The sequence below is a fragment of the Micropterus salmoides genome, unplaced genomic scaffold, assembly GCF_014851395.1.
Source record: "Micropterus salmoides isolate LMB-PRFRI ecotype aquatic unplaced genomic scaffold, ASM1485139v1 Ms_hic_scaffold_9, whole genome shotgun sequence".
Classification (NCBI taxonomy): Eukaryota; Metazoa; Chordata; class Actinopteri; order Centrarchiformes; family Centrarchidae; genus Micropterus; species Micropterus salmoides.
The window spans coordinates 29,806,246-30,094,603 of record NW_024044681.1 but is presented as its reverse complement, the minus strand read 5'-3'; the positions used below and the strand labels follow the sequence as shown (position 1 = coordinate 30,094,603).

The 288,358-nt window shown below is 39.8% G+C and overlaps 13 protein-coding genes and 1 long non-coding RNA gene across 16 annotated transcripts in view; 11 read left to right on the top strand and 3 right to left on the bottom strand.

The window, feature by feature from the left end:
* LOC119895889 (transmembrane protein 211) overlaps nucleotides 1-39,964 on the top strand; it is a 104,497-nt gene extending 64,533 nt beyond the window's left edge. Inside the window, exon 3 of one of the 2 annotated variants that reach the window (XM_038709282.1) lies at nucleotides 37,386-39,964. In XM_038709282.1, the coding sequence (XP_038565210.1) occupies nucleotides 37,386-37,612 (227 nt within the window). In that variant the 3' untranslated portion in view covers nucleotides 37,613-39,964. Of the gene's footprint in view, nucleotides 1-20,352; nucleotides 20,516-37,385 lie in introns of those variants that run through there. The other variant, XM_038709283.1, reaches the window with a different exon arrangement.
* Nucleotides 39,965-39,988: 24 nt separating this feature from the next.
* LOC119895887 (spermatogenesis-associated protein 22) lies at nucleotides 39,989-44,043 on the bottom strand. Its single transcript, XM_038709281.1, is given in 9 exon segments — nucleotides 39,989-40,490; nucleotides 41,444-41,541; nucleotides 41,633-41,750; nucleotides 41,858-42,060; nucleotides 42,063-42,226; nucleotides 42,573-42,765; nucleotides 43,068-43,205; nucleotides 43,520-43,612; nucleotides 43,947-44,043. Coding segments are annotated over 8 exon segments (1,146 nt in total). The 5' UTR covers nucleotides 43,560-43,612; nucleotides 43,947-44,043; the 3' UTR covers nucleotides 39,989-40,298.
* A 2,716-nt stretch (nucleotides 44,044-46,759) lies between these two features.
* Nucleotides 46,760-57,573, top strand: stip1 (stress-induced phosphoprotein 1). Its single transcript, XM_038707429.1, is given in 15 exon segments — nucleotides 46,760-46,905; nucleotides 50,792-51,001; nucleotides 51,091-51,232; nucleotides 51,592-51,705; nucleotides 51,708-51,732; nucleotides 52,049-52,214; nucleotides 52,303-52,429; nucleotides 52,822-52,924; nucleotides 53,190-53,310; nucleotides 53,463-53,559; nucleotides 53,671-53,795; nucleotides 53,897-53,933; nucleotides 54,064-54,167; nucleotides 55,599-55,771; nucleotides 55,860-57,573. Coding segments are annotated over 15 exon segments (1,626 nt in total). The 5' UTR covers nucleotides 46,760-46,896; the 3' UTR covers nucleotides 55,933-57,573.
* Nucleotides 57,574-58,002: 429 nt separating this feature from the next.
* rps6ka4 (ribosomal protein S6 kinase, polypeptide 4) lies at nucleotides 58,003-73,350 on the top strand. Its single transcript, XM_038707428.1, is given in 19 exon segments — nucleotides 58,003-58,977; nucleotides 60,830-60,901; nucleotides 61,373-61,440; nucleotides 61,855-62,005; nucleotides 62,212-62,327; nucleotides 63,256-63,363; nucleotides 63,495-63,575; nucleotides 63,994-64,097; nucleotides 66,060-66,210; nucleotides 66,307-66,468; nucleotides 66,715-66,840; nucleotides 67,490-67,623; nucleotides 67,770-67,863; nucleotides 68,020-68,190; nucleotides 69,240-69,324; nucleotides 69,327-69,430; nucleotides 69,511-69,670; nucleotides 70,783-70,946; nucleotides 71,043-73,350. Coding segments are annotated over 19 exon segments (2,355 nt in total). The 5' UTR covers nucleotides 58,003-58,889; the 3' UTR covers nucleotides 71,259-73,350.
* Nucleotides 73,351-93,422: 20,072 nt separating this feature from the next.
* Nucleotides 93,423-131,775, top strand: flrt1a (fibronectin leucine rich transmembrane protein 1a). The gene is made up of 3 exons (XM_038707453.1): nucleotides 93,423-93,921; nucleotides 115,970-116,210; nucleotides 127,500-131,775. The coding sequence occupies exon 3, from the start codon at nucleotides 127,577-127,579 to the stop codon at nucleotides 129,626-129,628; it is 2,052 nt and encodes a 683-aa protein (XP_038563381.1). The 5' UTR covers nucleotides 93,423-93,921; nucleotides 115,970-116,210; nucleotides 127,500-127,576; the 3' UTR covers nucleotides 129,629-131,775.
* A 13,777-nt stretch (nucleotides 131,776-145,552) lies between these two features.
* On the top strand, nucleotides 145,553-149,243 carry zfpl1 (zinc finger protein-like 1). The gene is made up of 8 exons (XM_038709060.1): nucleotides 145,553-145,719; nucleotides 146,657-146,769; nucleotides 146,862-146,973; nucleotides 147,177-147,370; nucleotides 147,489-147,567; nucleotides 147,678-147,860; nucleotides 148,028-148,151; nucleotides 148,291-149,243. Exons 2-8 carry the CDS (start codon nucleotides 146,668-146,670, stop codon nucleotides 148,475-148,477), a joined length of 981 nt encoding a protein of 326 aa, XP_038564988.1. The 5' UTR covers nucleotides 145,553-145,719; nucleotides 146,657-146,667; the 3' UTR covers nucleotides 148,478-149,243.
* A 13,711-nt stretch (nucleotides 149,244-162,954) lies between these two features.
* Nucleotides 162,955-166,560, top strand: rom1a (retinal outer segment membrane protein 1a). The gene is made up of 4 exons (XM_038709654.1): nucleotides 162,955-163,104; nucleotides 164,878-165,308; nucleotides 165,533-165,779; nucleotides 166,348-166,560. The coding sequence occupies exons 1-4, from the start codon at nucleotides 162,955-162,957 to the stop codon at nucleotides 166,558-166,560; spliced, it is 1,041 nt and encodes a 346-aa protein (XP_038565582.1).
* Nucleotides 166,561-170,619: 4,059 nt separating this feature from the next.
* Nucleotides 170,620-173,928, bottom strand: LOC119895218. Its single transcript, XR_005443045.1, has 2 exons — nucleotides 172,977-173,928; nucleotides 170,620-171,005 (listed from the first exon to the last, which is right to left on the bottom strand). It is a non-coding gene; the product is annotated as an uncharacterized LOC119895218 (long non-coding RNA).
* On the top strand, nucleotides 172,561-185,069 carry frmd8 (FERM domain containing 8). 2 transcript variants are annotated; one of them, XM_038708174.1, is made up of 11 exons: nucleotides 172,561-172,715; nucleotides 173,937-174,034; nucleotides 174,210-174,377; nucleotides 174,892-174,993; nucleotides 176,696-176,754; nucleotides 176,931-177,097; nucleotides 180,007-180,222; nucleotides 180,356-180,479; nucleotides 180,632-180,781; nucleotides 181,456-181,684; nucleotides 181,817-185,069. In XM_038708174.1, exons 2-11 carry the CDS (start codon nucleotides 173,944-173,946, stop codon nucleotides 181,927-181,929), a joined length of 1,419 nt encoding a protein of 472 aa, XP_038564102.1. In that variant the 5' UTR covers nucleotides 172,561-172,715; nucleotides 173,937-173,943; the 3' UTR covers nucleotides 181,930-185,069. The 2 variants fall into 2 exon arrangements, with proteins under 2 accessions (XP_038564102.1, XP_038564101.1); XM_038708173.1 differs by having other exon boundaries at nucleotides 172,574-172,715; nucleotides 173,942-174,034.
* A 455-nt stretch (nucleotides 185,070-185,524) lies between these two features.
* vps51 (VPS51 subunit of GARP complex) lies at nucleotides 185,525-192,968 on the top strand. The gene is given in 13 exon segments (XM_038708930.1): nucleotides 185,525-186,002; nucleotides 186,695-186,824; nucleotides 186,930-187,076; nucleotides 187,176-187,205; nucleotides 187,208-187,394; nucleotides 187,617-188,089; nucleotides 188,092-188,531; nucleotides 188,752-188,967; nucleotides 189,224-189,307; nucleotides 189,408-189,542; nucleotides 189,646-189,767; nucleotides 191,630-191,717; nucleotides 191,796-192,968. Coding segments are annotated over 13 exon segments (2,505 nt in total). The 5' UTR covers nucleotides 185,525-185,810; the 3' UTR covers nucleotides 192,057-192,968.
* A 312-nt stretch (nucleotides 192,969-193,280) lies between these two features.
* tm7sf2 (transmembrane 7 superfamily member 2) lies at nucleotides 193,281-205,328 on the top strand. Its single transcript, XM_038708501.1, has 11 exons — nucleotides 193,281-193,357; nucleotides 194,187-194,269; nucleotides 195,193-195,389; nucleotides 197,549-197,603; nucleotides 197,967-198,161; nucleotides 199,357-199,460; nucleotides 201,041-201,160; nucleotides 201,343-201,511; nucleotides 201,605-201,685; nucleotides 201,971-202,093; nucleotides 204,591-205,328. Exons 2-11 carry the CDS (start codon nucleotides 194,197-194,199, stop codon nucleotides 204,749-204,751), a joined length of 1,278 nt encoding a protein of 425 aa, XP_038564429.1. The 5' UTR covers nucleotides 193,281-193,357; nucleotides 194,187-194,196; the 3' UTR covers nucleotides 204,752-205,328.
* Nucleotides 205,329-208,924: 3,596 nt separating this feature from the next.
* Nucleotides 208,925-221,379, bottom strand: cnih2 (cornichon family AMPA receptor auxiliary protein 2). Its single transcript, XM_038707479.1, has 6 exons — nucleotides 219,882-221,379; nucleotides 217,842-217,910; nucleotides 214,651-214,698; nucleotides 212,672-212,784; nucleotides 212,451-212,594; nucleotides 208,925-212,297 (listed from the first exon to the last, which is right to left on the bottom strand). The coding sequence occupies exons 1-6, from the start codon at nucleotides 219,960-219,962 to the stop codon at nucleotides 212,270-212,272; spliced, it is 483 nt and encodes a 160-aa protein (XP_038563407.1). The 5' UTR covers nucleotides 219,963-221,379; the 3' UTR covers nucleotides 208,925-212,269.
* A 10,477-nt stretch (nucleotides 221,380-231,856) lies between these two features.
* slc8a4a (solute carrier family 8 member 4a) lies at nucleotides 231,857-252,180 on the top strand. The gene is given in 10 exon segments (XM_038707430.1): nucleotides 231,857-232,705; nucleotides 233,036-233,110; nucleotides 235,393-236,803; nucleotides 236,931-237,042; nucleotides 237,045-237,447; nucleotides 244,923-245,029; nucleotides 246,042-246,160; nucleotides 247,289-247,388; nucleotides 248,421-248,693; nucleotides 250,372-252,180. Coding segments are annotated over 8 exon segments (2,838 nt in total). The 5' UTR covers nucleotides 231,857-232,705; nucleotides 233,036-233,110; nucleotides 235,393-235,459; the 3' UTR covers nucleotides 250,752-252,180.
* Nucleotides 252,181-270,585: 18,405 nt separating this feature from the next.
* si:dkey-175m17.7 lies at nucleotides 270,586-285,591 on the top strand. The gene is given in 4 exon segments (XM_038709366.1): nucleotides 270,586-276,715; nucleotides 276,717-278,371; nucleotides 278,959-279,261; nucleotides 280,104-285,591. Coding segments are annotated over 4 exon segments (2,640 nt in total). The 5' UTR covers nucleotides 270,586-276,299; the 3' UTR covers nucleotides 280,370-285,591.
* Nucleotides 285,592-288,358: the final 2,767 nt, after the last annotated feature.

The following is a 288,358-nucleotide window of genomic DNA, read 5'->3' as shown; positions in this document are numbered from 1 at the left end:
TGGCTCAACCCATCACTCCCAGCCGACCCGGCCTAATCTATGATTATGTGTCAAGCAGGAGGCCATTTATTCCAGATTAATTTATTCATCTTCCTAGTGTGGCTTCTGCTGTGGGGGATTGATGGCACAATATATCTGAGGAAAAGAGAGCAGGAGGGGGGAGAGAGATCATCCATTTCTATCCTCTCCTCTAGCTCTGTGCAAAGGGTGGATATCAGCTTGTTTTACAGCGAATGTCTCTCCCCTCCCCTTCGCGGTAACCCTTCGTCAGGCCATGTGTGACAGACAATTAATCAGCCAATTAAAGAAAAAACTCTTAAGAATATAAGTAAGGTTCAATGGCCTACATCTTCATCTCAGTTTTAATTGTGCCTTGCAGATGGGTCATATCTTGATAGCTGGTGTTAATATTTCTCTCTAATAGGAAATAGGGAAGTGTCAAGGTCTTAATCTGAGTGAATCCTCAACTCTTCCTCTGCACTCTCCTCTATATTAAAGACATACCCTGAGGTTTTGAAAAGTCAGCCCTTTGATCAAAGCAATGTTGTGCAGCGAGAACATTGGTAGTCTATTCACATCTTAGTGTTAAATTTTCTAGTGCTATGCTTCTCTCGAGATTATGTAAAACTAGCAGGTTGCTTCAGTTGCACCAAAATATTGCCACGCACTTCAGACAAAGGCTGTAAAAATCATCCTTAAACCAGACAGCCCTGGTTCAAGCCCTTGTTTTCGTATGAAAACCTACAGACCATGTGTATGTGTAAAGATGCTACCGTCTGTGTTTCTTATCCACTATGTTCAGTCTCAGAGTGAAAATATAATGAGTGCAGCGGGTGCTGAGGTGACTGCTGAGCATTTGTGAGTATCCAATAAAGATGCTTATTCATTCATCATGGTGCTGATGAACGGCACCTAGCCATATGTTCTGTTTTGAAGGGTATCTAGAGAGAGGCAGCACCTTGTGTTTTATAGTTTTTCTCACGTCACCACAATCCACAACTCTCCTGGTCTCGATCTCTGCCTCTCTCTCTCTCTCTCTCTCTCTCTCTCTCTCTCTCTCTCTCTCTCTCTCTCTCTCTCATATCACTGATATTCAAAGCTGCTTGGTTTAAAGGTGAAGTGGATCTCCAAGACGCTGATGGCTCATTACGGAGCTCTTCCTCTTCCGGTAGACGTGTCTTAGCTGCCTGATAGGCATGTTGGTGGGTTCTAGACACACACACACACACACACACACACACACACACACACACACACACACACACACACACACACACACAGACATCCAAGCAGCTCACTCATTCTGGGCTGTTGAAGCATGTCTGTGTGTTTGCAAGTGTGCGTTCAAATTCCAGTAAACTCTTGCAGAGACGTCTGCTAAGCAGGTGCCGACTGCTTGCTCTTGCTTTTGAGGGCCCTCAATGAAGGTGTTAAGACCCAGAGACAGACAGACAAACGGCGGAGAGGAGATGTGAGCAGAGATGTGGGAGGCAGAGGAGACTTTTAAGGTTGCCCTCTGGCTGCCTGTTTGATGGAGCTCCCAGGATAGCACTTGAAAGGGGGGATAGAGGAAGGCCTTGCCTTGAAGCTGTGCTTTTGTAGAGGGAGGAGAAATTGGTTATGAATCTGTTACACCTATTTAATCCCATCTAAACCTTCACTACTTTATTTGTGGTCCCAGCAGCGGAAACCCAGTGGTTATTTTCAAGAAGAACAACTTGACTGAAAAATTTGAAAAAATTACCCTTTCCTCTCAGTCTAATTGCTCTTTGAAAATATTCACATGTATTACTTTTTATTCTGAGCTCTTGCTCTCTTTCTTTCGGCTTTGCACCCTGCTGCAAGATCGCTCCATGGTCATAGACATATTGTCAAGGCATTTGCATTTCTTGTGGTGTGATTAAGTGTCTACCATATCATACTGATGCACTTCATTGTAGGTTGCAATGGGCAAATGCATTAGCAAGAAGTGGGCTGTGTAAATGTGAGGTCTGGGAGGCATGTCTGTGCCCAGGTTATAATGGGAGCCCGTCTAAATGAACGTGAGGCAAAGTTAACTTTTCTGAGAGGAATAAAAGTCAAAGATGAACAGGTTTTTACAGGTGAGACAAGGACAAGAGAGTCTTAAAAATCTATTGCTTCAGCCAGATGCTAGAATACAAGAGAGACATCAAGTGATGATGGGAAAGGCAAACATTCCTCCTCCATCCCTTCCTCCTCGTCTCTCTTTTATCTCTCTCTGTCTACATCTATCTCTTCCCCATCACTCCCTCTCAGAGCTGCTTTCTCCTCTCTGCTCCGTCCTCCCAGATGTGCCACATTAATTCCACAGCTGCTGTCCCCATTAATGTTCACCGTCACAGCTTGCACACCCTCATTTTCAGCTTTTTCAGCCTCCTCACCACTGCGTGTGTGTGTTTGTGTGAGTGAGTGAGTGTGTGAGTATTTTAAGGGAGAAGTGCAGCAGCTGTTGGCCCTTCACTTCCTAGTAAAACTATAGTAGCAGTGGTGTGAGGAGGGGAAAGCAACAGATTTACTCATTCATGGAGATGTCATCAACAGTAGCGCTCATGCTTGTCTGTGACTTGTGCACACAGACACACAGACACACACACACACACACACACACACACACACACACACACACACACACACACACAAACATAGCATTAGCACCACCACTCTCTTTCCCATTTAAAACAGCCCTGCCTGAGAAGATTTCAATAATCCCTGCTCCACACTGGGCTGTTTTTCTAACACATTGCCCAGGCCAGTCGGCCCAATGGACGATATCTGTACTTTAACCCCAAGGCTCCCCCTAAGCCCACAATGCTCCCCCCCCCCTAAAAAAACACAAAGTGAGGATCTTTTGTGTGTATGTAGTTAGTGACTGCAAGGCTACCCACTGCACTGTGCAACGCTAAAAATCTAAAAAGAAAAGTTTAAAATACCAGTGGTGATGCATTTTTAAATTCTTACTGCATACACATTAATTATTAATATGTTTACTTAACAGCTCTGCCTCTCTCCTAATTATGACTTGCTGCTTAATATATAAGTCTTTTTATCCTGGGCTCATTAAAGCCTGCGGTAAGTATTAAGGCATTAAACTGACTTGTGTGTGATTTTGTGTTTTTTGCATAGTTGTATCTCATTCCCTATTTGTTTCGTGCGCCCCCCTCTCTCTCTCCCTTACCCTTTATCTTTCCTGCTAAAGACGATTAATTTGAATGTGGAAGGGGGGGTAATTGAAGGTCACACCTTTGTGTTGGCTGCCTGGTTTAATGAAGGCTGAAACAGTCTTCAGGAGGAGTGCAATTCAGAAGAGATGAAAACACACATTTTCAGCCGCTACACCAGGGAATGCTGTTAGAGACAGTCATTGAGTGTCATGTAGACAATGCAGACAGCGGTGATATGTGTTTTACTGAACTTGCATCTGTTCTCCGTTATTGATTTCATTCATTTTCATAGCCCCATAAGGACAAAAGGCACTGTGGTGCCAATTTTCCACATCACAATCAATGTATGCCTCATAGAGAGTAATGTAAGTACTGTAAAAACAGTTGTGTTATATCTTCTGTCGCTTTGTCAAATCTGAGAAATTGTCCCTAGTGATGTCATCATGGGTTATTTCTACTTGGGAGGACTAAATGGTCCCCTTATTGATAATGGATGACAGTTCTGCCACATGGCGTCCTTGCTGTTGACATTTCCCTGAAGGATTAGTGTGCAGGCCAGGGCAATCCTCATATACACACACAAATATAAGTCGGTGTGACTTAGGTTGAGTGTTGGACATGGGGAATATAGGACTAAGGGGATCCATTGTATCTGAAGCTGTGGCCCAGCCCTGCCTGCCTTAGATAACAGAATTACTGCAAATTGAACTTTAGGGTTTTCTCTATCCCTCTGCTTTTTCCTCTCACAGAATCACTCTATCTTACCCCTGCCTATGTCACCTGCTTTCTCTGGGATTTACGTCTTCTCGGCAAATCATCCTCTCCTTTTCTGTTGGAACCTGCTCCCCCTGAAAGACAGAGAGGACAGAGAGGAAGCGTGAATGATAGAGAAGAGGCGTAGACAGAGACAAAAAAAGATGGGTGGCTGTTGGGCGGAGTGATAAAGAACAGAAAACAGACAAATACAGAATGAAAGGAGAGAGGACAGTGAGACTGATGTGTACGGAATGAAACTGCGAGGCAGAGGATGGAGGTAAAATGATGGGAAAGACCTGATGGAATTGTCAGCACTCCCCCACACCTTCTTTAATTAGGAAATATAATATTGAGAGAGGATTGAGGTGGATCAAATGTTGGAGATAGTGGTTGTATCTATGGCCAACTCAGTATTATGGATGCAACTGTCAAAGACCTTTCCAGGTTCCAGGCTACCTGGAGTGAGAAAGTGTGCGGAAAATAAAAGCCTCAGGCTATGATGGAATTGTTTGGAATACTCTTGCATTATTAAAGCCCCCATTAAAGACAGAGAAGGAAGGTCTATTAACACAAAAGTGGATTTAGTCCCTGAAGGGACAGTCAAACACAAGAGATTATAGATAGAAATTCATCAAACAAAATGCTAATTTCAGACATTTATTGTTGAATTTATGTACGATTAAATGAAATGATCTGTTTGCATGGATTAGTGAGTGTGAGTGAAATTTAACAGAGCTACAACTGTGGGATCTTATTAATATTATTGATAATTCTATAGTTCTTTGATTCATTAATTAATCAGACAGTCTAATGACTGATCTCTAACCCTGCGATCTAGCATTGCACTTCCAAAAAAGCCTAATTTCCATTGCATGGTATGTCTCAGCTCGACTTGCTTTTGGTACCAGGTACTTTTCTTGATTCCCCCCCCCCCCCCCCCCCCCCCACTGTAGATAGAAGCCCCTCGATGTGGGTGGGATTCTTAGTTAGAAAGGCGCATGAAGCTGCCATGACACACTTGCTGGATTCTTTCACCTCCAACCAAACAGAGAAATGTCACTCTTTAAAAAAAATCTGGGTTCAGTGAAAAATAATGTCCCATGTTGCGGAAGTGACGATTCTAGTGACAATTTTCTGTGACCAATCAGTGGTGTGTTTTAACTTCACTTTTTAATATCAGGTCAGCTCCCTTGGAACATAAACCGAGGTGAGACCAAAAAAGTAAGCAGTATTTTCCACAACTTTGCCAATGGAAAACCAAAAAAAAAACTGTTCTGTTCCAATTCAAGATGACCCAAATGACATAATCAAGGTAATGACTTTTTGAGAACTCCCTTCAGAGCCACAGAAGAAATGACACTGTAAACTCTTTTCAAAGGACGAGTGCCCTTTTAAATTTCACAAAAAAAGAAAAATGACAATTAAAGAATTTTAATTACCAAGTTGACATCTTCAAATTTCTTCTTTTGTCCATCCAACAGTTCAAAACCCAAAGTTTTTCAATTCACAATGGCATGTAAAAGAGAACAGCAGCAAATCATTACATTTCTGGCAATTTTGCTTGATACATTGTAAGTAAAATTCAACGACCATAAAGGAATTTCAATAAATGATCTAAACGATTACTTCATTATTTAAACTGTTGATTCAAGTTGTGGCAATCGGCTTAATGATTTACTTCGTCGGTCACACCTACATGACCCTCAGCCTCTTTGGGGTTATAGGTCATGATTATTGGCCAGTCAAAGCAATGTATGCTACTGGTGAAAGGACAGAGGACAGTCTAAGGTTTGATCCTGGTGCCGTCCAGTGAAATTTCTTTTACGACGCTTTAAGTGTGTCACATGGAGCCTCCACGGTCTGTTGCAAAGTATCCTTTTCTCTGATTGAATCCTAAATGTATTTCTCACCCATAAATCCTCAACATTCACAAGAATGTTGTTCCTTGCAAGACACTGTTAAATACAGCAGTTAGTATGATGATAGCCTCCTTGGAAAGGACTATTTGAATTTGTCTTTTAGACTTGAAGGAGGAGAAGAGTGGGATGTGAAATTGCACACAAAATTGTGATTTTTTTTTAAGGAGCATAACACAGAAAAACACTCTGTTTTTCCCAGAATTCAGTGAGGGGAGTTGACCAGAGTGGCATATCGCCCAGATGGGTGCACACCACCGTGGGTTCATTTTAAGGCTTTAGCTGCTATTTTTATTCTCCTCCACTCTCACAACTCTTTTGCTGTTAGTCTGCTCCATTTCCATCAGTTTCTGTCCTCTGCCAAGTGGGAAGCTGTTGTCATCGTAACCACAAGCGTCTCTGGCTTTTTCTCTCTGGGACCCTGTTTTCCTGTTTTGCTCTGCCTGCCTCTCTGTCCGCCTATTTCTCTTTCCTGTGATGTAATAAATATTTATTTCCATGCCACTCTAGGAGAGGGTGGGAGGTATGGTAAGGAGGGCTTGAGTGGTTTTTAAGGAGCTAACGGAATTGCAATTGGCGACTGGTACCCTGGTACAAAGACAGAGCATGCACGCGCACACACACACACACACACACACACACACCCACACACACACGGAAGCACACACTCATGCATGGCTGAATGGAAGGGAATTGATTGTGGCGGCAGTATCATGCTTTTTTACAAACCTGTCTCATTCACTGAGGGAGGGCACTGGCTGCTCTCCCTCCCAGGGGGGTCTTCAATATCTGTTATAGGAGGGTGTGAAGGCCTGCACCATGTGCCAGTCAATTTTAATCATATAAAGCTGTCTCGGCCCCTCACTGAAGGCATGCCGGCTTTATATTCTACACTCCTCCTCGCTCTGCTGTCTGAGCTTTAAATAGTGTTTTGAAACATGTATGGAAGTTTTATGAGATCAAAGGTCAGTCAGAAATACTTCTTTAATGTGGGAACTGCTTGAAGATTCAAACCTAAAACTCCATAACATAAATTTAGGAGGATGATGCAGACTGAAGAGTTTCTCTCTCAGCTTTTATTGCAAAACATTTCAACATACTTTCATTCTGGAGTAATGGACTATGTGTATTTACATTCTTGAGAGACATTTTCATGCAAACAAAATCTGGCAGCTCTTTCTTAAGCTGTACCATGAATTCTTGTTTTTCTTTGGCTTTCTATTTTAAACTGAATGCCACAAACTCCTCAGCCCTCCCATACCGCTCTCTCCAACCTGATCTTTCCCACTGTTTTCTCAGTACACCACAATTACAAATCTTGCTCCCACCATATGCGCCAAATCCTATAATAGCTCCAAAGACATGTTTTTGCTGAAAGTCTTCGTTCCTCATTCGCACAAAAATTACACGCATTAGTAGCTGTGGGACAAAGCAATGCTAAAGAGAGGGACCTCTCTTAGGCTGCGATGTGAGATGGTGCAGGGCTGGAGAAGAAGCTGCTGTTTTGCATGGCAATAGGCTGATGGTGTGTATGGGTGAAGTCATGGGGCTGGCTGGCCATCAAACAGAGGCTGAATGTGAAGGAGGCTGGGCCCGGACGCTCCATGGCTAATTGTGTTACCCAGAGAAAGCCCAGGCCGGCCTGTTCTCAGCCATTGAGCAGTGGAGGCGCGGGTTTAAAGCCTTTCAGGATAAGGTAGAATGGTCCTCACTCTCTGAATGGACCCTTGCAGAAACTGAGAATGGACTGAAAGACAAAACGAAAGGAGGAATGTGATTATTGGATTTCCCAGAGAGTAAACTGTGTTGGCAAACATACAGTTGAAAGAGTTCACTGGTGCTTTTCAGAAACTGATACTGTCTCGACTGAATGTGTGGTGGTGCAACATTCACAATAAACAACTGGCAATAGAATGAAACTGTTCAACACTTCTTGGCTGTGGTCATGATTCACTTTTGATTACCTTGTATTGATCCCTGAATTTGTGTTTACTGTTGTGCTTTCATAGCTCATTTGGCCATGTGGAGCCAGACCTACCATAGGGGGCCTGGGTTAATGACCTTGTCATCTATTCTGCACGATCGAATTTCCTCCTTTCTTTTATACAACTGCTGAGGATACAAAGCACAGCACCTGGACTCTACGGTATTTTTCTGCTCAGAGCTATCTCTCATCCTCTCGGCTTTGTTGTCCTTTTCCTTTCTTTCTCTTTGTGGTCATAATTTTCAACAACCATGAAAATACTAGATTTTCTCTGTCTAAGATTTACATCCATCGTATAAAAGTCTCCTGGACAGGTTGGCGGTGTTGCAGGAGGAAGCACCAGTAACCTGCCCCACTCTCTGTATCGTCTCCACCTTAACTTTGCTGACCTTGGGTGTTGAGATATTTAACCACAGATATTCTTGAGTCTTGCTATTTTTATGTATTTCCTAACCTTTTAAAATATGTTCTACTCGGCCAGTACCTCAGTGTATAATCTCCATCCATCTCTGTCGGCTGGCGAATGCACCCCTGAAAGACATAATCGGATTTGGGTGGCATTAAACAGCGAATAGCTGCTGTCATTGGACAACCTGCTAGTAACCAGGTTTAGAGGGGAACACCGTATTTGTCAAGTGTCACGGCTGAGCCACAAACACCAGATATGGACATGAACTGTACACCTCCTCTGTAGTCTCACAGGAATTCACACAAGCTGTTAAGATGAGGGGGGAGCTGTCTCATTTCATTTACTGTCAAGCTGGACGTACAGGTTAATAGGCTTCCTTAATCCGAAATGAAGATTTTATATGTACGGGGTTCAGGAAGGTCACCTCTCAGAGGGTGTAAGTGTTGCTCACGGTCATGAGCTTTTACTGAATCAAAATCAAAATTGACTGTTTGTATGGGTCAATAGTGTATAGTACAGAGGCAATACTGGGTTAACCAGTACCCAGTACCCATGGGTAGAAAACCATTAGGTTACCAGTCAAAACCAAGACAATGGACCAGTTGACAAGTCTCCAGCTAACATTTAGCCTATTTTCATTATCTGCAGATTATTTTCTCTATCAATCGATTGGTTTATAAAACAGTGAAAAATCCCTTTTGCAATTTTCTAAAGCCCGAGGTGACAGTTCAAAATCCAAAGACATTTACTTTATCATAATGTAAGACAAGGAAAAGCAGCACATTCTCACACTTGAGAAACTGGAACCAAAGAAAGTTTTACACTTTTGCTTGATAAATGACTTAAACAGTTCAGATCATTGAAATAGTTACTGAATAATGTGTCTTCTGTCAATGAATCAGCTAATTGTAGCAGCCCGGTGTTATATACAACAGGGGTTTACCTTAAAGCTGTAACAAATGTTGTGTTAGTTGTAAAAATTACGTGCTTGTGAAATTCAAAGAGGCACAGGATAAACATACGGGCATATAGTGACATGTACTGTACGTTTAACTTGAGTTTGTGTCCTCACAATATTTTAGATTAGGTAACCCAACAGTAACATAAAAAAACACAAAAACTGTGTGAAAACAACCCATTCTCTTGGGTTTTATTAATGCCCAATGGTTTTCTACCGATAGGTACTCGGGCGAAGTTAACCCAGTAATGCATCAGTGCTTTTGACCTAGAGACCTTTAGTGTTAAGGAATTAGAGCAGGGGTTTCCTTATGTACAAATTGTCTATTTCCTCCTGCCTGTCAAGTGAGTTGTGTTGCCTGTGTTCCTTCAGCCGGCGATATTCATTTCAGATGTCTGTATTGTTTGTTCTGGAAATGAGAAATATGTATCCGGCGCCGGGCGATGTCTCATTCATCACTGGCTCCCACTGTCCGAGTATCTCTCCACTGAAGACTGATAGATATGGCAGAGTATTGTCTGTGGCTGACACTGTTGTCAGAAACGGTCATTGTGGATGTGAATGCATCTCATTCCCGGGACAGATAAAGCAGAGCCCTCTCTCTTTCCTCTGTAATTGTATTCTGCCTCCGTGCACTGGAGATGTAAGTATCAGATGATATGAGTAATGAAAGTCCTGAAATGAGATGCTTTCCTTTTTCAAGTGTCACGCAAAAAGCTTGTTTGTAGCCGGTTGAGAGGGTTGATGGATTTTTTGCGTGTATGTGTGTGTGTTTCTACAGAGGGGGAAACAGTGATCGGTAATCATTTGGAAGGGAGAATTGAGGCGCCTCATCAATCACGCGGTGTTCGTTAAAGGTTACGTCGCCACATCTGAGAGAACGTATATGGCCTTAGCGAAGGGAATAAAAAAGTAATTATCCTTTATCATCAGCCAGAGGAGACTTGACATAATTAGGTTTTTTTTTTTGTTTGAAGCTGATTTGGACTTCCTGTCCTTGGGGATTACATATATCAGCCTGAGTGTTTACCCGCCATCATGCTGTACAATCATCTCCTAATAGATACTGAGACAGAAAGTTGTCCACAGCTTGTCTATTGATCAGCCATGACGATTTGTGTTGCACCTCCGCTCCTGCAGTTTGTTTTGTCTTCAGGACATACAATGCTGCCATGCCTACAGTAATATGATGTGGGGGTTTTGGGGTGGCAGGGAAAAAGAATTTCCCCTCAGGCATCATAAAGTATCACACTGAACACTAATAAAGCTATGTTATTATTGGCAAGGCCACATTACTGACCTCATTTTCACAATAGCTCATCTTTGTAATTGAGTATTACATATCCATTTCAAAATGGATATGTAATATGTCCCGATATCTGCTGCTTTTAAACCCTGAACCCTAAATCCTGACAATATTACATCCTAAAACTTATTTTACAGTGGAAATGCTGCTGTTTCTAAAAAGGCTTCAAGATAGCTTGCAGCTTCAATACCTACTCAATTCCAAGTTTCATTTTTCAGATGGTAGAGATCTCATTTTATACAGTTTCTATTGCTCCCTATGGATATGAAAATACCAATAAAGTATTATAATGCATGAAATGCAGTCATTCAATAAAAACAACTACAATTGAATCAATTTGTATTATTTTGTGTTTGTACTATTAATATGTTGATCCAGAATATTAATGTTATTATGCTATTGCTATTAATGTTTGTGTTTTTTAAAACCTGCAATAACTTTTTTTGTTACTTTGTTAAGCTGTGAATATAACAGTGACATATTATCACCTTTTAAGATGATCTAGTGACCCCTTTCAAGTAGTCATCCGAACCACTGTAAATATAAATATATTGGTTATAGCTACTTTAATCATTTTACAGCTATTTAAAGGGCTACTCCAGCAATTTAGTATAAAAATTTACTAAAAAGAAATAAACTGAAATAAGAATGGTTCAAATGGAAGCAGCACAAGCTGAGATCCTTGCCCTTAGTCCCTAGTATGAGTCAAGATCCAAAAATGCTGCATTTCCCATAATTCAACCCAATATTCCCAATTCTTAGATGCCCTGCCTCCTAAATACTCTCTTCTTTGAAACTCCACACTCCCAGTTTGTAGACTCTCTCAAGTTTCAAGCCTGGGCAGAGATAACGCTGATGACACACACCACCATGAAGAGTAAACTCAAATTCATGTTAGAGGGGACTATTTTTGTTCGTTTTACCCTTGCAAAGAATATTAACATAGAATTTTCATGCAAGCTTTCATCTATGGAGGTTTTACATATTGCTGGGGCCCCAGCAAACAGTGGATGTTAAATGCTTAAATGATCAAATGATCAGCCCTATAGGTATAAAAAGTCTTATATTAGATTCTTTATTGAGTGTAAAATCTGCCACTATTGCCACCTTGATGAATCCCCAAGGTGAATACAGTTAAGGCTGATAGATGCATATGTCACGCCATCTGTCCACATTACTTTTCATATCATTTCAAACTTTAGTGCTGGAGTACAGGTAAATATATTGCGGACTGCCTGAAGTACAAATAGCCGTCCTCAGACATCCTGGCCACAGAGCGAGCTCTAATGGTTTTGAATTAGAGGAGGACAAGGACAAGGTGGCTTCTCTTCCCACCATCATGAAGCTTCTAATTACCTGCCATCTTCCTTTGTCTCTTGGACTTCATGCTGGGTTGTAAAGGCAGAGAGAAAGACAGGGGGCAGAGGAAGAATTATGGCAAAGGGGGCAGAATGAAGGAAGGGGGTTGAGAGACTGTAAGAGAAAGAGAGAGTGAAAGCCAAGTGAAAATCCATATACATGATTTATACCAGTGCGACAGTGCGCGGTAGGCAGGAGTTATCTTTTATTTATGAGGGCATCAGCAGCAATGCGCCCAGATGTTAAGCTGTGTGGGGATCTCATCTAGCCAGAGTCGTTCTCTGGCAATAAAGCTAGGAGGCAGGCTGATCGGAGCTGGGGAGGGCAGCGTAAGGATATGTGTGGAAGAGAGATGAGGTTTTGTCTTCTTTGACAGAAAGCTTTTGGTTAGATAGCTGTACGCGGCAGCCTTAAAACTTTGGTTAGATTTGGTACAATTTGTTAAACTAGAAACCCAAGACAAGGAAAAGAAACTCAAGTGCTGATGGAGTCATTTACTGGACTGGCTCATTTTCCTCTCTTCCATTATTTATCTGTGGAAGGCAGGCACTTGTTGTTTTCTCTTCTGTCAACAGCTCATCAAAGAGGCGATGAGGATTCATTATGGAAATGAAGCCCTCATTGTCAACCTCTGCAAATCAGATGCAAGATCACCACGCTGTGCATCATCATCATCATCATCATCAATCTAACCTCACATTAACACGGCCTGGATATGAAAAACATGCCTCGCATTCCTAATAGCACTAATAAAGATGGTTGCTAATGTTATGCTGCAGCCACCCGAGGGTAGAGGTTGCTGACAGGGCAGTGGCTCACTCTTACATGTTTGCTTCAAAGTGAGCTTTTTCATAACACATCAGCGTTGGTGACAAATGCCTAACAGCCCCGGGGTCGAGTGCAGAGAGATTTGTGAATTCTAACAGAAAGGGAAAGGTTACGCTATGACGGGGTTACCAAAACCCTCCAGCAACCCAACAGGTCCAGCAGTTGTGTTAGTTTAACTGTGGCTTCTTTACAGCTCCAACAGCTTTGGTTGGCAGAATAACCACATTTCAAGCATCATAAACCAGAGTGTGTTGGTTTCTAAGGACATACAACTACTCTAAACACCTAATGCTGCGTTTAGGGCTTCTGTGCATGTGTCAAGCATAAAAACTGTGTAAATGACCTTGAGTCGCTACTGAGACTAAATAAAAGCCAGCATTACTGAAAATGTTTAATCTCATCTTAGGAAAACAAGTTTGGTGTCTTTGCAGGGAGACTGTGGGTTGTGATGGTGGTCAACTTTCCCCTCCACCATTATCCTCCTCCTCCATTATCTCAATTGAAGCAGTTATAGTAAATGGACAACATTAATGAGACACTTCTTGGCTCCTGAAGCAGGTGCTTACGTTATAAAACGCATTCAATTTCAGTGCTGAGCTGCAGCTTCTTAATAGCTCATTCCCTATTAGCAATTGCTAAAAATGAAAAAGGTTTTGCCAGAGTACTCTATACTGCCAGTTTGGGATTTTAAAGTATCTTAATCTACCTTAAAGAGGCCAAAAGGTGAATGAAGGGATCCCAAAACATTTCCATTTTTCCACTTGAGTAACCAGGGGCATCCCAACCGTTACATGTTTGATAACAGAAATCCATATGGCTTTCACATCAGCTTTGCGCTGCTGCTGATGAAAGGTGTAATATCAGCCGCTGACAAAAAGGGAGTCTACTGTCTGTGAGAGGAGCGTTTAGTGTGTGCATGTGTGTATGTGTGCATGAGTAACACAGCAAGCTGAATGCAGGCAGACAAAGAGCCACTCCCTACTGGTTGAAGGCTGTTGTGTAGATGCACGTCATGTTGAAACACTGAGGAAGGGCTGTCTCTCCAAAAATAACATAATATTCCACAGCACAGGGGTATAGAGTAATATATGATATTTTATTGTTTATATTGGGGCTTTTTTAATATCAGGAACTGTGATACACAATTTTCTAGTTTAAATTAAAAATCACAAATCTCTCCCAGAACGACTGATAATGAAGGTTTCTGTTTGACTTCTCATTACCGTACCGCACAATTTGAAAAAAAACATCAACTAGTGATTTTATTACATACATAAATATCCAAAGGTCTGCCAACTAATTTTTCCATGTCACAGTCAAACCAACAGCCTGTATTTGTTTTATTAGTACATTTGAAGGCTCAGAACCACATCTCCAGTTAATATTTACATTTAAGTGTCTCTGATCATGTATAAGATGATTAGACCATGTATTTGCACTAATATTGTTATACCGCAGATTTAAAATATCATGAACAAGACATCATTTAAACAATTAATATAGCAGCGTTAAATTAAATTGTACTTATCAAATGCCTGTTCAACAAAGCATTCTTAACTTTGTTTTCAATTTGAGTGCTCTGACACTGGGAAAGACATCTTTAAAGTTGAATCCACAAATATTGCTTGTTTGCCATTCTTAAAGACATAGTTAATCATCTTAGGAAACATCTATTCGCTTTCTTGAGAGTTAGATGCGATGATCAATACGACTCTGTCCGTTCAATATGAAGCTGGAGCTAGGAGGTGGTTAGCTTGGCTTAGCATAAAGAATGGGAACAGGAGGAAACAGCTAGCCTGACTCCTACGGTAACAAAACCTGCCTACTAGCGCCTCTAAAGCTCACTAATAAACAGATTGTTTAATCTATTAAAAGACCTTAGTGTAAAAACGACAATTTGTAGTTTACGGAGGGTAGTGTGTAGTTTCTTGGCCCGGAGCAGTGACTTGCTGGAGTCTCCACTGGTTGCCTGGCAACTTCACAGCAAATAAGGGAGAAACGTGATTTATAAATATTAAATCGTATGATAGTGGCATGGATTTCAATTGTCAAAACAAATTTTATTTAATTATTCAACATTTAATTTTACCTAAATCAACAGTTGTGCATGACAAACTCTAATATATGTTCTCCAAATACGGTCTGATATTAATCTCTTTTCTCCGCCCTCAAATGCAGATGCTTACCTTCCCTCTGTTGCTTCACTTCCTCACTTCCAATAACAAATCTGTGGGAAAGACAAACCATGAGAAGCAAATATGCAGCAGAGGACATTAAATCTGATAAGAATGGAAGAAATGTTTAGATCAAGATGAAGTGAGCCAAACCTTTAGCCAGGCTGCTGTTTTGTGTCACCAGACAGCAAATAAGCCTGTATGGGATCTACTCCCAATAGTACCACCATTATCATAATGTCCCTGGGCTTAGCACCTCGTCCCAGAGGCCAGTGTTGTCTCCATTTCACCACTCTAATAATGGAAAGTGCCTCAGAGCCTTGCCAGACCTCCAGGTTTAGCCTGCTTAGCATTGGGCCATTAGGAATATTGTTAGGAAGTGTGATACATGTGCATATGTGTTTTTTAGTGTGAGTGTATGTGTGTGTGTGTGTGTGTTTGTGTACATAAAGGCCAGATGTAATATGGGAGTAATTCATTGCCAGTTAATGGGATTTCAGTAGGTGCTTGTGTTGTTGACAGTTTACTGTAGCCGCCTACCTCATTGTGAATTATTAAACGGCTGTGAATTCCTATTAGTGGTTATGACAATAGAGCCGGCCAGACAAAGAGCTGGATACACAGACAGGACCCACACACAAGACAGACAACAGAGAAACAGCTACATAATCACACACAACTGGCCACACAAACACACAAACCACAACACATTTTTGGAAATGTTTTTGGTTCATTATTCAGAAGTGAAACAAGATTTTTAAATCTACACATAGACACACACACACACACACACACACACACACACACACACACACACACACACACACACAAAAAACGCTTGCACACATATAACCAACACTAATAGCACTTCCCAAGTCACAGGGAGCCTTAATTTAATTTCCCAGTGTTTGCTTTGAGATGAGACAAGGTCATTTGCATTTCCTCTCCAAGTATTTTTTTAAGCTGCTACTCAGCCCACCAGTAGAGCAGAGACACACAAAGGACAAGGGGAAAAGCACAAGAAAGCTTAGGCTTAAATAAAAAAAACATTGTTTTGGTCTGCAACAACTGCTCGAGGTTGTCTGTGTCTACATGTTTGTCTGTCTCATTATGCAGATACACAAGGTTTCAGTGGCTGCCTGCCGGGTGTCAGTATGTGTTTGTTGCAGTGTTTTACTGTCTGTTCTCAGCTTTCCCCATGAACATGGGCATCCTGGACAGCACTATTAAAAGCCAAGGTGTGCTCTCAACCGAGCTGTCTGTCAGTATGATTGGTTGGCTGTTTGTAATCGATGGAGCCTGGCCCACAGGCCAGCCACCTAAATCCATACAGACGGCTGGGAAAGATGAGATGGCAGCGGGAACATAGGCTGCAAGAAAACTGTCACACACACACACACACGCAAACACACACAAACCTCCACTCCTTGTTTAAATGGCTCCCCACTGTTTAAGACTCCATCGATCAGTTAGTGAGCGTGTGGCATTTTGACTTAAACCGTGCATGGATAATGGTCTTGGCAGGCACCATACAGATAGTGGGACAGCAGCCCAAAGAACAGGCCGGCGGGGGGGGGGGCTCATTAATCCAGGAGCATGCCGTGACATTGCCAACAGGCTGCAGCTGGATTGAGGAGCATCTGGAGCACCCCCATCACCGACCTACCCATCTTTGGAGCAGTGGTCTGGCCAGGTCTGGTGCAGCTGACTGCCAAGGCAGATGGTACATTGGGTGGGTACAGGCTGGGCATGAGATGTGCATGGGCAGTGATGTGCGTGATGGAAGCACACAGACATGCTTTGGCTTGCACTGGGCACGCTGGTCATATTTACTTAGTGAGGGAGTGTAATGTAGAATTCATGGTTGTGCATTTGGGTGCACTTATAGGGTTGGACATAGAGAGGCTCTGGGAATTGGTAGCATGTAGAGACTGCATAAACCTGGGATTAGACTACACAATACCAGCCTGATCCAACAGATGAAAATTTGCATTAGCCATAACAATTTCTCTTTTAGTCCTCTGTAGTGTGTCATAGACAAGTGACTCTATGTGTAGGATACCTCATGAGGACCACAGACTAGCAAGTCATGCATTTTTTTTGCCTTCTCTCACTTGGTATGACAATCTACAATGTGCTGTGTGCTGCTTCAGACTCCGTGGTCGAAAATCCTGATAAACTCACGGCAAGAACTTGATCACCTCATTTGGCATGACGACTGTCCTGAAAGACATAAAAGTCTGATCGTGTCATAAGATACGTGCACCTTCAGAGCGTGCACCTGGACTGATCTGTCCACAACTTTTAAACAAGACTAACTTTAGAAGCAACAAAGTCTACAGATGGTTTTATGGTGATATTTGATTCGCACCTTGCTGTCCAGATCTCTGAGTGCAGTTCTGCATATTCAGTTTGTCTTTGCTGTTCAATCAATAATAGCGCTTATGGAGTCTTTCATCTCTGATGCATCAGTCCGCACCTCTGTCTGGTTCTGTTCCCGCAACACCATCATTACAGACTAAACACACACTCAGTGGTTTCCCAACTCAGACATCAATAAACTAATCACACACCCAGTACAAGCCAAACGCCACGTCAATGCGCCACAATTGCAAATGTCAGCCCTAATAAATGTAAATTTATTCAGTGTAAACCTACACACACCAGTTGAACCGTTGGAGGGCAGAGAGGTGCAACAGTGAGCTGAAAGATGTACTGTCCCTCAACCAGATGGCTCGGATTCAGTTCGACAGTCATCCTCACTGCTGAAGTGTCCTTGGTGCTCCATGGTGTTTTCCTTCAGCTAAGCCTGACCTTTGACCTCCCTGTGGATGTGGCAAGGAGAAAAAAAAGAGAACTTCGCTTTTGGGATAACAGTATTATTTTGACTCAACTGTGTTGTCTTTTCTTATTATACATATTCTTCTCAGCATATACACAGTCTCAGCACATCACCTCTCATTAGCCAAGATAGGCACCAAATTGAGCTGCTTAATTAGCTCAAAACACAGAGAGAGAAGAAAATTACAAATGACAGGGAACACACTCCACAAACAGAGCATAAACACACACGTTTGTGTGTGATTTTGTGTACATATATCTCTCTGTGTTTAGCTGAAGCCCATTCTTCTGAATACAAAGTGTGGATGAGCATAATCTGGACTACATATGGCTGCATTCTCGTAAACAGCAGACAGCTTCATTCTAATTAACCCACAAAATTAGAGGAACAGACAGGCTGCAGTTTGTGCGGGGTGTGCTGGACCAGCGCTATGAAAGAGAAACCTTATCTTGGTCTCATTGCTGGGACCTGAACTGTGGAGGGAGACATCTGATAGGCTGACTATTCTCCCCGCAGTGAGGTTCCTCTGAGCCTGTGCTGTATTGTATCAGCTCAGTGGGGGATTGTGGAGGAGAGACAGTGATGGTCTCATAGCTGCTTTTTAGTGCATGCTAATGGCTAATTAGGCATTTCATGACTAAAGCTGCATGGTTATTCTCATTACATGCTACTCAGTACTCCCAGAGTGCCATAGCATTGTGCTGAGGACAGGGAGAAGGCCTGCCTCGGTTTCAGTGTCTCACTGTGAATCCTTTGTATTTTGTGTATTTTTTGTAACTTAACTGTTTTAGCTGGTTATTCATAGCTGTTGGATTTAATGGTATGATAATAGCAACACCCCCATCTCACTCTCCATAGATGTTCATTGGACAGTTCAAAGTCTTCCTCTCTGACATGATAGAGGCCCTATAGATGCTTCTGTCAGCTTAAGTCCTCACCCAGGCTCTTGGTCATTAAAATGCTGTCTGTCAAACACCCTCCAAATTAGACATGGCGCCATTAAATTTAAAGGCACAGTTTGTGTGTATGTGTGTGTGTGTGTATGTGTCTCCCTTGGTGTGTGTGTGTAAGAGAGAGAGATTGGGTGGGTGGGGTTTTTCTGCTGTTGCTTAGTGATAAAGCTGTTAATAGAGTAGCCACTAAAGATGTTAACCAGTCTTTGTGGAGCATAATGGACGCCCCAGTTATCAAGATAATTTGACACAAGGGATCCAAACACAGTGTTTATGGGAGCTGGGGATCATTGTGTCTGTGTGTGTGGTTAGAGGGTCATGGGGTCCTGTAATAATAGAAATCTGCATTTTCTTGTTTTGCCGTGTCAATATGCTCAAATGGAGGGGTTTTCCAGACATGCATTTGTTGGTTTTGGGATGAAGGAATGTTTGTACGCAGAGAAGAGAAAAGTGCTGATTTAAGGCTTTAATAACAAGGACTACGCCTTGTTATTAAAGCATGACCAGTCGGTTTAGCAACTGGCTTTGTCTCCTGCCTATTCATTCTCCCCCAGACTGCGTGACAACCAAGCCCAGATCCTCCCTTTGGTTGTGTGTAGCTGCAGCTCCAAAATAAAGCAGAATGTTTTAAAGCCTTCTGAGATGTTTTGATTGTTCCTTATTTTTCAGCTATTGTGCTACAAGAGCGGAGAAGCTCGAGACGCAGTTTGAGTGGAGATTTACACATCTTTTGAAACCCAAGATACATGCATTTAAAAGATCAATTATATCATAACTTGAACATATCATTCACTTGTGCCTTGTCTAGTCTGTGTACATTAGTGCACACACAGTGCACCAACCTCTGGGGGAGATAACAGCTCTCTTAACACTGGTCTGCTTGACTCACCATTCTGTGGTGATAATTAATAGCTACTCACTAACATGCAAGAACGTCACAGTGTCAGTCAAGTCACCAGCTCCTTGTGGACATCTGCACTCAAAAATAAAAACCAATTGTAGTGCAGTTTTGGCTGATTGAAACCAAACCCGGCCTTGGAAGATAAGTAGGAATCAGGTTTGACATTTTGTGTTGGAGGGCTAAACATTATGTGCATATATTATAATAATCCTTATTTGTAGAGCACTTTTCAAAAACAAGTTACAAAGTGCTTTAACAAGTGTAAAGAATAATACAAAAAAAATAAATAAATTAAAAATATATATATATATATATATATATATATATATATATCTATCTCTATCTATAAGCCCCAACCCACCTGGTTCCCCTCTCAGACCTCACATCCCAGGGCAGTGATGATGAGTTCCTCTCCTGCTCCTGACAAATTGCTCAGTGGGCCGACCTGAATAAAGGGAGGTGTGAACTGCAGAAATTGCAACCCTCTCCACACCAGATATACTTGCGAGTGCATTGCAGCTTTGGTTTCACAGTGGTAATGATGGAGGTGTATACTGTTTCATCCAGATTTTTATTCTTGACCAGAGGAAACTGAAATACAGACAAACCAAATTGTATATGGTGGGTTAGGAATTTAACTCTGTACCTCCTAGTATGCCATTTCGCTGAAAACACCTTGAACCTAGTGGTCACAAACACAGCCATCCTCTCACAGTAAGTCCTCCACCTATCCCTGTGTTGTGATTAATGTGATTGAAGAATAACCAACATGTGTGTGTTTTAGGGGAGGTGGTGTTCAAACCGAAGAGGTGCAACCGGTCATACCGCTGTGGTGTTTGCAGTTATACTGGATGTAAACCCACTTGTGTGTGTTGACATACTATTCTATAAATGATTCATGATGCCATTAAGTTCTGTGAAACCCTTGACAAGAATAAACACTGTATCAGCAAAATGACAGTAAAAGGTGTTTCAATTTTAACAGAGCATCAAACTTCAACTATGTGGTCTATAAATAATAATTGTAATATACAATCATTTATTCTCTCTTGTCTTTATGTGCCAGGACAGGAATCATGAGGCCAAACACACAATAAATTTTATGGGTTTTTATTCCCCGACTGAACTCAAATGAGAACAGCATTAATAATGTAAAGTCAAGGGTTTAAGGCAGTTGGTGGTTATACAAAACACAGGAATAGCTTTCTTACTTGTCCTTTGTTTATTGCATCTGATCTCAACTATGTGATTTAACAGTACACTATAGTACCCCTGAACCATACCACAATATGAAAATGCTGTCATAAACTAGTTTACACTCACTCTTGTAGACTTCAGTTACTTCTAAGCAGGAACTCTAGACCTAAATTCTCGATAACAAAATCTATAAAACAGTCAAGATTAGACAACACCACTCTAGACTAGACAACAGTAGTGGGATTTTCTAAATAGAGAAAATAAAAAACAAATATACATACATACATAAATAAAATACACTCACTTAGCAACACAATGTACTGAGTTCATAAACTCAAGGTAGTGTTGTTTAACTCGAGACCGGTCTTGACCACTTTTTGAGGGTCTTGGTCTTGGAAATTGAGAACCCGGGATTTTATTTCAAGACCATAACTTTGGGAATATAAATAAATAGCTTTTGCATTGTCTGATTTATTTGTTAATATCCTAACTTTGATTGCATGAAAAACTTATTGTTTCAATTGCAACCAATAACCCTAATTAAACATGTTTTGTTCCCGTTAACGACTGACACCCTTCCCTGCGATGGTAAGCATGGAAAAGGAGTGCTGAATAAAGATGCTTACATTGATTTCAGCTCTTAGTGTTTGTATGTGGGTGTTTTAATGGGAATGTGGATCTTTCAGATCAGTTTAAGAAGTACCTATGATCTCGTTCCACATTTTAGTGTGTGTCATGTAATGTGGGGAACTGGTCTAATGTGCAGTGTGCGCCCTGAGGACACGCCCACTCACACACACCAGGAACTCCGCGCGTGTGTTTCCCCTCTAAGTCAGCGGAAAAGTACGAAATAAACATTATTTATTTACAGCATCAGTATACAAGAATATAATATGATTTTGTTTGTTAATACATTTTGTTGTCACTCACGCTGTCGCCGCTGGTCAGAGTCTCTTCCCCTCGTGGCGAAGATACACAAACACACACACTTCTTCATGCATCTACCATGGTCCAGTAGCTAGTTCACTCTTCCGTCTGCCGATATTAAGGTTTATTAATATACTTTACCATGGTTTATGGAGATATCCTCCATATCGATAACCCAAAAGTACACCGTGTGTCATGGTTTGGTGTGGGTGAGGCAGGTTGGAGGACCCAAACGCAGGACGCAAGGCAGGAAGAGGTACAGTACAAAGGGGTTTTAATGAACGAACCAAAAGCAAGCACACTTACAGGTGAGTGGCTGAATACAAAGTCCAAAAACAAAGGTTGTCTAAACAGAGATCCAAAGGGAGCAGCGTAACACAACCGGGAGACACGACAAACAGGCAGACAACAGGAGACCTCACAGCAACTCCAGGAGACAGCATACAATGACCCGACAAAGACAAGACAGAAACACCAGGCATATATACACACACACACACACACACAGGGACTAACGAGCAGGGCGGGAGCAACACATGTGAAGGACATGAGATTAACAAGCAGGCAGAGAGAGACAGTGAGCAGAGGGAAATAGAGAGACTGACATGCAGGCAGCGACTAAGAAACAATATAACAAGTAGTAGTACCAAACCAAAGCAATATCAAATCAACACAGGACTACGAGCTAGAATACCAGACAAGACATAAACACTAAGGACAAGGAAACAAGAAGAACAGGTAAACAGAAGGACACCAGAAACATATGGCAAAAACTACAACTCATGACACCGTGGGGCCTGACACTTCCGTTTTCCCCCGTGTCCCGTCGGAAACTCTACCCTCTCGTGCGATCCGTCCCGTGCAGTACTCTTAAAGTGAAAGTGCCATTAAATAGAGAGGAACGTTTATGCCGACATAACAATATAACCCACATAACACTATTGAACTCTTTCCCTCATGTCTTTCAGGCTGTCAGTTTTGCCATGACGGATGCTCAGAGGGTGAGACAATAAGTACGTGTGATTAAACCCCAGAGTCACGCCTGAACGAACAGAGGTCACCCTCTGACCCTGACCGCTGACACCCTACATGTGTGTGTGTGTGTTTGTGTGACAGAGAGAGAGGACGAAGCATTAAATAAAGGAGAGTGAGCCACATTGTTGTTACCAAGACTCTGTTCCTGAGAAGGGTCACAAGAAGTCACAAAGCCACACACAGGACAGTGTGTGTGTGTGTGTGTGTGTGTGTGTGTGTGTGAGGGGCTCAATCACCACTGCTCTGACTGCTTTCATGAAGGCTGCTGTAACCAAGGAAATGCTTTCACCACATTAGCGCTCCTCTCCCTTGTGTCTCGTGGTCTTCTTGATTACCTCTCTGGCCATCCTTGTTACCTAAACCTTCATTTACAGATCTGAAAGCATATGATCGATTGAGGGAGAGACGGAAGCCATTTATCAGCATAGATAGGCAAAAGTTAGATTTCTTATTGTCTCCTTAGATTAAAGACAATATGTGGGTGATTAAAGAGCAGGATCAATCCCCTTGCTTTGAGCTAGAAACTTCAGAAGTCCAATGAGATGACGTAGGGTAAGGTTGAGGGAAACTACTGAAGTCCCTTATTACCATTAGCTTGGACAGCACTTTAAGGGATGTCATTAAGAGGTGGATATGTATTTGTTTTTGTATGTGCATCTGTGTGTCACAGTCATGGTTGGCAGAGGGAGGATGGGAGACGCTCATTAAAGATGGAAGAGCAAAAAGTTTTAATGGTGAATTGTAACTGGCCGGATCATTATTGCCAACATTTGACCCCCCAAAATATCTGCCGGCTTGTTTGCTCATTTGATTTCAATTCAGTTTTATTAAATGAGCGTACTTTTGTAAACGCAACTGCTGCAGCTTCATCTGCCACCATTTTCACAAGTTTGAAATAGGTTGGTAGCAACCTATAGACGCTGCTGTTTCCCTGATGTACGAGTTAAGCACACAGAAGCTCTGATATTGGGTTAGTATAACTTGTGAAAATCATGTTTACAGAAACACACAGTAACAGTGTGTTAGCTTAAAACAGGTGTTTCTTACTCACCAGTTTCTATGCAAAAACATCTGCCACTTTAACAAAATCCAGGAGTCTGACCAGGTCGCTAGATGCTAATAGCTAACAGGGAGGTTTGCTTCGGGGGACTGAATATTTTAAACCCATTACTTTTGGGATTTGTGCAGTTTATGGTTGATTTCCCCCCACGCTTTTAGTCAATCCCTTTTCTACCCTGTGTGTGCACCATAACATCGCTCACAAACTTGTCTATAATGCTAAGTGGTTTAGGGAAGACTTAAGAATTACACAAAATATATTCCTGGTTTAAGTAAATGTGGTGAACTGTGTGCAACTGTGATAGTCCAAAATAACGTTACTAACAATTTAGATATTGCTAATCACCTGTAGTCCATCTCCAATTTCTTCATTCAACATTTAAACCAAAAACAGAAGAGGAGAGGAGAAAAGGAAGGCTAATGAAAAGATAAAGAAAGGAAAAGCACAGCCAAAAGGATAGAAGCCCATCTTATCTCAAGGGTTCATCTGTGGCAGGCTGCTGTGGTGCTCCATCTCTTGTAATGAACTTGATCCCAGATATCTGCTGATCAAATGATCTCCAGCCAGTGGCACTCCAATTTGAGAGACCAGCAGAGGGGCACGAAGCCACTACAACTGACACGTCCCCTCTAGAAAGGCAGCCCACGAAATATCATTTGGAGAGAATTAAGACAAAGGCCTCCCTTTTGTTCTTCTTCCCCCGGGGTTGCCGTGGATTTCTACACTTCTGAACAATGGCTTGTACATGCAACTGAGAAATGTGATCAAACAGACTGTAGTGGAAATCAAGTACACAGACACTCAGACATTGGCTGTCTGAAAAGCATGGTCTGTTTACTCTGTTGGAAATCCACAACAAACAATGACATTCTACTACTAATAAGATGCATTCAGCCAAGGATGAGATTAGTGGGGGAGTACTGAGACACACACACACACATATGCGCACAAAGCTGTTAAAATCCCTGGGCACTTTTAGAGACTTCTGCTGGAATGTGTCTGTGAGGGAACGTCCAATCTCCTTTAAAACCCATCTTCTATGTCTGCTGTGTGTTTGAAATAAAGTATGTTTAGGCTAAAGTTGTTTAAATAGTTGTTAAGATACATTCTTTTCTTGGGTGTATTTGGCAGCTTTACATGACACACACACACACACACACACACACACACACACACACGTACTTGCACTAGACTATAGCCTTGTGACGGACATATTCTTCATATACAGTAGGAGTCCTGTCTGGTCTGAATCCCCTGCTGTGCCTCGTCTGCACCTCAACATCATTCCTGCCACAGATGCACACACCTATGTCTGCTCCAGGTCCCCCACTTGGTAGGCTGTTGAGGTGAAGGCTGAAGGTAATGCTTTCCATTTTTCCTTAATGCCATTGGGTCAGGGAGCGATGGCAGGGCAGGGCTTCATTACAGCAGCCCAGCAGGGCCCCATGTCTCCTGGTGGGATTCATTATGTTACTAAGCCCCCCCCCCCCCAAACACACACACATACACACACACACACACACACACACACACACACACACACACACAACCCGGCTACATGCTGAACTCTTCATAAAGGCTTCTATATATATCTCAAGGTTTGTACCATAGCAGGACTCGCCGGTGCTGCGAGGCTGCAAAATCAACCCTTCTTGCTTTTTGAAGAAAACACTGCCTCAGCAGCATATTTGCCCACTGTTGTTTTTATGAGGACAACTCAAAATTTTCATCTGAAAAAACACGACAAAGCACATGATCTTTTTGAGGATTTGCAAACTACCATGCCCATTTCAGCAAGTCACTGCGCACTGCTGAGTCCAGAGGCAATTGGATTGTGTTTTTCTCTGTAAAAACAGCCACATTTCATTTCTATAGCAGGTATGCCACCTGCTAAACTCTCACAAAGCAAAACCCACTGTTCTTAGATGGCCCGATGTACTAAGATTCCAGTGCTCTAAAAGCCCCTTAATATTGTATAAAATGACCAAAATCAGTAGTATTGAAAACACATTTTTATAAACAATGATTAACAAATCAAATGATTCTTTGACTCAGTACAGTACATAAACCATCTATCCTCTCTTCCCCCCAACCATCAGCATAGAAATACACATGCACAGTAATAAATACACTGCCCCCCCCCCCCCCACACACACACAGATATCAAGATTCATAAACAGGGACATTCATTTATTATTTTCAGATGTTCTGTGCAGACTACACAAGCAACACAAAGAGGCACATTTGCAACACGCACACACACAAACTGATTAATGGAAGCTCATATATAGTTTCTGTGCCCAGGTGCAGAGCTCCTGATCGTCTTTTGTCTACAGCAGCCTTGTGCACAGCACATTCATACTGATCCACTGTCTCTCTTCCACTGCTTCATAAACAACACACTGCCAGAGCGACACTTTTTAAAACTGTCTATGGAAATTTATTTAAACGCCAAAGGTGGATTCCTGTAGCACGGCTTTTTCACATTTTCTCACTTGAGTTACAGGGTCATTTTTATTCTGGGTGAGCTCTATAACATCAGGACGTAGAAAACCCATTCAAAATGAATTTTGCAATTTGAAAAACATGTGGCAGTCAACTGAAAAATAAGTATCCTGTTCTTACACCTCATGAATTCATGCATTTTGTACTTTTCATTATACCTGTCTGCAGGAGGTCATGAGTTCCACACTATATTCTAGCTTGAGTATTTACTGTGTTTATATATACATACAGATTCACCACATCTTCTGTGCTGTTTTCATGCATGTGTTAAGAAGGGGTGGGCAGACTGGGGCCCAGTTTTAAAGAAAATCTGTAAAAATGAGACTCAAATTTAAAACCCAGGTTTGCTGCAAAAATAAACTGTTCATTATTAATAGCTACATTATTTGTTTAATGTAATAAATGAATGCCAAAAAACAACTTCAAATATTCGACTATGAAATAATATCAACAAAGAACTGCTATTTGCCACTCCAAATAGCCTGCAGCCGACAAAAGCTGATGCACGTCATTTATGGTCATTTTGTGTCTCTCTGTAGTTTTTTTTTGAATAATTGTAGTCATTTCATGTCTCTTTGCAGTCATTTTGTTTCCCTTGTGGAGTTTTGCGCTGGAGTTGTTTGATTGTTTGATTGACCATCCAACTAGGAATGTACCCCTGTACCCCACCACCACCACCACCACATTTTTAGAAACATGTGTTTTAATGAAGATAACCTTGTAGGGACAAATAAAATTGCACCAGTTGCTCATTTTGTAGCTTTCAACTGCTTTGCATGAGACATGCAAGACAAGAAATCAAGGGTTGTCTCACATTCATCGTGGCACGTTCTGCTCTACCTTTCTCCCGACACACACGTGAACTGTGATGCCACGGCACAGCTGTGTATAAATTGCACCTACCAGTGTGACCGGGTTATTCTGACTTTCACGGCTGACATTCCCTGTTGGACCTGAGGCAGCCACTGAACTCAGGAGACGTCTAGCTTAAGGGTTTAGCCTCAGGGCCAAAGGCTGTCAACACAATCTCAGGGTTAATGTCAGACACACACACACACACACACACACACACACAGACATCACCTTTGGCAGCCGTCCACATGCAGCACAGTGAGAGACCTTCAGGTTCAGGTCATCAGATAAACCGTTGTTTCCTCATTGACTGTTTCACTATCGTCACGGTGAGAGAAATTTTTCACAGTTGATTGATGTCTTCAATCTAATCGCCACTTTCTTTCTTGTATTATTGTTATTTATTTTCCCATTCATGCATGTGAGGTAGTTTGTCTCCCGCGCTAATCCAATCTGCGAGGTGGAATGGATGGATTGAGTGACGGATTAGGCTTGGTTAGGTTGCACACTGACACAACCCTACATGCGCTGTGGGCTGCCTCATAAGGAAACCAAGGACAAGCAATTTGTCTGAGGTGTAAATTAATTTGCAACATTAAAAAAATAGATGGCGATATGGAAATGGAAGTCATTAAGATGATAGATTGGATGCAGCGTGCGAGATTCATGTGTCATCGCTACAGTGCTCCCAGGATGGAGATTCACAGTCAGAAGCATGAGTTCAGATGGCTCAGCATGCACTGGGAGCTGAGAGACAGACACTTGAAGGGGTCTTTGTTTGGACGCTGTGAAAATGATGTTCAGCTGCATTTCAGCAGCAATATCTCTTTGTTCCTTTTACCCGGGATATATGTTCTAGGGGTACATTAGAAAATTTGATTATTTGTGACCGGGACAAATCAACTGTTCAGAAACCGTTCTATATTTTGGGAAATACACTTATTTGCTGTCATGAGTGTCAGATGTAAAGATAAACACATTTTGCAAAATGTTGAATTATTCCTTTTAATTCATCTGTAATCTCTTTACAACACCATCTTTATGTCTTTATCTGTTGAGAGTATTCACAATATGTTCTCAGACTGTAACTGCTTGTTGTCTTATCTGCAATACTCTGTATCTGTTTTCTTCTTATCTGTATCATTGTCTTTGCTGCCGCAGCACTCCACAGGGAATCATTAAAGCTTTACTTAATCATCTGATATAATCTGCAAGATGCAAAAAGCTTGTACAAGTCAAAATCATTGACACTATGAGACTATACAAAACATTTACATGCCCAAATGCACTCTGGACTGGGGGTTTAACCACCTACGCAGTCCTCTGTATCAGCTTAGAGCAGTCAGAATGACTCAGTGATAAACAAACCTATTACTAAGTTCTGATTGACCAATCCACAGGCAGGCCTGCTCACTCTAAAGATAGCAGAAGCTATTTTATTGCCCTGCTAATCTCTCCCAACTCCCTGTATTTTATTTCCTCATTGGCTTTCTCTTTCTCTCCCTTTCTTTGCTCTCTCACTCTTTAACTCTTTTTGTACATCACTCAAGGTCATCGGGTTTTTGCCTCCATTGACAGTAGTGGACCATTTCCACTGAAAAGAGTTTGATGTTCTCTTTAACAGGTCGCTTTCACATGGAGTAATTCCCCTGTGGTTTCAAACCAGCTTCCTAGGCATTCTGAGCACGCACTGTTGTTTTATCTTTATGGAAAAAGCAAGAATACAAAGAGTAGTAGAATACTTTACTCAAGTGTATATATACAGTTCCTCCACAATCTCTTCTGGCTTTAACTAATTTGCTTGATGATTCTCAAAGCACAGCATAACCAGTCCACTCAGCCTCCCTGTCCCACTGTGTGACATTTAGAGCTGAATGAGTGCTTTGCAGTTATAATGTAACTGGAATAATTTTCAAAGACAGCAGAAAGACCTCACAAACCTTGCTGAAGCTAAAGCTAGAGTGTGTGCAGTTGGAAATGTCCTTTCCAATTGGACCAGCACCCTTTTGTTTCCTCACTCTTATCTGTTTTCTTGATTCTTCTGTTGCACAAAGATTGTTGAAGAACATAAAATATGGAAGATATTAGCAATTGTGGTCTACCTACCAAATTACGTCATTTAATCTTTATGAACGTATCTATTCCTCTCTCAATTCTCTCTCCCCATTTCCCCCTTTTTCCTTGATGTTTTTCAGAAACATTTATTAGGGAGTCGTGTTTAACTTGCCGTTGTGTACGCGATCACCTTAAGCCAAACGTTTCGAGAAATGTAGGCAGTCAGAGGAGCATCATTAGCGTAATTTCCCAGAGGCACACTGAGCTTAATTATCAACATGGTTGTGTGCAGACTAGAGCACAGCTCATCACATTAGGATGGAGTCCCTGCTGTTTATGCCCATGCTCCGCCAGGTCCCAGTAGACTACCTGGAGATTCATTGCTGGCACAGTTCAACTCCCAACAACTCAGAAAATTTCATCTTCCTCGCTACGGTTCCTCACCTTGAGCACACAGAGGGGTCAAAATTGTAGTCAACTTGATGCACGTTTAGACACGTAACACTGGAGACTCTTATTGTAACTTAATTTTCATTTATGGATAATTATTTTTTTCATATAGAGCAATCCGTTGTGTGTGGGATGCTCAAACATTCCTCCTGCTATTCCTTTCTCTTTGTGATATCTGCTTAATGCACTGTTACATACGCATTGTGGACTTCCATCTGCTTCCTTCTCCATGTTGTCAGACTGGAGGTCAAAGAAAAAGTGTGCGAGAAAGAGAAATTATCCATCCCCATCTCCATTCGCCTGTAGACTGAGCAGGAAATGGAAATACTCCTTGTATGCGGCCAGTGAAATGGCAGTTTCCTAGAGACACATCACTGTTATGCACTGCCCATTATTGGACACACACACACACACACACAGTCAGATTTCCAGCAAATACATGCAGTTTAGTTAATCTTTTGGATTTATTTGTTTCAGACATTATGTAGTATTTTTATCTTAATATAACAGCTTCAGAATCATTTTGATGGTACACTGACTTGTAATAGGGTGAGTGACGTCACTATCGGACAAGAGGTAAAAAAGAAAGGCTTTTACTCGTTGGCATGTGCTAAAAGAGCTGAAAGGATGCAGGACAGATGCCGAGCTGGCATTGTTGCTGTTGGACTAATAACTAAGTAACTAGCTGGCTTGCTATGTCTTCTGTTGTTGCACTTGCTTGATGTATGGCTGTGTAGCAGAGTTGCAGACTCAAGCTAAATCAGCTGTAGGTTTCACAGACAGAGGTTTAGTTGCTGGCTTTACATTTCAAATTGATGTTAGCAAACTTACTATGCTATGTAGCTTTGTTGGCTAGCTTGCCATCCAAGTTTCAAGCAACAATATGCTGCTGCAGGTGGAGAGTGGCGCCGTTGCTGACCCGTGGCTCAGCAGCCTGCATGGATTTAAGATTAGCTAATGGCAGAGGCGAAGAGACCAAAGAGGACATTGACAGTGGAAGCTATAGCAAGAGACCAGACAAGAGTAAATATCGGACTGGCTTTTACTCATTGGCGGGAGCTAAAAGAGCTGAAAGGAAGCAGGACAGATGCAGAGCAGGCCTTTATGTTGAACTAATAAGCTGGCGAGTCAAAGAGTCCGAAGAGCATGTTGACACAGGAAGCTAAGAAGAAAGAAAGAGAGTGATCAAGCAAGAGGCTGCCGGACGTTGGTGGGAGCTTAATGAAAGAAAAGGCTGCAGGACAAACGCCGAGCTGGCCTTCTTTCTGTGTTCACGGTTGGACTAATAAGTAATATTGCTATGTCTTGTGTTGTCAGACTTGCTTGATGTTTGGCTTTGTTAGCAAAGTTTGTGACTTGCTAGTTTTTGATGGACTGTATTGATAACAAAGGCACAAATCGCACAAAAAAACATAATGAAAAAAAAACATGATCTATTTATATACTGCAAAAAAGCTCTCAAAAACAAGGGGAAAAAAGCATTAAAATGGGGGAAATATTACTTAAAATCAGCAAAATTATCTGCCAACAGAACAAGAATATTTCACTTGCTACTTAGGGCCAAATATATTTTGCCTTCAATTAAGATAACTAATCTTACTAAGATTTTAGTTTTTGCAGTGTATATATATATATGTGTGTGTGTGTGTATGTGTGCAAATGGCTATGCCTAATAGTATGTGCCCATATACTATAACTATATATGAATGTAATGAATGTATGTGGGTCACACTCGGTGTTTACTGCCCCAGGCTGTTTTTATAAATCAGCAGTATCAGCTTGCCTGATCACATCTGGGTTATTATTACCTAGTCCATGGGACTATACAGAGATCAGCTCACCTTTTCCACGATGATGAAAAAATTTGTCCTTACAGAAAAAGAAAAGGGGCAATGATAAAGAATATGAAGGATGAAGACACCGTAACAGCAATTCTGATGTACAGCTTTGGGCCTGTATCTGTAATTAAGCAACTGTTTCCCCCCACTGTTTCACCAATGACAAACATGCCCGGCAACACAAACAAATGAGCTTTGTGTTGGTATATTTTGAGATTTATTAGCATTTTCTTGTTGTTTTGCATTCGCCTACAACCTTACCTGAAGAACGCAGACGTTGTCCTTGGCAGAGAAGAAAGATATGAGGGGGGTTTATTGTGTTGATGTCTTTGCTATGCAAGGTAACGTGACATCAAACAGGTCTGTGGCAATGTAAGGCCACAGTCTAATATGTGTGCTCTTTCATGTGTCTTTGAAGTGAATAGTAGCAGCAGATAATGTCCCTGTGTGGACAGCAACCAGATAAGAAGTTTCTATCAGGAGTGAGAGTAAGCAGAGGGTGCTGCTGGATATAAGAGGATGTAACACCCAAAGGTCCACAGCGGTTCTGTGCTTCTTCTTTTAATGTTTTTTTATTTTCACGTCTGACTGCTCTTGTCCCAGTGGAGCTGGTGGTCTCCACCTGACTGTTTGTCAGGCTTGTAGGTCAGAGGAGATAAGCAAGGCATTAGTCTATTCTAATATATTCGAGTTCCCTCTTGCTGGCTGCATGGCTTGAATGTATATTGTATAAGCTGTCCTGTCTTATTTTTCAGTGTCAGTGTATTTCTCTTGCTGACTTCTCATTATAAAACACTTTAAAGGGCCTGTCCTCTATAGAAGAGCACACAAAGACAGTATGTTAGTGAGCTAAGCTATTGTTCAACTGTAAATCCTCTCCCTGATCCTTGCAAAGGTTTAACAATATCATATTGTTTGACAGTGAATCACTCTGCTTCAGTACAAGGCCACTGCACACCAGGTTTTACGGCGTGATGCTCGTCTCAACAGGCGTCTTTCTGTCTGGGCCAGGGTGACAATAATCAGTGCATTTAATATATTTTACGTAACTGTTTGCCAGAGAGTGCAAACAGACAGATGACACCATTGCAAAACAGGAATGAAAGAGCACTGCATCTACAATAGGGAGCCACCCATTTCCTGTCGAGTTTAATTCAACCCCTCCCATTGCTAACAGAGTTATGACAGTCAGCACAGGGTGGCAATAGAGTTTGATCCAAAGCAGAGGTCTTGGCGTCGTAATGAAAGAGCCTCACAGAATTGAATTTTTTATTAGTAATATCTTGGGAAGAATAAAATTGAGGACTTCTACATTAGATACAAGGTTATAAATGTCTGGGACTACAGTATATTGGATTTCTGAAATTTCTGACGAGAGTAGATTCCAGACGTACCAGATTTCTGCAACTGAACTCAGGCAGTCACACTGAAATGTGGCACATGAGTAATCCTATGATTTGTGTGTTTCTAGGCTTGTGTAATAAACTAAGCCAGTGATTTCTGTGTCAGAGGTCTGTGATGAAATTGATTCAGTGTCACGCTTGGACGCCAGGTTATCACACACCTTCCCGCCCCACAAACCCATTCAATCTCTTTCTCACTGCTGTGCACTGTTTCACCGAGAGCAGCTTTCCATTTCTCGCTGCACCACTGAGAAAGAGATTCAAGGTTAATTTAGTTCATTTAGTTGTTAAAAGCGGTCTTTGTGTGGTAGTACCATGCTTTCTCCTCTGTTTTATTTAATTTGGCTTTTCTCATCTACAACCCTTGGATGCGCACACAAAAAACATTTATACAAAAAGAAAGAAGCAAGCACATAAAGGTATTTGCTATTCATTAGCGTACACAAAGGCTTCCGCAGCCTTGTGAAAACCTGTGAAAACAGCCGAAGCAACAATGAAATCTAGTGCTCTTGGACACTTCTGACTGTTTAGTATTTCCAAATCGATATTTTACTCCTTCAGTCTGTATACTCTTGAAAGCTGCAGAAGTGTGCATTCAAACAAGCTGTCAGTAAAGAGAAATACCGAAAGTAATCCAAGGACATTTTTCAAGATTAACAGACCGTAAGTACGTAAATGACAAATATTGAAGTCATTTAAGAAACTAATGTAGAACCACTGGTCTATTGGTCAGAACTGCCACTAAGCACAAGCTCAGAACCGTCTTCTTTAGGTTAAAATATGACAACAGACAAATGAATAAATGTGAAACAATAATGGCCAGTGAATTTACAGTAAACATCTGAGAGGCGTGTTTAGTTCTGCTATCTTTCCTATGAATAAACACACACTGCGACCCTCTTCTTTGGCACTGTGTGTAAAGTTTGCAATGAAACTGGGACACATTAGTGCCCAGTGAACTCGTGACCTCTCCATCATTCTCTCACTCCTGTCTGTCCTGCCTGTCTGTCATCTGAGCCACTATGATAGCCTCACGTGTGACAGCCTAATGTATTCAGCGGTACTCATCTGATTGGGTCTGACACACTCTCTCCACGCCTTTCCACTTTTATTCCTGTCTGTGGATAAAGTACGTGGCCAAGTTAGACGTTCCTCCCTGTCCTGAGGACCATTGATTGAAGGTTAGAAGGTTAGTAAACTGTCTGCTACTTGGGTCTATTAGGAGGTAAATGATGGGAGCACTCGTAGCTTTTTACTGCCTGGTGGCTATTGTGGACAGCTCTTTAAAAACCCCTGTAAGGGACTGTATGGAAATTAAGGGGATGGGGAGGGGGGTTGAAACATTTTGTTTGACCATCTCCATATAGCAAAAATAAAAAAAATACATAGTCTCCCCCTATCTCTGACCCCTCCACCCCCAATCATTTTCATACAGCCCCAACTGCATTTAAATTAGAAATTTGAGTCTATCTGAGTTTACCCGTAACTTTCTAATGCATCTCTGTTCCAAGCTCACTGTTGGATGTTTTTCCAGTGGTTTTTGTTATTAATAACAATAATACTTAGTATTATTGTGCTTTCATGTGATCAAGCCAGCTCTCTCAAATCATCACCTGCTGACTAACTCTTGGACGCCAATAATGTCAACAACACATAGACATTCAGTTTGCCCTGTCAAGTGGGAGTGCACCAGCACACTGCTCTCCTGGTAGCACATGTAATGAGCACCTTCAGTCTCCCTGCATGGCATCTTGGTGTCATGTCAGGCTCTTTCATCACACTGCCCATTCCTCATAGGATTATACTACCGGACCATATAAGACCTTGTTGAAATTAAGCTTGTCTACCCTGCAGTGGAAATTAGAATGATGTTTTCCCCATCTTAATTTGAAGGTTTGTCACACAACATTTACCTCATTGTTCTGCTTTATCCTGTACAGTATTCAGCTTTAGGCAATTAAACGAGTACCCCACCAGTTTAGCAATAACTATAACATTGTGAGTCATTGTCTTTTTATTCCACTTATTGTTCCTTGTCAAAAAACAGTGCCTACATTACCCACAATACAACGTGACTTCCAGTAGCTCAGTTGGAGATTTGGGTGTCTTATGTTAGTAGCAGCTAATGTAGCCTCGAGCCTAGCCTCGAGTCGACAGCCTAGAGAGGTCTAGTAAGCTCATTTCTTTCTAACTCCACACCTCCAGATTTTTTCTTTTCAGACTTGTAGTCTTCGATCTTGTCTTGAGTCAGCAGATTGATAAAATCCAGCTCTCACCCAGGAGGCCATTTATTGGTTGTCATTTATTAGTTAGCGACATTTATCAGACTACACCCATCTCTCTCTGGAGCCACAAAAGGTTTTATACTTTTTTTTTTTTTTTTTTAACAAATGCAGTAGTACTCTTGTAGACAGCCTTTGATGTGTAAAATCGGTGGAGTTCCCTTTCAAGACGTGCAAATGCACTTTGGTTTGGTTTTATCCCTCTCTGATTTGAAGGATTCCCTCTGATATGAGGCTGATTTTACAGTTTTTTGACAGACCTCCTCTCATTAATGGCTTGCAGAGATCCAGTCAGCCTGAGCTGCAGCTTATCTGATCCAGACACCCTACCTGCATTCCCTCCTGGTGTGATTGATAAAATCGTATTGATTATTTGGGGGTTATACAGTGTTGTTAATTATTTATCCATTCAGGTTTTGAGCCCAAGCTTCCTTTAAATGCCATCATTTCAGTGTAGGAGGGATTAGGGCAGTGGGTTTGGGTTGCGAATGCACGCCTGTGTCTTTGTATTTCTTTCACACAAGCCAATGATAGTTTGATAAAGAAGGTCATTAAAGTGTCATTAGGCAGTGAGTTTGAGCCACTGGGCCCCTGCAGTTAAAACATGGGGCCACTTTGACAGGTGGGAGGGCTGGGTATAGGGTTGGGATACGCAAGGCTGAGAGGCAGACCCTCAATGAACTCCAATCTAGACAAACCACACTCAAGAAATACCTCTCCTTCGCCCATTCAGACCCCTTTCTTTCTGTTTATTCCCTGTCATTCTGCTTTTCTCATGCTAACAGTAAATCCTAAAGCCCCTAGTGTGCAAGTGTGAAAGCTTCCTACCTCACCCATCCCTGTTCTACTAACACAATCCTTCACTGCCCACACAAACCATGGATTTCACACAGCTAATGCATTGTAGCTCTCATATGAGCACTGTTTCTCACTGACCACGACGGCGCTGCCCTGGAAAGTAGGAAAACGGAAATCTCCTGAAATCAATACAGCGTAATAAAAGACGGTTGTTGTGTTTTCTCAAGAGCTAGTCACTATCACAACTTTGAGCTTTACCAGTAACCCCAGCTCTCCAAAGCTAAAACAACCATGACCACCTGGCATCGTAATTGAAACCCAGCCGGCACTCAGAATGACTAAGAGCAGCAATGATAGCCTGTAGCGCAGTCGATAACTGCTTGGCAGCATGGGCTGTGAGACTTGACTCAATTTGTAAAAGTGAGCTGCTCTTGGGCTGCATGGGGGACAGTGTCTGAGAAAGCTGATCGCAGCACAAGCGCGGGGATGTGGGGTGGTGGTGGGATGTCTTCTTTTTATGAAGCCCCAGAGTTTTAAAATGAGGAGTGCAAATGGATTTGAGAAGACATGAATCATTTTGCATTAGAAGTTTCTGTCAATTACAAGTAATCAGAGCCTTTGTTGTTTAATAAGTTAAAAGCTCTGTTCTGTCACCGTTGGACTTAAAAACTATCTAGGTCATGATTTATTTTTATATATGTAACACAAAGCAACAATCAGTCAGGTCTCACTGCAAATGAAGGTACTTCAGGACTGATGAAGTATCTAAATTACACACTCAACTCTCAGTCAGACTGTTGTGATTTCGGCTAAACCTCTACTGCCACCAAGGGGCTCTTAGTTGGCATACCTATTACAGTATACAGATCTAGCCATCAGGATATCAAAGGGTTGGTTTACTCAAATTACAAAAATAATCAATCACATTTTCTCACTTCTATTTAGTGATGACTAGCCATGTGGATGGTTTTGGGACATTAGTGTCTGTCGGCTTTTTTAAAGTTTTAAATGGGACTATTTCATAAAAAGTACTTCCTGTTAAAACTGTTCAAAGTGGAGTGTGTAGATTATCCAGAGTAGCAGAGCACTTTTTCTTTTCAGTGTTGTGACAACCACAATCATTCACATTAATTCATACATTCATTATACTGAGGTGTAGGCGAAAATATACAGACATATCTCAAACCCTGCATGGCCAAATATAACCTAAACAATCTCCATGGCCACACTAAACAAATGTGAGAGTATATTTTGTGTCTATCAAAGAATAAACTTCCCAATGAACATGTAATTTCAGAATCAACAGCATTTTTTCCATCTTGTTTTTGTACTAAACCTTTCCTTCAGCAGCTTATATAAATATACTGTCTGCTGTCAAACTCACTCAGTTTTCTCTGACTCTGTTTTCTCTGCAGTGTTCATCATGGCTGCTGGACTGCTGGTCTATCCCTTCGGCCTGAACTCCTCACTGGTCAGGTCCTTCTGCGGGGACTCTGACATCTATTACGCCGGCGAGTGCCAGATCGGTTGGGGCTACATGCTGGCTATCGTCGGAGTCATGCTCACCGTCTTCTTGCCCTTTTTTGCCAAATATGCACCAAAGGAGCAGCTGTCCCCCACCCCTTTACCCACGCTGTTATAGTGCATTGATACGTAGTCTTGTTTATTTCCCTCCTGACCACTCTCGCTAATCTGCGCTTGATGTCATGGAGAGACACCTGCATCCCGATTTTAAAGGCGATGCTGTTTGGGAAGCCCCACTCCACCAGTGATAACTGAAGCTGATACTCAACAACAAACACTGTCTTCCTCCATCTGTTATGTAATTAATTCAAATTCAGTTCCTTTAAATGGAACATTTTATGTTACAATAATCCTCTGTAGTTATTTTTACCCTCAAATCTATCATGCGTTTTCTGCAGTTTGACGTATCTGTTTTCTTCATGTCAGTTCTGGAGATGCAGTCAGAAAATGAAAGGACTGAAGCTAATTTCACATGATTTAAGAAAATGACCACAAATGTAACAAGTACTAGTAAAAATGTGATTTTTTCTTTTTTTTTTGTGGTTAACAACAACATGTATAACATTCCAAAAACAGACTGGAAGTTGGAAAAGAGTGGAAGCATGAGATTGTGTGGCAGTATGACTCGTCCAGTCAAATAATGTTTCAATCAGAGGTTTTGAAGAACATTTGACTCAACGAGGGAGCCCCTTTCAATGGTTGCATCTCACCTCTTAAGGAGTTGCATCTACTGACAATGTTTTGTGCTGAAGCGTTTGGACTGTACATGGTCTGGATTTAACAGAGCTGATGTTTGGGGTTTCAAAACACCACACTGAAAAGAGACTCTGATGCTTTGAAGGATTTTGGCACTCCGGACCTTTTCTGCCTTCCAGTCTTGTGACCAGGCAGTGAACCAGAGGGAGTCAAGAAGATGTTTCAGCTTTCAAAGACAGTGCATTTAGTAACTGTCACAAAGAAAAGGACAATAGATACAGCATAAGACCTGCCGAGAGGACAAATGGAAATCTCTTCTCATAACAAGGAAGAGAATCATAATAATAAGTAGTGGTTTCAGTGCAGTTGTGTGCTGGCATATTGCATCCTTTTGTTTTCCCCAGAATTGTTTGTGTGATGTAACTTGCTTGTTAAACATGCAATTTTTTTTTCTCTGTCTAAAACACACTATACTAAACGCTCTTTATCAGGAAAAAAGTATTGCAAAAGGCAGGGAGATGTAGGAATTTTGTCTCAAAAAAAATGCATGATAATATGGGCTTTGTTAATGGTAGAACAATTGATCTAGATTTTAAATGTGATCTGACCAACTTGTGCCTTTTAACATAACAAAGACAAGTGTTTAATACAATTATCAGGTTATCATCTTTTTTGCTGAAAAACTGTGGATCCTGTTGTGTGATGTGTTTTTTTTTCTACTATATTTTTTCCTCTCAGAGGGAAAACATTTCTCCTGTACTTGATGCAGTATGATCTCATTAACTTTAGAAAATGTTCTGGAGGATAAAAAAAGAGACAATGTCTTCTAATCCTTGGGGGTAATGGCAGAGAGAAGGGAAAAAAAAGAATAGCAGCGTACTTGTGTTCAATTATGGCCTGAGACATTTTTGCCAATTATCTAGAAGAGGTAACTTGAATTACTATATTAAAAGGTTGTGACATGCAGCTAACAGATTAATTCCTGGCATCCTTGTCTACTGTGATTTTAAAATTGAGTGGTAGAGGAGGGAGCTGTACAAATTGAACTTCGCTGTTGGTTATCTGTGCTGAGCTGACACATTATTCGCATTATGTGTAAAACGTGGCTTATAATTAGCTCCTCGAATAAGCTAATGTGTTGCTGTGTTTTCGTCAACCCACTTCTTCTTTTAAGCGCTGGCACCATTCCTGTCATGTTCCAAGGACAAAATGTCTACTTCTCCACTTACTGTCCCTGTACACTGCCAATTTCATTAAAGCTAGACTCCCTTTCCTAGTGGGTGCTTATGTGTGTATTAGTGTTAAATACTGGGCTGGATTTTGCTAATGGGTTAATATTGAAATATTTCCCAAATTTGGGTTCCCATAATGACATGTCCTGACATTAAGAAAATTACTGTGATTATGTTGCCATATTTGGAAGACGGTCAGGAGAGAAATGTTGGTATTGTATTGGACCTCATACTGTGCTTGACTGTGGGAATGACTAGCGTGACTGCACTGGACTTGTTTCCAAATTTGCTGAACCATTGTGTGTAAAGTCTCAGCACTGGTGAAACTGTTTAGGTAGAGTAGAATTATTGTTTTTTCCATTGTGATGTTTGACTGTAAATAAACTAACTGTACTTGATATACGCGTTATTCTTAACTACCCCGTTTTTCAAAGATATATTTTGAGATATTACCTCATAGTGTTTGCTTTACCGGATTTAACCTCTAAACAATGTTTGCTGTTCTGTGAATTTTCTTTGTAATAAAAATATTTCAGAACTTACAAAAAGAGAGGCTTTACTTCCCGTTAACGTTTTGGTCAAATGAAACAGCTATTTATATATTTGTTTCACACATAAATACAAAAACATCTACGGCAGAACATACAAGTGAATTCAACTGTTCAGTGCTAGTGTATTTTGTTTGCATGCAACAAATGAACAGCACCCCCTACTGGTCAAAAACCTAAGACCTTAAACATGCTTTTTAAAACTACAGGGACTGCTGCTAATAATAACAACAGCTATATATTACTATATAGCATGGCTCGCATGTAACCTCATAAAATACTAGTATACTTTCTTCCTATCAGTACTGCTGAAGATTTCTACCCATGCTCAGACTTCACTGAGTGATTTGACCAGTGCCCTCATTTCTGCATCGCAGGCTTTGACAGCCTCCTGAGCGTTCCTCAGCTCTGAGGGCAGGCCGGGTCTGACGGACACACACATCAGGACATCTCTGCTGCAGTCATAGTTTCCCACACAGCGATGAACTTGACCACGGATGAGTCGGGGCAGTTCCTGCTCCTGTTGGATAAGAAGCAGAATTGAAGATTAAGTCCAGTCTGATTCCAGTGCTATTTTATTTTAGTTTGCCAAGCCGAATATTTCCAAAACGCCATTTAAAGAGAATGTTCACGGGTCAATATGCAGTAGTAATTGTAAAAAAGGTGGCAAAAATACTAATGAAACAGAGGCAAAAATTTAACCACAGGAAATTCAATGAAAAGAACGGAAGCAAAAAGAAGAACAACCAAAACAAACAAACACTGAAAACTACAACCTCACAGCAAGCTGCCACCTCCTCCCTCCCTCTACTCAGGTGAAAGGTATTGCACTTTCTCAGCCTCACCTAACTAGAACCTACAGTACCACCTGCTCAGGTAAGTATAAGATAACCTGAACAGCATCAAATCATACAAATAATAAACACATTAAGTAAGATTTCTCAGTAACCGCTGAGTCACCTATGGGCAAAGAGGACATAATGATGTAAACCTGATTTCACTATCCCTGTTTGAGCAGCTCATCTACCCAGCCTTCAAAGATAGAACAATAACAGAAAAGATCACACAATAAATTCAAACCAAGGATAATGATGATAGTATCATATTCATACGTACTTGCATACTGACAGGTTTACTTGAACAGTAAATATACAGAATAACCAAAGTGCATCATAATCATCATACTACTATACAAGTCAATTTTTAGGCTTTACAATTCATAGTTTATAGAGTATATATAACACCCTCTGTCCTTAGACCTGGGATTCGGGAAAGGAAAAGCTCCCAAAAAACCCTTCAACAGCAAATAAAAACATGGACAACACTAAGTCATTTTTAATAAACACCCTATATTTGTCTGACTGAAGCTAAGGAGACTTAGAGCAATTTCATGTGTGCAAATTTACATTGTCTCTCAGATAAACTCATGACACATCATTCATTTTACTTCTTAAGCTTTTTATCCCAACTCACATTTTCATAGAAGACACACTGGATAACCTCCTTGCCATCTCTCATGAGGAAGTTCTTGGCTCCGTGGCGACCCAGTGTGACCGCAGAGTCTAGAGTAGCTAATGGAAGAGCATAGCCTGTCAGTTTAATGGTGTTTAAAGATATTAAACATTACACATAAAAAACAACAGCAACCCCTAATCAACTGACCAAATATCTCAAATAAGTATGGGACTTTGTCTTTAAACTGGCTCCAGTGTCTCATGCCATCAATTACTGCAGTCAGGATTCTCAGTGAGTTTTCAATGGTTGGCTTCATTGTTTCCTGCTGAGCACAATTACAAATGATATGAAAATGAACAAGTTCATGAAACGTTAACGGCAAGTTTTTGAAGTCTTTGTATAATGTTATTTATTTTCCAAATATGTTTCTACCTGAATTCGAGTTTGCTGTCCAGTCTGAGGTTGTCTTGTGCCCCTGTTTCCCTCAAAGGTGGATTTCTGCTGCCCAAAGATGTTAGTAAACTTCCAGGAGTTATTTTGTGGCTGCGCTGCACAAGCAGAGGGCCTGCTGGGTGGTGGGACAGGAGGAGGCAGAGGTCTGGACTGCTGGAAAGACTGATGTGTGGGATTTTTGGTCTGTAAGATGACGGCTGGCCCATCTGAGAGAACACAGTGTGGGGGGGTTGCTTGCTTTGTACATTCTCACTGATGCGGGGGACTTGATATTCGCTTTGTCTGGATTTAGCACTGGGGCTGGCATCCACTTGTCTCACTGGGTTGCTGGGCTGTCCCATCTTAGAGCTGAAAATGAAAATACATAACCCTTTTTTCACATATTGGGACCATGACTAAAACTTACTGTAAAATCATGGTTCGAACAAGAACCTTGTTTGCTGCCTGTTACAGCTAGGAACAAGGGTATCCATATTTCTGTAAACATTTCCACCTGTTTTAAGGTGGAAATGTGGTTACTTAAACTAACTTTTGTATTATTTCAGAATGTATAAATATGTAAAACTGTCATATTTAAACAGCTTGTGGGTGAATTGGGAATTTCTGATTTTTCAGCATTTTTCATAGTTAATAAACTATGACAAACGGGTCAAACCACTGACCATCATACTAATGGTTAGAAGGTCCACCATACCTTGTTCCTCCACCTTTGTATGGATGTGGTATGGGTGCATGTGTTCTCATTGAAAGGGCAGGTCCAGGAGCAGGTCTGTTGCTGCAGTACTGCTGCGGCGGAGTAGATTGGGAGTAGATGCCCTGTCTCTTCCACTGGTGGCTTTGTGGAGCACCAGAGGGCAGACCTGAGGCATGGTAAGATCCACAGGTACCTAAAGAAAGGTACATTCTCAGCAGTTTATAGCACCTTAAAGAGCAGGATCCACTATCTGCTGTTGTGAATGTGTATCTTAATTCATGTGGAGTGTCCTTGGTTTTATGTAAAATGGTGATTTTGAGCAGTTAGACATTAAACAACATTCAACAGCAACATTTCAAAGTATATTCACACAGTTGAGGGTAGAAAAATTAAGCTCACTTGCTATTTAAAGTGCACTTATATTGTCCTTTGTTGTACTGCCACCTAGTGACAGAAATACTGTGGGAGCTTAAAGGGTCTAACTGAAAGCTTCACCTGATGTGCTGTGAGATGTAGATGAGCTGGTGTTTGCTATGTATTCACTATGGGAGAAAAATTCATTCTCAGAGGGAGCAGATGTCAAAGGAACTCTGTTTCTCTTCTTCTGGTTAAAGAGTGGCACAGGCAGGCAGCCTGATGGAGACAGCAGAGGAAACACATCTGAACACATTAGACTCAGTACATTGGACCAGACAAAAATATGCCTTGACGATTCTATAAATTTAACAACCACATAATACCGTGTACTATATACTTGTTTTGGATATGGTACACCACAAAAAAGCAAATTCACTATTTTAGGATATTTTAAATATTATCAAACAAATCACCTCAATAACTTGAACTCTCGAACAAGCACAAAAAACATTTCTTACACCACAAGACACAGGCAGAAATCAAAGCAACCTATTAATATGAGGAAAAGAATAAATCTGGAATGAACAAACCGGCTGTTGGCCTGGGCATCTGGTTTTCCTGTCTCCTCATTGTGGTTGATTAGAAAGCACAGCTCATCCAATTAAGTTAGCAGATGGTGTTAGCTAGATAGAGATAAGAAAATCGAAAAGACCTTAATTATAAGTGAAGTCCTGGTTTGCTTTGGTCACTCACTTGGTTTTAAAAGGTGTAGGTTAACTCAGTTGGACATACTTGACAATATTGCTTTGTTTTTTGTTAGTTTAGCAACAAGTGTACTGTTATCTAGAAGGTAGCTAGATTAACTTAGTTAGCTAAAAAGCTAGCGTTATTAACGTTACATGTAGACAGCTCATCTAGCTAGGTATCATTACAGCTGTAATGTACAGCTATCACTTGTAACGGTTCTTGCTTTGCTATTTTCTATGAACATTGTACATTAAATAATTACAAACTCACTTTTATTGGCGACAACATACGACAAAATCTCTTTTCCAATTCAGCACTTTGGAAAGCAACACGCGCCAAAAGCTACTGGTGACTGATGTTGCCTTTGCGTTCCTCTATCAAACTCGGAGGTCCTAAATGCAACCCAGAGAGGATTCAGATAATTTAGGTCGAAAATACTGTCAACAGTATTTTTATTTTTTACTCAGAGCCCTGGTGCATTTTTAAAATAAGGGGGAAATTGTATTTGACAAACGTCACTGGCGTCACTTACTGCCTCATGTAGTATGCATCAACTCCATAATTTGTTGACATATAACATTGAGGTTCGTTAATCCCCACATTTGTATAGGTAGCCTAATGTAAGCAGGTAATTTCTGACAGTCATCTTTACATAAAACTAGGATATTTGATCTATCTATAGGACCTGAAACCTGTTTTCAATACAGTGAAAAACTGGCTTAAACTTTACTAGCAGTTGACCCAGATTAAAATACTGTGACTTTCACTGGTATGTATAACCACCTGCACTGTCAATGATACGGTTACATTACACTGCATGACTTTGAAGAGATAAGGGCAGATGTTAGGAGAACGTCATCACACACATATACACACATTCTAGCCTATGTATTTTCTTTCTTGGTCTCTCTTGTTATCTGTCTCTGAATCCACCTGTGAATAAGTGCTAATCATGTGTGATCATTAGGCCTAGCAAATTCCCTGACTTGCTTTATAACCCCAACATTGCATTAAGATGGCAAATGTGAGTCCTGTCTTGCACACCAAGTTCATTCATATCCCTTTTTTATTTTCAAATGTGGATGGTAATGACTCAGCTAGTGTGATCTTGACAATATTTTTTTCTATGTGCAAAGTGAAACTTAGCACAGAATCCTAGGACAAATCACCAGATGTCACCATGTTTTAATTTTATTTTCAGGGGAGAATGAGAAAGCAAGGTAGAGAACAGACCATTAGAGTATGAGACATTTCCATCTTTGATAAAAAATTTTAGTCCCTCTCACCCATCCCTGATAAGACCATGCTAATTACAGGAAAACACAGAACACCCATTGCACATAAATGCTTATTAAAGAACTGGAGTGTACTAAAAATCTGTAAAGGAGACAGTCATGTCATAAGTTTCATCTCATTTGTTACAGACCATACAGCTGCTGCTCATAGTATGTTGTCTTGACCTCAATTTGACTCCTTGTGGAGTTTCAGGGGATGAACTTAGGTAAATAGAGATGGGGCATCTTGTTGGAGAGTCTATAAGGGGAGACAAGGGCAAAGGCTACAGACCTACCAGCTGTGCTCTTTGTTTTGCATAGAGCCTGGGGCTAATTTCAGCCTCAGCGAGTGTGTGGCCACTCTTTGATCTTGACACTCGGGCTTCTCTATCTTGTGTTTCCTCTGTCTGTGAATCCATGGCAACAGCAGCATGAATGGTCTATTCAGGATGGCCTCCACTACATCCTCTGCCTCTGACAAACTATGTGGCCTATCAAACAATTCAGTTCACTTATGCTGTTATATAAAAAATATGATATTTTTTATACAGTGTCTGCTAAAAGGTTATGCTACTCCAAAGACAATGTTCAGAAAGCATCCTGCAGTTATAATGGGTTGAGGTAAGATAGAGATGGTGCCACACATCAAAAACATGGTCGTGGAAAATCAAAATCAGAATCACTTTTATTGGCCAGGTAGGCTATGTGTAAAATTCAAGTATGACCCCAGTTGTACATAGAATAAGCATGAATAAACAGGACAACAAGCTCAAAAAAATATACATAAACAACTATGAACCGATATACATCTATAAGCATAAACAAAAACAATAACATGTGCAGATAGTACAAGACAATAGTGCAATGGAGTGCAGAGAATGCTGGGATAAAAATATTTATTTATTTTATGTATGGGTAGATGTGTACATGGATATGAGTTCTAACAGTAGTATATCCAATATGAACAGCATGCATAGATTTGTTTTGATTGATTATATTTATGTTTTAAAAAAGAAACTAAATTTCAGCAATGAAAAATAAAAAGTAAATCGGGACAACAGAAGCCTACATCTGGTCCCATATATTGTAAATGCTTGGATCTTATGTAAATCAAATGCATTCATCAACTTCCCAAGTCTACTGTATTTGTTCACCCACAGTCTGGTGTGACTTTGGCTTAATTACAAGGAGATTGCCAATGAGAGAGCAAGATTTAAAAACACCACAGACAACCGGCATTTATTCTAAAAACAAAGGGAAACCTGGCTTTAATCCTCACTGGCCACAGGCACTCACTTATGTAAAAGTGGCCGTCTGTAAATCGTTTGATGATAATGTAATAACACATGGTGTAATATAATGATGGCATATAAATAATGAACATAGATGATGACACCATATGGCGGCACCATACACAATCTACTAGTTTTACCCCTCAATGTATTAAGAGATTATTTGTGTTTATGCCCTACCAGGCAATGATTAACTTTAATGATTAGAACTATCAAATTAAGCATGAGAGACGTAATGGCTGACCTAAGCATGATATATTTGCTGCTTTGAGATTTGTCCTCTCACTTCCAGCCATGGTCCCTAACTAACGTTACCTCACCGGTCCCCAAATGCATTATCAGTCAGTTACAAGTCTTCAACTCAACTCAACTCAACTCAAGTAAAGTGCGAGTACCTCAGATTTATACTTAAGTACAGTACTTGAATAAATGTACTTAGTTACTGTCTATGAAACACATCCGTAGAATCTTCCTTAACCTTCTGGAAGTTTCCGTTCCTGGGCTATATATTGTCCCTCACGACACCCTCACTGGTGCAATGTAAATCTCAACGTTGATTACGGATTTTTTACATCCCAAACTGGCAACTTGTACGTTGTTCAGGGGGAGGCGCTAGTACGCAGTAGTTTCTGGAAGGAACCTCATGCTTGCACCATGGAGAAAGTGAGTGTCCTGCAACTATCTTTATAATTATTATAAAACCTACATATTTAAGAAATATCGATTCATTTCTCCGAATTACTTTAATCTGAAGTCTCTTTAACAATAAGAATTTGGAGGTTAGTGTAGTTAACCCCCTCTTTACACCAGGACTGTTTGCTAATATCAGACAGCTAACTTAGCTAGCTTGTTATTTTAGCTTCAGTCTGGTAGTAATGTGTTGCAGCTGTGTGGTCAGTGTTGTCTGAATGGCTTGATAATGTCACCCAAAACGTATTTTTCGCAACGCTAGTCTTCAGTGTAAATTAACATAGCTAAACTCAATTCCCGAAAAGTGCTAACGTAGCTAGGTTAACTGTTTTTTCTTGAGTACAAGTTACGGATGTGGCTAATTTATGACTGCTCACGACAAGATTAGCGTTAACGTTAATTGTTAAGCTAACATGCCCTCCAAGTTGTCACAGCTGTTTTATTATTATCACGGTATGGTTTGCCAGCTACTACAGCCCATGTGCATGCCTCGATATAACAAAGCAGTTCACTAAACCCTTAGCAAATCACCGAACAGCTAACGTTAGCTCACAGCGTGGACGCTGACATTAATGAGGTGACGTGCAAATGAAAGCCGTGATTTAGCCGTAAATCCCTTGTGTTAAAATCGTGTATCACAAGACCTACAATTTAAACTGCGGCAATCCGTCTGTAGCACATGGTGCAGGAGTATTTTTGGATCGGCCACAGCATTGTCTTCAGTAGCCTGCACTCAGACCGGAGGAGCGTTAGGTGCACACGGCACCGCTGTCATAGCTACAGCCGCATTTTGTCGACAACTGCTGCGTTCTCTCTCGAACGTTCTGCCGTTGGACAGTTCAAGTGATCCGTTTGATTCGTTCACTTTGAGACTGTACTTTTTTAAACGCATTACAACACCTGAGCTGGCCAGTCATCATAACTTATCTGGCAAAGCCACCAAACACTACAGGCCAGAAGTTCTGTGAAGAATTCTGTTATTTTACATGGTGATTTGCTAAATCATTCAATGTGAACAAACATTGACGGTCATGCAGCTTGTTTCTTAATTGTTATTTACCTTACTGTTCCACTGTGTGGTTACCTTAGTGTTATAACGTTAAAATAATTACTGGTCACCTAAAGAATTTTGTGTGGATTCCTAATGACTAAAAGAAGTGTGCTAGGATTTCCTCATGCTCCAATGACCATATCCAGTAGAAAGCCACACCACCTCACTGAAATTAACCTTCTTGTGCATTTCTTGCTTAAGTTGTTGTCAACTAAGTGTTATCTTAAGTTTCTTCTAATAATACAGTGCAGTCTTGGTTTTCCAAGTAGGCAGATGCTCACATGGCTTTGGATCATACTTATTGTGACTAATTTCACTGAATTATAATTTATCAGTACAGCTGGTTGGATGATCACGTCAACAATTGTGAAATATACAGGAATAGTAGTAGAAACATTAAAGTAACACATAGATTATCATCAAAATTAGCAAGTCAACAACTTTGCTAACAGCCAAATACAAGACATAGCATTATTACTTAGTAGTCCAAATGTTTGAAAGAAGGCCAGCTTTTGCGTCTGTCTTGTGGCCTTTAATTTCACAAAGCTATCGCTGATGTCAGGGAGCCTCTTGCTTGTCATTTTGTCTTTCTCATCTTGGCTTCCTCCATCAACATCCTCTCCTGTCTCATCACCTCTGCCATTACCTAATGTTATGTCCATAGATAGAGCCCGGTCGCCCAACACCGGGGCCACTCTCCACCAGCAGCAGCATATTGTTGCAAGAAACTTGGATGGCAGCTAGCCAACAAGATGGCAACCGATGCAAGAGCACTTACAATAAACGTTGCAGATGTCCAAGTGTATTATCTATTAAGTTTGCTAACATCATCTCAGGATTTATAGCTAGCGGCTAAACCTTTGTATGTGGCTGATTTTGCTCGAGTTGACAACTCTGCTAACACAGGCAAACATCAAGCAAGCGCAACACCACAAGATACAACAAGCTAAAAAATTAGCAATTCCCAGTCCAACAGACAGAAGGCCAGCTCTGCATCTGTCTTGCTTTCTTTAATGTCAACGAGTAAAAGCCAGTCCGATATTTACTACTGTCTTGTCGCTTGCTCATCACTTTTTTCTTTTCCTCTTCTTAAAATGGTTCACCAAATATACTTTGCCAGCTGTTAATATATCTGGGCAGCAGGGGTGGAAATTAACTTTTTGGCTCACCTGCCAAAGTGGCTGGTAGATGAGAAAATCCACAGGCCAAACATATTTTTACTGACCAAAATAATAAATTGCCTTTTTGTGTCACACATACATTTGTTTCCTTACTTTTAATTGAGATAGTTAACCTCATGGTTCTGACAGTCCTTTTTCCTCAGCATCACAGCTTTTGTGGATCAACATTTTTTTATACAGTCTATGGATCATACTCCTTGATCTCTGGGGAGGACAGCTGGGCCATTAGAAGATCTGACAGTGTGTCAGACACTAACCTGGACAGCCAACTAATTTATGTTCTGCTTTAGCCTCCTCTTCGTCTGCTTTGTTTTGTTGGTTTGGTGCTGCACCTCCTAAGCATTATAATGGCAGGAAAAACCCTGTTAATATAACCCAAGAATTATTATAGAGAGGATTTTTTCTTTTTTTGCGTCTTAATGTACTTTCAATAGCATTTACGAACCAGCATATATTTTTTTCACTCCCTTCTATACAGTGAAGTTTGCATCCCTAAATTGCTGGTTTCCCCTGCATTATAAGTGTGTTTTCACAGCATTTCAGCCAAACCCACAGACAAAAATGATGCTTCTATGTTTTGGTGTCATTAACGGGCATGCTGCTTCTGTCCTCTGCTCTCTGTGTTGGTGTTTCACCAAGATGGGGTCTCAGCGCCTCCTCCACATACATACACAGTCATATGGAGTCAGCACGCTAGCAAGAGCTCGTCATGTCAACCGACTCTCAAAAGTGCAACCACACTAGCAGAAGCTAGTTCATTTAAGACTTTGTCGATGTGTGGGTGGAGTCAGATATTCTGTTGGAAAAAATGTAAATGCTGCATCCGGTCAAACTTTGTAAACAAGGAGGAGGGTCGCCCACGATAGTAGCCTCCGTCAGATCCTCTTCTCACCGTGTTTTCGGCAGCATATGGAGGCTGTCCTGCAGAATATCAGTGGGAAGAAAGTATCAGTAATCAACTACAATAACTTGTTTAATTGGGTTAGGGTTTAGACCCACTGTTTAGGCCACATATTTACTGCTACAATTACTACCTCCCGATGGAGCTTGCTACAGTTATGCTACATTCAGATATTGGGCGATGAGATCATGGATAAGGCCTTATGAAATCAATTTTAATTTGCTGATTTTGTAAATCCCCCCCCCCCCCCAAATTCTGTTGTCTGTTTAGTCATCAGAAAGAGTCTGTAATCATGTGGTGGCTGGATAAAATTTTAAAAAATCAATAATAAATATTACATAATGAATCAATATCAATGAAGTTGAATATTCAAATGTATGTGCAATTATTTATTTAATTCACAATATGTATTACAACAGTAATTTATAGGGCCATTAACTTCATCTTATTTTCAGGTTAATAGAGTAGATTGTACCTGTAGGACTGTGGATGTGCACTAACAAAATAAACACAAATGATCTCTCTGCATCACTGCTGCACCTGTCTGACATGAACAGCTGAGTGGTTGTCAGTTTTGTTCTTCAATTCTGCCAGTAGCAGCTGCAGAATATGTCCTCTCTCTATTGGGGATTGTGTACATGTGCATTTGTGTAAGAGTGGGCAGTAAAACTGTATTGTGAATTTGTCTCTTAATGCTTAATTTGATTGTGTCTTCCTGTCTCATAGGTTTCAGCATTGAAAGACCAGGGCAACAAGGCGCTGAGTGCAGGGAATATTGATGAGGCTGTACGCTGCTACACTGAAGCTGTGGCCCTTGACCCTTCAAACCATGTCCTGTTCAGTAACCGCTCAGCTGCCTACGCCAAGAAAGGCAACTATGAGAATGCTCTCCAGGATGCCTGTCAGACCATCAAGATCAAGCCTGACTGGGGCAAAGTGAGATGTCATTTGCTTTGCCATTATGTCAACTAGTAGGAATAACAATTGATAAGGCAATTTACAGTTTTTCAATTTTGATCAACCAGGGCTACTCCCGCAAAGCCGCAGCATTGGAATTTCTTGGCAGATTGGAGGATGCTAAAGCAACTTACCAAGAGGGACTCCGGCAAGAGCCAAATAATCAGCAGCTAAAGGAGGGTTTACAGAACATTGAGGCCCGGCTTGCAGGTAGGAACTGTTGAATTTGTGGTGCCTTTAATTCTTCATAAAAAGTGCCAATAGAAAGTGAAAATACAGTGTGACTCACTTTTCCCGCCTACGTGGGTAGAGGATTTAGAGATGACTGCAGACAGAACAGACACTAAAGTAAAATAACATTGTGAGTGCTCATGTTTCAGAAGGAGAGTAGGCAGTCCACTTGGGTTTTGAGTGTTGTGATTCATTCAAACAATGCACAAGCAGTAGGGGTTACAGAGGAGAGAAGGCTCTGAATTTAATCCTGGACCAGTGCAAGATGGCGTGCATTCCGAGTAGTTCTTTACGACCATGTAAGATACACTAATAAACATGAATTTTTGCTTTACCAGAGAAATCAATGATGAACCCCTTCGCCATGCCCAACTTGTATCAGAAGCTGGAGAGTGATGCTCGTACTCGTGAGCTCTTGTCTGATTCCAGCTACAGAGAACTGCTAGAGCAGCTCAGAACAAACCATCGGAGCTTGGAACGTATGTGCATTTTAAAATATTTGTCAGTCTTAAATCAGAGATTGTTGTTAAAACTGAGAAACAAAAAGATTGTTAACTTTGGGTTGGCCTACAAATTAAACACATTATCACACATAAACATAAAGTCAGGAAAAGTTGTTAGATAATGTGAAACATCATCTTCTGTGTTGTCGCTTAATCATCAATAACATGCCTAATACAGAAAAGGGGAAATTAGAAGACATTTGAATCAAAAATCAAGTTAATTTGGAAAATGTGCAGTAGCCCTGAATACTGTGGAATTAGAAAGACATTTGGTTGCCTGACTGTTTTGCAGAAAGCTGCAGGATCCCAGAGTGATGACTACACTCTCTGTGCTGCTGGGACTGAACCTCTCTGAGATGGAAGAAGAAGAGGAGCCCACTCCTCCTCCTCCACCCAAACCCAAAGACACTAAGCCACCTCCTCCCAAAGAGGAAGACCTTCCTGAAAACAAGAGAAATGTAAATCAGTTCATTATACTTTCCACTGTTAATGAGATTTCAATCATTTTTTTTTTTTTTAAGATTTACAAATTTTCATTTTTAACAGGCATTGAAGGAAAAAGAACTTGGGAATGCTGCCTATAAGAATAAGGACTTTGAAAAGGCGCTGAAACATTATGAAGAAGCAGTCAAACATGACCCCACCAACATGACTTACATATCTAACCAAGCAGGTACTTATTCTCACAAGTTGGTAAACAAATACCAGCCTCATACATTTGAGCCAATTGACTAATATTATGTATACATATAATTCAGAATTTCTCATATATAGAAATAATGTTGTTGTCCAACAAGGAAAAATTCTTGGATGGAAAAAATCTCTTCTCTAACCAGACTCCTCAGGGTTTCACATCCTTTAAATACAAACGTTGTTACATTATTGATGTGGGCTTGGTAGGCCACTGACTGAATCGCTCCGGAATATGAAATGTACCAAAATATTGACCCAACAAATTCCTTTTATTGACACCAGTTCAGCTCATTTCAACTGGAATTAAAAATGTACATGATTATAACTTTTAATTGAAATGTTAAGTATACTCGTTTTGTATTATACCTCCAGCTGTGTACTTTGAGAAGGGAGAATTTGAGAAGTGCCGAGAGCTGTGTGAGAAGGCCATTGATGTTGGCAGAGAGAACCGGGAAGATTACAGACAAATTGCAAAGTGAGTTCTATAAGAAGTTTGTCTTTTTTGTTTTCTTTTCTCAGAATGTATTTAATCTGGATGAGAAACAACATGCAGCTCACCAACACTTGATAAGAGAAATTGTATTATAAAAGAACCATTGGGTGGCAGTCTTGCTCTATGATGCCACTACAAACCGGCCAAAGATGATGTAGTGATGAAGTTGGATTGATGTCAAATCATTACATTCTGATGTAATAACGTGTTTTTCTTCATGTGCCACGTCCTTCTCTTTTTATTATAGGGCCTTGGCTAGGATTGGCAACTCGTACTTCAAGCAGGAGAAATACAAAGAAGCAGTTCAGTATTTCAATAAGAGTTTGACGGAGCATCGCACTCCTGACGTCTTGAAGAAGTGTCAACAGGTGCAGTGAATGCTGATTTCCTAGTTTCCTTCTGAATGGAACTAGGCAGACTTATAAAGTTTTAAGTAGATTTCAAGTAGTCAGACCTGTATGTGGACAGGGAATGTAAACATAAGTGGGCACTTAACTTACACCCTTATACTGTCCTGCAGGCAGAGAAGATATTGAAGGAGCAGGAGAAAATGGCCTACATCAACCCCGAATTAGCCCTGGAAGAGAAGAACAAGGGCAACGACGCCTTCCAGAAAGGTGTGTGTGTGTGTGTGTGAAATAGTTGTAGCGCGTGTTGGTTGATCATGGTCACTTGACTCTTCTTTTTAAGAACTTATGTGAGACGAACACCTCTTTTCCTTCCCACAGGAGACTACCCCTTAGCCATGAAACATTACAGTGAGGCCATCAAGAGAAACCCCAGTGACGCTAAACTCTTCAGTAACAGAGCTGCCTGCTACACAAAGCTGTTGGAGTTTCAACTTGCCCTGAAGGTACGTCGCATCCTTAGCATGCGTCTTTGTGAGTCAGTTAATGAGATTCTAACCTCTTTATTTTATTGCAAAATTAACTCATGATCTTTTTTATTTGTCAGGATTGTGAGGAGTGCATCAAACTTGAGCCCACCTTCAGTGAGTTGGCAGCTTTGTATTTATTACAATTTAACATTTCAATTGAAGAACTTTAAGTAGTGTTTTATACTCCTTAACTATTAAAGTTTACATTCTGTTTAACACCTAATTTAAACGCATCTGTCCACAGTAAAAGGCTACACGCGTAAAGGAGCTGCCTTGGAGGCCATGAAAGATTATTCAAAAGCCATGGATGTGTACCAGAAGGCTCTGGAGCTTGACTCATCCTCAAAGGTATACTACACATTTTTCTGTCTCCACTCAAGCATGTCACATTATGAGCATGAGGACAGGTAGTTCGTTAAAATGTATTTTATTTTAAGTATTTCTTCATTGCGTTCATGTTAAAAGTAATTTCTGCCCCTCTGCTGTCATGGTAACGTAACGTTACACTGTATGTCATCTAACGTTCGGCTGTTTCATATTTTCTATTTAACGGCCACATATGGGCGAGAAAACAGCTGAATCTAACACTACAATCTGTGACTGCACAGTCTGTGAATCGTTTCAGTTGTTTTCTTTGCCCCACAATGATGCAGAAATACATTTGACTATCATACTGCATTACTCAATATTGAAATAAATCCATGTCAGTCCAATAATTAGTTTTAAGTAAAGTAGCCTAATTAATGTCTGTTGTTGTTATCACAACACATCAGTGACGTGGAAATTGGATTTATTTTAAGATATGCTACTAATGTCACTGATTTATTGATTAGACATGTTTTTGATATTCATTTTGGATAAATTGGTATGTTAATCAAGTAATGGGCAACATTTCTTTCTTTAAAATACACAAAATTAGTCGTTAGATTAATCAACTAATCGAAAAAATAATTGTTAGATTAATCGATTTGTAAAATGATCATTATGTACAGCCCTACGTGTATCATCCCAGGATACACAGAAAAGCCTCTTGGAGCCATACCATAAACCCAACAGAAAGTCGACCATTTTGAATTTAATAGTAAAAGCTGTGCTATCTATGAGTTTCTGTCAAAATGTGTCTTTGGTGTGGCGTCAAATCAGTGATTTACCACAAAACAGGAAGTTGTTCTTACTTCGCTGTACATGCTCATATCTGTACCAAATTACACAAGAGTCACATCCTGAACACATTGACATGCCAATATTGACGCAGTGTCATAGTGCCATATTTGCAACAGGAAGTAACCTCTGTTACAATCATCACGTTCAACTCTTTCATGAGGCGTCCAAAACGTGTGATAATTCAGAGTTTTGTTGACGACCTCCAGCAACTGCACAACAGCCGCAACAAGCTCCAATGTGCGTCTCGGTGCTAGGGCCAGTCCAACCCTGCATGCAGCTTTAATTTACTTTACTTTTACTTGATACCCAAGTAATGTAAAAAGTAGTTCTTGTTCTTTCTTGTAGTAATAGGTTCAATAATCTGTCACCTTTCTGAAAACAGGTAACATGGTAGTTAAATCCAAGTAGCTGTGTATATCTGTAGGGGTAAGATGACCATCAAAGTACAATCTGAGTCAATACCGAACACCAAAATCTATAAACAAATCAAGAAGTTTGACATTGCATGACATTTGAAATATTCTGTGTTGATGGCGTATAAAGTCTCATCTCTCTTTTCCAGGTAATAATGAAATTAAGCGGCTGTTTTTCATCATTTGTCTTTTCCACATTCAGGAAGCCACAGAAGGCCTGCAGCGCTGCATGGTCAGTCACGCCACAAGGAATGACAGTCCTGAAGACGTGAAGAAAAGGGCAATGGCTGATCCCGAGGTGCAGCAGATTATGAGTGACCCAGCCATGCGCATGATCCTCGAGCAAATGCAAAAGGACCCCCAGGCACTTAGCGAGTAAGTTTGCCAACTTTTTTGTCACTTTCTGTTTGCATGCAGAATTTAATGATTGTTAATGACAATTTGTTTTCTGTTTGATCCTCAGCCACTTAAAGAATCCAGTAATTGCTCAGAAGATTCAGAAGCTCATTGATGTTGGACTGATAGCCATTCGTTGATAAGAACCAATATCCAGATGTGTGAAGAAACTCCCAAGACAACAATGGAACAATGTGGAAATCCCTCCAAAATATCACGTCTCTTTTCTTGCCTTCAAATTCAAAATTATATTGTCTTTAGTCTCACTGAGACTTAGTGTGTACGTTATGTTTTTTTAAAAAAAAAGTTACAGAACTTTACAGTGTATTTAAGAAAGCAACTTGTATATCATTTGAAAAACTTAAGGACACCAGAAAACGTCATTTGGAAACTGCAGTCGTGTACAGAAGCTTAAATTCATCTTAAAGTCAACAGCACAATTTAGTGCACCAGCACGCTCAGAGTTTAGGGAGGGGAAAGGGGAAATCCACCTTGAGGCTGTTCACATATCCCTATTGATTCATGGTTTAAGGAAATGAAACAAAAAAAAAACAATTTCTGTACTCAAAAATCAAGATTGGAATGTAAATCACAAATTGTCAACATTGGACGTTGTTCTGAACTCTTTACAACTTAACTAAACATGGTGCTTTAAAATTGAGGCGTGAAGTTTGTTGTCCCTCCATGTTTCCTTTCTTTTGGTCTTCTCACATGTCAGGTGGAAAGCTGAATCTTCTCGCCACTTATAAGCATGTCAGGTATTTTTGTTTTTTGTTTTTCAGCCCTGCTGTCTTTTTCTTACAGGTTGATATTTGTGTACAGCTAACATCAGGAAAGCGTTGAGCGTTTCCTTGATTGTGTTTGAGAGGATGGATGTAGACAAATTATAACTGGGACTTGATGGATATTACTCATTGCCTTTAAGATAGGGATATTTTGCCCCAATAAAAGATTTAAGATGGATCCTTAACGGTTTATTAAACAAGTTCATACAGCAATTAAGGCTCCCATGTTATTGCTTTTCTGTGTTAGCAAAAAACAAAAAAACTTGGAGGTAAAGCTCTTGTGCCAGTTCCAACAAGAATTCCGTGGACAATACACTGCTCTGTGAGCAGGAATTGAACTGGCACAACAGTCCTCGCACAGTGTCATGATTGTCTGGTTTAAACTTTGTTCAGGAAACTGGAGCTGTGTCAATAATTGAAGTTACTTCAACTTTTCAAGATTTCAAGATAATGGGAATAATGTGACAGATTTGGGTGGATTTACCTTTCTAAGCAAGCAACTAATTGTTGAGGGTTCGCAATTCTCTCACTTCATGATGCGTCTTAAATGTTTGTCAGCTTGTCTTAGAGTACTGAAGCCTCAGTGCTACCTGTCGCTACTTCCTAATGTGTGTTTTGCGAAATTGTGCCAACCTCCCACAGCGGCAGACTGCTTAGCTTCTGTTTTCAGAAGGGATACATGAGTGTTAATATTGCTGACCATTATGCATCATGCAGCCTCAGACACCTCAAAGTCACCACATTGTCATAGTATCTCTGCTGTGGTTTCTAAGAGCGACTCAAATATATTAGATATTAACTGTGACACATTTTTGTTTTTACATTTCCACAGCAGAAATTGGGGATGTGGGCATTTTTACCATCAAAGTCCTGTTGTAACCATAAACTACATGCAACAAGCGTGGTACTCTCACATGATGTAAAGGAAACTGTCCAAGAAGTGTAATGTAATAATGGAAATCGGTTTTACTCTGAAATATACAGTATCTGAATGTATTTTAAAGATCCATGGTGGCTTTTTTTTGTCCAAGAAGACCACCAGTGGTGACATTGACTCAGTGTAACAGTTAGTAGCAAACTTACATTTTATAGTAGGGTCTTAGTCACTTTGCAGTACACACACCATTAAAAAGTACAATGGAGAGCTTCCTCATACATGTAAATATTATAGGCCAAATGTTAATAGATGTTAGTATATAAATTGGAAATAATCTCCCTCTATAGGGTAAACATGAGGTATGTCAGAGTTGAATGTATGTTTAGCATCACAAAGGCCTATAACAAAATCAAAGCAATGCAAGTGTAAGACAAAATGTACACCTATTTATCTCTCCCAAAAAATACAGCAACTGCCATTATTGAATCAGTATATAATCTTCCCGGTTCTCATTGAGGTCTCGAGCTCCGTCGCTCCGCCCACATCGAGAGTTCACGTGACTGACCGTCGCCCAGGTTGTGTCGAAAGCATCCTGGTGTTAGCAGTTAGCTAGCAGCTGACAAAAAATATAAATATAAAGTCAAGAGAGAATTTTTTAGAATGGGCGAATTATTAATATAGCGAAAAAGAAGATAAAGAACTTCCCAAATTGGCCTTTCCAGCATGGTCTGATAGCCGATATCTGAAAAGACCAGATAACATAACGTTAACGTTAGCTAACTAAACACTTCGCTAACGTACAAACTTTGACGGGCAACAGCAGCAATTCTACCATCCCAGCTAGCTAGGTAACATGGCTTGTTATTGTAGCAATTATGCTAGCTAACGGTGTAGGCGATTAACGTAACGCATTCACTTATAACGCGTTATTTTCATCAGTCGTTTATGTGAAACTAGCGTTAATGTTATTACTTAGTAACGTTAGCTATTAATAATGACTACTGTTAAGCAGCTAATGCTAACGTTAGCCACTTAAACTTCATTGCAACTAGCAAAACTCGAAATCAGTAACGTTACTGGGGATCTTTCTCATAGCTAGTAGTAAATAAAACCAATAGCACATAGTAACCTGTAATCTGAATAGCTACATTTCTGTGTTTTATGATTAATTTCGGCCAATCACAGGAGATAAGTAATGCGAAACACCAGGATGTCAAACGCACGGGGATTAACGTTAGTGCAGCACTATTGTCTACAAAACACAGCTGTCCGGTCATTTCGATAATCCTTGTGTTCTTCATAATGCAGCTAACGTTACAATAGATTTTCGTAATTGCTGAACGTGAAGTGTAACATCTTGTAAATATTAAAACAGTTGACTATCCAGTTCATCTTAAACAGTCTGTATAGGGTTTAGTTTACCTTTCTTGAAATTATGCCTGGGAACGCATCTGATAGTAGTGATGACTCCGATGCCATAACGAATGAAAAGGCCTGTACCGTAAAGCATCAAATCACCAATGGTAAGTCAAGTACACCGTCTGAAATAAAGCAAGTTATGTAAACTGCATTAAATGATAAATAGACTCTCCTTCACACTTTAATTAATTCCATCATTTAATTAATACAACATTTGTGAAACGTACATTTTTAATTGTTGGAGCTTTGACAGACAGGTGTTGGTTTCAATTCTGCAGAGTTAAAAATGACCAAAAGTGATAAGGCTACAGTTTATGGTAATATTATATTGAATTGCATTATGTTGTAAGGTGTTTCTAACAGTTCCCTGCTACGCTTGCTTCTCCATATGTAAATAGAAAATGTTAGCAACACTTCTCTTTGTGATGATGCGGTGCAATGAAACACAACACCAAAATGAACCATTTTATTCAGTCAAAATTCAGCTAGTTTGTGTGCCAAGCTTTGTCAAACCTGAGGAGCATGTTAACAGTAAATAGGTGCACTGCCTTCAGAAAGGACTCTTGACTCTGTTTGTGTCAGTTTGTTGCTGTGTTTACGCTTAATTAATTTGGATCACTTTGGACTCAGGACCAAGGTGAAGAAGACCTATTGTTACCTTATAGTATGTTTATGGACACTGTATCCTATAATATAATGTACACTGCTTTGAAATTAAAGGGAACACTTAATCATCACAGTATAACATAAAATCAATTAAACTTAAGTGGTATCAATCTCTCCAGTTATGAAGCATAAGCAATTGGGAATCAGTGTCTCTTGCTTTGGTGCAAAGAAAAGTGACAACAGGTGCACTGGAGAGGCAAAAGCAAGAAAATGGTTTTCCAGGTGGTGGCCACAAACAGTTGCTCTCTCCTTAGCTTTCCTGACTGACTGTTGGCTAGTTTTGTGTTTTGCTAGTGTCCATTCACTACTGGTAGCCTCAAGCGGTACCTGCTGCCCATGCATGTAGGTAGGTAGGTAGGTTTATTGTCACAATATAACAAGTTCTAGAGTGAAATTGTGTTTTGTAAGGATGGCACCTTGGACACCATCCATCGTCTATTCAGGAGCATGCCCAGACATAGCTGGGAGTGCATACAGGCATGTGGGGGACATACACACTACTGAGTGGCATTATGAGTTGCTGTGATGAAAGTCATGCAAGTTAGGTTTGCCTGTGATTTCACTTGTTTTACATAATTTTTGGTGTGATTTTGAATCCAGCCCTTAGTCGGTTGATAATTTTGGTTTCCCCTGACCGTTGTCACATCATTTTGTTCTCAACGAATAATACAATATACAGTAAAGATTTTAAACTTTCTTTCATCGAGCTCTGATGTGTGATTAAAGTGTTCCCTTCATTTTTTGAGTAGTGTCTGTACATCTACATAGAAAATCCACACAGAACCACATAAAGCAGTTGCGATATCCTTCTTCAGTAAGTTGCACATTTCAGGTTAGTTGCTCATCTGGTCATGCCATACTCTGTGTTGTCTGTGCATGTTTTTCATCAGCAGAAGTTACAGGAAAAATTGGTGTTACTTTGTCATTGATTAGGGTATATTGATTGAAGTTCAACAACCTTTTAATCTATTGAGAGCAGTTCAGTAGGCAGCATTCTCTGAAGTTGTAATAAACTATCAGCTAAATATTGAATATTGATAGATAACTGAATATATAATAGTATAAATGAATGCTTTTCACTGCTGAAAGTCTAACTTACAGTTCATCATCGTCTGATAAAAGTTCGATAGCTCTTTCAGCATATTTAAGAGATACTAATATTAGTAACTAGTATTTTTAAAATGTGGCCACCTAGTCTTTTAAAAAAACAAATGTTTGTGTTTGCAGGGCACAGAAATTGAACATATTCTACTGTATGTTCTAATTGTGGCATTTTCTTTCTGCCGCTAGCTAACCTCACAGGTCACACCGAGAGGGTCGGCATGGAGAACTTTGAGCTGCTCAAAGTCTTGGGCACTGGAGGTAAGTGTCTTTTGTGAAGCACGAAGTATATGAAATACAGATACAGTTGTTAAACCTGAAGAAAAACCTGTTGACACATATATTTTCCTGTCATGGTTAAATATCTTAAGGGCAAAATGTATATAATTAATTTTCATAGCTTGTAAGAGAAAGGGTCTCTGAGGACCTAAATGCAGTGGTAAATAATTTTTTTACATTTATATCCTGATTTGGAAGTTGCAAACCATCAAAACGGCATGAGTAGTGTCTGAATGTTAAGAGTAAGACCATATGCTGTTAGATGTCTCTGTTATTAGATCTTATGAATAATGAATACTTTTGAGAGATCTGAGAGGCTGGCTCTGTCAACAAAACAACACCGGATTAATTTTGGTGTGCAGTAATGTTTTTGCGTATATTGCAGTTCAGTTTCACTTGCGTACTAGAAATAATTTGATCAAATGGATGAACAATTTGTTTGTCTTTGTCTAGCTTATGGGAAAGTGTTTTTGGTCAGGAAGAACACTGGTCACGATGCAGGCCAGCTTTATGCTATGAAGGTGAGACTCTTACTCTAACAATATTGTTACTAAATGTGATCACAAAACAGTTTCATAGATAAAACAATAAATCACTTATGTTATGCTATGTTTTAAATTCAAGATGGGAAACCTTCTTAAGTGTTTTTTGAATAATTCACTGATTTTTCTTTTATTCCACATAAATTTATAATGCTTGCACAGCACATGACGAGATGCCACAAAGTGAAAGTTGAGTTGCTATATACTGAAAGTGAAGTGAATTTTCTCAGGCAGATAATATTTGGTACTTTTTTAGCTGTTTTACTTTGTCTGGCCTTTAAAATGAATTCTATACAGGATGTCTAGATTTTCCAGGTGTTGACTTAACACCCAAATTTTGACTAAAATCATTAGTCAAAATTTAAGTTCAGTTTATTGTGATTACTACCCTAGGTGTTAAAGAAAGCAGCTATTGTTCAAAAGGCAAAGACAACAGAACATACTCGCACTGAGAGGCAGGTGCTGGAGCACATCCGCCAGTCCCCCTTCCTGGTCACACTCCACTATGCCTTTCAGACGCAGAGCAAACTGCACCTCATCCTCGGTGAGTAACTGGACACTATAACCAAACACGTGACTCTGCGTAACTCCTCTCTCTTCTTTTTTGAAGGGCTGAATAGATGTTCTCTTTACGTTTTCTGTCTATTACTGTACAGTTTGTTGGCATTTTGTGCATAATATGTGTTAGTGTAATTTCCGTATCATGTGTATTCATGCTGCCTGTGTATTTGTCTGTGTGTGTGAGTACAGATTATGTGAGTGGCGGGGAGATGTTCACTCATTTGTACCAGCGGGATCACTTTCCTGAGGAGGCAGTGCGGATTTATATTGGGGAAATAATCCTGGCTCTGGAGCACCTGCACAAGGTGGGCGTCCCTCCTTCCAGCTATATACCTTAAAAGCTACATTTATTGATTTTCAGATACTGAGAGGCAGAAGAAAGACAGAGCAGTCTTATAGAGACACTGCACCAACTGATCACCTTGTATATTGTTATGACTGATGTGTTCGTAAGCAGTTGCCTAATTACACTAATATAGCAGACACAGAGCAATATTATCCCCCAAATCACCAGCAACTTTTTGGTTGAATAAATGATTGACTTTTTTCACCAGATAGTCACTAACTAGTCATTAGGTTGGGCAGGAAGTCCCCTCTGGACTCTTACTTTACTGCCTGAAACACTCTAATACCAGAGAAGCAACTGTGGCATTAAAATATATATGTGTCTTTTAAAAGGATGTGCACAAACCACTGTATGGAAAGAGTGCATTTTCAAGGTTGTTTTATGAGTACATTCTGGATGTTTTTATTAATTAGCAGTAGTTTGTGGCCTTTGGCAGGTTAAACTAGATTCACAGTGTAGCATTTAAATTTTTTTTTTTTTTGAGACGGTAGATTCTTGAAAATCACCAATTGCACTAAGAATCCAAATTGGCTGAAAACCATAATGTTGATTTCTATGAGTTGTTCCTTTGGATAGCATCAAATAAAGCCATCTTGGTGACTTATATTGTCATTTGTATTGAGGTATTGTTGCAATTAATGGTTGTGCTTCAGTTTGGGCAGACAGATTTAAGGATCAGAACTTTAGAAGAATAGAACTACTGAATGGGGTTTTGAAAATGCTGCGATTACTGAAAATTACCAGTAGATAATAGGTAATGTTTGTCTTCTTTGCTCATAAAAGTCTTTATTACGATCTTCTGTGTGTAATGCATGCCATCTCTGCTCACAAATGAACTGCGTTTTCTGTGAATGTAACTTGTAAGTTTTCACTGCGTTTTTGTCCAGCTTGGGATTGTGTACCGAGACATCAAATTGGAAAACATTCTTCTTGACAGTGAAGGCCATGTGGTATTGACTGATTTTGGGCTCAGCAAGGAGTTTCTGGAAGAAGAGGTATGTAAACACGATACCAAAATCTAAACATAGGAGTGTGTGTGTGCATGTCGACAGTGATATGTGCAATGTGTGTTATCTGTTATCTCAATTAACGGTTATACTTTATTTTCCCCTTCTCCTCATTACAGAAGGAAAGAACTTACTCTTTCTGTGGCACCATTGAGTACATGGCCCCTGAAATCATCAGGGGGAAAGCCGGGCATGGCAAGGTAAATATATGACAGTAACACAGGAAGTACAGATGTTTAGTATTCATTTCATTTTGGTAAAGATTTTAAGTGCTCACACATGTATAGTAATTGTTCATATTATCCATTTTTTACATTCAGATGTTTCTGAGATCCACTGTGACTTGAACATTTAGCTGTTGATAATTAAATTGCAGTTAAAGACTAAATGGATGTCTCATGACTTTGGGTAACTGGGGCCTTTGCAGAGCATGTGTCTATAAATAAAATCCACTTTGAACACTGTATGGGATGATGTGCTATACGCCAGATCAAAGATAAGATTGACATTTTTGGTCAGTATCAAGACAGACAACCCACAGTCCACTAACTTAATACACAATGGGGGCCTTATCTTGTCATATTTTGTTCACCTTCTTTGAAGTGTCTTCTCCTTCAGTCTGTAGATTGGTGGAGCCTTGGGATCCTCATGTTTGAGCTTCTAACGGGAGCATCTCCTTTTACCTTGGAGGGAGAGAGGAACTCCCAGAGTGAGGTGTCAAAGTGAGTGAAGCTGACTTTATCTCCATTAAACATGTGTTCAGACCTTAAACCAACCTTCCATATTCTCAAGTCATAAAAGTTATCTCAGCAATTGTGTTGGAGGTCTGGTTTATTGATTTTATGTGAACTAAATGAACCGGCATTTGTCATTATGAGACTTTCTGCCCAATAAAAAAAGAGAGAAAAAGCAGCTCTCAGCGATGTCAACCCGTAATAAAAGTCATCACAGGAGACAGTGACTCAAAAACACAGTAGCAAAGTACAGCATTAAATACAGACACATTACAATGACAGTGGTGCGGAGTCAAGCGGTGTCTTCACTCAAAGTTGCTAACTAGCTATAAAATTGCTGGAAAGTTAATAAACATTGACCGCATCATTTCTCCTTATTACTTTAATTCTAAAATAACTCTGTCCCTTAAAACCATCATGTCACTCATGCTTATCACATTTCTTTGCTTTGTTAGCGAGGGAGCTAGCCAGCTATAGCTTGTCAATCCGGTCAGTATCGTAGCAGATTGAAGCCCTGTTTGCCCTGTTAAAATAACTGCATTACGTTGTTAAAGCAAACTCGACACTTTTGTATCCATTTCAAATTGAAAGCCTTCAATGTACAGAAACATTTTATTTCTTAACAAGACTTTTATTGTTAAAACATTTGCAGGAATGTGTTGTAGAAAATTCATCATTCATGGGCTCTCATTATGTTAATCAGGAGTCACGCGCAACACCTAGTGGTAAAATTTGGTGTGTCTGCTCCTGTATTTGGCATCATTTCAAACCGGTTTGATAACTTTTACATTGACCCAACCCTAGTGGAAATCTTAAAGCTGCTCTAGGATTTTGTCATACAGTATCTCAGGGCTATTCAATTACAAATTCTATTGGGTTGGATTTTAAATCCAGGACACTGAGATGGGCCGGACATTTTCTCATGAGTTGGGATGGGTATCATTAAGATTTTTTGTCACTTGTATTGGTAATCCTTATTGGTTCAGTTTATCTTGATGCTCTTATCAGTCCTGTTTATTACTAAATAACCGCATATATTATTTGAAAAAATAATCTAATTTTTTTTTTAAACTAAATGTTGTTTCTAGAGCAGCAACAGGATTTACAACAGCAAAGTCACTAATATCTCACTGGAAACAAATCTAACATGTCAGTAAAATAAATCATATTCCTGACAACAACATACTGAGTGAAGTTTAGAAAGAATCAACTCGGTCCCTTCTGTCCTCCTCTGCTGCTGCTGGTTGAGAGACGGGCTGGTTGGTCTCAGCCACGAGCTGAGTTTGTAATGTGCTATATTTTAATGTACTGGCAAACTAAGCTGAACAGTTACAAAAGACAGACAGCTTTCACTTTAGCTTATTTTTAACAATAAGCTTAGCCAAACTAGCGCTGTGCCTGTGTAAAACAAAAACACACCTATAGTGAATGAGAGACTGAGCAGATTAAAACATTGCGTTTTGTGGATTTATGCTAAACAGGTGTGTTGGTAAAGTATTGGCTTTTTACTCGCAAAGTTTTTATTACCCACGTAGCCTACTTAACAAGCGTAGTTGCAGTCAACGTCTGTAATGTCCACTAATCAGCTGGCTGACTTTGGTGTGTGTGTGTGTGTGTGTGTGTGTGGAGGCGCTCTACAGACACACAGAGGAGCGGAGAGGCTGCAGGTCGGTTAGTTGAGCCTTGATTGGTGGTGATCGGTACAGCACATGTGAAACTCAAGAAAGATGAGAAGGAAACGATATAGCTCACTCTTTAGCTACTTCCATTCACTATACACGTAGTTTAATTTTGTTGTCATATATATTAGATTATGTGCGGGGCCACATGGAGGTTGCTTCGGGGCTGGATGTGGCGTGTGGGCCACCAATTGAATAGGGCTGCAGTATCGGATGAGGTTACTATGTTAACGAAATGGGCTTTTTTTTTTTTTCACCCCTCCTCTGTCAGACGTATTTTGCGCTGTGATCCTCCGTTCCCCTCTATGATTGGACCCACTGCTCAGGACCTGCTGAGGAAGTTGTTGGTGAAAGATCCGCACAAGAGGCTGGGTTCTGGACCTCGAGGGGCTGAAGACATCAAAGCACATTCCTTCTTCAAGGTCCTACTTAACTCAAATACCAGTCACTCACAAATGTCTTTTCCCCATCACCTCTTCAGCCATAACTCTTCCCATCTGCTTTTTGTTTCCTTACAGGGACTGAATTGGGCTGACCTAGCACAGAAGAAAGTGGCAAGTCCATTCAAGCCAGAGCTGAAGAATGAACTTGACGTAGGGAACTTTGCTGAGGAGTTCACTGGGATGGATCCCGTCTACTCTCCAGCGAGCACACCTCCAAGCACTGACCGCCTGTTTCAGGTTAGTCTTGCTGCCTCAACCCTGCCCCTTTTAAAAAAAAAAAAAAAAAAAAAAAAAAAAAAAAAAAAGCTGGACTTCCAAAATAAAATACCTATAACCACCATCTGAAAATAATAACATTCTGACAAATTTAATATTTAGCCTAATATTAAATAAGATTATGGTACAAGATTAATTTTCTATTAATACAGTTATGCGTTTCTCTCTCGTACCACACCACCTAACATTACTTCTCTCTTGTTTTAGGGTTACTCCTTTATTGCTCCCTCCATCCTGTTTAATAAAAATGCAGTCATGGGAGACTTTGTGGAATCCCAGGTCCGTGCTGATCGACCAGGTTCAGCCTCTGTCCAGCGCAGTGCAATGTTAGAGGTACGGATCTTGAACCAGCCGACCTTGGTTTACAAAGTAATTTCTGGTTAAGGTTTAAAGTGATCTGGGCATTAGTTGTTGTTCTCGTTGTTCTTTACTTTATGGTAGAGAGGCAGTTTTGCAAAACCAACATGTCTTCATTGGAAGCCACTCTGTAATCTAGACAGATGTACAAAGCATCTAAAAAAGGCTCTGCAGCGTTAGTTAATTAGGACAGAGGAAGGAAGACAAACTAGTTCATTTAGCCTAGTTTATTAACCAAAGTTAGCTCACCTTACCTCACTGCATGTTCTGTCATATTTTATCAAGGGCTTGGCAATATTGAAGAAATATCACAATTATCAGGAAACTTTGTTCTGATAGCATTATACAGTATTATAGTATCTGTTTAGGAATAGGAAATAGGTCAGCTTGTCCAGTTGATGTTTTTCCACATTAGACTGCATGCTGTAAAGCTGCATTGTTTTTAGCTGGTATTCCCAAAAAATGCAGAAATCAGAGAAATCTGTCCTAGTCATGTCTTTGTATTAGTTATTTAACAGCATGTGTATCACAACTCGTTATATATGTATGTATACACTGATAGATGATAAAGAATATCCCTTAACAGCTCAATGTGACTCATATGTCCCTTTTTTTTTTTCTTCAGGAATCCCAGTTTTTTCAGCACTATGAGCTGTGTCTTCTTGGGCCGCCCCTAGGTGAGGGTAGTTTCTCTGTGTGCAGGAAATGCAGACACAAGCAAACTGACCACGAATACGCTGTCAAGATCGTCAGCCGCAGGTGAGTAGAGATGTGATGCTACAACAACGTCTAAGTAAAAGCTTTGAGTTTGTGTGCCTAACTATGCTTTACAGTTTCACAGTACCATCTGATGATAGGAGTCTCAGAATGTCCTTGTTGATCACTGAATGATTATTTTGTGTTAGAATGGAGGCAAACACCCAGAGGGAGATTGCTGCTTTGAGGCAATGTGAGGCTCACCCAAACATTGTCAAACTGCATGAAGTCTATACTGATCAGGTACAGTGGAGGAAACATGTACAATTAGTGGCGTAACATTAACACAACAAATAGTGAATATACTGTATGTACTTTAAGGGATGTACATATTGAGCAGTGTGGAACAACCAAATCATGGCATAAACTCTTCTCTTTGCACACCGTCCTCTCTGTCAGTACCACACATATTTAGTGATGGAGCTACTGCGAGGTGGGGAGCTGCTGGAAAGGATCAAGAGGAAGAAACTCTTTGGCGAGGCAGAGGCCAGTCAGCTGTTACAGAGCCTGGTCTCAGCTGTCAGCTTCATGCACGAGGCCGGAGTCGTGCACAGAGACCTCAAACCAGAGGTGGGCTTAGCTTTGATGACTTGATTCACTCCTGGTCTCTCTTAAAAAAAACAAACATACAAGACGACTAGTAATATGTGATCCTGTTCATATGAAAACACCTGTTCAACGTTATTACAGCCATAATTCTACTGTATCAAATCATATTAAAGTTTAAAATATATTTCAGTAATTAGAAATTGCCAGAGAAGTTAGAAAGGAAGCCTTGGCATGTGTAATTATTGGCCCAAACAACAGTGAAATTTGAATTATCAGTATTTTATCACTGTGAACTGCATGTGTTCTGTGCGCATCTTGGATGTCTCATATTAACTGGCTGAATACAGCGTTATAACTGACCAGTTTCATATGTGGAGATGTTAGTGTGGTTATTTTACAGCATTATCCTACATGACATTATCAAGACAAACACAGTGGACAACAGTGCATAATGCTTCTGTGCTGCAGTGCAACTCTTTTCAAAATGAAGGCTGCAGATTTTTTCACACATATCCGACTGTCTTCAGATGACTGTTGGATTTAATTAACTGAAGGAGAAGGCTTTCATATAGTGTATGGCAGCTGTGAATGACAGATAGTGGTAAGACTTACCCATTCACTTTTAGTTCTGCATAATGTTTTACTGAGATGCCTGTTGTAATGCATAAACTTTTATTTTTGATTGCCAATCTAAATGCATTTACTTGTTGGAGAGTATTTATCTACATTATTCCACAATTTCTGCACCTTATTCTTAAGTACTGAGATTGTGCTTTTTGACAGAATCCCCCAATTATGTATCATGGTCAGATGAGTGATATGGAAATACCTCTTTTTATGGTGCTTCATTTGAATGAAACTCCCATCTGTTTGCCCTCTACTCCCCCCTTTGCACCACATGTTCTTCAAAGGTCACAAAATGCCACACGCACAGCAAGGTTAGGAACATGCCAACTTGTATTATTTAGTAGTAGTAGTACTAGTAGTATTTAGTAGTCTTTGCTCTGTCAGGAAAATGGAGCTATGAAATAAGAGAGGATGATCATGGGTTTTATTTGTTTACCTTACAGAACGTGCTGTTTTCAGATGAAGGCGAGGACTCGGTGCTGAAAGTAATAGATTTTGGATTTGCCCGCCTGTGCCCTGCAGGCAGCGCCCCCTGCAGACTCCCTGCTTCACGCTGCAGTATGCTGCACCTGAACTTTTTGAGAGTGCGGGATACGACAAAGCCTGTGACCTCTGGAGTCTTGGAGTCATTCTGGTAATTTTACCTAAAACCATTCTGTCTCATCAGTAAGGCTAACTGAAGTACTTATGACTCTCTATGTGCATTTTCATCAGTACACCATGCTGTCAGGCCAGGTGCCATTTCAGAGTGAGCAGCGTGGGATGACCTCATTACATGCCGCTGACATCATGCAAAAGATAAAAGAGGGCGATTTCTCATTGGAAGGGGAGGCCTGGAAGGGCGTATCAGAGGATGCCAAAGAGCTTGTTAAAGGTATGTGATATAGTGAGTTTTTACTGACCTGTTGGGGAATGTGATGGGAGATGGTTTAGGGAGTGCCCAGTGTTTTTAGGAGTTGTCATTTAGCAGTCAGAGAATTGTTGAATATTTTGAATAAAGTTTGCTTGTGTGTCTTGATTGTGGCAAAAAAGGAAGACTGGTGCATTTGCCAGGTTAGTGCAGTTAGTTTGTGCAGATGTAAAAGCTGTCAATCAAACTCTGGTGTGGACAAAACCACCGCAGCGAGACTGCCGACTCTAGTGCAAGTCGCTTGTGATGTGAAAACAAATGAACCAACCACAGGTTTATTTATTATTGCAGATTTGTGAAATCTATTCATGAAGCGATCTCATAATTGATCTGTATAAGCTATGTATATATGTATGCAAATCATTTGGTAACCATGTATGCATGTCAGCGTGTATGCATGTATTTTTCCTGATTAATAGGTCAAAAGCTGTTAAAAATGCTGTGCTTGTACTACGTGTACTTTTTAATAGACTTAATGAACTGACAAAGTGTGTGACAGCGATCCCACAGTAATAAGCCCTGAATCATTACTGGTCAAGACACCTCCTCTTCGTCCTGTCTCTGCGCTATTATTCATGACATGCGGTATTAATGCATGTAATCAGTTATTTCTTCGTGAGGTCTTTGTGACACCGAAGAACATAAATATACACATCAGAAGCATTAAAGTGCTGCATAAACTTCAGTCACTGGCATTTGATTTCCCCATGGGGGTCCTGATGATGTGCTGATGATGCAGGATGCCAAAACTGTCCAATCAACGAGTTACCTGTCAGTCTGTGTAACTTTACTTTACTCCTCTTGGTTGAAATGCAACTATGTATAATGTTTTCCCCCTGGTCTGCACCAAATTGACCCAATCGCAGGTGTGAAAGCAGCTCACAGCTTGTTTGCTGTATTTCTTCTCCTCATTTTTTCGTAACAGGAGTGTGAAAGAAGTGCCCACCATATAAGGGCCACTAGAGGTACTAACTCCTTCTGCAGTGAGCCATCAGCTCAGCGCCTGATCCCTTATATCTTGTTCTCTCATCTCTGTGTGTTTTTGTCTGTTTTAACCCCTCTCGCTATGACTTAAGGCCTACTGACAGTGGATCCAGAGAGTCGTCTGAAACTCTCCGATCTGAAAGAGAACAGCTGGCTGCAGGGCGGAGCATCAATGTCCACCACTCCTTTGTGCACTCCAGATGTGCTAGAGTCTAGTGGGCCTACTGTCCGTACCTATGTCAATGCCACTTACAAGGTAATAGCATTGCATACTTACTGTCTCAAGGCTCTTATGATAGATGTTAGGTGCATGCATCTTACTTTTTCTCTGGTCATTTTCCTCTCTCATCAGGCTTTCAACCGTGGTAAGAGAGAGGGCTTCTTTCTGAAAAGTGTCGACAACGCTCCCCTTGCAAAACGGCGAAAGCTGAAGATGACAAGTACAGGTGTAGAGACCCGATGGAGTTCATCCTCTTCCTCCTCCTCCTCTTCTACTTCCTCCTCCTCTGCCTCTGCAGCAGCATCCAAAGCACAGCCAAAGCAAACTGTGACCCCAAAGCAGAGCTAGCCTGAATGGCAGGGGAGAAGACAGCAGGAAAATGAAGTAATATGTGCTCATACTGGCGACACCATGTCGTCTTCTGGTGATAGGGTCACCCAATTCCAAAAAAACATACAAACCAAAAGACTGGTTTAAGTTAGTTTTAAGAATTCCACTTTTAACCCGAAAGCAGCTTCATTCATCATGCCGTATTCTCCTCAAACCAAACACTTATTTTCCTTGAGTGGATGGAAAAGAGGATGGTAGAGGTCTAGATTGGCATCTTTAAGATGTACAGAAATCTGTGGCCTTGAGAAGAAATTATACTTAATCAGTATTTGCGCACCATAATGTGGTGATATGACACACTTAAAGATGAAAATGAGACATTTACCTACTTTCGCTGTGGGTAAGAATCAGTGCCTGGCTATATAGGGATAAAGGGAAAAAGGAGCCATAAATGAGCAGAAGCCATATATATACAGCAAAGCAGTGGATATATCGATTGAGCCGTTGAGAATACACACATATTTGCACATAATGGGTGATTAGTCCTTCCAGGAATTAGCAGGATTAATCCTTTCATTGTACGGAGTTATTTTTAACTTTGCCACACTTACAATGATGAAAAAACAGCAAAGGTTTGGCCGTAAGTGCTGTGCCAAATGTAGGGACTCTGCTCTTTAAAGATGACATGAAATGTTTTGCATTTAGGTTGACAGAAATCTATCTGTTTGCACTATTTGGAGAGAATGTAAAATCAAATGGGCAAGAAGAGCTAATTGCTGGAAGTACTGAGTGCAGAAATGCTTTGAGATTGCAGCTGATGAACAATGCTGTAGTAGATATCTTCTCCATTGGATGTGTGCTGTTTTATGTGTCAGTCCTAAGGGCACTGATTACTCTACACACTACCAAGTCTACAGATCCCATTGAACACAACACAGAGTGCGCGTCTTGATCGAAGATGTTTCTTACCATTGCTGTAAATTACTTGCATTATTGTGGCGCTCTGAAAATCTCTAGCATGCTAATCTGTTGTGATGGTGAACTGTAAGAAGCTTTTCTATGTTTTGGTATCTTGGACTCACTAAGGAAACGTCACCCAGAATGTTTTTATGCTACCACGTGCAGCTTGAGTGTTTGCACGTAGACTGGAGCAAAATCTATTTTGGTGATTTTTTTTGTGTACCACTTTGGGCTTGCGAATTTTAAAAGGGTATTAGTTTTCTATTGCCCTTTAAGATCCAAGCCATATGTGGCTATTACAAACACAATCTGATTTCATACGTTGAAATATTGTTCCTATTATCTCAGCTGGTTGTCACCTGGGCTGAGGTTCAGGCCCAGACATGTCTTTTTACAGATGTAGTTTTAAACAATTTATGGCTTTGGAATGAAAATTATTTTACAGAATGCAACACTTAATAATGACTTTAATATGGTTATGGATTGACCATCCTGTGAGATCTGTTGTGTATATACTCATCCATGATTTAAAACAAACAAACAAAAAAAAACCAATGTATGTAATGATTTAAATTTCCACAACTGTTTTTATGGTAAATTAGTCTCCTGATGGAATTATACATTTTTTTTTTTATGTTGTTTTTTTTTTACTTGTTGCACAGTCAGTTGATCAATTAAACACATTTCAGCTTTAAAGGTGCTTTTACTGATATTTATTACATATAATTGATTTTAATGCTGTGGTAATGGGATTGATTATTAAATTGGCTCCTGTTGTGTACCAGAACTGCGTGTGTGGGTGCATGCGTGGCTGTGTGAGGGCATGAGTGTACTGGGAGGTTGGTTGTACTGGTATTTCTCCACCAGATGAAGCATTATTAAGTTACTGTATTATTTTCTTGTTGTTGTTGCCGCCCTTGTCAGTTTAAAGATAACTGGTTGTTTGTGTTGGAACATTGGAGTTTTTACTTAAACTGTGCTTTTATTGGTGTTGATAAATCTTTTCTTCTAGCAAATGATGTTTTTCTTTCTTTTTTTGAGCATTACTATTTTACTGAGATGCACTGTCACTGATGTCGTAAATGGGAAGGTATCTTTTGCACCAAGATTTTTTTTGGTTGGTGCAAAATAAACATTACTTTTAAACAAATGCTTGTTTGTTTTGTTTTTGTGTTACAATTACTAACTCAGTAGTTCGAGCATTGTCAGACTTGGCACCAACTACACTGAGATCCATTAATACTGAGGCTGAGACTCTGAATTATTGTTACTGAACGCAAACAAATTATACAGGAGGTATGACAACTATTCCTTTTGACAAAAGCCATTCCAAAGTATACCTATACCTATAAAGCGTCCCTATGCTTTAAAACCTGTTGGTAACTGCCACCTTTTTCCAGGAAAAACACCTAAAATAACATACCTAATATTAATCAGGAATAACTCCTAGATGCATAATTCTGGTCTCCTTTGAAAGGTCAGACTCTAAGGAATATAAATCTATTGAAATTAACATTTATTTTACCATTACAGACTAAATGCAATGAAGAAAAGTATATTTTTATCCTTGCCTGGTAAAAAGCATTTTTTTCTTTTAATACAATAAACCATCAAACCATCATCGACTAGATTATAATGCAACTGAACCGGATTGAGCAGACCTTTCATTTGATACCCTGGATGTCTATATAGCTACTAGGGGTCGGCTTCCGGACCGCAAAAAAGTGTGTGTGTTCCAAAGCGGCACTTCTCTGTCTCTGCAAAAAAAGGCGAGAGAAGTCAAGGACAGCTCCCAGGTATTCCGCAATAATCAAGATGGAGTCTGCGAGTCAGCGGTTGTAATTGTATATGTATACTGGTGCATTTGTTGTTACATTTATCCAGCTACTTAGTCTGTAATGTCTGTGATTTGAGCGATGTGAGCTATACAGCTGATCTCAGGGGGAGATTAGCTTTGGTTTGAGAGGTTGGACATGAGGATGAGGATATGTAGTGATTAGAGATAACTGGATGGCAATTACTGTAGTCATGTTCACAAAGCGATTTATGTTGTGAGATAGGCTCATTTAGATGCTTGGTGTTTGATGTGTGTTTGGTGTAGATAAAAATAGTTGATTTGAGCTTCTAGCTGAGCCACCTAGCTTCACAGAGGTGTGTAGCCTGCATAGGGTGATGAAATACTAGTTTCAGACATGAATTTCTCATTTACATTTTGCGTGAAAATTGGTTTTCATATCAATTTAGATTTGTTATGAAGTCATTGCCATCTTTAAACTTAACATAAATAGTGTATTTTAAACCCTTATTCAATCTGTTGGTTTTAGCCTCTGTTTACAATAGATGGTCAGTAATGTTCATAGAGGCTTTAAGGTTTATCTACCTCTCTATCTGGAATAGAGAAGTAAAATCAACAAAAAGGACAAAACAAAATTGGAGATTGAGTGGATTTCTGAGAATTTTTGCTGATCCTCATCCAGGTTTTAGAAAAATATAGAAGAAAAGATATGGCCATCTTTCATCGTTAAACACTGCTGCTTGTGGGCTGCAACTTAACACCAGAATGCGCAATGCATTTCTTTAGCTTCAGCTAATCAAGCATTCACAAAGGTCTGTTTTTTGGTGACAGCTTAATTGTACTTGGGTGCTTCATATCCTTCACACGCTGATTGCTTGATGATGATGCTGCCATGCTGAGGTCTGGTTCCAATAATCCTGTTATAAAAACACTGAGATAATCACAAATGTAGTGTGCATGACTGAATTCTTTAAAATGTATTTTCAACCTCCATAATGTGAATGTGAGTTTCTTTTCAGTCACACAATCCCTCTGTCCAGCTGTTATTTCTGTCCCTGCACAGCTTACAGTACATCTGAGCTGCTTAACAGTGGGAGAGGATCACTGCATTAATGGTACTTCTGAATGTCCTATACTGTAGTGTACTGCTGTTGTTGCTGCATACTTTGTAGGTTTTTTTCACATGGTATTAAACCAAAGAAGATTTTCTAGCTGTCCTTGCATAATAAACCTCCCCTCCACTCTGTGTATCTTGTGTATAACAGCCACATTCATGCTGAGATACACACACATGTGGCCTGATAACTCTATTTCTTAGTTAGCTTCTCTGTTGCTAGCATGCTGCAACATCCTGTTCTGTGTAATGAGTTAATAGTACCATTAGGTGGCTGCTGTGTGCTGTCCTTTGTGTCCTGTTTTATCTGTCCCTTCATCTTCTCCTATATCTGGTGTTCACTCCCTCATTTGGTTACCTCTGTGAAATATATGAATAACCCTACCCTAACCCTCTCTGTGCTCAGTAAAAATCAATTGTACGATACTTGGAAAATGTTGGATTATATTGGATTACATGGTTTTTCTATCGATCATCTAAATGATGTGAAGCATGACGGTCAATGGCACTGGATTTATACGGTTACCAGCTGCATTGCCCCATTAGACCACACGGATATTTGAAACATTGCTCAGGACAAGACAGCAATTAACAGCACAGGACAAAAGGAACAGGACATAGCCAACACAAGGCAGGACAGAAAAGGACACAGTGGCCAGCTAATGATACAAGACCTTCATTACCACAGGACAAGACACTAAATTACACCCTCTGCCTAAATGATGACTCTTTCTCAGGTAACACCAAGCCAGGAGCCTGTTAAAGACATTATACATGAAGGTTTTGTAGACCTAAAGAGAAGCACTCATCAAAACATCTGCCGATCACCTCTAGTGACTTAACAAAAAACAGAGTAAGCTGAGGCTGCTGGGAGTGTCATTTGTTTTCCAGGTATTTGGTCATAAACACAATCTGGATGAAAAGTCAGGGGATCATCATTAAGGTTTGGCACCATGTACCAGATTTCATGGCAATCCATCCAATAGTTGTTGATACATTTCAGTTTGGAGCAAAGTGGTGGGCCAGAGATCAACATTGCTATGGCACAAAAGGAGGCACAGAAGGTGATATTCTATTGGTGGTGATGATGCATGTGATAACACAAAAGCAAGGAGAAACCAATAAAACTGATTGGCATGCTTTGCAGGCTGCTCATTGATTGTTGGCAGCAGACGAATTCTCTGCTGAGCCTCTGGGCTAATCAAACTCTTCGCTTCACATATTCTACAGACTGTATGCTGCAGCAAAGGCCGCTGTTATTGGCACCGCAACGCTTACAAACAGCTGCACTCTCTGAAGGGCAAGACTTTTGTCTCTGCATGAAGAAGCAAATGTTTACTTATAAAAGGCACGCTCTCACGCAGAAAAGGAATTAAAGCCAACAAACTGTTGGCGAAAAACAGCTCTACTGGCATGGCAAATTGAAACTATGTTTAGATTTTGTGAGGAATTAAATATTAATTAGAGGGCTGATTTAAAATGTAATCTTAAGGATATTAACAGTTCCGCAGACACCTTTGAAAGTGCCATAAAAACTGTTATAACAATCTGCAGTGTACCAAAAAATCCTTCGAGATCCGTTTACAGTTGTGGACAACAATATTTTGTAATGTGCTACATTTCTTTGTTGTGTGAGACCTTGCAGCTTTATTGGAAAAATTTAATGTAATGTTTCACTAAAAACAAGCTCTGCAGTTTGAGAAGCTCTACATCTACAGCTGTCCAGCGTGGTCTTTATGTTCAAAACTGTACACTAAGTGGTTTAACTGATCAGAGTGCTTAATTAAATATTTAATGGGCTATTAAAATATGTGGTTTATGATCATATATATGTCACAAAATGTTGCCCATCAAGCACCCACAATTATCTAGTAGTTCACTGATACGTTTCATGAACTCTGGCGCTGTCCATGGTCCTGAGCCCTGCACCATAAATTCCACACCACCGGGGGTCAGTAGGAAGCTTGGCAATGACAGCACAAGAGCCACAGTGAGCGGTTGAGAAGCAATGGATAACATGAATATAATGTGTCGTTGGGTCATTAATCAAATCAATCCCCGGGTGGAAGATTTGCACGAAATAAATGTAATATATTGAGCATGACAAAGACGGATTTGGACGTAACACTTGCTCAAAATCATCAATTACAGTCGCTTGGAAGTGACCCAAGAACGGAGGGCGCTTCCTTCAGCAGCGTACAAACACTCAATAGAGGGAAACGTTTCCCAGCAGCACCATCATGCTGTAGGAATTCACTTATTGATGAGTTTCCAGAGCAGATCACACACAGATGCGGACTGAAATTCCTCTATTAAACTGTGTGTTGAGTTGTATATAGGCTTCTCAGGAAAGCAAAGGATATCAAGACACTCTATTGACTTGTGCCATATGATGCAAACTGTACAGTATTATTAGACTGGAGAAAAAAAGAAGATTAGAACATAGGGTTTATGTGACAATTAAACTGACAAGTAAATCTAAAGGAGCACTGCACCTTACCTTTAGTAATACTCAGTGGGAGTATTACTCAGCCTGTTAAAACAGTTAAACAGTTGCATGTCTTTTGTGACTCGGGGGGAGCTTTCTAAAGCCTCAAGAAAATAACCCTGATGATGTCATAGTGATGTCACCAGGGTTATCTTGATTTGGGCTTCAGACTTCAAATATTATATTATAAATGGAGGACCCTGAGTTTGAAAAATTAACGCTTTTAACAGGCAAGGAAGGCTCAATGAAAAACACTATAGAGTTGCATTCTGGGAATTGAAGGACCAGCTCTTTTGAAGCTTGACCTATACGTGTGACTAGAAGGTCTGATGTTCCGCTTCCCCATTTTTGACCATTTTAATTTTCACTCTCCAAACAAATTTGCAATGTTAAATTGCCAGAATACCCCTTTAAACACAAAGTCATCTTTTTTTCTTGCTTACACATTTTCCAATGTGTTGTTGCTTTAGCCGGGTAAATTAATACCCAAACAAGAAAGCAGTAAGTCACATTAAATGTGTTGACACATTGTTTACTTTTACTGTTGTCAGTTGATCTCAAAAATGTCAGAGACTGTGTTTTAAACTGGATGGCATTTTTGTTTGAGTTTATTTCATTGTGTCGAAGAGGTTTCATTAACCCAAGCGTCAACACATTTTCATACCTCACAACTTCCTTTAATGTGAAATTAAAAATAACCAGTTAAGGGGTGTAACCTGGCAATTAATGGCGGTGTGTAAATGAACACTTCTCAGCTAATGAGTGAATCCCCTCTGTGTATGTACGGCAGGTGAGAGTGGTACTATGAGAAGTGTGTACTTGTGCTTTATGAAATTGTTCCAATAGTTGCTGAGTGCATCATTAGCCGACAACCTTGTCTTGGAGGATGAGTAAGAATGATACTTTGTCGTATACGTCTACTTCCGTCTTCTTACCTTTGTCCTCCTCTGACTCAGTGGCATTTACACAAGCAACTTTAATTTTCGCGGAAGCTAACATCTGTGAATAGATCTTGGAAAACTGACTCATGCGATGTGCACAGAGCTGCTTTCATTTAATCATGCAGGTCAGTCCAAGAGATATTGGAGGGATAAAGACATATTTCACCAGCAGCAAGTTGCTTTGCTATATTGACTGGGAGAATGGCAATGGAGCTGACATATTTAGATTTTGAGAAAAAACAAAATAGAGCGAACTTGAGATGCATCATGAATCTGTCGAGGTAATGGGACTGTGTGTGTTAGAGTGCAAATAGAAAGGTCTTTACTTTGTGTTTCTCTTTGCCCTACCTCTGTAGAAAAGGACCCTTCCCTAACCGACATATACTCAGAACAGAGAAACTATGTATTGATTCAGCAGCTAAAAAGACATTTTCAATTCACATACCATTTAAACAGCCTTTCCCGCACTTTTTACTCCACTAATTCCATCGACCTCACCCTCCCCTCTGGTACCCATCACCCCCTCTCATTGTCTGTTAACCCCCGTCTGCTGTATTCTTGTCCCATCATTTCTGGTTCAGCTGAGATCTGATCATTACCTTTCCGCCCACGTTCATCTTTAGCCATGATTGTGTAGTGATAGAAATACCAGTGTAATCTTGAGTGTGTTGTAAAAATGTAAATTCCCCAGTGGTAATATCCACAGGACAGTTTCTCTGCCAGTGATCCACTTTAACAAGCCTATTCTGACTGTTATAGATTCAGTTGGCAGTGGTGATGCCATGTACAAACAAAATAATCCAAGTCTGTTAAAAAAAAGGTAAACATTATTGTATTTGTATTGCAGCATATAAAAAGTCACACCAGAGCTTCAGCCGAGCAGACCTGAAAAGATGACGAGGGAGCTTTTAAACATGTTGAATATGTCAAACTAAGAGTGTGTGGCATTAAAAAGAGCTTTTACAAACAGGAGGAAGGCCCAGAACAAAATAAAAGGGGTAAAATCATGGAGGGTGCACTGGTATGATTTCCTAAGCTTTTGTGTAATATAAATTATGAGGCATATCTATCTCTCCGGCATTGTTAAGTGCACCTCCTCGGTATCTGATCTGCAAGGCTGTGAGCAGTTTATTAAAAATGGAAGTCATTCTAAATGAGCCTGTAATGCTCAACCCTTTCAGGAAATCTTAATGGATCCCAGCCTATCTCTGACAAGGTTAAATGCTTGAGCAGGCAGCAAGAAACGTTAACAGACTAGATCATGGAGAGATGAATACTAACCGGCACACAGATTCAGATGGAACGTTAGACACTATCATGGATAAATTCAATCAGTATGTTTACATGCACTGTGTATTCCAGATATGAACAGCTAAGAATATGTTGACAGTGTACTGTAGCCTTATGTTATTGAGTCTTCATGATGTCTTATGTCACTGACAATTGTCAGACATGAAACCATATTAAAAACTTACAGAAAAGCCATTCTACAGTGGCTTTGAAAGTGAATGAACAAAACATCTTCAACAATTTGACAACACATAAACATAGCACAGCATTTAGAAAAGAAACGCTGCAACAGAAAGCAAACACAACCAAATACACACTACAAGTCGCTCAGAATAAGCTAAAGGCACTACACTAACGCTGGTGAACAACACTACAGTAGATTAACAGCAAATATATTCAGATAATATCTGAATCGTGCAATCAGAGTGTTAAAAAACCCTGTTTGCTCATTTTCGAACACCAGTGATGGATGGTTGACTTCATGAGCCACAAATCATGGAAACAAACTCTGAAAACTTCTGTTGTTTTCTCTTGTGGTCTGTGTGACTTGCAGCATTTCTGTATTTAGTTGTGATTCCTGTAAAAAACTAACAAACAAACAAAAAAAACCCCGCTGCAAAGTGAGAAAACAACCAAAAACAGAAACAAGCTGCAAATACAGAAATGATTCACGTATGCTGTATTTGATTGTGTTTTTTTTCTATGATTATATATTGTGTTGTCATATTGGTGAAGATGTTTTATTCATTGAGTTTTGTCTATTTGCATGTGTTTTCTTAAGTTGCAGTGCGTGGAGCTGTCAGGGCCACCGTTCTGCTCAGCTTCAGCATTTCATGGCGCTGCACTGAACTGATTTCACTTTTCTCTGCTCAGCATGCTCACTGTCCCTCCAGAGAAGCAGAGGAGGAGTCCAGCCTCCATTATTAGCTGCCCTGCAGGCCTGATGTCCCTGCTGGTGTCCCACCTCCACAAACCCTCTACATTAATAACTGCGCACATGAAAATAAGTAAAATCCTGTTGACTTAAGGTCATCCGAGCAGCTATATTGTTGGATGAATGTTTTAAACTGTTGAGTATGTGTCCTTCAGATGACACCACTCACAGGATCAATTCAGCCTCATTAACTCTGAATAACTGAAAGCAGAGGAATTTATGGCACAGTTTCACAACAACAGATTATTTGAATAATACATTATCTTTGTCTGTAAGGTAAGGAGCGCCTTTAAAGTCTTTGTGATACGCTGTTCGTATGCATCTTTAATGTTATGCTCACACGTCCCCATTTATAATGAATAACTATAATGTGAATATGCTCACAGATGCCATGGAAACTGGCATCTTAAGTTGACATCCTGGTATCCTCTGAGTATTTTTAGAGCTTCTTGTAACTGGAATAAGATCTTGGCTGGGCTTTTAGTCAATGTTAATGTTCACATGTCCAAAGTCAGATATGTCTCAGACCTTTTGAACTCTGCCTTGTTTGAACCTACTTTACTTTAAATTGCGTTTCTAAGTTTAAAAGTTTCCGTTCCAAAGTTTAAAAGTTTCCGTTACAAAGTTTAAAAGTTTCCGTTCCAAAGTTTATATTCAGAATTGGCAGACACATAAAATACTTGTACGGGGCAGCTTTAAAAATGTTCTGTCTTTGGTTTAAATATTTCACTCCTATAGTGTGGATTTGTGTTATAGTTTTAAATAAACATATGGTGAAATTTACTGTGAAACTGAGATTTGTAGCACACCGTTCCTTTATTCGTCTGGGTATCTGACATGGAGGCTGTGAATGGCCAGTCTGCCTTTTAGTACAGAAGGCTTTCAAAAGGACAACCTGTCATGCATTATCATGTCTATCTGTGATCTGGGTCATGCCCTTGTAATGCATGAGTGCATTTACGAGCACACACAAGACCGACATGCAGCACACAAGACCACCATTTCAGAGGGAACACAATCAACTCAGTTGTTGAGTCTGCTCTTCTCTTATTAACTCTAAATCGCTCTTAGATGATGTGTGTGTGTGTGTGTGTGTGTGTACAGCAGCTATCAGAGCACCTACACAACCTTTGCTCAAGCGTCACTGCACATTCGCGGGTCACATACATGAAGCTGGCCCGAGCTGCTGAAGGACGCATGAAATGCAATCCTGTCCTTGTGCACAAATAGCGAAGCATAATAATTACCACTGAGACACTTGATGCGCTGGATGCAGGAGAAGATGTGGTGGCAGTGTGAATGTGTGTATGTGTTTGTGTGTGTGTGTGTGTGTTTGTGGTGACAGAGCGAGGTGGAGGCTGACGGGGCTGATAATGCAAGATAAAGAAAGAAATCTGTGTTGTGGTAGCTTCATTACTAATTTACTTCCTCCTCATGCGTTGCCTCCCAATTATTCTCCTGTACTGTTCCTGGGCTTAGTGCAAACAGATACACACTCCTCGGGTGTGGCTAACCTTCCCAAATTGAGGATAAAGATATATGTTTTGTATTCAGTATATTCTGTAGCCTCTTTGCTTGACGAGCTTGGCGAAAAACACTCTACCTACACACTCCAGCACTTTTAAACTATGATCAGAGTGGTTTGTTTATAACAGGAAAACAAAAACAAGGTCTGGTGATATCCTATTTTGTTTTTTTTTATTGTCAGCTACTTCCATGAAAAGATTGATACATATTATTCTTAGCACTCCATTGCTGTCCACAAACTATTAAAAAACACATCAATAAGCCAGACTGTTGCACAGAGTGACTTGTTTGTTCATTAAGATTAACATGGGCACTGTGGTTTAGTTTTTCAGTAAATCCCACATACACTGTCCTGCAGCTAGAAATGCTACAATACTTTAAAGGCAACAAATATGCATTCTATACTTTGGGAATGATAGCCAACTTCTCAGACTTAAGTCGTGCTTGATTTAATTTTAAAAGTCCAATTAGCAAAGCCAATGGTGAGCTCCATTTCAGCAAAAGGTCATTTACTGTAAACATTCAGGTAGAAAAAGGAGAACATCTGTCCCCAATGACCTTTTTGATCCTGTTGAGGTTCTAGCAGATGTTTCACTAGGCTGGACACATGAGAAAGGTGCGAGAGAAAATCAACAACAGCAATATCCAGAGCTGTTCTCACAGTTTGGCACGAAGCCATTTACTGCACCAGGGAGCTGCTCTGACCTCCTCGCAAACTCGCAAAAGCTTTTCTGCCTCCTGCCATAAAACCATTTCATGTAGGTTAGTGGGAAATAAAGAACTGTATTGCACTTGTGTCTCCCTGCCCACATGCAGAGCAGATCACTGGATCGATAGCTGTCCTCAGTTTCTCTCCCCAGTCTCTCCTGCTGGTAGAGCGAGTGCCGTCAGTGGCACTGAAACTGTTCCCTCATTTTAAAACCCATTGCCATACAGTACCCTCTCCTTTCTTTCAGGTTAACTCATTAAATGCATATTTATCGCCTGCTGTTCACTTATTGCCAATGACTTTGCTTAAGGCTTGGACAATTGTTTATGAATTTATATACAAATAGCTTGGATTATCTGGCTTATTATTCAAGTACAAAGAGCAAAGAGTAGGTGTAAAGCACTTTAAAACGGGCTTACAGGAGATACAAAATACAATTATTTTTCACTTTATTGTTTTGTCAGTTGTTCTGTTACTTCAATTTATGGTTTCAGCTATACCACCAGAATTTATTTCTGTTGGCCATAATAAAGGCAGAAACATGTAGAGCAATGGTTCCCAACCCTTTTTAAGATAATGACATCCATTCAAAGGAACCTTTTGAGCCACCCAACCCCTAATGTAACATTCTTATCATTTATAATAATTACAGATAAATATTACACTTGTTTATTTATTGCACTAAATAAACAATCAATACAATTAAATACACTAATATGTTACAGATATTTCTTTTCTTTCCCTCCGCATTAAAACATAAAACTAAACAAAAAAGGTTGCAGACATTTTAATGGGATTGTTTTTGATTCAGTCCTGCCAGACTGTGTTGAGGGCTGAGATGTGTCTGAAGGTTTTTGAGCTCTGTACACCGCATGAAATTTCTGACATCACTATTTTTCGAACTGTTGTGTTACTATGACAACTGGCGACCGCGATGTTACTTGCTGCATATTAAACTAAAGTTTTTTAATAGGAAATTTGATATTTAGTGTTTTTTTCCTGTTTTAGAAGTGTTTGAGAGCATAAAACATAGTTAGTCTAAATGTCAGTATTCTTTTAATGTGGCGAAACGTTATTAATTACGCACAATAAATAACCAATGACATGATAAATCTTGCAGCACACTTGGCCCGCCCTTAAGGGACCCACTTTATTAACCACTGATTTAGAGACTTTCTGTAAAGGAAACTAGAAACACTGGTTTTAGCCCTGAACTGGAAGGCGCTCTAACAGCAATTGTGAGACCAACAAGCTTGTAGGGGAGCAAACAACCAAATAAACAGCCATGTCCTTTTAAAAACTAATAAGTTTTTGTCTGTTTTTTAAAAGCCATTTGTGAAGAGAATTTTGTGTGATGGTATGACTTCACTCTCCTCTCTTTGCTGGGACACATTGTGATATGTACTGTGAAGAAGTGAGGAAGGTACAGCAGGCCTACTGGTGATGTATGAGAAGAGAGCATTTCCTCTTAACACCCACTCTTCCCACTCCCTCCCCACAATATGCAGCTATGCTGACTTTGTCTCCCTTCCCTGCCTCCAATATTTCTGTCCAGTATGTTGTGGGACAGAGTAAGCCAGCCCAGTGGTGTGAAAAATTAGATCATTAATTGGGAGTCATCAACAAGGAGTCTTTGATAAGTAATTTAAAGAGTCTTCAGCGGTTGTGGGGGATGAGCTTTCTGCTGAGAATATATCACCCTTTACAGTCTAATAAAGGATGCAGCTGCCAATATTCTATGTTATGTTATTATTGTTATCAAGAAATCCCATGATTAGAGCAGAACCAACAATGTCTTAGTCTGTCTCTCAGTACTTTCCCATTTCCCTGCCCTGTCTGTGGCTCTCAGCCTCATTCATACTGTAGACATAATGTTTTCAAAAGCTAAATAATTTCCTAAATCAGCTGGGCAGTTTTTAGAAAATGTCACTCAAACAAAAGTAAATAGTGCATTTGTTGAGAACTATTTCCAGACGTGGTACTAGTTAGTAGTTTGTGGAGCTCTATGGCGCAATATACTGTTTCAGGCTACACAAACACTACTTGTTAGTATTATCATTGTTGGTTTTGGCCTTTTCAAGGGATTTGTTGAAAAGACAAAACATACAAAATATCTGTCCACTGTTGACCCTCCGAGACGTGGCGATGCTGCGCCCAAACACCTCCTTAACCCCGAGTTTGTCTCACTTTTCATTTCACTTCCTCTCTCCCCCGCTCGTCCTGCTATGCCAGACTGCTCTGCGCCAAGAATGATTCACATCTACCTCTGCAGTGTACAGATGTGGATTTAAGAACGTGTGCCTCTATACATATTTGGTTGTGCTTTGGTTAGTCCTGGGGGGATGCCACCCTGTATGGCAAAATAACAAGAAGACTATAGTATACAGAGTGTTTAGCATTTTTTAGATAGCGGGTCATGTTATTTAAGTTGAATGTGACAGCTGCTTCGGGTTTAGTTGAGCGGTCTGACTCAGTTCATCTAGTCAAAATGACTGTAGTGCTGTAATGGATCGCCACCGTTTTCAGTGCGGCAAGATGGTTTGTTGATTGCATGAATAGGAAAGAGGGATGTTAAAGTCTAAGATGAACCTCCTGTTTAAGTGCTGATTGACATGGTTTACCCTCCTATTTCTTATTTTATGTATCTCTACTGAAGAAAACACACGGTCGGATGCATGGTTTAAAGGGAGAATGAACATTGATGTCTATGTGAATGACAAAGAGAGAGAACGTGATTGGATAGAAAGCACATTGTTATGGTTCTCACAAAACCCATTTACTTTCACATTAAAGTAAAATTTCCCCCGTTCACAAGCAGTCCTTTGAACGTTACGTGCTCTTCTCAGTTTTATCTCACTGTTTAAAATTGGATGATGCGACAGGTAGGAAAATTTGAACTTCAGTTCTTTAATCGTTACACTATATGTAAATGTAAGAAGGCTTTGAGCCATTTATAGTGAAACTGGCTGTGAAACTGCCTATTGTTGCAAGCTTCACAGACAGTATGCTAAATATCTCATCTCATCTCATCTCTCACATTTGTCATTAGATTTTATTTCTAAATGATTTCACAAATAGTAGCCATATCTTAAATGGTCTCATACAGTAATTCATTCAAACAGGTGGAAATAATATGGTGACATATATTTATTTTCCCTGGAGGTTTTACAAGACGACACAGTTTGAAGGCCCTGAAAACCTATTATCTCAATCAGCTTCTTGCTTTGAACAATGGGATTTTATATGAACACACTACTTTCTGCCAAACTACTTTGGTTATTTCACTGGAGAGATTTATGCCAGTGTTGTTTTTTCTGTGGTCTTCTCACTGGTTTGTAGTACATATTTTCATGCATCAATCATATTTGAGCAATATTCAAAATCAGAATCTGATGACAGTTGTAGGTTGTTTGCTTTTGTTGCCAGCACTGTGATTCTGATCGGGTCAGACCACACTCACACAGTCCTGATGAAGCAGTTTAGTTTTGGTGTTAAACTCTTGATAAATATTTTTTTCAAAACTTTAACTGTTGCTTATTTAATGATGAACATTTAAATGTGATAGAACAATAATTCATATGTAAAACCAGGTCTTCAGGGGCTTTAAGGGACTGTATGTCAATTTTTAATGGGGGAAAGACCGCAAGTAGTTTTAATGTTTGGGGAGAGCATATTTTTATTTCTGTGCCTGCATGTGCCCAATTTTCAATTTCACTTCTAATGCGCACACTGGTGACTACTCGTCCCTTAATGTGGAACAGGTCTTAGGGAGTACTACTGTATGTGTGAAAAAGATTTATAAAGCCTTCTGTGGCTCCAGAGGGAGCAGTGCGAAATCAGATTATGTCCTCAAGTGATGTCAAAAAAATCTGGAGGTGTGGAGTTAGAAATAAATGAGCTTACCAGACCTTTGTAGCTCGCTCCTCATCTCTGCTTGGGTGTAACGACTCAAGGCTACATTAGCTGCTAATAGCACAACACACTTGAATTTGTACAGTCGAGTGAAGTTGAGTTGCACTGTGGGTAATGCAGGCAACAAGGAAGAACAATGTGTGAATTTAAAACAGGGCAATATCTCCAGTTCTGCTGAATTGATTTTGATTCTGTCCATCACTGATATGGGAGTGCAATGCTAAATCGGTGGAGTACTCTCCTAAGATAGTGAGCGTTCAAAGTGGAGTGTAACAATTTTTTTCGGCTTTGGTAGCCGGTGAGAAGACTGCAGTCAACCACTAATCAACGAAGATTGTTTGTAAATTCTTCTTGACTCAATAATAAACTTTTCATGGCAGAGTTAGATCTGTTTGTTTGTGTTTATTTGCATATTAATATAACATGTGCAACCGACTGCGCTGCAGGTCAGCAACACTGGACATTGTGTTGTTCAAGTCAGCTGCTAGCCAAAAAGCTAAAGAAAGAATGGAGAACGAGGGAGAGATGCATTCTTTTCACAGCTGTAAGTATTGCCACTCGGCCTACCGTGTCAAACTCAGAGATGCAAACAACATTGTCTTCCGTTGTAAACTTTGTGCGACCAGCAAATAGCTTTCAACCGCAAACAATTTTGTATTGAAACATCTGCTAAAGCAGCACAGCTATGTGAAACTTAGCCTGTAGAAAGAAAGTCCAGCTGCTACTGCCAGTGATGCAGTCACTCAGCAGGAGAGAGTGGCGTTAAGCAACGTTTTGTGTTTTGTAAAAGCACTGAATACAAATCTTATAAATGTTTGCTTTGTTTTTTCTATTTCAGCCAGTGGCGTTAAGAAATGTTATGTAGGCTATTGTGAAAATCATACTCCTTGATGCTGTTATGAATACGCAATCAGTTGCTGGGAGGGATCAGCTTTGTTTTTTATTCTTTTCAAATAGCCTATATCCATAGCCTATAAGATACAGCATCCTCTGGTCTGAGAGGATGCAGTGTTTTCAGTTTGGCTGGTTGTTGACTCCTCAGGTTAATTATTGTTCCAGTAAAGGGGATTCATTTCAAAAATGCGCTGCTGAACAGGTTCGCTGTCACTTTTAAGGATGGGATGGGGTGGTAATAAAGTAATAGTAATGTAACAAGTAACGTGACTATTTACTTTTAATACCCAGTAATAAGTAAAATATTATTTATTTTTAAATGAGTAATAAGTAAAAAGAAACTCATTAAACTAAATTTCTGAGTAATTTGCCCAACATTGCTGCTAGATATGCCGAATAGACTGATATGCCACGAAGACAGTGTCTTTCTGCCCCATAGTTGCGCAGCCATCTCCATGATGACGTTGCACAGAAACCCGTCTATTAATAAATGGTTAAATAAGTACACTCTTATATTATTTTGAGATATTGGAGAGAGGGTGTTGACAGTGTTTGCATTTGTTTTTACGAAACATGGTTCAGCCCCAGTTGACCAGCCCGATCATTTTCGTACAGTTCCTAAGTTTTGTTTTGAATAGATTTAAAATATTTGTATCTATTCAAATTGCCTGTTCTTACAACCATCCAATTTGTCCTCTCTTTAAAAAAGAAGATGACAAAAAAGGTTCCAGCCAGACTCAAACCAACTCACAGTTACTTGGTGAGTGTTGACTACTGGCTCATGAGGACTACCCAGTGATATCATTTAGTCTGCCATAATTACTGAAGAGTCTTGCCAGATGAGCCAGCTCCGTGCCAATTTTGTGTGGTTTTTACCGCCGACATGTGTGACCAGTGACAGATGCAGCTTATTTGCTGAAGTGCACATGATCATTTTGATGCTCTTTGGTTAGTTCTCTTTTCCCTGTGGTCATAGAACTGTGACTCCACCCAAAGTCACATCAACTACGCGTTCGTAGTTCATCCCTGCTGGAGTAAACTTCATGTTCCCACTCAACACAGCAGTAAGGGTCGCTGTTTTCACCAAAAATCTAATATCTTCATACCCTCTTCTCAACTACAGTCCTGTCCTTAAGGTTTCTCAGTGTTTGTTTTTTTGCATGACAATGGCAAATACAGTCGGAGAATGGGGGAGAGGATACCGTCCAGGAAGATGACACTGCATTTAGTGTCACTATCAATGTATATCTCTTTCAGCAGACTTAATTGCTTTCTTGAATATATCTTTAATATTTCAGTGACAGCCTCCAATGCAACGATTTGGTCCATCACCCCCCCCCCCACCCCCCCCCAACAACAGTTCTGACTTCAATTCATCATTTCTGCATCAATACTGCACTTTCATGCTGGGGATGGAGATGCCTGTTTCCGCCCCAGCTGCTGCAGGTTGTTTTTCTTGGGTATCTTGACATAAGTCTTTTGTGCGGTCATTAAGGTTTTGTACCTTGCCTCACATAGTTTCCAAAAAGTCAATAAGAACCATTGTAGCTGTTGTGAGGCGGCAGTATGAATGTAATCAATGCCCATTTTCTCACCAGTGTTCACAGCTTTAGAGGGGCTTACAAGTTAAGAAAACACAGGAGTAAATGCACTTTTGGCCTGAAAAGACTCCCTGTTGGCAGTAAATCACACCCAAAACAGCCTGAAAACCTGCTTACAAGAAGAGGGAATTATACCCAATCACAGTGTTGATTAAATGACAGTTAATACAAACTAAACTATCCTTTAGTCCTCTGCTTCACATGGTTTACAGACTGACCTGACATGAATATCACTGTCGGCCAGGAACAGGATGACAATGATTACTGAACGGCAATTTTGCAAACAGTTTTCAGCTACAAATAACACAGCCATGAAAATCTTTTCTTTTTGTTTGCATTCCTTCCATTATACAGAAAACTAAAAACCACCATTGTTTGGAATAAAAACAACACTTAAAATGTGCAGTAAAAGCAATGGTGATGGCTTTTATGTGTGCGTAAGCCTTGTAGAAGTTGTTGTCAACTCTATTCTGTAATATAACGTCCATATGCTCCTTCTCTCTCCCCCTCGTTCTCACTATCTGCTTCTCTCGTTTTCCCACTGGGTGGAGGAGCTATAAATTAAAGTGGGAATTACTGCTAACTGTTGGAATAAATTAAGGCGCTTTTGCGTCTGTAAACACCGTCTGACTGCGTAATTACACTCCCACTCCCACTGAGACGCCATGGAGAGGGAGGATAAGGAAAGAAATGCAGCATAGATGGAGAGCAGTGGTAGTGGGAGAGGGAAAAGATGAAAAAAATGTCAGATATTAGTTCACTCCTTCACTGAGTCCTGAATGCTGGCTGAGCACTCCTACGAATTATGGGGGAAAGGTGACTTTGAACATCATGATCTCAATCAACGTATTGGTCATTACATCTTAATGACAAAAAGCAAAATACTGCAAACTGCCTCAAAATATTACTCTAAACTAGTGCAAACTGCAACGGTTTCCTCAGCAGTTACCTGCATTCTCGCTCTCAGACCTGTTTAGGAATTCTTTGTTGAAGATTTACATATTTGAGCCATTGGTTTTTGTCATTATTTTCTTCTGCAGAAAATGTGTTGAACATCACGTAGCACTCCAGCTCTCACTCAATTTGTAGTCTAATTACAATATGGCATGTTAATGGCAAATCACATTTAGCAGTACAATAGTTCATTGGATGGACTGGAAGTCACTATCACAAAAGGATCTTAACAACTGGCTATAAACAAGAGTCAGATACGCACAGCCTTCGAGCACAACAGCGTTGCCAGTTTGAGCATAGCACTTCAGTTCATTTAGGAGAACTTGGTATATTTACAGTTTTTCTCAGTTCTTAACATTTGGAGGACAGCAAGCGCATTTCTTGAAACAGATAGTACAAACAGCAATACAGGATTCACAGTTACGCTTTCACTGTTTGAACTTTAATTTGTTGACAGAGCATTTCATTGTGATACAGAAAGGAAAACCGTTTTACAGCCCTGCAGAGCATATCGGGAAAATTAGAAATGCAAACATGGGAAACAGCCCTTAGGCTGACGTTCCTGTCTGTCGGGCCACAGATTCTCATCCACATCACAACGGATATCTTCATCAATTCAGGACACATTTACAAAAAAAATGTCTAATAGACATGTATAGAAATTATCCTTGGACAGATTATGACAACATGTTCAACCATTTTGCAATGACATCTGCAATGAACTTATCGCTACATTGTTTGGGGTTGAAAGACTATTCAACAGAAAATCAGTATAATATATTGTGATCAGTATGACATAATCAATTGATAATGCAGGAAACAGCAGGTAAGTGTACATAATCATTTGCATAAGTGCGTCACTGCATTTGCAATTTGTTCAAAAGAATGAGAAATTGCTTTTGTGATATGCACAAGTGACCAGATGATGTGGAGGTTGAACAAGTACTTTTGAGAATTTCAATTCTGATCTGAGAAATATACCAAAGCCACTGAGAAAACCTGTAATTCTCACATTTAAAAATGTGCATGCTTCCACACCCATATCAACTGCTGACAGCGAGTCAGAATCACATACAAGGTTGTTGACATTATCCAGTACAACACAACTTGCATATTAGTCCACTCCTACCACTCTAGTTCAACATGCAGCACAGGCAGCCAAATGAATGGAGCTCAGAGTCCATAAAGCTCAACTCACCTTGCTACTTGATTGTATAGCAGCTGTAAAGAAAATCAAAAGCCAGCCTGCAGAGCCACTGAACTGTCTGGACCTGCCAGCATGACTCCAGTAGTGATTGGATGTATTGTTGACTTGCATGCACATAATGACAGATAGCTCTTGTGATTGTGTAGCATACTGCTAGTAGCAAGTGTCTAAGCAGCCTGCATGTGCCTATCAACACTGGTGTCACACAGTTTGCCAGGGGCATGCACCTTTGATAAACTCTGACAGCTACAAACAAGCCTACATAAAAATCATCTGTCACAACATTTTTATGAAATCGTGGCAGTTTAATGAAAAGGTTGGAGTTTCATGACTCCACGGTGCATATCATTCAGATTAGGATTATTAGGCTCCACATTCCCATGCATACAGGATAGGCGTCAAGTGAAGAGACAAAGTTGAGAAACAATACTTCACAAACAGGTTAAGTTTAGGTGACAGGCCTCCTTGCCTTTCTGTCGACTTTCATCTCTCACTTGTAGGTTACTCGCTACAGACACCCAGTCCTATCTGCTCTCTGTTCGAAGATCTAAGGTTATCAACATGCTATAACACTCTCAGATGTTACATTAATTGTTTCCTAGAGAAACACTGACGTAGATTTGATGCACATAAAATTACATTAAATGGATGGCGAGCACAGGAGTGCATGGTGGCATAGAAAGCTATGAGTAGCTGCATTTTTCATTTTTCAAGGTCCTACTGAATCATTAATGTTATATGCTGATGCTCTGCATTGTAATTATAGGAGCCGCTGATCTTTGCTTACAGTTTTGCCTTTTACGTGAAAAATTCTGCCCTTCTACACAAATCACAAGCCTGGATTTTAATGGGACATGATGGAGCGGCATAAAACAATATAAAATCCGTAGAGACAGCACATTTTGTACAATGACATGCACATTTAGGTAGGGAAAGAGAGACTAAAGCTGTGCCACACCTAATCACAGCTGATTCATGGAAAATGCTCAAGCTGACAAGTGTTGGTTTTTGATGCACAACTGAAATGTAAGCAGCAGGTCTGAGCTCAGCCCCGCCGGTGGGATTCACAACACTCAGCCCTCACACGGCTTGGTTCCTCCCACAGCGAGCGGTGGTCCACATCACTCTGGGGACTGTGGCAGATGTCTGACCATTTTGAGGACCACTTAGAAAACGCTTGCTGTCAAAGCTGGGACTAACAGTGCCATGATTGGACAAACTCATAACCTGCCCAAGATGCTGCACAGATCAGAGGAGCTCTAATTAAAAAAAAAAAATCCCCAAAACATCCATCCATCAGTCTGACAAAGAGGGAGTATGACTGAGACCAGCCAGAGTAAAATCTGTGGGGAACTGTTGTTTTTCAAAATGCAACTACACAGAGACTCCTGGTAATGATATTATTCATTCACAAGGATTGATTTCTAGACAGAAACACTGCAGATATAATGGATAAGACAGACACACACACACAGACAGACAGACAGACAGATAGATAGATAGATAGATAGATAGATCTTGAGCTGAATTTACAATTTACAACATAGGTCAATATATCGCTTGCTTTGCACAAGTACTATACACACACCATAGTTAAAAACAGTGAACAGCTGAGTGACAGAGAGACAGAGAAAGAGAGAGACACAGAGAGAGAGATTTGTGAAATATGCACCGTGTCTCACTGTTATTCAAATGACATATATAGAGGAAAGGCTTTCTCAAATGCGCCTTAGCCTCATCCTCCCTCTCCTTTAATCCTCTCCATTCTTTACGCCTCACTCCTTTCTCTCCTCTGCTCTTCTTCTCCATCCTCAACCGGCTGATTGGAGAGATTTTCTTTTTCTCTTTCAGAAAAATAAAACGCGTTTCAGCGTCTCGGGGGCAATTTATGCAGTGCAAATAGCGGACGCAGCTGAGAGGCAGTATATTTTGCAAAGGTGCACGGATGAGCGGGCACGGACCGGTCCGGTGACTAATTGCCATAATAGGGCGCACAAGTTCGCCAGCGAGTCAGGCACGTTTTATTTCTCCGTATTACCATGTAGCCAGTGCCGCAGCGGGGAGATAATCGGGCGGAGGGAGCAGTTACACAGAGGAGACAGAGAGAGAGAGAGAGAGAGAGAGAGAGAGAGAGGAGGAGCTGGCAGCGCAGGATCACACAGGCTATCCAGTCACTGATCAACTGGAGCATTCATAATTGCGCTGGCGACAACATATGGGAATACAACAAAGCGATTGTGGTCACACCTGCTTCTGGAGGACACCGGAGGACCCGTGCGGGAAAAGGGCGGCCGAATCTGAGGGACTTTGCATCAAACACAGCCGAGAGAAAGCGTGGCATCGAAGCGCCATCCGGTAGGTGAGCCTTGATTGATGTGCGCGGACTGCCAATATGCTGTTCATCATCGGGGAGAAAAAAAAAATCACCTTACCAGTGTTTTATTGCTCGTGATAGACCAACAAGTCTTTGAGAGATATTTGTCAGATGTTTGTGGCAGGGTTCAGTAAATAATAAGGCAGATCTGTGAAACAATAGCCTACAATCGCCTCTTTGCAAATGCCCAACCACTTGATTGAGAATACGTGTTTCAGATAATAGCAGTCAGATATATAAGCAGTGGGTTGAGGTTCGAAGGCCCAGTCTGGATTTAAATTCAAACAATGCAGAAGACAGAGAGAGGACATAACAGCTACAGGGATCAGGCAGTTATCGTGCAGGTCTTCATGCAAGAAAACCCCCCAGCATATTCAAGCAACGACATGCAAGTTTCCAAATGTAATATTTTAACACATTTGCACTTGTAATGTTTATTTAACGCATGTATTTTAAATGCCTGCATTTTAGTTACAATTAGAGGAAGAACAATCTATTTTCAAAACAATGCTTTCAAGAATCAGTCTGAATGTAGGCTACTCAAATCCTACACTTTAGCCCACTGTTCTGGCTTGGGGCTGAATGAAGTTAAAGTTGGTGAGGTGAGTTCTGGATAACCTAAAACCCACCTACCCCACCACCACGGCCAGGTTTCCATGGACTTATCTGACTTGAGGACAGGATTACTGCATATATTATTCCTACAGCAGTGTGTTCCTGCTGTGTGTGCCCATTAAATTGACATTAAGTTGGTTAAACAGTTGGATGTAATAGCACCACACACTGAAATCAGCACAACATGCAGTAAATCTAAACATGTAAAATAGAAATATTGTGGTTCAGAGGATCAGTCAGAGAAGTGCTCATGTGTCCATACCTTGCTTCATGCATTGGCTGAGCTGATTGTGCAAATTGTCCAGTTGTAATACTTTTGCAACATGTTGTGTGCCATCAGTACAAAAATCAATCCTCTTTCATGTAAATGTTCTGTCAGTGCCAGCCTCATGATAACAGTAGCTCTTTTATTAGCAGCTCTGAGGAAACAAAAAAGAATCAGTCACAAGCATTAGTGTCTGATTATGAAAGGTCTTTTGGAGATAATGTTGGCTAACCCAAGTACATACAGTACAGTGTATTCCAACCACATTTCCAATGCAATTAATTCAATAATCCTGTGTGCTGACATTCATGATGGAGGTAGATTTGGCACGAGGAACCTCTGGTAAAAGCCCACAGAAGGGCACTTCACAGAGGCGAAAACCAAACAGGATGATGAGGACTTGTATGAATAAGGAACTGCAGAGGCTTGAGACATGTCTCCTGTAACAACTTCATCTAACCTGTGCACGTGGCACACAGGCGATAGACAAACAGATGGCATCTCCAAAGGAAATCATCTTGTGAAAGTTGGAAGAGATATTCTTGGATGGGCTACCCTCTGACTTGCTGGCACCGAGGCCTGCGTCTGGCAGTAATGATGGCAGTCATGGTGAATGGCCTCGCTGATTACATCGCTCAGTCTTACGACTTACCCATACCTTTCAAAAATAAAACCCTAGCTGCACTGTAACTGTGATGCTGATGCTGCAGAGTGTTGTTGAATTGATTTGCATAGCTTAATCATACATCAATAAATATGCAAGCAATTGAGATTTGCAATTGGATGACTGGCTCAGGCACAGTGCAGTCTCTTCCCGTGCTATTAGATGCTGGGTCATTAACATGGTTATTGAATATTGTGGCTTTGTAATTCATTCGTTTGTAGATAAAGCTGGCACATTATAGTGCAAGGTATTTGTAGGACAGGGGTTTTGTTGTTGGTTTTCTGGTTGTGTGTCTATTTTTTATTTATTTGTTGATTTGAAGTTATCTGTAGTTACTGCAAAACCCAGATTAGAGCATGGCGATACTGATTTATTTGTATTGCCTGACAGAGACTATACAGCAGTCCTGTCCTGGATTTGTTTATGTTGCTGTCCAGGTCTTTCACAATGTAGCCATGGATGCTAGTTACACACGTTTCTATGGCTGCAGTACTGAGCTGCCTTGTTAATCACTTCATTGCATTAAAGAAAAAAAACATTTAAAATCAGTATGTTGTGTCAGATGATTAATGTCTTTGGTAAGCAGCTATGTAATAAGCAGGATAATGTATAGGGAGCCATTCGTTATTGCATTTTGCCTTGGGGCTTACTTTCAATAATGACCAGCTCGCTTTAAGTGTGCCTTACTTGGCAACCTGTAGCAAATCAAAGACTTGTGTTGTTTGCTGCAGGTGATAAGCCAGCACCAAATCATTACCACTCGTTTCAATTGGCTGTGTGTGCAAGATAACCTTACTTACTGACATTTGACTTATTGATGTTTGAAATAAAGAAGCAACAAACAAACTTACAGACCAATCGGCCTTTGTCTCATTTCAATTTCAATTAAATTTTACTTATTTACCGCCTAATCGTAAGAGAAGTTCATGACTCTTTTTACTGTAACACCATAGACTGCTCAGTGTTGCCACAAAACAAGCTTACATATAGAAATGGTGCAATTTCAGTCCAGCCAAGCTAGCTGCCCTCAGCTACAGAACATCTTGCTCACACTGGGAATATGTGAACTTCCTGTCTATAAAACATAACAGCACAGCCATTATATTCATGACAGCACAGTCATTACAGGAATGACAGCCGTCCCGCTACCCATTGTTGCCATTACAGCTGAAAAATTGATGGTTTGCGGTTTCTGTGGTGGGCAGTGGGTGGAAACTTTTCAGAACAGACTGGAGGTGGACTGAGAAACAGGATTAAAACAACTCATAAAAATAAGTTCCAGTTTATATTGACGGAAAGCACCTCTACTGCTTATTTACTCATATTGTTAATTGCAAGGTTAGGCATTCCAACAGTCCCACTGTGTTATTTTCAGTGTTATTTTAGTGGTAAAACAACGTTGATCAAGGAAGCACATGTGTACCAACTGGTACTACTTTGTAACAAGATGGGAAATTTATGAGCATGTATTTCTATCATGAAATAGATCACAACCACATTTATCTGGTGGAATGCATTTTATGTGTTCTTACAATTACATAATAGGGCAAATTGGCAAAATTTAAAATTGTGTTTGAAAAAGAAAATTCAGCCTCTGTAATTTCTGCTATGTGTCTGTGGGCGTGCCTGTAAGGAATTTGTCATATTTTAAATGCATTGTACACCCAATTGTTTTTTCTGTTTTAATGAAAGCCGTTCTCAGCTACTTGCCTTTTGCAGCAGCAGGAACGGAAACACAGTCCCTCTCTTCTCCACTGAAAGCATTAGAAGGGAGGAAGGAAAGGAAAAGGAAGGAAAGGGGAGGGAGGGCTTTCTGGAACCAGTGGGGCCTTTGGTGTTGGTACCCTTGCCACAGGCCTGTGCTGAGCTGGACAGCCTCTATCTTTGGCCATGACCACAAATTAATTAGTTGTACATTTGATTGGTAAACAGCACGTTGAACTACTGCTGACAAAACTGAGGTTCACTGGATCAGTGTTAGTCAGCTGGCTGGGAGACTAGAGAGGGGCAGCTCGTGACAGGATGTGTCACTGCATCTCCATAGCTCAGTCTGAGCTCACTCTCCACTCATAACATCCGTCTTTCTTTTTTCATGTTGTCAATTCATTCTGATGATAAACACCTATTGACTTAATTTAGACATAAATTAATGTATTGCGTCATCTTCTCTGTGTGACTTATTGACCAGCCATTAGTGTATTTCATTGGAGAAGAGTTGGCAACACTGTCTTTTGTGGATTTATCCAGACATTTATTGTAAACTTCCTGCCATCCCGTGCCGCAGACGCCTGAGTTTTATGAGTGCAATTTATTTGGCAGAGTGGGAATGGCGATATCAGCACATGCACTCCAAACCGAAAAGGCAAATAAAATATAAATGGACATGAAACATTTCCAATTGTCCCCTAATTGCTGTTGATTGTTGTAATACTGATTACAAATTAGCACGAAATATGATATACTAATAAAATCAATATTAACCACCTGAAAGCTATGAATACTTTCAGTAGTATGTGAGCTTCACTGTAACTCATTTTTGGGCGAGGTCATTTATGTGATAGCAGGTTTGGTGAAACTCACCTTTTACTTTTTCCAAGAATCAAAATGTAATGAAGTCAAGCACTGAAAGCATGCAAATAGACCATAATAATCACAAGCTATTACACCTATTACACAATGCATGGTGTTCATTGGTGCTGATGCTCCTTTAGGTCTGTCTGCTGTGTAAAGAAAAAAAAGAGTCATTGAAAAGATTGTGGAGTAGCTCAGTTTAAGAAAAACAGACATTACCATTTGATTCAACAATTCTGTATATACAAATACAGTATTGTTAAACACCTGGAAGTATTTAGCAACAGAGAAGAACATAAGCTTAACGGATAAACGATTGACACTTTTTAAAATTTACATCCTGTTAAAGCTATTTAAACTCATTTGGAACGAGTCAGGTGGTGAAGGGGTACCTGAGTTCATCTGGAACCGCAGGATGATAACCATCAGCGTTCTACCTGTTGTCACTTCAACAGCCAGTCCTACGGTACATAGACACTCCTACTTATCAGATCACAGGCTTCAAGAAATATGCAAAAGAAGTTGTGTGGTTTAAGATCACATTCTCAAATTGAATCTAAGCCAGTGCAGGTGCAAAGATGAGACATTGACAATTTCATGATAGGTCTAAAAACACCAGATAGGAACTGCTCTCCCTCCCCTGCTATGCTTTAGTCTTGCTGTGTGTGCAGTGCCTATCTCTCCCTGATTACATCATCTGTGATGCTGATATAACCATTTACTGTGATTTGAGGCTAAAGAAACATAGCTTCCTGCATTCATTTTGTCTTTTGACTGTTTTGAATGTCTGCCATTTTTACAGAAGAAAAAGCTCTTAATGTGTCAGCCTTTTTAAAACAGAAAGCTGGTTTAAAAACCGAGCTGCTTTACTTCGGTTGTGCATGCAAAGTGACCAGTTCATTTACAGACGTAGGCTCTGTGCAGCTGAGTGAGATGTGGGGGTCACCATTGCATTGATGTTGTCCGACATGCGCCTTTAATTTTACTTTACTTTTAAGTGGTATCCTGGAGTCCCTGAATTGAATGTCGAACAACAATTGTTGTGGGAACATCAATAGCTTGAACCTGCTTGTAAGAGTGTACTGAGCTGGAGAAAAATCACAATTCTTATGGCTCAAAAGAGCCTGTGTTGCTCTACCACAGGCAATATCATTTCCTCCTTCATACATTACACTGCCATGTTGAGAGACTGAAAAAGCAAACTGCGTCCTCACTCAATTTTCATTTGTCCTTCATTTTAGGAGCAGGCTCTGGGTACATAGATGCAGGAGATAGAACGCTGATCATATTCAATGCGGTAATAAATAAAAACCTCAAACCTTCTGTCTGCTTGTTGGAGCACAGTTTTCCCAATGGAAATATGTTGTTCTGGCATGTAAACTTAATTTGCTCTATCCTAGGCATTCCTGGGGCCTTTCGCCCTAAAAAACACTAGACATCTTTTTAAATAAAATGTATCTTATAACCACTTCAATACAACATGAAGCACAACTACTGTATGTAACAACACTGTTAATCAGAGTATATAACAACATAATTTTAACAATGCAGCCTCATGCAGCCTTAAAAAACACCTTTCATTTAAACTTGTACATGTACATTGTACATGATTTGGGGAAATACTGTTCATGCCATGTTACTCTAATAAATCTTACTGTGTAACACTGCTGGAGTGTGAGAGAGTGTGAGTAAGGTGAACATGCTGCAACTGATTATTTGCATGGATGATTTGGAAAATCACAATAGTCATTTTAATTTAAAAACAGCGATATTTTGGAATTGGAGACATTTGAAATCTAAAATGCTAAACAACAGCAGTTAATGGTGGTTTTCCTTGTTTAATGCTGAGGCTGTAAATGGAACATAGAGGAAGCTTTCCGAGGCCCAATAATATTGACATTTGTTGACACTAAAGCGTTTAAATCCAGCAGAAGTCACAGAATGTGTCTTCTAATGATTTAGTGATCTGTTAAACCCCCTTGTACTCTGTAAATCACAGAAATCAGTGGTTTACAAAAAGCCTAAGCATTCATGCGTTTTATATGTTAGCAATTGAGTTGGATCTAACATTTGTTCGCAAAATATACGCACATATTCAAAGGTTGTCAGAATCACCCTAGCTGCAGAGTGCTGCTCAGTTGTAAACTGTATGAGCCAAAGGTATTAAATATTAATGTTTCCCATGAGGTGGAATGTGAGCAAGTTGTATCTGCATGTGTCATGCCCAGTCGTGTAACATAAAAGGCTTCAAGAAATGTATTAATCTGTAAATCTTCTGCAGCAGCGCAAAGAATATCAAGTAACTTCATGTCAAACCCAGTGTACAGTATATGCTGATATACAGTATTTTCAACCCAAACCCCACACAGCACACATGCTGCTGACACTTTCAGAGTAACTAAGCTGAAATTCTCTCTGTGCAGCGCTCTGACTGTAGGTTGATTGATGGTCCCAAAGTCAGAGAGAGAAGTCATGACATCAGATTTTCTACAGTGTGTTGTTAGTGCAGCAGACTCCATTAGGGTTCACAGCAGTCTTCATTCATCATACGAAAGTAGGAAACAAGCTTTTCTTAAAAATGGATACTTTTCTGCCATTCACTAGTAATTGTAGTTCACCTGTGGTTGGAATGTATTGGGACAGTGCGCCTCTGAAAATCGGAATGACTTGCTCGATAATAAGTTTGCTCACAAAACGACGTGAAGCTTGTGTACCTCGCTGGTGTACAAATATGGCATCAAGAGAAGTCCTTTCACACCACATTTTTCACTCATATTGATGAATTTGTATTTTCATGCACAGTATGCACAAAAGCATGCATAAAACACTGTACATAGTTAATGTCATGGTAAACCCTAGGGTGCACCCATTTGGCATAATGCAATAAGAATCACTCTGTTGTGGCCTGTATACTTAGTAATTTGCCATAAACATGAAAAGTGGTTTGCTATTCCTTTTCATATCACACTCACTCTATCTTTTCCTTCAGCATTGTTTTCTCATTTCCCCCCACCCCTCTGATGTCGACCTCTCTTCTTTCGAGCTGCCATGTTTTTTGTTATCATCCGAGAGACAAATGAGAAACAAGAGGGAAAGAAAGCCCCGGGGCTCGTGTCCTCACATCATCGCCACTCCCTTTATTCCCCCTCCTCCTTCTCGTTCTCTATCCTCCATCTTTCTGTCTTCCTGAGTGACAGCTGGCAGCCAGTAGGGTACAGTGGGCATGCCAACCCAAGTGCAGATATTTGCCAACTGACTTGAGAAAATACACATTTGAACGTGACCGACTCATGCGTGCTGTAGCTCTGTATCTGTGTATCTCCTATTGCTGCTCTTTTTTTTGTTGCTCAGACACATTACACATTACACTCCCTCATGCCAACGGAGCTTTGTGGCTATTAAAACATGCAACAGTACCTTCAAATAAGGCCTGTAAATGGATCCAGCGGGACGGACTCGAGGGAGAGGCCACACAGGCAGCTGCCATAAAGTCAAGCATCGATAGCAGCTTGGAGAACTGATTTGATAAAACAATTATATGTGGACTGATTTTAAATTTAGATTGATTTTATAAACATATAGAAGAGGATAGATTGAGACCCATTCCCTATATGTTAACATAACATGATGAGGATGTCTGGGTTCATTGCTGCTGGAAGGCTGCTGCGATTTCTTTTTTGTTTTGACTGGAGCAATAATTAAGCTCCGCTTTGTTGCTCATGTGGATTTTTTTCCTTCCTTTTTCTTTCCCCTAAAAAAAGAAGCTGGTGCTTCGCCTTTAAATTTAGGAGCTTTATAGCACACAGAGAAAGGAAGACATCTCCTGTAATGACTCTGCAATATGCAAACAGCACCTTTTATTATACAAACAGCGAGGCCTGTCCCGCTCCCCCCCTGTGCGGAAACACTCGCACATATATATGAATGTTCAGCTTCACACTACATACAGCACAGCTGATACTGAGCCGAGTCCTGAACATGTGACAGCCTGACTGAGAAGTGGTGGTGAAAACAGGAGGAGCAGGCATGAAGAAGGAGCAGCAGTTACCATGATTATTCTTTCAGAATTTCCACAATTTGTTCATTTTCAACAATTCCCCAATGGCAGACTGTCTTTTCTTTTCATTCCTCCACTCTAAATGGGAAGTGACATTTAGGTCAGTTCCTCTGGTTGATGTAGACTGAACAGCAGCTCTGGAAATACAAGACCTGATTAGTGGTTTGTGGGGGCTGGATTTCCGAATTTTACAACAATTTATGGAGGTGCAGAGGTCAGTGATTGCAAAGAGGAAATTACAAGACACACAATTACATGAATGGCACATAGAAAGTCAAAGAAGGCATACACACATACGCACCCCCTACATCTGTGTGTAATCTGGGATTATTCTAGTACAGAAGAAGGGCATGTCCAGCACTTCATGCAACGCAGAAATACACAATAGAAAAAAGAAATAGACAAAACACAAGGCTCAGATTTGAACCTTAAGGGATAAAGCAAGGCAGGTGGTAATGAAAAATCAGGGATAGAGGGATTTGTTGTTTTGCTTTGATGTGGGAGACTGACAGTGAGAGACAATCAGAGTCTAAGACAGAAACACCAGCAACAATAATCTCCTGGAGACACTAAACAGACGCTTCTATATAAATCTGATATCTGTGTGAATGCTGCTCTTGCTATTAGCACCAGTTAGGTGTTAACATCCAGCATACTAACACTAACACTGAAACAGGGCAGCCACCAAAGCCTTTACACTACCAATGACATTATGACATTATGTGTCTTTGCATTTCACCACAGATCTGATGAATTGCTTCCATGGCATATAAAGAGAGACTGGTGGTGACTGGTGGCACAGGACAGGAGGAGGGGAGTGTCTTTCTTGCAATGGCACAAAAATGACCTCTTGGATCTTTATTAGAGCTGCTATGATTAGGCGCTTAATTGATTAGTCCATTGCCAGGAAATGAATTGGCATTAATTAGTTCAAGTCATTTTTCAAGCAAAAATAGCTAAATGAACAGGTTCCAGCCTCTCACATGTGAATAATTGAATAATTATTTTCTTCGTCGTTTTCTTCTATGACAGTGGACTGAATATCTTTGGGTTTTGGGATGACAAAGCATTAATCATTTAAACAAGGACATAATCTGTAAATACATTAATTAAGATCATTTGTAGTTGCAGCCCTAATCTGTACATCTTCAGTAAAGTGTAGGTTACCGTTTTTAAAAAATTATTCCCATGTTTTTTTGTTTTATGTTTTTTACAGAGAGAGAGTAGCAAGAATGAGGGATGTTGTGAACCAAATTCAGAGTGATGCATTTTCAGCCTGCAGTGGTTGAGCATGTTAGCCTGCTGTGGCTGCTCCGCCCTTGAGTCATTTAAGTCACACTTAGGTTTCAGTGGTCATTGGAATTCCATTTTACGAGCCCAATGATCAATCAATCCCGTAATTCAATCCTCCGGTCAACCATGTTTAAATGAATAATTCACAAACCATCACAGAAAGCTCAGTGAAATGGCTCACAAGCAGGACACTGCCCTTATACTGCAAGGGGACCTGAATGGAATCTGTCCAAAATAAAACTGGATCAAAATGTATGAGACAAAAGACACATGTGCAGACATGATCAGAATGTTACTAGAAATCTGCCAGCGTGAATACCTAGAAAGAACTGCTCAACAGCCAAATTGGTCTGAACATTGCTGTGATCAATCCACGATCAATATGTGGAAAATGGAGAAATGCATGAGAAGCTGTGTACAGTTTACAGGCAAAGAAAAGGTTCAAATATTATTGTCATATGCACAGAGCACAGGTTGCTCTCTGACAGCCATCCATAGAAACATTAAAGGCCATGAAAACCTGCACTATTTTCTCAATCAGGTTTTTATTGATTTAGTGATTCAGTGAAACGTTAGTGCAGGACATTGGTTATTTCATATTTGGTCTGTTTTTTGTTTTGCTCTTCTCTCTGGTTTGAAGTGGGTGCGACACAAAGGTGATGTCACATACTTCCATGCACCAGTCAGGATTTAACAAGAATTGAATCAGAATCTGGTGAGTTGTTTGGTTTCTGTCAATTAAATTTGACACCCACAATTGCATCCATACAGTCCTGATGAGGCAGATTTGAGTTTTTGAGTGTTGAACATGTATTGACATGAAAAAAATTATTACTTTGATTGTTGCTCATTTAGTTATGAATATTTAATGTTACAGAGAAATTGTTAAGATGAAGCCACATTTTTTCAGGGGATTTAACTTTGCAAAACTGTATAGTTTAGTTAATTGTGCTGCATTAGTGCAGATTTGTAAAGTAACTCGGGTGTGCAACAGTAATGTGAGTTTGGTACATTTAGATGTGTAATACAGTACATTGGGTGGATACATTAGCAACAAGCAGTGGAACAAATTGGATCAATCGGGTCACTGTAGTAAAGTCTAAAAGCCAAACTTTTATAATTGCCATGCTGCTTGACCAATTAACATGGTACATAATTGGCATGTACTATATACATTGCCACATAGTAAAAAAACTTTGCTTGTAGAACTCATAAGCATTACATATAATAATTTCCTGTTCAGTATTGTATCAAAGTGAACATTTCTGCTCGCAGCGTTTTATTGTGACATTTTCATTTCATTATTTTACATTAATGCTTCCCATTTGGTGCTTGCGTGCAGTCAGCTATGGTAATTGCTATGGTAAAGCAGCAAAAACATTTATAATTTGCCTGTTCTAAACTTTGTAGCTGCACGAGACCGGAATATAGAAGCAATCCGAGCAATCTGTTGCACTGCCCACACTAGGTCAGATTACAGCGACACATCAGCCGCTTGCAGTGCGGACGCCCTGTCAGGGTGCAATAACCACCAGCCCACACAGACGGGGCCCAGATGGACAGGTTTACTGTTTCTGATTTCCTTCCCTCCTCCTGCCACTGAGCAGTCCTCTCTCTGTGCTTCAGGCTTTGTGCTTTGTGAAATGAAGTGCGATGATCAATTGCGCTGAAAATTTCTCAGAAGGTTTAAAATGGAGTTGTGTGGCCCCGGTCTGCCTCCTGAATTTTTTAACTTTCCTCTGTGCTGAAAGACAAATGGCTGCCCTTTATGGAACAGCCTTAAGCAGTTTGATTGTTAATACTGTAGGTGTTTAATATTACAGCAGAGCATTGTTAAATATATAAACACATTATAGTACACTGTATGATTTATGAGCTTTTTAGAAAATTACATCATACACCTTTTTATACAAGTTTCCGGTTTCTCTATTTTCTAACTAATAAACGGGAGCTTTTGACCTCCCCGGGAGTCCTTCATGTGTTTTTTTACAGTGTCACAGTTTTCAGTGTCAGAGTCACAATCAGTCATATGGCCATGGATCTCTTCCAGCACTGCACACTCTGAGAATAAAGGAATAAATTGCTTATTAAAAATGCCAGGAAAACATAAAATTTCTTGACTTTGAAGTTATTGGCTTTGTGACTGTAGAGAGGGTTTATGGCAGGGAGCTTTTCAGAGGCTAAAAGGAGACAAAGGAAGCTAATCTCACTAAGAACGGTAAAATCTGCTATATAGCTAATGAAGTATTATACTGTGGTCAATGAGGTAGAGGCACTGCAGAGAGCCTATGCAGTGTGTGTGTATGTGTGTGTGTGTATGTACAGTATATGTGTGTGTCAGTGTGCTTTGCAGTATGAGTGGGGGTTTGTTTGGTGGTGATAACACTGCCATCAAGAAGTGAAGTCTTTCAAGGGAGAATGAGCATGTACCCTATGAAGGGAGGGACAGAGAAATGAAATTTCAGTTTGTGTGGTAGCATGCTAACATTTGCTAATTAGCTCAAAAAAAACCCCATACACAGCTAAGGCCAAAACCAAACCAAATTATTGTACAAATAAAATACTGACCTGATTAATGGCACTAATATAGGGGATTACCAAATTAAAGGAATGCAGACTTAAAGTTGCTATAATCATTTTTTAATATCAACCACTGCTTGTATGTAAAAAACCCCAAGAGATTTAAACCAGGCTCTTCAGTTCCCCTCAACTTTTTGGACCTTTTAGCATCTTTTAGCTAATTTAGCCTGCAACTTTGCCTTACCGCTCTCACAGCATTTTTTTTAGGCCACAGCAGGCAGCTGTTTTCAATGAAAACACTCTGCTCAGCAACAACCAGAGTACAGACACAGTTAAAGACTAGCCGGTGAACAAAGCAACAGGAGCATTTATTAGTTGGCATAGACCAAACGCAGAGCTAAAAGGACCTACATTCATCAGGTGGTCAGAAACATGACTCCAAATGAAAGATAATGTTGCTCTGTAACTGCTGGATGTGGAAATAAGCAACTGTTTGCCAGAAAAGCATAATAATCATCATAATAAACTTTATTTGTATAGCATCTTTAATAACATAGAAAGCAGCTCAAAGTGCTTCACAAGGGAAACAAATCAATAACACAGGGATTAAAAACAAGAGACAGCATTACCTTAAAGGTAATAAAATGTGCCAGTGTTGTGTTCACAGCTTGTTTCTGCTGCCCCCAGGTGTCTAAAGAATCAGTTATTGCAGATTTAGTGTTCACTTTCATAGATTACACAACTCAAGCGTCAAGTTTCATCAGTCATGCAATTTGTTGGAAAAAATACTGTTCTTAAAAAATCTCAAACACATAGTCTAGTCTAGTATAGTATAGTGTAGTATACAGTAGTATAGTGTTTTGCAATATGGTCAACAATTGTACATTTGAGATGAAGTGACTGAAGTTACTGGTTAAAACATGCACCATTGATGGCAGTAAAAACAAAAACAAAGACAGCACAATCAGTTTGATTTTGTTTTGTTTTCATAAACCCTCAAGAATGAGTGTAAAACATTTAGTATGACTTAGCTGGTTGGTTTTGTATGAATTATTCCTAACTTTAAAAACAAGAACATGGGCGTTCTTTGCAGAAACGATTAATGTTGTCAATGATTGTTGTTTATTTAGTTCTGTAAAATGCTGTCAAAGTAATATCCGGACACAAGTCAAGGTTGAGTTGCTCTGTAAGCTGAGACAAGGGCAAGCAGTTTTGAAAGATGACAACTATATTTTCCTCAGCAGGAAGGCAAATGTCATCAGTCCTGAAAATATGGCCGAGGAGCAGTGCTGTGGTCAAAGATCATGAGAGACAATGTTCACACATATCGCGCTCCAACGCCACCCCACCCCCATCCCTAGAATGATGAGATAAAAACCTGGTTGACCCGCCAAGAGCCCTGGGGCAAAAATATAGAATCCTTGTGATTTAGTCACTGCCACTGTAGCTGCAGATAATTGGCAGTATCCACTCTGTAGAAAGGTGAACCCTTCAATAACTCACTATGTACTGTGCAAATATCCAATCCTAATATATCCATATATCCAAATTGAAAATACAATAATACAAACTGCTAAAATAAACACATTTTCAAAATGGAAATGTTGCACATGTTTGGTTTGAATTTAATTCATATTTTGCCTGCATCGGCACATCAAACTGCTTTTTGAGGCGTTTGATGATCTGGGTCCCCGTGGCTGCCTGGGGATACTCTAGAGAATGGAGGAAGCCTCAAGAAAGCAAAGGAAATCGAACCTCCTGTTCTTTCCCCCGTGTTCCTGGTTTGTGCCGCTCTCCATTTGTCAAGTCCTGCTGTATCATTTTTATGCTTGACTCTCTTTTCCTATTACCTCATGTACAGATAGTATGGCAGCCCATGGGATATGTCAACACACATTACTAGATCTTGTTTATTATGAACTCGGATGTAGCATATCCAACTGGATGCAACCTTTTAATATTCATGCAGCGTGGCTGTTCCCAACTGATGCAAACAGGACCAAGTGGGATCAGATTAATGCAGACAATCAAGTACACATTTTGACATATAGATTTTTAACAGCTTGTGTTGTTACATTTCAGCATATAGATGTGCACAATGTACTTGTACAGTGGAACATGTGAATGCACACACCGAGGATCTTTAATTAAAAAATAAAGTCTGTTGTTCTGTGCTGGTCTGTGCTGGTCAGGTGAAGATTGGATCAGCCTGGGCTATTTCTGTCTTTTTTTTCAGTGCGAGCTCGCTGCAGGCACAAGGGGTTGGAACACTGTCCGCTCGGCTGAGTGGTCGAGTGAGGGCGACCCATCACGCAAACAGGGAAGACTTTCTAGAGGAAGTATTTTAGTAGGTGGAAGCGCTCACTGAACTGCACCTCATGTGAACAGCAGGCCTCTGAATGACATGAATGAACAAGTGTAGTGGTCAAAGCAGCAAAAACTGATAATGGTTAAAAATGTAGTTTGGTTGGTGATAACACGGTCTGTTGCTCTCTCATGGGGCTGTAAATTTGTCATTAAACAGGCCATCCAGACATGAGTCATCTGTGAGATTAGTCTTTGTTTTCTGCATGCCCTCTGTCCCTCTCTATTCTTATCCTGCCTAATTTCCTCTCCGTCTCACACGTTTTTTTTTCCTCCAGCATGTTGACCTTGTCCCTTATTCCACCTTGTTCGATTGTGAGATAGTTCACAATTTATGCGTGACTGTCTGTGTCTGTGTGTGTGTGTGTGTGTGTGGAGGGGACAGAGGAAACATGGATAGAGAGAGAGCAGTGGAGAGAGAAAGAAAGAGAGCAGTGAGGTGTCCAGCACTTAAATTGCCTGTTTATTTCCAGTCATTGCATCAATTACACTGATACAGCCTACAAACAAGCACACTAAGTGTGTTTGTGTGTAAGAACGATAGATATGGAAATTTTAGTGCTGTAGTATGCAGTTTCTGCAAGTCACAACAAACGCAAAGGCAAAATAAAGGTTTTTTTGTTTCGTTACCAGGGAGAGAAGCAGAATAAACTCAAACCGTATTTTGATTGCAATCCGTTTGACAATCAGAGAATTCTTGCATAAAAATGCACGTCTGAGTGTGTGGAGGGGGCTACATGGGTGTGTCCATAAGTGTGTGTTTTGTGGGGTCGGTCAGCGGCTGCCCTAAGATCAGGAGCGTGATTGTCGGCTCTCTGGGGAAGAGGGGTGTGCCTGTGACAGGCTGCAGTGATTAGTGGAGCTCAGCGGGCAGAATTTATCAGACTCAGCCGAGGCCATGAACCATTCCGGCTTGCAACTCTGCAATTTGTCTCCCACTTCGCGTCATATAACAGCCTCAATGCGGCTTGCTTGTGCACATTTGCGACATGCACATTTGTCTCGCCTTATGCATTTTTGAGTGTGTCTCCTATGGCGAGGTACATTTGAATTCATGAATGGTGAGAAGTTAGCATGTCCCATGTTTGCAAAACAAAGGTCTTTTACGGGAGAAAGATAGACACAACTGGTGTAATTACAATTAGATTTATGCTTACTTGAGTTAAAGACATTGATTGTTGCCAAGACATTCTGAAGATGAGCTAAAAAAATGGTTGATTAATTGATTAGCCAATTGCAGGGCTGCAAATAAGGATTATTTTTATTATTGATTAATCTGTCAATTTTTTCTTGGTTAGTGGATTAATCACCTTGTCTATAAAATGTCAGAAAGTAGTCTTCAAATGTCTTTGTTCAACCAATAGTCTTTTCCATTTTTGCTAAAAAAACTAAAACGATAATTAAATTTTCAAAATATTTCAATTACTGTAATAGAAAAATTGTTGCAGCTCTAGTAAAGTGGCAAAGAACTAATCGGCAACAATTTTGATCGCAAATTAATCAGTGAAAGTAATTAACCAAGAAAATAGCCTGTGAATGCCAGTCTCATGGGCTCCAGCTCTTATACGGACCAAACAAGCAATGTAAAATTTTAACTGACATTATCTGGAGAAAAAAAAGATGTTTTGTTTGCTCCAGGGTTCATATCTGCTCTCTACGTCATTTATCCTGTTCTCCTTTGAGAAAATAAATCTGAAACCCAAAGAAAGAAATGTATATTTATTTAATATTTTTTCATTTCATGATCATGTCCCCTGACACACTTATAAATCATTGACGTCAGCGTTCAGTCTGCTACACATGAGCCACAGTCTTTGCACAACAACCCACATTGACATGAACACACGCCTTGTCATGAACTGAGACTGATAATTCTCTGGATGTCCCCCTATTTAAAGATGAAACAATTCATTTATTTATCAAAACAAGAACTGAGAGATGAATGATGAATGAATTGCTAATGAAAATAATGATTACTTTCACCCCTGTTATGAAGCCATTAGGTTTCCAGCATGAGAAATGTCAAAGTAAATCCATGTATTAGAAGAAACTACTTTTAATCAGCAGCTGAACAGCCAATCATACTGGCCTGGCTCATTACTGTCAAAAGCACAGAGCATGAAAAACATTGATGACAGATTTAGTGGCCTGGCTTCATCCCTTGGGGATGCATACACAGTTTTTATGGTAAGGGAAACAATTCATCACAGGCTACTTCATCAGTGGCTAACTTTTAATTAATGTTCAAACGTGCGGACCTTTAAAAGAGCAACCTCAGCTCGCTCCCTCTCTCAAGTGTCCGCTGTGTTTGTTGCCTTCTCCCAATGTCCGCACCTCTTCTGTCCTTAAAGTGTGGTCCATCTATTTACTCGTCCGCTTTCACTTCAACACTATCCCAGTCTATTCTCACAGCTCCTCTCCTCCTCTCCACTCTATATTCCCTCCATGTTTACATTACTTGCACTGGCAAGTCCTCGCGGCTCAGTCCCTGCCAATATTTGTGTTGTGGTGAATGCTGCCCCTCATTTGCAGGATTTTATCATCTTAATATCTCTCCCAACCAGCTCATTTATTTTCCTATATGAGGTTTTTCCCCCATCGTCTCCCCTCTCCTCTGCCCTGAATTAGCAACATCAAGGCTGAGAATGAAAAGAAATGGCCGATCAGAGAGCGCAGTGGAAGAGCAAACTATTGGAAAGGCTCAAAATGGAGCCAGCACAGGCAAATTGGACAGTCATAAGCACGCTGTGTAGATGTAGAGAAGTCCACATAATAGGGGGAAAAAGAGAGTCCGACAGATTGATTCTGAGTGAAATTAACGACGATGAGGGGGAGAGGGAGATGAGTAAATTGAGCATTACATACTGCATTACAGTGTCTCTTAATTAACCGTGTAAAAGCTTTCTTATTAGGACTGATGCACTCCTCAGTTAACGAGGGAAGAGAGAATGCTCTTTCAGTTGTCATTGAGATGGGCCTCAAAGGAAAAAGTGAAACAGCAAAGCACTGAATGGGAAAGCGCGAGAGCGACTTGGGACAATGATGAAGAAATGTCCATGCTAACTGTTCATCACATCATCTCACTTAGTGCGTCTTGTCTCAGTTATCTGTCATCTTTGTCATCCCAGTCCACGCTGCTCTCCACCACCTTCCTGTCAGTGAATAGACATTATGCGCAGCTGCGTTGAAAGTCTGATCACATCGCAGGGTATCTGTGTGTGAGAGTAGTGTGTGTGTGTGTGTGAAATCATTTCAGGTTCAGGTTCCCGCACCTCTGCTGTCTATCACTATTAAATCGCAGTGAGTATAAACGGTTTAAAACACAATCACAATCATGGAATCAAATAATCTCTTATATTTGTTTAACTTAAGAATGCACTATTGAAACGGAGACATGTAGCAAAGCGTGAGCCTCAACATGGACACCTGATATTTTGTGGGCAAAATTTATCACTTTAGAATTAGTCATCAGATGTTTCCAAAGCATGACAGATTATGACAATAATGAATAATTAATGTTTTGGGAAATCTGCTTTTTCTGTGTAAGCTGAGAATGTCATGTGTGTTAAAGAGCAACCTGAATTTCTTACTTAATATTTTATAGAATTGATCATTAGAAAAGTGATGCATGATTTCATGTTTTTTTTAAGATACAAGGGCCGAAATTCAGATGAAATAGTCTGCACCTCTGAGCATCAGATGACATCACATAAAGGAGTCTGTGTCCCTGAGCTGAGTTTTCAGCCATGGTGACTTATTGTGTTTGTGCAAGATGCACAGTTTCGAGCCTGTCTGTACAAAGAACTGGGACACGCTGAGAAAAACAGCTCCAAAGCCTACTCTTTAAAATCATTTCACAATTCTGTTTGGGTTACACAAACAAGACACATTATCTAAAAAAGAAAGTTTTAGAGGTGTTCATAAATGTATATTTAACTGAAAGTTAAATGAGAAGATAGATACCACTCCCATTTCATTCATTACATCCAGAAGACAGTTAGCTTAGCTTAGCACAAAGACTGGAAAAAGTGTGCAACATTTGTCTCTGTTTTAAGTAAAAAATGTGTTTGTCACCACCTGTTAAACTTTTCATAATTCTTAACATCTTATTTACATGATTATGGATAAAGCAAACATGATACAATGTGTTAACTAGTGAGCTTTAGAAGTGCTGGTAGGCTGGTTTTGTTACCTTAGGTCACAAGCAGGCTAGCTGTTTCCGTCTGCTTCCAGCTTTTATGAGAAGCTAAGCTAACCGGCTGCCTGCTGTTGCGTCATATTTACCACACAGACATGAGAGTGGTATCAATCTTCGCATCTAAATCTCAGAAAGTAAGCAAACATGTGGAACTTTTACATTATGTATTTTTTCCCCTGTTAAGCAGTTATTTTGAGTTAAAGAACAAAATGGAGGGCAAACTAGTAGGGAAATACTATTAAAACCTTTTCATTGCATTTTATAAATTTACTGTTTATTCCTTTTGATTCCGTATTTGAGAAATATTAATCCAAATCTCCCTTGCAAGTTTTAGATGGCTAATGTAGTGTAAATGTTTACGTATGGACTGGTCATTAACAATATCTTCAGTAATCTCTTCAATGACTTTAAAGCAACATTATGTAGTAGTTTTATCTTAAAATAACAGCTTCAAAATAATTTTGATGTAACACTAATAATAGGGTTACTGGCTTCTCTATCAATGCCACTCTGGGCGGGGGAAGCTTGCTATGGCACTATGTAAGATTAGACTCCCAGGCAGGATTTCTATCGCGAGAACAGCCTAACGCTTTCGGGCACCACAACACATCAGCAAAACTCTTCAGCAAGCAAGTTATAAGAAGAGGCACAAAGTATAGAATGTACAATGTCAATTCTTTGGAAGAAACTAGTTCGGTATTGTAAGTATGGATGTCAGAGAGAAAAAAGAGAGAGCTGCAAAGTTACTAAACTTGCTAGTTTTTGATCGTAATGCAATCATAACAAATGCACGTGTACGGCTCTTCTTATTTTCCCACCGGTGAATTACACTGAAACGGCAGGGGCGCAAAATCGCACAAATAAACGCATCTTACATAATGTAAAAGGAAACAAGCCCAAGTACATTTTGAAGTTAAGCTTGACAACTGTGCTGTTGCAGTTATTTTCAGGTTGCTCAGCCAGATCGGAGCTGCAGCAGTCCAGATGGGAGTCAAAGACAAAGAGTGTTTGCACAAGCAACTGCGTCTGAGTCAGCAGATTTTACACACAGCAACTCTGCAATAGCAGCTGTAGCAGTTGGTTGTCTGAGATCAAACTAAATGTTGGTCTAGGGAAGAGCGGGTGTCATTGTGATTGAAAGCTCTTGTTAAGGGAAGGGTTTCTGAGAGGGGAACAACGGCTCAGTCTTGTCAAGGTCAATCTGGAGGTGTCTGGCAGGAATCCAATTGGAGATTTTAGCTAGAAAACAGGAGATATGCAACCCAAACCTGTGTGTCAGAGCTGGGAATCAAAAGGTCAGTTAAGTGTCATAGCAATAATAGGAGGAATTATGGGATATGGTGACAGAGCCAAGGGTTTAAGTGTCACTAAAGAAGATGGTTTGGCACTGTGGACCCCCTTGGAGAGGAAAATGCGGACTCTTTTCCTGATATGGTACCTGTAACACAGTGTTTTCTTAAAGCACCAACCATTGGCTGGATAGGCGGTGGCTGATTTCACAGGCAGTGAAATAATACTTCTAGCTTTCAATCCTTTCTCTTGAATCGATAGATGTATTCACGTTAGAAGCCTTGAAGTCAACACTCAGACAGACCAAACAATAACTTCTAATTTCTACAAAAACATGCACTTTATGAAAGTGCAATAAAAGAAGCTGAACTGTGTTAAATGTCTCACTTCACAGTTTCTGCTTCTTATGTCTCTTCCTACAATATGCCACTGTGATTAACATGACTTAGAGCTGCTCCTCATACAGTTTGGCCATGATAATAAAACTGTTGCTGTGTTTGCTTTTTAGCTGTCACATAAGTAAAGTTGTTCCTTTATCTAAAATCTGACTTTAAGTGCCATGCTAGCGAGGCGCTTGTATTGCGTGTCATTTGGATTTGACTCAGTATGCTGCACGGACATCTGGCAGGAAATATTGCTTAATCATAACATATAACTGATGGTATACTGGAATGAAATCATGGGCAAGGTGCACTGCTTGCCCGACACGTAGATATTTAGCAGCTGTTGAATCTGGTTCTGTTCCAGTTTAGTGCCAAGATTATATTTCTAACTCCAAGTGCAGGTTTATGTCCACATCCGTGTCAAGTATATCTGCATCAGAGGTTTGTGACTCTACAGTTCTGATATAAGTGATGCAATAGCAGCATCTATGCTAACCTCTGTAGCTGCCCGTAGTTCTTCATAGGACGCTGATTGGTCCGAACCACTGCGGTTTGGCCACAAATGCAAAACTTGAAGCCTGGCAAAATGGATTCTGTTGTAATCTAATGGGATCCTGCCAATCCAGCTGACTCACAAGTTAACGCTGATTTTGCCCCATCATGTAGACTGTAACTAAAGATTAACAACAAGTCTCTACTTCCTCCTAATGTACAAAAATGAAGCCAAAATACCTCAGAAACGGGCACTGCCCTCTTGCTCTGGTGTTGTCATTTTGTTTGTAAAACTGTTGTCAGGACACTGAACTGCAAACAAGTTAAATTATGACTCTTTCTATTATAAATTAATAATTTAAAATGAAAACGAATATTAGCATAATAAGAACTACCTAAATGAGAGAAACCTTCAAACATGTTTTTATTGTGTACTTTAATGTTTAATTCTTTTTATTTTACATGGATGGGGAGGGGTTTATTACCTGTACTCGATCGAGATGTTTTGGCACGCTGCATACAGGAACTCATTTGGTATACTTTTAAAGGCGTCAAATTGGGCAGGGCAGTTGTGGGGGGCCCATAGTCTCAGACAAAACGCCTAATCTACATGAATACCTTTTGCAGATACTTTGTTGAAATGATTCAACAATTAAGACATGGATTTTGAGCTTTGGTTTCAGAAACTGTAGCATAAAAACACAACACACACTTGTTAGTTTTTTTGAGAAGAGAGTAGAGCGTTGGGCAGTAGTTTGGTGAGGTTAGAGGTGGAAATCTGTCACATCAACATGTTTCAGACGAGATTGATACCATTCTTTGAACAGATTTTTTATATATATAGTTTGATTTTACAACCTTATAACTTGCGGGAAAGAGAACAGCATTACATTTGATGGAAAATCACGGGGAAAGTAATGGGTATTTCAAGTCTGCTGACTTAATACTTTTATAATTGCTGTTAAAACCATTTAAACAGCATTTGCAGTCATTTGTTTTTCTTTTTAGGGTGTTTTTGATTAAACTGAGTCATGGTCATTGCAAATATACATCTGATTTATTTGGAATAAATGTAATGAAAGTTTGGTAAATGAAATATAAATCACTTAATCCTCTAACCAACCAGAAAAAGTAATAAAAACAGAAACTGGAATACTGTATACAAAATGACAAATAACTCTCGACAGGCGGAGTCATGCAGAAAGATCTGTAAGGCCATTACAGATTCATCAGAAAATGTGACATCTTGACATGTGATTGGCATTTATCATCAGCTGTGATCCCTTATGATTTTTCTGTCACTCTCTTTCTCCACAGAGAACAGACCTGAAGCCAGTGGTGACAACTAATCGACGCCAAAGCTGAACATAAAAACACAGAAGAAAGAGAGAACTCACCCCTACGCACCACCTCCTGCATCAGCTTCCCAGAGTTTATGGACGACATACTGATAAACAGCAGAGAAGACACAGTTTGCAGTGCTTAAAGGAATCGTGTTGGGAAGAGTAGTGCAAATGGTGCTGCAGCACCTCCTTCCCTGGCAGCCCCACTTCAAAAAGTAAGCATATATTCAGTTATTCTTGATTTAGTTATTGCATTTGAAATGTTTGAGCAGTTTATACTGTTTGCTCTGTGTTACTGTGTGTGTATGTGATCAAACCAAAGTATAACCAAAGTATTTTTTTTGCATTTGAATTTGTCACTGACTGATGCTCACCTGTGCTGGATGTCTCCTTATCCTATTTTAACCATATAGTCCTATGTATTACCATTACATTTGAGACACGTACAGTGCTAAGCATTAATTTTTCAGAAAAATAAAGACCTGGAAATCTTTGACTAACCCAAAAAGTTGAATAAGTAGATATTTCCAGAGTCTTCAAATACACTTTAGTCCAACTGGATGAAAAAATATTTTCGACCTCTGCACGATAAAAGAAAAATATTTTTGACCCATATCCTAAGTAGTGTCTCTTTTCAGTCCAAATAAGTACGGTAGTTGGAAATGACTTATCTCCTTTGTACAACATGGACATAATTTAAAATGTAACTTATTTTGTTGTTTTAGTTTAATTTTAGTTACAAAACAGGTATATTGGTATATAATTGTATTTTGCTCGTGTATTACAAAGGGACCACATGTGGATAGAATCTTTTGGGGATTCTGGAGATTCCTTTGCTCAATGCTCAAAAGTGTTGTCTTAAAACCTTCGGGGTTTTCAAAGACCACATAGTAGTTATTTTTCAAAGAAAAGGAAGCTTAGTGGTTTGAAATGATTTTGGTTTTTTTTTTACATTACATTACATTTATTTGGATTGCGCTTTTATCCAAAGCGGTAAGTGCACTCAACCATGTGGATGAAACCCAAAGAATCATGGAAGTACCTCAACCTCCTCAAATCTGCTGAACTGCTTCTAGTGCTACACTTAGAAACAAAAGAGATAGAGAAATGGCTTTTGTTTTATTTATTTAAAGAGCTAAGAGGAGGGGACCCAGAAGTGAACCATGAGGGACCCCAGTAGTGGCAATAAGAAAATGTGATGGGAATAAAAGAGATGCAGAACACTTGCTAATTTAACCCCATCTAATGTGAATCTCATTGAGCCTTTGTATTAGGATCAAAATATCAAAAGCGTCAGCCTATAACAGACTCACTTCTGTGAAATGCACAAAATGTAATATAATTACAGCTTGGAAGTAAGACAGCTGTCCCAAAAAAACACTCTGGTTCAAAAATGTAAAGTTAAGACCATAAAGCTTTAGCAAATAGAAACCAAGCCAAAGGAGCACCTTGATTGTACATCTCTCTCAAATGGTGGCAGTAATTAAATAAGAGATAAATGAAGCCATTAAACAAACTAACACTTATCAACCGTTAAACAGCGAGCAATAAAGCTCGATTATCCCCCTCATTTTCTGCTTTTGGGCAGGAGGCCAAACAAAGCAATCAGTAAAGGTTGCTCTAAAAGCCAGCACCCATTAATGAAATACACTAACTCGCTGCTATCGGTCAATGCTTTGAGGTTGACTTTATCTCGTGACACCATGACTGCCTCAATTTGTTTCTCACTTCCAAAGCCAGCACGTATCGGTTCACAGGGGCAGGATTTTAGTTTTTATTCCTCCTGCTTGGCTGGTTTCTAAACATGAGCCATGGTTCTGTTTGAAAGGTGTGATTACATTTATCAGTAAATCAGCAAAAATACAATATGTTCTGTTTTTGAACCCATTCTGACCAGATTTCAGGGACAAAAGTGAGATCATGTGGAGTCATAAGAAAGTGAAGAGCTTTGAACGACTGTGTGAGCAACTTTTGCTTAAGATCTGAGCACTCCTACAGCTGATATTTCATGCAGAAGGCACCCACACACATAGATAAGTCAAAGTCAAGTGTACACTGCACAGGATCTTTTTTGAGCCCCGGAGGCGGTCTGTATCTATTTATCCACTCTGAGTTCTCATATGGTGAAAGACAAACGTATACAGCTCCAAGAGCGACAACACAAGATCATATTTACTTCATTATTAACGAAAGCCTGCATGCATACACTAGTGCCTTCTAAACCACAGCTTCACTTCCATCTGACAAGGAAACTTCTCCTCACATTTACTTAAATTAGATTCATGTAAGGCTCAGTAATTAATTTTCTAAGTTGCATTGCTGTCGTAATTTTCCTTTGGACCACATTTTATTAGACAAAACTGGATTTTAAGGGGATGGTCTTGCCAACATTTGTTATTTCAATCAGTCAAATGAAAAGCAAGTATTTGTTTGCCTTTAGTTTCCTAAGAATAAAATATGCAGAAAAAAAAGAACAAATCTGTAGATGGAAAGGTGAAAACATTATGAAATTCAGTCAGTGCAGGCAACAAGGGCAAGACATTTTTTTAAATTAACACAAAAGGCGACAGGCCAGACAAAAAGAGAAAGAAAAATTGTTAAAGCAGGAGTGATGATGAAGCCAGATAGCTGCCTCATTGTTTCCACAAGCCACATACATAAGTAGAGGAACTGTGACAGGAAGAGCGAGGAGAAACTCAGACTAACTCAGATGTCCAGGCTGAAGACGTGAACTAACATGTTTTGATTTTGCAAAGTACAGTGTAGGATTTGATGTGTAAAATGTGGTGCGGAGGGTGTAAGTGAGAATATGAAGACCCAATTATCTGACAGGGAAGTGAGTAAAACACTAGACTGGGAGCAACAGGCTGAGATCATGGCACCAACACGTGATGGCAACTGGTCTATGATCAGGAGTTTTCATTAGATGTTCTGCTTGAGCTTAGGGTAGGATGTGAATTAAGCTTTGAAATGTTGTTGTGGCCAAGGACAAACAGAACTGTATCCAAGAATATTCACAGTGTGAAAAACTATATTAGGTTGGAAGAATATGAGCTACTGTACAGCAAAGTTAATCCAAATTTATACTTGATACAAGCGATTAATTGGAGTACCACTGTAGATACCTAATACGTTGGTGTTGTTTTAGTTTTTAGGCCATATTGTGGTCTAATTATATTCCCTACAGAAACTATTGCACTTCCCTTTGTAATATAGAATGACTGTGGGCTACGCACATACTTCTATAACTGGAGTTATGACAGGCAACTTCTCTTTCGCCTTTTCTTATTACCGAAAGGAGACTACTTATGTGCAAGTGGCATGTTTATATATGAATTTATTTATAGAAAGCGATGATCGTGGCCTGTAGAAGATGCAGTGGAAATGGCTTTGCTACGTGCGTGTTACTGAAAAGCAGCAGATTACTGAGTCTTCTTCAACTTACTTAATGTGGGCTAATTCTCCACCGGCATCAGACACTTGTAGGAGAAAACAAGCAGCTACAGTTCTTGTGGTCTCCATATGGAGATCTCTGTAGCCGCCATCACCCCGATGTGTAGTTACCTTTTTAAAGTGGTGCACATCAGCTGCCCCTTAAACCACTATAGCCACGATTTTTGAGGCTAAACAATACTACAGAGGCTGTACTATAATACTGGTTTTAGATTTTTAAAAAACAATATACCTGCTGATTGTAATTTATATTATTTATTTAAACATGAACACACATAAACAACAATCTTGAAACAGATCCCTCAGATGTGTTGAGAATTAGTTTGTTAAGAATTACGATCAAACTACATACTGATCTTGGCCTCATACTACACGTACATAAGCTAGCAATAAGCTAATATTGGTTGATATATCAGTCTAACTTTATAACACACAAACATCAAGCATCAAATTTGAATGAAAGGTCTTATAATAATTTCCACTTTCCCAGAAAAAATAACCATTATATATTGAAACAAAAAAACACTTCATTGTTCATTGTGATCACAGAGCCAACACTGTGATAGCTACCTGCCAGAAACCGAAGTCAGAACATAAATGCAAACCAATAACCCTGTCTGGTTGCAAAGAAAAGTGCAAAGAATGTTTACTTTATTTTAATGTGAACACGTCCATCAGTTTCATCCAGATGCAGAAAACACAAATACAGCCCTGACATGAACTAAAAAGTACAATTTGCGTTCCTCACTGGGAAAATTAATGCTACTGCAACATCTGATTACACATCTTTGAAAAGAATAGCCACAAATAATTTAAGCATATAAAATACATTCAAAGTCATAAAACAAAGATAAGGAAAGTGGCAGTGTAACCACGCCTCAACTAGCAGCTGCTGTTGATGTTGATGTGTCTTTTCAACATGACAGGGATGGTTAGTAGCAGTAAAGTGATCAGTTTACACTCAAAGCACATATATTTTTCACATCATTTTTGCAGTGGTGAGATGGGAGGTGTACTCAATTTTTCATAGCTGTTGGACCTCCAGTATGGCTGCCAGACATAACCTGACAGCCCTGTAAAGGTGTCAGGGATACAGAGAAGGTTTTCATTGATGTTATCTTCTTTTTTTTTTATTCTTCTGTTGTTTTTCTGATGTGGAGGTTAATTTTCACCCTGAAAGAGCAGTGATGTCATGTGACTCAACCACCTGGCCCTCCCACAGCCCTGTATTTATTTTGCAGCTTGTCAGGGTTGAATTCAAATTTAACCAATTAAACTAACCAAGCTCCCTCTCTCCTTTTCTCACAAATAAAAAAAAATCCAATCAGAGTCCTTGCTGAAGCGTGACAACCACAGCCAGACTCCTTGACTTAAAGGCAGAAGATAAATTTGCCTTTATAAGTCTCGTTTAAAATGATCAAGTATGTTTTCTCAAAATGGAGAGGCGAGACTATTTTTTTGAGAATAAACTGTTTCCTCGATTTAATGTAGCACCAACATTACTGGGAAAACCAGCAACATTAAAAGAAGCGTAAATGATTTCGGAAACCAGAGAGGCATTGATCAAAGACTGTATTATGACCACTGACACAGACTGACACATCTGAAGTTTATTTGCCAGCTAGTCGGCCACACTCAGGCTATCTCACTGTATCATCCACCAATACGGCAGAACAGCAAATATCCTACTAAATCTAAAGAACTTCATTTTAAATTGCAATAGATAAAACCCAGAGGCATGTAGGTCAGGTTTTTTTTGATAATTAGTATACAAAGGCGGGAATGCTTGCTTGAGAATCTTACATACATTTGATATGAGAAAGGCATTTTTATCCATTCCAGTAGAAAATAGATTGTAAAATAAGCATTAGCATGGCTAAAAATTAATTGTTTGGTGGATTACCGTCATTGTTTTTGAAATGGGACGATTAGTCAACATATTTTTGCTAAACTTAATGATAAAAACTGTACAGTTCAGTAAAGATAAGATAAGATAAGACAATGCCTGTAATACCACTGAGAAAACAGCTGGATCACACTATTGATCAGAACATAACCCCTCCACCCCCAAAACCCTTGCAGCGTAAGATTTGTTTGTACCTTTTACACAGTGCAAAAGCATATTTCTGAAAGGAGCTGCGGCCCTTTTGTTAATGCTGAAAGGATTTACCTGTAATCTGGTTGTCCGGAGGAAGAAAGATTGAGCCAAAAAGAATTCAGGGGCAGCAGCAGCTGCAGTTTAGAGGACGGGGAATGGGACTGGTGGCTCGACACAACATATTATAGTGCTATAAAGATAAAGCATGTTATAGTGTTGTAGAGCTATATATCAAGTCACTTCAGAACCTTGTGAGCGGCATACCGACCAGCAAACTAAACCCCCCAAGTTGAAGGTACATTCCCATCTGTGAATGTGAAACACTCCATCCCTGCTGCACTATCTCTATCGCTTTGCTGCAGCATATTTTCAAAGCAATATTTAGTAAACTACACAAAATAAACTGTTCATTTGTAGTTCTAATTTCCTACATCCCTTTTCTTTTTGATCTATATGGCAATTGGATGCAAACACACAGAATCTCTGAAGGTGCTATAGGTGAACCATGGGTGGTCATAAACATACAGTTAAATATATGTATTGAAAGTATTATGCCATTTTTAGTTAAATGTCTTGAATCCAGATCCAACATTACACATGAAATGTGTGCTTTATTAGAGAAGGAATTTAATAATTGGTTTGTACATGTAATTGAAGAATTTAAGCTCTTTTTCCTTCTTTTAAAAAAAACAAAACATCGGTCTTAGCACAACAGAAAATACAGGTCTTTTCACTCGAGTGTTAATATTGACTATGTGACAAAAATAAGAAAATGATTTTCATCTGGAAACACAAATCTTTATATATGTCACATACCCTGGGTCTTTGTGTCAGCAGCTCAGATGAGAAACTGCTGAGTGCAAATCCAATCACTCCTTCATGCCAGGAAATTGTATAAACCAAAAAAAAAAAGAGTTAGTATGGGGAGGAAGAATCCATTACTTATTAAGCCTTTAACATGTTATTGAATCTGCTTCCATAGCATATTCACATGGCTTCTCAAAGAAGAGAAGGTGACAAGAGAGTTAAAAGGATTGTAATGAATTGGTTCTGTACATCAAATAATTCATTATTATAATTTATTATGAGCCACAAATGCGGGGACTCATTTAGTTTGAAAATACATGAGGCGATGAATATAGATGGCTTTATTCAAAACGCTTGAACATCATTTATGATGATGAGTAGGGATGTCTGTTTCTTTGACATAAAAGTGACACTGAAGATCATGATGTTGCATAATGTGGAAGAAGCAAACTGTGGAGAGTATAATACATCTGTCTTTTTTGTATGCTGCGGTGCGTGTTTGTGCCTTGTTTGGTTTTCGGGGGATTATAGTCCATTTTTTTTATCTCCATGTTTTAATAGCTTGAAGATTATAGTACATTATTGCAAAAACATGGTCTCTTAGCTAGAGTATTACAAGAAATATTATATACACACACAAATAAAACCCAACAATCTCTACGATTAAGCAAAATGAATAGGCAATGCCTTTCTGGCCTCTCCTATTTTGTTCTACCTCAGATACCACGATTTAATTCTGTCATCACCATAACCGTCATGTTTTGCGTCATACTTTCCCCTTTCCACATGTCCAATCTGTAAATCTAAAATTCGATCCATGGACATGGCATGTAAGATAAGCTGTGGGCCACTATTATCTTTTCTCAGCCATCAGTAAAGTGGATTTCCTGATACATCAGCAGCCTCTTCGGTCATCCAAAATCCGTTTTTCCAGATTTCCCAGTCCTATCCCTCTGTGGGGGTCTTAATGGGGGAGATGGGGTTCAAAGGTCTTATTCAAAGCTGCTTTCTGTCACTCTCTCTCGCTCTCAGTTTTTTTTAAATGTAAATCGATCCAGTTTTGGGTTCCAGTATTAGATTGAGGGTTGTTGTGTGTACTGGACTCTGCCTGAGGCGGCTGGCTGTCTGGCTAACACATTACCCCACATCCCTGCTTTACTCCCCTCTACAGAAAACTGAAATGTAGACTACAACCAGATAGACTGTGCCCATATGGGTTAATGTTTGCAATTTGATCGTGCATGGATAGACAAACACACAGTACCTCCGAAGCAGAAACATTCACACAAACACAAAGAGCAGTCAGGTGCTCTTTGTGTTTTTACGTCATTCTCTAATATAGGAAGAGAAATGAGCAACCATAAGGCAAAAACCCCTGAACTGACTGTCTGCCATTCTTTGTAACACCTGCTTAATCCAGAGAATCCCAGCTCAATATGCTCTATTAATCCTCTCTAGCTCCCTGCATCACTTCAATCTCACACCACATCTATCGTGTTTTTAAAGGGCTGACCCAAATACTCCAGTGTTCAAGAGACTCACTACTGAAGCTCGTGGGATTCAAAAGTCATCCATTCTTTAGCACTACTCACATGCACATGTGCACACACCAGCAGAATACAGTGTATAGCTGTCTTAGTCACAAAATGAGTCATTATCAAAATAGCCGCGCAAAGTGTATATACAATATCAGCTTTTATTGAATTTCAGAAATTATTTGATTTTTCGCACTCCACTTAGAGTGCGCTAACACTACTTCACTGTGTCAAGAGGAGTGAAGTACAAGTAGGCATAAAAATGGAGTTCCATGATCAGTGAGCACTGAGTTGGGAGATATTTTAGCTCACGGTGACAGACATTATCCAACAACAGTAACTTTTTACTTACAAAAGTGTTTGTCATAAAATAGATTTCTTTCTTTCTTAAAACTTCACACTTTCCAGCTATATATGATGTTTTCCTCTGTGGTGTTGTCCAGAACTAAGTATGTTTACAATAATAATGAGGTAAAACAATAATAATGCTGCCAAAATATAAATTACAGCCTTGATCTCAGACATCCATTTTCCCATGTGTAGTGCCATCTTGCCTTACAAATGTTGTTTTCTGAATTTGTCACTTTCTTCTATACGTCTGTTTCACTATGATTAGAATATTTAGATTTTTAGAGGCTTTATTTAGAGATTGGTCCAGTGTACACACATCATTTATAGAGGAAGTACTTGATGGTTATGACCTGTGTTGATGGATTACACATTACTAGTTACTTTTTTTTAAAGTAATGTATTTCATTACTAGATTACTTATTGCTGAAAGTAACATGTTACACTACTAGTTACATTACTTTTGGATTACTGCGTAGCATCACTTGAGATGCACAATAACTTCCAAATAACAATATAAAGTTCCTCCTTATACATGCCCAGACCAACACAAATCCTTATTATAATGAGGACATGCACAGGATCTCTCTTTTATGCTCTTTAATATTACAAAGCTGACAACAAAGTTCTGAACGTCAGCCCAACATTTCTCAAAAGAAGAACAAGGCTACAGGAAAGTATTATAATGCTTAAAACTGTAATTGGACATTTGTTTGGAAACATTTATTGTTTCAACAATGAATTTTGTTACAATACAACATAACTTAAATTAGGTTGTCAAAATATCAGATGATGGTGAGACTTCGAAGGAAAAACATATGAAATGTAATTTGAACTGTGCATTTAACAGACCAAACCCACATAACAAACTTACTGTAGCTCACTAGCCAAACTATGGCTTTAAAGTAGAATTTTCCCTCTTACTCGACATGCTTATCAAAGAAGTGGTTACACCTCATGAGCAGGAGTCTCTCAAATTCTTTGTCAGCCAACCTCGGAGCCAACCTCTCTCAAATTCTCTCAAAATCTTTGTCAGCCAAACTCCGAGGAGGAGTCAACACGAGACTGCCCAGGCTAAAGAGCCTCTCCACCAGTAAGCTAGAGGGTATCGCCGAGTTAAATGTCATGGATATAGCCTTTATGTGGGGAAACAGTTCAGGATCTCCATCTCTGACCCTGACTTCAAAGATGTCAAGTCAAAAGTGAGGTCGGACAAGTGTCACGCAAACACGCACGGAAAGGGACGTTTGATTTATTTTTCTCTCCTCCCATTATGCAGATAGTGGAAGATCCATTACGCAGTAACCAGATAATTTTGTTATTAGTAACTGTAATGTGTGTTATTAGTTATCAACAGTTATGCGTTAAATTGCTGCATTACAGACGAAAGTAATTTGATTACAGTAAGGCGTTAACCCGTTGCCCCCAAACGCTGGTCATGACCAATGTTTTGTCTCGAAGGAAGCCAAAAGTGTTTATTGTTGTTTTGACTGTCACCTTGAAGGTGGGTTGAAAAGTCATACACATGGGAATAACGACACTCTCTCGTGGAAGGCGCTCATTGCATTAGACGTTCACACATCTTGCCAATCACTCCGCAAAGTGAGTGAAAATGTTTGGTGATTGATGGTTTGGAAAGTAATAGAAATTGTTGGACACAGCCCTCACCCCCCCACCCCCTCCAATTACAATAACCAGAAGCATACTGGCAGCTTTAAATTTCCGGATAGGTTTGATAATAGACCCTGAAGTCCAAATCAAACCTAATGCAATGGTAAGTAAGATGGTCATAAAACCGTGCTCAAGTTAACTCTCATTGGAGAATAAGTGCAGAAGAATTTACAGTTGTAACCATGTTTGAGATGAAGCCATGGCTGAACAACCGTTTGAGTATTTGGTGTTGTTTATTGTGATTCATTACACTTGAATATTTGTGAAATGTCAACAAAGTTTGTCATCATTTTCAATATTCTGGTAATGAATAAGCATATACAGAATAATGTTTGCAAATATATGTTGAGCAACGTCAACTCCCAGCAGAGTTGTCATTTATTTGGTTAATTATTGTACTGTCTAACTTACACTCCTGGGAATTCTGTAATCTCCATGAGAGCCGACTGGCTCTGGCAGATCACCTTGGATTTGTGAGAAAATCAATACTACAGCCTGACTATGTTTGCTGCTGTGTGGGCCTTAACAGTTTGACTAATGGCCTTGGTTATTGAAGACTGCGATTGGCTTAAGTTGTCACTGTGCGCAATTTACATGTTTTCAAATATCTGTAGTCAATACTATACTTACTGTTATGACATCTCTCATTTAATCAGTAACAACAACAAATCATGATGCCAATCAAGTTCTGAAACCAGCTCATGAAGACTCCCACAACACAATTGTGGTGACTACAAATAGTTAACTAGTTGTCACATCATCTGCATTCTGCTGCAGATTTGATCTTTCCATAACTATTTTATTGTACTTAATACATTTGATACAACCAAATTAAGGAGATGTGATTTGTGTGGAAGTTTTTATGAAGTTTTATACTGCCCAGTGCCATCTTGACTGCCGGATGAGAATTTAGCTCTTGAAGACGATAGCTCTGAGCTACAACATGTTCCTATGTTCCTACTTGATAATGAAAAGTATCTTCAGCTCTGTCTGGCTAATGCAGCCATCTGCTGGCAACTCCTAATGGAGTTATGGAACCTCTCAAGATCTCTTTAATAATTTAGAAGTACAGAATATTCTCAAGCCTTCATATTTATGCACAAGGCTTAAGTCTAAATGTAGGATTGGATGAATCAATTTGAGAGTTGCTTTTCATAAGACTATATTCAGTCTGCTTTGACCATTTAAATGTCTGTATTCTTGGATTACTGTTGCTAATTCAACAAATAATTGTTTGCTGTGCAGTCTTTGTGTCTCTTTGGCTTTGAATCGATGGCAGAATGTGTGAGGCTGTGATGGGAATCCTCACAGATCCATCCATGTGTGCATATCTCCCTGATAATATGATTATTAATTCTAAAAAAAACAATCTTGTTATTGAATGCAAGATGTCTCTCTAGCTTTTGTTTAGATATGATAATTGTAGCATGTTCACAGATTATAATATTGTTAAGACATGAGATAATGAAAGTGTTGTGTGAAGCTGAGCTCATGAAGTTGAACTAAAAGTCTTTTAGTTGTCTTGTCACCTGTGGCCATTAACTAAATAATTTGTGCAACAGTGCTGACTGTAATTTTTCTTTCTTTCTCAGGGTGGAGGTCAGAGGATTCCAGCTCTGCGCAACTATTTGAAGATTAACAACAGACCTGGGAAAGAGAGACAGTGCTTATGTTCACCATAATGGCGCCTGTAGGTGTGGCTAAACTGCGGGCTGGGCTCTTTCTGCTGTTTCTTTGCTTGACACTACATGCTGGCATGCTTCAGTTTGCTACAGCCACGATACAAGGGTACATTGGAGATAGAGACATGATATGCCCATCTGTATGCAGGTGCGATGAGGACTTTATCTACTGTAATGATCGTGGCCTGAGCTCCATCCCGTCACTGCCTCCTTCGGCATCCGTCCTGTACCTTCAGAACAACCACATTAACAACCCAGGCTTGCCCACCTCCTTGGAGCACCATCTTGCCGTCCGTGTGGTCTACCTCTATGATAATGAACTGGATGAATTCCCCATGCACCTGCCACCATCCGTCCGTGAACTCCATTTGCAGGACAACAACATACGCACTATTCCTCGTAGTGCACTGGCTCGGATGCCTTTGCTAGAGAAGCTCCACTTGGATGATAACTCTATTTCCACTGTCAGCATTGAGGACCAGGCATTTGCTGACAACCCACGGTTGCGCCTACTTTTCCTTTCACGCAACCACCTCTCTAGTATCCCTTCAGGGCTTCCTGCCTCTCTGGAGGAACTCCGTCTGGATGACAACCGAATCTCCACTATCCCAACCCATGCCTTCCGAGGCCTCACCTCACTAAGATGTCTTGTCCTGGATGGGAACCTTTTGGCAAACCAGCGCATTGCAGATGACACATTCTCCCGCCTTTCCAATTTGACAGAGTTGTCCCTAGTCCGTAACTCCCTCCAGACCCCACCTGTCAACCTGCCCAGTGCCCATCTGCAGCGCCTGTCTCTGCAGGACAATGCCCTGACTCATATGCCACGTGGTTCCTTGGATGGTATGCGCAGGCTGCAGAGGCTGGACCTGTCAGGGAACAACCTGACCACCCTGCCGAGGGGACTGTTCAAAGATCTGGACAGCCTGGGTCAGCTGCTGGTGCGAGGTAATCCTTGGCACTGTGGCTGCAACCTGCGCTGGCTGTATGACTGGCTAAATGCCCGTGGTAACTCCATCACTGTCAGAGGTCTCACTTGCCATGGGCCTGACAGGGTGCGAGATATGGCCTTGATAGACCTGACCAGCGAGATGGAAGAATGTGAGGTGGTGAGGACAGCAGGGACCAGAGACAGAGGTGGGGTTGATAGCTCTACCACTCACACCCCTCCACAGGGCTCGCTCTTCACCCTCCGCTCAAAGCGACCGGGCCTAGGGCTTCCTGACTCTGGCTTAGACTACACTCTTAGCAGCAGCGGTGTGGGGAAGAGCTTGGCTCTCAATGTGAAGCCTCTCTCACACAACAGCATTCGTGTGACCTGGAGCGTGGCCCAGCCCAGCTCCTCCTTCAGGCTGAGCTGGCTCCGACTGGGTACTGGGAACGCCATGGGATCAATTACAGAGACTCTGGTCCGTGGTGACCGTCGGGAGTATCTGCTTACTTCCCTGCAACCACGCTCCAGCTACATCATCTGCATGGTGCCCCTTTCTGCCAGTTCAGAAAGCAAAGGGGCGATTTCTGGAGATGCTGACTCTGATGAAGCTCTGGTGTGTGCAAAAGCAGAAACGTCAGACGTCAGCCCATTGGAGGAGGAGGAGAAGGAGGAAGACTCACAGCAGATGACAGCACTGCCCCTGGCAGTGATTATTGGTGGGGCTGCCACTATTGTATCTTTGGCTCTTATTTTTGGCGTCTTCTGTTGGTATGGACATAGGACTGGACATTTGTGTCCCCGTGACCACTATACTCGCAGCAGCTCTCGAAAAAACAAGACCTACGATGATTACATTGAGTCAGGCACCAAGAAGGACAATACCATCTTGGAGATCCGTGGTCCAGGGTTCCAGATGACGCCTATGGCAGCTTGCCAGCCAATGCAGCCTAAACCCCTACGAGAGGATTACATCATTCATACCATATATCCCTCCAATGGCACTGGCCTGTACAAAGGTGCCAACCATGTTTCTAATGCAGGACATGGCACCAACCGCGGCTATAGAGAAGGAGGAATCCCAGATATAGACTACTGTTACACATGATGTACTGTACCAGATCCTGTTCACAGTGTTATTGGTAAACTGTATAGATGCACAATTTCCCTTCGCATGGACACTTCTGAAGCACCCCTCTGTGCCTTCTTCTTCTGGTTTCCCATTCCAAATGACCTGCTGTTCACTGCACTGAAAGTACAGTATGTGATTAACTGGAACTACCAAAACCATATGGGAACAGTTCACTGCAGGAAGCAGTAGCCAGTGCCCAGGTGTAAATGCACAGCTGACTGTTTCTTCACCATCTTAGTAATGGCCTGTGTATGTTTTTTTTCTGCTCTTTCCCTGTGACATGTAAGCAAAGAATGTATACATTGTGGAAAGGTCAAAATGAGCATAGGTCCAGGTAGAGTTTCTCTTTCACGCACAGGAGCCACAGCAGTCAATTGAAAATGGATTAAGACATGATGAGAAACTGACATTTTTGGTACTCTTTTCCTGCTCACCGGTCATACACAGTATGTAGTCTTATCAACTCATTGTTCCAAATGCCTCAACTATATTGATGTGCCCTACCAGCTATCCAAGGAAAGGGCTTTGTAAAGCTGTGAATTGTTCAATTTCAAACGACCCAATAACCACGTGTCTTAAAGTAGGCTTGTTATTACCTTATTCAGTAGTTGGCTGGGTGAAGATCTTATCAGGGCTGGTCAGCCTTGGTTATACCTCTCGAGGTCATTCACCTAAGATCAGTATTGTAGTGTTGCATAGGATGAGATGCAACACGAGCGTGTAGATAATTTACTTAGATACCGACTGGGCTGTGTTTGAAAAATGCTTTGCTATTTTTATCAGTGGTTTGTTTTGTAATCAAATCCTGCACAGCTCTCTTTATTTATTTTGTTCCTCATGTGATGGTTTTTGTCTCTGCTAAAATAGCTTTTTTTCATTACTGATGAAACTCAGCTTTGATGAAGACAGTGGATTTGTTTCATCTAAAAAACAAAAAAAGAGAAGTGAAGAAAATATCCTGATGGCTGATTCCAGGTTCATGTGTTCTGAAACGCAGCAGAGTGGATTCTGGAGTGAGACTAGTTATTATATGTAAAAGGAAAATTAGACCCCACCCAAAGACTAGCATGTCAGTCCACTGAGACGATAGAGATCAACCTCAATCCCTCTTCTCCCATATATTGCCTGTGTGCTTAACCTGTGACTTCAGCTGGTAGGTTTTGGTTATAAAATGTTTCCTCCACATTCTTTAAGCAGTGACGGTGTTCACAGGGAATCCAGAACAGACAAAATACTAATGTGGAGCCTCCTGTGTGAGGCGGACTCTTGTGAGGGAACACAAGAAATGAGGGCAAGGACTATGAGTGAAACTGAGGAGACTCAAACCGCAACACTGTTGACCTGCACTGTGGAGTAGCGGCCAAGCTGTAGGTGGGTGGATGGACTGGTGGGGGAGTTTGGAGGTGGGGGGACTCCTCAGTGACGTGAGTTCACTGATGTTTGTTTTAGCAATGGTGAAAGGCCTCCACTCATTCCACCTCTTTTATTACTGAGCAGCACTAAAAATGTAAATGTATTAGCACTTAGCAGAGAACAGGGATAAATGTTATGACAGACATGGGGAGACGGAGGGTAAAGAAACATCTCCAGGCACCGAGAAAAATGCGGAATTGATGGCTCTGGCACGGTGGAGTTCACTCATGCATAAATCTGTTTGTCATACTCAGCTTCTCCCCTTGGGTTTAATATTGTCCATCAGTTGTTTACCACTGTGTTGCTTCCAAAGGGGAAACCAATTGTGCTTCCTTGACTGTTCTGTCCGCTAGAGTTTTACAACAGTGTCAGACAATATGTCAGTGGAATGTATATTTTATCTTGCACCCTATATCACTGACTTAAACAAATTACATCTTACTGGCCTGGCTAAGTCTGTTTTGGGGGATGTTGATATAGTGTACTTGCTATTTTACAGTGGGTCTATTCAAGACACGTACTTCCTCATCATTTGTATAAATAAAACCATGGACAGCCACATGAATATTTTTTCTGGTGAAATTATAGAAAGTAATGGTGCCATAACTTTGCGTAAAAAAAATATGTGAGATATATCTGAGATATGTGTGGAATTTGCTTTATAAATTCATCTTCAGGGGGGATCAATAAAACGTTTTATAATCTTGTTATTACTGCAACCTGTCATTTCATATCATGCCTAAGGAGACAATATTTTTATAACTCATACAATAGAGGTATTAGTAGGGGACAAGAAGTAGGCTTTAATGCCAAAAAATGACCTACATATTGTTTTCATTTGATGAAGGATCTGAGTGCACAGCACTGGGATAAAACAGTGCCAACTACAGCCCGAGGCCAGCCACTTGGAACCAGCTGAGATTATAAGATGGAGCTTGGAAGAGTCAACAGGCTGCTCCCATCAGTGACTTAATAGTGATATGCAGCCTGGACCTCCACGAAGCTGAATAACCCCAACTCCAAATGAACAACTTCATCAAAACACTTCAGATGGAATCAGCCTTACTCCGTTAAAATTTCACTTTGTTTAAAGGACTGTGCCTGTGCATCAGCTGGATAGCCTTCTGTTTTCTGAATTTCCTCCACCTATAACAAAGCCACTTTCTAATTTAGTAAAGTTGTTGCATTTGCAACACATGTGAGTACAAGTCAGTTAAAGAGGTGGTATTATGCTCATTTTCAGGTTCAATATCTTATTTAGGGGTTGTACCAGAACAGGTTTTAGCTATGGAGTGATACATCTTGTCTCTAAATAATCTTTGTTGGGAGTTGCACATGCACAGTTCCTAGTTAAGGACTACTAGCCAATCGGAGCAGAGAAGGGCAGGTCAGCAAAAGGCCCGTAATGGCCAATCAGAAGCAGAGAAAGGCGGGTCAGCGAAAAGACGGTAAACAGCTGCGATTCAGCTGTAGGCTACATGTTGCCGACCAGCTTGGCAACATGGACTGGAGCAAGAGTTTCAGAGTGGTGAGTTATTAATCTGTAGCAAAAGTGTCTTTCATCCATAAAGTTTTAACTGAGCTCTGTCTCTACATCCCAGTAACAACTTCATGTCCACTGACTGCCTGGAGGGTAGCTAGTGTTTAGAAGGGAGAGGAGAGGTGTGTGTAACCACGCACAACAACTCAACCCAGCTGGAGCAATTTAATAAGTTCAACCACTGGTCAGAAAAAAGGACTTTCATGCTACTCTTTCAGCAAACCAATATACAAAACCTCACATTTGTCTTTGCAAATTTCAATCACTCATTTTAAATTGGTTTGGCGCTGTCACAGTTGTGCTGGAAAAAAATGATATCAGTTACATAACTGCAAGCTGTAGACACAGAAACTCACATTTAACTACTTTCGGTGGAAACAGTGAATGTTGATTGAGTAGAAATTTAGAAAATATTGAAACTCAAATTTCTCAAATGCAACTTGAATTTCTTGGCATCACACATTTTGATTGCAATAGAACCGCAATGTGCTTTCATTTGTTTACTGTCTATGCCCATGGGAGTGTGGTAGGGCTGTGAGAGATTTAATGAGTATCAGCACAGATCAACAATGTAACTGCTGTTGCAAAGCATTGTGCAGTTTGTAATGGCAGTTGAATTCCCCATGCAGAGCAACAGAAGTTGATTGGATTATCCCCACTTCAACATGCCGGAGCTATAAGTCAACCCAACACAAGTTAATTAATTTCAAAGGGGATAACAATAAATAAAGGTCATATACCTCGCAGACTCTGAATGAAACATCTGAAAGCACCTCATCACATCTTTAATTTACTTCTCCAGCATTTCTATTGGCTTGCGCCAGGTATGGTTGAAGTAAATGAAAAAGCACATGAATGCATTTACAATCTGCAGGTCTCATCCAGTTTGGTCTGGTTTTAAATGTGAACTCCATCCAAGTCTGTTTACAGGTCTTAAGGATTACTACTGCATATGTGAAAAAAGTATAAAGCCTTTTGTGGAGCTGCATCAAGCCTGATAAATGTCCTCAAGTGATGTCACTTGAGTCAGCATCGGTTGGGGCTGAAGACTACAAGTTTGAAAGTGAAAAAAAATGTGGAGTTAGAAAAAAGTTTTTACCAGACCTCTCCAGCCCACTCCTCATCTCTACCCCCGGTGTTCAGCTTAGAAGGATACATTATTGTACTTTTATTGTCATATACACGTAGCAAAATTCATTCTCTGCATTTAACCCATCCCTTCAGGGAGTAGTGGGAAGCCACTGTGCAGCGCCCGGGACCAACTCCAGAAAGGCCGGGACATCTGGGGTTTGAACCTTGGGATCTTCTTGGGATCATTGCACTGCCTGTGGGTAATGTTATGTAGTTGTCTCACTAAAACAGAATTTATTGTTAAAAGTTTAAAAAATTGAGAAGAGGCTTATGTAGAGCAACGCCACCTTGGGCATGAAGTTGCTACTATCACAAATCAATGGTATTACAGCGAACAGTCAGTAGGGAGAGAATGTAAACTGGGATTGCATCAAGAAAGATGGTTAAGAAACATCCTTCTTTGCTTATTGCAGCCTTTGTCTAAAGAAAATCCCTCTCTGACATCATGGTCAACAAGGAGGACTTCACTGCCAGCAGTACATATGTCGCAGGTCTTGAGACACCCCTCTCGAGCACCTATTGTGCTCACAGAGATAAAAGAGTATCCTAATGTCATGGTCAGCTGGATCAACTTAAATAACTGTGACCTGAAGGTGGGGCAGTAACCTATTTCTTGCCTCGCTCCTGCACGATTTAAGACTGTCCCCTGTAAATCTCATTGTGCAGCGAGATAAAAGGTGAGGGGGATGAAATATGAGAAATACGATATTGGAAATGAGGCCAAAGAGTTGATATTGCAAAGAAAGGGATTGTGGAGATGTTGGCGAAGGGAGCCGTTGAGTCTCATAGCAGATGGGCTTGCTTGGTTTCTAACAAAGATGGTTTAATAATGTTTTTCCAAGATTTCCACAGTTAAGGGTTGATAAGCTTGCAGTCTGATCATCTTGGATAAGCGTAATATACTACATGGATTTTGTAAGGAACGCTTTGTCTGAGCCCTTAAGCAGGAGACTGCAGTGGCTACACTCACAACATAATTGCTCAAAGTGGAGAGACAAACTGTACTGGTAGTTCTCTGCAGGGTAAGCAACATAGTCATCCCAGTATAGTAGAGCACAGTAGAACAATCCTGGACCTCAAAGAAGTAGCTGCAACTCATTACCACAGATCAGGTAAAGACCTTTTATTTCCCTTTTTGCTTCATCTGTAAACACAAAATATAATCTAAGAACTCAGAGTTCTGCAGTATAAATAAAGAAAACAGTCCAAGGTCTTAAAAATACCCTCTGTGCCACAATGTTGTATGCAGGGAGGTGATCGCACAGATACATGAGAGATATAAATACAAAGGTGAAGAACATTCGGTACTCTCTGCATCAGGAGGAACCTGATTATAATGGACCAGGATGTGTTGTGTTGCTGTACAGAGGGAAAGACCAGTCATAACAATAGCACTAGAAATACTTAAATGTTCCTCTATTGGACATAATCCCGTCCCTGAGAGACGTAGAAGAGCTTGTTAGCTGGAGCTCACTGGTTTGACTGTGGCATGGAGTGGACCTCAGTGCTATATATTGGGATTAGAGTATATGTTCTTAAACCTGTCTTGAGCTTTAAGTATTAGAGTGATATGTTGGTAAAATAGTAAAACCATATAGTTGCCCAGATGGAAGTGATCTTAAAAACTGTTTTAGTTTTTAGTTTAGTATGTACATTACTTATTTATTTGAGCCTTTGACTTTGCCATCTTAAAGTGATACCTCAACATTTATCTGCCAGGATTTCTTGCCTTCAGAAATTTTATTTCTGCACAATGATCCTAGAGTAATAAAAGCCCACTGTTATTATTATTGTCTCATCCAAGATTTTTGGAAATATGTTCAGCTTTAACCTGCAGACATACTGTGTTGTTTTCTTGATTTACTACTATAATGCTTGCATTCTTTATTTAATTAGTTAATGTAGGAGAAGAATAATGGAGACAGACTTTTTGCGTAGGTGTGAGACATTTTCTCCAAGAGTTGATTGAAGCAGAGTAACACCAAAGACAAATTTGTTGCAGCACAAATCCACTGTAGGTAGCCTGACATCTGTATGAAGTGTGCTATTTATTCTGAAGTGGTAGTAATCACCATGATGTGACTCAAATTACTGGGGTGGTGCTCCAGACTGGAATAAAATTACATTTTGCAAACCAATTTAGCCTAGCTGTTTTTACAATTAGATCAGCGGGATATACTACGCAGTTGTTCTGGTTGGGCTCAGACAGTGTACATTCTATAGGAGTAACTTAATAAAACAAATACCCTTAAGAAAAAGCTTATGTGCATGCTGGCAGAATATGTACAACTTGGCCACTTGAAGTTCTAAGTATTTCTGTACAAAGCACCTGATGTTACAATCACAGGTACTGGATCAGCAGTTAGCAGGTGTGGGCATATGGGTGGTGGTCTGTGATTTTGTGTGTGTGTGTGTGTGTGTGTGTGTGTATCCATGCTCAAATTTGCCTGCTGGAAACATGCAGCTGAAATCTGTTAAAATTCTGTCAAGATTTCTAAGAAAACTGTGCTCACCAGTGGTATCATCACATCTTCCCACTGCCAAACTGGCATGGGAGTATAATTTCAGTTTTCAGTCAGAAAGCTTTTCAAGCAGGAGTATCTGTTTTTCTTCACACTTGGGGAAAAAAGGCAAGTTTTTGTAAATGACTGCCTCTGAAAGATCACAGTCTTATTTTGTTGGACTGAGAGGGAAAATAAACATTTAGTAGAAATTATGTCTCTTTGCTATATGATTAAATGTGAGCTCTAGGACAGAAGGAACAGTTGAAGATGGACTTTTTTAATTACTGTAAGCACGGTCAAAGTTTAATATACAGTCGCACTGTATATTCCGGAGCTCTGCCGATGCAGCTCTGAATTGTCACAGGCTTCGAACACAGAGGACTTAAACATCACTTCCTATGTCACCTATGTTGCGCTACATAGCACCCGGTATCTAAATGTTAGGTCTCACCACATATGTAAAGTTTTGTGCAGATGTGAGCATGTACACTGAAGTTACAACATCTTCCTGTTTCATGTTGAATCAGTGATTTTGAACGCCACACCACGGGCACGCCGTTCCATGAAAACTCACCGTTTGTACAACCGGCACATTGAGTGTCAATGAACATTAACACACGTGAAGGTCAAAGCCTGGAACTTCGCCGCCACACCATCGCCACACTGTTAACTGCAAACTCACAAATTTTGCAACTTGGCTTCATCAATGTGTTAAGGGTTTTCTGGGACAGTTTTGAAGTTGATATGGCCAACCTGCAAGGAGTAGTACATTACAGCATAAAACGAGTCATTTCCTGTTGCCAGCAGGTGGCGCTATGACTTTGAGTGAATATTGGCATATGGATGTGTTCAGGGCTGAACTATAATTATACTTATCAAATTTGGTACAGATATGAGCATGTTTATTGTAACAACTTCCTGTTTCTTGGTGAATTGTCGATTTTGGACGCCATGGGAACGCTCGTGGATGAAAACTCACCGTTTGTACAACTTTTAATCGGCAATGGGTTTAGACCGCACAGTGAAAATTTGAAGTTGATCGGATTTCTCTAGGAGGAGTGTGTAAATCGCCAAAAGTGACCATTAAATCGAAAATGACTGACTTCCTGTTGGGTGTAGGGCATCGCTCCATGAGGCTTTTTTGTGCATCTGGACATGATACATGTACCGCAGAATTTTCGTACACATAGGTGAAACTTTGGCCTCAAGCTGCTCTGTGGGGGTCGCTACCGAGCCATTTTGCCACAGCCATGTGCGAGACTCGTGGAAAACAACATTTTTTGCCCCACCTGAATTATGTGCAAGACAGAGAAGTACTGCAACAGAAAATCAGCTGGCCCAGAGCAAAGGTATGCATAATGATTTACACAGTCTAGGTTTTTACGTTTTGGGGAACAGAGATCCTCTCCCGGCCTTGAAGGCACATTCAAGGAGAGGGGAGGAACAGCAAGAAAGGAAAACACTAAACAATCTCAAAGCTCTGACCTAAACTCTACATCTGTTGACAGACTAATATAAAGAGTACAATAATAAGAAAAGGTTAATGATAAAATCAACATATATAAGGCATGAACAGTATATAATAGTAATAATGGAACATGCATAAAAGATTAGATTAGAGAAAGAATTTTTGGATATTACAACTTTTAGTCAGTATTTAAATGTGTCCAATACTTTGGTTTATGACTAAATACTTGCAAAACTATTATATTATAACTACTAACTACTCCATCAGCCTACGCTGTTGGCTGGTTTGTGTTCCGGGCTAATTAGCTATTGTTAGCATGCTAACAAGTGAAACTATGATGGTGAACATGGTAAACGTTATACTTACCAATGCTAAACATCAGCATGTTAGCATTGTCATTGTGAGCATGTTAGCACGCTGATGTTAGCATTTAGCTCAAAGCACTGCTGTTCCTAAGTACTGCCTCATAGAGCCACTATAATGGCTGTAGACTTGTTTAGACTTTAATGATTTGATTCAGTTTATTATTATACAGTAATATGCTAAATATAGCAATCTGTTGTTTTATAAGTAGCTTTATGATCAACGTTTTCATCAGCATGTTTCTTGTTTATTTTGTCTTTGCATAGATGAATTCCTGAAAAGAAAATACTGGAAGCACCCTGGATGCATCTATGAGAATAATTGATTTCCCTAGCTATATTCTCCCACTAGTCTCCCCAGCTGCTGAGATCATTCCAACTCCCCTACCTCCACCACCAAACTCAAATATAAGTAGGCTAACCCTTCTCATATGCCTGTCTTGCTACATTAATTACGCCGTACACATTTTCATATACTAAAATCAGATTGTCTCTATTCAGGCCAATTCAAATTCAACAATGGAAGAAGTGGCTACTGAAAAATGCTGGTCGCATGTGTTTGTAAGACAGCAAAAAGAGTAATAAGCTCCTAAGATGAAGAGCATCTGTGAAGCTGTGTTGTAAGCATATCACATCTGGTCCTAGAGGTAACAACATCTATCATGACTGACACAGACCCTAAAAGTAATTCATTTGAACAACTCTTTAGCCACTGGCCCACTTTGTGCAATCCAAATCTGGTCTGTCACACTGACTCTTGCGTAGGTCTGTCTGTCAACAGTTTTATTTTTCAGAAATCTCAGTGGATAATCTAACGACAGGCCAGAGTCAGAGAAACAGTTATGACAAATTCACAGTGACTACTCATCTTTATATCAGTTATTTTCTCTCTGCGTCAGATCCAGTGGAGTGTTCACTTTTAATCATTTGAGACTTGAGCGCTGCTCTAATATTGTCGACTAAACCATTGTGATCAAACACTTCAAAGGTAGGTAGTACTGACACATCACTTTAATGCTCCATCTCCCTCCGCTCTGACTGTAACATATCCATTACACTGATCAAATACTTGTCATCTGCTGCGCTAAAAACAGGTGTAGCCAACTGGATACCTTGGTTTTGTCTCCCATCCTTTTCTCTATCCACTTCCCATGAAGGAGAAGGATGCGTATTGGACATACAGTAAACAAAAAAAGAGGTTTAGCATGACATCTTTGGTGTTAACTATACTTTGACATTGAACGGTCAAGTGCAATTTAAGCTTGGTTAAACAGGGCTTAGCAGAGCCACTGGGTGAGGCGAGTCACAGATGGCTCACTAACTCTCAGGCGGCTGCTGGACACTTCATCAAACCAGCGAGTTCCCAAATCACAGCCTGCAAAGTCCTGCATTCTCCTCCTGTCCCCTGTAGGAAGATGCACAAAGCTATCAGTGTACTAACCATGGATCAGTTGGATCTACCACTGTTCTTCATCTTCACTTATAAGCAGCACTTGTGGTGAGGGATCTGCTAAACTGGGGTCAAGCTGTTAGTCAGCAGTGTTTCAGAGGTAGCCGCAGCCAGCAGTGGGCCAAGGATGCTGATAGCTCAGGATCTGATTTTATCAAGCACGCAGGTTTCCAGAGGGTCAGTACACACATTGAACAACAGCATAATAACACATGGATAACCTATTCTGTCTGTTGACTGTCTCAGTGAAACGTAAGGATGGCTAAACAAAACATTTGGAAACAAGCAACTGTGTATTAATTGTGTGTTTTTTTGTGAATAAAAACGTCTTCTTTGATAGCAGTGATTGGCTTCTATGCATGTGCTTGCAAGCCATGAAGATTTCATGTTACGTGCTCAGCAGCTAGATACAGAGATACAAAATGTGATTCATCTGGTCTAATTAACTCGCACACAACAACAAATGCAAACTTGGCGATCTTTTTGGTGAGTTTCAGCAAGTCCTGTGTGCATGTTAGCATGCTGAAGTTAGCATCACGGTGTCTACAGCAACAGCTGCTACTGTGGTTTGTTATAATTACCTCAGTGAACAATGGTTAGAGAGTCACTGATAATGCCCTGCACCAGTGTTTCAACCAACTGTTTTTTTATTGTGTTTTTATTTATGTTCTGTTCTGTTAGCAATTAATCACATTTGCAGTGGATCCCACTCTGTGACACCCTACACAAGGTTTCTAACATTTCTTTGTCATTCATGAGATCCACACGGGAGCTTCATCTTGTACTGACTGTACTGAGGATCTCACATTGGGGAGTGTCAGTGTAATTTACTGTCTCGTAAAGTGGCACCCTTTGAGACTTAAACAGTGATTGCAGGCCATCCTGAGAACCAATAATAGCTGCGTGCTGGGATGGGGCGGGTACCTTCATCCTCTTTACACATTCACTCCCAGAGTACTTGATCCTTGCCTGCATGCCTTTACGGGTCCACTGTAAACACCAGGCACTGTTTCGTCTGCTATTCTGTTGTCCCCGGTCACAGAAGGGACAGGAGGAATTATTTTCTTTTTTTACCTGCAGAACTGCATCTTCACCTTTTCATTTCAAGAAGTTTGGATAATTAAACGTTGGGGTCGATCTGGTCGTTACACAATTTGGATTTGAATAAAGCCACGCTGGGGCTTCTCCCTAATTGGCTGAAGATGTTTATGTCTTAAACGGCAGGAGGAACTAATAATAAGGCTGATGGGGGGTGAATCCTGGGTGGAATACAACACATTCTAGCTGATTAATAGAAACTTTGCAGAATTTTCTGCTGGGAAAATGCTCAGGGCAACAGTTTACAGCAGGCATCTGTCAAAGAAAATATTCCATAGAAAATGCGGATGTCTTTTCTCTGTCAGCCAATCTGTGTCTGTGTGAGTGACTGCGAAGAGTCTGGCAGCCAGACAAAAAGCGCCTAACCAACAACCATTCATCGTGATTCTTTGTTATTGATATTTTTGTGTGCAAATGAAGCTCTGTCTATTTGTTAGACCAAATTAAACACCAGCATTTGCACAAATACACTTCATAATGCATGTTATATGCACAACCTGAGGATGTATATGTCATTTGTGCAGCATGATGTTTTATGCTTTTGCCCACTTTCCTCACCGAGCTCAATGACGAGGACAGTCTAAGTGCTCCAGACCTCGCAGTCTTTTATAGAATTACAGGGTCCAAAATTAAATAGAGGCATGTGCAAAGGTTGGAAGGCCAGGGATAAGTCAGACAGGGCCGAGGTAATGTCACTGTGTTTCTGATCTTTATTGGGAGCGACACAGACAAAACCTCCCTCACTCCCTCCCTCCAAACAAGCACACACACACACACACACACACACACACATGCATTTCCCTGTATTGATTAGTTGAGAAAAAAGAGTTGAGGTCAGCAGGCATATGTCTGAATTTCTTTCTCTTTGTCTCTCACACTCCATTTGTCTCTGTCTGATTCAATACTCTCCTTCCCCCATCAGGGGGCCATGCTTCGTCCATATATCTGCAACTCCCTCCCTGATCCACTCTCACACTCTGTGGTTTCTTTTTGTCCGTCTCTTTGCCCTTGACTTGACATACATAAATCAATCAGTCAATCCAATTTCATTCAGAGCAAAGCCTGTGAGCCACCTTCCTGATAAAGTAACAGCATCCACAGTGTAATTACATTCTAAATGAAATGATGTGGTTATGACCATGGATTTGATTTTGCTTCATTTTCAGTTATCACACAAATATACAAGAGCAACGACATAACGCATACAAACAAATACAATCAGAAGGAAAAACACTTCATCGCTGAAGCTCACTGCGAAATGAGGTAAACACAGTAGTTTTCATTCTGGAGAGTGGGACCCCCAGAGGGGCACAAGATTGTTTCAGGCACTGGAGACATTTATGGAATAAGAATAAAACACATTTAGAACACATAAAAATATTGAAAATTCAAATACAAAGGTACTGAAAGCTATTCATGTCTAGCTATAAAAGGGGACTTTTGGAATGATTTTATTAATTTTTATTTGCTACATGCAGCATGTCCAAGATTTGTTCTTGTTCCATATTCTCTGATATTCTTCACACTGAAGATGTGCCACTATGTTTTGTAAAGAAAAGTTTGTTGAAGGACAAAAGACATGATCTGTGCAATGCTATCAACAATAGATCACCATTTGTCATTAGCATAGGATAAACATGAACAGTAACAAAATGTTTGTGTTTTACATGAAATGAACTGGTGCGCAAAGCTGATGTAGACAGTAGCCAGAACAGTTTTGGAAACAAGAACTGGTTCTTGTGAAATTAAACAAATGTAACTGGAACCTCAGTCTAAAATAAGAAATTAAACAAATACATTTTTTTACAGCACAAGTTACATTGGACAGATGTGTAGAAAATAAGTGCAATATGATAGTCATCAGCAGATGTGCAAGACATGTAAATAAGGTTAGATTTGTAAACGTGACATGATATGTAGAAAATTATCTTTATTATATCTTTAGAAAATGATCCTTGTCACAGTTCGAGAAACTGTCACAAGGATACCAGCCTGTGATTGTAAACAGTACTGTCTTCTTTTTCAGTATTGTAAATGCAACATGTTTTAAAGGTATTACACACCAACATGTCATAACTCCAGTAAGCAGCTACAAACAGCCACCAGAGACTATCTGGATTTTCACCACCCCTCTGATTTAGGGCCAATCCCTTCACACTAACATAAGGGAACCTATTCATTATACAAGCCGTGCCTGAATCTTAACATTTTCCCTCACAGATAGAGCTGATAGCTGATCAATAGTTGCCAGACTCAATCAATCATTGCCCCCCGCCCCCCCCAGACAACTTCTTCGGTCGCTTCAGACCCAGCTGCCTCAGCTCCAGGGCTGATTTGTCCTCCATTGCTGCTGTCATTTGTCTTTAGATTTCCCTTCCATCTGATAGCCCCAGTGCTTTTCAAATGCCCTTTCCACATGTCAGTGATTTATATATGAGCCTGGTCATCACTGAGGACGCTACAGGACTGTGCTCATTTGCACAAAGTCATTTTAGTCTGATATTTGTTTTTTTCTTCAAATAAGTCAGACAGTTTGGCACTGGGGTGAGATGATCACACATGCATGCAGAGTTGTTTAGGCATGCTGTTTAAAGAATTGCCTATACACAGAAATGTCTTGTAACAAGGTGGATGAGACTAATTTGCCCCTGCACTGATATAAGCTACATAATTTAACTTTATTAAAATAATTAGAGCAAGTTAATTAATTTGTAAATCTACATGTTTTTCACTGCTAAGCAAAATTTCAAGAAGGATTTTTACACTCAGTGCTGCATTAAGCCACTTTTATTTAATGCAGCATAATTACATTCAGTGCTTTAGACCTTGTAAGATGTACAGAACATCTCTGACTCCTTCCTTTGAAGCTGTTTTTTCTGTGGCTTTTTCATTTTCGCATTTTACTCTCATTGCCTCCCTCCACAGGCAATTCACATGTGCAGTGAACTGTGAAGCACAAGATTTGTACCCTCATTCTCAAATACATGCACGGTCATTTACACACACAAGCATACATGCATACTATAGAGACAAAAAGACATTATTATGCATGAACAGACAGCAGCACGCACACATCGATGTCATTACCTTGCATTTAAAAAATCGCTTGTCATAGCAGGATTGAGAGCTATCATGGCTGACATGTGCAAGGTGTTCTGAATTTTTGTAACCCTGATGATGTCTATCAGGGATGGCGAAGTTTTTTATGTTTTTTCCTACATTTACAGTCCCTTACAACTTTTACTTACTTACTTTACATCCATTTACATTTACCTTCATGACATTTGGTAGACATTCTACAGTAGAATGACTCAAAATGTTGCTCATTGAGACAACAGTTCTTTTTCTTCTTTTAATTAAGTCATTGCAATAATTCACAAGCTTATGATCTCAGGCCTTTGCAATCATTGATCATCTATTTAAAAGATCCACTCATACACATAAAGATCAATAATCTATGTCTGCGAAACCAGGGGTCTGTTCTGCTGATGAAAGATTGATATCTTTATCTGCCCAGCCACTGCTGACTGGTGAATGATTTATTCCAGTATTCTGTGTACTCCGATAATAGCCAATACTTCACTGGCTATCAGTTTGTACACCATCTGCTGACTAAACACACTAACTGCAATCTGATGCCTACCTGCCAAGTACAAAAAGACAAAAGCCCAGCAAAACAGGGAGCCTTTTTTGCTTTTACACTAAATTAATTAAAGTTTAGTTTTATCACTTTGATACTTAGGTATTATTTACTTCTATGGAAATACAAACATGTGTATATATATATATATATACGTTTGTATTATATATATATATATAATACAGATAGATAGATATATAAATTCCTCTTGTTATATATTGTATATAGTAGATGCTCATAAATTTAAACATATTCTAGTTTCAAAGGTTACTATGCTATATGGATTTGTTCTTCCTTCCTACTGTATACAATCAATCAGTTAAGTTAATTTAATTTATCTAAGTTAATTTAATCAAATGTATTCAAAATAAAGAGTTTAGGATTACGTTATAAAATCCATCTTTTCCCAAACTTCACAGCAAAAAGGATGCAGGAAAACCACACACACACACACACACACACACACACACACACAAAGTAGTGATATGGAGTCAAATTTAAGGAAGAGTCAACTGTCTAACTGTGTTGGATTACAATTTAATTATATAAGTATCCCTACAGTTGTCGAATTGTCAAATGTGCTAATAGTCTAAATGTAAAGTAGCCTTTTTTTTATGTAAAGTAATGACAATTTAAATGTGTGTAAATCATAAGGTAGCATACACTAGAATCATGAAGTGAGAATCTCAAACGAGAGATGTGGTGTGATAATGTCCAGTGATAAATATTCCATGCAAATAAACCATATTTTATTAATAAATCTCTTTGGATAGCTATACAATGTAAAATAGATTGAAGATAGATTGGTTGTGATTCTAAGAGAAACTGGAAGACATATATATGAGGTCACATTTTATGGTAATTCATATAATTCACACGTCAGTGTATGTCTTGCACAAACAGTTTGGATGATATCAGACACCTGTGCGTGTTAAATAAAAAAAGAGCATCCTCCAGTACAGTAATGAGGGGCATGCTTTTTCAAACTCATTTAGCATACAGGAGAAGAAGGAAAAAATAAAATGGCGGTGTGGAGATGATAAACAAACAGCTACCTTCCTACAAACTGTACATATAGCTAAACCGTGCGCCATATGTCTAAGTTATTTTGTAGCGGTGCCCTTTTCTATGTATATACCGCGAATTAGCTAATTGAAAACAAATCGTCTATTTAAAAAAGGATTTAAAGTAGCATGCACTCCGGCTCAGCAGATGGCAGAACCATAGACTGTATGGGCAGAACGCACATGTTGGTTTGCAACAAAAAGACACGAAGAAGACGCAGAAGCGGAAGAGACGTGGCACATAAACAGAGAGAGGAAGGAACAAGCTAGCAGCAGTCAAGTTTACTGATGACAGCCCCGGAGCCGCCTTACATGTGAATTTGACAAGGAAGCTTTAATGACAGTCGTACCACATTACCTGAAGCGAACGGGACTTGATTAAAAGTCTGTGTGAGAGGTAACATGTAACTATTTGTATTTGCGTTGTGACTTCCTCAACTTCACCAGCTAACGTTAGCTAGGTTAGCTCACCTGATAACTTCAAGCTAAGGTAGCAGCTAATGTTAGCTATATCGCTGACAAGACGTTTTAGTTTATGTTGAAACATTAAGTTGAAAAGAAAAACTGACACATGTCATCGCGAAATTTGTACGATCAAAACACTCGACGTGCAACCACTTTACCTTTATAACGTTACAGTTAACGTTAAAGAAGTAAAAATCCGTCTAAAAACAATATGAGTAACGTTTGCATCTGTTGGTGCTGGGGTCAGTGATAACCAGCTAATAAGTAAATTACACGGCCTATTAATCCAATTGCATGGCGATATCGTCACAGATAATGTAATAGAAAGGTTATAGATTATGATACCACTGTCAAAATCGCGGCTCTTAAAATCTTGGGATGTTTGGGACTGCCGACCCACCCACTACTTGTGATCTGACAATAAGGTCATTAGTAAAGTAGATATGATGAACACGCAGCAAGCTACAACAAAAACCTCAGAAAATGTTAGAAAAGTGTAACAAGTCTGTAAGCTCAGGAAAAGACAACATATAGGCTAATATTGTGATGACAAAAATCCCTGGAGATACTAACAGAGGAGCGGGCAAATAGGGCTAAAGTCCTCTATCACAGTGACTTTGTATCGCAGTAATGCAGTTTATCAAGATGAGGTCCATTCGTAGCTAAAATCAGTAGAGAAACTGTTAGTTTGATAATAGCTAGACAGGAGACAGACATTTTTATACACATTCTTCTTGCTTCTAGGTTCTAGTCGTACTAAATAGACACTTTATAACATACAGAATGACGAGAACTAGGATCCTTAGTGAGGAATGTTTGCTGGATAGATCCTTAACAAACCTGCATTTGTCTGTGTGTTCTCAACACAGCGCGGGTGGCTATGGGTCTCTGCAAGTGTCCGAAGAGAAAAGTGACCAATTTATTCTGCTTTGAGCATCGGGTAAATGTGTGCGAGCATTGCCTTGTCTCCAACCACAACAAGGTCAGTGGGTGAACCAAGTGTCACGCGATGTATGCTTGTGCAAACTTGTAACATCACATTAAAATTCTGTATTTCCACTTGCTGCCCTTCAGTGTATCGTTCAGTCATATTTGCAATGGCTCCAGGACAGTGATTACAACCCCAACTGTACTCTGTGTAATAATATACTGACTGCTCAAGACACTGTCCGACTGGTCTGCTATGGTAAGATTATCAAGTTTCTGTTTACGGAGAATGCATGTTTGTAACCAAATTTCCAAAAACATATTTTTCCACTTACCTCTAGTAATATCTAGAAATGCAAAACAATAGAGATGAATGGAGTTCTGTTTGTTGTACTCGCAGTATTGGAAAAATGACATTCCACCCCTGTTGCTGTCACATGAAACTGTTTTCTCCTTCCACAGACGTATTTCATTGGTCCTGTCTTAATAACTTGGCATCTCGGCTGCCCCTCCATACGGCTCCAGCGGGATACCAGTGTCCCACCTGTCAGGGTCCAGTGTTTCCCCCTTCCAACCTTGCCAGCCCAATTGCTGATGTGCTGAAAGAACAGCTGTCATCTGTTAACTGGGCTAGAGCTGGTTTAGGGCTGCCGCTGGTAAGAGCCTATTGTTGCTAAATCCCTCGTTTGATCTCGGTGTATTTTCTGATTGTACTTGTAAATTTTATAGATTTGATGTTAAAGATATTAATAAAATGTCATCTTTGACTGAAAGATTGAAGAGCCCAGTGAGGTCCATGAGGCGACCACAGCTAATGATGTCAGTGATTATACTGACTGGTCAACATTTGACGGTGAGCCTTGATGTTACTTTTAAGTACATAACAATATATGTATATTTATCATAGACTGTTTTGTAGGTGTCTACACAGTCTCAAACTCTGTCCTTTTTTTCTTTCAATAGTACAAGAACAAAAAAACATTTACCCCAACCACTCCTACAACAGCCCACTACCAAATCCTGTCTCACATCCAGCACAGGAAGACCTTGGAGGTCCCCGTAAAAATGGAGATCCAAATACGCAGGAGCACGCTGTGATAAACTTAACTACTGCCACTACACATGATACAATTACATTACACACAGGTAAAGCAATAAAAAGCCCTGTGTATTTACTCTCTCTGACTGCTTTACAGCTGTGTCTTTCTTTATGCTTTTTTTTTTTTTTTCAGCTTTGTGCGCAAACACGTTTAACATGTGGTGTTGCTTTCTGTGTTAAAAGATTAACAGACTGACTTGTTCTTATCCTCCAGCATCGTCACCAAGAAAGATCTACGACACACGAGACATTGGTCACAGCTCTGTCACACAGATTGACTTTGACGATGACAAGTATCGGCGACGACCAGCGTTAAGTTGGTTTGCTCAAATTCTCAAGTTAGTATCTTGTTGCTTTGTCTTTAGGAATAACTCACTATACAAATGTCGTTGTGATGTCTGATTTGAAAAAAAATATGTATGTATAAAAAATAATTTTAAAAAAAATAATTTTTTTTTACACATTTTATGTTTTCAGAAATCGCACAGGTGGAAAGCGGACATCTCTGTCCTGGAAACAGCGTGTCTTCATGCTGCTTCTGGTCGGAGTTCTGGGATTCTTTACATTGATAATCATCATGGCTAAAGTTGGACGTGCCTCTGCTGGCTCAGACCCCAATTTAGATCCTCTTCTTAATCCCAACATCCGCGTGGGGAAAAACTGATAACGCATTGATTTCTTCTCTTCCTTCTGTGTTACACAATATAAGTCTGTGTATAACGAGCAGAAATGGGACTTTCCAATACATGGTTAGCCCAACAGAGGGGGCCGTTTACCTTGAATGGAAAAGAGAAAGAGACACTGCACCTCCTTTAGAAATGCAGGCAATCTCTGGCCACATTCATTTACATCAGGCCACGGCCCTTTACAGACCATAAAAAAATCTCTCAACATTCAGGAGATTTCTATGTTCCAAGCAAAGCAACCCACAAACTCCAAAGCTGACCAATGCCGGTGCATATTGAGGAACGATCCAATAATTGTTCTTTGAAAAGCTAATGATGAGGACGGGGTAATATTTATATTTATAATTCCAGCTAACATTTGTCAGTGATCTTTGTAAGTTGATTTCTTTTAAAGTTCAGTAGAAACTAAATAAACACTGTTGATATTGAAAGAACATCTTTTGCTGGCAGAAAATTCATAATGTATATAATCAGCAACGCAACCTTCAATAACGTCTACACGTTTATAAACTGACTCCACTTACTGATTTGATTTGAGTGGACATTTGCATTTCTCTTTTAGAGAAGATGTGGCCCTCAGAACTGGAATCAAATATTGCCCACACGTAATTAATACATAACTATTCATGGGTGTCTGCATTCCTTCTGAAATTAAGTGCATTGGTTTTAGATTTGCCATACATAACTGTATGTACATTTTCCTGATGTTTTTTTGACTGTATATTAAATGGGGATACTACAGAATTTCAGTATTATAATGTTTTTGTTTTTAAAGTCCATGAATCGTGTCCATTATCTACAGCTCTGCATTGGCAAAATCAAGAGTGAAGAATTTATAAAATGTTAGTTCATGAGAATGAATAATGTCTTTAAACATTATAAGAAATATATTTTTATTGTACATGTGAGTGCAGAAGTTCAGATAAAAATGTTGTTAGTCCATCGCCCAGTTCTCATGAAGCAGCTGCAGGCTGTAATCAGCATATTGATTCTATCACAGACTATTCATGATATGTAAATAACATCCCACACAATAGATTGCAGTGTTAGGCTCCCTTGTGTACTACACTGTAAGTTGTTGCTCTTCTTTTTGAAGCAATATTTGCACTAAATTGACAACACTAAGAATAATACAAAAAACAAAAGAACTGAAGGCGTGACAGCCAGTAATACTTGCTGTCCTTCAATTTATCGCTGTGGCAAGACACTGTGTATGTCATTAAAAAAAAAAAAAAACATTCGTACATAATGTGGTTTGTACCTTATTTCAGTAGGTTGCAGGTAAAAGGGAAGGTTTAAGCTCAGACCACCTTTGAAGAACCACAATGCCGTGCTGTAAATATGAGCTGATATACAGTGTAGTTTTGTGTGTATACAGTACGTGACTGGCATTAATTTCTGGGATGATATGTTTTGAATAACCTTGGGGAAGTTCTGTTTTGAGGAAAGACAGCATTTGAAACGCTGAAATGTATTTTTTAGAAGATATTTTTAGATGTTCAGATTGTCAACATTGACATAAGACGCAGTGGTGAAATTCAGAAAGCAAAGACGGAAATAAGATTTAAAAAAAGCCTATCTTTTGTGCAGACAACGAACTTCATTGAAAGTGTATTATCTCAGATTTAAACAATTCTCACACAAAGGGCTCATGTCCAGTTATTGTTTGGGGGAGAAACCTAACCCATACCCCAACCTTGTGCTGAACATCATGTACTTTTTTTTACATCCACTCTGAGAAGGTGCAGGCACACCTGCCCCCTGAGAAATGGACTCACTGTGGTCCTCAACCATGACACTACTACTCTACAAATAATTTGCACACTACTCCCCCCTGGTGGTGCATCCAACTCAGGCCCTCCACAATAACGTCCCTTGGCAGCGAGCAAAGTGACAGGACACACCGGGGTCCAGTCTGTAAACAGGCTCTTTTCAGAACCACCTCTGCGGCTTCACTGTAAGGGCTGCGGCTCCCAGTGCAATTCAGTTCTCTGCACTATAAACTACTGCATAAAAACTAAATATCATTGTTTGTCAATTCAAACTTAAAATGGCTATATATCATACATCATTTGTTATATAAGATAATTAGTTCAGGAGTTGGGTGTTCAAATTAGGAACCAAAATTATATTTTACTAATTCACTAATTCTTAATTTTATATTGTCACATTCATTCTATTAGAAATAGAATCTTGTTGCTACTACTCAACATGCAATCTTTCTTGTGAATGACTTTTAGAATTTATGTTTGTGTCTTTAATTTATTTTATTTTATTTTAACTTTACCCCATGGGGGTATACATGTACAAGTACATGTAGTTCATGGTGGAGAGTACTGCATTCCTTATTAGGCCTATGATGACAACATGTATGATATAACTTTGTCACATGCTGTCCTTGGGAATCCTCGTAATAACCCCTGTCAAGTGTAGATATCAGTGTTACAAATATTCACCATGTGTTTGCATGTGAACATTAGTTGCCTCATCTAACTTTCCATTGCATTTGCCAAACAGTCACAGCAGTGTAGCTTTGCCATTGATTGTCAGTGGATCTGAGCCATATTACATTGAGTGAGGGAAAACTGCCAGCGGCAATGAAGATATGTGCTGCAAAATTACTACAAGGATGACAGATCTGGCACTTGTACACACCACAAAGCTGTGTGTAGTATTGTCTGATATATTTCTTGACATATGAAAATGGTATAAGCCATGAGTGGTTTAATATAACATCATGATAGCTTGTGATGTGTAATTGCCTGTCACTCTATTGGAGTTCAATGTATTTCCTAGTAAGTGAGTTATTAGATTGCCCATTGCACTGACACAATAGGGACATCCTGATCAATAACATGACACTTTGTAGTTAACATGCATACTGTAAGCAGCACGTTTTTTCTGTGCTTCTGCCCTGCTCTCATGATGACAGTCCTCACTGAGAAAATGATCTTTGTAATGAGCTGTTGACCTCTGGAGTGATATTGTTTGTGCCTTTCAACTTCAGAGTTTTATGGTTCATCACTCTGCCTTTTCACGGGAATGTTTTCACATTAACAAAGCAAGCACTGACATATTCTGACTACTGAGAGAGTATTTTAGTGTTTATGAATGTTTTAAAAACTAAATTATGGGTGACATCTGACACCCACCCACTTACATGCCTCAGGTTATCCAGCAGGGTTTACCTTTGACTCTTTTTTCTCTGTTGTTACTACTCTTGATGTGTCACACTTACAGGATCCCTGTACTGTTGAGGAATGAATGCTGGAAGCCGTGTTGTTTGGCTTGTACAGTGACTCAGATCCTAAGACATCCATATATCACTATGTGCTCAGGGTATCTCCAAATAAAAACTGCAGAAAATGTGTTATTACATTAATGTTTGACCGTTTGAGTAGCTTATTAAACAAAATCTGAAAATCCATGAAAAGAAATCAACATATTTTGCTTTTTTAAAATAGAATTATGTGCAACAATGACAATAGAGGAAACTTTATATATATAATTTATACACGTGCAGTATGCACTGATTGTCTGTCTGTTGTGTTTGAAGTTATGCTGTATATGTACAGTATAGCATGTTACTCATTCATGCTGGTATCTTTAAAATACAGGCACAGTATACAATAGAGTTTAATAAAATAGCTGCATGCAATAACTGGCCCTTCTGTCATTGGATGGCACAGGAGTATATATTGATGTGTGAGTGTGTGTGGGTTTTCAATGTGCTTCCCAATTCAATTAGATGGTGCATCGCTGAGAGAGAATCATTGTGTTTCAATGAACACCACTGCCTGTGTCATTCCTGAGCCTCTTTGAGAACGTAAGTACAGATTTTGGCTGTATGGTAGATCACAATAAAATATTTGAATTACCTTCGCTGTAGCTGTTCTCTGAATTACAATTACCTTCATGAGATAACATTAAATGTTTTATAGTGTTGCTTGAAACTTTACAAAGCTGAATTTTTCATGTCTTGCTTTTTGTGTTGCCTTTTCACTGCATGCAGCACTGCATTAATTCTGATTCACAAGAAAATAGTTTAGTGAGTATCATAGTGACATTTTCATTATTATCATGTTTAACTCATTTACTGAAATAATACTATGAACCAAAATTTACCATGTTTTGGGGGGATTTTCTGAATTGATTGTAAAATAATTGTCACCGCAGGCTGAATTATGTAACAAAGATGTAAAGAAGATAAAGAATTCCCCAGGGATCAACATCTTGCCAGTGTTTGAGGACGACTCTCAGCTGCAGCACGAGTTGATGGAAAAATATTTCAGACCTTTACACCCTCATCAGGACACCAGAGGCGTCAAAGATCATAAATCCAAAATGTGTGATCCTCCTGAAAAAGACCACAAGCACAGGAACACTGCTAACTCAAAATCTCGGCAAATGAAGCACCATCACCAAAATCAAGGCCATCATCATCACCACGACCAGCAAAGGTTACATGAGTTGGACGATAATGATAGCCATGGGTAAGTTTGGACATCACTTCTCTTCCACAGATGTATGTATAGAGTCTCTGCTTAATTTTTAAATAGACTCAGATATTTCAACTCTGTGTGTTTACTTTGTTTTATTTTTTACATAAGAAACATTAAAGTAGCAGCACTGTATGTCCATCTCAGTTCATTTGTTATAGAATTTTGATTCATAAATGTGCTCTGTTATTACAAAAATGATTGGCATTATCATTGGTATCCAGTGCATCTTTAACACAGATGTTTTCTTTTTAAAATAGCACCAATTCAACCGCAGAGGACAGTATTTTCAGTGATCATCACCCTGACCATCAACATCATTCTCACTCTCACCAGTACCATCACAAGCAAAACCAACGGCATGTTTCTCATTCAGAAACTCTTTTGAGTTCCTCATCTGGTTCCTCTTCATCCTCCTCTTCTTCTTCTTCTTCCTCTTCATCAACATCCTCCTCCTCTACCTCTTCTTCCTCCTCCTCTTCCTTTTCTTCTACCTCTTCAAAGTCTTCCTCTTCCTCCAGCCTGTCCTCTGAGAGCAGCAGTGAGTGTTCAGATAGTGTTCCACTTAAGAAGGCCCAGCATTCACAGTCCTGTACGGACATTTCCAGAAAACAAAGGTACTTTGAAGAAGGTGACGACACCGCCCCTTTGATAGATAAAAAACGTTATCTAAACAGGCTCCCTGCCAAACAGGATCAAGAGAAAGGCAAATGCTCCCACAGTGGCCCCAGCCAGGGCACCCTAAAGAACACAAAGAGGATCACAAGAGGCTTGGGAAACGAAGGAAGTTTCCGCAAAGCCAAATCAATGGAGGCTCTCACTAGACCCAAAGAAAGAGAATGGTGTGGAAATAAAGATGAAAATGAACCAGAGAGGCGGAAAGGTGAAGGCAGGAAGAATTTAACGAAAGAAAAAATGAAGTTCTCTGCCTTCCTTAATGAGATCACTCGGCAGGTGCTCAGCCCAATGAGACTCACCACTCTTGGGGTTACAGATGCTCAAAGACCTTGCAGCTCGGGGCAGTCCTCTGTTAGATCCAGTAAGTTAGACAGCAGCACTGAAAAGGTCAGACAGCAGAGGAGTCGGCCTGCCAGTGTAGACTCAGTTAGCTCTAGCAAGTACTCCCATACCAGCAAGCACTCTTCTCGAATGTCTCACTCTAGATCTTTCCACCACCCTCACAGTCACCGTTCTGCAGACTCACCCAATCACAGGTGTCACAGGCCCAGAAGTTGCACGGATATTAGCTGTCTGAAAAGACGTCAGTCACGGTCTCCTCCTGAGCATCACTCCTATTCACCTTCTCATAAACACCATCACCACCATCACCAAGGAGACCATCACACTTCTACTCATCATCATCACCATGGTGACCGCAAGAGCCCAAGGTATCACCATTGCCATGGACACCACAATACAAGTCCCACTTATTACCATGGTGACCAACACGAGCCTTCTCATTACCAAGACAACACACCCCATCAAGATCACTATGGAGACCATCACTATAGGGATCGTCACAGCCCTGCTCGTCACCATCGTCATGGAGACCACCACGGCCATGCTCGTCACCATGGGGATCATCCTAGACGAGGTCATCATCATCACCACGGAGACCACCACAACACAACTCATCATTGTGAGGGTCACCACCGGCATAGCAACCACCCAAACACTGAGCACCTTACTACACCACGTCACCGTGGACACCACAGCCTAACCGGCATTTGTGATCGTCATCACCATGGAGACCACCACAACCCAGACCATCATAGTCACCATGGAGACCACCACAGTTCAGACCATCACCATGGAGACCACCATAACCCAGACCATCATCATGGAGACCACCACAGTCCAACAGTTCACCATCACCATGGAGACCATAACCCAGAACATCACCATCAAGACCACCATAGTCCAGACCATCGTCATCACCATGGAGACCACCACAACCCAGACCATCAACATCACCATGGAGACCACCACAGTCCAGACCATCATCATCAGCATGGAGACCACCATAGTCCAGACCATCACCATGGAGACCACCACAGTCCAGACCATCACCATCACCATGAAGACCACCACAGTCCAGACCATCATCATCATGGAGACCACCACAGTCCAGACCATCACCATCACCATGGAGGCCACCACAGTCAAGACCATCACCATGGAGACCACCACAGCCCAACAGTTCACCATCACCATGGAGACCACCCTAATCCAGACCATCACCATGGAGACCACCACAGTCCAGACCATCACCACAGAGACCACCACAGTCCAGACCATCACCATCACCATGGAGACCACCACAGTCCAGACCATCATCATCACCACCACCACAGAGACCACCACAGTCAAGACCATCACCATGGAGACCACCCCAGTCCAACAGTTCACCATCACCATGGAGACCACCCTAACCCAGACCATCACCATGGAGACCACCACAGTCCAGACCATCCCCATGGAGACCACCCTAGTCCAGACCATCACCATGGAGACCACTACAGTCCAGACCATCACCATGGAGACCACCACAGTCAAGAACATCACCATGGAGACCACCATAGTCCAGAGCATCACCATCACCATGGAGGCCACCACAACCCAGACGATCACCATCACCACAGAGACCACCATAGTTCAGACCATCACCATGGAGACCACCATAGTCCAGACCATCACCATGGAGACCACCATAGTCCAGAGCATCACCATCACCATGGAGGCCACCACAACCCATCACCATCACCACAGAGACCACCATCAGACCATCACCATGGAGACCACCATAGTCCAGACCATCACCATGGAGACCACCATAGTCCAGAGCATCACCATCACCATGGAGGCCACCACAACCCAGACGATCACCATCACCACAGAGACCACCATAGTTCAGACCATCACCATGGAGACCACCACAGTCAAGACCATCACCATATAGACCACCACAGTCCAACAGTTCACCATCACCATGGAGGCCACCATAGTCCAGACCATCACCATCACCATGGAGACCACCACAGTCAAGACCATCACCATGGAGACCACCACAGTCCAACAGTTCACCATCACCATGGAGACCACCATAGTCCCGACCATCACCATCACCATCACCATGGAGACCACCGTAGTCCAGACCATCACCATCACCATGGAGACCACCACAACCCAGACCATCATCATAAACATGGAGACCATCATAGTCCAGACCATCACCATCACCATGGAGATTCCTATAGTACATCTCATCCAAAAGGGCCTCACCCTGAATCGTATCTCAACCAGGCTCAGTCCAAAAACAATGATGGTGACGATGACCACAACACTAATTTAAAGGGGCGTTCTGCTGGTAGTCCGCCGTCACACAGGAAGCTGGAGTTTGGGAATATTAGCCCCTTCAGTCAGGAAGAGGAACAGACCAGCTTCACCGGCTCATCATTACATAAAGTACGACATTTCTCTTGGGGTTAAGTCTACATTTATTCATGAAATCATTTATGACAGTATGTCCATAAACTAATTATTGTTATGTCAGTAGTTACCCCTGTTATACATGCTTGATTAACTGCTTATGTAATAATGTTCCACTCGGTTTTTTTTGCCTTTTGCTTTGGGCACTAGTGTGCATGTCAATGTAGACACTAGTAGTAGTTATCACAGAACAATATATTGGTTATCATGCCCAATTAATGGTAATCAGATTTATATTCACAATTGATGTTTTTTGTTGCTTTAATTTTTCAGCTAACTTTTTCACTTTATTCTTTGTGCATCATTAATATTTCTGAATGTAATTTGTCTTTCTTTTATACAGGAAAAGCCACATGAGATGGGTAGAATCATGTAAGTGTGATATAATTCTTTTGGGTTTGTTAGTTGATAAGTTATAGTCCAAGTAACAACCATGACCGTAATATTGTACATAGATTAACTTGTTTCACATTCTGAATAACACTGACCTGTGGACTTTTACACCCAATGTGTAAAATGAGAGTAATGACAGAATGTGTTAAATAAATGCTCAGGTACTTTGTCTCACTCAATGTTCTGTCCTGATAGGATAGTACAGGAGCAGAATGATGGTCTGCCTCAAAGTCTGCTGAATACAGCAGTGAGGATGGAGTGTTTAGGAGAGGAGTTCATGAGCAGCCAAAAGCTTTTAGAGGCAGAACTCCAGAGGACACGTATCGAACTTAGTAACCTCACCGAGAGGTTTAAGAGGTAAAAAATGCACAGAAAACACCTCCTCCAGTCACTATACATAATACACAGATCATTTAAGTCACGTCGATATAAAAACATTGTGTGTGTTTGTCTTTGGAGCATGTGTTTAGATTACCTTTGCAATCTGAATGTATTTATCTATGCAATGGAAATAGACCTGAAAGTGTAATTCAGTCTAATCAATGCGAACAAGGCTCAATCTGCCGACCCTGATCTGTTGCCCTTGAAAAGATAAGCTTTGAAATTAAATTTGATCTCTGTTTTTACTATCTGTCTCAGCTTTTAGACCTATGATGATAGTTGCTAAGGATAGGCTCCATTACTTAATCTCAGAATGTGGGATAATGCATGTGTACTGCAATACATTGTAATATTGTTGAGTAACTTCTCTCTTTCTCTCTCTGGGTCTTATTTTAGACTACACGACAACTGCTCTTCCACACAACAGAGTAACTGTCTTCTAGAGCAAAAGCTTCATTCAGTGGTGAGAGTGGAAGCATTTCTGTGTTTCTCATGTTGAAGCCTAAATTATTAGAAACATGGAAATTGTGATAGAAACAAGTCTTGATGTAAGAAACTTTTTCTTTGTCCAAAGTCTTGAGAGGGGACACTGGGACATATGTTTGACACTTACTGAAGGTATATTTGTAATTATTTCATGCTTCCTGTGCTTTTTGTGCCAGGCTCAGAGTATGGATGAAGAACGTGAGATGCTGAACCGGCGTATTTCAGTACTGATGGAGAAGCTTGCAGATGCAAAATTTGCCAACAGTGTGGAAACATTCAATGTAAGATCTTTATCTCCCTCTTAAATTCTAGGCAGACAGTGGCATCAAAAACACACCCAGAGATAGGGGAGGAAAAGGGCAACACCACAATGACAGAAAAATATTCTGTTTCTGTTTCTTGCCTTGTTCTACAGGCAAGAGAAGGCCGACCAAGAAATATAAATGAAATATTGATATACCTCTATCAAATAGTTTAGTACACATACAGCATTCAGTATGCTGTTTTGCATTATTTGACAATGCATCATTAAATCAGTAGACTGATCAATTTGTAACCCTATACTTACTACTGTAGGTAACATCAGTGCTACACAGAACCGACCTCCATTTTCAGTCAGATGATGCCATTAATCAGGTGGTTCTCCCCATCACTCCCCCACCGGCTCAGTTCATGGACAGCCAAACCTATGGAAAAGCCAAAGCCGGCGGGCATGAGCAGCCTCTAGGGTCAGTTCCAGAGGAGGAGGAATCTGACTGGTCAGAGATGGGAGAGGAGACCCCACGATTTATACTGACAGGATCAAACAGAGGTCAAGCATGGAGACACCGGGAAGGTGACGTGGACAAAGACAGTGAGTCAGGGAGTGAGGAAATGCCCAGACGCCACTCTCCATGCCCAATGCACATACCGCATCTCCAATTCACTATTCACAATGAGAGTCTGTCTGATGGCATGACAGGTGAGGGCACTTACAGGATCACCACAAGTTCAACCCTTGGCTCGGCCATCCTGGTCCGGTCAGCTAGCCTGGAGGAAATCCCTCTGGCACACCATCACATGCAGAAGGAGCTAAGAGGCACGGAGGCCATGATGGACCTCCACAGAGGGGAGGAAACTATCGATGATTTAGATAATGAGATCATCCATCACTGGAGAGCAAGCAACGACAGGGACGCAGCTAAAGGGAGGCCATTAGAAAGCAGGATGTCAGAGGCAGATAGCAGCCTGGCCAGCCTGCAGGCAGCCGAGCGGATGCTCAACCACTTCATGTGTGAACCGCAGCCAGGTGAAGGAACAAGTCAGGGCAGGGCTGAGGTGCATGGCTGGACAGGAGGGATTCCAGACAAGGTGCTGAGAGGGGAGCGAACACAACTGTGACAGAAACATAAATGCACTTGTCACTGTGTCTGAAATCATAATTTACTTTGATCTTTATTTACTATGAAAAGTTTAATGAGGCTCTTTTTTTTTTTCAGTGGCTCAGCGGTTAAGTCCCACTAATTAACATGTAGTTTGAGGAAATTTATCCTTTGAATTCAAACTGTGAGACTTACTGGATTTACTTTGATAACCTGACACTTTTCAGACAGCACATTGGGCTCCCTCATGAATTTCTCAATATGAATCTACTCAAATAAATATTGCTGCTACATACATTTACCACTTGTTCACAGTTTTAACCAAACCTATGAAAAAATAGATCAACACACCAGATGGACACAGGCAGATGAGTGATATAAGTATTAAACATAAACTATATTTTTCTTCACCTTGAAATATTCTCTGCAGCATAGATTTGGTAATTCGATGGTAAAATGTAAATGTGTATTTTTGTTGTATAAATGCAGATACAGGCATTTCCTTTCCTCTTTCATCTCTGTGGAATACAAAAGGTAGTTATTCTGTTTATCTGTCTGCGTTATTGCATGAAACATTATGTATCCATAGAAGGTGTACTTCTTGTGTAGGTAGCCATAATTATACATTGTTGAATGCATGGTTTAATGTCATATACTGCAGTCTAATAACATCCTAAAAGATTGGTTTTTTTCCAGTGTTTTTCCTTTAATCAATTTCCCTGTTAAAAGGTAGTCTTGGTAGGCATGTCCTATATAACATAATGAATATTTACAGTCACAATACAGTTATGAAACAGCTTCAAATATGTGTATATGCAAAATTATTGTCTTGTCTTTGTGTAAAACATTTAATTCCTCTGGTTACAATAATTATCCAGCCATAAAAAATGCTTACTATTGAAGAAACTTCCCAAGCTTGTGTAAATAGCATCTCTGTAACTCTTAATGTAACAATTAATAAAGCAAATGAAGAAACAATGAGACTTATTTCTGACTAACTTTCCTTCAGAAGGGATAGATACAGATAAATACAGATCCGGGGGGAGTCGCTCTAAGTTTAGCTACATACGAGAAGTTCTGGAAAGTTAAAGCGAATGAAAGACAGAGTAACCAAGGACACTGTTAGAAAGATGAGGAGATATTTTGTTGAACATGCCGGGTGTTCTTTTAAACATTTTTTGTTGATGACAGGCTGTATAAATATAGTTGACATGACTAGACACACCACTTGTCCAGCAGGCAGAACTGAAAGAGTCTGGAAAATCTGAGCCCATATCTTTAAAGGAGGTCATTGAGATTGTAGCTGGGTAGGATGTCAGGATTTGTCCAGCCTCAGGACGTGATATTATCCAGGTTTCAGGGCAGTGGTCCAGCACTTTGCTGTTTCACAGATAATCAAGGGGTCACAAGAGTTGGCTACTCTGTTATGCATGTGTTTTACAGGAAAATAGGAATGCAATAATTATTGTTATTATTGTTATTAAAATATAGCAATTATTAATGTGCTGCTCAGTCATTAGTCAAACCACAAACTGTGCCCTTGTGACAATTTGTATGTTTTTCGACACTGAAAGCTCTATGGCAGAGTCTGTCAGTTTGGACCACCACTGGATGATGAAATACCATGACATGTTGTACATTCATGGTGCCCAGAGGATGAATCCTTATGAAGTGGATGATCCCCTGGCTTTTCCTCTAGTAGTGTCATAAGGTGTGGTTAAGATTGAAATATCACAACAACTATTAACTGGATTGCTGTAAAATTTGGTACAAACTGGCTAATGAAAGCCAAGGTAAGAGTCATAGGTGTCGTTTACACTGGGGACGCTGGGGACATGTGCCCACCACTTTTTGAAATGGCTGATTTTTTAAAGCATAATTTGTTAAAACATGTTCTGAAATATAGCTTGCAAGTTAAATAACAAATGAAAATGCCTTTAGAAATGTTTATTTGCACATTAAGAAAACATGCAATGCAATTAAAATACAGAAGAAACAAATGCGCATTGCCAAAAAAGTAACTTAAGCAAAAAAAAAAACAAGCTACTGATTATAAAATGACACAAAAACATGCATTCACCAATCAGTAACTTTAACAAATTCTTGACACAGTTTCTTTTTGGCCAAGTCTTCTGTTCTCTCCCTGTCAATGTGACAAAAGAGGAAGGAAGACTAAATCATGCCTACATATGTGTTGCCTCAAGCATGGATGATATTACATGACAAAAGTTGATCTCCAGGAGAAACACGTCTGAAAGCAACACAGAATGCCTGAGTGCTGCACTGCAGTATATTCTATTATATTTATTTTATATTTCCTTTTAAAGAAATAAGAACATTTCCACCATAAATTGGTGCAGAAACTTTTACCAGAATGCAGGAAATTAAGTGTTTAATGATCAAAATTTCCTTGGGGAGATCCCCCCAGACCCCCCCATCATATTTCTTGGCATTGAGGATATCTTTAAAACACTGTTTAAGAATCTTTTCGTCACGTTCTGGTGAACCTAATATCATGTATCGTGATATCTAGCAAATTAAGTGTCTCCTCAGACCCCTAATCTGAACCCCTATGTCCCCATCACGTTTCAACACAAAGTGACGCCCTTGAACACAGTCTTCAGAAAAGGCAAAGTGTACAAACTACGTAGTGACTACGAATCTGAATTAACCTGAAGGAAGTGATTCAAATCTGCAAAGTGAACTTGATTTCCACCACTATCTCTAGTGTTTCTGGGCCAGATCCAGAACCTGGACTACATCTCCCAGCTGGCTAAAGGGAGCTGCCCTGTTGTGACCCTGACCTGGATAAGGAGTAAGAAAATTAAATGATGGATCCTGCTGTACCTTGTTGTGAAGGTAGCTCCAGTTTCAGGGTGGCACAAAGCGCCTCTCTCTGCTGTTTTGATTTTGCCTTAAATTCTGCAAACAGCCCAACCGTATCCCTCTGAACTCCTAGAAAAATTTAATTACTGTGGATTTAATTTATTTCACTGGCATGAATGTGTTTTAGTTTTTTTACTTTCAACTCTTCCTTTAAAATCCACATGTCTATAAGAAGCAGAAATGGGAAATAAATAAATAGTTTAAAAATAAAGTGATTCTGATTAAACATTAATACAAAATCTTTATTTATCTGAATACATGGCTCATTTTCTTTTCAAATGTATTCGAGTTCATGTGTTCACTTGAAGTTGTGTCGTGAGGATGAGTGTTACTCAGTTAATGCCTCATAATAATATCCATCTCCCTGTCATGTTCAATTTGTTTTGTCATCCATGTCACCCTGTATGCGTGATGGGTGCTGAGCAGACAATGGCCTGGATTCACAGACCAGTTTAATAGGATAGGCAGTCATTAGTGGTAAGACGCTCCCGGCATCCAGGTTTGCCAAATCCAGTGTGCCAAATCCACTGTGTGGCACACTGGAGAGTACACAGTGGTCAGTGGAGATAACTGGACTTTTTTCAGCACGTTTTGGAGAATAAAATAAGGTGAACTTTGATGCACTATCATCTGTTTAACTAGAGACGCACCACTTGAGATGTGAAGATCGAAACTCTCCAGGGATTTTACACTACTCTCTCTTGACTTTTCGTTCTTGGATAAAAGTTTGCTCTCACAAAACTTTTATCATTGTGTTTTTAATTGCTCTGTTGCCACGGGCTTATTTTTCAAATTCAGTGTTTAATTTCAGTTTTGTCATCTTCATCTCTGAGCCTTCAGCGTCAGGCCTCTCACCTCTCCTTCTTCCTCACAGACAAAACACAGCATCGTCCTTCGCTGCCTCGTCGTTCTCCTTCCCCTATTCCCCCCCGGTAAGACTGAGAATCTCTCTCTGCAACCATGGTGGTGATGAAGATGAAGTTCCCCTTTCAGAAAAGGGTGAAGCTAGCCCAGGGACTGTGGATCCTCTCCTGGTGTGCCACAGTGGCTGGGGCTCTCACCTTCAGCCTGGGGTGCATCCTCAAGATAGAGCTCCGCAGGAGGGCAGAGGTACTTTTAAACTTTCAAATGCTTACTTCATAACATTAATAATAATAATAATAATAATAATACTTTAAATTCCAAAGCTTTATCGTTTTTCTTTCCTTTTTAAGTTTCCAACAAATGATAACAATCGATAATGTAATTACTTATACTTTCATTGCGGAAGTGAGTGGCATGTAATTATGTCTCTCAGTGTAACTATACAGTAGTGTGTTGTCCAACTATGTTCGTAATGGAAAACAAAATCAATAAAGTTGCCTTTGATTATCCTTTGATTATACTTGAGATAGAGAAAACATAAACTGTTAATACCAGTAATTCTAAGTTGTTCAGTAAATATCTACACTGAGGGACAGTGTATTTGGTACATGTTGTAAGGTTATACAGTTGATTACACACTAATATACTGATTTACATTAATTATACCAAGTATCCCTGACAGATGATATTCATGTGTGTCTTACTTTGAAACTGTTTGCACAATCTGTTTGGGAGAAAACATGAAAATGGGAAAAAAGCATCTTGAAAGGATCAATTTAATCTGATACTGTCAAAGAAACGTCCTCGACAAACAAGAGGTAGCTATTCCTATGATCCACTTTGGATCCTGACTCATCACTTAATAAACCAGGCTCTGTCAGTCTTAATCACCTTAATCCCTACTTCTGAAGGCTTTGCACAACTTTGCTATTCCAGGTCTTTTTAAAAGTTCAAAAATATCTATTTTTAATTATAAGAATTTGATCTCTTTTGAATGTTTAATCCTATAAAAACCGGGGTTAGCTGTGAACAGTGTAAATGGAAATGATGAATGGGAAAAGAAAAAGGAAAAATGAAAAACATACAGTAAGTAAATAAATAAATTACACTATCTGCGGTTTACCACAATGCTGTCATTCATGTATATTACACTGTGGTTCATATCACTAATTTTCATCCCATTATTGTTTACAGAAAATTTATGCAATTGAATGTAAGACATTGATAAAGCCCACCAAATTCTTCTTCTTTGGGTGTCCTCCCTACAACAAAAAGGGCCTTTTCACAAATACTTAACTACACATGCTTATTAACTATTATCCTAAAAGCAATCTTTCAAAATGACCATTTGCATGTCGCTTTGCATGAGCATTTCCAGACAGACTTGGGCTGACTGAGTGAAGGATGTGCCCTACACCTCCTCAGCACTACAGTTACTGTAGGTGCCCTTGAGCAACACAGCTGAGACTCAACGGCTTAAAGTGAGCTGCTCAGAGCTCAGTAGACTCTAATTAAACTGAATTATTATGTGACTGAACGTAATGCTGATGATGATCATTATACATGCTTTTAGGAGAGCTCCCCTTTATTCAAAAAATTTTGAACTTTTCATCTACACACATTTTGCGTGTTGATGCATTATTGAAACCCACAGAACTTTGAATTAAAGATTGTAACGTCAAGCTGAAGTAGTTGGATATGTTTATAAAATGAGGCACAATATCTCTTTAATTGTAACCGGGTGGGGATATTTTATTGATTACCAGCAACGTATAGAAGAACACATAACATATAGTAGAGCTTTGATTGTTTGTGTGTTTGGAAGTTGATTTTCAACATATATTTCCTGTTTTTTCCGGTAATTTGAGGCAAATAACTGTATAACTTCTGTCAGGTATTATATTTTTTAATACAGAATATTTCCATCCATTTTAACTAGGAATATTCTGATGTATGTTTCCCTTGTTTCCTTACAGCAAACAAATAATAAATAAAATTGCTTGTACGTGTGACTTACAGGTAATGGAAAACAGTGACATACATGTTGTGCCCAATACCCTCATGATTGTTGGTCTGGCTTCCTTGGGTATCAACTACTTTGCTTCAAAGATCTGTCAAGATGCTCTGGATGCCGGGCGATTTCCTCGCTGGAAAAACTTCCTGAAGCCCTATTTTGCCATCTCTTGTTTCTTCACTGTCCTCATGCTGCTAGCTGTCATCATGAGCTATGCAATGAAGGGTAGCCTGGAGTCTTCTCTGAAGGCTGGCCTGAGGAATGGCATCCGCTTCTACAAGGACACAGACACCCCAGGTCGCTGCTTCCAGAAACAGAACATCGATCGCCTGCAGATGGAGTTTCAGTGTTGTGGAAACAATGACTTCAGGGACTGGTTTGAGGTCCAGTGGATCAGCAACCGCTACCTTGATTTCAACTCTAAGGAAGTGAAAGAGTAAGTTGCGGGCAATATATAGAGTATAGTGGGTTTCACATCTGTGAATAGTTATGGAAAAACAAGGACGTGGTCACAGCAGTGGTTCTTAAACTATTTCAGTCACGCCCCCTTCAGAAGCTGAACCCCCCCTAGTTTCAGAACCACTAGGTTGCAGTAACATACCTGAAGATCAACAGTAACATGTTAGTGATCTGAAACATATCTCTCATTCGTTTCTTTAGCCGGATCAAGAGCAATGTGGATGGCCGTTACTTGCTAGATGGAGTCCCGTTCAGCTGCTGCAACCCAAGCTCCCCACGGCCATGCATCCAGTATCAGCTCACAAACAACTCAGCGCACTACAACTATGAATACGAAACTGAGGAGCTCAACATCTACCTCAGGGGCTGCAGAGAGGCCCTGACCAACTACTACATGAGCCTGATGAACACCATTGGAACTGGAGTACTATCAGTCTTCCTCTTACAGGTATACTGTTATAATTACAGTGGTTTTACAGTCAGCCAGAGTGGTTGGTACTAAGGTGAGCTTTTAATTTGGAGGATATTCAAGCCATGACATTGTTTTTATTGATTGGTAGAGCTGCCAAGGTGTTAAAAACACTAAATTTAACATTGTGTCACGTATTTACAAGCATGTGAAAAATTGTGCGTCAATGTCCCACCCTTTTATATATACGCTGTCCATATGTTTCCTGTCTATTCTTACTTATTCCCAAAATCAAATTACCTTTGTGGATTACTAAAGTTCTATTGTATTGAATTGAATACAGTAAACATATGAAGGGCTGAATGCAAAGTTAAACATGCAATTTTTGCAATTGTGTAACTGAAATATTTCGTTAATAAGAATCCTAACTTGATTGAAAGTGGACATTCATTGATTCCTCATTCATTCTTTGTGTCTGCTGTGAACACTTGATGCAATATCCATCAATCGCCACTTCCAAGTCTATGCAGATGCTTGATGACGCTCTCTGTGGAATCTGCTCAGTATCTAACTCCCTCCACCATTTTGCCTGCTCCCTCTTCCCCAGGGCTCTGTGCTGGTGAGCCTGCGGTTCCTGCAGACCTCCATGGAGGCAGTGGCAGGGAAGGAAAATACAGAGATTGAGACAGAAGGGTACTTGCTGGAGAAAGGAGTGAAAGAGACCATCATGGAGTACATTGACCCTGTGCTGAAGTTCCTCCTGCTTAAAAACCAGGTGGAAGAGGGCACCCCAGCTGCTGCCCCAGCTGCTGCCACCTAACTACAAACAATGTATACACATGTAAATAATTTTTACACAGAAAGGGCAATTAATGGATGATTATTTAAATTTGAAAACAGAGTATTAATCACACATTTCTATGAATTTCGCAGATTTAGGGATAGTATTTTTTATTGTTTGATGACCATTACAGGTAAAATAAATGTATACTATATGTATAACTGTGCTTTCCATTCAAATTCCATATGCTGAACTGATTCCCCCACTTCATTAACCACATACAGTACTGTATTACAGATATCAGGAAAGATATCCACAGTTATTGTAAACCAATGATTTACGTTTATCCTATTATTTCCCAGTTTTTTATTTTTTTTCCTGTTATTTACATGATTGATAAACACCTTATTGTTACATTTGTTCACAGTTCCACAAATACACAAAATCACTTTCTTGCTAATTCACGAGGCAGTGTACAAAAAAGATTTTTGGTCTTACAAAAACGATGTTAAAAAGGATGTAAAGCTGTGTGTAGAGAGACATGAGGCACAATGCTCTGCTGTGCAACAGAACTATGGCATAATACAAACAGATGACTTATTAAATTTGGAAAGTTAATAATTGCCTTATGTAGTGGAGTCACATATTGCTTGTTTTTCTAATGCAATTACAGTACATGCTGAGATTATAACTCTTCACATGTCAGATGTCACCCTCCATAACAGGTGCTCCAAGTTGCTTATTTCTCCCTGCCTCTCTTCGCCCTGTCAGTGAAAGGAATAGGATTATGAAGATTGATTAATCTCTGTCAGTAATGCAGTGAAAGCCATCAAGTGTGTCCTCTGTTCTGACACCTTTGTTAAAGCTTTTAATCCCATTTGTTAATACTCAACCTGCTGCCCCTGCAGTTAGATGCCTGCGTCAGATGGATGTTAAATGCAGAGTGAACTATGCCAAGGCTTTGTTTGCTAATAAAAATCTGCATACTACCTAATAATGATATTGAGATATAACTTTTCAACTACAGATACAGTGTGGAGAGTTATTTACCCAAGTCACTGAAGTTCATTAAATACAAAAGAGAATGATTCCACTCTCTTTATTACCAGAAACAAAAGACTGGTTCATATCTGGAATCTATTTGTAATGTTAACCCATGTGAATAGCTTTATTAAAGGTCCTATTAAAAACATGACTGTGTGTTGAGTGATTTTCTGACAAGTAGCACTGCTATGAAGAGGTAAACTTTTTAAACATATTTGGGTGGCCCAAAGATCTCAGAGGTTTCCCATGTATTCCCATTGCAAAAGCTCCAATCTGGACATCTTCTAATGCAATTGTAATAATCAGTATTGGTTATGATCATGTGTCTCTGGTTTGTAACTATAATTTATTTTGTCTTTTTTAAATTGTTTATGCTTACCTCAAATATTTCCATCATGTCAGTAGGTTATACTGTAGATTATACAGTATGAGTCATTAATTACCATTATCAAAAGTGATGCCTCACACTTGGCAAATGGTGGCAGGTTGTAAACCTGTTATTTAACTATATAGAATAAAACATTAAACCTACTGTAAGTTAGAGCCATGCAATAAATAATACATTTGTGAAAGTTAGTGTACAGTTTTTGTTTGTTCACAACAAACATGTTATATGGTAAAACACCTAATCCACTGGTTTCGAACATTACGATAGAACTGATTAATGACTCAATGGACTTAAGTCTATTACAGTATTACAGTGGTGGGAAATAACTAATACATTTTCTCTTACGTACAAATTTGAGGTAATTGAACTTAACTTCCATTTTACGCTACTTTATGCTGCTAATACTTCTTCTTCACAACATTTCACAGGCTTTTTCTCAATTTTATTTCAAAAGAAATAAAACATATGATAAGCTAATAACATACAACACTTTGTTAAAGATTGAACCAGTTGTTCCCAACCTTATTGGGTTCTGAAATCAGTGTCTAGTTGGGGATTCTTGGCATGTTTCAGATGTCTATGAGTTTTTGGCAGTTCCATCAAAGAGACATTTCCCATTTAAACTTCTCAGATGGTTTCATTTCAATAACGGTTCAAATGTTCACAAAAGCAAAGAAAGAGTTTCCTCTCCCATTAATCATCTTACGGACTGTCAAATTTATCTTGTGATCCCTTTGGTGTGTATGTAACACATGAGATGAGAGAAGCGAAATTGCTGAAGCAGGTGAACTGTGCCTAATTTATTCAATATGCCTTACCATTCTGGCATGGTCAACTATGTAAGTAGGCTACAGTACTGAGTGGTTCCCTGGTTTCGGTTAAAATAAGTAGGCCTACATTACGTGACACGTAGGCCTAATGCATGCGTCATAAGTAAACCAAACCCCATTCTGTTTGACCACCCACCTACTCACATGAGTCACTGTGGGGAATTGAACCCTGGTCTCTCACACCAAAGGCATGTGTCTTTGACACTTCACTATCATCACCATGTTATGTTGTTATGTTATCAACTATTCCATTAGTTACAAATAACTATTGCAAAAATAAAATTACTAATAGCACATATTTTCCATTGAAATCAGTAGGGCTCTGCAGTTCAGATATCACCTGTTCATTAGTTTCTAGTAACTGTTCGAATACTTACCAATAACCATTTCTGTTTTACTTGTGTCTATTACTTAGATACTAGTGCTTATTTTTTAGTTACCGGTAACTATTTCATTCTGTAACAATTAAAATGTTACTATCAACAAGCCATTTTACTAGTCATTAATGAATGAAAGAAAATTTACTAGTAACTATTCAAATGTTAGTAGTATCTTTTGGAATAGTTACTAGTAACTAATGAATAGGTACTAGTATCTAAATTAGAGATACTACTAAAGTGGAAATAGTTATTAGCTATTTGAATAATTACTGGTAACCATGAATAGGTACTAGTATATAAATAATAGATATTAGTAAAACAGGAATAGTTACAAGTAACTAATAAATAAGTACTAGTAGCTTTTAAATAACGACTAATAAGTTTTAAGGAATAAATGTTAAAACAGCTTGCCATACTTTTGAGTGCAGGACTTTTGACTTGGAAAGGAGTAGCTTATGTTTACATTAATGTATTTGTACATTTACCTAAGATCTGAATACTACTTGCAGTGCATAAGTAGGCCTAGTGAAGGGCTATACAGAAGATTTTGTTATTTCACAGCAAGGCATAAAGTGAATTTGTTTATTGACAGTATGATAGTCAAATTTGAATAAAAACATTTGCTGTAAACTGTTGTTTGTGAATGGATATCAAAAACAACCAGGGCAACAACCCAGAGCCGATAAATAAAATGAATCTGGGTCTTTTTTTTTGGTAATGACTTTATTTTTCCCCACACGTTTTACGTTTCTTGAAGCACAATCAAGGTGGATTGGGATATGATGATATTAGAAAAACACACAAAAAAACATGTTTTAAATGTTTTACAATTAACGCTACTTCTGATACAAACATTGTAGGACTTTCCTCCTGCGTAATTTTCATCTTGATTGTGTTTGTTCAGTCCTAAACCTACTGTAGTGCTTTTCTTGGAAGTTACTGTTTGTTAAATTTGTATTCTTCAATAATAACAAAAAAAACTATTTCTCCTTTCTCTCTTTTTTAAAATTTTTATTGATGCATAGTTCATTACAGTAACAAAAATGTAAAAGATCCAGAAAATCCATTACATTTTACATTGCCAGAGTTCTATTAAGGTTCAGTAGTGCTTCAGTTCAACTCCATTGAAGCAGGGTTTGGATCCAGTCCATTTTGTGGATGTGGAATTTTCCAAGTATGATGAGGAGCTGCACAACAAAGTTAATACTGTGTATGTTCACAGTGGTAAAAAAGATGAAATATAGTTTCTCTTTCAAAATTGCAAAAATCACAGTTATAATCGATCCAGATAGCAAGACTACATTGAATAAATAATGATTTTCCATCTGAATCATCAGAATGGTTGAGATTGAAATCTCAACCAGATTGAAATCTCAACCCTAAATAAATGTTGATTCAGTATTACAATACTGATGAAAAACAACCATGTATGAGCGTGACATTGGAATCATATTGATTTATAGTTGTCCCGATTATACTTTATTAAGCATTGATTTGTAGTTGACAACAACGTTTAAAAATCATCTATTTATGGTTGACCAGAAATTACATGATTGAAAAGCCATTGATTTATAGTTGACCGGGAAACATGATTGAAAAGTCAATGCAGTATTTTTGACCATGAGACCATCGTTTTGTAAGTTTTGTAAGACTGAGGACCAGGGTGCGGATACAGAACACTCAAGGCCAGTAAAGTAAAGAGTTTATTTACAAAGAACTGAGGAACTAGTAGTACAGAGTGGTAGTAGGGGAGATGTGAGCAGGGTCAGGCCGTCCTGGGCAGTGGCAATCAGCACTCCTAAAGATCCTCCAAGCAGGACAAAAACACACCGGATGCGGTAACTTGAAAAAGGAGAAAGACAAAAGAACGTAGTCTGGGTCCAGGCAGAGAACACACTAGAAACAAACTCAATGCTCAAGTAACTAAACAGGCCTGAAGTACTCAACCATGCGATGGCTAGGAATAATCTGGCGATGAGTCTCAGGGAGCCCCACATCTTAAAGCCAGGCGTAGATGAGGATTGGCAACAGGTGTGTGTTAATGTTAGACAATTTAAATAACCTTAAACTATAAACGTCAGTGGATTCCACCACAGCCAGGCAGTCTACATCTACAATAAACTGGCGAATTGGTAACGTTAGTGAATATATATATATATATATATATATATATATATATTAATTAAATATATCTATATAATAACATAGCACCAATTCAGCCCGACAGACATTGTTCATCTTCACCTCCTTTTCACTACTGAAAGTTGTTTTGTTTGTATGTTTTCTGTTATAGATGCCATGACTGAACCAATGGGGACAGAAGTCTTTGACTGCCCAGGCAGCACAAAAGTGGCTTCCTATGCTCCAGATCTGATGGGTGGACAGAGAAGAACAGGAGTAGTGAATAATTTTTTTTATTCCACAAATAAACTTGTATTTTTTAACTGATTAAATTGTCCACTGTCATTTATACATTTTTAATATATTATAGTCTCTTTTCTGTGGTTTAATATTGGTTGAAATAACATTGAAGTCACGTTGATTTTTAGTTAGGCTATCATTTCAACATTGTTTCAATATTAAAATGATGCAAAATGATAATAAATCAACATCAGAGTCTGATGTTGATTCAATGATATTAGCGTTGAGAGCAGAATGCTGATTCAACATAGTTTCAATGTTTGCTATCTGGGGATGTTAAGTTTAAATCTTTGTAACACTTTGGGGGGGTAAATACGATGTAATATCTTAAAGTTCACTTCTTTTACCTTATTATTAATACAATATTTGTTAAGAATATTACATGCCCTTTTCCACTGTAAATCACTCACCAAAGGAACTTTGCTGCCAAGAGCATGGTATAGTCCAAAACATTCCTTATATGTTTGTTACTGCACGACTTATTCTCATATAATATAATAATTCCTGCTATAAAAACATATTAGAATCAATGTTTTTTCTGTATTATTAACATTTCTCAAAAATTGAAGAGGACCTGCAGGAATAGCATCAAAAACAATGGCATATTCTTTGGGTGTGATCTGGGTCCGCAGATAGATACAGATGCGATGACGTGTTAGTCACGTGACCAAAGACGACGCGCTCTCTAACATTTGAATCATTCTTCGACTCACTGTCATGATCGGATCTTTTTGAACCTGTCCCTCATAAAAGAGTTCAATGTGTACAGAAACTGTCAGCCAGTGCTCTGTCAAGTGATCTCACGACGAACGCTTTGGAATATTTACTCTTATCTGTTTTAATGGCCCCTTCACGCATTAATACTCCATTCAAAGTGTGGTTTCAAATCTTCCAGAGTGGCCGTCACACCCTGTAACGAGCGGTTCAGAATAAGCGAATCATTCACCGCTCGCTCACTCAAACTGTTGCAGCTGCCCGGAAAGCTAGTTTCAGACAACTGGCTAGCCGTAGCCAAGGGAATAGCAGGGACTCGCGACTAACTAATGTATTTAGCTACAGTATTTATAAAATTAACAGGATCCCATCCAGATCATAAGCAGCAAGTGAAGGAACATTTACCAGAACTGGCAGGTAGGTGGACAACAGATTACGTTAACGTTACATTTCGTTCCTTCAGTTGCTATTAACATAATGTCAGACTGTTGAGCAAAACACCAACAGATAGCTAACTAACTTAACCACTCAGAAAACCTGGGTCAAGCCATGACTGAAAATGTATTAAAAAGTCGCTAAAGTGAGGTTTAGTGAGAGTCTCAATACGTCAATAGCTAACTTAACGTTAGCAGGCTCGATTCTTTCTTAGCTAACGAAATAAAAATTTGAATAACTTACCTGGGATATATCAACCATTGTTTGGGTTTGTTTTAGGCGTAACAAATTTATAGGACAGTCCACCTAAACCTGGGTAGCTAGCTAGCCTTGTCCAACGGGCCTGTGGATATTGCCGTTATGTCTCTGTATTTAACGAACGTTAGTTCTTCTCTGTATTTAGGCTATTCGATCAATGCTTAAAGTCTTCTTAAATACCATATAAATGGGACTGAATAACAGTGACATGTGTGGCTCAAACGATTATTCTAGTTTAAAAGGGTGAGGTCAACAGCAGTCGACTGGGATGTTCTAATTGTACAGGGTCTTCTTCAGTCTAACACCACATGGTGGCGCTGGTTCATAGTGAGACCTGGGCTAAATTAGCCTGATTGCTTGTTTATTAAAACATGACTAAGGGGAGTGGATGAAGTAGCATATGTCAGTGAGGAAGGCCCACCGTCTACTATTGCTAATAAATGCCTAGTCCTCACAGAAGCAGTTTTTAGGCCTTGATTTGAAGGTATATGAGGTATATAGGGTTAGAATTAGCACCACATACACATACCCTCACATACTGGCTGCTCTAAAGCTGTACACTTTAAATACAGTCTATGGCTGTATATAGATAACTTGGATTTTAAGAAATCATGAGGTTCTATGTTGACAAATTGCTACATTTTTGTAGGAGGCCCATCCCATCACACATGTAGATCAAGATCAAGGGAGTTCCTCCAGGTTATCATGCAATCAAGGAAGCATGGTCTAATGCATTCTGCAGGCTAGATAGGAAGGAGCTGCAAACATGCTGCCCATGATGGCAGTTGTGCATCATGTACTTTAAGTGACACATACTGCTACATATGTTTAGTTTTCATGTGAAATATATATCAGCATTGACTTCTTTTCCAGTCCACTCCAGGCCTCTGTTATGTTACTGTATATATATTGTGATGGATTTTGAGTTTGGTCACTGTGTTTCAGATTAGAAATGGAAGGAGATGATTGCAGTTTTCCTCCAGATTCAGCGGATGATCACTCGCAGAGAGGAAGTGTCGCTTCGTCTGCAACACTTTCCCGTGGTACGGCGCAGAAAATATTCACAAGACTAACAGAGGATAAAATCACTCCTCAGTGTTTTTCTGCACTGTTTTTATTTGTAGCATAGTTTAATTTTTTATCTAATATTGTATCTCTTTGACTAACTTGTATTTGTAATTTTGTTTATTTTTGTTTTGTTTGTGTTTGTTCACACAGCTCAAGATGTGCTTATATATGTGTTTGGTGACAGCGCAGTACACTTATCGGTAGAAGGACTCGGCAGCGTCACTGTGCAGGAGTTGGGCCGCAGTGTTCGTGAGGCTCTCCATATTCCTGAGTTTGCACAGGAGGCTTTTGCCTTCTGGCTCTGTTCCCCACTGCTCGGTAAGAACTTTTTTCCCCCACACTTTTTACACTCATAAATCCTTTGACTCTTTATCTGGGTATGCTATTGTACGAGAAAGTTGTATGTGTATGCTTCTCTCTCAAAAAAGATCATATATTGCCATAAAATATTACATTATTTTTGGAAGGATATGCGATGCCTGAGCAAACCGAACTGGACAAAGTGCTTGGCCTTTATACAGTGCTGCATTGCTTGAGTTAGGAATAAAAGGGTACACGCATGGTTCAGCAATGGTTCAACACAGTATGTTTTTATTTATGTAGTCAACTGTATACAGCAGGAAAAATTAAGTTTTAAAAATCAGGTCAGTCACAGAAAATGACTTGTTTGTGCTTTGTGGCTTTCCTGTGAAATAGCCATTTTCTCTTTAAATTAATTCTACCTTACTTCAATGTCAGCAGCTCCAGTACCACGTAGCAAATAGCATAAGAATCAGAACAGGAAAACGGGCACATTTCATTGCGTTCCATTTGCCTCCTCCTTACTCCTCAGATTTGCAGTTAAAGGCAAGGCATCAACCATACAAACTGTGTCGGCAGTGGCAGGACTTGTTGTATCGCTTCACTTTGGCCTCAGAGGAAGACATCTCGCAAGGTGAGAGTTTCGTGTCTGTATCTCGGTGTGTTTACATGCACTAAGTAACGGCATTATAAGCTTTCCTCAATTAGCACTTTTTATTTGGGTGACATTTGAACAAGAAACCTGGTTTCTTTAATCTTTATAAAGCCAGGTTTCTGCTTGAGACACTTGATTTCTTGGCCTTGTACGCACTGAACTTTGGGGCGGCTCAGGAGGTAGAGCGGGTTGGCCGTTAATCGGAAGGTCGGCGGTTCAATCCCTGGCTCCCCCTGGTTGCGTGTCGAAGTGTCCCAGTGCCCTGGCGGCTATTCCGCCAGTGTATGAATGTGTGTGACTGGTGAATGCAGATGTAGTGTGAGTGGTCAAAAAGACAAGAAAGGCGCTACACAAGTACGGAGCATTCATTCAACCAGGTTTCTAACAGACTTACAAGACTTGTGCATGATGAAGACTCAGGACAAGGGTTGCAAAGCAATGGAAAATAAAGAGCATTATTTGTAGCAATAAACACCTATGGTTGAACAAGCGAAGTGAAGTCTCAGAAGCGTGAAAAGATTACAGTTGCAACATTTTAGTGAATATTTCCTATTAAAATAATATAACGGAACAGCATAGATATTATTATTTTATTATCTTTACCCTTAAATCTTTCATATTATACTAGGACTGCAACTGCAGATTATTTTTACAATTAATTGTTAAATATGTAAAATTGCAAAGAATTGTGGAAAATCACAATATCATCACAATCTCCCAGACTCCAAAGTGACATCTTCATATTGCTTCTTTTGTCCAAATGACAGTCCCACATTTTGAAGATGTTACCATCTTGATGTTTTTACCAGCAGATACATTACAGTGAAACATTTTTTGTCGCTGTAATTGTTCCTCCTGTTCATACGGACTGCGAAATTCCCTCCTAATGTGATTCCAATGTAACTGATGGGGGGGGGGGGGGTCCACAGTCCTAAAACTGCTTTCTGAAGTTGAGCTTAAGCTGATATGAGGCTTCAGCAGTTTGTGTTAGACAAATGAAGTGGGTATCAAAGTTACAGTCTACTGCAAAATTCCCTCTTTGTGTTACTATTCCTCTTCTACAGCTCAACCAGGAAGCTGGTAAAGGAAACAGTCGGAATTTGTTAGGAAGCACTATCCTGTAAGTGTGTTACAGCTTGATGAATCGTCTTGTATCGATAAAGTGTTACAGATACATAATCCTTTCATAATCGTATTATTGGTGTAGCATGTCATATAAATGGACTTCTGCTGAACTGTAACACAATTTTAATAAGTTGTAAATGAGGTGTCAGGCACTGACTCAAAGTCTGGTGTTATTTGTCTTTACTTTGATAGTCGAAGTAGAACAGCCCAGGCTTGTTTGTTTGTGGCGTGGCAGGTCCTTTTGGAAGAACAGGGGACACTGCTGTCACAATACAACAGTGACAGCTTACCACTAATTAAGCAAAAATGTATCGCAACACAAATTTATTGCATAACAACTTAAATGCTGCTTTTTTTGTGGAGTAGATGGGTCTTCCACCCACAATACGGGATGATGAGCCGGAGCTGAGTGGGTTGGAGGGGGCTTGAGTGGGCTTGAGAGAGTCTCAGTCTTTGTCTCTATACCCTCACTTGTCCAATATCACCCAGTGTTGACTGGACGAACTGAAAACACAGATGTTACTCTAATGTGTCATTGTCCTCTGCTTTTCTTCAGATGAACCATATCTCCAGTTCCGTCGGAACGTGTTTTATCCTAAATCTAAAGAGCTGCAGGTACTACTAACCCTAATTCTCTGCAAACACTTCAATATCATTGCGTTGTTAAACCTGCTGACTCGCAAAATGCTGAGTGAGCTTTAATGAAGATATTTGTTTAATATCTGAAAATTCTGTTTATACTAACAGACTAACACACTAATAATTGTTGTCACTGTCTCACTCCTGTGCAGATAAATGATGAGGGAGTTTTGAGGCTTCTTTATGAGGAGGCCAGGAACAACATTCTCTCGGGTCGATACCCATGCGATCCCGAGCACTGGATGGCTCTCGGAGCTTTGTCTCTTGCTCTTGATGAGGGAACTGGTCTTGACAGCCAGCAATTTACTACTACTATAAGGTAAGTTAGACGGCTTGGTTAAATAAACATTAGATGAAATTCTGGATGTAGACATTGTGGGAAAACACTCTTATTCGATTTTTCACCAAAAAAATCATGAGAAGATCTTCATTGAGTGGTATAGATATTCACTTTTACCTGAGGAAGATCACGTGAAGCGAACACACATGTATTTAATAAATTATCAAATATCACACAATTATCTCCTAATTTGATTTGTATGCCAAATCATGATTTAATATTGGAGACAACTAGAAAATAATTTATATTTTCAAACAATCTTTACTTATTGAAGTGCTAGATTAAATCATACTTGATGGATGGATACACAGAGGAATATGTCCTGGTGTAAATGTGTCAGGTTATCTAATCAAGAGATGATTACATGTAACTTCATCACAAATAAATACAAGTGTATGTTTACTTCTTTACCTTTACCTGAAAGACCATCTGAAATAATTCTAGTAACAGTCTGTGGTTGAATTATTAAATAATAAGAATAATAATAATCTTTATTTGTTGAGCACTTTTCAAAAACAAGTTACAAAGTGCTTTAACAAGCGTAAAGACAATAATACCCAAAAGACAATAATACAAAAACAATACAAGATAAAAGCATGAAAACATTGAAAAGACTAAAATACACGTTTAAGATAAATATAAAATTAGTAAAATAGAATAAAATAAAAGGGATAAAATAAAGTCAAATAAGATCGGGAAAGGCTCTCCTATAAAAGTATGTTTTAAGAAGGGACTTAAAAGAGTTCACTGACTCAGCCGACCTGATTTCCTCGGGCAGGCTGTTCCAGAGCCTCGGGGCCCTGACAGCAAACGCTCTGTCCCCTTTAGTTTTCAGTCGAGACTCTGGAACAGACAGCAGACCTCTGCCCGAGGATCTCAAGGTACGTGCTGGTGCGTATAGGACTAAAAGTTCAGAAATATAACATGGCGAGAGGCCATGAAGAGCTTTAAAAGTGATCAATAAAATTTTAAAGTCAATTCTAAAACACACTGGGAGCGAGTGTAATGAAGCTAAAATAGGAGTAAAGCTAAAATAGGAGTAAATCAGTCATGTCCACATGATAAAAGAGTAGTTTGTCTTTTGTGTGTGCATAATTTAGTCTGTCTTCATCAGGCTACACCAACGAGCATGACTGAAATGCAGACTGCTCATACGCTGTTAGCTTGAATATTTCCATTAAGGCAGAAAGCGAGAGAGCAGAAAGCATTGAAACCTATTATTGAAATAGAAACTGTTTTGAAAAACATGAATTCATTTAAACACACAACTGTGGTGTAACCATATACACATACACTGTTAACTTGAAAGTTTCTGATTAGATAATCAAAACTTTGCAAAACACTTTCAACACATGATCCTACTTGGCTTTCTGTTCTTTGACTCCAGCACTTAAATAAACAACTTGAAGTCTTGGTTTAAGTTTGCCTTTTGAGAAAATGTATGTAAAAAAAGTATGTAATGGCCCCTGCTGTTAATTTTTCCTTGCTTCAGCTTAATGTACTGGGGGGAAAAAGCACAACCAAACTCCTGTCCCTCAACCTGCATGTTCTAAAGGGCCACTGGGCAAATTGAGCAGCTCTTGATACTTCAGCACAATCAGTGACTAAACGTTGCAATCCGATGAATATCTACAGGAATTGTGAAAAATGTCAACAGTACTTTTTTGTTTGAAGGGGCTCAGATTTTTCTTTATGTTGATAACACTATTGTGCAACAGCAGTGTTTTCCGGTTACTTGTTGTTTGTAAGTGCAAGAATGCACACAATGACATTTGTGATTGGATGGGATGATCACAGGAATGTGAGCCTTTTTATCTTTGGAAAGCCTTTTGAGACTTAATTGTGATTAAAGGGCTGTGAATTGAAGGTACTTGACAGATCCTATATGTCACTGCACGTATAATACTGCAGTACTAAAGGAGTGTAGTCACTGTTCTTTTTTTAGGTATTCATGACACACGTTCGGCCACCTACAGTTAGTAGTATCTTCTGGATGGATATTTATGAGGAAGTCTTTGTTTACTTACAGTGTTCTACTTCCCTTTAACTGCTTTACATCTTCATACTGTAAACAATCTTCTTTTATTTGGTTTTTAATGATTATTAAAATTAAATACACAATTCAAGTTACGCAATGCATCAAAGCAAACATTAGGACCTTTTTCCCAGAGTCCAAAAATCACTTCTTGTTTTCTGTCATGAAGCTGAACATAATGTTCCAATCTTTCCCAACAACAGAGGAGACACCTCTCTCCTCTACACGTAGATGACATCATGTTTAACATGTCCTAAATACAGTTTAATCAAATCCTCAAGATATGACATGATTGTGCCATTGAGGAGGAGAACAACTATTAGTGTCATAATCTTTATCCCCTGATCGAACCACGCTTTTTAATATAATTACTGGCTGCAGCTTATGTTTTAGACCAAGAGGTTCTTTTCATAGGATCTCTCTGTAATCTTCAGCTGACGTCTTTTATGACGCTATAGAACAGACGTTGTCCTACTTAAAGAGATTTTTTTTTATGTCAGTAGTAGAGTGGTAATAATGGAGGAAAGGAGGTCAAAACTCCAGCAGTACTTGTACTATATAGAACTTTTTTAGACCAGAGAGATTTGACTGGTGGCCTTCATCCACGTCATCATAAAATATATTAGGATGGACATTTAAATGGGATGAGTATGAAATTTATTACAATGCAACCCGCACGGTCATAATGGCGTAGTACAGTAGCACAAGAAAGTAGATTAAATAGGTGGAATAGGTTGTTTCAGCATCCTGTTAATCATACAGACAAAGGAACTGAAAGCAAAGGACAGCATGAGTTGCACAGATAAGACTCACTAAATGTACAATGCAAACTTCTCTTTTCTGCTCTCCACAGAGAGAAGAAGCTGTCTTCGTTTCTGCCTGCACATGTTACCATAGGAAGTGGAGGTTTGCTCTCGACTCTGAGAGGGAAGTCGAGCCGTCAGGCAGGACTGGAGCAGAACCTCTTAGAGGCGTACAGAAAGATCAGCACATCTGCTGGAAACTCTCCTGAGCCCACACAGCTCCTACACCAGTACCTCAACACATGTCACACTCTGCCTTATTATGGGTGAGAGTTTGTGTAATGAGCTATTCGTACTCACTATATTTAAATACAATAGTTTGTTTTACCTCACATAATTCACATATCTCCAAACACTTCATATTTATCAGGTTTTAATTAACATTACCTACACAAACAGGTGCGCTTTCTTCCTTGGGGAGATTGACAAACCAGCGCAAGGGATTCTCCAAAGGGGAAAACGCAAAGCAGTCAACGTTGGGATCTGCCTGGAGGGAGTTTATGTGATGGATGTCAAAGAGAAGGTGAGCACTGGATTGTCCTTGGTTGTCGGCTCTGTAAAACAACAACACAGTGTTTCTCACTTTGTGCGCTTGTGTGCATATTTGTATTATTGTGCACACAAATGTTGAAAGCAGTTTTCATTTCTCTTCATGAAACTTTCCTGACTTCTCAGCATGTGCTGCTTGGCCTGCGTTTCAATGAGCTTTCCTGGGACCACAGCTACCCTGAGGAGGAGGGGGACTCGCACATCCTGTGGCTGGAGTTTGATGGAGAGGAAGACGGCACTCCTGTCAACAAGTTGCTAAAGATCTACTCCAAACAAGTAAGAAATTCGATTAAATTCACAAATCATCTGATAAGATTATATTTTACACCTGTACATACATTTAACACCTGTGTGATAGAGTGTCATGGCCTCAGAGTGTGTTGTGTTGATTGGCTATTTTTGGGTCGCACCTGTCGTGGTTGACAACCCTGCCATCTCCACTGTAGTTAGAACCTCAATTTAAAAGTGTCTTGCTGCTGGAGAGGGTGACAGATGTAGTCCTCTTATGTGTGTCTCACTTCAAATGGTTTCAACAAGGAGAGGGGATATGCAGCAGCCATCTCTAGAGATCGCGCAGCACCTGGTGTTTTTGAGCGCTTCAGGATCGGGTGCAGCTGCCATGCCCATTTGTTCTTAGAGGAGCATAACACTTAATATTAGTATGGAAACATAAGAGATCTAAAATAATGTTCTGCACTCATGTCCTTACTCAATGATTGTTGAATTGAAAAGGAGGGTTGTAGCTACCAGATGGTGAAGATATGTTATATAAGGGTAGATGCAGTAATACATAATCACAGCAGGGCCTAATCCAAGGCTGGCAATGTGACCCACCCTTTATATGCCTGTGGTTCACTAATGGACCATCAAAAGTCAAAGTACAGCTGTTTATTATCTATACTTCTGAGGATCAGACTTAATAATTAGTTGGGTTCTTCTCTGTCGACCAGGCAGAGCTAATGAGCGGCTTCATTGAGTTCTGTGTGGAGTTAAAGTCAGCGTCTGAGGGTGGAGCTGCAGCCGACGTGGACGGTGAGGTCAGTCTGTCTCAGCAGTCTGCCGGGCAAGATGGCAGGAACAAGAACGGACGCGGGGGGCGGCGCGGGATGCTGCAAAGGCAAAGCAGTGTTGTATGCAGCCGGGTCCATTCACTTAACACTATCAGCTACGTGGACAATGGTGAGTGTAATGGTTAGTGGCCTTCTTACAGTGTAATCTGTCTGGGGTGAGCTACTTATAATGCAAGACAGTTTCCATGTAGTAACTGCAGTCGGAGTAGTTGTTCAATATTTGTCCATTGTTGTCTTTCAGGAAAAGAAATCAAACGCTTGAAGCCGAAAAGAGCTGCATCCTTTTTCACCCGACAGGCGTCTGCACCCACGTACTCTGCTGTGCAAGTGGCCGAGGGTCTGGAGCAGGGTTAAACTCCCTGATCAGCTCTGTTCCAATGCCTCTCAGAGACCAAACCTGAACATTTTACACTGAGATTTAAAGAAAAGACATTTAACTGAAAATATATGAACATGCAAAGGACCAAGCGAGGGATCTAAGTGTGAGTGACAATATTTATCTTTTGAAGTTGTGTATATTAAGAGAGGACAGTAATGTGAAAAACAAAATCTAATAACAGTGATGCTTCCAAGGTTAAACTGAAGTGGCTATTCATTAGATGGCCTTACATAAAGAAAATATGGCGTTCTCTGAGCACCCAATGATGGACCTCCTTCATGAGTCTGAGACGAGCCTTAGAAAAACCCTCCAATCAATGACTGTATGATATCTCAAGACTTTTTTTACCTTTCTGCAGCACTCTGGAGCTGTGTTGTTAAAATGGTTAAGCCTCATCGGATTATAACCACTGCATTACCTCTTTTTACTTTAACTCTTATTGCATTGCAATATAACCCCATATAACATTAAACATTTTGTAACTCTTCCTCAAAACTGTTAAGAGTTACCACCAAGACTTTACAGTCAGCATGACAAAAACATTCAGGGGACGATCTAAGGGCGTGTTCCCACTATTGCTTTTTCTAACAGCCAGTGCCTTGTTCTCATGAAAGGGTAAAGACACTTTAGAAAAGTACCGGTAGAAAGGTTTAGTGGTTGGTGTTACTGATCATAATGGGATGGGAGCACATTTTCTGTGTTGTGGAAGTTTCTTGTAAGTACCAGAATTTGACATGATTAATATTTGCTGGTTTTCGTGGAAAGAAAGCGCAAGTGGCACATCTCCACTTTCTGAAATCAATTTTGCCATTGATTTTTATTTGTCTGATGTCAGCTAAAAAAAGAAAAAATCATGTGAATTTAGTGTAAACATGTAAAGCATTTTTACAGCATCCAGCTGTAGAAGCTAAAGTTACACACCCAGAAGTGCTGGTTGGGGAGCTTGAATTGGTTTATGCCAGTAAAATAATCTAATTTGAGTCAAAAACCATCCAAACCACTAAGTTAGTAAGAAAAAGGCTAAATAAATCTAATAAAAGCCTCCTAAGAAATGAATGCACCGTACCACGCTGTTGTTCCTGCTACCGAATGGTCTTCAGTTATGGTCTAGTTTGCATGTCACAAGTTTAACTTTCAAATCGGCACCGTCCGTATGAATGACATCGTGCACAGGTCTTGACTTGACTATTACTTGCTTTGTCAGACCTGATTAGCAAAGGAAAACTGATGCAATGCTATACTTGTGCAACCTCTGACACAAGAGAGACTAAAATAAAATAAACCTTCCTGTTTAGCCGTTATCAGCACTACGTTAACCTACTGACTCATAAATGACTGACAAACTCAAAGTTTTGCTTAGCCATATGAAAGGATTGTTTTTGCAAACACGGTCATAGCTGGCATTAGTTGAAAGAAGACGGAAGACACTATATTTGTACAAAAGTGTCGTTGAAGCCTGTTTGCAGCTTTGTAACTGTGCATTTTTGAACACTCTGTTTAATGGGTTTATTATGGGTTATTTAGTTTAAAAATAGGACAATTTTCTTAACCCATAAAGGAACATTAAATGCTTTAGTGTATCTGAAAAATTGGTTTTCACATGTTTCTCAAAATGTGCTCTGTGCATATTGCACACACCAATTGACCAAGACCTTTGGGACTCTACTGTTGAAATCTCAGTCTGTACACCAAAGCAAGCCTATCTAACATGCTGCGAAACAGTATGCTACCTTAATGTTCCAGAGACGGACTCCAGTCTCCACCAGGTGTGTCTCTGACCTTCACCCTAATGCTGATACAGGCAGTTCCTGTCTTTGCCGTACATTTAACAAGCTCACCTCACTAACGAGAGCCATGAGCGAAGGTGTTCATCTTCATTATGATACTGCCTTCCACTTGAACTTAAATGTCCAAATTTGAGCTGCTGAGCATGCAAACTGCAGAATGTTTTCACTTTTCTATGCTTTGACTTGTATGTCAGCTACTGTCTGTAAACTCACTGCAGCAGTCCGATATATTGTTGCTAACTTACACTATGCATGTCACATTGTAGAATAGGCATTCCGACAGACGACGCATCATGTGATACTGCACTATTGATACTAATATGCTGTTCTATATAAATATTTTTTATTGTTTGTTAGATTTTATGAGAAAATCTTTTTACTTTCATTTTCATAAACTTTGTACACATGAGTGAAATGAAGAAGTAGGTGATTTTAAGCATTATCTTATCAAACAATCACTTTGCAGAAACATTAAGTGCCTTTTTGTTTGTACTGAGTTGGCATCTGAATGAGTGTTGTGGTGCTTGGAAACCAGGATTAGATATTTTTTTGTTATTGCTATGGTTTAGATATTGAATTGTGTTTTGTAAAATATTTCCTACATTTTCAACTAGACAATGCATTTCACCTTTCCTAGCTTATGTGAGTGTATTGATATACTGGATAGCTACACAGAGCTGCTACTGAACAGTGTATTGTGGTTACCCTCAGTGGAGTGGTCAATTCTGCCTTCATTAAATATGTCTGACATGCTTTTTTAAATAAACACATGCGAAGCTGGCCCATTTCTCTGAAAATATCTGTTAACACGCGTGTTTACTTCTTCACTACCTACAGCCTGAGCGTACTGAAGCCATACTTTTTTTCACTAACACAAACTGTTACCTTGTGTGAGGGATTTGTAGGTTTTTATTTGGCAATGCATGTTTTGTAACTACATTTTGACTTGCAACCCTTTATTTAGCCATGTGCACTGCTCAGATACTGTACATTTATTTTACAATGAAAGCAACTCACTGCTTAGACCTCCTGTACTTTCACTAGGTGCATGTAATAAGGGTTGGAAATGCATTCTAGTGTTAAATGTTCATTTTTTAAAAGTGATATAACACTGTTAATGCATATTTAGACCATTACTTTTTGATTACTCCTGTGGAAATGGTTTAACATGCACGTAAAAACTGTATTTGCTATAAATAATGACTAATAACTTTCAAATACCTGAAGCGATTCACTGGATATTATTCCATTTACATTATTGTCCATGATGCAATATATATTATTTTGTCAGACTTTTGACCAATAAAATTAAAAGTGTTTTCTTTGAACAAGCCTGTTGCACTTTTCTGTCTTCAGAGGTCTCACCTTTTCTTGATTCCTCTTCAGCATTTCAGGGTTTTATTGTCTTGCAAAGACAGTCTTTGTCTTTGCTTCATATCAGCCACAATTTAGTGTCAGGAATTCATGGTTGGTTTTCAGCAGCAGTCTGGAAGATCATACTAAATGTGCAAAGCTTTCCAGGTTTCAGCAGTTTTCATAGTAACTTATGCCAGCATTGTTCAACCCTCCCCCATATTTATCAAGGACAAAATGGTCATCCAAATCATTAAGAAGACCAAACTAATTAACTTTATTATTTCAAACATGTGAATCAAATAAAGGTTTTTCATGCACAATGAGGAATTACGATTATAATTTCATTGAAACAGCATACATTCTGACAATCTATAAAAATGATCCGATACGCAAGTAGGCAACTCTCTTGACTACACACACGCTCTTTGACGACGTAGCACCGGATAGGCTGCAAACCCGGAAATTGTAACGTTGTCAAGCTAGCTTAGCTAGGCGCTTGTGTTTAAGGAGAAAAATAACCTTCTGTAATTAAATATTTTGAAAAGCTGTCTTATTAAGAGTAGCCAGCTAAGCTACGCGAATATCAGTCTCTTTGAAGCAAGAAATTAACATTTTTAGGCAGTGGTTGTCAGTTTTCTCGTGCCAGCTGGACGCTCGTCATCTTTGTTTATCGTCGTTTCATTTGTACATTTCTTAGCTGGCCGGCGTACAGTATGGACGGAGAGGCGGACGACTCGGTGTCGGTGTCGGAGGACTCCGGCCCCGGCAGGAGGCGTAGGGTGCACGGCATGCTGAAGCTCTATTACGGTCTGAACGAGGAGGGAAAGCCCGAGGAGCAGCCGGAGTCCTTGGATCCCTGCGACATCAACGGGCCGCATTTTGACCCCGAGCACTTCCTCAACAAGGTTTGGGACCACTGCTGTGATGTGAACCGTTTCCACAGTGATACAACTGACATAATGGCCTCCACACTGCATGTTGTTGCAGCTGTCAATATCAGTGTAATCTGGAGCTGCTAAATGTCTAGGCCTGGTACCTTTTCTATATCCTATAAATAAGAGGATTAAAAATTATGATAATATTTGATTGAAAGTAAATCTAAGTGTCTCCCATCACAACGATCACCAGCAGGCAGTTTAAAGCGATGACACACCAGAAGGTATCCTTCAGTGTGCCTGGGAATATGGACACCTGTAAAAATGCAGGCAGTTGTGATCTGATTTGAGGTCTTAGAATAAAAGATACACTAGCACAAATCCGACTGGCATTTTTTTTCAGTTTTCCATTACCAAACAATGCATTCAGTAACCGGCACTCATTCAACTGTTATTACACCTCATGGAGATGGAAAAGAATTAAGTGGACTGGACATTTTAACCACAGTATACAGCAAATCACCAGTAAAATACAGAAACTTCTATAACACATATTTCACTCTGTTCTCACAGCTGTTTGCTGGAGAATGGTAGTGATTGTATGTATTCACATTTACTAGCAGCAAGCTACTTCATGAATAACAAATATATACTCGAGTGAGCCATTTGACCTTGTGTTTTTACATGTATTGTTTTTAAGTTTGACTGTGTGTTTTGTGCAGCTCAGAAGAGAGTGCTCCCTTGCAGAGTTGATGGACCAGGAAACCTGCATGGTCAAGCAGATCCGCTCTTTAGACAGTGACATGCAGACATTGGTGTATGAAAACTACAACAAGTTCATATCTGCCACAGGTGAGGGGACGTCTCACTCGCTGTTAAATTACTGCTGAAAAGTTGTGAGGTTTTGTTGAACTGCACATATCGGATAGTTGAACCGTCTTTCCTTGTCTTTTCCAGACACAATAAGAAAGATGAAGAATGATTTCAAAAAGATGGAGGATGAAATGGATTGCCTGTCCGCTAACATGGCAGCAATCACTGAGTTCAGTGCTCGTATCAGTGGTACTCTTCAAGACCAGCATGCGCAGATTACAAAACTCTCAGGTGAGACCCAAACACCTTGTCAGCTTGTTTTGTTGAATCGTTGTGGGGGACTTCATGATGATTATTTTCACATTTGTGTCTTGCCGTGTTTCTCCTCAGGGGTTCACACTCTGTTAAGGAAACTGCAGTTTTGTTTGAACTGCCTGCTAGATTAAATAAGTGTCTGGAGCTGCAGGCCTACGCTCAGGCAGTCAGATCCCACCGCCGTGCCCGCTGTGTGCTGCAGCAGTACAGCCACCTGCCGTCCTTCAAGGGAATTCAGGACGACTGTCACGCCATCATGGACAAGCTGGCACAGGAGCTTCGCCAGAAGTTCAGGTGGGAATCTCTTAACCTATATTCAGATTACAGACGCCACTGTGAGGGAACATAACACTGAAGGTCACCTTTCCTGCTAGAAAGAAATGCGACTAAGGAGTGCACCCAGATTTTATCAACCATAGAAATAAAATAAAATGAATATTGCCTGTAGAAAATCCTTTTTGCTGTTAGAATTTCAGAGATTTATTTGTGTCTAATGTTTTTTTTGTTTTCTTACAGGGATGGTGGGTCCAGCTCCAAAGATTTGTCAGAGTGTGTGGAGCTGCTGCTGCAGTTGGATGAGCCAGCGGAAGAGCTCTGTGATAAATTCCTGAGCCATGCGCGGTCTCGACTTGAGTTGGACCTCCAGGGTCTGGAAGCAGAGATAAGACCGTACCCGTCTGCCTCAGCCATGAAAGATGCTTCTGCACACAGGCTGTCATCTACTGCAGCCGCTGGATCTCCAACTGATAACTCCCCTAAAACGAGTACTATACCTTCTCCCACCTCAAACACTGACATACTGGAATTCATCGACAGAGGCTGCAATGAATTTGTCAGCAGCTTATGTTTAGTAATTGCATCCTATCAAGAATTATTTATAAACCATGCTCAGACGGGCGAGCTAGCATCCAAAAATATTCCACAGATGGCAAATGGTAAGTTGCAGGCCTTTGTGGATGATCTGGCTGCTCGATATTTCTTGCTGGTGGAGCGAGGATACAAGAGGAGAAAGGGGTCGCGGATAACTCTCTCCTGGTCCGCGCACTCGACCGCTTCCACCGCAGACTTCAGGCCGTGGCCAAACTGCTGCCAGGCTCCGCCGTGCAAAATCAGGGGACTGAGATTGTGATACGGGCAGCAACAGAGCGAGTCAAGCAGTACCTCTCCGCCCTGCAGAGCTTCTACATGGACAGCTTGACAGACGTGAGGCAGGCCCTGGCGACACCTCGGCTCTCTGTGGCCAGTGCTTCAGTGGCTGGAGGCGGAGCTCATCTGGGGGGGCCGGCCTCCGGCAGAGATGCTCCGACCAGCCTGCCAGAGCTCCTCTCCTCTCTGTCAGCCTCTATTCTCAATCAGATTAAGTCAGTGTTGGCATCCGTGCATCTCTTTACAGCTAAGGACATTACTTTCTCCAACAAGCCGTACTTTAAGGTGAATAGTTTTCTGTTTATTTGCCAGTAAATCCACAGTTTGCCCCCCAGAATTATTTTCTACTCTACCCTACGTGAGCTACATAGTAGCATAGCATGACTGAAACACACAGGAAGTAATTAAATAAAAGCAACTGTGACTTCATATTGGTATGACCTATTCCTATAATTTCTTTGTTTCTGCAGTTGTACAGCTGTTTCTGTCTGTCTTCTCCTTGTAGGGTGAATTCTGCAGCCAGGGGGTACGTGAGAGCTTGGTGGTGAGCTTCATAAAGTTTGTATGCCAGTCTTCTCGGCAGTTTTGTGAGAGCGCGGGAGACAAGGGAGGTTCGACTCCTCCGGCCCTCCTGTTGCTGCTGTCTCGCCTCTGCTTAGACTATGAGACCTCTACTATCTCCTACATACTCACTCTGACAGATGAACAGTTCCTTGTGCAGGTAAATGGCATTTCACCTTATAAATGCAGCAGCATGCACAAAAGACCATATTGCACTGTAAAAATACAGTATTTCACTTCGGATAGGTGTTTGAAAGTTGAATTTCAATGCATCAGTCCTGAGAAATATACCATATCTATAATGTTTTTGAATGTATTTTGTTAAGCCACCTTAAAATAAACTTATTTCACTCCTGAAATCTAAGCTGTTACACTGCCATCTAAATACAGGCCTTCTTATTCTTGTACTTTCTCAGCACCACAGTCCCGTAACACCTGTCACAACTTTATGTGCAGAAGCCAGGGAGGCGGCACAGAAACTACTCAATCATTATGTAAAGGTAGGTTTTCACCTAAAACATTCACTGTGTTACTTTTCTTACTGGAGGAAAACAGAGACAGCAGTGCAGGAAAAATACTTTTATTTTTTATTTTTTGCAGGTTCAGGGCCTGATCATCTCCCAAATGTTAAGAAAGAGCGTCGAAACACGAGACTGGGTTAACACCATCGAGCCACGAAATGTCCGTGCTGTGATGAAGAGAGTGGTAGAGGACACCACCTCGATTGATGTGCAGGTCAGAGTTGAATAATCACAATCTCTTCATTAAGTCCACTCATTATGCTTCCATCACCATGTATGAGTAGGCTGTCTTGTGAACCCTCTGTGCTCTACCATAGGTTGGTCTTCTGTATGAAGAAGGTGTGAGGAAGGCACACAGCAGTGACTCCAGCAAAAGGACTTTCTCTGTCTACAGCAGCTCGAGGCAGCAAGCCCGCTATGCTGCTAGCTACACTCCAAGGTAAATTGGCTGCAAACACACTGATGAAATAAAGTGCACTCCTCTAGCAGTTTTGGTTTGATGAACCTATTGTAACGTATTTAGCATATCAGACTCAGGGATTGAATGAGCACGTTTTGGATTTAGTGAGTTTTTGTCATTACTCTGATGTACAAGAGGCGTAATTTAAGAGGGAAAAGTCTGAAGTAAGTGAGTTAAGAGATGATAAACTGTCCACATACAGGTGCATCTCAGAAAATGATATTGTGATGTGGAAAAAGTTCATTTTTTGGTAAATTTATATAAAAAGTTTCATATATTCCAGATTCATTACACATTAACTGAAATATTTCAGCCATATTTTTGTTTCAGTCTTGATGATTATGGCTTACAGCTCATGGAAATCAAAAATCCATATCTGAAAATATTAGAATAAAGAATGTATAACACAGACATGTCGACCTGAGAAGAGCCTTTTGGTTCAGTACACACAATCACAATCATGGGACGTCCACAAGGAGGGTAATCCACAGAAGGTCATTGCTGAAAGGGCTGGCTGTTCACAGGTGCTCTATTAAAGCATATTCATGGAAACTCGAGTGGAAGGTTAAAGTGTGGTAGGAAAAGGAGCACAAGCAACAGGTACGACCACAGCCTTGTGAGTATTGTCAAGCAAAGCTGGTTCAAGTACTTGGGGGAGCTTCACAAGGAGGGACTGAGGCTGGGGTCAGAACATCAAGAGCCACCAGACACAGATGGGTCCAGGAAATAAGCTACAAGTGTGGCATTCCTAGTGTCATCCCATTCCTGAACCAGAGACAACGTCAGAAGCGTCTTACCTGGGCTAAGGAGAAACAGAACTGGACTAATGCTCAGTGTTCCACAGTCTTCTTATCATATGAAAGTAAATTTTGCATTTCATTTGGAAAGCAAGGTCTGGAGGATGAGTGGGGAGGCGCAGAATCCAAGTTGCTTGAAGTCCAGTATTTTCAGTCAGTGATGATTTGGGGTGCCATGTCATCTGCTGGTGTTGGTCCACTGTGTTTTATCAAGAGTCGATGCAGCCGTCTGCCAGGAGATTTTAGAGCACTTCATGCTTATATCTGTTGACAAGCTTTATGGAGATGCTGATTTCCTTTTCCAGCAGAACTTGGCACCTGCCCACAGGGCCAAAACCACCAGTAACTGGTTTGCTGACCACGGTATTACTGTGCTTGATTGGCCAGCCAACTCACTTGACCTGAACCTCATTGAGAATATATGGTGTATTGTTAAGAGGAAAATGAGAGACACCAGACTAACAAAACAGACGAACTGAAGGCCGCTATCAAAGCTACCATAACACCTCAGCCGAGCCAAAGACTGATTACCTCCATGCCACGCTGCGTTGATGCAGTAATTCATGCAAAAGGAGCCCCGAGCAATGCATAAATTAACCTTTTTTTAGAACTTTTCAGAAGGTCGACATGTCTGTATTATACATTGTTTATTCTAATATTTTAAGATGGATTTTTGATTTTCATGAGTTGTAGCTTTTAAACTAAGGACTATGGCTGTAAGCTGTAATCATCAAGTTTAAAACAAAAAAAAGGCCTGAAATATTTCACTTCATGTGTAATGAATCTAGAATATATGAAAGTTTCACTTTTAGGGTTTAAATTATGAAAAGAAAAAAAAATTGAAACTGAAATGCACCTGTAGGAGTGGCTTGGTAAGATATTGTGTGTGACAGGCATACAAACACACACAGGCAGTTAATCTGTATTACCTCCTTTACTTCCACTTCAAGTAAGACAGTTGTTACTGAGTTGTCTTTAATCGTAAGAAAAAGGTTGTTTTAATTGTGGATTAGCTTGAGTGATTAGTCTTTTGTCTGCCTGCAGTGCTCCCATGGATACTAGTCTGCTGAACAACATACACAAGCTGTTTTCTGAGAGGATAGACATCTTCAGCTCAGTAGAGTTCAACAAGGTGAGTGCAGGTCTTTGTTATGATGTAGTGTAGTCTTCGTTAGAAAAACATCTCTCACACACCCCTCTACTGTCCCAGGTGTCTGTGATTACAGGAATTATCAAAATCAGTTTAAAGACATTCCTGGAGTGTGTCCGCCTGCGCACCTTTGGCCGTTACGGGCTGCAGCAGATCCAGGTTGACTGCCACTACCTGCAGATGTACCTGTGGCGGTTCGTCACCGATGAGAACCTTGTACACTTCCTGCTGGATGAGATAGTGGGGAGCTCCGCCCACCGCTGCCTGGATCCTGCCCCGATGGAGCAGAGTGTGATCGAAGTCATCTGTGAACGAGGTTAAAGCTGTGCAGCACAGCCAGCCTCAAACAACGTATCGCAAAAAAGAATAACAGAATTACAATACACACTGGAATCATGCATCCAAATTTAAACATGTTACATAATTACTGTTAAATGTTAAATTTATTGATCCAGATTGAAATATACTGTAAAAATGATGTTGTGCACTAATGCTCAAACATTTGTGAAGATGTAAATGCTCACAAGTCAGCGTAACTCTGATGACCTTAATGAAGAAGTGATGAATCTCTGCATTAACAGTCTCTTCTCTTGTGTTGAATTAATAGCGCTTTTACTACTGTAAAAACATGAATACATCTTCCAACACTAAAGGAAATGAAACAACACTTGGCTGTTATGTTGTAAAGAAGATTAAGTCACTGACTGAAAGTGACTTGGGGATTGATCTACATTACATTCCAGGCACTTCCCATACAAAGTGTACATGAGCCTCTAGTGCTTTGGGTTTAATATTAAAATAGTAATTTACAAACCATAAGATATGAGAAGATATACCCCTCTGATCTCTTCTATCTGCAGAGACAGAAACAAAATGAATTATCCATGATACCAGCTAAAGTAGAGTAGAGTGAGTAAATGCTCCCCTTGAAGGAAAACATGTTTAATGTGAATACAAAATCTGAGTGACTTAAGACAAAAGTTTTGTCCCGTGGAACTCTCATGTATTAATAAATCCTTTTAGTGTCCTTTTGCTGAATAATTTGCAATCTGAACGTCATCTGATTATGTAATTCACATCTAACACTAAACTAACTACATCGTATTTATGGTATCTCTTGCCTTCAGGCTAGTTAATGCTGTTTTCTGTGCATGTCTTCCACAGATAGATGGTATGTTTTGGAGTGATTTAAATGTTTATGTCCAGAATAAAAGCTATGAATGTATGACTCAACATGTGTGGTCTTAATTTACATTCAACACAGTCTCCTGCTAAAACGGGCAAATTTAAAAACATGTAGAAAGAATATTTTTTTCCCCCCTACTGTTAACAGAAAGGTACACAATATAACGAGAGATTGCTATAATTCAGGTGTGTTTCACAACATTTGCCACCCATTCCTTACTCCAATATGCGGCTGACTGTCGCCACCTGATGAGCTGTTTTGATTGGCTGAACCCTCTTCTCTCCACCCTCTTCTGATGACTCCGGAGGGATCTGATTGGCTGAGAGACAACTTCGCTCTGTGAAACGTATTTCGGGGGCGTTTCCATCTGCAGGTTACTGGATGGATGCTTTAGAATTACGTTACAGTCCCGTCTTCACCTCCGTGCTTTACACCGGTAAGACAATGTATTTACTGCGTTACAAGACAAACAGCTGCATGGTGTTTACTCTTTCTGCAAAGCCTCTCTTTCTTTGTCTGGCGCTCAGGTCATTTTGGCATCAGCAGGGAATCCAGCAGATAAACGGCCTTCTGTTTCACGTTTCATAATGAAAATGTTACTGCATGGACACAGGAACTAACTGCAGTTTGACCTGAACTTTGACTCTGTATTTCTTACTGCAATCGCTATAATACAACACTAGTATACAAAATAACAGCCGATTTAAGTATTTCAAGAACGTTTAAAACCTGTCTTGACACAGGCATGCTTTGGCATCTTTCAAAGTGTTATATATTAAATGACACACAATGGTTTACACATTGGTCATATGATGTGTATGTAAAGTCAAAGTCACAGGTAACTCTAGCTGTTAGATAAATGTAATGGAGTAGAAAGTACATAACAAATTGGAAATACCTAAGTAAAGCATAAATACCTCATGGTTGTATTTTAGTACAGAACTCAAGGTAAATGTGCTTAGTTACTTTGCACCACTGCTGTTAACATGGATTTTTTCTTAATTTGTAATGAGGACTGTGTAACCTCATTACAAATTAAGAAATATCCTTGTAGTGGTCAGTGGTGACGCTGAACCATTTATTGTCAGTTTAAAGAGGAATAAAAAATTTGAAATGTCAATATGTTTTACTGCAGATAATGCTAAGGATTATTGTAATTGTCGGGGAAGGTTGACACTACAAAATCTGATTTTACTTATCTCAATCTTTGGCTTACTCCTGTCAGTTTTACTAACTGAAATATATCTACGTTAATATTATCACAGGAGACCAATAATGAGGCCAAACAGTCAAGCCCTCAAGCCCAAATCCTCAGATGACACAGAGAGGGAATTTGGAGGAACCCTGGGTGAGTTTTTTTGCAAATAATTTTCCTCACACTGTGTTGCTTACAGGTAAATACTGTTTGTCTGTGCCAACTACTGTGCGTTGAAGGTGAACCTCAAGTGAAACATGTTTAAGAGCTTAAAGAGTTTCCTCGTATACTAAAGCAGATTTTATGAAAGCAAGAAATAAAAGACAGTGATCTTAACAGCCAACTTACAAAAGAGCATTAAATACCAATTTACTTTTTGGAATATCAAGACACTGTCATAATGATATTTGTTGTTTCATAAAACTGCTCAAATCAGGTATTTCTTTAGTAGCCTCTTTGGTAGATTATAAAACTGCTGCCATAATAGCAATAATTAGATGACAAAACTCGCTGCAGTAAAGATCACTTGAAAGTTCACAGCAGGAACTCCATCACAACAGGAATCTTCATTATAGCTCCAACTGAGAATCATCACAACTACCCAAGTAAGATTTGTCATTGTAGACATAAAATGACAAATACGGCACAGTGTGTGTGTGTGTGTGTGTGTGTGTGTTAATGGTGCTTCAAATCCTGTTGTGTTCCTTAATGTGAGCATCACATCCACTTTGCTTTCCAGTTGTTCTTAAAGTGAAATCATGTTTTGAACACGACTGCTCAGCTCTCTGCAGACTACAGATCTGACAGTACTGAAGCAAAGCACTCGTTTTGTTTTACCCATACTGTCATACTAATCTAATTGTAATGCTATTACGCAGATATTTAACATGCGTAATTATTTACAACATGCATTGGCTATATTAATCTGGTACATTAGATCATCTCTTTGGTCGAGTGTTAAGTTTCTCCTGCGATGCAGCTTCACTTCTTTTTATAATTTCAGTGCTTCTGGCTCATTAATGTTGTTTGTCTAAACACACCCGGTTATCTCACTTTTATCTGTAATCATCTCTCAGGTGCTATATGTATTCCCATCTTTCTTCCATTGACGGTGCTGTTCCTGATCAGTGTAAGTCGATCCCCTGAGGCCAGTGTGCTCCAGTGGCCCCCTTCCCTCCCATCCACTGACCAGCTGTGGGACCCTCTGGCCCTCGTGGTTCTGCTGGGATGGATCGCTCTTCATGCCCTCCTCTATTTGATGCCATTAGGAAAGGTATGAAACGCCTGGTTCAAAGTTAAACTAAAACCATCTGTGGTGACGAACAGCTTGCAGCTTTCTCGAGAAAACACTCATCCGATCGACTCCACACTGGACAATGCTCTCCTTTGCTCTCCTTTGGGTCCTCAGCAACTCAACTGCCAAGTGTGAAGCCGATCGGATGAACGGTTCTCGAGATGTGTGAAGGACAGTCATACATACACACATACCGACAGACCGACAGACAAGGGTTCCTTCCTTTGTAGTTAAATGCTGCTGCTATAGCGCCACCTATTGGCCAAATGGCTCCAATTTGTCAGTCACTGACAAATTTCCCTATCCCTGAATCCAAGCAAACTGTAATTAAAAACCAACGAAAGAAATTGTTAAAGGGATTGTTTGGGTATTTTGAAGTCAGGTTGTATGAGGTACTTATGTATAGTCAGTGTATTACCTACAGTAGACAGTGGTCAGCGCACCCCGAGTATGGGGAAGCAGAGCAGTGCTGTGCTGTTGCAAAAAAACGTATTAGCGACACACAAAAAAATCTGTATCCATTTAAGTGTACACTATGTTAAGAATATTTTCACCACTTTACCTTGCTGTCAGACAGCCTTTTTATGTAGCAGCTGTTTGGGTCAAAGTTGTGAGATCAGACTGAAATCAAACTTCACGTTTATCAAGTTTTGAAAGATGGTGCATGCTTGTGTTTTACTTAATATAGTGTGCAATAAACTGATATTGATTCTTTCCTATTCTTCCTATCTGCTTCTCCAAACTGGGGGCGCGCTGACCACCGTCTACTGTAGGTGTAATACACTAACTATGGATAAGTACCTCACTTCAAAATACCCAGTGAATACTAAATTTACCGTCATTTCCCATTATTCTATTGAGTCAGCTGCTTTAAAGCAATAGCTAGACTAGTGGTTCTCAATGTGGGGTCTGGGAAAAATATGACTATTCTTGCATTTGTTTGATACACTTTGTGTAATAAAATATCAAAAGACAACAATCCTGTCAAATGGGGATCTGTGGTCTAACTTTTGTCAATTTAGGGATCCTTGATGTGAAAAAGTTTGAGAACCACTGAGTTAGACAATTTCGGGAAATACGCTTTTTGGCTTTCTTGCCCTGATTTTGATAAGAAGATTGATACCACTCTTAGTAAGTAGGTAAGCTTTATTTATATAGCACCTTCCACAGACAAGAGGGGTCACAAAGTGCTTTACAGTAAAAAGACAAAAAAATAAATAAATAAATTTCATATAAGGCTACAGCCAGCAACCTAAGCAGCTTGCGTAGCTTAGTATAAAGACTGGAAACAGAAGAAAAAAGCTAGCCTGGCTGTTCAGAGGTTCCAAAATCCCCCAACTAGCACCTCTAAAGCTTTTTAATGAACACATTAAATCTTGTTTATTTAATCCGTACAAAAACTGAAGTATAAAGACACTTGCCGGAAGTTATGTGCCAGACTGTTTCTTGGCCCGGTTCTTGGAGCAGTTCGCAGGTTACATCTGGGAGTGATACTGATCTTCTTAACTCTCTGCAAGAAAGGGAATAAGTGTACTTCCCAAAATGTCAAACTATTCCTTTAATGACATCTTCATGTTTATCCTGACATGCTAAATGTAGTGTAACAGGAGCATGAGCAACTACAAAAAAAAAGATAGAAAAAGACAGAAAGTCAGCAAATTGCTTAATCATGTCAAACATTGATTTAAACATTAGCCACCACATGCTATACCACCAGACCAAGACAAGTCAGATGTCTAGTGTAAGTGTAATGAATTGAGTAATAATGCATTTAATTTTCCTTTTTTAATTTGTTAGGAGGAGGAATGTGTTTTTTCATCTTACAAAAGTAATATAGTATCACTTTAAGTGAGTTCATTTAATCAGTCATAAATTCATAATTTTATATGTGATTTTGCATATTTCTGTAGTGCATATTATTGTAGTGATCTAATGTCAGCTGTATCACCAGCCATAGCATTTTGATTAGTTGACTTTTGTATCCACTGCTAGCAGAGTAAAGAGACAAGACTTTTTTATCACCATACAGAAAAGTCTTATATGCTTTGACTGAGCCTATGACTCTGTTCCAATTATTAATGTAAACACAGGATATGTTTTACATGTTCAGATTAAAAAATGAGCGTATTTACCTGCAGGTGTCCGAAGGATTAGTGCTGAGGGATGGAACACGTCTCAAGTATCCCATCAATGGTATTGTTGTGTTTTGGGGGGGAAGGAGTACAATTGAGAGTTGTAGCACATCATATGTTTAGTTTTTGTGATTATTTATTTTAAAATATGTTAAATTTTGTGACATGTTGTTGACCAATGTCTAGCTTTGTTTGTACTGTGAGTAACAACGCATAGTTGTGCTCTGGAACATCTAATACTGCAACTGCCATTTTATTTATTATATAGTAAATAGTGTCTGACCTCGAGCTAAAGTTTGCTTAAGTTATGCACCCTGAAGTTCCACCTCTTCCAACTTTATCTATTTATATAGCAGCCTCTGTCCGTCTGCTTACAGTACATCTGTCCCCGGGCTACAGCATTTACTTTGTTTCTCTCCCTCAGGTTTTCATGGCCTGTGCATCAGCGGTGTGTTGCTGATGTTGTTTCTGGGGCTCGGGGCTCCTCTCGGGTATCTGTTTGAGCTGCTGTTGCCTCTGGCAGTGTGTGCAATAGCCGTGTCATTCCTGTTGTCCACCTACCTCTACATCCGCTCATTTCTCGCTCCTTCTAATGCACTCGCTTTGGGGGGCAACACAGGTGAGAGTTGAGGTTCATCACCATGTACCCATCCTGAAATACTTAAAAACAGTTACTGGTGATATGCTGTGCTTTTGTAGGAGTCTTTTATTTTTCGGTACTCCTGTGAGTAATAATCTAACAGCCAAGCTCTTCAGGAGCCTACAGGCATCAGGCATCAAGTGAGTACTCTCTTTCAAGTAAGCTGACCCTGCTACGGCGGCTACGCTGTGCAGAACTGCTTCTGAAGGCAAAAACCTGAGCACCCAGTGTTGTGGTTCAGATTCTACTCACTGAGTTTGTGAAAAGAAAAAAGTTAGCAAGGCAACAACATGTTGTTTCCAGTGCCATGCCATAAAATCAAATTTTAAAAAAGCCTTCTTGTTGATTCAACATGAATTTTTAGCAAAATAAACTAAGCAAGTGGTTAAAGAGATGGATGCCATGCTAGCAGAAAACATTCCTTCAAAAACAAATGACATTCTCATCTGCCTCGACTGTATTTTGTGTGTAGTCTAATTAGAAAAAGTTAATTGTTAGTAGCAGATGTTAGTTAGCGTGATAAAATGCTAAACTACATTTGAATGTGGTAAATATTATACCTGCTAAACATCAGCATATAGAATTAGCATTGTCATTGTGCTGACGTTAGCTGAAAGCACTGCACACACCTACAATGTGGCTTTGGACTCTTCTTGTTTCTGTCAAAAATTTAACAAAGAGAAAACAGTTTTTCTCAACTACAGAAGCTCTCAGTCCACCATTACTGTTCATCTGTCTGCACACATGCGTTAACAGTCTGAAGCAACAGAATGCAACAAATTCATTCTCCTTTCTGGGAAATGAAGAACAATGCTGACATCAAAACACAGAAGGAACTAATAGTGCTAAAGATGACTTTGTGTTGTTGATTACAGCTGTGCTTTTCCTACCATGGCATGTCAAAATGTTTGCTGTGAAAAAGGAATATTGTATTCAACAATATGAGTGTATTAAATTAAAGTAATAGATAAAAACAGTTTTTCAGTTTTTGAGTACAAATATTTATAGTATAATTTTTTATGAAAAGGGTCAGTAACATGAAGGACATCAGCTTTACGGATCACTTGTAAACATGTTTTAGTCACATTATATACCTGCAAACACTGAAAGCACAGAATTGTGTCTAATCCTCTTGTGGATTTTTTTAATGCATTCATCCCTCTGTCCTGTCCAGGAAATCCCCTATATGACTTCTTCATTGGCCGGGAACTAAACCCCCGGATTGGAAACTTTGACCTTAAATATTTCTGTGAGCTCAGACCAGGTCTCATTGGCTGGGTGAGTTAACCTGCATGAGTGAACAATTCACTTTCAATTCAAAACTTTTTGAGGTTAAGAGGTTTCTATATACTGTATACTATTTCAAGTCAAACATTAGGAAGCTGTAACTGGCAAAGTGCAAAGGGCAGTTTTAGACGGCATTTTAAGCGGCAATGTGCTTCACTGATTTTCCTCCAATTTATATTTTACTCAATACAGAAAATATAATGAGTTCTAGCTCTCATTTCTCTCATACAGTGAATATAATGCAGTAAAACAATAGTATTTAATTTAAAAGGAGAAGAACAAACATTACAACAAATGTGACATAATCAAAGTGTTTAAACTTGTATTAAAACACAAAGCTGTTGTGAGGAGTGCACTGCTTAAAACAAAATACTTTTGTAATGTTTGACTTTATTTGTAAGTCTGAGTAGTTCAAGATACGCCATTGAAAACATTAATTAACACTGATGTCGATCTCTGTTAGAGAACCCAACAAGACCAACAGGTGGCGATGTTGCTCTCCCCTGATCTTCCACAATAACTTGCAGTTTCAGAATCTTTCAGAAACTTCTCTCCCTGATGACCTGACCCAGTGAGATATTTGTTGGAGGACAGGGATGTGCATCGTTATCTGTGTCTGAGTCATAAGACAAAAGATAGTTTTGCCAGTGAATATTACAAATAAGACTCCTAAAAATACAACAAGGTTCTCCATATCTTCACTATAAAACAAATTTCACAAAAACACAAAGACAGTCAAAGGATCGGGTCATACTGGAAAATGTGGATGTAATAGTCTTTTATTTACGTTTTTTTCCCCACCGTATTTACAGAATGAACGGTAAAACCTTTGCACATCTGAATGTTTTAAAGCCAGGTGCGTAGGAGAGGACAGAAAAAGCTCCCACCAACTGGCTACAGACAGTGTGTGGGAGTTATTTGCTTCCTGTTGAATGTTAAAACTATTTACTTTTGACTTTCCACATCATTACAATTGCTCTTAACGTCCCAAAAATGTAACATTTTAAGGGCTAAGTCTCTTAAATTATTCATGGTAATTCAGTTTCAACAGCCCAGTTAGAGTAACAGGCCTCTTATGAATAGAATATTAAATGTTTAGTCTATTCAGATGTTAATGATTGTGTGACTATTACCTTGGATGGAAAGATATGCTGCTCTGTGTCTAAAACTCAGAGAGAAACAAACTTGTCTTTATTTAAATTTAATGTAAAACAATATTTCACAATACAATGAATCAAACAGAAGAAAAATGCTTCTATTGACACAATAAACAATCCAACAATCATCTTGGTGGCCACTGAGTGTAAATGCCAATTATCTGGAATGAATGCAACCACTTTATCTCTGCAGCACTGATTATTTCCTAAGCATGTTCTCAGAAAAGTATTGCAGCCTCAGTATTTGGGTTTTGATCATGCGCACATCACAGCTGTGACTGGTACATTTTTGGATGTTTGATGTGTGACCTGATCTGATCCAGTTAATTGTAAAACGAATGCGTCCACCAATACCTGGAAAGTGCAGGGAATAAACTAGTGCTGTTAATCAGTATTCGCCTGTTTTCCTCACAGGTGGTCATAAACTTCGGCATGCTGATGAAGGAGGTGGAGCTTCGTGGTTCCCCCTCACTCGCCATGATACTGGTCAACAGTTTCCAGCTGCTGTATGTGTCAGATGCTCTGTGGAACGAGGTGAGGGGTCAACAGAGTCAGAAATAAAGGCTACTGATGTACTGTAGATCCTACTATTATACTATATATACTTCTTATTTTAGTCCTACAGACACATTTCAACATTGGCACACCAAAAGCCTACTATTTTTAGCTCTGCATCTTTTTTTATTTAATGTCATGCTTTGTTGTGTGTATAACAGGAGGCAGTTCTCACAACCATGGACATTGTGCACGATGGTTTTGGCTTCATGTTGGTCTTCGGGGACCTGGCCTGGGTTCCCTTCACATACAGCCTGCAGGCTGCCTTCCTGGTGGTGCACCCACAGGCCCTAAGTTCACTCGGAGCAGCAGCTATAATAGCACTGAATGGTATTCATGTGTCAGGTCTTTTTCATTAGCATGTAATGTGTTGTGCCTCATGGTAAGAGATGGTGATGTTGACATTTTTGTCTTTGCCATCAGGTGTTGGATATTATATTTTCAGAAAATCCAACTCACAGAAGAACCAGTTCAGACGAGACCCTACACATCCAAGTGTTGCAAGTTAGTCATTTTTTATTTTTTTTTATTTTCTCTGAAGTCTTTTTAATATTAAATGTTGTTTCATTAAATGAAACATTAAATGTTAATTCTCCGAATCAAGACAAATACCTTTCAGTACACTCTTTCACAGCTTATTTCTAATGTATCTCAAGTCATGCTGTATATATGAAGAGAAGGAAAATGCATTTCCTCTTTCATCACTGAAGTGGGAGACAGGGGGTTGATCTTTAAAGGGCCAAGCACATTTTACTCAGAACTATCTAAATTTTCTACGACTCCATGCAGAACTAGAGACCATCGCCACAGCAACAGGGAAACGGCTGCTGGTGTCCGGTTGGTGGGGTCTCGTACGCCATCCGAATTACCTCGGTGACCTCCTCATGGCCCTTGCGTGGTCCCTACCATGTGGTAAGACAGCTTAAAAGCCCCCACAAGGCTCTTTTTACACGTTTTGCATCAGGCTGAGTATTAATCATATCATTTCACATTTTAGTCAGTTTTCACTTATATAGCTTTCCTAATGCCATATTGTTAAAGCTGGATATGTAATCAATACTTGAGCTGCAACAATTAATCGATTCGTTGTCAACTATTAAATTAATCGCCAGCTATTTTGATAATCTATTAATTTGTTTGAGTAATTTTTTAAGAATTCCAGCTTCTTATATGTCAATATTTTCTGGGTTTTTGAATGACATAACTTAATAATACAAGATACAAGGTTGTTTATTTGTCATTATACAGCACAAGGCTGGATAACGAAACAAAATTTGTAGTTCCTTCATGCTACACACAACATATAATTAATGTAAAATATGGTAAAATATAAAATAAAACAATATATACAGTTATTCATAAACCTATCTACATCCGAACATTCTGCAGTGTATTTTTTGAATTTGAATCTGGTGTGAATATAAACAGCAGCGTAGATGATACTATGAAAGTTTCATCTTCACAATAATAATGATATATAAATAAATAATAACTAAATAATAATAATATAATAATAATTGATACAATAGCCTAAACCTGGCAAAATGTTTTATTTAAACTAGATGTGTACTATATGCCGATAAATCGGCTGATATTCTTTTCCCCCATTATTTTAAGAAACGCATGACATAAACAAATCCTTAATATTTGTTATGTTGAGACCATACCAAGATAACATAACATAATGTAGTATAAAATAATTTTTTTTATCGTTATAAATAGTACTTAGAACAAAAGTATGACAAAATATGTTAAAGTTTTGATAAATAAGTGTCAAATTATGAAACAGAAAACATTTTACAAATATCTGATTTGTAGGAGTTTTATGGAGTACTATTACTAATGAACATTAAATTTAATAGTGTATGTATTGTGGGGACCAGCGAAACAGAAACTATCAAAAATACCAATATACTAACACTCCAACTACTAATAATGATACCATATCAAATCTCATGTCACTGCTATAATATTAATGGTAAACAGGGCTCTCATATAGATATTTTTGAGCTGTGGGATGATGTCATAATGGTCTGTGGGTTCGTCCCTACGAGCAAAGGCGGATTTTTGCTCCTCAGTGAAAGTTGAATAAACCAGATGGTTAATTGTGGTTAAACTATTCTTTATGGTCAGAACATGACACTTGCCAAACAGATCACTTAACAAATCTGAGGTAGAACTTTCAAAACAATTAAAATAGAATCTTTTTTGACAAAATATGCATGACTAAAATCTTTTTTCACTCCCTTTTCCTCAACAAAATAATATATTAATAGAAAAAAAAGTGCAAATTCATTGTGATTCAGATGAATTAAATCAAACATTTATTGACCATATGTCGATATATTGTTATTGAGGAAAATTATATTGCGTTAATTATCATTATTATTTTATTGTCCTGCCCTACTTGAAATCAAGAACTACCTGACCAAAAAACGCAAACAGTATGACAGTCTCTAATACTTTGTTCTATCGAGACATTTTGGTTTGTACCAAAAAAGTACTGAGGGTGACCAGGCTTAGCCATAGTGATGTTTGCATCTGATGCAGAAGCAACAAAGGCAGCAACAGTCTGTTCTCTTTGTTCCTCTGTAAGCTGCCTTATTTTCTCTTGAAATCTCGCTTCCTAAAACAGGAACTGTCAGACTTCTGTTACAGCTGACACATTCTGCTCATTGGTATTCAGACTTTATGTGACTCAGCCTGTGTAGCTGCCTTTGTAATTGAGATGTACTGTAGTTTCTGCCTTAATTGCTGCCGCAGAAGTCACAAACTGCTAATTTATGCGCTCAAAAAAAAGAAATCATGACAGCATATTCCACACGGATGAAAGCTGCACTGACAAAAAGGAACAGTGATCACATCCAGACCCTGACTGACAGACAAAAAAGGTACATGCTCAAAAACACTATAAAGTGCGGTGTCAAAAAATTACCATTGAAATGAATCAACACTTGGAACATTATGAGCTTAATCAAACTGGTATTCACTGCAGAGCTTTTTCAACATGTTCTCACTCTCAACGTCTTAAATAGGGCCGCTTGGTCTGTGGCTCTACGCTTCAAACTATGACACTGTGGGTAACCCTCTTGCCTCAGTTTTGCACCACCAGGGATTCGTGGTCAAGTTAGCAAAATAAAGCTTGCTGAGAAATATTTCATCATAGTCAGGTGACCTTCATTATCATGTTGTTCATTGTGAATAAAAAAACGTGGTTAACATTATAAAATGGTCGCAGTTTGTATAGGTTCAGACAACAAAAATACTTGGTTAGGTTGAGGAAATGTTTGAAGCTTACAGCCTCTGACCAAGCGGCTGTATTTGACGTGCTAGGAGTCAGAAAGGGATGGCTTTTTATAATTTACACTTGTTTGCTCCTGCTTACAGTCTATGCTTCTCTTTTCTTTAGGATTCTCACATCTTGTGCCTTACTTCTATGTCATATATTTCACCATCTTGCTGATTCATCGAGAGGCCCGCGATGAGAGACAGTGTAGGGCCAAATACGGACTAGCGTGGGACACCTACTGTCGGCGTGTCCCCTACAGGATCTTCCCTTATATATACTGAAAAGGAAAGCAGATGGGTGCAACGGGACCAAAAGTGTCACACAGTGTCCTTGTGACTCTTCCAAGGAGGATGTCCACACGAACTTGAGATGTAAATCCATTTTTAGTTACACAGACCGATCAGTAATAACTGGCGCCGCTACTGGGAGTCCGCAGGAAGCCCACAGTTTTTATCAGCTTTGATTCTACAACATGATGTTTGATGGATCAATATTTCTAATCCAAACCTCACAGGAATCGGATATAGGTAAAGACCATCTGCATTACTAGTCTTGTTCTGTGTTTCTGCAGCAGAAGAGGCTAACGCTGTAGTAAAAACAGTGTTGGCTTTGTGATTTTTTTTTCTCATAAAAATCTGATAAGTTCTTGTAAAAATTTGAAAAAAAACACAAAAATGTTTTTTCTTAAAAAAACGAATAAAAACCCATTTCCATATAGACAGCAGTGTGCCTTTTTTTAATAAAAAAGACAGGGTCCCAGTATTTTTACAATGTGTCTGTTTTTACAATGTCTTCTTGTTTGTAAGTGTATTGTTATCTGTGAAATACATTTGAAATAAACAAATACAACAACAGCAAGCAACGTTTGAGACCTCTAATATCATTCATTTACATACTACATGTACGTAAAAATGCATTATTCCTTTGAAGATTTGAGTCTACACCTTTGCAAGTATGACGGAGACAACTGAATGACCAGAAAAGCTATTTGCCATTAGCTGTGTCAGTTTTTAATAATCTTTTCCACCCTGTTAGAAACTTGGTTCAGATTTTTTGCTGCCACTTTTTCAAACAGATTTATACCTGTATTCTATTCACAGGCCATTCAGTTTGTGGAAAAATTATGTGCATCAAATTTGCCCTTTTCAATTATAAATCACCCTGCATTTACACAGATGTGTACAGATGACAGAGCGCTCTGCTGATGCACACCTTCATTTTTCACCTTTTGAGCCCATTTACAGTACAGTTGGCCCCCGTCCTCGCCTACGCAGCACTCAAGCTATTTTCTGTTGTTTTTCATATGCGAAGTGGTAATTAGGAGTGCTCCTTCATAATGCCACGGTTGTCGACATCGTGGATGAATTTATGCTGAATTAATATAAGCTTCTCAGATTGTATGTATATGTGTATGCTCTGTGTGTCATTTATTTTTTCCCTGATTCTGTTCATTTTATTGCTCTTGCGCCGCTTTATTCTGTTAAAAAAAAAAAAATTTAATGTAAAGGTTTTGCACTTAAGTACAGTTTTAAGGTATCAATATCTCACAACAAAAATCTATGATTAGGATTAGGATGAACTACCGAAATATATAAAGTTGTTCAATCAAACAAGCTACAACAGTAAAATGTAATACTAAAGTAATAGCAATATCTAGTAATGTAATCACAAGTCAAGGGACATTTTTTTTGCGGAAATCATGCTTGTACTTTGACACCTTTTTGCTCATAATACTATTGTACTTTTTATAAAATGCATGACTTATACTTGTAATAGTACTTTTACATTGTTGTATTGGTACATTTACTCAAGTAAAAGATCTGAGTACTTCCTTTTTCCACTGATCTAAACACTGTTGCTCCTCATCTATCTTTAGCGAAGATAATATAGAATTTTAGACAAAAACTCACATTTTCTGACCATGCAGCCTAGACCTGTTCACTGTTGTCTAAACTGCCTAAATGTGTCTCAGTTTGACATTCTGGCAGACATCAGTTAGTGTTTTTGCTGAGAAAAGTTGCTCTTGGGCTTCCTACTCATAGAAAGCTCTAACAATCTTCCAAGTGTTTAACCTACGTTGTGATCAATATTTCAGTAGTCTGTCTGTCAGGGGTAAAATTAGACACTGTCATGGTCATTACTAAGAGCAAAGGAGCACAGAAGAAACCTCAAATATAAAAGCCTCGAGGCCTCATTCATAAAACATATACTGTGATTTGATCTTAAAATTGAATCTTAAAATTAGTTGTGAGGATACCTGTCAGATTTAAAGGACAATTACAATTGTGCTTACATTAGTGCCTACATCGTATATAGTCTTAACTGGACAAAAAAATAAATGTATACATATATATATGGATTTTTTATTCCAGCACAGATTAACAGTTTATGTTTAGCAAAATACATTTTGAAGGTCACATTTTCTAATTTGCTTATTTGCACATAATTGACAAATGAAATGTCATGACATTTTATAAATGATGGAATTCACTGATAATGAACTCACTATTTACAGTTTCAGATGACAGCGATGGATATTTTTATACTGTACATGAGACAGCAGCTGACAGAGAGTGAGTCACGCTCAAGTCTCAGTCTGGACAGAAGATCCGCAGTCCAAATAAAAACATAAGTGCGAACTGGTCTGACACATTCTTGGACACAAACAGTCACTGTTAAGAAAGTACTCCTTCCTTTTTCTCAGGATGAAATAAAGCAAACCCAACATCTTAATGTTGCAATGAGAAAATGAAAATGATCCAATTATAAAATAATCAAACAAAATGTATTTAATGACTACAGTTGATTTGGGATTAAGGTGGTGATTTTTATTTCACATTTTTCAGTCTTCAGGGGAAAATTGCCAGAAGAAAGTCTGTGTATGAAATGATTAAATAAAAGTTCTGTGTTTAGCAGGAATAAGTGCCACATAAACACAATTTATTCTTTCCATTCTCCTTTTCCCCTTTCAATTCATCTCTTCTTTTTAATGAAATAGTTCACTCTGAGCTTCTATGCTTTCACTTTTCCCTCACAGTCTCCATAGTCTTCGTGTAACTGTTAATGTTGTGGCATTCTGCCAAGAAAGCTTAACAAGAAGCTTCAATTACATGTTTATTTGTCAAGCACAAGACCTTAACATACAGCGTGTCCTATGGTTTTCCTATGTCTGCGCGTATAATAGTATTCAACATCTGCGAGTGCCTTGCATAACAATGAATGAGCAGAATTAGTGTGTGCGTGTGTGTGTGTGTGTGTGTGTGTGTGTGCAAATTGTGTATGCCAATCATGATGTTTCAGACCCATCAGTTGTAGCCAGTTTCCATGGTAACACCTCTCTGAGAGCACAGACGTAGGAGAGAGGGGAACGGAGTTGAGACAATTATTATGGTGAAGGGTGCTGAAAAAGGAAAAGCCCGCGATGATGAGTGTGAAACGGCGCGAACCGTGGGATGAGGCAGATCGAGAAACAGATGCATGTGTTGTGTGTGTGCGTGCAAGTTGCTGTTTGTGTGTGTGTTTACATATCCGTATAACTGGGATAAGCAGGTGTCATTGGGGGTGGGGTCATCATGACTACATGACTACAAACATGAAGCTGTTATATATGCACAGGAGGGAATATAATTTGAAAAAAATGTGTTGTGCAGAAAAGCAGTGCTGCCAGGCGTGTGAACCAGGCTGAATTGTATTTTTATGTGTGTTTTGAGCCTCAGAGTGAGTCAACAGGAATCTCTAATACAATTTAGTTTCCATGGTGACAGCGGGGAATGATATGTCCTTTTCAAACAGAGGGAAAACGCCAGCTTGAAGCTTGGTTGTTGCTCTGTCTTTTGTCTGAATCATTATTTAGACAAGCAATAACCTGGCAAAGCCATACACACCCTGCAAATGAGTCCCTGAGCCGGCTCAGAGACATGTTCTCATTTTCTGTTGTTTCTTTTTTCTTTCAGAAGAAAAGACAAAGTCAGAACATTTTAAATGTATTACAGCTGCAGTGACATTTTCATCAGTGGTCTCTTACTGTGCAGATTATCAACTTAGTTTTGTTATGCAATCCAACAGCCACCCAGTGCTCTATAATTTGATATGTTAGTATTCTAGAGGTACAGACATTTATGAAAGACCATCATCCTCTTTGCTGCCTCTTCAGTAGAAACTCTTATCACATCAGGGAGGCATTTTCAGGGAATTCAGTTATTCTGGTGCTTTTTAAGAGGAAACCACTTCTAAATGCAGCTGCTTTTTGACAGCTTTCAGGGTGGCAGTTCGTCTTCCATACTCCATCTAAGGCACCACTCAGTATCCTCGGTTATAATTCCCCCCTCATCATCCTCAGAGTTATATTTTTCTCCCTTGGTACATCTCTGGTCTTGGCAGAGCATCAGGTCTGCAAAACGCATCACAGAAAATACTGACCCTTAACAGGCAAGAAATAGGAAACTTGAAGATGATCATTTTGGAGTTACCGTTTTATTAGAATATGGCATGAGAATCACAGTTCATTAACTGTACATCATAGTGTAACCTAATAAATATAAAGTAATCCACCAAATTTACTGTAGCGCACATTGATGATAAATGTATAAAAGACAGATACAAATAGATACTTAAATACAGTTTTCTAAAATGCTTTGTTTAGAGCAACTACATAATAACTTCAAACCAAGCTCTCCTCCTTTCCTGGTGTTCCTGTGCTTTAATAGTGATTGTCCAGACTCAAAACACTCACATTGTTGGCAGAGTTTTGAGGTGTCCTGTCCTGTGATTACTTCAGTGGGAACATTATTTGGCACAACATGCACTGTCTGTCTGCTGTGTGTCTTCAAGAACATTGACAGAATATTAAAGTTGCTTCAGTCTAGTAAATCTTGCAATTTGGTTGAAATTCAAATCATACAAACGGCTTGAGTTGCTCCCTCTAAACCCTTTATTAGTACCAAAATGACATGAAATAGACTGATTGACACAAGAGGTGCTTGTGTGTGTGTGTGTGTGTGTGTGTGTGTGTGTGCGTGCGTGCGTGCGTGCGTGCGTGCGTGCGTGCGTGCGTGCGTGTGTGTGTGTGTGGTGAAGCTCTACTGCAGAAGTTCTTAATTGGTGGCATTCTATAGCAATCAAAAAGTCATTGGACATATTGTTGCAGGACGCAGGATGTTTTTTAAACTGGAAAATATTCTGTTTTGGATTGTGTTTAAAGGATAAGAGAAGTGATATTCTGCATTTTTCTTATTGTCAACAAAAAAGGACTAAAACCAGCAATGCCCATACAGCAAAAGCTTGATCTAGCTTATTCCTCTCTGCCACAGAGCTTCTAACTATTAAAGAATCAGCAGCGGGTTAATTGCCAAGTACGATTTCACATACAAGGAATTTGCTTTGGCATTTTGATGCATAACAATAAACACAGTAGGAGAAAATAATAACGTATATCAGTGAGTGACACTGTTACCTGGGTAAAATATCCCTTCATTACGATTAACATGGGCTCTGTAGTTTATTCTGGATCGATCCCACATACACATAAACATTCTGCTGCTGAAAATACTGCTGCAAATGTGAATTAATCCTCTGGTCAAAATAGTCCCCAAGAAATTCACTATTTACTCTTGTTGGAGTGACATTTGATAAAATCAACAGTGCTCAGCTGTGCTGGGAAATGATTTAGCCTGTTTTAAAAATGAAGGAATATATTTGTATCATGTTTTTGAAGATTTACATCTTCACTAGAAACTAATGTTCTTGGGGCTGAATGCCACAGACTGTAAAGGAAAGTCGCAAATATTGAGACATTGTTGGTTTTAGTCTTTTCATGGGATTTGTTGACTATGATTAAAAATAGAAATTTGTCAGCCTCATCCTAGGTATTGCTATTTAATTAATATTAGTATCTATAAAGGTGGTTAAACCTTTTATAAATATACTAACATACGCAAAATGTACAGCAAATGTATTTGTGTAGTAAATTAATACAATAATATTTACTATTGTGTTCTGTATTTCATTTTCCAGAAGTTATTTTACTTGTTTATGAAAATAATGGAGAAAAAAAAAAGAATTATAAGAAGATTACTGGTCATCATGGATCAGAGACGCAACTACCATTTTCAATGTAAATCATTGACATAATTTAAACTACTTCAATAGGCTGTGGTATTCAAGACATTTTTTTCCTAAGTGGGTCCCACAGTATATAGACCAAACGCGTTATCACCACCATTGTCTACACGTGGAGTCTGCGTATGACAAACATCGCAGATTGTTGATTCTCAGGCTCATTTCTGTTTTTCTACTGTTGTTAAAATCACACATTTAAACCATCAATTATCTACAAATAGTTCAAACTACTGAACACATGATAGCAAAGGCAGCACCAGCTGAGGAAAGGCTTTGCTGTTTACAAATCTTGGTCATCAGCAACATTTCACATCTTACATCTGTCCCTTGTGAAACTGTATGATTGTAGACGTATTGAGATGACTTCACCATCTTTACACGTCTGAAATAACGGAAACATAGAGTCATCAATGTCTCATCTCCCACTCACTGTTATTACATACACGGAATAACACTTCATCGATATGTCTCATGAATCATATTACATTGCTAGTTTTTAATTGCTTTTTGTACATGAGATTTCTAGATTCTACCTCAGATCAGAGAAAAGTTGCTGTGCTAAAATGACTATAGTATAGATGAAGATGAGTAAGAGTAAACTTCACTGGGAATAGAAATAAGGCGCTCCCTGCACACTAAAAAATACAACAGAACTACATTTTTTTTCCTTTCTATTTTTTCAAGAAAAAAACAGTGTGCCAAAATCAAATGTGTCTTAAAGAAAGTGAAAATAAAGCCAAGGCCTGACAGTGCCTTAGCATGTAGATGAAGACACTATAAGCGATTTCTTTTCACTCCTCCTAACTGACTTCTTAATTTGGCACAATGTCTTTTAGATATAAACTTTTGGCATTATATGTCTGAGCATTACGCTCTTTGGAAAGCATGAACTTATAGCATGTAGCATAAAATACATCCTTACAGCTATGGACCTACTTATTTTGAATGCACATTACAAGCATTGACCCTCGAAGTCAAACTTATGATGATAGCTTGTTGTTTTTGTTGCAGGCTGGCATCAAGGAGATGTTGTGTTGGTCTGTCTCCATCCTGGTTAAAAGTGTCTGTGCACACACCAATCTGTTATTTCCCTGCCAGGCCTTCTGCATTGCTTACAGTGCTTTAAGGCTCTCCTGTACAATTTAACCAGTTTCCTACAGTTTAATGTACCTGTAACACAATCAAAGCAGTGGTTTGATATTACAGGTGTCTGTTGTCTGGAATACATGGAATGATACCAATACAATCCTGCTTTTAGTACATTTAGTTGTAGTATTTAGTTTTCCAGCCCCTAAGTGTTTGGAGATTCACAGTGAGTTGAGCGACTGGATCATTAAGAGCAGCATGGGAAAAGTCCAGCCCTTCAGAAATGTATTGTTAATTCGTATAATGGGTCAAAGGCAATACACGTCCTCCTTCTGTTTCCTTTCAGTCCTTCAAAGATTTGTCCAGCCATCCGACAGCAGTATATTGGATAAAGCAATGATGGAGCGGAGGCAACACCTTTACATTCATAATATCTCTCAGATTGGTCCTCTTGTTTTGTCCAAGGTTAGATTGTTGAAAACCCAAGAAGCCAGTGATGGAAGGATACATGAAGAGAGGAAGAGCTGATGTCTCCATTTGTTCCTCTGTGTCTTTCATACATATACTTCCTTTTCTTTCTCCAGATCTCCTGCCTGTTAGAAGCTCACCAAGGCGTAGACCATACTTCAGCAGGAAATAGACCAATTTTTTTTTAAAAGAAGAAAAAGAGAACAACAATTGTACTGCTTTCTTGCGCCTTGTACAAGGTCATACACAACAAATCTGAAACGTACATCAAGCAGCAGTGTATGGAAAAGATTGTGAATTTACACTTACCTGTAGAGATAATAGAAGAAAGAAAGCAGATAAAAGCCCAGCTTGCACCAGGACTCCTTCTGGCAATAATTGAGAATGTCGGCATTCATCACACTGACAGGATCATACATGACCTCTGACCCATCAGCTGGCCGATGCAAAAACCTGAAAAGGCAAGATGTTTGGCTCACTCTCGCATCAGACCAACAGAAGCTTATCAGACATCTGTTATGGGACTGTACCTCCACAGATGGTAGAAGAGCAGCGGGATATTCAGGCCAAGTGTGACCCACTCTCCAGCACACATGAACATCAGGCAGAAGAGCCCATGGATGGAGTACTCCGGTACCACCAACTAACCAGAACAGACACAGGGAGTCAGGTTACTTAGAAACTAAAATGATTAAGTTTTGACATTGCAACACTGAAACACTCCTGTGCTGCATGTTGTATTATAACCACAATTCTATGGAACCAAAATCGCACTGCGAGGCAAACACTTTCACACAGAAGGTGTTAATGTTACGAGTGGCTCACTGCTGTTACGAGTGCAAATATAGTTTCAAACGCACGTAGATTGGTGTGTAGATGTTAGCAGAAGTCGATGTAGTTTGGCATGCATGGTCCGGGCAGCTCAGATTGGTGGCTGGCCTGCAAGACCTCTGGATCAACAAGCTGTGAGCACGACACTGAAATATCTCCAACTTTTAAGTTGTTAGCAAACAGTTGCTTATTTGCACATCCAGCTGACACAAAGAAAATCTCCATCTGGAGACTTCTCTGAATGAATGAATGATAAATGTAAGTCCAATAGTCACTCTCAGGTTTTTTTTGTCTCCACCAACTCCTGAGGGAAATATCTGGCTCTTTAGCTGCTGAATGCTCCACTATGTTCACGAGCTACTCGCCAACTTTTTCTATTGTTGCAATGATGCTGAAACAATTAACAGTGTAGGGTCATTTTTTTGATTGAAACAGCTGCCTGCTGCAGCCCAAAACAATGCTATGGAGATGATGACACTAAACCAAGCAGCAAAAAACAAACTGCGGAGTCGATTGATAATTCTCTACAGCTTCATCACTACATACTAGTAGTCATTTGATTCCATTGTCAAAATAAACATATTAATTACAGTCACTTTAAAGAAATCATTTTTAAATCGAAATATCCTTTTCTTTGCCATAGCAACCTATAATTTCTCTGAGCAATCTTTACAGCTTCTCTGTCGATTTTGTTGATGGGACAGGTTTGTCACCACTTGGGGGGGAAAATAATCCTCCGGGCAGTTTTGGAATTAACACTGTCAGACTGAATAATGACATGAAACCAAAATGGCAGTGCAGTCTGACTACCAGGCTAGAATGATCACCTTTGTATTAGAAAATTGGTTAGGAACCAGATTTTTTTTTTTTTTACTGCATCCACATTTGTGAGTGTCCTCATGGTTTTAGCTAAATAAATCCATGTCTCCGTCTACAACAATTTAAGGCATTTGAAATTATATTTGCGCTACAGCAAAAACATTAAAAAATATGTTTCATCTAATTTCTTTTTCAATTATATTGTGATGGAGTGGGTATGTAGCAGAGGCACTTAGGTTCCTTGCAGTGCACCACTGTGTAAAATAATGAATCAATAAATCAAATGATCAGTCAAAAGCAATCATCTGCGAATGAGTAGCTACATACAAGTCAACCTCCAACATGCATTTTCCCCCCTTTTAACCCATTTTTAACTGATTATCTGTCCATTCAATCATAAAAACATCTTTTCACAGATGTGAAAAACATTATGGCTCAAATTATCATCTCTGCATAAATACATGGGCCCTAATAGAACAGCTACCATGCTACCATGCTGCCTTCCCTGATAAATGAAAGCTCTTGTTGTATCATATGTCTTTATTCCAGTATTGAACATTTTCCAACACACTCATGTTCAAAATGGCCTCCACAGCATGTCACATTTCAGGGATACTGATTTCTCTTTCTGAAAGCCTTGAGATTTGAAAAAAAACAACCTTCTTGACTGTCTCAGTGTTCTCCATCTCTGCATGTCTGCAGAACAGAGATGACGGGGTCGTGGGGAGGGTTACATGTGAAATGAATCAGTGTGCGTCACAGTCCTCACAATGGTTGGAAAGATAAATGGTCATGCAATTCTGAAGCCCCCCTGTTTGAGTCACCCCCCAGCAGCAGGTGAAAAACAACTATTACTCACTTTGCGAAGCAGGTTGCAGATTCTTTCAATGTTGAGGATCCTTTCTCTCTGTGGAGTGGATATAAAGAAAGTCTGATTAACAGTCTGCATATTTCTTCACAATTTTTTCTAACTGTGTCTATCCATGAAAATAAATCTCAAGGCAGAGATGACACAAGCTCTTCAGTTTCATATAATTGTGTTTTGAGGGACAGCTAACAAATGCTGACACATTGACACATCAATAAAATCCAAAAACTTCCAAAAACACGGAGATTCCTACTTAATATATATAAATGTAAATGTTATGGTTAGTGTAAAAGAGGCATCTGTACAATGCATTTTGATTCGCTCTGTCATACATGTCATACATCTCTACCCCAACACTAAAGAAATAGACATAGCTAAATTAATTAATGAATAATAACTGACCGACTGAACAAGTTAATTTTTTGTCTCAGACTCTTGAGTTATTTTCCATTATATTGTTTAAACATTTATTTTTAAAGCAACAAAGCATGAAAAATAAATGGTGGTTTGTTGAGTAGGCCAAACCGATTGAAGCATTTGAAGCAATAAACCTTTTATACAGTTGGGCCTCCTGTGAGCCATAAGAGAGCAATCCATCTTCTGCTGCTGCATCTACTAGCCAGAAGCTGGTGGCCGCTTATGGGGATGTTATATTTGGGTGTTCATTGATTAGCTACAAAGGCAAATGATATGTTTTGCTGTAGTTCATCCACCTAGATTAATCTGTTTCCATTACCAGGCTAAGACAGGAGGTAAAGAAAAGTTCAAATAGTCTGGTAATTAACAAACTGATTGTTAATTTGTTTTGCTTTATTCATACTCATTTTGTATTGTATTGAGGCATCTGTCTTAGTTATAAGATGATGGCTTCCAGTATTGAAGCCCCTTTGATGTGCATTCCCTTCAGCCAGAGCCACATGCTTCACCTTTTATGAATCTGTGGACATATATTCTAAATAAATAAACTCCCCCGATGACTTGAAAGTGGATTTTTCCCTGAATCTACACCACCTAGCCTCCAAAGCAGACACTGGCTCCACAGCCTCACTGTTTATTTGCAGCTGTTAGTTTTGGTCTATGTAAGTTTTCCTCTTTTTGCTTGATTTGTGCGTCACCTTTTACAACACTGAGTTTTAAAATGTAAAGGGCATAGTGCTGCACCTGGCAGCTAAGCTGGTGTACATTCTGTGGTGTGTAATTGTAATTATAAATTGTTGTCCTGCAGTAACTCTGCTTGGATTTTATAGCCTGGAGCCTCCCTGAGGTGCCCTGATTAACGTCAGGCCATCCAGTTCACTGAATATTTAATTGTTCCAACTAGGGAAACATGACATAAGACATTAATCAAAGGCAGTGGAGACATTTCACAATATAGCAACAAATGAGGGCACAGAGTGTTGTCAAGTATGTTGTTCAGTTAGTTATCAGGCAACTACTATGAAATGAAGTGACAGGTAAGAATAAAATAATTTATATCACTGACGAACAAGCTTATAATTTTTCAACATCCACTAACATTAAAGAAGGCTTGAAATGAAAGAGCATGATTTTTGTCATTCGTTATTTTACAGTGGAGAGTATAGCACTGCCGTATAATTATGCATGTCACTGCTCTTTATTCGCCTTTTAAGACATTTCATGAGGAAATAATTCTAGATTTCAGTCACTTTTTGTCAACCAGCCAATCACAGTGTGTCGTACCATTGTGTTTGTGTCTCCCTTTTAACTTGTAACTGTGATTAATGGCTGTAAACATAAACCTGATTTGGAAACACGTGTTTAGTCTGTCCCGTTATTTTCTTCTCTATTTTCTCTCTCAATGACAAACATTTACTGCTTTTGTCTTTTTTGTAGACAATCGCAGTTGAGTGAACACACGTTGCTCTATGCTAACATCAGAAATAATTGCTGTTTATTTTCCAAGGCTGTTGCCATGTATGTCTTCCTCTGTTTGTGCAGTTTATTGATTTTGTGACTGGCGGCAGCTGATCATGTTCTTTCTGAACACATCTGACATGTTGACATCCGTTAAGATGGCAAGTTCAGGTTGTTTGTTATAGATTGACAAAACACCTGCAACGTAATGCAATCCAGCACAGTAGCCTTGATACAAATCCTACTGCCTTGAAGCTGGTAATGTTCAATATTTGCTGATGCTTTGTCAGAAAAAGTAGTTCTCCATCTCTCTATTTGGTTGCATTATATTTTACAGGTGTTGCAGTTATTGTGTACACCCCCTGTAGCTGGCGTGCCTCCACACTCCCACAGTCTGCTTTCACAGTTTCCTCTCCCACTCCTCATCACTCTCACTTTGCAGTTCAGATGCAGGTTCACATGATTCCTAGAACATTAGCTAACTTGTGAAAAAGACATTCACAGCGGCTGTCAGCTTGCTAAATTAATAATAGCACTCATTATTGACTCATGATAATGTTATTTTATGACTTGGTATGCATGATGTACATAAGTGACACTGCAAAAGTGGAAGATGAAATCTTGAATTTACTTTTGGACAATTAATATTTTTTCTCAAAATATTTTTTTTCACTCAGAGCATTGTATCGGCACATATCTTGTGGCGACAGCACAGTATCTCGTCATACAAACAGCGGCTTCATTACATCAATCTCTTTAACTGATTAAGCCAATGAGCCACTGTCTTTGTAAAATGTTGATTGCTTCAGCCTACATACAAATGAGTTTTCAAGGCTAACGCTGTCTGAGTGCTACTGTTGCAATCACCTAGAAGCTTGGATTAGTAGGAATTGTTTGCAATAGTACACATATTTGTTGTTGAAAAATCAATAGAGAGGCTGAATGCAGCTGAATGAAACATTTGAAAGATGTCTTTGCCAAATCAGAAAACCTTCATTTACATGAAATGATGCTTTCCCGGTATGATTACAGACATTAAATGTTAGTACGCTGTGAGTTTCTCATTAAAGACCGTTCCTTATAAACTCAGTCTGTTGAGGAGTTTATGAACTCTGTTTTGGGAATGTGTAATATTAATTGATGAATTTGGGGTCATATGCAGCATTTTTGGAGTATAACCCTCAGTTTGTTCTCAGTCCCTATGTGTGGATAATTGAGGGATCTTCTTGGAACTGAAAAGAAGAGATTTCTCAGTGGACACGAGGGTTTGATCATTCTTGAAAGAAATAAAACAGCAGGGTCCTTACCGCTCTTGTGGGATTACTCTGATCAATGGGGTTTTTGAAGTCTGTGCGAAGCTCATCAAACGCAATGATCTGAAAAACAACAGACACGTACGTTTGTTTGGGTTTAGTTACTGTACCTTTCAAATACCAATGAATAATGCACATACTGTATCTATGTCTATGCAAATAATACATTGTTGGCTCATGTCACAATCTCAGCCTGTTGTATAATACTGTACTGCACACTCTACAGCTACATCTTGCAGAGCTGCAGCCACATTGTTCACACATAGTAATTAAATGGTGAATCTCTACATGTGTAATTACTTACAGCCTTGCCCTTTCCCTGTACACTGTATATGAGCTCCTATTGTGTTCATACCATGTGTCATCATGTAGTCTCTTTCTATAGAAGAGGTTAAAATCCGCATTTATGTATTTATAATCTGGCAGGACTGAAACAATCAGTCAAAAGCATGCTGGAGGTCTATGTCACATCTTGTATAGTTTTTGTTTAATAATTTTTAAATATTTTAATTTGAGGACACTGTGTAGAAAACAATGTCACTGTCGCTGATAGCTCTCTAACTGCTGTGAGGCGAGCATGTGTGATAGTATTTCTCATCCGTTACCTGATTAATAGCTCTATAAAAATACCAATAATTCTCAGTGTAAAGGCCACCTGTTGGTTTATCATCAGTTCAGCTTTAACACAGGAAAGCTTCACTTTGACGGCTCATTGGAATGCAATAAAAACAGACATTATATGCAGATAAATGAGCATCTGACTCTCGTCCACAATGATGATAATGACAATATGAAAACAGAGCGCTTCTATCTGTTGGAAACAGAAACAGTCCTGGTGGTCATTTCCCCACATGAGTCTATACGGCTCTCCCTCGTCGTCTTTCACACTTAGCTCTGTTGTAAACAGATGCAGTTTCCATGGCGACACGGCGAGCCCCTCAGTGGGATCCATGGTTACTATAGCAGTGAGCAAGTGCTCTGATTGGTTGAGAGCCACATAGAATTGGGGTGCTGTACCGTGGGTGGAGGCAGACTAGGGGAAGGGGGTGAACCAAATCAATTTGATAAGCATTTCAATCGCACGGTTGAGTGCTGAGCCAGACACGCTTCTCCCCGTCTCTTTCACACACAGACACACTGACTGACTCATATGTAGTCTCACCCACTTAGTCAATTGGTACATTAGTCATTTCAAGTCTTGTTTTAATAATGATATGTTTTGTATCTCACATTATTACTGCCTCCATAGAGTGAATGTTAAAGGTGAGCAATCAAAGCAGAGTGTTTGTCGAGCCTGCCCTTGTGTAAACAGAAAACAGAGTGCCCTGGTGTCCAACGGCATCTGTGAAAATTTCACTCAAAATGCCGCCGGCGGACAAATTCACAGTGATATTTATGATCACTGTGTTTAGACGCGTCCCTGTACTCAGTATGTGCAGCTTGCTAAAGCCTGAGCACCTTGTTGGAGGAACTGATCATAGGTTGCTTTTATTGGAGCGACTGAGGAGCCGGTTTGAGTCTGTCTTTTTGTTGGATGTGAAAAGGTCAGACAAGCTTCAGTTAATTACAGTAGTGATAAACTATCAAGTAAGCAAGTCACCTAAAGTCACTGTATGGAAATAGATGAAAAAGCACACGCATATAAACTGAACACCCTGCGTTTTTCAGGCTCATGCAACTCTGTATCATCCAGCTCAAAAATTAATCTTTATCCAACTAATTATGTCTTCACAGTTTGAAATTGAAGGGAACAAAGTCTCATTTGGTGGCTTTTAAGAGGCAATTCAAAATGTCAGACACATATAGGTACAACTACTCTACAGGTGTTCTTTGAGATTCAGCTGACATATTTATTCACATCATTACCTTTGGAGGATCTGAGGTGTGTGTGTGGTGCGTTCCTGTCAGTGTTGTACAACTGTGTGTAGGTGGATATGTTTGTCTGCCTGTGTGGGACTGAGCGTGGACGTTCACAGGCCCTACATGGGCCCGTTTTAGTTTCACTGTGTGTGCAGTGTGCACAGTGCCACTCACCTGCCATATGACGAAGAAGATGAGAGCCGCGCACAGCACCAAGGTGAGCATGTAGCAGAAGGCCGCAAAGGTGAACGCCATGGCTGTCCCAGCCAGCCTGACGACGAGATGGGTCGAGAGAGAGAAAGGGAACTTGCCCCCTACTCCTTCTCTATATTGGCTACTGCCGGTTCTCCCTCCTTCTTTTAGTGGAGGTTACTGTCTGTTTTCCCCTCCGACACAAGTCTGACGAGTCTGTCGTCCAGGTAGGTAAAGCATTCAGTTTTAGTAACAATCAATAATCAGCTTGAGCTGTGGATTCATTGTATCCCCTCATCCTGTCTTTGTCTCTTCTTGTGTATCTGACAGGAGGCGACCCCTCTCTCACTTTGATTTAGGAAGCACTCATATGTCTGTTGTCTGTCGTTGTCCTGATGCTCCTCTTTTCTGTCTCGGACAGGCAAAATGTCTCCTCCTCAGAAGCACAGGATTCTTGTCGATACTAAGCACAGCACTGCTTTGAAAAACTCTCAGGATTACTGTGTAAGATGGTTATGGCTTGTTATAGTTAAGTAGTTTGTCATATGGCTTTCAGTAAATCTGTTGGTCTAAATCAAGAACACCATTAATGACGCACATTTCTAAATCATATTTAAAATATTAATAAACATCCATAGTTTGCAGATTGGCTGAGTTATTATTTACAAAGACAGTATGCTCTTTATATATCACTTATTTTATTTCTACATTTTGGAGAAATGATTTACCTCCACATAAATCTGATCATGTGCTGAAGATGCAAGGTATTGCTTTGCACATTAAACAGTTATATTCTAACAAAGCAAATTACTGGTTGCCACTGCTGATTTTGCAATACAATAATACAAGTGTAAATCAGCTGAGTCAGGTTTCAAATGAAACAACTATTTATTATTACAATGTCAGTGTATCACACATCCAAGAGGACTTACAAACACAAGCTCAGAATACAAAATTGTTTCAGTTAGCATAGATCAATGTCTTGACTGATCTTAGTATCGAGTAGAGAATACCTGTGTCTGGTTGGAGACGTGTCTGCCACTGAACAGTCCACTCTTTCCTCGTCTCTGTCAATTTGGGTCGGCACCATGTCAGAATTCTCTGCTCTGCATCTTTCTCTCAGACGCATCCCTCAGATTTCTCCAAATACATTTAGACTGGTCTTCGCTGGCGTGCAGGGTAAAATATTCAGTTGTGGGGGAAAAAGAGGGGGGAATTTAACCAGAAACCTGCAAAACATCTACATGTTGAGTCGCATTTATTCTGATTTTGAAATCTCTCCAGTTGTTAAGCAAAAATGTCCACAGCTCTCAGAAGTCATAAGTTAATTAGTCCTCCTTTCTGTTGTTTCTCCTTTCCTTATTTGCCTGATTTTGAAAACAGACCTGAATGTTTTTCCTGAGTCTACCGTCCGTTCCTTCCTCTATTTCTTAGACTGCGAGAGAAATATTTCTATCACGCTTGATGTTATAACAGTCAACCAATAGCATCGCTCTGTCTCCCTCCCTCTCTTATTTGCTCTTTCTCTCTCTCTCTTCCTCTCTCCCTTCTCTTTCTCTCCTCCTCCTCCTTGTCTGTCAGTCTCCCTCTCTCCTGCATTTATACATTTCCATAATCCCTTGTTCCCCAGAGAGTGATGAGGGGGCAGGGCAGGCTGCAAATGTTTTTCCTTTTGTCTGCATCTCTTTCTCCCTCTCTTTCCATCTCTCCACCTCCCTCTGACATCCCCTTTCACCAAAGCCTTCAGTCATCCGTCATTTCATGAAATGTAAGTTTGTTTCTTAGAGAGTGTTGCTCTCATCACATGCTATTTCTTCAATTATCCGCTCTATTAGCCATTCACTCAACATATATTAAACTGCACAATTTCACTTTTTGTTCAGTCTCATTTTCACATTTTTCCCCCCAACCTTTGCTTATTATTGAACAGATTTCAGAAACCACTGGTGCCATCTGATGTGCATTGCTGCCACATCTTTTGTTAAAAGCATCCAATATTAACCGATTCTCCATGTTGATCTGTAGGTTACAATCATTTGCTTGACAAATGTCAAAGTCTGTGAGAACAGATTGCATCACAAAAACACCAAATACACAAATGGCATTTGTCAAAATACTACACTACTGTCAGCAGTTGAACTGTCAGGACAGGTGTTATGTGATGATGTAATGCAATGGTTCACAGCCATTTTTGTAAGACATACCCACAGCCCTATCAGATGAAATCAATCAATATCAAATACTCCTTCACCAACACCACTCATTATGTTCCAGATATGTTATGAATGGATTATAAACTGGTTATTTAACGCTATTAGCTTTATAAAGTGGATATAGGCCTACAGTATGTTTTCAAACAAATTAATTATCAAAGTTTGGTACTGCTTGCATTCGTACTACCACTTGGACTGGCAGAAGCTGGACGTTATAACCCTTTAACCATGACTTTCAGCGATTTTAAAATATTTAGACTAGCCATTACTTTTAGCTAACTTTTTCAACCATTTATCCACACCAACGGTTTCCATTGTTTATCTACAAACCTACAAAGCTCTTAATGGTCAGGCACCATCTTATCTTAAAGAGCTCATAGTACCTTACTACCCCACCAGAGCACTGCGCTCCCAGAATGCAGGGTTACTTGTGGTTCCTAGAGTCTCCAAAAGTAGAATTGGAGCCAGAGCGTTCAGCTATCAAGCTCCTCTCCTGTGGAACCAGGTTCCAGTTTGGGTTCAGGAGGCAGACACCATCTCCACATTTAAGAGTAGGCTTAAGACTTTCCTCTTTGATGAAGCTTATAGTTAGGGCTGGCTCAGGTAGTCCTGAACCATCCCTTAGTTATGCTGCTATAGGCCTAGACTGCCGGGGGATTTCCCACGATGCAATGAGCTCCTCCCTCCTCTTCTTTCTCTCCCTCTGTATGCAACCTCATCCCATTAATGCATGTTACTAACTCAACTCCTTCCCTTTCCCATAGTCTTGTGCTTTCTCGTCCCTCTCCTCTCTCCTCCTATCACTTCCTGCAGGTGTTTCTGGCTCTGGAGCTGTGGAGTCTGGATCTGTGGCTGCGGGTCACCTGCTGCCCCCGTGTTCCTGCTCGACACTCTCTGCTACAACTATTGTTACTAATCCTATTGTTATTATTGTTATTATAATCATTAGCATTACGATTATTATCATTAACACTACTATAAATATCTGTACCGTTTTTCATTTAGTCTATAGCAACATCACCTTCACTGTCTGTACCTCTGTGTGTATACTGTGTAGGCTGCCTCCCTCCCCTCTCTCTCCTTCATCCCTCTTTCTCTCTGTTCCTCTCTTGCCCTCTCTCTCTCTCTCTCTCTCTCTCCTTCACCCCAACCGGTCGAGGCAGATGGCCGCCCACCCTGAGCCATGGTTCTGCTCGAGGTTTCTGCCTCTTAAAAGGAAGTTTTTCCTTGCCTCTGTCGCCTAGTGCTGCTCTTGGTGGGAATTGTTGGGCTTCTGTAAATAACATCACAGAGTGGGTCTAGACCTGCTTTGGCGCTATATATAAATAAAATTGAATTGAATTGAATTGAATCTATTACATTTAGCTCATATTTCAACCATTACTGTTACCTAACAAGTCCAACTGTTAATTCATTACTTAAACTATTTCAACATTTTATCCATTACTTTTAGCTAGCTAACTGTTTCCTCTTCTTCCTCTTCTCTGCTCTCTTGCTAACTAGCTAACGTTAACTGTAACGCAACGTGACATGGCGTATATGTGTTAACGGCCAGCTTGCTAGTTATTGTAAATTGCAGTTATAAAATAAAACAATTTGTAGTCCTATTTGGCTGTTTATTTTCCTCCTTCACCATTTATATTTTTTCCAGGTGAGTTAAATTGAGTTATCCCCCTTATGAGAGCAGTGAGTGTGAATCAAAACAGTAAAGCTAAAAGACATTTTAACGCAATATTATGCCACTATTTTACCTGAAAATAACAGCATCAAAATAATTCTGATGCCACACTGACTTGTAATAGAGAATGACACTTTCATTCCCACTCCGCGTCCCGAGCACCTGTTCTTGCAATATATAACTTGGGTTAAGCAGGTTCGATCTCGATCCTCGCTATAAGAAGAATCTAGCTCTGTATGGGGCAACATGGCAGAGATGAAGAGGACGTTGGCCGAGGAAGCAAAGAAAAAGAGAGAGTGACCGGGAAAGAGGCCAGACAAGAGTATCTCAGATTGGCTTTCAGTCATTGGTGAGACTTTGCAAAATAAAAGGCTGAAAGACTGATGCCTGGCCTTCTCGCTGTTGAACTGTCAAGTTATAATTTATGTCTTGTGTTGTTGCACTCGCTTGATGTTCGGCTGTGTTCGCAAAGTTGTCGACACAGCAGTTTGCAAAAAATACCAATTCTTGCGTAATAGGGCTCTAAAGCTTCTTCAAGCCTACGAGAACTGCAGAGTAGAGTGTTAATTCTCTGCGGGTTAATCACTGCAAGCACACCTGTTACATACACGTAGTCATATGTTCCATTGTAAACATAAAAATATTGATCATAGCTCCTTAAAGAAAGCAGCTTTTCATCCTGACTGTAACAAACAAAAAGAGATATTGACACATGGGCAGCCGCTAGCTAAAAGTTTGGAAAATGGTGAAAGATGTGCACAATATATTGTTATCAAGTTATTTATTAGGGTGTTTGCTTTATTACTATCTATGACAGTCATTTTTTTTTCAGACATTCTGGATTTTTAAACACTGATCCACAGAAAACAATTAATGTCAAAGTGAAAACAAAATATTTTAGCTGTGTGTGTCCTACTGGATACACTGCTGACCTACAGTTAAATGACCGTATATAACCTGAAAGCAGACCTCTGAATCGCCGCCCACAAATTAAAGTGAAAAGAAATGGCAGTTCAGTCTGATTATCAAGCAATTTACTGCACATAGCAGTACATATTGCTGATGGCTTGTCATGAAAATATGGTGTGAAAACTGCAATCTGGGTTACAGCACAGAGCAGTGAATGGGTGCTTATTTGCTATCTGGGTTAGTGTGTTAGCTATCTAAGGGTTAAGTAGAGGTTGTTGGTCTATTTTGGTTTATTGTGTGTCAGTAGATGGGGATTCCCTGTAGTCTGGTCAAACTGTGTCGATGTAATTTTTTAAAAAATATAAGTAAATAACTTTCTCACTTGTATTATTCCTAAAGAAATTTGAGTTGTTAAACCAGAAAAGCCATAACACGACAGTTAATGAGAAACAGTTTGGTGGAAGTAATTTAGCAGCTACATTTCCTCTTTCTGTGTTACAGTGAGACATCTGACTTAGTGTGCTTATCAGTTTCTTAGTTTAGTAATATGGTAATATGAACTGCAGTTAGATGCCACAGCTGAAGCCTGCCAGAGAGCCCTGGGCTGAGAGGTTTTGGCTCCATCTTGAGCCAGTAGCTCAGAAATCATAAACACCACATGAGCATGTCTGGATCAAAACCACCAGAAGAAGTCCAAGAAGGTTAGTCCTCTGGCCATCAGAGTGAACACTTTAATTACTGGGTTTACTCTTATTAAAACTATCTTATTCAATGTTCACATACAATTATTAACTACAGTAAAGCACCTTAAATATTCTCCAAGTGTTTCTGTTCACATGATTGCTGCTATCACTGAACAGGTTTAGGTGTGTAGAAAGAGCCTTTTCCAATCTTCATTATTACACTGTCTCTAAAAAGTATATAGCCCACTGGCATTCTTGTCATGTTTTATTCTTGGAAATCTGGATGGATGTGTTAGGGTGAAATGCAGACTGAATTAAAAATTTAGAGATGCAATATATTTCAGATTCCTTGTTTTGAAAAAATGGGTTTGAAAATGAAGAAACGGAAATAGAATTTGCTATTTTGTATTGAAAATTTGAATGTTTTGTGTGTATGATAATGTCTGTTTCTCTTCTCAAATGTTCTCTATCCACTGGGAATGAATATGGTATTTTGTAAAAAAAAAATAAAAAAAAAAAAAATAATAATAATAATAATAATAATTTAAAAAAAGATTACGGTAATGTTGGTTTGCATGCTAGAGTGATCAGTTGGTCACATGACTGATCAATGGACTACAAGGAACATGGAAATAACCTCAAACACCACCAAGATAAAGGCAAGATAGCTGAAAAATGTACATTGGTCAAGGAAAGAAGATTTTTTGATTGTATTAATAGAACATCCGCTGTGCAGTGGATCATTTAAACATGTAGTAACTGCTGAGCATGTTCTTTCATCAAACCTCTTGTTGAAACCTGGGCCGATGTTATGTCTCCTGTAGTCCTAACCCACAGAGTATGTACTTGCTGTCTCATTGCTGGCTTTAGGGTTCCCACTAGTGGTGCTAATAAGTGACTGCAACTCCTGATATGCCTCCACATTCCTGTCTGTCACATTGCAAAGGCCTGACATGAGACCTCATCTGTGAGCAGTGGTGGAAAGTAACTACGTACTAGTACAATTTTGAGGTTCTTGTACTTTACTTCTGTATTTTATACTTCCACTCTAGTACAATTGAAAGCAAATATTGTAATATTGTTTTACTCCACATTTGATTGACAGCTTTAGTTAGTTCAAATTAGCTTCACCATTACCAGCTTCAACAATGAACACATTAATGCATCAATAATTACAATTCAATAATATCATATATGTTCTTCTGAAATAGGCCAATTTGTATGTAGTATAGTTTGATGCTACTGCTTTTGTACTTTTATTTAAGTAAAAATTTGAATGACTTCAACACAGTGGTATCACCTATTTTTTCAAGTCAATCTTTAAGTCAGTCTGAATACTTCTTCCACCACTGTGTGTAATACTTTGTCTAGATGCCTGTATAAATAAATACAGCTAAGCACATATCTTGCAATGATATTTCCAGCTTGTTTATGTAAAGTAGAAGTACACATTGTTTCATATGTCAGTGATGGGCTTTTTAATATGTAACTATTTTTATGAATGGATTTTATTTAAAGCAGCTGATAACTGCAGGTACATGAAGATGAATGAAAATGTTTTGAAAAAATATGTGAGTAAAAGTACTAAATAAAATGTTACTGTCCCTCTTTATGATAATGTAAATGCAATGAAACGCCACTGATCACAGCTTTACTGGCTTTAAACCAGTTATGTGGATCTAAAAATCATGGCAATGTTCATGGCTAAGTGAGATTATTTATGTTACTAATATGAGTCTCACATTATCTTGGCATGTTCACTGCTGCATCACTAAGAACTGCTGGTCATTCATTCACAATCACATGCATTACTACAGAATAAAATGATTTGTTATTATTATTATTATTTTTAGTTTAGTTGGACTTTTGCCATTTTGTCTTCAAGGACAACAGTCAGGTCTGTTGTGTTGACTGTTAGAGCTTCTACAGCAATGAAGACTGACATTGTAATTCAGTTAAGTCCATCCATCCATCCATCCATCGTCAACTGCTTATCCTGTGTACAGGGTCGCAGGGAAAATCTGTATTTGGGATTCCATGGATCTTTTAATTGGCATATTAGTGCAGATGAAGAGTGACAGATTTTAAATTGTCCACAAGATGGCAACACATGAGAGGCAGAGGCAGCAACAGATGGTCACATTAGGTGTTAACTGCAGTATTGATTTAAAAATACCTCAAAGCAGAAATCTAAATTCCTCCTATGGTTTTATTTGCTCCACATGTAGGCTTTGAGGCATCCACGCTAACTCATTTGATGGAGAGAAAGCATCCTTATTGATAAGTTAGATAAGTGCCTGTGAGAAAACAACTGTTTAACTACTGTTATTTAGTGTGTAAAAAAGGGGGCAGGGGTCAAGTTGTTAAATCTACATCTAGATTTAAAGATCTACAGCAGGACTTTTATGACTGCAATCTGAACTGATGACTCATTAACCCCAGTCAAAGCACCTCAGTGGGAATGAAGGAACAGCCATGGTCACAGCTGAATCAGTGCAGTGAACAGCTGAGGGCAGTGTTAAAGTGGCATGTTGCATCAATTACTACATATCAAGACCATCCCAGGGGTATGGATGGGTGTTGAAGTCATCAGCTATGCTATCAATACACTAAGAAACAAGGTGGGATCAATTTAATGCTACTGGCCTGCTGCCCGTTGGGCCTAAATGAAATGAGTTTTTTTTTCTCCACAGCTTTATTGATCACTTTAACAATGAAAAAAAAGATTAAAGTAAACTAACTGAGCACTCAAAGGACTCAGGGGTAGAGGTATTAAAACCTAATGCATACTACTTACAGCACTTCATTGATATGTTTACAATTTCAAATGGCTTCATACTGTGGATGAGAAGAGAGTTAATTGTGCATGGATGCTGTATGTCCTAACAAGCCCCCTATATCACTGTGATACAACATTTCTAACTGCACTTCATGCCATACAAACATCTGGAAAAGAAATGAAGTAAACAGCTCACCTGTCAAGATGATGCCCTTTGGTTTGTTATGTAGGAGCAACAAATAAGCATTAGTGTGTTGATGGTGTGTTTATCGAGACCTCATGGAAACAAAGAGACCACAAAACGTATAATTGACCTTGATGCTGGCTAGGCAGCACAGAATACACACAACTTAGCGTTGGCTGTCATAGAGTAATGTAAAGCAACAAAACAATGTGTGGTTCACTGAAGATTAAAATACATTTAAGTGTCTGCCAAGAGAAAGCTCAGCGGGGCCGCAACCACGAACAAGTCCTTAACATCCATGGACACACAGTGACGGAACAGTTTCCATAGCAACAAAAACAAATCAAGCAAGGATGCTTTTCGGCCTCTAAATAGAAATCAAATATTTTTTGCCCTTTAAATCTTCCTGGAAGAGGGTGGATGAAGGTTAGCTGTTGTTTTGCATGAAGTTCTCTTCTCTAAAAGGTATAACTGAAATCAAGGTAACAAAGCTGATTTCCATTTGTTTTATGTGAAATAGTTGTCTCCTATTTCAGAATGCATTCACTGGCCAATATAATAAAAGGGTGAACATGATAAAATTGAATTCCGAAACACTTTGAGATGTCATAGACGGTAAAAAGAGATATCTACATTTAGATTTTTCAAGTTTTCTGAAAGTTAAAACATTTTCTTTCTTTCCAAGGGTTAGTAACGATACACTTTGGTTCCACAGAAATATCTGTAAAAATAAGAAAGGACTGTGCTGTCCTACAGCCACCTGTTGCCATCTTTACATGTAGAGTTATTTTTCTGGCTTCAGTCTCTAAGATTCAGGCTTTAACCCCTTATCGATCCTCATTTCGGTGTCTACTTCCAGAAAGGTCAGAGTCAAGCAACAGCTGGAACCTAGGTAAAGACATATAAAGACATGAAACCACATGCATGCAAAGACACACACACACACACACACACACACACACACACACACATCTGGCCTCTGGATTCTCACTCATTACTCTCTTACTCATCAAATGACTTAAGAGAAGGTATTCATTTGGAAGCAGACACAAAAAAGCAAACACTGTGAGCAGAGGCTTTAGGGACACACCTTTAGCATCTTTAGCTCTTACCCAAGTTTTGCAAAAGACCGAACGTGTATTACTTTTTAACAATATTGTTTCACAAACATTGATGCAATGAGAAACTCAACAAAATGAAGCAAAGTGCTTTAAGTCCATGGCCAGTGGGCACAGCTGGAGTGGAGACCAAGCAGCTGCTTAAAGAACATAAGTCACAAAAGGTTTGGCTTCATGCTGCAACAACATGAATGTCTCTCCTATTACATCAGAAAACTGAAGTCCACTTAGTCCTGTAGTTTATGTTTCCCCCAAAATGTGAAAAATTACCTTGTTCTCACTAATAAAAACAACTGAGCTAATCTCATTTGCTGATGAAGACCATGAGATGAAACTGAAGGCTCAGAAAAAGCAAGGATGTGGACCTTGAGTGGATTTTTATGTTGCATAATCTCCCACTGGGCTTAGCAACAGTGGTCTCAGTGGCCACTTTATAAGGTACACCCGTCCAATCTAATGCAAACCAATAGACTGTTCTGCCATAAAGTCTAATGCCAATAATTATACATGTGGTTTCCAGTGACAGTGATTATGTTTGTTCTCATGTTCAACTAATGTTACTTATTTTGTCATATGGTGTTAAAGGAGGTCTGAGGTGCTGTCCATGGTGCTGACTGACAGTGACTGAAATATGAAGGATGAATAGTGACATTATCCGGCTGGCTGGCCTGTGACAGACATATCTGCTTATTTGAACACACTGGAGAATGTGATAGTGTATGGAAGTGCATCTGGGGATGTAACACTGAGCAGCAAGCTATAGGCATCACCCTATGCATTACAGTGATAGAAGATACTAGCTACAATGCAGTATTTCACAAGATACATTCTGCTTGGATGAAAAAGAAAGGGTAACTAGTTCTAAGAGTAAATCAATGGTGGTTGTCAATTAAAGTATCACATTTATGTATTCTTATTTATACACATATTTAAAATGATTAAATGTGTTTGCGCCCCTCTATGTTTATTCAAATGTGTAGAATCACAAATGAGGTCATTCACTTGACATTGATGAGGGTGACTTATGTTTGGAAGTTCTCTCTTCCTTTAAGAGAACATTGCGCACATAGTTTCTGCAACACTGACACACAAAGTCAAAGGGCTACTTTTGAGTGACCATATTGGGCACTGTTGCACAAGATGTGTTGGAATGAACACAGTGTTGTTGACTTGTTCAAGTGAAGCATCTCCACAGGCAACGGTGCAAACTCCTCCACAGGTTTTATCATGTAATTTTAAACTGAGTCCTCTTGACAAGAACAGAATATTCCAGTGGTGTTTGGGTTTTTTTTCCCTCCCCCGGTGCTGTCTCTCCTCAAGACCTCAGTCTAATCTATTTTATTTCTCTCAGAGGTTTGCCATCATCATCTCTTCAGGTGGGTAATATACAGCCTCCATTCCTTATTACAGGCAATCATCCACCTATAAAACTAAATAGGTTTTTGTACAAATGAATGCTATATTTTAGCTTTGCTAGGAGTGTGGCTTTGGGGATGGCAAGGTTGTTCTGTCAGTGGGTGGTTCAGTAATTCCATAGTCACCCACTGTGGATACCAACATTCAGTTAATGACTAAAGACTGAATTCCCCTCGCCCTCACTTGTATTTTGAAATGCGTGTAAGCAGAGCATTCTAATTATAATATGCTAAACATTAGGCTAAACATTCCGCTAAAAACATAGTTAAGCCTAAGTGAAGTGCAGCAAACATTAATAAATGTTTAGCCAAGTCAGACAATTTAAGTACATACTTGATTTTGATTACTTTAAAGGGTAATCCAGCTATTGAGTAATGCACTTCCATAAAGTTGGAGAACTCGCAAGAGACATATTTAGAAAAGAATGGTCAACACCTGTGCAACAGAGGCCAAGAAATAACAGCTTCCCCTGGTATGGCTTAAACTCCAAAAACAAGGTATCCTCCAATCCCCATAATACAATCACATTTTTCATTAGATCTCTCCTAGCTTCATGGGCTGAATAGTATTCCTCATGACAAGTAAATTGACCTTTATGTAGTGTCAAGGATCAAATAGGCAAAGTTGTTTGTTGTTTGTTTTTTTCCAATCCAGGAATGAGCAATAGCTGATAGACTTTTAGCCTAGTTTGGTTTGTTTTGCTTTTTCCCAGTTCCTAACTTCTACAATTTTTATACATTCATGTGTATCATTAATTTACATTGCAAAAATTCACAATATGTGTTTTTTCTCTACTACATCTCTGTCTACAACCATCCAGTCTACAACACACACAGCACCAATCCACAACAGACCTACAGGCAACAACATCTTTCCTGATGATTACTGAGTCTTTAAAACGGACCAGATCTTCAGCTTTTAGCCTACAGCAGTTTCACTGTGCTGATGGCTGATAACGATACTGAGCAAATTATGAGTATTTAGGAATGAAATGTTCATTCCTCCCGGACTCCTGATGCGCAGACAGGAGGACCAGCCGTGCGTGTAGCGCTGTTTCTGAACGTCTCCTCCCCTGTTTCTGCAGTGTTACTGCTTTTGCTTTTCTCGCTCATCGTTTCTTGTGCCAGTGCTGCCCACCGCCAGAGTAGGACAAGACTTCCATTTGCATAACACCACACTCCCTTTTCTTGTCTGCCACCATCCCTCTGCTTGATATCCATCTTGTCCTGATCCGTGTGCGTTTGCGTCCTCTCACTCCTTCCCCATTCATTCACGCCTACTCTCATGTGCAGTCCTGCTTGGTTCTTTGCGTTATTCAGCTCAGACAGACAAGCAGGGGACATTTTTCAATCAGTTAATTTTTTTGGGATTAAAGAAACACCCTTAAAGCCTTTTAGAAATTGACAGTTTGGAAGATATTCTGACTGATACAAGCGGGACGAATGGGGACAGAGTCAGTCATTTAATTTATTATTTTACGCATCAACAATCGCACGTACCCTGGAGAGGAAAAAGCTGAAAACGCATTGTGGTTTTTGAGAAATTACTTAGCTTTGCGGAAGGTGTCGCCGCGGTGGAACAAGGGGAATTTAATGTGAGGAACTAATCCGACAGTGTTAAGTTTGCTGAGGTAGGGTACCTGTCAGGAAAAAAATAGCGAAGAAGAACCGTGGAAAGCTACGCGTCATTTCCAAGACACCAGCGCAACAAGCCAACACCATTACACCAGCCTGCTGTGTGAATGGCACACGGGGTGTCTTCTTCTGTTGAACTGGTGCAGGGGAGCCACGCTGTGACCAGAGTCCAGCTGAGATTCGGGGATTTCTGTGAGTATCTGTGGGACTGTTGTGCGCACTAAATGGACCAGTCTATTTGTCCCTCATGCACAGCCTACTGATGGGATAAGCGGCTTTCTCCTGCAATTTCCAATAATCTTCCTCAGAACCCAATTGTAACTTAACATTTGTCTCTAGTCTGCAACAGTGATGTTTTATTTAGGTTTTTACTCCAGTTACTAAATCGACTGGCCCAAATATCTGGTTTTTAATAAGCTTCTTAAAACTCTCTAATGTGGAATCCTTTCCGGCTAGTTTTCATGGTGATTATAAGACCATCTTTACAGTTCCTTAATTTAAGATAACCTGTCTTTTTTACAGAGCGATATGAAAGATAAGTTCATCTCCTGAGGCCACAACTTCCACACAGAGCTGATCACCGACAACTGCACCCAGGTGAGTTTTCTGTTTCTTACAATATTAAAAAATTGGAAAAATATATCCCACTAAAAATCAGTCATATTCCTGCATGAGCATCTCGTGTTTTCTCCATTATGCAGGCGCTAGCTCATAGCTGCGTGCAAACAGTAGCACGTGTTTTATGCCGTTTTTGCTTAAATTTCTGTTAGATTGTGTGTTTTCTTCAACACAAAGTCTCAATTAATTCACCTCTTCTATTAACATCAGATTAGTTTTTTGTTTAGACATTGTTTCTGCATAATTTTCCTTTTTGTGACTTTTCATTCCAAGATAGTAGCGATGACATTTATGAGGAGTGTCATTACAAATTCAGACTGCCACCATTTAAAAGAAAACCTGAAAAGCCCACCTTCTCTCACAAAACCAGAGCTCACATCAAAGTGTGACTCATTATGTACAAGTGTTTACTTGCCAATGTGAGACCTCTGCTTACCAAACAGGAACAGGTTTGATGATTAAATCATCATAATCCTATTTGGATTTGTTTTTAGATTGGGATAATTTTGGAATTATTAAGACTATTAAGCATTATTAGATGACCTTGATCTTGTCTTTTTAGTAGTTTATAAAGGATACATGTTGACCTGAGGTTGTTAATCAATAAATAGATATTAAATAAACATCAGCAGTGAGGAGACTTGCAGTTTATAGAGTTCCAGTTTGCATCCTTACAATCTAAGAGGCAAGATTAGCAGATGATCAAAGTCAGGTGAAAAACTTGACTAAAGGATCCTGTATTCTTCGGGAGATAAAGCTACCTGGTGATTTCAGTAAGGAATTCGTGGCAACAGATGAAAAGATGTAGTCACCTTTTGTCTCTATAATATTGTCCAAAAAACATGTTTTATTCCTGCATTCCCACCAGTTGGAGAGCTTGCTTTTACCATAGAAACGTCACCCACTCAAAATTTGTGCATGGTTGTGTGCCAGATGAAGGCAAAGGAATCAATGATATCACAATGATGTCAGTGCTGTGGAATATTTAATTCTCTTTATATTACATATATATTGTACTCACAACTAATATTACAGACTTGTGATTCATCTCAAAGCTTTTGAACCTTCAAACCTCCTGTATCAGGAATTTCTGTAATGTCTGGTATGAAAATGTCCTTTGAAAATTAGGCGGAGGGTCACAGTGCTCTGTTCCTCCCCTGCTTGTTGCAGGTGCCGCTGTCCATGGTGCTGATCTTGCTGGCATTTCCCTCAATCTGATGAGGAAACAGGTGTTGAGTTGTTGCATAAACCTGTTAAATGACAACTTCATTTATACGTCTGTGCTGCGCTGCTTCACCCCTAAAATGTAGCCCCGATGGAAATGTGCACTCCTGTTGTGCAGGTCAGAGTGGAGATTGCAGCTTTTTCTCTGCTGCATGTCAATGAAGGCATGTGCTGTAGATAAAGCATTGTGAAATCTCCTCTGCTGTACGTGGGCAACCTATTTTTGAGACGGAGATGGTTTTAAAATTTTAATTAGGAAGCACCAGATTACATTCCTTGGCGTTTTTCTTCTCTTTCTCTCTCTTCACATTGATACAGATGCTAATCCTCTGGATGGCATTGACGCTGTACTCTCTGAATTGTTCACTCAAGCTGTTAAAATGGCCATGCTGCTGCCAAGAAAACCCCTGTGAAATTATTTTTAAGTTGTCCGCTGACATTGTTTAAATGTCTTACGTAAAATAAAAAACGCTTACTGCATTTTTTTTAGCATTAAAAATATATATTCCAGACTAAAGTTGCAATTTCACAAGAGACGAGGATTGTGTCTCCTTTGAATAATCTTATAATATCTTATAGCTATATCAGTAGGCCTGGGCTGCCTAAGAACAACTGCTCTTCTCTTGTTATACTCGTTGTCAGTGAAGATTATTTTTGGAATCCCATCTCACTTGACAGTACATGGTGGACTGAGTCAGTTTTCCCCTCAGTACTACAGGTGCAGAGGGTAACATTTCTACTGCTGCTTAGCACAAAATGACCACATTATATGTGTGGGAGTTTGACAGGGTAGTTCAATACCAATGACTCAGCGATTAGTAGGTACCAATATTTCTGGCTTTCCAAACTCAGACCAACCAAACGGTTGGATCCCACGTTGTTTGCACACAAAAGAACGTAACTGTGAGCACTTTTGTGATTTTAAACATTTGTTTGTAGAGGTTATTTCAAGAATAGAACTCTAAAGGATGAACATCTGACGTAGTGAATGTGACGATCTAATCCTCCACACCAATGTCTTTTTCTTTTTCATTTAGAGCTTTGCATAGACCTTCACATGCGACGTGGATCGAACTCCAGCACCAGAAGACTCATCACGCTGTCATGTTTCTGCACAAGCGTATCCTGAATTTCACTCCACCTTTCACACCATGTATGTTCATGTCCATTCTGCTGGTTCTGCTCCCAGGAGTCACTCATTTCTCCCACGGCAGCGCCAGCCATGAAGATACTGGCAGCACACCAGGCAACTGCTCCAGTGAAGATAACTGCTCTGATGGCGTGGTGCTGCCCATGTGGAACCCCCAAAACCCTGCGGTGGGTGACAAGGTGGCACGTGCAATTGTTTACTTTGCTGCCCTCATATACATGTTCCTGGGCATGTCCATTATCGCAGACCGCTTCATGTCTTCCATTGAGGTCATCACTTCTCAGGAAAAGGAGATCACCATCAAGAAGCCCAACGGTGAGACGACAACGACTACAGTGCGCATCTGGAATGAGACAGTATCCAACCTGACTCTGATGGCGCTGGGCTCATCTGCACCAGAGATCCTGCTGTCTGTCATTGAAGTGGTCGGCCATAATTTTGAGGCTGGATCTTTGGGTCCCAGTACCATTGTGGGCAGCGCTGCCTTCAACATGTTCATTATCATTGCTATCTGTGTCTATGTGGTGCCAGAAAATGAAACCCGCAAGATAAAGCACCTGCGGGTGTTTTTTGTCACTGCTGCCTGGAGCATATTTGCCTACATCTGGCTATATCTCATCCTGTCTGTGTTCTCCCCCGGAGTGGTGGAGATTTGGGAGGCCGTCCTCACCTTCTTCTTCTTCCCCGTCTGCGTGCTGCAAGCATGGATTGCAGACCGACGCCTGCTCTTCTACAAATACGTCCATAAGCGTTACCGTGCTGACAAGACCCGTGGCATTATCATCGAGTCAGAGGGAGATGCCATGTTCACTAAAATGGACTTGGAGATGGACGGCCAGGGAATGAACTCCCACACTCACCCTAAAGAGGCTCTGGACGGGATGCTGGAGGGGGTAGAGGAAGGTGGAGGAATGAGTGCAGAGCAAGATCAAGAGGAAGAGGCCCGACGGGAGATGGCTCGCACACTGAAAGACTTAAAACAGAGGTACCCGGAGAAGGACATGGAGCAGCTGATTGAGATGGCCAACTACCAAGTACTGGTCCAGCAACAGAAGAGTCGGGCCTTCTATCGCATTCAAGCCACACGCATGATGATCGGAGCTGGGAACATCTTGAAAAAGCATGCAGCTGACCAGGCCAGGAAGGTGGTGAGCTGTCATGAGGCCAGCGGGCAAGAAGAGGACCCCAACACCATCTACCTGCAGTTTGAAACCTCTCACTACCAGTGCTTTGAGAACTGTGGCTCACTAAAGCTGTCAGTGACACGGCATGGAGGAGAAAGTGGCTGCACTGTGAAGGTAAGGGTTAGGGTTAAAATCAATTTTAACTGCTTGAGGCATGGACACTATTAAATATTCAGCATTTTATTATAACTCAAGACACTAAATATTTAATAAAGTTTCTGTATTTGCTTATACCATACAGGTGGACTACCGCACAGAAGATGCCACTGCCAATGCCGGCTCAGACTATGAGTTTGCTGAGGGCACTTTGGTCTTCAAGCCTGGTGAGACAACAAAAGAGTTCACTGTTGGCGTTATGATGACGATATTTTTGAAGAGGATGAGCACTTCTATGTGCGCCTCAGTAATCCACGTATCGTGCACCGAGCTGAGGTCTCCGTGCTGGAACCAAGCTCAATCACCTCCAGCAACAGCATGGTGGGCATCTCCTCCCACGTTCCTCCAAAGGCAGCCCTGGGCAGCGCTCACACCGCCACAGTTACCATCTATGATGACGACCACGCCGGCATTTTTACATTTGAGAGTAACTCCACAAGGGTCAGCGAGAGCATCGGCAACATGCAGGTGAAGGTTCACCGGACGTCCGGGGCGAGGGGGAAGGTGGCGGTGCCCTACCACATTGTCGAGGGCACTGCCAAGGCAGGGGAGGACTACGAGGAGGTTTCCGGCAAGCTGGAGTTTCAGAACGATGAGACCATGTGAGTGACAATTTCTCTTCTTGTTCTTTGATCATGTCATGTCTTGTTGTTGCTTCTCATCACTTTATCAGCCACATATCGGTATGTTAAACAGTCCTGCTAGATTACTGTAAATGATCTATTCTGGTAAAGGATAAAAGGGTTTCATGAGTCATAGATACATTTGCTCTGAGAAGTTTAGATCTTTCAGAGGGATGACGTGGGAGGGTAAGAGGATATAATGGTGAGGCAGATAATGAAACATTGTTGCTGATGTAAAAGAAGAAGAAGGAGAAGGAGAAGAAGAAGGAGAAGTAGAGGCATAGAAGCAGCTTTCTGAGAATGAATTAGCATGCAGCCCTATGGGATTTCTGTGGAGGTTATATGCAAGTTCATTGCAATGCAGAGCAATGAAAACTCCACTGCAGAAAACAAAAGAAGTGTATGTTAGAGACAGAGAAGAGGAACAGAAAATCAGACAGGTGACTTACACAGCAGCGATGAAGGGATGAGGGTTGAGCAGCTACTGGAACAGGTGCAAGCAATGAAGCCCCTGTGATAATTTCAACAAAAGGATTCATGGATGCACCAACAGAGAGGCAGATAAAAAGAGCAGGGAGGAAGGGTATAGAGAGAGCTGGGAAAGTGCGATGTTGTGTGGCAGGTTTGGATGAATGATGAGTACACTTGTAGTGTTTCTTTTATGATGTGACGAGCAAAGGACCTGGCACTTATCCACTTTTTTTTACTTAAAAATTGAAAAAATACCGTAACCGTATCAAGCTCATCACAAAATGATTTCCAGCACACCGAAGGACAAAACAAAGGAACAAAATGTGTCAGATGAATCGTCTGTGTGAGGAGGATTTCAGGGCTCGTGTGTAGGTGTATTGTGTAGGTCGGCTGAGTGGGAGGAAAGGCAGGTGAACACATGGTGTCACAGAGAATGCAGATCTCCCTATTTTATTCTTTTTTTGCCTAGCAGTGCAGGTGAGATTTGAATTTATTTGTCAGTTTGCTTGTGCCATTTATCTTTGCTTGCTCCTTTCTATACGTTTGTCTGTTTGTATTTTTAAGGTTGTTCGTGTGTATTTATGTGCACTGAACCACTTTAAGCCCACATCAAACAAAATGTTGCTCCAAAGGGGAACTAAAAAGAGCTTCTTGAGCATCCAAAGCAATTAAAGAGAGTGAAGAGGGGTTGAAGAAGTCCCTAAAGTTCTCCACAGCTACAGAACCTGCTGTTAATAAGACTAGAGTGTATAACAATATGAAATGAGAGGCTGGCAGCTTGTATCTGCATTCAAATGGAGACTGAGCATTAGATAAAACCCTGCGTCAGTGACAAAAGCATCTACACACTTTATATTATCTGGACTCATGCTTGCCTCGACAGTCGGTGTGCAGCAGGAGACGAAGGACTGTGGCGAGCAGGATCCAGCAGAGGAGGACAGGTTTGCTACCAGAAAACAGATGAAAAGAAAACCCAAACGCAACAAGAAATGCCAAAGCAGTGCTCATCTACTCCTGTGCTCCTTTGAATAGCAAGCAAGGACTTCAAGGGGAATACCGGAGCACTCTGATCATAAGTACAAAAGGTTTGACTCACATCTTGAGTCAGAATTGCCAGGTCAGGTTGGGTCAAATCACAGCAGCTTATTTATCTTTTCGTCAGCTGAACTTGGAATCTAAGACACTTGTTGTCAGATGGTTAGAGAACTAAATTTTATTGTTGGAAAAGGACAGTGTTCACATCCGTTTGCTACATAAAGGTATATAAGCTGGTGTAGAGCCATTGAGCCAAAGTTCTCCTGTTGACCAGATTTTCAAGGACCTAAGTCTTTCTGCAATATCACATTTTGCTCCTGCTTTATGCTACTTAGATGCTCAAGTCAGACTGAATTTTTTATGAGGTTGTTTAATGTGGAGTGTTCCAGGAGAGTCCGTCCTGTTAAAAGATGCAGGTGAAATTCCATCACTCTGTATCTTTGCATTGTCATCAAGTATTTCCGCTTTCGTACGTACTTATCTAAGCGTGTATTTGTGAACAGACAAGCTTGCACATGTTCAGTGTTAAATGTATGTCTGTGCTCCTTCCTTCCTGCCAAAGTTCATCCTTCAAACAGAGCTGGCTTTTCTTTCCCTGGCTGTTCACGACAAAGACTTGACACTCGGCAGCAGGCCTCCAAGCAGCTCTGTGTGTGTGTATTTGTTACTGTGTCTCTTGCATTGTGTGTCTTTGTGTCTGTGTACATCTTCCACGTTTGAAAAAACAGAGGAGCAAAAGAGGAGGAAAACAAGTTTGAAAGCTTTTGACATGGAGCCAGAAAGAACAGTTATAAATCCAGGCATGCACTTAAATAATAATTTACCATCTAAATTCTGCAGTGCAGTAAATAGATTATGATGTACAGACAGAAACCTCTGAGCCAAAATAAACAGGCTGACATAGAGAACCATTGTGTTTATGGATTAGAGGAAGATCTGCACAGCCTCTTTGACGCTTGTGTGTAGCTTCTTCTTGTATCTGTTTCTGTTAGCGCCTCAAAATGTGTGGCACTAGTTGAGGCTGAGGTGGATAACGGGGGCAGTTACATAAGCTAATATTAGCAAGATGTGAGGAGATCACCTTCTGGAAAGGCAAATAAATACCGTGATATTCTTAATCTAGTCTGGATCAATAACATCCTTAACTTCCTGACAAACATAAAAGAGGAGCAACAGTGTCAGGGTTGGGTAACGTTAACACATTTGGAACCGTTGAAACCTTTCAATAGCATGTCTCCTATGTTCATGCTCATCTAGGTAGATCATCTAGTGTCTTCATAAGGTCAAAATTAATTTGTTAATTGTCCAATACATTGCTTTATGAACAAAAGGTACAAAAAGACATTCCTATCAGCCTCAGTTGTACTTATATTAGTGCTTAATTGCTAATGTTAGCATGCTAACAGCATGCATTTTGCTCAAAGTACTGCTGTGTAAGTACAGCCTAACAGAACCGCAGGCGTGGCTGTATGTATGCTAGAAAATAACTAGTTTGTATGACATGTCGTCCAAACACGTCAGGCAATCCTAGAGATATAATATGGGGACAGCAACAGCCATTTTCCGACAGTCTCTCCTGGAAGGCATTCATACTTGGCTGTACACATGAGAAGTGAAAGAAAAAGTAGTGTTGAGAACGAAAAGTGGAAAAGCCTCTCTCCTTTCTCACCACCACAGACCTGGCCAATCACAGCATGAAGCGTTCGTGAATGTCAGATTGTCGTTAGTTCAATTATCGTTAAGCAGCCCTTCTCTGTTATGTTGCCACCCAATATTTGCAAATACAAGATGTAGGATCTATGTATATCATTACATATCAATATATCATTTTCACTGTCAAAAACATTTTGCTTCCATATATATATCCTCTGCATAATAACACAACAACACATTACAGTGGATACAATATAATGTTCATCTTTTTGTGCTGTTGATATGAGAAACATATTTCTTCATAGTGCTGCTACATTCTGTTCACATTCAAGACTGTCTCTCTGGAGATGGGAGAGATTCAGCATCTTGCTCAAGGACACTTCAGCATGGCAGATACATGCTGACACACTGGTTTGATCCACGGTTCTTCACCTGAATGGCAGTGCCCCGTTCAGTCGTGGGCCTTTTACATACTGTCACGCATTTATGCATTCACTCATTCTACCTACTGGCTCCCAGGAGGGCTGGAGCCCAGCAAACAGTGTAGAAAGTAGAGATAGCCTCCCAGGGAGAAAATAGAGGCACACAATCACTCACACTCATACCTGTAGGCAGTTTGGAGTCTCCAGTCCTCATGACTTACTATACATGTCTTTTGACTGTGGGAGGAAACTGGAGCATCCTCACCAAACCAACGCACCATGTGGAGGAGAGGGAAACTCCAAATAAAAAATGTCACACAGCTGCCTGGTCCTTTTTTCTAGAGGTGACAGTCTCAACCGCAGAGCCAAACCACCCTAGGGCCCAGCTGATTTTTTATTAATTCAATGGCTAATCCACATAATTAATTTGCAGACAAACCAAACACTTTTCACAGTCAATGGCCGTCAGAAAATGTGAGAAAGAGAGAAGAAAATCTAAGAAAAAAACATTTAAACATTTTTACTGGAACTCACAAAGAGCCAGCCAGACCTTTTCGCAGTGTATTCCACACATTCAGCAGAGATTATGGTTGTTACAGGTGGAAAAGAGATCAATCTTCAGAGCTCACAAATACTGTCCTGTCATTCACAGTTGTGTGCGACAGATACAAAAGCAGGATATGTTACCCACTGTGGCTTCTCAGAAACTATTCCAGGAGTGGGCTGAAAGAGATGGCCAACACACTGTGAAATGTGATATGCACGTAAGAACTTTACAGTCTTGATAGAATCCTGCGCCTGTAATGAGAGTTTTCATCAACCTGCAGAGATACGGGACTCAGGAGTGTTGCTACTTTACCTGATTCTTACAGTGACTATTTCAAACTCAAATGCAGGGAGACTTACAAATACAAGCGCCTCATGAAAGTATCATCAATTTTAAAGCATTGTTACGTATTAAGAAAGTTTTTTTAGAAGTCACTGACCTTACCAAGAAAAGTTCAAGCCAGGTTCAGGTGTGATGAAGAAGTTTTGGAGACTGATGAAGACTTACATAGCATTGTTTCTTAAGCCCGGCTGATACAATGTGTGAACACATGCCAACACCAAATCTGAAGAATACTTCCTGTCTGAGGATCTACAGAGTTTCCAGATGAGGTTATTGTTCACCCCTCTACATGTGTAAAGAGTCTATTGGTTACTGGTTCAAATCAAGACACGAAGTGTGGCATTAAACCCACATGCAACCCTTTCAACTTAGAGCCAGTCAGTCAAGAAAATGAAGATAATCCCGACCTTGGGTTACCTAACAAATGTATAACAGTGCATCATTATCATGCTAGATGTGTTGGACCTTGATCTTAATTAGTGAGCTTTAGAGGTAGTGGTAGGCAGATTGTTTACCTTTGCCAAACTGTTTCTCTCTGTTTCCAGTATTTATGCTAAACCAAGCTGGCCAACTGCTACCTCTAGCTTTATATTTGGATGTTGTAGTGAAACAATGTTCAACTTCTACCTTCACCCTATTAGCAGCACATGTTGACACAATTTGCTCTTTGGATTTTGTAGCTGACTCATAGCTTACATTTGTTTATTAAAATTTTGTATGTTTGATTATTTCATTGATCCAGAATCTATGAATTTTTGATGCAGCTGCTCATTGGTTGTACTTAGGATTCGACCAGATGAAAAAAGATAATGTAAGACTAAAGATTACATGTAAGACTTATTCATAAAATAATCTAACCCCAGTCATTTTTCCAATCTATTTTGGAATCAGTTTTGATTTGTTCACCTTTGTGTTATTATCACCAACCTTTTGTCTGAAATCAGTTCAAATGAGCATTAGGCTCTGGCAGAGGTTGAATTCAAATTGCCACCCAATCAGCCTAATGGAGTATGTGCACCTACGTTCCTGCTGCTTTTTGACAGCTTTCCATTTAGAGCTTGTGTTTTAGTGAGAGGTCTGTGAAATGTAAATGTTTGTCTGATCCCTGGCAGTTATATCATGCTCATCTTGATACACTAAAGCAGGACAAACTATATCTGCCGAGTGTGATGTAACATCAAAATGGCTGCTGCGTGAATATGGTCCATAGCAACTGAACTGAATTTATGCTGAAGCCTTTCCATGATGCTTGAAAGTAAACTTATTGTGTTCCTGTACATACTGCACTCGAAATAACATCTTGTTTAAAAGATAAACTCTTTTGTTTCCATTATAAGGACTCTAGGCTATACTGCAATTTCCTTTGCTCCCACTGGCATGACTTTCCTTGACATTAGACAGGCGATGACGGTATCATACAAGTTTAAAATAAACTTGCAAGCAAAAGCTCTAGCTACGTGTTGTTGAATCCTGAGCATATAAGTGTAGACAGAAATAGACAGCCACCCACATATCATTAGGGAGATGGAGGGAGAGGGAGAGAAAAGACTCACTCTGACAGAGTAGGAAAATGTGGGCTGAGGCAAATATGTCGGTCCTCACGTGTTTTTGTAGCATTCAGATTTAACAGCACAAACTGTATTTTCTAAACCTTAAGAGTTTACCTTGACTTGCATGTATTCCTAGATTAAGCGGTGCTTAATTTCCACTGAGAACAAGATAATGATTCAATTTCCCATGACTTCAAGTGTGTGGGTTATTTCACCATATTTCTCTTGTGCTCTAATGGAAGTAATGGTGTAGAAGGATTCCGCCCTCTTGTGGGCTTCTGGGAGAAAAGAAAATATTGATTTATATTTGTATATATATAATTCAATATTTGGTGTGACCACCCTTTGCCTTCGAAACAGCATTAATCCTTCTAGGTACCCTTGCACATAGTTTTTGAAGGAACTCAGCAGGTTGGCCTAAACATCTTGGAGATCTGTGGATTTAGGCAGCCTCAGTAGTTTCTCTCCTAATATCTAATCCCAGACAGACTTGATGATGTTGAGATCAGGGCTCTGTGAGGGCCATACCATCACTTCCAGGTGTTACTGCACGATGAATAAGTATCTACCTGTATTTCTCAGCATTGAGGAGACCATTAACTTTGACCAAATCCCCAACTCTGTTTGATGAAATGCCTCTTCAAACTTGCAGGAACCTCCACCATGCTTCACTGTTACCTGCAGACATTCTTGAACCGCTCTCTAGCCCTTCAGCGAAAAACAGCCAGATATTTCAAATTTAGATTTTTCAAATCAGTCCAGAGCACCAGCTTCAATTTTTCTGCACCCCAGTTCCTGTTCTATGCTATTTGAGTTTCTTGGCCTTGTTTCCATGTTGGAGGTCTGGCTTTTTGGCCGCAAGTCTTCCATGAAGGCCACTTCTGACCAGACTTCTCAGGCCAGTAGATGGGTGAACTGTGGTCCCACTGTTACCTGGAAGTTCTGATGGCACTGCTGGACATCTTCCGATTGCGAAGGGAAGTAAGCATGATGTGTCTTTCATCTGCTAGATCAAGTTTCTTTGGCTGACCACTGTGTCTACGGTCTTCGACCCCATTTCTTTGTGCTTCTTCAAAAGAGCTTGGACATCTGGAAACCCCTGTCTGCCTTAAAATTTCTGCCTGGGAGAGACCTTGCTTATGCAGTATATATAGTTACCTTGTGTCTTGTTGCTGTGTTCAGGCTTTTGACAGTAACCTGTCTAAAGCAACCTCAACATGTTGGCTGAGTTTGGCTTGAGTTTGTCCTATCCTCAACCAACTGTATTCCTGGGATCTATTTTTGCTTTAATTGAGGTAACAAATGGACAATGCAAGTTAACTCATATTGACAACTGCTGTTATTTCCTAAATAATGCTAATTAATTAATTCATCCATTCATCTATCTCTGCTTGGCTCCATCCTTTCCCTGTTCCTTGACCCTTCTGCTTTTAGGAAGCTGTTGAATGTGAAGATCATCGATGACGAGGAGTACGAGAAGAACAAGACTTTCACGATTGTGTTGGAGGAGCCCATCCTGCTGGAGGTGGGACAGAGACACGGTGAGCTGAAGACTGAGTGATTTTCCTCATTATTTTATGGCTTAAAATACATTTTACTTTGCATCCACTCTCCTTTGTGGAAAGTGGATGCAAAGTAATCCTATGTGGCATCTGAATTCTTGAGCTAGAGCAGTTTATGTCCATTGACACAAATATCTCTCTGGGGCTAAGGTGTGAACTCTTTAGTGTTTTTGGTGCATGTCATTGCCATGTTTTGTGCTAGAGGTTTAAAGTTGGGGTAGGCAATGCTGGAGACAGCTAGATTTTGAAATATCCAACCAAAGAAATCCCACTCCTTCTATTCAGGCCTCCCTCCAAAACCTCTCCATCCAAAATACATTTTTATGCACAATACATGCACGGGCAGAGTGCAAGCAGGTAGAGAGAGAATTTCAACAAATATAACAAAAATTACTTCCAAAATAAGTTGCCTTTCCTAGCTTTAAGTGTTGTACATTAAAAGAGCTTGAGCTTAGTTAGATCATAGTCAGGGTTAAAAGGGCTAAAGGAGTTATTTATAATTTGTTTATTTGTCCACATACAGTTGAACATTAATTATATTTTTAAAAATGTACCGCATTGACTTTTGCAACATTGCAAAAGCAAACAGAAACATAATTGGTTTCAGATTGGTACATGATGGGCATGTTTGCAGCTTTTCATGCCCATACCCACCACAGGATCTCACAATAAGTAAGTCACCGTTGTCACAGAAAATCAAACTTGCTTGGATCATACAGCACTTGCTGAACGCATACACATAAAAAGATTAGAAATTATCAAAAACTAAAACACACAGTATATAAAGATTTGCCTGTTTTTATAAAACTACCTGAACTCAATCAGGCAGTACTTACTTATAGCTGATAACACTGAATTGACCGTTCTCAGCTAACGTTTTAACATGAATCCTAATGACCCTTAATATAATTAATTCTCACACAAACAGTACACATGTAACACTGGGTTTCATTATAAATGAATAGTTTACACACCTGTCCGTCTGCCGCAGGAGACACCAACGATAACAAGACAGTGGTGGGACCGGAGGACGTGTCAAAGATGGGCTGCCCCTGTCTGGGCGAGCACACTAAACTAGAGGTGGTCATTGAGGAGTCCTATGAATTCAAGGTAAGTCAAAATAGCTTTAGCCTCAGAGCCAACTCACCTGTCACACTGATGTTTGCATGTTTTTGAATTTCTTGGAAGCTGATATGGGCTAATGAATGCCAATATTCTACTTGTTTTTCCAACATTTACCTGCTCTCTTCCTGCTGAATATCCATCACGGCTGTTCTTTGGACTTAAGAGAGGCTGTTACAAAAAAAGAACATGTTAGGTTCTTCAGTCAGTGACATTGACTAGACACTGCATTAAATCTGGAGTTGGTCCCCAGGCGCTGTACAGCGACTGCCCACTGCTCCCTTCAGGGATGGGTTTAATGCAAGAATACCTTTTTACTTTCAAATCCTTAAACTTTTTTACAGAAACAATGAGAGCATGTAAACAAACCAAACAACATGATATTTAAGATTATTCTGTTTTAATTATCTGCAGTGAGGACTCAAAGTTCAACCTGACCTCATTCATTTAATTTGTTCATTTGCTGTAGCTTAGTTAGAGCAGGGAGATAGTGACAAAATGAAACACTGATATTTTTGACTCTCACACCAACATCAGTTATGTCACAATATCAAATACGTTCAGAAAATAATAATCAAATAATTTAACCAAATGCATCCTGATTTTATATTGCACTGACATAAAGTTGGAGGTTTTGGGTGTCTTGAGAAAGACACGTTTAAAAATGAAATGCTCAAAATCAATGCAGCAGACTTTAAAAAGCTCCTGTCAGAGCCACAGTAATCCTCTTTTAAAAGTAAACTAATCTTCATGTGTAAAATTCAGGCTGTGTGTCCCTTTAAACCAAATTTAAGATGTCACATGATATTGCACTTTGGGCTCCGGTTGTGCTGATAATTGCAGCTCTATTTTCTGCACTGGTGTAAAGCAGCTTTATGCTGGCAACGTGCCTTTTTCCTGAGGGATAGTGGGGTTTTGTGCTTCCCTGCATCTGTTTTGGTGAGTCACTGTGTACCACAGTGGGAGGAATGACACGGTTAATTGCACTTTAATTCACCACATCGGTGTCCTTAGTCTCATATGACAGTGTTAAGATTGTATTGATACTGTATATCTGTTGGCTGACACCAACTTGTCCCTTATCTTTGCTTTCCTTGTCTTTGTGGCCATCTGCAGAGCACAGTGGACAAGCTGATCAAGAAGACGAACCTGGCTCTGGTGGTGGGGAGCAGCAGCTGGAGAGAGCAGTTTGTTAGCGCTGTCACTGTCAGCGCAGGTGAGTCGCGGCGTCCTGAAATGTCTCATCTGTTCATCCCACTGAAACCGGACCTGTGGAAGATTGAGGCTGCAGGCAGGATCCGGCCCACCAGCTGCTTCTCACCAGCCTCACTGTTGTGCTGGGGTTTATTTTATTTTTTGAGAGACTTACGTAATAAAATCCAAAATGCTCCAGTTTGGCATTGGCTTAAAATTTTAAAAAGTAAAAATAATAATAAAAAAATAATTTAACAGATTATTAATGAAAGAGCTTACAAAACAAAGCCTGTTTTAATATATTTTGACAAGTCTGTGCTTATTTGCTGCTTCCTTCTAATCCAGACATTTCATTAAAAATGCATGATGTGGTGAATTCCTCATGTGGCTCATAAAAACTAAACTTACCAGCTCTGCTTGGACAATTAATGGCTCTGAAGAATTCACGTAGATGTACATGCTATGGTGTACCTTTTTTATTTTATCCTTTCAAAAGCCATTCACTTGGCTTTTTGAACCTTTTAGGTCTGTACTAGTGTGCACAAGTACGCATTTGGGCTAAAAGCTGATTTAGACACCAGGGATGTGTCATTTTGTTAATACACTCTCTTTTCTCTCTTTCTCTCTCTGGTTGAGGTCACTCAGATTTTCATGCAGAGAGTGTATGTATAAATAGAAAGTACACTTCCTGCCTATATTGAGTCATAGCTGTATTTACAAAATTGAATGTTTAATGAAAAGGTTATCTTCCACACATCTGTCAAATGGCTTAAACGTAGTAGGGGATTGTCTAGTCTCAGCTGGATTTTGCTGTCAGATAAGTTAAGTTTGATTAGAGCTGGAACTATTTACTGCTTCACCATCCACATTAAATGTGATGTCACAGCTGGATAAAATAATACTTAGCATCTAATTCTCCCAAACAACAAAGATCTGATTCAGGTTTTATATTGTGGGATATGGTCTTCAGATAACCTGCCAACAGAGACGGCAGAAGCAGCAAGTGGTTGTATGTATTTTGCAAGGCTTAATGCAACTCTTCTGTCTTCGCCAGGTGATGATGATGAGGAAGAGAGCGGAGAGGAGCGCTTGCCATCTTGCTTTGATTACATTATGCACTTCCTGACAGTTTTCTGGAAAGTCCTCTTCGCTTTCGTCCCACCCACTGAGTACTGGAACGGCTGGGCCTGCTTCTTCGTGTCCATTTCCCTCATTGGCGTTCTGACAGCTGTAACCGGGGACTTGGCCTCTCATTTCGGCTGCACCGTCGGTCTCAAAGACTCGGTCACTGCTGTGGTGTTCGTGGCCCTCGGCACCTCTGTTCCAGGTGGGCGTCTGCGGTGTCTGTCAGCTCATACAGTGAACTTGACCTGGGTCTCCTCTGGGCTTTGCCAATGCAGTAGAAACAGCTGCTTGGGGGACTTGTGTAACCTCTTCCTCTGCCTGTGCTGTCAAAGTAATTCTCTCCAGAGCTCTTTGCCTGGAGCATTAACAAGCTGTAAACTACGAAAAACACATTTTCACTTGTTATTCTCTCTGTGCTGCCTAATTGTATTCCCATTTCATTATGTGCTACACACAACGACAGAAAGGCACAAATGCGAGTGTGAAAATTAGGTTTTGACAGGTTTTAGTTCAGCAAGCCCCACACACTCCTTCAAGTTGGCAGACGGGTTATGCTAGAAATCACCAAAACATCAGCAAGTTACAAAATCCACAGGTAGTGGTCATATTAGCCTAGGTTATCAGTTCATTTTGGTGAGCAGAGACAGGGTTTCAGAGATATTATGTTCTTTATACATTTTTGTGATTTACTAATGCATATTTGTGCCTTAGATAGTGACCGTGTGGTTCCCCGACTGGCTTTATAGGATATGCTTATTGAATATTTTTGTTGTTTAATGGGGAAAGTTGCTCAAAAATAAATGCTGTACATGGTAAGGTGAGGTCTCCATGAGGTACTAATTGGTACCACTTTCTAAAAAGGTATCCTTTGTTAAATTTTAAAAGTGGTAACTAATGGCTTTTTTAATGATTAACAAATCACTTATTTTATAGATCAGTCAGAGTGCAACATTTGATTGGCCGTGTCTCATGTTTTTATCTTATCTTACTTCTACAAGATCTTTGTTGGGAGTTGCACATGCGCAGTTCCTAGTTAAGGACTACTAGCCAATCAGAAGCAGAGTAGGGCGGGTCCTGAAAAGACGGTAAACAGGCTTTGGTTCACCTGTATATGTTCCCCTTACCAGCTTAGCAACATGGACTGGAGCGAGAGTTTCAGAGTGGTTATTAATTTGTAACAAATGTATCTTTCAAGGGAGAGGAGAGGAGTGTGCTGCAGCTCAGTGCTCACCGGTGTTTTTAAGGGCGTGTCGGACTAGCCGCTAGGCGAGCATTATGACGAATGTTTTCTTGTGACATCACATGGAAGCAGAATAAAGCTGATGATACACGGAGCAACTTTTAGAGCAGTGGTGCTGGGCAATGTTGCTGTCAATGGTAATGAGTAAAGATTACAACCGTAATCCCCTTCTCCCGCCACTCCGCCACCCTCCCTGCACCGCTACTATCCGTTCAAAACACCACCAACAAGATTACCCAGCAACATTGCTCAAAAAGTTGCCCCGTGTATCATCAGCTTAAAAGGCTGGACTACAAACGAGCTGTTTTCAGGCAGTTCAGAGCAGTGTTTTCTGTGGGAGATGGGAACTCCCTTTGGGCTTTTTCACTTTGCAAACCTATTACATGCACAAAAAAGGTATATAATAAAGGAGAGGGAAAAAGCCAAAAAGCAGAATATGACCTCTTTAAATTGTCTGACACCCTTTGTGCCCCAGAGTGAAATTTTATATTGTATTCATGGGTTTTAAGGGAGGGAAGGAAGAGAATTCTGCCAGTCACAGTTTTTGCACACTACTGATCTCAGTAGCTGGTTTGCACAAATTCACAAATTTCTTTATGTCTTTCTTTGTGCTTAATTAATACCTCTTTATCTTTTAAAGATACATTTGCAAGTAAAGTGGCTGCCATCCAGGACCAATACGCTGACGCCTCCATTGGCAACGTGACAGGCAGCAACGCAGTGAATGTGTTCCTGGGCATTGGGGTGGCGTGGACTATCGCGTCCGTTTACTGGCACACCAAAGGCATGGCCTTCAGGGTGAACCCAGGATCTCTGGCCTTTTCCGTCACCCTGTTCACCGTCATGGCGCTGGTGTGTGTGCTGGTGCTGCTCTACCGCCGGCGTCCCAGCGTGTCAGGCGGAGAGCTCGGGGGCCCACGGACACCCAAGCTCCTCACCTTCTTCTTGTTCCTTTCCCTCTGGTTCATCTACATCCTGTTGTCCTCCCTGGAGGCGTACTGCTATGTGCCTGGCTTCTGAGATACAGGGAAACCCACAGACACGGCTCCTCTCCTTGTTTTTATAGTCTACTGAATGTGTTTTCTCTCTGTTTTTGTCTATTTTCACAACGGTTTATAACTATTTGTATCATTAGTTATTAGTTATACTGCACAATATCTTACTGACTTTGAATCTTTGGACTTTGGAACTTTGCTACCACCCACTATGCTGTGAAGTTTAGCTTTAGCCACTGAATTTAAACCTCTTCTCAAATTTTCTTCCTTTTTTGAAACACTATGTTCCACTGGACATTTATCTAATAATTGCTTTCAGCATAAAATTACATCAAACCTTCTGTCACGTGACACGTAAAACTTCTGGCATCATGTCCTCTCTCTGTGTGGACAATTATTTGAGTTTTTAAGTGTTAAGAAAGCACAAGATTAAAGCATTCAGAGGATTCTTTGTATTTTGAAGGGTATTGTAAAATGGAAAATTAAAGACGGTGCATGGGACGACTTGGAATTTACATACAAGGAAAGACATAAACTGAGGCTGAGGAAGTGACCCGTAAAAACATATTTGTGTGTTGATATTTATTACTCAATCTATACATTAATTATTCATTGTATATCATGTATAAGATGAACATTGTGCGTGGGAGTTTTGTGAAAGAGTAGGTGTGTTTATTTTTGCACGTAATGAGATTCAGAGTTTCTTGGTAATCTTTTTTAAAGTACTGTATGTAATATTTTTGACAAGGCTGTTGATGTGTTGATGTTTTCCTGTACATGTGAATAACAGCTCTGTCATGATCTTTTCACTGCCTGGTCCTCTTCCCCACAAAGCTTTCTCAGTCAGTATCACATTCTCCATAACCAGGGTTAAAACAATCTTTTTAATACATAAGTCATTCTGCAGCAGAGTGCTTGCTTGTACTATGAACTATAAATTCTTTGAGCACATTTATGACTTTTTTGCGTGTGTGTGCTCATCTGCTCTTCAGCACAATTTGGCGAAAGGCATGGCACTTTAACTGACTCCACGAAAGATACGGGAGTCTGAGTGTGGATACGAGAAGGACCAGTTTTTCCTATCTGTCATGCTGACACTGTGAACGTTCTTCTTCAACATCACTTTTGTAAAAAGCGTAGGAGAGCGAAGAGCCACTTTTCAGATGACTGTAGGAAGAGTTATTAGGTCCTAATGACAGCACAATCACCCAACAGGTCCATCATTCGGGATAAAAATGTGCTATATGAGAAGACATCTACAGTTTTTCCTGAGTGTCTCCTTGTGTCGCACAGCAGTTGATACTGAAGTTTTTTTTAAATTTAATCTAGAATCTGTAGAGCCATATTTATTGTAACAGTATTACAGTAGAGGTATTTATATGATCAATTTTAGTTTTATTGATATGCATGTTTATTGTGTAAAAAGTGGAAATAAATGTTGCTGATTTATGATGCCATAAGATGCCTCATTGTCTTAATTCCACATTTCAAGAGAAAAAAACAGTGAACGCTCTCTTTTTGACGGGGGATCTTTCTATATGTGTCTAAGAACCAAAGCACATGGTTACCGTAATGTTACCTTATTTAGATTTAGGATTTATCAGAACATTAACTCTTTCATTCAAGCGAGTTATTACAAAGCCAGATCGGTGGTTGTCTGGAAAAGTGGACAAAAATTGTAACATTAATAAATGACAAAACAGGATTTCAATATAATGCAACCCAGGTGCAACAAACTACAGCCTTATCAATCACCACAGTCAAAACAAGAGGGGTTCCCAGCCTAGGAGTCAAGGCCTCTCTAAAGGGTCACAAGATAAGTCTGTGGGTCATGAGATGATTAATCAGGGTTGGAAAGAATAAAAACACAAAGTTCCATTTTTTTTCACTTTTATTTCTTTTGCTGTTTTAATGACATTAAATAATTTAATAATTTTACCACTTTGGGCTTTGAACTTTTATTTAAATGAAAACATCTGAGAAGTTTAAAGGGAACATCACTATGGTGTTTTTCGGACACTAAAGATAATTACTTTAGTAATAACATCATCATAGTATTACTATAGGAATGTTCTAGTGTGTTCAAAACCACTGAAACACTATATAAAATAACTATAGTAATACTAAAATAATATAGGAATAATAGAAAGTGGGAAGAAGTGGAGAGCCCTGAACTCCTTCAGAGGAAGAGCACCGAGCCACTGGTACAGGTATGTGGATGACACATGGATCAAAATTAAAAGCCAGGAAGTGCAAGCCTTCACAGAACACATCAACTCTGTGGACAGTAACATCAAGTTTACACGAGAAGATGTCCACAACAACAGTTTGGCCTTCATGGACTGTGCTGTACACATTGAAGAGGACAGGTCCCTGCAGACTGGAGATTACAGGAAACACACACACACAGACCAATACTTACTTTTCGATTCCCACCACCCACTGGAGCATAAGCTAGAGGTCATCAGAACCCTGCACCACAGAGCAGACAACATACCAACAAGTGCCCAAGCCAGAGAGAAGGAACAGAACCATCTGAAGGGGGTAATTACAGCCTGTGGATACCCCAAATGGAACTTTGTGAAAACAGCCACAAGATCCAGGAAGAACAACACCACAGGGAATGAGGAAGAGAAGGTCAACCACAACAACATTGTGATTCCATACGTGTCTGGAGAAACTGGAGGAACTCAGAGAAACTCAGGAGGATTTTCAACAAACACCACATCCCTGTGTTTTTTAAATCCAATAACACGCTAAGACAGATACTGGTCCACCCCAAGGACCGCACACAAGAAAAGCAATCTAGTGTATGAGGAATGCACAGACCTGTACATTGGGGAAACTAAACAATCACTACACAAACGCATGACTCAGCAGGGGCCAACTCCTCAGGTCAAGACTGAAACAGTTTATTTACATCTGAAGGATAAAGGACACTCGTTTGAGGATGGATGGTTTGAAAGAAGTGTCAGGTAGGGCTCCATATTAGCCCTTGAAACAGGCCTACCAAATGTTAAACGCTGCCACTTCTATATAGCATAGCATAAAGTCACATAAAATAAAAATACTGAATAGAAATACTGAGCTTACCATCATTAAAGGCTGCAGTCATAGGAAAATAGAGCTCCACTGATAAGGTGTGATATGGATTTCATCAAGTTGATGATTGTTTTGCCTGACACTCAGAAGCAGCACCAAATTACAGAAAATAATTTGAAAGAGAGAAAAGAGGGTTTTGAAATGAGAAAAGTATTTTATCACATTTCCCACTGTAGCTTACACAGTGTCTTGATAATTGTGCCATTTTTATAGCAGGCAGAAAGATGTACTAATTCCAAACACATTAACGGGGGAAATGAACCCCCACTGTGCCAGAAGATTATCATTATTTCTTGTAGGCACACCGTCTCTTTTGTGAATTGTTTGGGCGGTGAGATTACTTTAACTCAAAAACAGTGATTTTCATTTTCATATTCTTTCTTTCCACGCGCTGTCAACTCTCTGGCAGTGTTTGTATTTAAGGTCACTCCTGCTGTATGTGACGAAGGTCTGAGGTCTGAATGCCATTTTGAATAAAAATTCTGGGAGCAGATGAAGCCGTAGAACTTGGATGGATTTCTTTTTCCTTTTGCATTCGTCTTAGGAGCTACTAGTGTGCAAGTCAAAATAACAAAACAACACCAAGTTCATAACCATGCAGACATTTAGCCAGAACCAGATTCCTTATAATAAACATTTTCATCATCCTTTTTTTTTTTTGCATAAAACTAAATAAATGAAATTAAAATTCTTGATAATCTCCAGTGAAAGAGTGTTTGTTCTGGCCTGTTCAAATCTAATGGCATTTAATAAAGGCTGGCTAGTTAAATTATTGTTCTGTTTACAATAATCTCTTTGTAAAACCATTCATTTCATCAAGGCTTACATATATTGTATTATTTGTCACCCATATTTCCCAGCTCTACCATTTTGCTGTATTGAGTGGGAAATGAGCCATGGACTTAATATGCATACACATGCTGAGGCTGGATGGGTTTCCTACTTGCTGCCAAGAGCATGCTGGGATATGCTCCAAGCTCCTTAGAAGGAATATGCAGGTAAAGACTTTGGCTGATAAAGAACTGGTAAAAAATATGTAATACTAAGTCCTAAGTCCTAAGTAATCTCCTAAGTCCTCTGTTTTCTCTTTTTGTTTTTCAGGGTAGGGCAGTGGCCTGTGTGACCATTACAAAAAGAAGCCGTTGACAGTTTTCTGATCTGCCACTTCTATGGTTACACTTTGGTTAGAGCAGGACTAATATTTTGACAACAGATTAAATGACTATGTGTAATGTGAAAGGTGTCACTGGCAGTGATGAACCCATACACAGCTCCCGACAGCTATCCGTAGATAGCCCTGTTGTTTCGGTTTACTCTCTGCACTCTCATCACTATTTTTTCAAGCAGTAGTAGGCAACTGTTTTTACCAAATAAGCCCTGATTAACCCACTGTACAGCAGCTGCACAGCACCAAATGAAAGAGTTAGCTAATATCTGGAGAACAGAGTGAAGCATTTAGCTGAAATGCTTCACTCTGAAAGGAGAGTGAATATTGGACTTGTTTTCACCTGGTTAATTTTTCTCTGTGTCAGCTAGATGTGTAAGTAAGCAACTCTTTGCAAACTTTGCTAAGTTCATTTAGCACCACCACAACAATTTTAGAAGGGCATAATGTCAATAGGTGCGTTTGAGATAACGGCGGCTGACTTTCACCGACTTGATAGTCTAACGTGAGCTGCAGGTGACTGCAAGGGCGGGGTATAAAAATGGCGCCATCAGGTCGGACACATTCTACCTGCAGCAGCTTACTATGAGCTGAGATCAATGATGATCTTGCGGCATTTGCAAAGAAAAATACCGCAAGACCAGGCAATAGTGTGGTTCCAACTTGGTGCAGTCGCGGAAAAGCAACTGCAGCAGCCTTGCTCCCATGAGGTTTTAATGTCATGTGACATGGTGACGTTTTGCAGCGCCAGCGAAAGTTGGACACAATTTCTAACCAGCATGCCTTGTTTTAAGTCCTCAAGTCAGCACTGCGCAGCGCGCATTAAGTCAAACACACCTAATGTTACAGTTTGTTGCTCTGCCCCCAAGTGGCCAAAAAATCACTTAACACAAGCTGAAGAACATGGAAGTAAAAGTACTTTGTTAAAGGAATAGTTTGACATATTTGGAAGCATTCTTATTCTTATATTTCAAATTGTCAAGTTAGTGAGAAAAGAAGATCAATACCAGGGGCAGAGACAGAAGTTGTAAACATTTGGAGCTTAGCCCAAATCTAGTGGGGTCCAGGGGGAATTTTTTTTAGCAAATCAACGATCCCCAACAGTGCCAAGTAAATTTGGTTTTCAATAGTCTGAATTGAATAGACGGAGCTCATTTACTCAGCAAACACCGTGACAGCCCTTCAAGACTTGGGCTGAAGTGCCACCAACCCTCACTGATATTTGATGTATAAGAATTTTCAACAGGCCAATTTTAAAATATAAAAGATTAAAATATTAACGACTTGTCAATTCAGCACTTTAGCATACTCTGCTTTATGGTCTATTTTCCTCTAAATGGGACCATGATTCACTAAAGGAACATCATGTTGTATTGAAGAGGTCTTGAAACTAGCGATTGAGACCATAAATTCATTAGGAAAGTGTTTAGTGAGGTGATAAATCAGCTGAGAAGTAGGGTCATTTTACCATTGTTTCTGATGGAACCAGACTTCTTTTTGCAACCAGAGGAGTCACCATCTATTGGCTGTACGATAGAATGCAGGTTTAAGGGGCTTCCGCATTCGCATCAGGTCTCAAACTGGAAGCTTGTGTAAAACTCAAATTGAATGAAGTGCTTTAAGTGAGTAAGTTTAAGCTGTAACTGTCTAAAGCACCAGCATCCAAAACAATCCTACGCTAAGGCCCGCCAGACTCATTGACTCATTAAGAAACAAAATACAACCCACCAAAACCAGTCTTTCCACTGTTTAAACAATCACTAACTCTGGTTTTGTTGAAATTAATCCTTAATTCACTGTGTGAGAGCAGAAACAGCCATTGTATCACTCTCAGGGACTCACATGCATTAACATGCACGGGAAGCCAAACCGGCTACCAAAACAAATAGCAGAGAAGTTCGGATGACAACACACACACACAGACTGTGATGTCATTCTCTGTTCAGGACGCCATTACTCTGTTATATCTTTACATAGCAAATATTTTAATTACTGCTATATTAATGTTCAGAATATCATATAAGAATTAAGTAAATATTTAGCATAGATCATACTTAAAAACCCTCAATACAGGGTCTTACAAGAGAACCTCCTGCGACTCAATGAAACAACAGAATTTTGACCACAGATCATGTGGTGACCTAAACAGATATAAAGAGGTTAGAGAAGCACATATGTCAAATGTGATGATTTGCATACTTTTCAATACTTGCACCTACTGCACTAAATCTGATATCCACTGGGTTGGGACTATTGTCTGGCTTGTGCTGTGCAAATTCTTTACACATTACCGTCACAGCTGTGATTGGGCCTGCATTTAGGCTAGTGGCTGAAGTGTCTCTGTCTGTCTCCCCTTGTCTGTTGGCAGGGCGGAACAAGTGGACCAATGTGTCAAGAAGTATTAGTATTTGTATACCAAGAGTGTAGACCTGGATTCGGCACACAAAATAGTGTCCTGTTCCGACACCCTTAAGCGAATTGCTGCCACACCTATTGATCAACCGTAGACACATTTTCTCACATACAGAGGTTGACCTGTGATTCTTCTGTGTGGAGGCTGTGAGACTCACATGTCAGAAATGACAGTAGAAATGCACAGCTAAAATGTAGCTATAATAGGGGAGAGTGGGTAATGTTTTACCACTGCTCAGTTGTAATTCCTCTAATCATGAGCAAGCTTGGGTGATTTGCATCGGGTGGTCAAATTGCTATCTGCCAAAAGTTTGCTACGTCTTTGTTGAACAACAAACAGCATCTATCTACAGCATCATTTAAATAAAGACTCAAAAATTACTCGGTAAAATGATGATACACAGGTTGTACAATGCAGACTACAGCCAGACAGTCTGAATAGTTGTGGCTCAAAAAGCAGCAGAAAAAAACCCACAAAAGGTATTTGTGAAGGCCACAAGAGATCCCAAATAAACAAAAAGCAAAGCCAGGCTCTGCCTACTGCCTTTCTCAGCAGGCATGACTGTTGACCTTTCGTTAACTGCTAAATTAGTGTGGAACTGGTGGCTCCGTTCTACTTCATGATTTCACACAATGAGAAGATCATTTCTTGGTCAGCATGACATCCATGTCAATCATCTCAGTGGAGGTTTCTGTTCGAGCTAAGAACAGAAATAACATACTGATACAGAAAATGGTGTGTGTGTGTGTGTGTGTGTGTGTGTGTGTGTGTGTGTTTTAAGTATTAAGTATTACGTTTTTATATATCATCCTATAGGATATCATCTCTATCATCTTTAAAATGCATCCAGTAAAAAAGCACAACAAATAAAAGTAATTATTTTTAGTTCACAAATGTTTTTAATGTTCCTACAAATATTATCAAAATAAATGTATAATTAGTGCTAATGTAATGTAAAGTTTAAAGTTAATGTAAAACTTGTTAATTAATTAGCTAACAGAAAGTTAATATGCTTATTTTGTTGATCAGACCATGTAAGATACCTTACATTACTTTGGTCTCTGATTAATTGCACATTAAATGTGCATTAATCACCTGCTGCAACATTGAAATGCAGCTTACATTGTAATGCGTCAATAGTAATATATATATATATATATATATATATATACATATATATATATTCTTAAAGGTGCCACTCCAATTAAGACTTTTGCTTTTGATACTTGAAGCACGTTTTGCTGGTAGAATTTGCGCCCTGTTACTTAAGTATATTTTTGAAAGCAGATGTTTTACTGGTAATGGGATATTATTAAATCAACGATGGTATTATTATTTTTACTATAGAATAGTAAAAATAATAATAGAATTGATTTATGTCTTCCTTCACAAATGATTTATCAATCAGCTAGCTTAAACCCACTAATTGCAGCCCTCAGTATTCATAATGTCTCGTAACATATTTCTTTTATGTTTTTGCAGTGCGTTATATATTTATATGTATATTATTATACTATTTAAGTGTGATGTAGGAAGTACTATAAAAATTCATTAAGTCATAGCAATATAAAAATACTCCATTATCCATTCCAAGTTAAAGTCCTACATTTAAATTGTCACTTGGAAATAATTGAATGTTCAGTGTGTAGTATTTAGCAGTATTGAAAGAAATGCAGTCTAATTTCCATAACTAGGTTTTCAGTGGTGTATAAAGACCTTACATAATGAACCCTTATGTTTTTATTACCTTAGAATGAGACATTTCTATGTACATACACCCCCTTACATGGAAGTCATCATGTTGCATTGCCATGTTTCTACAGTAGCCCAAACGGACAAACGGCGCTGCAGAACGCATTTCGTCACTACATTGAATATTTACAAAGAAGAAAGAAAAAGAAGAAGTAGTAGTAGTGGTAGAAGTAAGAAGAAGAGAAGAGAAATTATGACAAATGGGGGACCACAGACATAGGTGTCATTTACGCTGGGGACGCTGACAACATGTCCCCACCACTTTTTGAAATGTCTGATTTTGTCCCCACCACTTTTTGAAATGTCTGATTTTGTCCCCACCACTTTTTGAAAGTATTTGTTAAAAATGTTCTGAAAAATAGCTTGCACCAAGAAATGTTAACTAATAAATGAAAATGCTTTGAGAGAGGTTTATTTGCTCAATAAGAAAAAATGCTAATCAATTTCAATATGGAAGAACCAAATATGCGTTGTCCAAAAAACAGGTGCCTGCTGATTACTGCATTTTATTCTGTTATATTTTTGTATTTCTGGTAGCTGATTTATTTGTTTCTTTTTTTATAAACCTGGAGCATACAATGTCTCCAGAATGCAGGAAATTAAGTGTTTAATGCTCAAAATCTTTGGGGGGAGGACCCCTGATTTCTGCATTTCATATTTCTTCAAAATAGTGTTAAAATCTTCTCATCTTGTTTTTGAGCATCATCAGGTTTTGTGACACAAGTGTATCATCATTTCCCTAATCAGAGCCTTTATGTCCACACCTCTTTCAACACAAAGTGATGCCCTTGACCACACATACTATTTAGCACAAGAACCGACAGAGCATGTCAGCCACAGTAGCTTCTCCTGCTTTCAAAGGAAGGGTCGAGAGGTGAGTGAGTCATTGGTTGCAATTCACAACTCTCACAACTAGAAGCCACTAAAACTTACACAATGAACCTTTAATGGCAAAATGTACTTAAAGTTTCAAAAGTTAAAGTAATCATGCAGAAAAATGCTATTAGCCTACATATACATTATTATTAAATACATTTATACAATTCATAAGAGCCCTTAAATCATGTATACAATCTCAGTCTTTAAAGTCTCTAACTACATCTGTTAAATAGGCTAAATACAGTGTAATGTAAAGTACAATATTCTCTTAAGAGTAGCACAAAATGGAAATACTGAAGCAAAGACAGCAAAACTTGAGTAAATATACGTAGTTTCATTCTACCACTGGTAATCCTGAGCTAATCTTTCAATTTATTTTATTTTTAAAGGCTGTCGGTCCAGCATCACCCCCTTCCTCTTCCTCTTCCTCTTCCTCCTCCTCCACTAGCCCGCACGTGCTGCGTGCTCGCCCCAGAGCCCTTCATCCCGTGTGTTTCGCCATTGGTCTAGGATGATGTCATCCACAGTAGAGACAATAGAACCCACCTCCCCGTCAGTGTCTCCTCACACACGCATCGCAGCTCAGAGTGACACACGCTCAGACGTGACGCCAGCTGAGTTAGCCAAGCACTACTCATAACATGTATTTATGTATCTGTTTATTAGTAAGTCCGGCAGAGCTGTGCGTCTTCTAGTCAAACCAGGTCTGGGGTTTTTTCTTTTTAATGTATTTTTATTTTTGAAATCCATGAACAAACGAGCAGGCAGGGAAGGTGTTACACATCTGGATCATACCAACGCATCGGGTCGTGATGCTCGGGCCAGCACAGATATGAGGATTTCTCATTCCGCTGCGCATAAATGATGAATACACCACAGGACTGCCACTGTTGATGTAAGTGATGTTTCTTTTTAGTAACGTTACTTATTGTGGCGGTCGGTCCGGTCGGCCTGACGCCTGCGAGTCCCCCACCAGCAGTGCTTAGTGCAGCGGCTGTCACAGCACTACGTGTTGGTCAGGGTTTGAAGAAGAACAAAAAAAAGATCGGCCCCCGAATGTCCATATGCTTCTGGTGAATTTTAATTTACAAATTGATGCCACATATGGAAACCATGCAATGCATCCTCGTGTTAGTCCCCGCTGTGCGAAGGAGGTCAGCAAGTAGTATGATTGTTTGCTATAATAAGCGGCGGCGTGTATTATTTTTGGAGATGAGTAACTGCAGCCATGTGAAAGCGCCAAGTATTAGCTATACAAATGAACCCTAATTATACATATCCGCACTTGATCAGAGTAAGAGTAAGTAAGAGAAGGTAGGGCCTGCAGGATCGACCCGGTCGTCCACAATAGCTTTACTTCACATCATGATAAAGGTTCAAAGAATGTGCTATGGAGATGCTATTAAAAATACAGAGAAATAAAGCATTGCGCCATCTAGCGACGGTTCAAACAGGGACTAATGTTTTTTCCGTTACTGGCCCTACAGAATACCCCTATAAACAACAATGCAGAGAAAGAACAATTATTAATGTGTGGTTTATTTCTGCTTGTGGTGGTGATATAGCCTACAACAAAGAGGAGGAGAGATGAGCATGCAAGCACATTATATTTAAAATAGCAGCAGCCAGTGATTTATTGACATACATTTCATAGTCAAGCCTCTGTCAGCATCACATCCAGTTGTGCACAAATCCAGCAGGAACAAAAGCTAGTGTAAATAAAAGCAGGTCCCTGCCATGGATGGCAGTGCTACAGAGTTGAAGGACATCTCTGACATATGTAACTGACTGATGAGAGCAATTTGGAAATCAAACATATGGTTTATTTATGGTTGTAAATAACTCATTTATTGTCTCAAAAAAACGAAAAGCAGCAAACATTCGCTGTGTTAGACTATGGTTAGTTTGAGGCAGGCAGGTTGTTCATGTGCACTAACTTCACAGGCAAGACAAGACAGAGAGAGAGAGAGAGAGAAGAATCACTGCAGGGCATTTGCAGGAAGACTTTTCTCTAGACCAAGGGACATATACAAACCAATTTAAAAATTAAACCTGCATGAAACAATCTTTTTTTATGTTAATAAGGCTCTGACTGGACAGGTTCATTTGTAGTCATCCAGCTCTGCAGCCCACAATTTGAAGCTTCCTTTAGTTCATATGTTGGTTTTCTGGCCTGAACTGTAGAGACTATAAAGGTGACTCAATGCTTTCATCAGCCCCCCATATAAAACCATGGGCAGCCATTAGCAGTGACGGTGTAATGTTTCAATGGAACTATAATCAAATTGACTTCTATCAGGAAAAAGATAGAGTTTCATCAGATCTTACATTCTAAAATGTCAAGCGATTAACTCAACAATTCTTGGTAACTTCAAGTTCAATGCAACACTCATTCACAAAGAAACAACGGTATTGCTCAGAAATATGAAATATATTTATGATATAAACAGCTATGGACATTGAGATTACTATCATTAGATCAAACACAGAGCCATGGCGGCTCAATGAATAGCATTGTCTTCTAACAATAAGATGGTATAAGCCCTGGTCTTCTCTGTGAGGTGTTTGCATTAGAGCTGCAACTTCTGATTATTTTCATAACTGATTCACCTGCAGATTCATTTCTTGATTTATCAATTCATTGTTTTACTTGGACTATAAAACTTTAGAAAATAGTGGGAAAATGTCTATCATAAGGTCACATTTTAAATGCCAACCAAAAGTCTTCACACTTGAGAGCACTTGAAATGCTTGGCCCTTTTGCTTGAATGTTGACCTGAACAATAAATTATATTAAGTGATTCAGGTTACTCCCACAGTCAGGAAAGACTAGAAAGACAGGAAGACTAGAAACTCTAAAGTACAGGTGTGACTTGTTTGTTTACATGTTAACCACGTGATGGACTGGTGACTGTGACCGGGACCGGGATAGTCTCTGATGATTCTGAATAGGAACAAGCAGGCAGACAGTGGGATGAACTATTTGTGGACTGCTCAAGATAAGTTAAGCTTTGTGGTGGGGCTGAAATTAATATGATCTATTCAGCATTACTTAGGAGTAGAGAGCTATTTAATTAATAATATGAGTTAAAAAAATGTTTTAGTGCAGTGTGAATTTGTGTGTCATCAGCAGTGAATGAATGCAAATTAATCTAAGTGAATGCAGGAAACTCTTTTTAACTTAAGTGTTATCTCGCTTTATCTCATACTTTTTACTGTTAGAATAATGTAAATTAAAAGTTGTCTGTCAGATCAAATATGGAAAAGTTGTAACATAACATATGTGTTAAAAGACAAACATGTTAAACACAGGCCAAGACGCTGCTTCAGGCCTTCCAAAATGAAACATGGCCATTTTAACAGGCTCTCCAATGTCAAATGTGGGATTAAGGTTTCTTACTTTCCTCCTTTGGAAAGATTTGGGACCAAGCATAACCGTAGAATAACTCTAACCATTAATAATGATTATTTCATTAAGCGTCCCTTCTTCTAAATGTTGATGCTGCAGGCCGGCTGTGACAGCCTCAGGGTGTCAGGCTGTGTTGTTGTTTTCATGCACACTCATACTTTCTTAGAGGTTGGTACTTTCATAAAGATGTTCTGGCACACACTGCAGATGGGGAATAGAAACAGACTGTTGTTACCACACTGCAACTAACAGATGTTGCTGCAAACTTTTTTTGTTCAAGTTGAGCAACCCCCCTGTCAGACAGAATAGTGTCAGATCATTTTTGGTGTTATTTTATCTGAGGGGGAAAGCCTGCAGGAGACAAAATGGTTTGGGGACTCACTGGGACTGTGCATACTTGATCCAAAAAGTTCCTGGGTTCCTGCGTATCTGAGGTCTTACTAAGCAAAAACCCCCTGGCTCAGATCAAAACAAACTCTGAAACAAACATGGATCAAATAATGAATACACAGCAGCTTTCAGTGTGTAATATTAGACCATGTTTGTTCAGTTGTTGTCTCCACCAATTAATCTGAACGCCCGTGTGTGTCTTTTCGACTGTCTGCAAGATCCAGGACGTCACAAAGTTTCAGTTCTTCGTGACATTTGGTCGACAGAAAGCTCAGCACAAGCATCAGACCTACATTTCGGTGGTGTTCAGATTTCCAGTGTCAGCGGATTTTATAGCAATCAGTAACCATGACAGTTTAAAAAGCTTTTTAAAAAGATAAATCTTCAACGATTTTTAAATATATTCAAAGCATATTACTGTTCGTCTTATCTTTAAGTGACAGACGGGTTAAATCCCAACCAACCACAAAACCTTTTTCCAAGCTGCTTTTGTCTGTATCTATTCTCAGTGGTCTATTTTAGGAGACCCATTTTTTGGATTTCTTATTAAATTGGAGGTCAAACTCCTGTCTTATTTTTTAACATTACAATGTGCCATCATTTTGTGCTGGCATAGCTCTTTTTATGATGATTAATAGAAACAATTGTGCTGATTGAGGTGTTGTCTGTAACTGATTAGCATTGGTTTGCTCCTTGATTAACAATAAATATGTTTCAATATGTATAAGTAGGGGCTAGCCAGGAATTCCAAAGTGCCACCAATTCCATTTCTCTGATAAAACAATAAAGTAAAAACAACCATTGCGTAGCCGTTGCTGTGTAGGGATTATGATACTGTATGTCCTAAAGGTCTAGCGTCTGTTGCGGTGTTAAATCTGTTTGACTCAATAGTAGAGGGAAAGAAGAGATGGCTGAACGTTCCCCATCACGCTGCCCTCTGATTGGCCAGTTTGTGCAGTTGCTTCCATCACTTTCTGTCTGCTGACTGTGGAGAGTAGGTGATGTAATTATTTTGACTTCCTCTCAGTAGCCCATAGTGGTGTAAGCTCTGATGAGACAGTGAAACAAAGCAGATTAGAGTGAAAAACAAATGTAGCAACACGCACATATTAGCAGTAAACATAAAGATGTATTTGTCTTTTCAAGAAATGCAGGATTAGTGTGGTGTTGTGATGAGGAATCAATCTGAATCGATCGAACAACAGGACCAGCATTTTAGACATGAAAGTCTAAACAAGAATGCTTGCCAATCAACACAAGGCTCATCCTTGTGAGTCATTATTGTACCATTATCATGGCATTGTTGACAAAACATACTCTCACTGGGCATCTGAGTCACAACCAAGTCATCAGATATAGCAGGACTTCAAGTTGCAAGTCATTTTCCTTTGTCTCAAGTAAATGTTACCTCATTAGATGTGTGATTCAAGTCAGATCAGCGCGCAAGTCATAATGACTTAATCCAATTCCTCTGTTTAATTTCCTTTGGTTGTTTCTGTTGTTAGGCAATTCAACATTCATTTAACTTTATTGGTACATGTAAAATCATTTCAAATCTGTTTTGTTCCCTATAGAAACACCTGACATGTGAACATAACATACATGCATTATTTATACTATTTTAAAGTACTTAAATGGTCTTCCAAAACTTAGTGACCACATTAATTTGAATGCTGCAGTGTGAATATAACTGATTCGGTATTTAATATGTATACAGACAAAGCTGATCCTACTTGATTTTGTCACAAACACTTGCCAGTAACACAATGACACACATTAACGTGTGTGCGCTGCTAACTTGGTCACGTTATAGAAATGTGGCCCCGTTTGGCCAGCAGCCATAATCATTCATATCACATTTGTGATAGCAGGGAGTGATTATCTCTCTGCTGTCTTTGCATGTCTACAACCCATTCTTCTGCAGTTGTAATTAACATTTCCAGCCTGGTGAATATTCAAGGGAAGAATCTATACTGCAATGTATTTGTATTTGTTTTTCTTTAAAGTAGACTTTCATCTCAATATGGTACTAAATTGAATGCTTCCCACAAAGCTTTGGTGGTCAGACAATTTTCAGTGTTCAGCAATACATCAGTGTCTGTTTGCCTTGTTAAAATCGGATTCAAAATGCTCGAGTGTTTAAATCCCAATAAGCTTGATCATTTTCTGCTTCTCTGCTGATTTGTGAATTAGCTTTTTCTCTGATACTAACATCTGTGCAGGCCAAGAAAAGACTTTCTTTTCATTCAGACCAACATTTGCTGTAGCTGAAGGCTCATTCACTCCCCTCATAACATGTACAATCATTTGTCTAATTCTGCCATATGACACAGGATTAAATCCAAAAGTCCCACGATGGACTTTATAATCCGTGCACATTCCTGAAGATTAAAAAAAGTACCATCATGAGAAAACACAAGGGGAGCAGCGTCCATGTATTTTCCTTTTAGTTCCTCATTATCATGCTGCGTTCCAGTCACAGTTGGAGGTTGGAATTTCTGACTTCCAACCTCAAAGTGTTCCAGGTGCATGACGTGACAAAGTGATGTTATTTTGTCAAGTTTACACACAATTGAACCCTCAGCAGTGCCCTTTGTGGTCAAAGCACTGAGGTCATCCAATCAGATGCTCCTTGATGTCCCCAGATCCAGGTTAAAAACTAAAGGTGACCGAGCCTTCTCAGTAGCTGCTCCTAATCTTTGGAATACTTTACCTGTTCAAATAAGAAATGCCCAAACTCCTGACACTTTCAAATCCTTGCTAAAGACCTATCTTTATTCATTGGCCTTCAAACAGAGTTAAGTAGTGACATTTTTTTTTTTTTTTTACTTTTTCTACTGTTGCCATGTATATTTGTTGTCTATTGTGGAAAGCACTTTGGTCAACTAGTGTTGTTTTTAAATGTGCTATATAAATAAACTTGAACTTGAACTTGAACTTTGTGGTAAATAAAAAGTTGGCCATTTTAATGAAAATGAGTGACATAAATATACATTCTTCGTCTGTCTTGCCATCTAGCTAGTTAGTTATCTGCAAAAGCTACTCAATCCAAACTCGTCACAAATGGACACTTGACCCCATGGCACTGTTTTTTACACCCCTGGGTACCCCTTTACCATCATTTTTGACTGTAGAGCTACCCAGTCAAGTTAGCAGTGGTTAGCAAGAATAAATGTGCAACATCCAGTTAGACTTTCAAAATGAAGCTAGTGGTTAAAGTTGCGAAACTTCGCACTTTGGTTATGTGTAGGTAACAAAACTACTTGGTTAAGTTTAGGAAAACATTATGGTTTAGGTTAAAATAACTGTGTTACTTATGTGACTTAACTTACATAAGTTAAGTAACATTTATGTCACTTATGTAACTTACGTAACTTACCTAACCATCGTAACCTCGCTAAAAATGTTTTGTTTCACATGGGAAACTTACACCATTGTCCTGAAAGTCTGGTTTCAGGCCAACCCACCTCTTTACTCAGACGTTTCTGTTATTTACAGTATATCATACACCTGCTTTTAGCATTCAGAAATGACGCAACAGGGCTTCCCCTAGTGTGTTGAACTATGATGCTAAGGAGGTTCCCAATGCATTTCAAACTGACGCCAAGAGGTCTTAGCCATATGTCCACATGTGATGGCCTGGGAGTGAGAACGGGTTGTTTGTCAAATGTTTGGGCATTTTTAACATTTTCCTGAGCAACAGTTGTGCAGAGAAGATGTCTTTCAGAGATTATTTACTGTAACCAGCTAGCTAATAACATCGACGACATATGTTGACATCAATTTACATACAAGAACAGGTTTTAGTATGTATTATTTTTAATTAAATACAGGCCAATATACTTCATGAAGTTGCAGGAGATGGATTTGCTCCGAGTTCACAAGTAGCAACTCCAACTTTGAGCGCCATTTTATTGTACTTTTTCTAGTTGGAGGTCGGAAATCTTCAAAATTCAGTGCACTGAATTTGAGCTGACACAGATTTTCTATCTGTACCGCTGGTTTTCAGTACTCAATACTTTCACACAATAAACAGAAACAGAGTAGAAACCATCTAGAATTGTGATCTCCCATTGGACTGTCAAATTACACTGAGGTCTGAAAATGAAATTAATCAGTAATCAGTACGGCTGTATATGATGCTGGGGTATTCCAAATTTCCAGGGTCCACAATGACGGACAAAAGGCTGAAAATTAATTATTCTGTCTTTACCAAACAACCCCAGGGGGGCAGTTTAGATTACTGTTCTTATTTTACTGAAAGAGAAAAGGGTGTTTTGTTCAGCATGCATCAATGTCCACATTAAGTGTGAAACAGTTGAAAAATCTCTGAAGCTCATGTATTAACATGTTATATCTTATTTCTTTAATTTCATAATAAAAACGGCAAAACAAAGTATCAGAACATCAAGTTGCGGTTTTATGGGGGTTTTTTGAGCTCAACTATTTCTTGCCCAGTAGCAGCGAGTTCCTGGGGTGTTGTTGTCAGCATGAGGTTGCCAGCAAACCAGTGTAGACTTCAGAAAGTCACTGCTCAGTTCTTAGAAATAGCCCGGCACATAAGTGGAATTGATTTTCTCAACTTGTATTTCCCAAAATTTCGAACTATTCCTTTAATATCACAACTAGTACTTTTCTTGTGTATCTTCATGCGTTAGCATTAGAAAAACTGACACTGTTCTGACATTGTGTAATTGCAATGTTTGTGTGTGTCTGTGTGTGGATGAAGAACCTCCTGTAGAACAAATGTTTGACCCACAGTGCTAGTAGGTATTATTGTGAACATCCTAGTACCACCTTTGTGCCCAGTGCACAAGATCTTCCTGACCATCTGTCAGTTTGGTTATGTGTGTGGACAACCATATAAACACAGAAATGGACTGCCTCCTGTCATTTTGTGCCAACTCAGAGCTAAACACCAGGAAAACTGTAGAAATGTGGATTGTCGTCTGACAGAAACAGCCTGCTCATCAGCCTCTGGAAACAAATGATTCAGATGACTAATTTTCCCGTCGTCCACTATCTCGAGAAGCCGTTTTTACTGTGATGAAAAAAATTCATTTCATGTAGCAGAGGAAGAGATTCTCTAACTCGAGCAATTTTATGAGCCAGTAATTGAGCAGCCTTGGTTTTTGCTTTGGTGTTGTCCACTGTGCTGTGTGGGTGTTTGGCTGTCAGGTGCCTTTTGATGAAGGAGCTGCATAAAGCCGGGGCGGAGAGAGAGAACGGCGATATCGCCATCAATCTTGCAAAGCCAGACAGCCATCTGTTCCTATAAACACCAGCCCACTCAACATCTTGTCCCCAAGAACACCCACTGCATCAACTCTGCAGCTGAGACGCACTGTTCACCATGCTGCCTAAATCTACACTGATATTCTTTATAGTCCGCTGTCTGCTATAAGTCATAAACTGTCCTCCTGTCCTGTATGTGAGGCATCATTTCATGTCCATCAATTCTCTTTTCAAGACAAAATCAATTAGTTTTTTTATTGTACTCACCATGAAATTATAATTATTCCAACTCAGATTGAATTTGGTTTTATGAAACATTACACCGTTCACAGGTGCAAAGCAAGCAAATTATAGCTGTTTATTAAATTGCAGGTTTTGCTCAGGTGTTTGGGAAAGAGTTAAATCATCTGGAAAAACACTAGCATGTGTGCCATACTCCTCTCTCTGGCTTATGGCTGTGACTGTAAAGCTGCTATCTTTATTCTGCTGGTGGGGTAGCAGTGAGCCAAGGCAGGGCGTCATGATCTCCCCCGTAGGCTCATGCAGCTCTCACTAACAGGAACTGATTGGCACTCTCCTTCTTTTTCAAATATTTCTTTTTATCTGTGTGAGTCCTTATTTCAACTCGTTACACTTTCATGTGCTTGAATTCTGACGCAGCTAACGTGATTGCAAAGCTTAGCATACGTTAGCCTTTTCCTTAAATATTAATACATACCTAATCATGCGCATACATTTGCTTTTACCTCTCCACTCCTTGATCCACCCTGTGACATTTGTTTATTCAGCCTAATATAAGTAGCTTGCGCTGTCAAACACTTCAAATAGGATCCTCAGTAGCTGTTATGCCTCAGTTCTTCTAAAAGGGGCTCATAACTTATTCACACTACTGTCAACTTCTGAAGTCATGTATGCCTAGTAGATATATTATGCAATCAATTCAATTCAATTCAATTCAATTCAAATTAGCTTTATTGGCACGCATATGTAACAATAACATTGCCAAAGCATCATACATACAACATAAGAACAATCAACCCCATACATTTCATTAAACAAGTAATAAAGCGTAAAGTAATCAAAGCGTATGTGTTTGTGTTAAAAAAAAAAAAATTAAAAATAAAACAAATAAATAAAACAGTAAGTGTGTGTGTTAAATAAATAAATAAATAACACAGTAAGCGTGTGTGTGTGTTAAAAAAATAAAATAAAATAAATAAATAAAACAGTAAGAGAGTGTGTGTGTGTGTGTGTTAAAAAATAAAAATATATTAAAAATAAAATAAATAATAAATAAAACAGTAAGCCTGTGTGTGTTAAAAAAATAAAATAAAATAGTAAGCGTGTGTGTGTGTTAAAAATAAAAATATAAAAAATTAAATAAATAAATAAAACAGTAAGCGTATGTGTGTTAAAAAAATGTGTGTGTGTGTGTGTGTGTATATATATAATGACAAAAAAATTTAAAGAATAATTAATTGATTAAAAAAATAATAAAAGAAAAGAAGAAAAAGAAATCAGTATCAAATGTAAAAACAAAAAAATTACTAAAATATCAAACGATCAAAATAATAATAATTTGAAAATCTGTACAATTATTTAATCTGATACACAACACTGATATGAGTTGTGTGATATATAATATTGCTGCAGTTATGCAGCACACATGGGTTTACGGGTTTATTACTGTGCTTGGTTGTAGCCTGGCCATATTCTACAATATTACACATTTACACATTAATACATTACAGATTGTTTGATGGCCCTGGACCCGTAAGACATCAGATTTGGCCATAAAATTGAGCAGAACTCCTTTTTTTAACAATGAGCTACATCCTTTTGTCTCTCTGCACTGCTCTTTGATAGATTGGCTGCCACCCCAGTTCTGGGATCTGGCAATTGAAGCTATTAACAATGGGACAGTAATGAAAAACAAACTGAAAAGAACAAGTCTGTTTCTTTTATCATGCAAGCAACAGTTTCCGCGTTAGACAAGCATCAAACGGTCTATAAAGCAGATTGAGGCGGCTCATTTTTGAAAGGCAATCACTGCAAACACACAACAGCATATACTGTATGTTGGCAGAGCAGGTAGCTTACAGCCTTTCATCAGATTCCATAAATGTGATAGAAAGACAAATTAATTAGGCCAACCAACTGAAATGATTTCACATAAACACAGTTAATTAAACACAATTTCTATTAATGTCCTAATCAACAGGGCTGACACCATTTAACAGTTTTATTCTCATATGAATCCTTTCTCTAACTGCCATTTGTCACCAGTCTGGCCTCAGGACCAGAGAACAAATACACAGAGATGACGAGATGACAGGATATTTGAATTCTCAACAGTATTTACCTTTTTTAATTGTTTTAAACTCACTCCCTCATAAAAACTCTTTACCGGAAAGACATTGACTACCAGTCTATTTTTTCGACTAAGAAGGATCTGTCATTCCACAGAGGACTATATTGATAAAGCGTAGACATGAAAGAGAGTGCAAAAAAACAAAAGACATTTGCTGTTACATGTAGTACTCGACACTCAGTCCATTCCTCTGCCATACGATCGTTTTTTAAAAAACACTGGCACATCTTAAAGTCTGACCCTGAACTTTCATCTAACTTTGGAGATCCACCTCTTTTTGTTATGAAAAGGGGGGGAAATATAAGGTTTCACTTGGTCTGCGCCAATTCTGAGTACAAGATTAGGTCTAATCAAGAGATACAGACACGTTTACACCCGCTTCCAAAGGGCAACTACCACTGCGGCAGTTGCACACAGTGCAATAATACTATAAAAATGCATCATTTTTCCCAACCCCACACAGGCAAAACATTACCCATTAACAGTGTCATCATTTGTGCATCCACAAACGTAATCCACATGATACGCTGTCCCTGTGGTCTTTCTTATGTTGAGAAAACAATTAGAAAACTTAAACAAAGGATTAGTGAGCACAAAAGTACTATACATAGAAACGATCAGCTTTATCCTATTGCTGTGCACTTCAGTGATGCTCACCGTGACATCGCTTCACTATGGTTCCGTGGCAACAGGTCACCCTACCACTCAGGGGCAGTGACTGTGATTGGCTCCAAGGGGACTTGACAGTGAATTCCTGCTTAACATTTTTCTCGTGATTCTGAACATTTTTGCACATTTATTGTCTGCATATGCTTTGCTACTTAATGATTCACCTGAGGATTTCCCTGTCCAGCCCTAAACATTCCTGGATATGTATGAATATGCACATATATTATTAGGACCATTAAGTATTGTGTCCTGTTGATTGTGACCATTTACATATGAATGCACTGATGCCGCTAGTTATTCTTGAGGCCTTGATGTTTTTGTTGCACCTATATAATAATAAAGGAATTTTTTTAGGCAACATTCAGGGTGATGATTTTTTTCACTTTGTATTTTTTTCTATAAATTTCATTGTTATTTAACCTTAAATTATTGAAGTATGATATTATTGTTTTTTGAATCTATTGTGGGGTCAAATGTTGTGTTTTCATTATATTTCCTCGATTTATCTATTGATGTATAAGGTACTAGCAAGATCTGAGAACATATCTGTCAATGAATGCATTTTATTACATTTTTTGGTGTACATTCATGATACATCCATCTAGTGTAGATCACTCTGGAACGATATAGTATTGTTACCACAGAGAGACTCATATGGAAGCTTAGTCTGGATCTTTAGTAATGGAAATGTGACTGAATGTTTTGTAATGGCTGCATTATTTTGTGAGGGAGTGGGTGATTGGTGTAGACAAACAAGTCACCTCCTACAAAAGATGGCTTCTCAGTATGTAACACTATTTGCCCGATGAAGGTCTCGCACCGAAACGTTGTGTCAGTACTTTTTTTTTTGCAAGTTGGACAGTGTGCGAGAGTTTTCTTTGCAAATTGCCTTAAACCCAAAGTCCTGCAAAACCAGATCCCCACAACTGACTCGACAAGTAGTGGCAGAAGTACTCAAACCTCAACTTAAGTAAAAGTACCAACGCAACAACGTAAAATGACTTAAGTACGAAAGTATTGTCAACAATTGTACTTCAGTATCAAGAGTAAAAGTACTCATTGTATAGAAAGATGTCCCCTGTGACTGACTAGCTGGTCATGGTGGAACTGGTTTCAACTACTGTATGTACAGGGAAGTAGTTTAGTCGTTCCCAAGGGGTTGCCGCCTCTAAGGGTCACAAAATAAATCGTGGGTGGGAGGAGGTTGGACATGACCACAAAGCTTCAGCAGGCCAACCCCATTTATATCCAATTGCAGGGTTGACTGTATGTAGTAATGTGAAATTTTAACATGTTGCCAACAGAAGCTTTTATTGTTACTAGCCCTTCAGATGGTGTAAGGCATCACTGTTGTACTTTGTTTTAGTATTTTCCATCTCTCTCTCTCTCTCTCTCTCTCTCTCTCTCTCTCTCTCTTTGGCCCTTACTGTCTGCCAAAGCTATGCCCATGAGTGAGTGAAAAGGCCACTAGCCCGTCTGCAGTTTACAGTGTGTGAGAGAAAAGTGATCAGAGTGATAGTGACTTCCACCATGATAAAACTGGGTCAATGTAACCCCCACCCCCTCCACCACAGGCAAGGCTGAAAAAGGAAAAAAAAGATGAGGATACCATCACCAGACTCTGTGCGTGGGTATAAGCATGGGGACACTGGAGCGTGGTTTGCTTTCTCTATGGGTCGGTATCTGTGTTGTGTTGGGACTGAAGGCATCCCCAGATTATTTTGACATGATCCTTCCTCCCCTGTAGTCTGTGGTTTACAGTGTCACGTTATAATCTGACCCCATGTATGTTCTCTCCACCCACGTTGTTTCTGTCAGCCAGTGTTGTCTTCAGTGTCTGTTCCTCCGTTTTCCACTTTCAACTTTTTGGTCTTCCACTCTGAGAGTTTCTTGGCTGGAATGGCTTTTAAAATGAAAATCCACCATAACAAACACTGTTTTAAAACAACTATATGAGATGTATGTCACAATTATAGTCTAGTTTGTTGTGAGGTTGATGCATCTCCAGCTTAGCTATTGCTGAGTGTAAAGTGTTTTGTCAAAATGACCAAAAAATGTCTCACTTACGCTAGTGGTATATAGAAATGCATATAGATTGATTTACTTGTCTAGGTTTTGAGATGTCTGTCTCTGAAATGTCTGCCCCGCAATGGAGGTGTAGACAATGGAGAATATGATGTCAACTGTTTCCATTGTGACTATATCTTCAGTAGAAAGTAGTTCCAATAAAAAGCATTCACTGTGAGATCTTTGAAGATGCTGCTGTTGAAGGTAATTGCTTACTTCATGCTCACTTCATACCAACATCAACAGAATAACAAACAGACTGCATAGTTGTCAAGTCTGCAGTAAAATGCAACACTTTTCTTTTCTGGACTTGGAAATCTCTTGTTCTAGTTGAACTCTGTTTGAGCTTAATGCTAACATCAGCATGCCAGCATCCTCCTAACCAACCTGTATAGCCGCCCCTACAGCCATGCCGCTAGTGTGGCAAAAAGTAAATTAAAGTACTTCATCAACCAAACAACTCCTGGATGCGCTGAACATTTCTGATTGATGTTATTTAACAGTGTGTGTATCAGAGGGTGGATTTTCACTTTAATAATATTTCATGTTAACGTTTAAGAGCAGCCTTTATAATGAATGTACCAAGTCAAAAGTCTGGTAGTAACTGTACCAACCTTTTATTAATAGCATTAATCATAAAGGCAATTTAATGATACAAAAAAATTCTTCTTATGTGTTTTATTACAAAGTGTATATTTATAAGCTACAGCCAGTTGAATTGTTTTTGCTGTGTCATGGTGAGAAAGCTTTGTATTCAGCTGAATTGTATTGTTGTGTATGTGGTGACCTTCTGTTTATACCATGGCCTGGACAAATGCTAATTTCTAATTGGCCCAAAGGATTCGGTTAATTTAGTTTATTCCAGAGGCAGAGGATGAACAGGCTGGGTGGCTGGGAGCAGGAAGTGTTTCATTTCAGGTAATCACATGGCTCTCCAGCATTAAGCAGTCTTTAAAGTGAAGAATCCCACTGAGCCATTGGCTCAGTCTCCATGTTGTCCTGTTGCAAAACAGTGCAAAGACAGCTATATGATTTTGGTCGAATTTAAGTACTGCTTAAAAATAATCTGTGCATATCACAGGAGCATTCACATACATGGGCTTCTTCTTCAGCCCCAAGGCAATCATGACAAATCATCCATTGCCAGTTGTTTTGTTTTTTTACAGGCTTGGGCATCATTACATAGTGCAGCTATGTTTTACAGTATATTTTTACCATCAGCCATGACTTGGCTTGGCTTGGCTTATTATTTCATGTGACTGAGGACTCATCAGAGGGAGGAAGGTTGTTGAAGCTTATTTGATGCAGCTTTTGTAACTGAGCTTTTAAAAAGCCTCAATGCCATCAGGATTATCAGGGATTATTTGCTGCAAACAGCAAACAGGTACACACTCTTGTACCTTTGAATTTGGAATTTTATACCCTAATGGTCGTGATATTACTGGGAAACAGTTTAAATTTGAATGTCAAACTCCTATGAATATAGATGAGCGTTAAATGCCCGGCAAGTGGCCCTGGTATAAGCAGGTAACAGACTGATGTGCATGTTTAAATGGATTTGGGGGGGGGGGAGTAATCACAACAGTGTAATCCTTTCAAATCAAACATGCACCTCAGTGGGTATTCTGTTTATATAATTTCTCCTTTCATTTGCAGCAGATGTGAAAGGAAAATATGTGTGACATGTTAATGGTCAAAACTGAGATGGTGGTTGTTGGTTTTGTATTTGTTCCTGGTATGTTTTGGTATGCTAATGACACCTTAGAGATGACTTGCAAAAATATGCAAAACATAAGAATCTATTGTTGTTATCAACATGTGTTGTCATTCCTGTGGTGGATTTGGGGTTTTACTTTACATTTCACAAATAATTATTTTTAAATGTAATCAATCACACAATATTCTAAACATGATATGATAAACATACGATATCAATAGAAAAAAACAATTATGCTCACAATTATGTGTATGTGCTGTCTAACAGCATGTGCTGTTTGTCTAAACTTATGGAAGGTAAAGTGTGCCCCACATCTTCAGTGTTTGTTAAATTATAGTAATTTCCTGACTACTCTCTTCCTGTCTCTCTCTCCCTCTTCACTGGACAGCTTTGCATAAACCCAGATGCCTCCCCTCCCTCTTGATGAGCGCATAGTGGTCATTCAGCGCCCTAAAAACTTAACCCTGTGTGACGCTTCCCCACAAGCCATCCCACATCACTCCTCTCAAATATCAGCCTCTTCCAATGGACAAGTCACTCACCCTTCTCAGTCCCATTTCTATTCACCCGCCTGTAAATCTGTGACTCTGGGATGCAAGCGCAGATCCTCCCGTGCGCAGAAATTCAAGGCCGACCAGCCTGTCATCCCAGCGGGTGTCAGACACATCCCTAGCCACTGCCATAGCAATGGCACTGTAACACTCGGCCCACGGCTGCCCTCCCACACACATACTATTGATATCAGGCTGACAGTGGACAAGGGAGGACGAGGAGTATTAAGCAACTCATTAGGGCGCAGCGGAAGTGTAAAAGGTGGTCAAGCAAAATGTCTCTTTACAGTTGGATCAAGGACAGTATGAGAGAAAAACTGGAACTGCAGGGAGACCAGGTGTAGCCGAACAAAAGTCACAGCGAAGTCGCCATAGTCAGCTGTCATCTTCCCCCGGAGGCGTCTTACAGTTCGTCCCCGCTCAGGCGCAGCAGCATAGGTTCAGGAGTGAAAAGGAAAATGCTAGTTTTCTTAACAGAAGTGACCAGGAATTCCCCTCTTTAAGTCACAAGAAGAATTCCAAACTGGGAACTGTCCATCAAAGCCATAATAGTCAAGGTCTGCCCTACCACCACAACTCCGTCCCTGTGCCCCATGCCGCCATCCTAAACTCCAGCTATCCCTCGTCTCCTCCCTCCCAATCCGCCCATGTCCCAATATCATTTCAGCAACTCAACCAGCCGCACCCATCCCGCACCAGGGATCACCGCCCTCACATTCTTCACGCTCTCCCTGTCTCCCCCTGCTCTTCCAATATCGGAGGGTTTCCCAGCCCTGACCATACCTGCACCATCGACTGCGCCCACCCATTCAGTTGTGGCTGTTGGAGGTTGGTAAGATGCAGAGGATTTAAGGGACACTCTGATAGCTGCCAAGGAGGTGGAGGAAGCTCTTCCACCTCGTTTTCCTGTGTTCACAATGTCGGAGCAGTGAAGAGAGGAGGCAAAGACATGGGCCTAAGAAATCTGGGTGGGTGTCTCTCCACCACGTCCACCTCCAACACCTCCTCTTCTAACAGCACTGTGTCTGATTGCCGAGCAAACTTGTTCAAACCTCTCCGCTGTGCCTCCTGTTCTGCTGAGGCTGGAAACTTCGAGAGTCCTGCTTTCCTTCGCAAAAAACTGGTAGGGGGATGTCTGCCCTGTACCCCGCTATCGTCCTCTGCCCCTCTCCGGGCGATACAGAGCTGTGTCACAGGCTGCAACCCCAAAGCCTCTCAGACAGGCAGCTCCACCTGCAGCTACTGCAGCAGCGACCCCATAGTGGTGACATTCAACCCCCGCCGAGGCAAACCCCCAGGAAGAGGCATCGGAGCTGCTCATCCAATGGGTATGTTCCAAGCCGATGATGATGACTACAGCGTACGTACGATCTGGCCTGAAGAACTGGCCAAGAAGATGACCCATTCTAAAGCCCAAAAGAATCACTGTGCAGGGATGGGAATAGGAGTTGGGAAGACCTGTGCAAGCCAGGCCCAAAATGGCAGTACCGGAACAGGCCTTGTCCCCCTAGACTGTCAAAAACTCCAGGAATATGTGCAGCCTCAGCTAACAGACCATGCAGGCCGACGGCGGCTTCAGCAGGGGAAAATGGCTGCCCTTGATTTTATGGGCTACAAGTCAGGATCTGGGTATGACAATGGCCGGAACTCACTGAAGAGGCTCTTGAATAAAGCCGAAGATGTAGGAATGGGCAATGGTCCTGAGGAAGACGGAGATGTAGCATATCCATGTTCCCCCTCTCCCCGCTCTGCCTCCCCACCGACACCAGTGTCCTTTTCGCCTCCACCGTCCGCCCCTAGCACACTGATCAAACCCAAACCCTGGCAGAGAGACAGGGAGGGAGGATATTCTCTGCCGTCGGCTCAGTCACTTCACCTGGCCCTCAATTCCCTGAACAGAGAACAAGATGAGGAGAACAGCAGAAGTAAGAATATCTTATCATTTACCTGTGCAAGTGCTAAAATATACATCATATCTACACTGTGAAGTCACACATTTTCCACCGCAATCACTGACATTAAGCTGGGTCATTTTAGGTTGAATGTCATTTAGCAGCATTTTTAACCCTTTACATGTCCACCAAAAAATCCTGGTTAGCTTTAACGTGCGTGTGTTCGTGAGTGCAGTCTGTGTTAAGTGTATGTCATGATTCTGAGCCCCTTGATATGTGAAAATACTTTTCCTGGGTTTTTCATTTGGGAACATCTAGCTCATTTGGATCTTAGCAAGTTGTTTCATTTAAGTTATAATATAATCAAAGTGCTAATGGTCAGACCACTTTTATAGCCAATTAGCTAATTAACTCTAATATGACCTACTTTTGAATTAGGGATTCCATTGTTGATTTAGTCACTATAGATGTTGTTTTTCTGTTGGATTTTTTGTCACCCTGTTCATATTTTAACGTATTAATCTTGTAATTTCTTACTTTGTGGCAGCAGTTTAAACTCTAACATAACTGTATTCACACACGGCAGAGGATGTCTTTACACACGTCTTGTCTCCTTTTAGTGCACCTTTCTCTGCCGCTCTCCTCTTCGTTACCGGCTTCTCTGTCAGATGAGACCGTGATGACACCTGATGCAGAGAACGCCGTCGTCAGTCCCATCTTGCCTTTCTTGTTTCTGGGGAACGAGAGAGACGCCGAGGACCTGGACCTGCTGCTGCGCCTCAACATCGGCTACGTGGTCAACGTGACCACACACCTGCCTCTCTACCACGTCAGCTCTGGGCTGCGCTACAAAAGGCTGCCAGCCACCGATAACAGCAAGCAAAACCTTCGACAATACTTTGAGGAGGTTTTTGAGTTCATTGGTAAGTCCACATCTCATATGTTGTTGTATTGTGAGGATGTATATGGTATGTTGAAGAGAGTCAGTCAGCACTAAGAAGTAAAGTAACAATTAGCAGTGGTGGGCAGTAGTGCATTACTTAGTCGTGTGTGACAGTAATGTGATTACTTTTTTCATTAACAATGGGTTACAATTAATTAAATAATTACATTACAGTTACTAGTACTAATAGTAACGGTCCATTACTTCAACATTCTGGGGGTTGGCTTGTTAGCTGTCTTACCAAGAGTTTAATGGAGGCATTCAGTGGCGAGAGTGGTCCAGAATGTTTTCTGGGGTGAGAGGAGTAGGGAGGGGGTTAGCCACTACCAAAAGAGGAGAAAAGCGCCTCACAGTCACTCAAAAGTTGTGTCTTCGTAGCTGCTAGCTAGCTAGCGTTAGCTGTGCCTACAATGGGGTGGTATCCCACATTCAGGTAACAAGGTTTCGTTCAGTTGGGACTAGAGTGCTGCGTGCAGTCACCAGGGCTAAGCTAGCTGTTGATGGTCAGTAAATAACTGTATCTCCAAACAGTAGACTTTAACTATATTGTTTCATTTTCTATTTTGACAGACTATGTGAAATTTGGGTGTGGAGGCTTTGTTGACAGTTTTTGATTGTTTGTTTTTTTAATTCTTTATTTACACAAAGACAATAGTTGCTGACAGGTACCTTTGCTAGGGCTGGATTGAGAACAAGACTGCAGTAGGAACTCAGCCTTGTACATGGGGCAGGCACTCAACCAAGTTAGAGATAACCACCCTCCAGTTTTTACATCTTTAATTCAGCAAATTGAATTCACTGTTTGGTTGTTCTCATTCACAGAGGAGGCATATCAGAGTGGACAGGGAGTGTTGGTACACTGCCAGGCAGGCGTGTCCCGTTCTGCAACCATTGTCATCGCCTACCTTATGAAGCATACCCTCATGACAATGACAGATGCCTACAAATATGTGCGGAGCCGTCGTCCAGTGGTGTCACCGAATCTAAACTTCATGGGCCAGCTTTTGGAGTTCGAGAGGGACCTCAACTCTGGGGTGACTCCTCGTATCCTGATGCCTAAACTTAACGGTGTGGAGACGCAGGTGTGAGAACGGTCAGGGGTCAGGAGTGTGTAAAATGAGACAAACTAGAGGGATTAAATGGCATTAATGATGATCACTGAAAGTGTGGCACATTTTGGAAGAGAAACCTAATATAGAAATATTACAATTTGAAACTGGTGGCGTGTTTGGTAATTAGTGCACTTTTAATACTGTGAAATGTGAGAAAAAAGACAGGATGCTACATTTGTTTAAGAAATAACTCTTAGACAACATGATCATCATCCAGTATTCTGTTTGTAAGGTAATGTGCCAATATTTTGTATGGGCTTAACATCACTTTAAGATATCTCATGTCTTTTTTTCTGATGTTTCTTCCTTTATGTTCCCATCGTTTACAGCCACACATAGAAAAACAGTGACTTTGTTGCCATTAATCATAAATGCATTCAGAGTATGAACGCAGACATTGAAAGGGTTCACTGGTGATGTCTGGTCAAGTCCTACTTCATCTACAACACCACTTTGATGTTTCCACCACATGTAGCAACACACAGGTTATTACAATGCACTTTACTTCCCATGGATTTGTTTCATTATCACCAACTTAATTCTCACAAGGATGAGAAGAATTTGTCACACAGACCTCAGTCACTGTTTTTGGTTAAGAGTATCATGTCTATGAGGTTTTTTTTCCTATTTGAGAACTGTGAAATAGAGCGGCATGGCACCTAATAGGTAGCATTGAGTAGCATTAATCTGGGAAACGTATCGCAAAAGGGACTAACAGCTTGTGGAAATGCATAAGAATGGTTTTATTTCAGTGAAGTCGCCTGTATAATAGCAAAATAAAGTTTTGCAAGTCTGAAATGATGCTGTGCACTGAAAACATCTCATGGGTGATGCACTCACAGGGTTGGAGTAACAAATAAGTACAGCTGTCAGTGACAATATTAAGTGTCAGTGTTAATGTTAACACTGCATATCCATTCTAATATACAGGTTAATACACTGAAATAAGCTCATTAGAAACACATTTACTACAAAGCTGAAACCACAACTCAACTGTACTTTCAGAGATTTTTTATGCACACTATGATTTACAGTATATTTGACTGGAGATGTGGGTTGGCAGGACTTGTCCTGCTGGAATAATGTGCTTTAAAACAGACCTTTTCCAACTGTGCACTATTTATTTTGTGGTTGATTCATAAGAGAAATGCATTATTTTTATTAATTTTATACAATGTAAAAAAAAAACATTCTTGTTTGGTGTTTAGCATGAAACAGTCTTGTCATGGTGCACGGACAGATATTTCTAAAAAAGCAAAGAGCACACCATAGTTTGATTTATTGGAGAAGACCCAGTAACAGGGAAGAGGCAACAATTTACATCCCGCTTAACCAGTCTGGTTGGTAACATAGAGCCCACATATTCAATATGTGTTGTGGTGGAAAAACTGTGCAAAACTATAAGCTTTTATTTTGTCATTTTTGATCGCCGATCTTGGCTTGCTTTTCTTGTTTTAACATCCTGTGGCAGCTAACAAGAGTTGCCACATGTACCAATTTGAAAAAATGTATTGTTTCACAGCTTACAATGTCTTCCCTAAAGTCATGATCACTCTTACAGCCAAATCTACTTTATAGTTAGTTTTTTGTGAAGGAGTCAAAAAACATCACTGTTTTCTTAGAGATGGTGATGTCTTAGTTGCTTAGTCGATGTCCGTTGTTACTCCCTAACTGTTCTTTTGCCTTATTGTTGTCTTTACTGAATTTCTCAATTGTGTCCCTTATGACTATGCATTATTTTTATTATGAAGGCTTTGGTTGGATTAGAGAAGGATACTTGATTCACTGTAAACTCCTCCATAACTGAATTGTTATGGTCGGAGTCCTTTTCAGTACACATTCAATTAAACTTTTATGTCCTGTAAAGTGACTCTGCTGGTTTAGGATAGCAAAAACATCACTGGACATTAAAGTGGGGCCTTTTAAGGTATTTTCATATTACAGAACAGTTACAAAACATCTCATAAATCAGTTATAATGTACAAAGTCAGTGCAGATTTCCTTCAGTGTTGTGTAGTTCTTAAATTTGGGTCTAAAACAATGTGATATAAACGGAGTATATCGAGCGTTGACTTGCAGGATTTTCAAAGCATCACAGCTCCATATTATATCAGTTAATTTACTTTCTGGAAAGAAGCAGTGATTAGTTGAAAACTGGTGTTTTCTAAACTGTTAGCCAACACTTGGAATTATTTTGCACATTTTCTAAACTGATGCCATACACATTTTTTGATAACATGCTATTAATGTATACAGTGAAATACACAATTTGTGCTAGCATCAATTGTTAACCTGAGTCACATGTGACATACTTGTAAAGAAAGATTAAATTACTTTTTGCAAGGATGTAGGTAGAGGAGACACTTGTGATGTTATTATTTTTATTTATTTGTGTTGTGTTCTCCTATGAATAAATGCTTGTGCAGTGTGGCAGGGATGCTGGGGCACTCTCATAGTGCACAGATTCAGCACACGTCTATGAGTGACCATTTGACAACACATTAAAGAGGGAATGTGCAATACTAGCTCGTGTGTCCACAAAAACCCAAACAAATTGAAATATAAATTGAGTATATGTGACCGAATATAAAAGTTTACACCTGAGGTAAGAGTTCAAAAGCTTTGTTAGTTTTTTGTTTTTATTCGTGTAATATTTTAACCAGATTCCAGTTGCCCCTTTTCTAGATTTCAACTTAACAAAAATGCCCTGTTTCAAGTTTCTACAACCAAAATGCCTTCAGTTCAGCCTTGTGTAATTTGGTCCTCTGGTGTTGTCATCATAAATATGACTTTGTAAAATGATCCTGAATTTTGCTTGTTGGATTTATTTTCTGGCTAAATGACTTTGATATAGGCTATATATTTTTCTACAGTCAATTTTCTTCATCATGTTAGGTATACACATATAGTGTAACTGTGTATTTACAGTTTTATACATGAATCTTTGTTTTGTATGAAAGGCCTTTTCGGGCAGAATGACATCTTCCAGCAGAGACAGTAAGGATCTTCAGCCGTGCTTTGCGTTGCAGTATTACAGTTTCATTGTTATCAGACCTCATTAAACGTGGGTCAACATACCGTATTCCTGTTTTTACCTCTCGCCTTTATTTTAGCTGGAGAGACCTCAACCAAACATGCTGTTCACTCCTCCAGTCTCTCCAGCTCAGCTCACAGTAGGTGTAGTATTAACCTTTGAAGAAGGGCCTGTAGCTATAGCTCCTTGATTTTTATACAGACTTTATATGCAAGATGGCTGTCGAAGCAATTTCCACGCTTGATGGACTTGCTGTGCAGTTGAGTCAATGCTGACCTCGTCGTTTGTACTCAAGAGACACGTCGAAGGACAATGAACATTTTCTCTTTAATTCATATAAATTGAAGGGCCAGTGTCTCTGTGAGTGTCAGTGTGTGTACAAATCGTCTGTGTTTTGCACTTGAAAAGAGGAAGGTTGTTACAGTATGTGTGATAGTTTTTTGAGAACACTGTATATCCGTGCATAGCTTATTTGTGGGAACTTAATTATTCCTGTTTGTACTTTATTGCTCATTTTGAAACATTGTGTTACTTCCTGTACCAAATATTGAATTTAAGGATCTTGATTCATAGCAATGATGACGATGAGCGGATTCGAGAAAAAAAGCAGATCACCTCCTTCCTTCCTAACGGGGGTAAGAACTCTTCAGGTATGACTATCATTGTAATGCTGTGCTGTTTCACCCTGCCACCCGCCTCCTCCAGAGACCCAAAAACTCATGTTATCTAACCTGTGATGCTCTTCTGTCACCCTCTTCCTTTTCATAATGGATTGTTTCTCTTAAGCAAATGTAATATTTTCATATTGTAGTAACTGGTACTTGTATTTAGACAATGTTTTTACCTTCATGCACTGTGACTAATACAATGCTGCTATATCACAAAGACTTTTATTTGTATGTCACATTTAGCTGATGCAAAGTGGTGAATATCGCTAGAGGTGACTGATACAAAATGGGCTTGAATAAGGAATCCCTGCTCGCATTGTTCCAGTTTAATCCATGCTTCATTTGTACACTGCCTCAGTGCAGAGTACACAACCTCAGACAGCCCTTTTCCACCAAATCAGCTCTGGTTCTTGGAACCTTGGTGCTATCTAGTGAACCAGCCCGAGTTTCCACCAGTTTTGAGCAGAACCACTGTAGTCAGGGATGCATCAGTGGAGGGCGTTGCACAATGCACAGCAACCTATAGAATATGACACGCCCACTTCGGTTTGCCTTTCAGCTCAAGGAAAACCTGCTATTTTTTGGGGTTCCAGCTGAGAACCAACTTTTTCAAGTTCCAACCCAATTTATTTTTGGTTAAAATTCTCCGAACGGTTCAAAATTAGGTGTACCAACCAAAACGGAGCCGGTTCCATGTTGGTGGAAAAGGCCTGCAAGAGACTTTGTGCACAACCGTAGGATCTGTAGCTGTTCCTGTTGGTCTTCCTTTACGAGCATGATAGAAAGAAAAGAGACTGTAAAATGTAGCAGTAAAATCATTTTTAATCTCTTTGCTCACTGTGGTTCAATAAAACTGTGATGTTGCTTTTTCTGCAACAGTGTTCATTTTGGCCAAGATTTTGTCTGGGTTCGGTTATAGATTTATGGTTGAACTTAGTTACAGTATGTGAGATATGTCCAACGTATTTGACACCAATCTAGACTGTGTCCTCAAATTAATTAAAAACTGTCGAGTTAAAACATAAATCCTGTAACTGAAATTTTGACACAGTGCATTTTTGTATCACATGTTGCTATGTATAGTCAAAGTGCATTTACTCTGCGGTGTTGACGTGCAGCATATTAAGAGTTTTAATTCATGATTTGAGTGAAATTAAACACATCCTTGAAAATGACATAAACACAGGATGAAACACAGATTTCAAAATTATTATAATAATTTTTTTAGGCATGCTAGCGGCATACACACCTCTCAAAAATGTAGGCTACACAACCAGAGATATGTTTCTGTTAAGTGAATTTTACTGTGCACATTAACGTTATTGTGTTACAGATCTGCACTTTTAACAGGCATTCACAACCTGGATATGTTTTAGTTGCAGGATTTCTGTTGACTTTAGCTCCATAAAATAAAACTGCTTGTCATGACAGTTTTTTGACAGGTCAAGGAAGCAACAATCTGCCAGCAGTAATTCCTCAGTGTAAATGGCAAAAAATATTCAGAAGCATCTTTATATGAAATGTAGTAGAGCTCATGTTATGATATGATGTCAAGTACTTTAAAAATAGAATTGGTAGACAAAGTGACTACTGAACAACAATAATGCCTATTACAGTGTCAGTAATACAGACAAAGTTATAATCACACACCCATGAATTAGGGGTAAACTGCATATAATCTATGTTTGGACCTGTTTTAATTTGTCTGCTTATACAACAAAATATATTATTACTGTACCTGGGCTTTGGGGCTTATAAATGTTGAGACTCTTGAATAGATCTCAGATGTAAAAGTACAAAAAACATGCATCTATAAATCATCTTGTAGCACAAAATGATATGCAAACAGTCAAGTGGAGTTATACTGAAATATGCTTCAGAGAATCTGTAGCTAGCAAGTCAGCCAGTGTCAAAATTATGATCTGAAATATACACCGTTGTTCCACGCATCCATGACTTATCAGAAAGGAATAAAGGTCAGAAAGATACCTGTGCAAAATGTTTTGAGCAGCAGCAGAGTCTACCCCATGGAGTTACAAGTATGTAGATGACAAGAAAAGTTTGGTGTGTGGATCATTTGCTTAGATGTGACTATACTTTGTTGCCATGGCATCAAACTCCAATCCAGGCACAACAGTAGCATAGCATAGGCACAGCAGCTGCATATTGAGGTTTGAAAGGCCTTTTGTGGAGGTTTTCTCTGGACAGTGGCTGCTCTGCCTCAGTTCACAAATGTACTTTCTCTTCCATTTCTTACATGTTTGATTAGCAGCAGCTCTGTTAATTTGGTTAGTGACACGACTGAAGATTTTGCATCAAGTGATTTAATTGCTGTCTTGTCTTCTCTTTTGTTGGTTATAGCTGAATATGATATTGTTACATCAATAGCATCCTAAATTGTGCAGTACAAAAACCTGGCTGGATTGTGAAGTTGTTCTCCATGATAATTTCTACTAAACACACTGGAACTGGCTCTTTTAATAAATAAAAAAAATACCTGAGAAATCTTTTGGAGTATCTATTTTTCTGTGAGTGCGCTGAAAGCTTTGGTGAACTCAAACATCCAACAAAATTATACACTATGACAGGCTAAAGCTCACTGTGCTTACTGATCACCAGCGCCCTCTGAAATGAAAGTCTGGAGTGTCGATTTGGAAAGTATTGAGTGGTTACATTAGCATCAATACAAACGGCCAATTGCAATTGATGATCACACCACCCAGATCTGCTTTGCTCATCGTTACATAAGCGCGGGTTTGGGATTCACAGCTGTCTGATCGAGTACCCAGGGGTGGATCGATCTTGAAAAGAGGTTAAAATAAACTCTCTGTCTGCCTCGCAATAACTACTGCAAATAAAAAGCATGATCAGTGCAGGGTAGTGCTGTCCTGACTGTATTTAACTGTGAGGACAAAGTTTATATTTCATAATTACTCTAAATTGAAAATCTGTGCAAGTGGCAATCTCAAGTTTTTTGGTTAAAACCTAAACCTATTTTTATTTTTAGCCATGCTAGGACTTTGGTCCAGACTGAAATATCTCAGTAACTATATTGCCATAAAATGCTGTACAGACATTTATGGTGGCCATGGTGACTCTTCCTCTACAACCACCACGAGCTTCACATTTGTGGTTATGATTAAAATCTCTCAACAACTATTGGATGGATTGCCATAAAATTTGGTACAAACATTCATGTTCCCCTCAGGGTGAACTGTAATAACTTCTACGATCCCTTCACTTTTCATCTAGGGATCAAAATTTGATTCTCTTTAAAATCATACCAGTACTGGTAGCGCTAATCAGCATGCTAACACACATTTAGCTGACGCTTTTATCCAAAACGACTTACAATTGCTATACATGTCAAAATCTTATCTATCTATGCACCATCAACACCTCATACCCTAACACACTAAACCAAGATGATGAAGAGGGTAAATATCACCTGCTAAACCACAGGATGTTGGGATTGTCATTGTGAGCATGTTAGCATGCTGACATTAGCATTTAGCTCAAAGCACCACTGTGTCTAAGTACACTGGCACAATCTTTTTTTGTCAGATATGCAACGTTAGCCTAGCAAATGAGTCACAGGTAGCTATAGTCAGCACGTACAATGAAAGAAAAGTAATGCTGCCTGGATGTTGATGATTTTCAACATGAGAAAGAAACCTTATGTATGTTTACCTTTAATGTATGTATCTATAAAGTCACCCCTTAACACATCTGCAAGCTGCAGCGATGACATTAAATAAATCACAATTGCTGAAATATAAGTCAGTGGAGATCCTGAATGTCCATCCATCCATCGTCAACTGCTTATCCTGCGTACAGGGTTGCGGGGGGGCAGGAACCTATCCCAGCTGACATTGGGCGAAAGGCAGGGTACACCCTGGACAGGTCACCAGTCCATCGCAGGGCCACACATAGACAAAAAACAAATCACACTCACATTCACATTCACACGTAAGGACAATTTTGGAGACACCAATCAACCTAGCCTGCATGTCTTTGGATGGTGGGAGGAAGCCGGAGCACCCGGAGAGAAAAGTAGATGGTACTCTTATATACATTATTTATTCACCACTTAGCATGTATAAAAAAAAGACATCAGTCGTCATCAGTACACTGAATGGTTATGATAATGGAAAGTTTTTACTGTGGTTATGGCTGCATAGGCCAAGTTCAATTGTGGAGAACATCAGATGCATCAGCTGTGTTAAAAAGCCCAGAGTCATGAGACATTAACGCTCAGAGTCA

Excerpts from the sequence above, each read along its gene's own strand:
- flrt1a (XM_038707453.1), top strand. The coding sequence starts at position 127,577 with ATGTTCACCATAATGGCGCCTGTAGGTGTGGCTAAACTGCGGGCTGGG.
- zfpl1 (XM_038709060.1), top strand. The coding sequence starts at position 146,668 with ATGGGTCTCTGCAAGTGTCCGAAGAGAAAAGTGACCAATTTATTCTGC. Across the intron at positions 147,371-147,488 it reads CTGGTTTAGGGCTGCCGCTG|ATTGAAGAGCCCAGTGAGGT; the intron begins GTAAGAGCCTAT and ends TTTGACTGAAAG. Across the intron at positions 147,568-147,677 it reads TGACTGGTCAACATTTGACG|TACAAGAACAAAAAAACATT; the intron begins GTGAGCCTTGAT and ends TTCTTTCAATAG.
- rom1a (XM_038709654.1), top strand. The coding sequence starts at position 162,955 with ATGGTGGTGATGAAGATGAAGTTCCCCTTTCAGAAAAGGGTGAAGCTA. Across the intron at positions 163,105-164,877 it reads AGCTCCGCAGGAGGGCAGAG|GTAATGGAAAACAGTGACAT; the intron begins GTACTTTTAAAC and ends TGTGACTTACAG. Across the intron at positions 165,780-166,347 it reads TATCAGTCTTCCTCTTACAG|GGCTCTGTGCTGGTGAGCCT; the intron begins GTATACTGTTAT and ends CCTCTTCCCCAG.
- frmd8 (XM_038708173.1), top strand. The coding sequence starts at position 172,628 with ATGTATTTAGCTACAGTATTTATAAAATTAACAGGATCCCATCCAGAT. Across the intron at positions 174,035-174,209 it reads GTCTGCAACACTTTCCCGTG|CTCAAGATGTGCTTATATAT; the intron begins GTACGGCGCAGA and ends TTGTTCACACAG. Across the intron at positions 181,685-181,816 it reads TATCAGCTACGTGGACAATG|GAAAAGAAATCAAACGCTTG; the intron begins GTGAGTGTAATG and ends GTTGTCTTTCAG.
- tm7sf2 (XM_038708501.1), top strand. The coding sequence starts at position 194,197 with ATGAGGCCAAACAGTCAAGCCCTCAAGCCCAAATCCTCAGATGACACA. Across the intron at positions 197,604-197,966 it reads TCTCAAGTATCCCATCAATG|GTTTTCATGGCCTGTGCATC; the intron begins GTATTGTTGTGT and ends TCTCTCCCTCAG. Across the intron at positions 201,161-201,342 it reads CAGATGCTCTGTGGAACGAG|GAGGCAGTTCTCACAACCAT; the intron begins GTGAGGGGTCAA and ends TGTGTATAACAG.
- cnih2 (XM_038707479.1), bottom strand. The coding sequence starts at position 219,962 with ATGGCGTTCACCTTTGCGGCCTTCTGCTACATGCTCACCTTGGTGCTG. Across the intron at positions 214,699-217,841 it reads AGAGTAATCCCACAAGAGCG|AGAGAAAGGATCCTCAACAT; the intron begins GTAAGGACCCTG and ends TCCACTCCACAG. Across the intron at positions 212,785-214,650 it reads TCTGCAACCTGCTTCGCAAA|TTGGTGGTACCGGAGTACTC; the intron begins GTGAGTAATAGT and ends TGTTCTGGTTAG.